The sequence below is a fragment of the Syngnathus acus genome, chromosome 17, assembly GCF_901709675.1.
Source record: "Syngnathus acus chromosome 17, fSynAcu1.2, whole genome shotgun sequence".
NCBI classification, from domain to species: domain Eukaryota; kingdom Metazoa; phylum Chordata; class Actinopteri; order Syngnathiformes; family Syngnathidae; genus Syngnathus; species Syngnathus acus.
In genome coordinates this window covers 4,320,025-4,535,749 of record NC_051102.1, presented here as the reverse complement: position 1 = coordinate 4,535,749, position 215,725 = coordinate 4,320,025, and the positions used below count along the sequence as shown (strand labels likewise).

General features: G+C 41.3%; 14 protein-coding genes and 3 long non-coding RNA genes across 46 annotated transcripts; 7 read left to right on the top strand and 10 right to left on the bottom strand.

Annotated features, from left to right (window-relative positions):
* Positions 1 to 2,546: 2,546 nt before the first annotated feature.
* Positions 2,547 to 5,125, bottom strand: LOC119136604. 3 transcript variants are annotated; one of them, XR_005100779.1, is made up of 4 exons: positions 5,075 to 5,125; positions 4,828 to 4,905; positions 3,645 to 3,985; positions 2,547 to 2,940 (listed from the first exon to the last, which is right to left on the bottom strand). It is a non-coding gene; the product is annotated as an uncharacterized LOC119136604 (long non-coding RNA). The 3 variants fall into 3 exon arrangements; XR_005100780.1 differs by having other exon boundaries at positions 2,551 to 2,940; positions 3,645 to 3,775; positions 3,883 to 3,985; positions 4,828 to 5,119; XR_005100778.1 differs by having other exon boundaries at positions 2,549 to 2,940; positions 4,828 to 5,119.
* LOC119136598 (supervillin-like) lies at positions 3,710 to 25,320 on the top strand. 10 transcript variants are annotated; one of them, XM_037275147.1, is made up of 40 exons: positions 3,710 to 3,751; positions 3,899 to 3,952; positions 7,689 to 7,752; positions 8,083 to 8,143; positions 8,220 to 8,277; positions 8,394 to 8,542; positions 8,617 to 9,454; positions 10,693 to 11,844; positions 12,508 to 12,681; positions 12,760 to 12,797; positions 12,872 to 12,936; positions 13,011 to 13,147; positions 13,297 to 13,425; positions 14,592 to 14,820; positions 14,970 to 15,029; positions 15,305 to 15,794; positions 16,369 to 16,864; positions 17,273 to 17,402; positions 17,962 to 18,012; positions 18,583 to 18,660; positions 19,065 to 19,221; positions 19,315 to 19,410; positions 19,505 to 19,585; positions 19,718 to 20,074; positions 20,152 to 20,304; positions 20,371 to 20,507; positions 20,587 to 20,734; positions 20,805 to 20,950; positions 21,080 to 21,255; positions 21,419 to 21,569; positions 21,663 to 21,942; positions 22,002 to 22,153; positions 22,292 to 22,397; positions 22,464 to 22,671; positions 22,751 to 22,884; positions 23,158 to 23,313; positions 23,381 to 23,524; positions 23,624 to 23,745; positions 24,013 to 24,168; positions 24,789 to 25,317. In XM_037275147.1, coding segments are annotated over exons 2-40 (7,548 nt in total). In that variant the 5' UTR covers positions 3,710 to 3,751; positions 3,899 to 3,950; the 3' UTR covers positions 24,876 to 25,317. The 10 variants fall into 10 exon arrangements, with proteins under 10 accessions (XP_037131042.1, XP_037131043.1, XP_037131044.1 ...); XM_037275148.1 differs by having other exon boundaries at positions 3,714 to 3,779; XM_037275145.1 differs by lacking the exons at positions 3,710 to 3,751; positions 3,899 to 3,952 and adding exons at positions 6,523 to 6,681; positions 24,360 to 24,381 and having other exon boundaries at positions 8,052 to 8,143.
* Positions 25,321 to 25,503: 183 nt separating this feature from the next.
* LOC119136603 lies at positions 25,504 to 47,202 on the top strand. The gene is made up of 6 exons (XR_005100777.1): positions 25,504 to 25,624; positions 26,187 to 26,207; positions 26,301 to 27,581; positions 40,215 to 40,338; positions 46,507 to 46,652; positions 46,819 to 47,202. It is a non-coding gene; the product is annotated as an uncharacterized LOC119136603 (long non-coding RNA).
* LOC119136601 (leukotriene B4 receptor 1-like) lies at positions 27,120 to 32,426 on the bottom strand. The gene is made up of 5 exons (XM_037275154.1): positions 32,295 to 32,426; positions 29,360 to 29,930; positions 27,805 to 28,005; positions 27,673 to 27,716; positions 27,120 to 27,541 (listed from the first exon to the last, which is right to left on the bottom strand). Exons 2-5 carry the CDS (start codon positions 29,927 to 29,929, stop codon positions 27,295 to 27,297), a joined length of 1,062 nt encoding a protein of 353 aa, XP_037131049.1. The 5' UTR covers position 29,930; positions 32,295 to 32,426; the 3' UTR covers positions 27,120 to 27,294.
* Positions 33,188 to 39,947, bottom strand: nfatc4 (nuclear factor of activated T cells 4). The gene is made up of 13 exons (XM_037275153.1): positions 39,436 to 39,947; positions 37,074 to 37,237; positions 36,500 to 37,006; positions 36,105 to 36,262; positions 35,851 to 36,013; positions 35,666 to 35,766; positions 35,424 to 35,525; positions 35,171 to 35,358; positions 34,958 to 35,098; positions 34,797 to 34,852; positions 34,328 to 34,454; positions 33,560 to 34,258; positions 33,188 to 33,442 (listed from the first exon to the last, which is right to left on the bottom strand). Exons 1-13 carry the CDS (start codon positions 39,566 to 39,568, stop codon positions 33,372 to 33,374), a joined length of 2,610 nt encoding a protein of 869 aa, XP_037131048.1. The 5' UTR covers positions 39,569 to 39,947; the 3' UTR covers positions 33,188 to 33,371.
* Positions 43,107 to 49,642, bottom strand: ca8 (carbonic anhydrase VIII). Of its 2 annotated transcripts, none has more exons than XM_037275156.1 (9): positions 49,284 to 49,642; positions 47,583 to 47,768; positions 47,377 to 47,501; positions 46,774 to 46,869; positions 46,495 to 46,557; positions 46,214 to 46,262; positions 45,986 to 46,098; positions 44,681 to 44,876; positions 43,107 to 43,799 (listed from the first exon to the last, which is right to left on the bottom strand). In XM_037275156.1, the coding sequence occupies exons 1-8, from the start codon at positions 49,354 to 49,356 to the stop codon at positions 44,742 to 44,744; spliced, it is 840 nt and encodes a 279-aa protein (XP_037131051.1). In that variant the 5' UTR covers positions 49,357 to 49,642; the 3' UTR covers positions 43,107 to 43,799; positions 44,681 to 44,741. The 2 variants fall into 2 exon arrangements, with proteins under 2 accessions (XP_037131051.1, XP_037131050.1); XM_037275155.1 differs by having other exon boundaries at positions 47,583 to 47,774; positions 49,284 to 49,641.
* A 1,532-nt stretch (positions 49,643 to 51,174) lies between these two features.
* rab2a (RAB2A, member RAS oncogene family) lies at positions 51,175 to 63,571 on the top strand. Its single transcript, XM_037275651.1, has 8 exons — positions 51,175 to 51,396; positions 54,280 to 54,351; positions 54,743 to 54,810; positions 56,219 to 56,301; positions 56,625 to 56,717; positions 57,287 to 57,398; positions 59,197 to 59,265; positions 61,414 to 63,571. Exons 1-8 carry the CDS (start codon positions 51,351 to 51,353, stop codon positions 61,507 to 61,509), a joined length of 639 nt encoding a protein of 212 aa, XP_037131546.1. The 5' UTR covers positions 51,175 to 51,350; the 3' UTR covers positions 61,510 to 63,571.
* Positions 63,572 to 64,712: 1,141 nt separating this feature from the next.
* chd7 (chromodomain helicase DNA binding protein 7) lies at positions 64,713 to 107,702 on the top strand. Of its 5 annotated transcripts, XM_037275207.1 has the most exons (42): positions 64,714 to 65,142; positions 73,891 to 75,408; positions 75,513 to 75,628; positions 75,716 to 75,826; positions 79,933 to 80,387; positions 84,419 to 84,563; positions 84,845 to 84,970; positions 85,135 to 85,200; positions 86,115 to 86,170; positions 86,384 to 86,498; positions 87,026 to 87,109; positions 87,211 to 87,348; positions 88,288 to 88,409; positions 88,677 to 88,920; positions 89,033 to 89,209; positions 89,309 to 89,452; positions 89,554 to 89,652; positions 89,776 to 89,971; positions 90,056 to 90,269; positions 90,371 to 90,566; positions 90,719 to 90,886; positions 91,247 to 91,426; positions 91,523 to 91,633; positions 92,968 to 93,179; positions 94,154 to 94,353; positions 94,772 to 94,931; positions 96,359 to 96,448; positions 98,014 to 98,117; positions 99,499 to 99,628; positions 99,864 to 99,970; positions 100,358 to 100,781; positions 100,868 to 101,076; positions 101,199 to 102,146; positions 102,490 to 102,656; positions 102,887 to 103,150; positions 103,269 to 103,439; positions 103,548 to 103,781; positions 103,855 to 104,070; positions 104,166 to 104,306; positions 104,377 to 104,481; positions 104,631 to 104,811; positions 104,942 to 107,702. In XM_037275207.1, exons 2-42 carry the CDS (start codon positions 73,983 to 73,985, stop codon positions 105,925 to 105,927), a joined length of 9,738 nt encoding a protein of 3,245 aa, XP_037131102.1. In that variant the 5' UTR covers positions 64,714 to 65,142; positions 73,891 to 73,982; the 3' UTR covers positions 105,928 to 107,702. The 5 variants fall into 5 exon arrangements, with proteins under 5 accessions (XP_037131101.1, XP_037131102.1, XP_037131099.1 ...); XM_037275206.1 differs by having other exon boundaries at positions 64,713 to 65,142; positions 75,513 to 75,826; positions 84,422 to 84,563; XM_037275204.1 differs by having other exon boundaries at positions 64,714 to 64,960; positions 75,513 to 75,826.
* Positions 107,703 to 114,983: 7,281 nt separating this feature from the next.
* ptbp2b (polypyrimidine tract binding protein 2b) lies at positions 114,984 to 123,693 on the bottom strand. 2 transcript variants are annotated; one of them, XM_037275586.1, is made up of 18 exons: positions 123,603 to 123,621; positions 123,398 to 123,456; positions 123,003 to 123,024; positions 122,767 to 122,818; positions 122,469 to 122,632; positions 122,318 to 122,389; positions 122,134 to 122,205; positions 121,892 to 122,050; positions 121,537 to 121,647; positions 121,099 to 121,264; positions 120,866 to 120,943; positions 120,467 to 120,579; positions 118,564 to 118,597; positions 117,212 to 117,304; positions 116,915 to 117,031; positions 116,715 to 116,814; positions 116,432 to 116,509; positions 114,984 to 116,138 (listed from the first exon to the last, which is right to left on the bottom strand). In XM_037275586.1, the coding sequence occupies exons 2-18, from the start codon at positions 123,418 to 123,420 to the stop codon at positions 116,009 to 116,011; spliced, it is 1,584 nt and encodes a 527-aa protein (XP_037131481.1). In that variant the 5' UTR covers positions 123,421 to 123,456; positions 123,603 to 123,621; the 3' UTR covers positions 114,984 to 116,008. The 2 variants fall into 2 exon arrangements, with proteins under 2 accessions (XP_037131481.1, XP_037131482.1); XM_037275587.1 differs by lacking the exon at positions 123,398 to 123,456 and having other exon boundaries at positions 123,603 to 123,693.
* Positions 123,694 to 124,274: 581 nt separating this feature from the next.
* dpydb (dihydropyrimidine dehydrogenase b) lies at positions 124,275 to 132,771 on the bottom strand. Of its 2 annotated transcripts, XM_037275585.1 has the most exons (26): positions 132,613 to 132,737; positions 131,542 to 131,647; positions 131,278 to 131,388; positions 131,110 to 131,192; positions 130,943 to 131,030; positions 130,672 to 130,833; positions 130,298 to 130,494; positions 129,942 to 130,023; positions 129,629 to 129,716; positions 129,177 to 129,284; positions 128,938 to 129,107; positions 128,661 to 128,871; positions 128,392 to 128,576; positions 127,984 to 128,199; positions 127,701 to 127,865; positions 127,525 to 127,593; positions 127,369 to 127,452; positions 127,125 to 127,245; positions 126,900 to 127,019; positions 126,176 to 126,318; positions 125,959 to 126,013; positions 125,747 to 125,868; positions 125,505 to 125,654; positions 125,303 to 125,365; positions 125,074 to 125,151; positions 124,275 to 124,552 (listed from the first exon to the last, which is right to left on the bottom strand). In XM_037275585.1, exons 3-26 carry the CDS (start codon positions 131,341 to 131,343, stop codon positions 124,388 to 124,390), a joined length of 2,991 nt encoding a protein of 996 aa, XP_037131480.1. In that variant the 5' UTR covers positions 131,344 to 131,388; positions 131,542 to 131,647; positions 132,613 to 132,737; the 3' UTR covers positions 124,275 to 124,387. The 2 variants fall into 2 exon arrangements, with proteins under 2 accessions (XP_037131480.1, XP_037131479.1); XM_037275584.1 differs by lacking the exon at positions 131,542 to 131,647 and having other exon boundaries at positions 132,613 to 132,771.
* A 320-nt stretch (positions 132,772 to 133,091) lies between these two features.
* On the bottom strand, positions 133,092 to 137,421 carry odr4 (odr-4 GPCR localization factor homolog). 2 transcript variants are annotated; one of them, XM_037276707.1, is made up of 14 exons: positions 137,289 to 137,421; positions 136,878 to 136,981; positions 136,431 to 136,547; positions 136,253 to 136,345; positions 135,176 to 135,282; positions 135,063 to 135,099; positions 134,734 to 134,877; positions 134,559 to 134,654; positions 134,390 to 134,437; positions 134,110 to 134,232; positions 133,929 to 134,043; positions 133,634 to 133,837; positions 133,439 to 133,492; positions 133,092 to 133,265 (listed from the first exon to the last, which is right to left on the bottom strand). In XM_037276707.1, the coding sequence occupies exons 2-14, from the start codon at positions 136,974 to 136,976 to the stop codon at positions 133,195 to 133,197; spliced, it is 1,308 nt and encodes a 435-aa protein (XP_037132602.1). In that variant the 5' UTR covers positions 136,977 to 136,981; positions 137,289 to 137,421; the 3' UTR covers positions 133,092 to 133,194. The 2 variants fall into 2 exon arrangements, with proteins under 2 accessions (XP_037132602.1, XP_037132603.1); XM_037276708.1 differs by having other exon boundaries at positions 137,307 to 137,397.
* A 274-nt stretch (positions 137,422 to 137,695) lies between these two features.
* On the top strand, positions 137,696 to 155,479 carry LOC119136984 (nucleoprotein TPR-like). 3 transcript variants are annotated; one of them, XM_037275921.1, is made up of 55 exons: positions 137,696 to 137,962; positions 138,405 to 138,509; positions 138,683 to 138,747; positions 138,827 to 138,914; positions 139,031 to 139,134; positions 139,348 to 139,512; positions 139,683 to 139,775; positions 140,130 to 140,210; positions 140,462 to 140,549; positions 141,102 to 141,239; positions 141,591 to 141,685; positions 141,927 to 142,124; positions 142,230 to 142,337; positions 142,451 to 142,668; positions 142,968 to 143,131; positions 143,434 to 143,561; positions 143,641 to 143,789; positions 143,891 to 144,053; positions 144,156 to 144,290; positions 144,449 to 144,589; positions 144,700 to 144,883; positions 144,965 to 145,149; positions 145,225 to 145,365; positions 145,685 to 145,801; positions 146,057 to 146,260; positions 146,364 to 146,539; positions 146,681 to 146,828; positions 146,953 to 147,090; positions 147,390 to 147,521; positions 147,904 to 148,034; positions 148,209 to 148,419; positions 148,491 to 148,622; positions 148,703 to 148,816; positions 149,026 to 149,109; positions 149,274 to 149,465; positions 149,603 to 149,641; positions 149,731 to 149,922; positions 150,070 to 150,181; positions 150,249 to 150,433; positions 150,556 to 150,626; positions 150,945 to 151,141; positions 151,239 to 151,430; positions 151,524 to 151,639; positions 152,150 to 152,221; positions 152,345 to 152,581; positions 152,651 to 152,852; positions 152,945 to 153,126; positions 153,370 to 153,441; positions 153,646 to 153,737; positions 153,840 to 153,952; positions 154,258 to 154,356; positions 154,445 to 154,583; positions 154,671 to 154,798; positions 154,900 to 155,001; positions 155,148 to 155,479. In XM_037275921.1, exons 1-55 carry the CDS (start codon positions 137,812 to 137,814, stop codon positions 155,195 to 155,197), a joined length of 7,458 nt encoding a protein of 2,485 aa, XP_037131816.1. In that variant the 5' UTR covers positions 137,696 to 137,811; the 3' UTR covers positions 155,198 to 155,479. The 3 variants fall into 3 exon arrangements, with proteins under 3 accessions (XP_037131816.1, XP_037131817.1, XP_037131815.1); XM_037275922.1 differs by having other exon boundaries at positions 150,942 to 151,141; positions 151,254 to 151,430; XM_037275920.1 differs by having other exon boundaries at positions 150,942 to 151,141.
* Positions 155,480 to 155,768: 289 nt separating this feature from the next.
* Positions 155,769 to 158,313, top strand: dusp12 (dual specificity phosphatase 12). Of its 3 annotated transcripts, XR_005100785.1 has the most exons (9): positions 155,769 to 155,917; positions 156,461 to 156,725; positions 156,824 to 156,937; positions 157,047 to 157,165; positions 157,245 to 157,332; positions 157,561 to 157,652; positions 157,802 to 157,881; positions 157,971 to 158,167; positions 158,199 to 158,313. XR_005100785.1 is itself a non-coding variant. In XM_037275271.1 (8 exons), the coding sequence occupies exons 2-8, from the start codon at positions 156,463 to 156,465 to the stop codon at positions 158,112 to 158,114; spliced, it is 897 nt and encodes a 298-aa protein (XP_037131166.1). In that variant the 5' UTR covers positions 155,769 to 155,917; positions 156,461 to 156,462; the 3' UTR covers positions 158,115 to 158,313. The 3 variants fall into 3 exon arrangements, 2 of the variants coding, with proteins under 2 accessions (XP_037131166.1, XP_037131165.1); XM_037275271.1 differs by having other exon boundaries at positions 157,805 to 157,881; positions 157,971 to 158,313; XM_037275270.1 differs by having other exon boundaries at positions 157,971 to 158,313.
* Positions 158,314 to 158,442: 129 nt separating this feature from the next.
* On the bottom strand, positions 158,443 to 183,929 carry col15a1b (collagen, type XV, alpha 1b). Of its 3 annotated transcripts, XM_037275267.1 has the most exons (46): positions 183,787 to 183,929; positions 183,480 to 183,544; positions 173,754 to 173,941; positions 173,141 to 173,350; positions 172,790 to 172,942; positions 172,079 to 172,153; positions 171,657 to 171,752; positions 170,742 to 170,853; positions 170,537 to 170,577; positions 170,308 to 170,454; positions 170,216 to 170,242; positions 170,077 to 170,139; positions 169,831 to 169,908; positions 169,611 to 169,673; positions 169,395 to 169,547; positions 169,068 to 169,223; positions 167,857 to 167,910; positions 167,681 to 167,716; positions 167,466 to 167,603; positions 167,316 to 167,375; positions 167,214 to 167,249; positions 167,082 to 167,123; positions 166,827 to 166,889; positions 166,627 to 166,662; positions 166,461 to 166,544; positions 166,167 to 166,232; positions 165,850 to 165,885; positions 165,550 to 165,612; positions 165,308 to 165,397; positions 165,087 to 165,122; positions 164,949 to 165,002; positions 164,825 to 164,881; positions 164,571 to 164,630; positions 164,160 to 164,204; positions 163,001 to 163,088; positions 162,897 to 162,922; positions 162,667 to 162,765; positions 162,388 to 162,532; positions 162,239 to 162,294; positions 162,037 to 162,168; positions 161,855 to 161,953; positions 161,698 to 161,772; positions 161,363 to 161,560; positions 161,152 to 161,267; positions 160,390 to 160,726; positions 158,443 to 158,925 (listed from the first exon to the last, which is right to left on the bottom strand). In XM_037275267.1, exons 1-45 carry the CDS (start codon positions 183,795 to 183,797, stop codon positions 160,504 to 160,506), a joined length of 3,951 nt encoding a protein of 1,316 aa, XP_037131162.1. In that variant the 5' UTR covers positions 183,798 to 183,929; the 3' UTR covers positions 158,443 to 158,925; positions 160,390 to 160,503. The 3 variants fall into 3 exon arrangements, with proteins under 3 accessions (XP_037131162.1, XP_037131160.1, XP_037131161.1); XM_037275265.1 differs by lacking the exons at positions 183,480 to 183,544; positions 183,787 to 183,929 and adding an exon at positions 176,564 to 177,068 and having other exon boundaries at positions 163,007 to 163,088; XM_037275266.1 differs by lacking the exons at positions 164,160 to 164,204; positions 183,480 to 183,544; positions 183,787 to 183,929 and adding an exon at positions 176,564 to 177,068 and having other exon boundaries at positions 163,007 to 163,088.
* A 3,346-nt stretch (positions 183,930 to 187,275) lies between these two features.
* LOC119136659 (solute carrier family 12 member 7-like) lies at positions 187,276 to 201,495 on the bottom strand. Of its 3 annotated transcripts, none has more exons than XM_037275268.1 (27): positions 201,395 to 201,495; positions 200,815 to 200,973; positions 198,940 to 199,028; positions 198,609 to 198,731; positions 196,432 to 196,578; positions 195,771 to 195,825; positions 195,081 to 195,211; positions 194,883 to 195,019; positions 194,709 to 194,813; positions 194,049 to 194,260; positions 193,809 to 193,976; positions 193,615 to 193,713; positions 193,340 to 193,397; positions 193,031 to 193,205; positions 192,726 to 192,844; positions 192,398 to 192,496; positions 192,152 to 192,271; positions 191,970 to 192,074; positions 191,124 to 191,292; positions 190,515 to 190,710; positions 190,272 to 190,441; positions 190,069 to 190,200; positions 189,659 to 189,766; positions 189,416 to 189,585; positions 189,165 to 189,179; positions 188,586 to 188,719; positions 187,276 to 188,470 (listed from the first exon to the last, which is right to left on the bottom strand). In XM_037275268.1, the coding sequence occupies exons 2-27, from the start codon at positions 200,954 to 200,956 to the stop codon at positions 188,379 to 188,381; spliced, it is 3,270 nt and encodes a 1,089-aa protein (XP_037131163.1). In that variant the 5' UTR covers positions 200,957 to 200,973; positions 201,395 to 201,495; the 3' UTR covers positions 187,276 to 188,378. The 3 variants fall into 3 exon arrangements, 2 of the variants coding, with proteins under 2 accessions (XP_037131163.1, XP_037131164.1); XR_005100784.1 differs by having other exon boundaries at positions 188,457 to 188,470; positions 188,586 to 188,911; positions 189,069 to 189,179; XM_037275269.1 differs by lacking the exon at positions 189,165 to 189,179.
* On the top strand, positions 200,055 to 201,503 carry LOC119136661. Its single transcript, XR_005100786.1, has 2 exons — positions 200,055 to 200,280; positions 201,216 to 201,503. It is a non-coding gene; the product is annotated as an uncharacterized LOC119136661 (long non-coding RNA).
* A 4,812-nt stretch (positions 201,504 to 206,315) lies between these two features.
* On the bottom strand, positions 206,316 to 214,794 carry LOC119137445 (cysteine-rich secretory protein LCCL domain-containing 1-like). Of its 3 annotated transcripts, XM_037276755.1 has the most exons (16): positions 214,592 to 214,794; positions 214,300 to 214,428; positions 213,631 to 213,935; positions 211,610 to 211,728; positions 210,734 to 210,866; positions 209,966 to 210,081; positions 209,287 to 209,387; positions 208,872 to 209,042; positions 208,715 to 208,775; positions 208,564 to 208,630; positions 208,362 to 208,492; positions 208,235 to 208,278; positions 208,091 to 208,163; positions 207,889 to 207,958; positions 207,432 to 207,565; positions 206,316 to 207,314 (listed from the first exon to the last, which is right to left on the bottom strand). In XM_037276755.1, the coding sequence occupies exons 3-16, from the start codon at positions 213,889 to 213,891 to the stop codon at positions 207,263 to 207,265; spliced, it is 1,533 nt and encodes a 510-aa protein (XP_037132650.1). In that variant the 5' UTR covers positions 213,892 to 213,935; positions 214,300 to 214,428; positions 214,592 to 214,794; the 3' UTR covers positions 206,316 to 207,262. The 3 variants fall into 3 exon arrangements, with proteins under 3 accessions (XP_037132650.1, XP_037132649.1, XP_037132651.1); XM_037276754.1 differs by having other exon boundaries at positions 214,300 to 214,794; XM_037276756.1 differs by lacking the exon at positions 214,300 to 214,428.
* Positions 214,795 to 215,725: the final 931 nt, after the last annotated feature.

Below are 215,725 nucleotides of genomic sequence, written 5' to 3'. Positions count from 1 at the left end.
TACATCAGCCATTTTAAACCTGAGACATTTTGTGTGGGTCCACTCAGGACATATGATTAAATTTCACGTTGCAAAGGTTAACTGGCTCAGTTGCCGTTAATTTGGTGGTGGTCTAATACATTTGTTAAGCATTGCATCATCATACATTTCACTGAGTATTTATTTTTACGATCATCGGCTTTTTAATCTGTTTGCATAATGTACAAAAAATAAATATATATAAAGTATATTTTAAATATTTTAAGAGGTATTTTGTATTTTCACCATAAAGTTTTATTTCACCACGTGTGTGTGTGTAGATTATAATAATCATACGAAGAGCGTTCCTAATTTTCTAGAGCGTGCCAATGGAAAAGTTTATTTGTGGCGTTTGTCGCGTCGTCTGCGCCGTGTTTCGTGCGTCGCGTTGTCGTCTCGTCTTCCAGCTTACACTCGCCCGCCCGGCCGGCTCTTCTGTTGTTGATCCCATGAAAAAGACAAAACATGGATGGTTTTCAGAGGCTAGCATTCACCACAATGCTAACGTGCGTAACGTCGGAGTCCATTGAAATACAAGTACGCGTCTCCCAAAACACAACATCAATTCACTTGGGTTGTTTTGCTCATAAAAAATGTTTTAAAATCACTTTTAATATCATTATTGCTGCTCTGCTCTCAGCATTAACAAATCATTTCCAGGGGAGAATCGCAATTCTTTGGTAGTTGTACTTTAACGCTACAATGCAATGCTGCAGCTAAAACGCAAATGCTCAAAAATATCTTGGAATTTTTCAATACATACAGGGTTTTTAGATCAGACTTTTTAAATAGACAATAATGGAAAAAAAAGTTTGCAAAAATAGCAGTAGTAGTAAAAATGTCTTTGAGAAGTTGTGTGTGTGTTTTTGCATTATCCAGCATTGCATTGTAACAAATCAACAACGGATGTGTGCGAATTATTTGTCATGAAGTAACATAATTGTTCTGTAGCCTTTTTACACTTGTAGCATTTTAGCAGTTGTCTCAGCATTTCTTGTAAATTTTGATGTCGCCTTACTAAAACATACAAAGAAGTATTAGGGCCACATAGAAAAGCACTTTTTTTTTTAGATTGAAGTCATAATTATTTGAGAACAAAAGGAATTTTTTTTTTGAAAAATTAGTTTTGTTTTAAACATGACGCTTCTTGAAATTGTCCATTTGTATCTGAACGTATACTGTTTTGTTTCTCGCAAGATTGCAACTTTTGTTTTCCCAAAAATATTTAACTGCTTTAAAAAAAAGAATCAAAAGGAGAAAAACAAAAGATGGCTGCCTTCTTTTCTTGAAAATATTTTTGTTTTCTGTTGAAAATAAGCAAAGTTTTCCTGCAAATATATGACATTTTTCTTAAAAATACAAAACATTTTAGCATTGTTTTCAATGTATACCGTTTTTTTTTTTTTCCTTGCAATTTTTTCTAGCCTTTATTAGTGTGGCCCAAATATTCCTTTGTAATTATAACATCGCATCACTTTGCAGCCAAATATATTCTCCAAGTCTACGCAACACTTTAGTCACAGGTCATTTAACAGTTTTACTTGTCAGCGATGAGCCCTCCAACCGGGGGCGCTGTAGCAGAACGAGCATAGTTTGCGTTTTTTTTTGCGCGTGTTTTTTTTCGAAAGGTACGCAAACTAGCCCCGATCATCCAGAAACAGCCCTTGCGATTGGCATGGAGCGCCAACTCTTGAACGTCAATATAATAGAGTCTTGTTGGACTTTTTTTTTTTTTTTTTTCTATGACAGGTTGATGTGCAACGTGAGCAGTGATTATGCACACTTGTAATATTTTCTATTTTCATAAGAAATTTAAGTGCTTTTTTCTACATCTTTTTTTCTTCCTTGCATGGAGTGCAAGTGAGAGGGACAAGGGGGCAAAAAAAAAAAAAGCTTTTTTTCGTAAACTATATTTGCATTTGGTACTCTCTCGGCAGTTAAAATAATTTAAAAAAAAACAAAAAAAAAGAATTTAGGATAAAAGCGACGACGGGCAAAACGTGTGTCTGTTTCGTAGGTTAATTTACGAGACTATGCCAAGTATTTAAAAGCTATTTTTAGATTAAATTTAAAAAAAAAAGTGGAAGAAAAGTCATTCATTGTTTTCTTTCGACATGCCTTTGATCTGTGTATCTATACGTATAGCAGGAGAATCCATAGAGTCATTATGATTGTGCTACTGTTGTATGATACTGCAGTCCCATTCGCAAATAAACTCTTTGCATGAAACCGCCTCTTTTCTCATCAATTGGGATTTTCTCATCAATTAGGCCAGAATACACAACATCAAAGAACATCTACAACTTTATAATTTTAAAAATGTTTTAAAAATGGTAACAAAATAATGCAACTTTTTGTTCAAATGAACATTTGTCTAACCATTTTTTTCCCTGAAATACTTTTAAATAGTATTAAAAGAAAAACAAATAGGCACTTAGTCTGGAAAATGTGCTACCTTTTCACGTAAATTAAAAGTTATTTCAAAAAATAATAATTCAAAACGTTTTCTGTAAAATGCCAACTTGTACTAATATAGATTTTTATTTGTTCATATTTTTTATGAAACACACATGACTTTTCTCTAAAGGAAAAAAAATCTAATTCACCAATGATCTGATTCTGGTTCTGTTTCCATACAAGCTGATCTCTCAGGGGAATTCTCTCCCTTTTTGTCTCTTTGTTGACGCTTTTGTCCGCCACATTAGACTAATTAGCAGGTCTGTGCAGTCCAGCCAGGTCCAGTCAGATGACGGCATCCCGCTGCGCTCCACTTGTGTGCCATCAAAGTGTTGGACAAGTTGGCCCATTTTGCCGGCAGCGTAAGTGAGTTGGCGGGTACACTTGGTTGGAGAGCAGCCATTGTCTCTCATTGCCTTTCAAGAAGCCCGTTAAGATGTCGTCCATTGGGATGCCCTTCCTGCACTGTTTTCATATTTAATTGAATACATTTTATGCCTGTAATAATTAATTTTCTTTTGAAGATGTTTTGGTCATTTTAGGCTACTGTACGTCTATATAAATCATGATATGAAGCATGAAATTCATCAACCAATGAATCATTCAATAAATCAATCAAGAACCAACCTTTTTGAAATTGATAGCTCAATCTTAAATACTGATTAATGCCAATTTAGGGTGACCACTTTGACACACGTTGCTGAAATAACAAATTACATTTACTATTGTAGATTTATTAATAACCAATGCTATTCATTCATGGGAAAGCAACACTATTCCTATACATAAATCTTGGCCTTCCATTTTCAAATGATCTTTGTTTTGTGTACATTTATGGCTAAGCACTATATCACCGTTAGATGGCACTAAAGGACGAACAGAAAGCTCACCAAACTGGACTATTTACAGCAAACAATTCAATTAGCAAATGCACTCAGATGTTGCTCCATGTTTAAGCAACCTTCTGGTATCATAATGTGCCTGTTTACAATCACTGAGTCTGTCTTTAATCCCACTTCTGACTCCCCTGCTGTTGCAATCCCAACAATGTGTTTCAGATTTGACTTAATCCCTCCTGTCATGTGCGTTTACCCCCCGGTTCTGGGCCTGCCCCTGGGGGGTGTGGGGACCCTCAGGCGGCCCAGCAGCCGATTGGACGGGGTTCTTACCGGGCTCCTCCCGGCTATTTATGGCAGACGCCGATCCAGGTTTGAGCCCATACATGGTGGGCCCCGAGGTAGGGTTACCCAGCACGACTCAGCGACCCTCCCCGCCGGTGGGTCACCTCTTCCACTCGCTCCTGGGTGAATATTGCCCAACTTCAAGTGTGGACTTTATGGATTTATTTCTTCAGACAGCACAAAGCCAAGACGCTGCACTTTTCTGCGTATGTTGATTCTTTTTCACCTGCTCTCATCGGCAGTTTGCACCTGAAGAGGAATCAGCAAGCCCTGGACTTGTCCTGCAGGATATTCATGTGAGTACAGCACCAGCCGGGTGATCCTTCCCTCTCATGACATTTAAAGACAAAAGCTGCTATCAGAAGCAATTGGAATGTGGGAGATGTTTTACTCACTTATGCACAACTTTTCTCCAACTTTACAGACAGGGGCGTTGCTAGACCTTTTTTTTTCATTGGCTTGGCCAGGATGACATACAACCTTATTGAGGGTTCTCAGGTGTGTCATTGTTTACCATACTATGCACATTCAGGGTTTCATAAAATAACATTCAGACATAACCAAAATTGTCCATCACACTCCTAATCAAACAAGACCATGTCTAAAAAAAAGTTTTATTGAGCTTAATGCAATTTTCTTTGCTATAGCTTTGCTTTCATGTCCTATCTCATTTCTACTTTTATTTCATGCACTCATTTACTAGGTAACAGCAAATCGGAGTGATTAATCGTCATCTACGGCCAATAACATTCTGCATACTGCAAATATATACAAAAAATATACAACTCAATTCTGCAAATGTCTGTTTCTCAGTGGCCTAGTGGTAGAGTGTCCTCCCTGAGACTGGAAGGTTGTGGGTTCAAACCCCGGCCGGGTCATACCAAAGACTATAAAAATGGGACCCATTGCCTCCCTGCTTGGCACTCAGCATTAAGGGTTGGAATTGGGGGGTTAGATCACCAAATGATTCCCGGGCGCGGCACCGCTGCTGCTCACTGCTCCCTTCGGGGATGGGTTAAATGCAGAGACAAATTTCACCACACCCAGATGTGTGTGTGACAATCATTGGGTCTTTACCCTTTCTTTTCTGCCAAGTGTAATGCAATTGAACAAGTGACATCACCATATCATGAGCATGTCACGTGTGGTTCTCACACAGCTGTTGGCTCACCACCTTGTCCGACACAGTGTGTTGTTTGTGGTGAAAGTTGTGTGCCGCGTGGCGGGCAGGATGACAACAGCACCTGCTCTGCCCATCAGGACACACATGACCGCATTGCCACAGACACACTAAAAGCTACTTGTGAGGAGATTTGGAATGATATGGACAAAAATAGTACCTCAGTAATTGTACAAGTTTGAGTGTGTTCATTTTTGTGAAATAATGCAAAAAAAAAAAAAACTGTTCTTGCACCTACTTTTTTTTATGTTCAGCAGTTTTGTGCCATCCTTGAATGGTAGTTTTGATGTAACTGCATGAGAGGATTTTTTTTTAAAGAGCATATATTTTGCATGTAATTTGTCCATATTGAAAATATTTATTTCATTGACTGGAAATGTTCAAATGTCCTCTTAGCAGTTTGCAGGTTAGTAGTTTAATGTGGAACTTGGCTAAAAAGACTTCAGCCGTTATGTATTATGAAATTCGTTTTGTCTCGCCTGACTTGCGTCCGGGCAGCGTGGGCTGGGTTCTCACTCACTGACAATGTGGATGTGATTGGTTGTTTATCTCTGTGTGTCCTGCGAATGGCTGGCGACCAGTTCAGGGTGTAGTCCACCTTTTGCCCATTGTGAGCTGGGATAGGGGCTAGCATCCCCCGTGACCCTAAACAGGATAAGCCATGTTGAGAATGGATGGAATTATGACATACCCTGAGTGAGGACTGTCAGGTCCATTGGACAGCGCATCTGGCCTCCACCATGGTGATGATGAAATGGCTGATACTTTACCTGGAGCGACAACACGGCGTTGCGATTATTGCAACATAATAATAATATGGGCTGCGCAATCCCAGATCCACACTCAACAACAACATTGAAAGAGCGGGATGGAGGTTTTGACACAACAAGGCAGGCTGCCGTCTTGTAAATACAAGCCTGTGCTGGCGGGCAGGGTGACTTCGCAGCAGCCACTCACAACACATGTTGCCTTATTAGGGGACAGCCGTCTGGGACAAGTGTGTGCGTGCGAGTGTGCGAGCGAGCGTGCTGCCTGCGTGAAAGGGTGAGAAAAAGCATCAGAGTCAACAGTGTGATTTGACACCAGGCTACTTTTTGTACTTCAGCACATGCACATTGTGCATAAATGTTTTGCATCTACCGAATGCAAAATCAATCATTTTATATTTAAACTACATTTGTTTTCATGTCTTATTTTTATTTGAACCCTTTGTATGCACATGTGGTTGTTTTATAAATAAAGTTGAGTTGAGAGTTAGCAATACAACTCTTGAGACAAAATTGTTAGGTTGCATTCAGAAAAGCTGGCTATTCAATTTTTCAGAACCACGACTCAGAAAGTATCACACTAGAAATCAGAAAAACATAAATGAGTGATTGTTGATACTATAGCACCTCAGTGAAAGCCTGGAAATAGACACCTCTTATCACACAATCTTAGACAAGATTACAGCACAAATATGTTAGCCTGCTAAAGCTAATTGATATGCATGAAGCTTCACCTTCAGTTGGTGGCCTGGGAAGCAACATACGTACAACCACCCCCCACCCTCGCTGGCACATTGCTCCAATCCCCTGTCTCGCTGTTTTGATCATCGCGGCTAATTTCTGACTGTAATCTGATTAGGCCGCTGAGCAGCTTTGGCGCCCCGCTGCGCTGTCGTTCTCCGACTCTGGTGACATTGCGACCAGTCCTCGAGGCCGGGCGGTGTTGTTGGCGGGTGGTGGTGTGACCCCTCGGGTGTCGGTTAGCGTCCGCTCGACTCTCGCTGTCCGCTGCTAAACATGTTTCGAAACCCTTGGATATCTGGTTACCATGTCAACCATGTGCAGTATTGCAGCACAGGTAAGGTCTGGTGGCAGTTGTCCTCTTTTCTGCTTTTGGACCTTTGGTCAGATTTTGATATTTGCGCAAAATGTCTGGCCTGCCCCAAACTCCAGGCTTGGTGTGATGTCCAGGTGTCTTCAGTTGATGAGTCCTTTAGGACCTAAAAAAGCATCACGACTGGATAACAATGTTTTATCGTATCGGGGTTCAGTACATGTTGGTTTAACTTTTGTTTTTTACACCTCCTTCCTGTGCTTTGATTTCAGGTGACCAGGTCTCTTGTTTTCCTTCATTGTCCTCGCTTTGCGACCCAAATTAGCTTTAGCGGAAAATATAGATGCAGCGAAAACCCGAGTTGGCGCCTGCTAAGCTGTTTTCTGGCGCTGGCGGCTTTGAGCTTCCTCGGCTGGTTGGCAGCGAGCGAGCGTTTCTGAGGAAAACTGAACTGACTTGACGGGCATGGGGCTTTCCGTACGGATCACGCACACATTGCACAAGTCTTGAATGCGAAAAGCTTAGTACACATGATTGGTTTTGACAGCCAGGGATCATGTCATTTTTTTAATCCGCTTGTCACCTACTAAAGGTTCAGCGAGGCCAAGAAATAGACCCAGATTTGTTCTCGTGATGTCTGGAGTGGTAACTGAATCTGTCTGTGACAAAAAGGGAAACAACTTTAGACTGTTTTGCTCATTGGGGGAGTTGCTATGGACTGCACGTAGAGCGACATGCTAGCCTAAAATAAACTATTGATTCTTGTGTTATAAAAGTTATACATTTTCAATGTATATGTTGCAATATGTAACATTGAATCAACAGAGCCCGGGAACCAAGTCATTTTAGTACGTGTTGTAGGAGTTCATCCAAACATGGGTTCATTGTGAGTGTAATTTAAAAAACAAATGTTAGAAACAGTAGGTGAAAGCACTTTGTATTCATTTTAAACATCCTAGGCACCACCAACTTCACCAATTTCAAACGCTAGTACTATTTTATGGTCTTGACTGAGTGTTGTGTCTTGGCAGGATTTGGATCAGAAGCTGTGGGCAAACTTTGTACCTCAACATCATTGCCAACAGAAGCCTTAAGGTAAGAAACGGTAGCTAGGGGAAGAGAAGAAAAATGTGCTCCTCATGTTTAACAAGTCAATTACATCATGCCATTATTTTCTGGGTGACGTTTTTTTTCGTGCTTGGTCATCAAGACGTAGAATATCAGCAGCACACACCACTTTACAGCTGGTCAGCATTAAATGACACTTTCACCTTGTGTCACCCTTTAAAGATAATCTGGTCAACAGTCATTTACCATAAACCCTTTGAGATGCTAAGCAGGCGTTGAAGGGTTTTTTTCAGCTCCGTTTTTTCTTTTCGTATTCTCACGTTTAGTTTTCAAAGTGATTTCTCCCTGCATGACAAGGCCGCCCTGGTCAAGAGCGTTTCAGATACCGATGCCAAACTCCTGGTGGTTCTTCCCAAGGGTGCGAATTGGTATCTTAATCTCTATGGTTGTTTTTTTATTATCATCCATTTTTTTCAAACAGTTTTAACATTTAGTTTCAGAATTGAAGAAATACTTTGAGGGAGCTCATCCAGCAGATTTCCAGATGAACAGGTATTGGGCCTTTGTTAACTTTACAGTATTAAGGAAGGGAGATAAAATGCTCATATTCTCAACGATTATCCGTATGTGTGTACGATATTTAAGGCAGATTTTGCCTTTTATTTCAGGAAGGAGAGGATCGCCCGGCGTCTAGAAGGGATTGAAAGTGACCCTCCGCCAGTCCTGCTGCCTGGCGGCTTGGTTGCCAACAGGATGCTGGAAGAGGACCCACCGCGATACACCAGGGCCTCGGATACATGCGAGCCTTGTGTGATGGGTGAGCTGATGCGGGACTTTGCTGGACTTGATTAACTGAAAAATCACGGTGTCTTCGCTTACTCTCGACTGCAGTGAGGCACTTAAGTCAAGAGGATCTGGACGCACCCCAAAAGCTGGTGACATCCCCGCAGTGCCAGTCTAGAGAAGGAGTCACCCGCACAGAGCCGATGTTGGTCTACGTCGACCCTGTGACGTTATTTACATCGACGACGCCCGCGTCCGCACCCTCGGACCCGGCCGATCTGAGTTCCAAGGCCGAGCGCATTGCCCGCTACAAAGCCGAGAGACGGCGGCAGCTGTCGGAGCGGTACGGCATCCCCCTAAACCAGGAAGCGGACATTAACTACGCGTCACGCTTCCGTGCACGACTCGACCAAGATTCCGCTGCGGACAGACACTCAGCTGGAAGACGAGATAGACGTCAAACAGAACCGATACATAATCAAACCGGTGGCCCATACCGCTCTGGTGTGGGTAGGGTTTACATGAGGACTCATCCAGACCTTGCACCTGTAATTCCACCAGGCCCAGTCAACACAAACCAAGCTCCAGCCCCTACGCAAGGCAGCAGATTCGCAGAGCAGGAAAGAGCCATGAATATGGAGAACTACCGGAGAGGTGGCGCTCAAGAATGCATATCTCAAAGCAGGGCCCAGGAGCACCACGTGTCTATACCCCAACATCATCATCAGCAGCTGCAGCAGCAGCAGCAAAGTCCTACTCACCACCCCCATATAGATACAACGCATCCAAAGCAGAGTCCAAATTCAAGCAACGACTACAGCTTTGCAGCGGTGCCCAGCTCACCTCGCACTGCTCGTCGGGCCTCACTGCCATCAACCCGTTACGGTATCTCGCCTGGGGATTTGTTCATTGAGCAGCAGGCACAGAGCATCCTCAACAGGCAGGGGTGAGTTCATGAAATGTCTCCTTCATTCTGCTCTGGTCTCAAGGATGAGGTCTCTTTCCTCTTACTTGGGTATTTGGATGAACCAAGTTTCAAAACCTTCCATTTAGGTTTGATATGGTAGTCTCTTTTGAACAGAGCTACTGCAAACTTGGCTTATCATATACGGAACAATAGAACATAATTGTAGAGACCACAATCAAGATATTGTGTTTGTTTTGAGATAGGTGAACATCAACTATTTGCACTGAATAAATCACAGGTGTCAAACTCAAGGCCCGGGGGCCAGATACGGCCCACCGCATCATTTTATGTGGCCCGCGAAGACAAATTGCGCATCAAATTCGTGTGTCTTCACTTTTAATAATATCTTTTTTTTTAAATATTTGACCAGTTTTTACTCGTCTGATTTGAAAACGAGTTATTTGTCAGTTTGTTTTGTAGCTTTTACTGTATATAATACGAGGTGCTCATACGTTTATTTGGGTTGACAGTCATAATGGCCCTCCGAAAGAAGCTATGACTACAATGCGGCCCGCGAAAAAAATTAGTTTGACACCCCTGGAGTAAATGATCTTTTTCTGACCAATAATATGAAATGAGATCATTTCCCGCAGCATACCTGATGATCCCTCCTGACACTATTGTGCAAATATTGGTGAATCACTGCTTTAGATACTAATTAGATGCATCATTACACCCAATGTAGATAGTGAACCTCGCATGATAAACTCCACACCCCTTTCCTGGTTTCCCATACCACCTATCCCTCGCCTTTGTTAATCTTCTGATTGCCACGGAATTTAACAAGAAGAAGTCACTAGCCTGACACAACAGTTGACTATCCTGGCAAGAAGCATCCGTGACAGTTCGACATTATCTTGAGCGACTGGTTTCTTGACACAGACACAAAGGCCGATGCAAAGACACTCGTCAGTTGGCCGCCAAGGTATGAAGTATCAGGATGAAGACATTTCTTAATTAACTTCTACTGATTGTACCACACATAATCACCTCAGACAGTGTGGATGCTGCGACTCACTCGCTCCTAACAGTCCTTACCTTGAAGATTTATTTGCCATAGGTAGCATGTGTGTCAGATTAATCCACCAATGGAAATCTGGTGTGTCAAAAATCAGTTTACCTACCTTACACCCGAATTTAATCATCTGACTGGCTGAATATTTCTGAGGCTGTTTTTTTTTACTTACTGATGGCCCTTGTACATTCCTTTCCCTAAGAATCAGAGGCAGTACACAGAGGCTTCCTGAGTGGAGCACAGACAGACACCAAAGTACCAGACACCGGACTCAGGAGAACCCACTCCCACTCGGCCCGGAACACAGCCAACATAAAACTGTTTCTCAACCTTGGCCAAGTCACCCTCAGTCTGCTCAAGAGTACCACCCTGCCATTGACCATCAAAACCTACCTGTGCCCACCAGCAAACTCTACAGTCCCCCAGAGATTCAACCACGAAGACGAGTGACCTCTGACCAAATCTACACAGCTCACAAGGAGGCAAGGCTCGAGGCAAGGCTGGAAGCAAGGTTGGAGATCGGACAAGCCTCCAAAGAAGAAGTCCAAACCGAAGGTCTGTTGAAGAGCCGGAAAGCGGTTTTGCCATCCGAGATCCGCAAGAGAGAAAAGACTGCGGATGATTTTAACAGACATCCCAGTCAACATGTGGATTGGGAAACTAACAGTCCAGAACAGAGGATAGAGAGTCGGGAAGTCGAGGAGGACTGGCATTCACCCAGAGAGCGAAGGCGAGAGAGGAACACAGAAAAAAGCCGAGAACGAGTGAGGCACCGTCACTTGGGTCATGAGACTCGTGAGGACCGAGTGTTAAGACCCGTGCACGCAGAGAATGCCTCGAAAACCGTCACCCATCCAGAGTCACTCGTGCTTCCGACAGAAAACAGAAGGGAAGCTGAGGAAGATCTTCAAAGACAGCATCAGTACAATTCCTCGAGAAAGCCTCAGGAGCCCAAAGGGGAACACCAGACAAGAATAGAAGCTCGTTTGAAGAGAGTTGACGAGGCTCGACAATGTGAAGTCTCAGACCCTCAAAGGCAGGAAGAATTGCAGAGGAGCGACTCGGCTGTTTATCTTCAGAAAGGTTCTTCTTTACCTCAGGCCAAGCACAGAAGCACAGAGGCCGGCGGAGGGCCTAAACCCAAGACGCGAACCCGCTCCATGTCAGACATCGGAATCAGCCAACATTCTGTCTTACTCCGAAGGGAGAGGTCTCGCGCCACCCACGAGACCTCCTCCAAGCCTGTGCATCCATCAGGGGTGGCCAATGGTGAAACGGGAACCTTGGACACCCGGGTTTCGGTAGCCCAGCTGCGACACTCTTACCTGGAGAATGCCAACAGGAAGCTTGACTTGTAGGTCCGCCAGCATGGGCTCTTTTCGTGTTCCTTCGCATGGCTAACTCTGGGATGCTACTAAAACCCACAGCATACCAAACGAGAGCAGTCAAAGAGTGCAGACCTCCACCTAGGCTAACATTTGGGATGCTAATAGGAGACCCAAGGCCTCCTGCTTAAACTCAACAAATGACAACATGGTGTCATCGAGAAGTGCTTTAACATTCAACTGAATTTCAAACCTGGATAAAAACTTTTGAAATGGAGCTTCTGTCACTGTATTTACACGGTCAAATAAACCAACGAACAAAGGAGACAAACTCAAAGAAAATGTATTTTCCTAGTAGCAATGTGATGATCGTAATTTGAAACCCTAACCTCAAACCCTAACCCTGTCTTGGAACTTTCATTTGAAAACCTGATCCTTCTTTGAAAGCCTAACCCAGACTCGAAGCCCTCGTTTCACACACTAATCTGTCGTGTTTGAAGTCTCACCCCAGGCTTAAAATGCTAACAATGTCAAATTCTCCTTGGCACCAAGTGAGATTATCTGTCAAAAAGATTACGCAAAGTTTTGGTCCTCCACCACTGCATGCTAGGTGTGGCTAACTGGTACCCGCGATTGGTACATTTGCACCCTCACCTGAACTTGGACTCTCCCTCATTCTTTGTTAATCAAAGCGAGATCAACCAGTCCTCAGTGGTGGAATCCGAGCCCACGGCGAGTGGCTTGGACTCCCGGGGAGACAGAACAGCTCGGAGGCCTCGCCGCTACATCACGCCGGGGGACGGCCGCACGTCCGAAAGGAGTCGGACTCAGCCCATCACGTCTGCGGAACGTCTGGAGACTGACAGGTGCGAGAAAGGACGTAGTCACCGAATATTCGATGGCGTTAAAATCCTAATTGGATATTGAAATGTTTGGTGACACAGGTCCCATCTCAGTCCAGCACAGCTTCAAGATGTTGAAGGTGATCACTTATCTGACCTGCACATGCTACAAATTTTAACTTGAAAACCTAAGCCCATTTTTTGGACTTTGTAGTTGATGAAGAAAAACTGGACGAGCGAGCCAAGATGAGTGTGGCGGCCAAGAGGTCTCTTTTCAGGGTAAGTGACTTAAACCCGCACGCACACATCTTCAGGTCATGTTGCATCTGAAAGTCAACATTTTGTCTCGTCAGGAGTTGGAGAAAACTTCGGAGGGCGGCGTTCCCAAGCCTCGATCTCGAAACGCGGCCGTGGAACGTCGTCTGAGGAGGGTCCAGGACCGCTCACACACTCAGCCCGTCACCAGCAAGGAAGTGGTTGACGCTTGCAGGTACAAACACTTCAAAATCCAGGAACCAGTGTACTTTTTTTTCCCCTTGAATATATATTGTATTTTTTGGATGAGTTTTTACTATTATTTTTGACCATCCTGAGTCTCAGAACAAGCTTCATTTAAGTTTGTTTTCACCATTTTAAAAGTGAGCCTTCCACATCATCACACACTGTGGGAACCCACACCAGCACCAGCACCAGCGCCAGCGCCAGCACCAGCGCCAGCGCCAGCACCACCAGTTCAACTGTCGTCAGTACCACCGTGACCACCATCAGGTAACACAACACAATGAGTAAGATGCAATGGAAATGCAAATGAACTGGCAGTTATATGTCAGACATACTAATTTGACTTGGCAAGCAGCACGTGGGCCATCGTAAACAACTCCTGTATTTTCCGGACTATAAGGCGCACCTAAAAACCTAAAATTTTCTCAAAAGCCGACAGTGCGCCTTATAGTCGGGTGCGCCTTATATATGGACCAAATTCCTAAATTTAAACTGGCCCGAAGCATTGTGTCATGAAATCAATCATAAGTGGCCCGCTGAAGACTATGAATCATGAATCAAAAAGACTATGGATCATTATTTTGTGATTATAAAGTAATTTGTTGCGTCTGAAGTGGAAATAAAAACGATAAAATGGAGAATGATTTGACATGATGCATGAATGGTGCGCCTTATAGTCTGGTGCGCCTTATATAAGGACAAAGTTTTAAAATGGGCCATTCATTGAAGGTGCGCCTTATAGTCCGGTGCACCTTATAGTCCGGAAAATACGGTATTTATAATTTGGAATGAGGCTTGAAATGCTCATTTCAAACCCTAATTTAACTCAAAACTATTAATCTTGTTTGAAGCCTGAAATCTTTTTGAAAAACCTGACCTTGGCCTGAACCCGAAATTTAAAAAATGATCGAAGCTTGAAAAGGAATTTAGAACAATTCGCCTTCACCTCAAACCTACATTTCAAATCCTAACAACACAGACAAGTCTTTTCCAGTATTTATTAGTCCTATAAAAAATATTACCACGTGATGAAGAATGTACGCAGCTTTTACGCTCTCATCCTTTGGGAATAGCGATGCTGATATGCCGTCCTACCCTCATGAGCGAGCGCCTTGCTGCACCTTATAGGGGATGGAAGTTGCTGTTTACACAATTACTCACCAGTGATGATCCCCAGCATTCCCTCTTGCTGCATTCCTCGCATTCTTCTAAGGTCCAGATGTCAGATGTTGGGCACCAGAAACAAACAAGCGCAAACCCTTCACGAGCCATTTCACACACTTAACAAGTGACTTGTGCAACTTTATATGACGTGAATCATAAGCAGCAAACCGGGGCTTTCAGTATTTGTATTTAAAACCCAAATGTGTAACCAAGGTTCAAAACCTTAATTTGAACCCTGCCTTGCCTTAACACCTGTACCCTGGTCTCAGTATCCAAGCAGCTCCAGTCCCCCAGAAGGTCGAGGAGAGGCAGGACGAGGATCCCCCCGAAGTGGAGGGGGACGACCTATCCACGCTCAGTTTGGCTGAGAAGATGGCCCTCTTCAACCGACTCGCCCATCCAGCGGATGAAGCGGCGCCGAAAAGCGACAGCGCCCGCCAGCGTCGTGCTCTCGCCCGCTTTCAGACACAGCCCATCACCCAGGGCGAAGTGGAGCAGGTACTTTAAAGGTTTATGCATATGGTCAAATTAAATTCACCCAAGGTTACCATACATTTTAGATTCATGGTAAAATGTCATCCAAAACCTAATATCCTTAACTATAAGACTATGTTCATTCCATAAATAAGCAGCTGATGTCCTCACAGGTGCCTAAGCCTCCTGTTGGCTCCTCAGTCAAGCATATCGAGTCCAAGCAGGGAGAACATGTAAGGTCCAGAAAGCTGATTGGATGCACTTGAATGAGCTTATGAAAAGCTGTCTCCATTTGGCTCCGCCTACATAGACTCGTTATCCCAAACGAGTGGATGTACATAGTAATTGGCATACAGCAGTGATGTCATGTGACTCGCTGTTGGAAAGTTTGTTCACTTCAACTGCTTCTGTTAGTTGCTAGTTTCGCATAACAAGCATGAGCTGAGAAAAACGGTGCATGTTGGTGGCAGGGGATGTCTGATTACTATTTTTTTTCTTTGCTCTATAGGTAAAACACAGCAGTCAAGTCAAACTAGAGCCCCTCCCCGCCTCCGTGCTCCGCTCTGTGGCAGCTTCCCCCTCCCATGCCTCCATCACCACGGTAACCGTGACGCCTGCATGCAGGAGCAGTAGCATCGCTTGTGAAGGGAGTTCTCTCACCCAACAACAGCCCCCTCCCACCACTTCTGACCACCAGGAGAGGGCATTGCGGTACCTCTCTATGACCCAGAGCGTGGGGGACCCAGGCCACCCCAAGCTCCTCCCCCATAGCTCTGAACAAAAACCGGGGGGTCTCCCCTCTCCCACTCCTTCTTCCGGCACTCTTCGCCGGCATCAGGCAGAGGCGGAGGAGACTGACAAGGAGGAGGCGCATGCCAGCTCAAGAGCCCTCGGCGATACCCGGGAGAAAAACGCGGAGGAAGGACGTGGAGGTGGAGGAAGCCGCCCCCTGGGAGAAGAGGCAGGAGGAGACGGCGGCAGCCCAGAACGATTCTCAGGTAGGAGACTAGTGCAGTGTGTGAACAAAAGGGAAAGCGGAGAAAGGGCGGTGGACTCTCCTCATTATCCTCATTGTGCTTCCACACATCATTGCCTGCTAAGTACACGAAGAAGGGGCATTCGTACAAATTTGGGACGCATCTCATTAACATTCCGCATGGATTCTTTTGTCCCCAAAGAGATGGATAGATGGATGGATAGAGCTGGCAACACGGTTTCTGCTTGAGGTGGCCAGTCGTGGTCAGTCGGATTATGCTAACTGGTTATGCAAGAACAAAAGAAATCTTGACTGTGTTTGATGATATGGTTATTATTAGCAGGCTAACTTGAATAGGTGTTACTGGGTCAGAGTAACCTCCGCCAAGGCAGATCAGCACTTACTAGATGGCAACATTTTGGCTTTGAGCATTCAGGTTGTGTAGCAATGTGTGTGTCAGACAGTTCTTTGTCTGAATGTGTCCTGACATTAACTAGCCAAATGTCTTGGGTATCCCACGGCTTTAGTGTTAGGGATGAGAGTGTTTGAAGTGGTACTACAAGTTCTGACACATATTTTGTGTATTATCCTTTCAGACCGGCAGGATCGCACAGCGCCACTGAGACCTTTGATAACCAAAGTGTCCTCCACGACAACATCTCAAACGTCAAGCATCCAGCAGAGCCATCCTTTGATTCAGCCTCCCCTAACTCCACCCAAAACCTTCCTGCTGCAGACCCACACAGCGTCACCAAAGCACCAATTCTCCATCCAGCCATCTCAGTCCCCGCCGACGTATCCCAAACTATTCACTCAGCCCCAGCAAAACCAGGCCACAACTCAGGAATTCCTCTCCAAGCCTTCCATTCAACCGGACCTTCAAGCTCTGCCCAAAGTCCAGGTGCCTCCACCGACTCCGCCAAAACCTCAGGGCTTCCTACAACCTCTGCCCAAGTCTCAGTCCCTGCCGCTAGAGCACAGTGACGACTACAACAAATTCAGCGTCCATTCGATTGATCCGCTGTCCCCCACGGGTTCCGCGGAGCAGCTGCCCTACGGCATGTCCAGCAAACAGATGTCCATCAAGGAGAGGTGAGGATGCCAGATAATGTAGGTCAAAATTACCATTTTAAAGTTAAAAGGGAAGGCTAAGGGTTGGAGGTTTTCTCCTGGTGTTAAGGTTCAGGTTTGGGTTTATTTTGGGTCAGGGTAAACGTCCGTTGACTGAATTGGACACATGAGCGCCATTCGCTTTTATGAACCCGCACTCACTCGGGAGAAGTGATGACACACTTTCTCTTCGATCCGCATCTCGAGTTCAGTCGTGCTTGATGTGACCTGAATTATCACCCTTGAGTGATTGCCTTTTCATGAACTACAAGAGTAGTAGCTGTAGTCGTCCGGTGGAGAGCAAGGCAGAATACAAACAGACTGTAACAGCCTTTGAGAGTTAACACTTTTAAATCGTATATTTCAATAGTGTTTGTACATTTGTGTCAGAGTGGCCCTGCTGAAGAAGAGCGGTGAGGAAGACTGGAGGAACCGGATCAACAAAAAACAGGAAGTGGCAAAGGTGGTGTCCACCGAGGTACCCCATCACCAAGAGGAGGAGCCGACGCATCAGAAGGAGGTGCAGAATGTACAACAAAGACATTTACCACATATACTATTACCGTATTTTCCGGACTATAAGGCGCACCGGACTATAAGGCGCACCTTCAATGAATGGCCCATTTTAAAACTTTGTCCTTATATAAGGCGCACCGGACTATAAGGCGCACCATTAATGCATCATGTCAGATTTTTAATCCAAATCAAATCATTCTCCATTTTATCTTTTTTATTTCAACTTCAGACGCAACAAATTACTTTTTAATCACAAAATAATGATCCATAGTCTTTCTGATTCATGATTCATAGTCTTCAGCGGGCCACTTATGATTGATTTCATGACACAATGCTTCGGGCCAGTTTAAATTTAGGAATTTGGTCCATATATAAGGCGCACCGGACTATAAGGCGCACTGTCGGCTTTTGAGAAAATTTTTGGTTTTTAGGTGCGCCTTATAGTCTGGAAAATACAGTGGATGATGCCTGCTTCTTTCATTTTGTCACATGATGAACCCCATGGACAAGATTACCCTCCCCAAATATACCCCCTTTCTTACCACCTTTGTGTCCTCCCACAGGAGGAAGAAGAGGTCATCCATGACCACTCCGCAGTGTCAGATCAGCTGTGGGTAAGGTCCGCCTCTCAGCCAATCAGCATCAAGTGGGTGCTGCGTCATGCAATCACAATTGCAGCTTCAATGCAGCTCCTTTGCATGCTGTTTGGAGCACTGGCATGGCTTTTTAGAATAGTGGTAACACCATTTTGAAAAACCTCAAGAAGCCCAACAAGACACTAGAACTCAGTTAATCCATCAACTGCAGTTGTGTTACGTGGATTGTTGTCTGTGAGGCAGGGGAGATGTCTGAGTGTTGTTTGTGATTGGGTGCGTGAGTTAGGGGGCGGGGTTTATGTGTCTTGAAGGACTGAGTGAGTGAAACAGCACTTGTATGGCTTTTTGCGGGCCTTTGTGTTATTTGTAGACCCATAACATAGTCTCAAGGCCATATACCTGAAAAGATTCCGGAAGATGGCTATTTTCCAAAACCTTAAACGCAGCTTCCTCTAGCAGTTTGATAGGATTAAAACGGCAGTAAAGTAGAAAAATTGCTCTTGAATCTAACATGCATGGTCATGCGTCCTTTCCCTCCCTCTCTCCTTCCTCTTCCTTCCACTCATCCTCCCACCTCTCCATCCTCAGGAGCCTGTCTTCTCCTCCACTTTTTCTCCTCCTTTCTCCCTCGGACAAAAGTGTCGGTACATTGACCATCACGCTCAGGTAAGCAGGGCAGCCATACTTGGTGTGTAACATTTTTTTTTTTACATCCTGGAGACAATGTATGCTGTCGTGTATCTTCTGCTTGGTTTGATGCCATGTGAGTGGTTGCTCTTATCTGGGAGGCGACTTGTTTCAAGATGAGAGTTAGGGTTGTTTTTAAGAGTTAATGTCAGATTTGTTCAAGTTTGTTTTAGGTTATAGTTTGGGCTCGTACATATGGTTAGGTGTCAAAGTAAGGTTCGGTGGAGTTAGGGTTGGAGATTTGCATAAAATGTCACTTGGGTCTTCTGAGGGCATTTTAGTCTGGGTTTTGTTAAAACCTTCCAGAAGAACAATTCCAAACAAATCCCACCTAAGATAAACATGACCGTTGCAGACAAAATCACATTTTGTTGTTGTTTCAGGCTCAGTCGGTCCAGAAGGAAGACAAGGAGGCCCAGATGACCATCGAGGAGAGGAAGCAAATGATGTCGATGCGAGAGGACGCCTGGAAGGGCAAAGGCAAAGGTGCGGCCAACGATTCTGGCCAGTACACGGTGGCTGCTCGCATGGTTAAGAAAGGTCAGAAGAATATTTATTGGATGTCGTTTTTTTAGACTTTGTACCTCACCTCCGAGGGTTATTTTATCCTCTGTCATATGTTATTTTTGTCAGGTCTGGCTGCCTCTTCCTCAGTCATCGGGCCGATCCTTTCCCCCGTCTCCACCAAGCTTAAAAGCAGCTCCTCAGTTGTGGGGAAACCTCAGGAGAGTGCGTTTGAATTTTGTACCGCATCTTTCCCACACAGGAAAATGTTGTGTGTTTGCTAAGATGACCTTGAATGCTATCTGTCCATCGAATGCAGACATTGAAGCTAGACAAGACATGGAGTCAGATAAAAAGCTGGACAAGTTGGAGACCTTCTTGGGACGCCTCAACAGTAAAGGTACAGTATATTCGTAATTTGTTTGTTGACAGTACTGCAAAGTGATGATATTTTTCCAATGAACCAAACAGGTGGTTTGGCGGTAGGTCATTTTTATCGGTCTGTAATGTTCCAACTTGTGCTGTCCATCAGTGTCCGAAATCCAGGAGAGCACCCTGACAGTCACCGAGAAGACGGTTAAGGAGGTGATGAAGCTGGACGACGAGATCTTTACTAACTTCTACCGTCGCGTGGCCGAATTCCCAAACGTGCCTTCGCGTATCGAGCTCAGCGAAGACTTCGACGCCATTTTCGGCTCACGACAGGGCTCCGGCAGACTGACCTCTGCCGTGGTCAGGCACAAGCGCTCCGTGCGTCCATCCAGGAACGTGCAGGCCTCCCGCAACCCGGTCAAGATGCTGGCCGCCCGCCAGGATATACAACACGAGTACACTGAGCAGAGGCTCAACGTGGCTCAGCTGGAGAGCAAGAGGATGTCCTCCGATAAGAGTGAGTAAGACAAGACACTGACATCTATTGTGGTGATACCCAAAACAAATCAACACTGGTCTTCCTCTGTCTTGCAGTGATTAAAAGCTCAGAATATTCAGATGCGGCTCTGGCAGGTCTGTCCAGTAAAGAGAACTACAGCACAGTGACTTTACGCAACGTCGCGGAGACGCCTACATCTAACAACAGCGCTATCCCGTACAAAAACCTCATGCTGCTGCACATCAAAGGTCGTTAGGGTTTTCACTCGAGATACCCACCCGGGCCCTTGTCTCATTCAAGGAATTCTCTTGCAGGTCGTCGCCACGTTCAGACCAGACTAGTCGAACCTCGAGCGTCGTCGTTGAACAGCGGTGATTGTTTCCTGCTGGTGACGCCCGAGCATTGCTTTGTATGGATAGGAGAATTCTCCAACGTCATTGAGAGGGCCAAGGTCTATTCATTTTTATCACATTATTATCGGTACTTCGTTTTTACGACAAAAAATTGATGGATGTTTTTTTTTTTTGTAGGCTATGGATCTGGCCACGTTCATCCAAACAAAGAAAGACTTGGGCTGCAGAGCAACCAAGGTACAGACCATCGAGGAAGGAGTCCACGTGCAGAGTCCGGATTCACAAGAGTTTTGGACCATCCTCGGGGGACAGAGTGCCTACCGACGTAAGAAGTCATGCAAGGTTTTAGCTACAAATGGAAAAAAACTCGACACACTTTCTGTCTCGGTGATTAGCTGCCGGTCCACCGGAGGAGGACGACCGCTTTGAGAACGCCATCGTGGAGACCAACTGCATCTTTCGCCTCATAGATGACAAACTGATGCCAGACGATGACGAATGGGGAAAGGTCCCTCGTTGCTCTTTGCTGTCATCCAAAGAGGTCAGCACTGGTGCACCCAAAACACCACGGACATTCCTTTTCACTGAAATGTCCAAACTTAGCGTCAGCATCCCACGGTCGCATTTTAATTTGTTGAAGTTTTACTGTGGCTCGTGGTCTGCGTTCCAGGTCTTGGTGTTGGACTTTGGTAGTGAGGTGTATGTTTGGCATGGCAAAGAGGTGACACTGGCCCAGAGGAAGGTGGCTTTTCAGCTGGCCAAACATCTCTGGAATGGTATCTTCGACTACACCTGCTGCGACATCAACCCATTGGACCCTGGAAGCTGCAACACCCTAATACCGAGGTAGTCGACACTGGATTATGACGGGCACGTAGAGACCTAAAAAAAGAGTCCTGGGCTCCCAATGTGGTCTTGGCCATTTGAAAGACTGTCAGAAGGATACCAAGTAGAACTGGTTCACCTTGAACAATTTCTTGCTCATCAGTGTGTTCATCTCCTGGCACAGGAAAGGCCAAGGCCGTCCCGAATGGGCGATATTCGGCAGGCTGACCGAGCACAACGAGACCATCTTATTCAAAGAGAAGTTTGTGGACTGGTCCGAAGTGAAGCCGCCAGTATCACCGACAGAAGAGATCAAGCAGCTACCAGAACAACAGGTTTTCATTGGATATTTGTCGATTATACTGGTCAACTTTGCAAACCACAAGCCTTATTATTAGTATTTACCGCTCGCTTGTCTGTTTTCCCAGAAGTCCACAGGGCAAGAGTGCCGGCCGTTCGACATCAACCTTATGCTGCCGCTCCTCCAGTCGTCCGTGTCTACCATCTTGGATGGCGTGAATGTGGGCCGAGGCTACGGCTCAGTGGAGACCGAGGACCGCATGAGGACTCAGGAGATCAGCACCGTCTCGGTGGACGTGTGGCACATCCTGGAGTTCGACTACAGCCGCTTGCCACGCCAGAGCATCGGCCAGTTCCACGAAGGCGATGCGTACGTGGTGAAATGGAAGTACATGGTCAGCACGTCAGGTAAGTCCTGCTCGGTTGTACGCACTGAATGATTCTAACCTGTCGTGTTTTTGTTTCAGTGGGACGCAGAAACAACCCAGAGGTGAGGAGCACCGGACCAGGCCGGGAGAAATGTTGCTATTTCTTCTGGCAAGGTCGACACTCTACTGTTAGTGAGAAAGGAACGTCGGCCTTGATGACGGTTGAGCTGGACGAGGAGGGAGGGGCTCAGGTAGACATACGGGACTCTCTTTATTCTTTTTCACATCACTTGTTACTAGGTAGATTTCACAGGACTTGAGACTCGCCTATCGAGTCATTAAAAAAGTCATATGATTTTAGGATCACTGTTTTTTTTCTGCTTAAAAAGGTGCAAGTGCAGCAGGGCAAAGAGCCTCCGTGTTTCCTTCAGTGCTTCAACGGCGGGATGATCATCCATGCTGGAAAGCGGGAGGAAGAGGAGGAGAACATCCAGAGTAAAAGCATATTTTTAGTCCATGATACGTTTTTATCCATTTGTGGCATTCACCGGCGTTTGTTAGGCGAGTGGCGTCTGTACTGCGTCCGCGGCGAGGTGCCAGCAGAGGGCAACCTGCTGGAAGTGGCGTGCCACTGCAGCAGCCTGCGCTCCCGAGCCTCCATGGTCCTGCTCAGCGTCGACAAGGCAGCCATTTACCTGTGGCATGGCTGCCAGACACAGGAGCACACCCGCAGTGTGGCTAGCACAGCAGCGCTCAAGATCAAAGAACAGTAATATATATCTTTTTTTTTTTTAAGATCATTACATGTTTGATTATATGATTAAATCATATCAAACACTCGTGTTCAGGTGTCCTCTTGAAGCTGGACTCCACAGTAGCAGTAAGGTGACCATTCATGAGTGTGATGAGGGCGTGGAACCGCCAGGCTTCTGGGAGGCTCTGGGTCATAAGGACAGGAAGGCCTACGACTGCATGCTGCAAGGTGACAACAATTCCAAAAGGTTTTGACAAAAATATTGAGAAAACTGCATCAGGGAAAAAAAAAGCCTGAAATGTAAGGTTTGGACAAAAGGATTGTATGTATAGTGGGTGAACAAAAAAGAAGACAACGTAGAAGATACTTACTACAGGGAGTGACAAAAGTATTGGGTCAGTTACGTGGAGTGGGAGAAGTCATGAACAAAATGTGGAGTTTGGGCAAAAGTAGTGAGGCACCTACAGACAACATAACTGGGGGAAATCATTTCTTTCTCAGACCCTGGAAAATTCAACTTTACTCCACGGCTCTTCCAACTGACCAGCACTTCAGGAGAGTTCGTGGCGACGGAGTTCTTCCACCCATCCCGCGCTCCGGACCTCGTCAGCTCGCTGCCCTTCCTGCAGGAGGAGCTCTACAATGTGGCGCAACCCGGTGAGGCTCATCTCACAATCGATTTTCTCTTTCTTTAGTTCGTGTTTAGACTGTATGGCTTTCTCAGCGTTGTTCCTGGTGGACAACTTCCACGAGGTCTACCTGTGGCAAGGCTGGTGGCCTCAGGACAGCGAGAGCACTGGATCAGCTCGCATACGCTGGGATGTGGACAGGAAGTGTGCCATGGAAACGGTGCTACAGTATTGCAAAGGTAATCTCCTGAGCCTAAACATCCCCTGAACCCTTCACCCATGACAAACGTGCACAACAGCAATAACACTTTGTTGTTGTTGTTGTTGTTTTTTTACAGAGAAGAGTGACAGGAAGACTCAGAAGTCCTACCTCATCCACGCTGGACTAGAACCGCTCACCTTCACCAACATGTTCCCCAGCTGGGAGCACCGGGAGGATGTGGCAGAGATCTCAGAGAGGGTAACGTCATGTTCAGGGGCGGTCCTAGCTTGAATTGTGCCCTTTTTGGGCCCCCCCCCCCAACCCTACAGCAAACAAAAGTGCGTTGATACTACAGATTGTTAACACACAAAAAAATAGAAATAGAAAAACTGAAATAAATAAATAACAGGCGTACACAAATGACAAGAGTACCGTTATACTACAAAATGTCAACGATACAGATGTTGCCAGAATGCATTTTGTATGGTATGCTTCTCCTTAAACGACATTTTTTTGTGGCTGCAGGAAGCAGAGGTGTGCAACCAGATCATCCTGGTGGAGGACGTGCTGGCCCGGCTCAGTCAGAACATGTTCCCGCTGGACCAGTTGCGGGCCCGGCCCCTCCCGGAGGGTGTGGACCCTCTCCGCCTGGAAATCTACTTGTCAGACCGTGACTTTGAGGTCAGAGAGATGCACCTTGATGTTGCTTTTGTTGATCAATTTAAACTCAGTTTGGGGGTGGTAGGCTAAACTTGGCAGATTGTGATGTCACCATTTGGTAACATTCAGAAATTGAGACGCAGATAACAGAAATCGGTATTATTAAAACTAACTTTTCCATATTATGTCCCGTTTTAATTCTCACTTTTCAGAGCAAGTACTAGGTGCATTGAGGTAAGATTGCCCCTTTGACTTCTCGAACTGCCAATTCACATTTCTTGCGCACGATGACCGCCCTTGAAATATAAGAACCGACTGATGGGAAGTACGCTGGGTTGCATTGTGGTCATCTGCAGCCACGGATTTCCTAGCATTCTTTGCGCTAAAGTCTTCCATACTGTGTCTTCGAAACGCACGTATGTCACACTTTCACGCGCACTTTCCTCTCGAGGAATGAATGAATGAATGCATCACTACTGCAGTGTACGAAGTGAAGCATGACAAAACAACAAGCCACAGAGATGGACACCAGGAGCTGGTTGCCAGCCAATTGCATGGCACAATCTGAAAAAAAACCAAGCATTCACTCTCACAATCACACCTAAGTTGTTAATCGGCCTACCATATGTGTACTTTTGCAGGAGGCTTTGGAGATGAAGAGGGACGAGTACGAACGTCTACCAGGGTGGAAACAGGTCAACTTGAAGAAGGCCAAAGGACTGTTTTAAGCATGTTGCATTAAAGATGGAACAAGAAAAGCACAAAAGGAAAGAGAGTGAGAGAGAAACCGAAATATACAGGAAAAAGACGTGAAGACTTGAAAGGCACTTCCTGGTCTAAATCGAACCATCGCAACACCAATGTGTTGCTTTTTGTGGATTTGACACCACTTTGCACAAGTGTGCACTTTTGACATCAGTGTTTATGTAAAGGTTTGATTCCAAATGATGTATAGTGCCTTTGCTGAATTGTTTTGTGTACAGTTTCTACAAAGACATTCTAGTGTGACGTCCTTTTGGCATAAAACACATAGAGAATCCAAAATGGAGTCATCTCGTGTCTCCTGCTTAATAAATGAAAGCACTTTTGAGCCCACTTTAACAGAGTGAGATTTTTTAAAAACAAAATGATGGTGTTTCTATGGAATAAATAAATAAATGACTAAAACAATGAGTGAACTATTTATTTTTAAATCATTAATTCTTGATTCATTGAGACATTAAGATTTTATGTCATTATTATTATTATGATTATTAAGATGACGGAATTAATTAAATATTTAATTATACTGGACGGAAGTATTCAGTTCCAAAACCGGAAGTTTTCATTTTTCCGTATGGGGGCGGTCGCAAGAGTCACGTGACACGGATACCACATAAAACAAGCGGTAACACCATTATCTGTCTCTCTTTTGCCTGTTTGGCAGTGGTTGTGGTTCCCTGTGGGCTTGACGGACCGGTGACCACGTTCCCACAAGGTACGTCCAAGTCTTACACCGTGCTGCTCTTCAAATATCATTAACTTGTTATTTATTTACTTGTGGTGGTAGTTTAATGAGTAATTTCCATTTTGAATTGTTGGCGAGCTTCCTGGCCTGCCTTCGCAGCTCACCTCGTGGTGCTCATGCCACTCCTAGCATGATGGCAGCTCAAGCTCGTTATTTAATTTCAGCTTTTTATGTACACTATTAAAAAGTGAATTAGTTTCTTAGTAAGTCTTTTGATTTTATGTGAAATAGCCACTCCTATTTAGATATTCACCGCTGATTTGTTTTCTTGTTAACTGCCACCTGACATAACGCGCTATTTACATACGAGCCAAACAAAATGCTGTTTATTAATACATTTTCTCTTTATTTGGTCAAACATTCAATGATGACTTGCATGTGAATCCGTGTTTCAGCTGAGTCTGATGATTATTCCTCACTGCTCTGACGTGTTTGACCTCACATGGCGTTAAGGTGTATTTGTTTTTGACTGAACAGTTTCTAATGGCAAAAAAATTCCCTTTTCTTGTATTTTTTATTTTTTATTTTTTAGGTTCTCTACATTCACAGTGAGGTGAGTTTCTAACTGCCCTTTCCACATTATGCATGTATAAATGTGCATGACAGAATTTACATGTAATAATTTCATTCTTTTACCCATTTTTAGGTTGCATTCCTGAGATGTATGTATCCTGTTGTTCCAGAATGTTGAGTAGACTAGGAAAAATTGTGTTCTTTAATATGTTGTATTCCCCATGCTCGTATTTTTGAAATTTCAGTGCCACCAATTAATGGTTGTCTATGCTACATGTAAAGATGGGTCATGAGCCTCAGTCAAGATAGATTTTCAAGGGGGCTATCTTAATTTTGGAACTTTAATCTTGTATCTTGTAATTTTCCCTGATATACTCAAGACACAACAAATGTGTTGTTGCTAAGTAACTCCTTTTTGACCTACTGGAAAGTTTAGATTTTTTTTTCTTTCTTATCTTAAAGAAAGGCAAGTTTGAGATGAAAGCCCCCCATAATTAATTCCCCCAATACTGCATAGTATTGCACAGTTACTTGTTTTGTGCACACACTACAGTAAAACGCATCCAATAAAACATTTGAGTTTGTGTTGAAACTTGTGTGGAGTTTAATTTGTGAGGTGTTGCATAATTTTTCTCAGGGCAGGATTCCAATCGGGTGAGTTGAAAATAAATGTCAAATGCAAAGCACATTTCAGAATGTCTGTAGAATATCACCAATATGAACCAACACCAGTGTTGAGCAAAGTATAAAACTGCTCTTGCATACAGTAGTTGAATCAGATTTAATGAACTTGAACAATTCCTCTGAAATTTTTGTCTTCAAATAAAATCATTTAGCAACTGTTTGGGTTTATCTTAATATGGTGATATAATGCCACAAAGTTAAAAATTGATAATAGTCTTTCATAGCACGGTACTTACCATGGGCAAAGGTTATCCTTTTTTTTTTTTTTAAGATGAAATTGAGGATTTTCCCACAACACACTTCAAGATATCTCACAGCACACTGGGAATTGAGTGAAGTACAAAAACGTCAATGTTTTAATTACTGTTCCATGACTGCAATGTTCCACTTGCATTTTTATTTGTGTGCTCTCCATTCAAGCCTGTCAGTTCCTTCAGACCTCTTCATCGTCCATTCTGTGCGGACGAGGAGGCCGCGCCAGAGTCCACATTGCTGAGTGTCACGTCCTTGTTCTGCTTAGTGGCTACCTGGTCCAGCGACGTCCCCTCGAAGAGGCGCGCCATGAAGCCCAGGCCGTTCTTCTTGATGTACGATTTGCCAGCAAAGGTGTACAGGACTGGGTTGGCACAGCTACTGATGAAGGCCAGAGCCGACGTCACAGCGCGACTCGTTTGGTAGATGTGATCCAGACTGTGGGGAGATGCAGCAACTTGAGTCATGAAGGTCAAAGGTAAGCAGCACACTTGGTTGTTCTTCTCAACAAAACCTAGCGATTTGCTATACAGTTTGACATAAATTCTTTGTTTAGTTTTACTACTCACACTTCTCGTCTGGGTGATCCCTCCGAGTACCACTCAGCTGCCACCTTAGACCAGACCAGAACATGGTCATCGTTAGTTAAAGAAAAACATCAATTAAAAGTATGAAAATCACGAGGTAAAAACTAGGCAAACCTGTATCATGTTGATGACGTGGTAGGGCAACCAGAAGAGACAGAACATCACCACGATGGCCAGGATGAGCTTTTCACTGCGAACCTTTCGGCGAAACCGAGTCTGTCTCAGGCGTCTTAGAATGAGAACGTAGCTCGTGATGATGATGGCGTAAGGCAGGATGAAGCCTGCCACTGTCTCAAAGGAATACTGAAACTTCACCTGCAAATGGTGAGATAGATTCATTGTTGGCGTTTGACAGTCTCTTCTTGAGTGTTCTCCAAATAGGTACCGTCGAAATTTTAATGTTTATAAAAACGTACTGTACGTATTCTAGGCTCATCCATGACTAAGTCTGTATTTCTTTCTGAAAATATGTACATTAGGTTCATTGAAGACTGATTTGTCTAGCACATTAGATTCTTTGATGATTGAATTGTCTCAGGTTCTCTGAAGACTCCAAATGTTCTGTTTATGAAAGAAGTAGTACGCTCGGTTGATTGAAGACAATTGACTACTTTCTATTGTTTACAAAAAAGGCAATTTTCAACAAAGATGATGTTAGAAAAATGTATATATATATGTTATCATGCGTTCTCTAAACAATGCTTTACCCCAATATTACTGCAATACATGCTTGCTGCTTGGCCTTGTTATGTTTTACCACAGAAGAGGCGAGAGGTTACAGCTGGGTCAGACAGGACGCAGCTGACAACTCAGTTAAAGTTAAAATCCCAATGATCGTCACACACACATCTGGGTGTGGTGAAATTTGTCCTCTGCATTTAACCCATCCCCGTGTGATTTTGATCCATCCCCTGGGGGAGAGGAGAGCAGTGAGCAGCAGCGGTGCTGCGCTCGGGAATCATTTGGTGATCTAACCCCCCAATTCCACCCTTAATGCTGAGTGCCAAGCAGGGAGGCAATGGGTCCCATTTTTATAGTCTTTGGTATGACCCAGCCGGGGTTTGAACCCACAACCTTCCAGTCTCAGGGCGGACACTCTACCACTAGGCCACTGAGCTGTAAAAAGAAGACATCTACTGAAACACTTCCGAGAACCAACATGCCTCACCACTGCACCGCAGCCTCACGCTCTCAATGAAGCATCAAGCAAATATCACGTTTCCTGCCTTGATTGTAGAGATAAAGAGTGGTTGCCGTGTGGACATGCCACACCACTGCACCGCAGCCTCACGCTCTTAATGGAGCGTCATGCTTATATCACGTTTCCTGCTGAGTGGTTGCTGAATGCTAAATGCTTCCTCCTATATTGCCATATAAGTATATAACACCTTGCAGTTTTCTTGCTTACGAGACAAAGCCCACACGCTTCCCCCCCTTCCCCTTAGGGGCTTTTGTTTCACACTGTGGGTAGGACAAATCCAAATAAAAAGAGCAGATATTTAGTGTAGTGAGATTGTTGTAAGCTATCTGTACTGCACTCCTCGCGAGCATAGAATTAATATTCGGTCTCACTTGTGGTTTGTCTGCTGATACTTTTCTCTTAACAGTTATTCAGTCGTCTTTAGTTAATGAAGACAGATACGGTATACGTTAGGCTGAGGATGCTTACGTATCGAGGTAGCGTGTGGTTGGGGGCGCACACGTGTCGCGTCTTGTTCCTGTCGTCTTTGTCCTCCCGGACGTCCCGAAACACTAGCGAGGGCAGCGCACTGACGGCCACCAGCAACCACATGCCCATGATGACGCGGCGCACCACCTTCCTGCTGAGCTTGGCCGCCGTCCTGCGGGGCAGCACGACCACCACCAACCGGTGCACGCTCATCAGCGTGATGAGGAAGATGGAGGCGTACATGTTGACGTTGCACAGGTAGAAGAGGCCCTTGCACATGGCTGTGCCGAAAACCCACGTCTGCTTGGCCAGGTAGACTATGAAGAAGATGGTGAGTGCCATGAGGAAGCCGTCGGCGCACGCCAGATTGAGGATGAGCAGCGTGGTGACAGAGCGACGGCGGGCGCGGGCTAGGATGCTCCACACGATGAAGAGGTTGCCGGGAACGCCAAGTAGGAAGACCAGACTCAGGATGAGAGCGCCCACCGTGGTGGAATAGTCATTGCTCACTACGCTGTCGTCTTCAGGGTTCTGTTCTTCGAGCCTGACCACCTCGCTTAAGTTGTTCATGCTAGAAGGAGAAGAGAAGAGAAAGCATAGCGGTGGCCTTATTCGAGTGATCAATAGCCACTTTCTCGTTTCTTGTGGCATTTGACTGTGGGTTTGAAATTGTTTTTATACATGGTAGTTGGCAGTGTTGGAGTTTACGAGTAGTTCCTGGTATTCTTGACTTGGGTTAGACTTTTGTTTTACTTGGTTCTTGAAATGGATCTTGAAGGAATGGGGTCGAAATACAAAAAGTCCCGCCTAGCTACAAAAACAGATATGCTCAAACCTCATTGAATAAAGTACATAAACAGAAAAGTACATTCACATATTAAATCAATAAAAGAAACATTTTAAGCATATAATTATACTTATACACCAAATCAATAAAGAAGACATAACTAGACATTTTTGATAGGTGGTAATGACAAAGGTTTTTATAACTTTATGATCTGATATATATTTTTGAGCACTTTAAAATAACAAATGTTTTTTGATATATTGCCTGAATAGCTTAATGACCCCTAAGGAACTGTGTAATGCATGCCTGATGTTTTTTCTCTAAATCATGGACACGGCCAGAGTCGTCTTGACCGTTCAGTACTTGATTATATCTTGTGTTTTGACTAAACGTCAATGCGAGACGCCAGCTTTTCGATTACTACTGAACGCTCTGCACAGAGGGAAATATTTTGCCTAACAAAGAAAAGATACGGTTGGAAGCATGATTAAACTAAGAATGTAATGATGTAAGCAAAGACATGGAGTATCAAAAGAACACACTTTGCATAGTCAGGGAACATTAATAAATTGATGATGTCACAGCCAAAAGCTCACATAATTCCGTACAAAATGACAAAATTGAAAGAATGACGAATGGATGAGGTGCGACAGTGTAAGAATGGAGCAGAATGTTTACAGGAAGGTCACTTGGAGATAAAACCAGCAGGTGCCAGAGGGAGACAGCCAAGGACTCGGCCAAAGATGATCGCCAAGGCCGAAAGACAAGATGGAAGACAACAGCCCCCCCCCCCACCGAATCGCCCATAACCAGCACCCACTCCCATGGAATCAAACTCTACTGCGAACTTGCCCCACCCCAAAGACTCATCACCCATCAAACTCGGCCCACACCGGCATGTGCAACTGAATATAAGCTGACCAAAGAACCTTGAACGTTGCCTTTTCTGAATGGAGACTGTCTGCTCTTGAAAGGCCCAGCGCTGTATTGTACTTTCCTGAAAACAGAGCTTTCTTAACAAGAATTGTGATTGAACACAACCAACCTGTGTAAGTCTAATTTCTGCTTCAGTGTCTTAGCATTTTCCTAAATCTGAAGAAATCAAGTGAGCATGCAGTGAGTAAATTTGATAACAGGTGATTGGCAATGGCTTTTGCCGTGAGGCGCAGATAGCGCGCTCCCTGAATTGTGGACAAAATCCAACAGGTTCTTGAAATGGATCTTGGTTGGTTCTAATCTTTTTTTTTTTTTTTTGGTTTTCAACTGGTACTTTTTGAAAATGTTGTTTCTAGCAGGTTCTAGGCACATGGTGAATGATGGGGTTCTGAACTTGATGTTTTCTTGACTTGGTTTTCATTTGGTTTTTGACTTGGGAGGTCTGTGCTATACCAGTTGCGTTCCAACTTTAATCTTAAATAGTGTAATATGAGGTTTTGTGTCTTGCAGTGCTTTGTTGTACGTCAACTACCAACAAATATTCACGCAGAGTCCGAAGCCAAACTGTTTAGCTCGGCATGCTAAAACACGCAGCCGCAGAAATCCCAGTTGCAATGTCTGCTGCTACTTTGATGACATTATACCTCTGATGCAACCATGAAGTCAAATACAACCAATCGATTTTTGGTCACAATTAATTTGAATAGTTGTTTGTGGAAATCACCACTTAAAGTCTATTAATATTCTACATGAGACTAACAGCTTTTTAAGATTAATGCCCAAGTAAGACCAACCAAAACAAAATATTAAATGCAAAGAAAAACTTGGTCATATCAATGATTTATTAACAGCACATAGATTTATCGGAACTAATATAATTACTAAAAGCTTTTATAATCAGAAGTGTGCCTGAATGCTTACCTGGTGTTATCTGGTCATTTTTAAACAGCTTAAATCTTCTTTTTAGGACGGTGTGATATCAATCGTTTTTTTTAGGATAGTCATTTCAATCGGCGATCCATTACAAACACACTTTCTCCGCGTATGCATTTAATATAATCAGAAAACTTGATTTGTCAATTTTATGATGAAATATGACATTTACAAAAAACACGCCAATACTTATGCCAAACAAAATGAATAACATGTCAGAAAGACGAATGCTGTTTAAACAGATATGAAGAAGACCAAGTTCCAATGAGAGTTACTGACCTTTCCAGGATACAATTTTTGTCCAAATGAAAATATTCCACTTGTTCTGCTCTGTGCTCCGTCTATTACCTTGTGAGCGTGAACATATTACGGCACTCGTAACCTGAATCACACCCAACTAACACATGCAGTGACATGCATAGAGGCGTGTACACTTCCCTCTTCCTATGAAAATATGTTGGAGGCACAATACAAAAGACATGTACAACTTTGCGTGATAAAATTTGAATTCTTAAATCAGAAAAACAAAACAAAAAAACTTTGAGGCCAGAAATATCAATTGAAAATTCAGCTATCTCATGAATTAACCTGTTTACTGTTTTTAAACCTATCGTCCATTATTTGCTGAAAAATTCACAGATTTCTGTTTTTGTACTTGTCCTTAAATTCCCTAAAACTCCACTAGATCGTGCCAAAACTCCCTCTAAATACAAAAGTAGTACTGTTGCATAATCGGTCCAAGTACTGTATGTTGAAATGATACTTTTCAATTGAAAGACAAGCTTTGTGTGCTGCGGAGGAGATAAATTTACCCTAGGTTGTTGAAAAGAGTCTTCTAAATCATGCCAATGGCATCAAAATGTTATTATTTTGAGCATACACTATCAGTTGCGATTATTTCCGTAAGTAATGTCAATGATGATAAGAGTTTTTTTTTTTTTTTTTAAATCCTGCTGACATATATGCATGAGTTACATTATTGTGACACATTTGATTTTTACTGCCTGAAGGGAAGCAATTTTGATTGAATTACTAAGCTTCCTGTTGCACACAAACACGCACACACCAATTACATAATAGAGAGCACACACTCACCTGTTTGAACAAGCCAAGAATTTTGCTTTCCAGTAGGTAGTCATGGTCCTGTCATTTTGAATATAAACAGAATCCACTCTGTTTCGTAGATAATTTATTGGGAAAAAAAAATTACTTTCCCTTTATTAAAAAATGTGTACCAATGGCCATTATCACATAAGAAATACGAATTCCCAGCAATAAAACAGGATAAGTGGAGCAGGAAGTTGTGCATATATAGCGGGTGCATTGCGAAAGGGATGATGCCAAATGATGACATCATCAGTGTGGCTGCTCCTCCGTGTGCGAGGTGACCTGGTAAGACTGCAAGTCCTGCCCAATGTACTCCGACACTGTGAATCATGAACGACAAAAACAAAATGGTCATGAATTGATGTCATCCAGATTAAAAAAAAAAAGCTCTATCTATGCGCTCACAGACAGTGTCATGTAATACAATAGTCATTCACCTTCCTCAAATGTGATGGGATGCATGTCGGTGGAGCTTGTGAACTCCAGAGGACACTCCTGAACCTTGGCATCCCTCTCATCCTCGTGAGCCATCCTAAGAACCCTTGCTGAGGGGTCCCAGCTCTCATAGTGGGAGTAAGGCACTGAGCATAGGTCCTGGTAGGCGCTCTGGCTTGTTGGAGGGGAGGGACACATCTCCTGAGGATAGGCAGAGTACTGGGAGTATGGTGGGGTGGGAACAGGAGGCAGAGGGGATGAGGAGATTGGGCTGCCGGCCGGGAAAGGGCTAAGGGAGGAGGAGTGGGAGGGAGAGGGTGAGGAGGACAGGTAGGGTGAGTCAAGCCAGGGGGAAGGGGATGGTGGCTGTGAACCACGGAGGTACAAAGACGGGAGGAGCTCAGTAAAACCCAGCTCCAGGTTCTCAAAGCTGGGGTGATGCTCAGACACAGTGGGGCCCATCCCACGAGGCTCCTCGGTCACAGTCTCAGCGCCGTACTCCTCCTGGTAAGCCAGGCTAGTGCACGGAGGGGAGTAGGTGGATGGGTAAGGGGACAAGTTGAAGCCCAGCCCTGTCTGCTCTTCGGCCATGGGGTCGCACCTCAGGTTCATTCTAGACTGACCCCCCACTGAAGAACACACCACCCCTGCATCCAGTGCCTGAGGCCGGGACAGCAGTGGGTCCTCTTTCTTGAACATGCCTGCCAGGAAAAACAACAGAAAATTGAAGCTTCTATACTGGAGAACTATTTGACTATGTTGATACTCACTGGGGACATATTTAAAGGAATGAGTGCTGCTCCTTTTCCTCTTCCCATTGGAGACGTAAAGATTGACTGACACTGGACGAGTGATAGACAGGTCGCAGTAGGGCGGCACACTCATGCACAGCAAACACTAATTGAAGAAGAAACAACACGTTGATGCCAAAATAATGAAAATCTCATCCAGGTTGGCCGCCTAAGCATAGAAGCCCGACGTCCTCTGAAGTGACTGGGGACTTCACCCAGAACCAGATGCCCATGCCACTGTATCTTTGTCCCCTCCATGTAGAGGAGCAGCAAGTACTCTGAGCCCACTCTTGGATGAGTGAACTTTTCACCCTAAAGGAGAGCCCAGACACCTTGCAGAGTATACTGCATCCGTGATCTTGTTCTTTTAGTCACCACCCACCACTGGTGAACTTGCAGGTTAGCTAAGTCAAGGGCACTCTAAGAAAGAAAACATCACAAGAACTACCTCATTGCTGTTGTCACGGTCTACGTGGGCTTCCTCTTCCCATTGAAGTTTACCATCTGATTAGTTGGAAGACAGAGTGGGATCAAAAACTCACCAGTTTTCTTCAATTAAACATGATGGAAAGTGAAGCTAAAAACGATTGAAATGATTCTCTGCTCAACCTGTGCTTCTCTGCATGAAAACAACTCTCGAGATAGCCATGAAATTGGTGCCACTCAGCAGGAGCTCCTCGCCACCCTCTACTGAACAGGAAGTGAGGCTGATTGACTCGATGACAGGCAACTCCTGTGCTGACCGCTGGGCTGAGGCGGACACGAGACAAAATCAGGCTTTTGTGTTTTACCACTGGCAAACATAAGGGATCTACCACTCACAGCATTCGATGGGCAGTGAGGCCACCTGTAGGGCCAGAACCCGGCCAGGGGGAAGAGCAGGTGGTGCCAGAGGAATTTGGGTGCGGAAGACCAAGCGAACACGTGTGTTCTTCCTCCCGACGTCGGTTTCGCCCTTCCTCAGTTCAATGTCCGAGTTCCTCAGCTTGAGGATCCCAGCACAGTCAATGCTGCAGTGTTTGATAATATGATTGTCAGTCATGTCATCTTTCAAAAAGAATCTCAGTTTACTTACAGTGCAGTCATGTGGTTCTCAGGGTTGAGGGGGATGTCTAGCACTTTTGTTCCCGCCTGGATGTTTTCATGACTGGTGGTGCCCACCATTTTTCCCGTCACCCTGAAAAAAAGAAATACTTTTGAGTGAGCAACTAAAGTCCATTCCCGTTCTGTGGTTCTATATTTAGATTTTTAGTCATTTCCAAATCAGAAGACTTCTGAGATGAAATCATCATCACCTTTCTGAGAGCTTCATAATACCTGTGTATCTGATAGAAAGGGTGCGGCCTGATAGAGCGATCGTCCGCAGTTCCCACGAAAACCTGGAGAGAAAGTGGTTTCCTCTCATTGTATCCGAACAACTGCAGAGAGAGACAGGATTTGAGATGAGCTGATGGTTCACATATATCATCATCATCATCATTTCGAAACTCGAGCGGTGTCACCTTGACCACCGGATGTCCGGTTGGAGTGGCCTTGACAGCTCCTCTGCTCCCCTCAGTCTCATAGTGGGCTCGGTGGTGGGGCCGGGGTTGCACCTCGATGCGCAGCTCGTACTGCTCAAACTGGGAGGGCAGGGGCCAGTCGAGTGGTGGCAGGGCATTTGACCTGCATGCGTTTATATGACAAGGTTACACGTGTAAAGTCGATTTTCGGATTCATCTTAATCTGTGGTTGAAGTGAAATGATGACTCCTTACCTGAAGAGAGGACTGTGGGAATTGGCTCTGGTCCGGCCCCAAGCCAGAGCAGGGGGCACAGAGAGATAGTCCATACTCATTGAGGGGGGCTCTTTCCTGCTCTGGAGGGTCTCTGGCTGCTTTTGCCCAGAGACCTGCTCCTGATCCCTTGGAGACAACTGCAGGAATTAAAGTTGGATTGAGTAGCTTTACAGGTGAAATCAAAAGCCATCTTGGGATATTGGTTCTAAAAGACCGACAGTGTACCCCCATACTTAAGTTTCAGGTGAGAGTCTGAGGTTTTAGGGTTCAGTAAGGTTGGATTTGGTATCGTATTAGTTAGGAGTTAGATAGGGTTTGGGGTTGGGATCGTTAAAGGGTTAAAGGCAACGATTTAATCATGTGGCCACCGATACCTGCTCCATAGATGTCTTCCTCGTTTTCTGTGGAACACTGAGCTCAAAGCTGCCAGGCGAGTCTTGTGACAGAAGGCTGGAGTCTCCCCCTTCTAGGACACCCCCCTGCAACTCCTCAGAGTAACTTCCCCTGCGGGACGTGCAAGGGGATGCGAGGGGTGAGTTCCTCCGCTTCTTTCCTCCGGGTGAAGTCGGCCGGGAGTATGGCGTGAGCCCGAAATGGAGCGTAGACTCGCTGAGCTCCTCTTCTTCTACCAGCAGCGAGTCGCAGCTGGAGGCCGGACTTAACCAGCCCCGGGACGAGGGGCTAGAGGCAGGGCTGGGGCTGAGCGAGCCGGGGCACCTGTCTCGATAGGTGAAGGGGTCCAGCAGGGGGAGATAGAGGCGCTCCCGGTCCCATCTGCTGCCGCTTTCTATGTCCCAGGAAAGATTGGGTGCGGATTCATCCTCAGGCGAGATGGTGGTGATCTGGATGCTGGGACACTCCACCACGCGGGACTCTGAAACCTTTCAGGCGCAGTTTTTACTCATTTGTTGTATTTATCTCCATTGAATTTGGCTAAGTTTCTGTTACCTGAACAGAGCGCGCCGGGAGGCTTTCATAGGTCCCGCTGAATTCTCTGGCCGGCACTCTCCGCGGAGGCGGGGAATGCATCCCGGCCCGCTGATTTGCTGAGGATGGCGGGCTGGGGATGCTGACTCTGGAGCGCTCCGCATTAGAGGTGGCACTGTGGCCGTCTGTAGTTGATTATGGAAGAGGGACATCAGAAACAGAAAAAAAAAAAATACAAACTATAGAATTAGAAAATGTGCAACTTTTTATTTTGTGCGGGTCTGGTTATAGTATGTAAATATTTTTCCCATGTTCATCCATAACGTGACGACTGCCCTGAGCAACATGCCGCATGAGAAAGCCTCATTATATGTCCATTGAATTGTTGTAAACATCATTATGTGGCAACTGTATTCATTTCCATCATTGTTAGCCATGCGTCAATTTGACTTGGTTTGTTGGAAGCTAATTGTTGCCATACGAGTGACTCACGCACTCTTTTGGAGTCATTTCAGTGCCAATTTACTTACATTAGCATCTAGTGTATCTAGTTTCCTGAGGGATATAGAAAGTGTTTATACACGTTCTATATTTTCTGGGGAAATACACTTCTGATGGTTTGGAATGTTTTGATGGCATAGATGATCCATTTTGTTAGTAATTTACGCATACTAATGTATTATTTCTTGACTAGCAGATTCATTAAGTGTATTTTCTGCTCCGTTAAACCTGAGCTTTTTTGTTGTTGTTAACTTCTTTGCCAAAACAAAATGTACCAACAGTTAAAAATAAGTTGTTGCTCAATCCTCGCCTGCTGCCACCCTTTCACTTCAATGGAAATAGTTTGATAATACAAAAAAGACCCAAAATCTGGCTCCACATGTCAAACTTCATTTTATCAGATAAGTATAAATGTCCCATAAATAATAAGGCCCTTCTCATAATTTCGCATAGTCATATGGAAAGCATTTATTCAATAGCCGCTGCGCACACACATCACTTTTTTGGGGGGCTGGCAACAAAGACTCTCAGCACTCACGAAATGTTGAAACATGCTTTTGACTCGCACGACGCTACCGCTAATTATCTTCTCTCTAATGGTGATTATTCACACCATGACTTCCTGTCGTTTTGTTTTACTTTCATTTTGGGGGGGTGCCAACGTTGACACACAACATCAACTCAATTAAGGTGGGGAAAAAGAAAAATGTTTCCTGGCAATAACAATATTTCCAAGTCATTAACGCTGCTGCAGTTCCTGAGTGTTCCAGGTTAAAAAAAAAAGTAAAATAAATAATATTTTAAAGTTGAATATATGAGAAATGATTTTTGAAGAGAAAATTTCAAATACTTAAATGGAAATAAAAAGTTATTAATAAATATCAAAATAAGTAAAAAAAGAACGACTAATACACCAAAGGAAATACATGATATTACTATGTCTATAAACATAAACATTATAATAGAAGTCAATTCAATAAGGTTCAATTCAATGTGATCTTGAACCATTGTGTTGTACCATTCCCCCCCATTTAAAATAATTTGAAATTTATTTCCTCCCTTGAGTTTTTCTAATGCTGCTTGGGTGTATACATGTCTGAATACTGTAGGGCCTTCATTTACAAGCTTAAATTGTTCCAACTTCCATGACCATGCTCCTAACGCCAAACTCTGGTCTCTTGAATCTATCCATCCATTTTCTTCCACTTATCCAGGGTCAGGTCACAGGGAAGCCCACACTTCCGTCTACCCAGCGATTTCCTTTAACCCTTCCGGGGGTGGGGGGCATTCCCAGGCTAGTTGGGAGAGACAGTATCTCTAGCTTGTTGCACTTAGCCTGAAACATTTCACCAACAAGGAGGCATCCTAACCAGATGCTTGAGCCATCTTATCATGGTCTGCTTGGACTTAATAAAGTTCCCCCACTCCCAGCAGACTCTTCTGCAATATGCTGGTTAGATCAACATATTTCTCAAGCATCAGAGCCAACATTGGTTGACATCTCTGCCCACTCTCTTCACCAAAGTGCCCAAGACAGGCAAATCGGATTCAATCAAACTTTATGGGCACGAAGCCAAGAGTATGCCCCCATCTGCTCAGCATCTCTCTGTGGAAGAGAGTGGAAGAGTCCAAGAGGACCATGACTACGGTCCAAGTCTTGGTCACGCAATGACTCAAACTCGTATCTCAAGGCATCACTGTGTGTGTTGAGCGTGTGGAGGTTCCTTCCCACATGGCAGCTGTTAACTCACACGCACGCAATGTGATTAGAACCACATTGAGTCTGCATGCACACACATTACGCATGCACGTATATGTTCCCATGCATGTCAGACCTCCCGGGGAGGTCTTCTTTCACGTACGAGTAGCGCTTGTGACTGACCCACACTTCTGCTGCTGTCAGCGGGCTCCACGGAGCCAGAACCCTCCTCCTCCGACCGCGGCGTGTCCTCCTCGAACACCAGCTTGAAGTCGAACTCGCCCTCCTCCCAGCCGGAGCCCGGCGCTGCCCCCATCTGTGAAGAGAGTCTACCCCCTGAAAAAGTTTTTTCTTCCGAGGAGGAGGAAGGAAGGCAGGGGGGGATTCTGTTCTTTAAGTGTGCGTCATGACGCAAATCACGTCCGCTCTTTTCCAATCTTCTTCAAACTTGATGCCTCGCTCATACTGCATTTTTTTCCCCCCGTCAGTCTTTTCTTTCATCCTCACGCTACACAGAAGAGGAGGAGGAGGCGGAGAAGGAAGAGGAGGGAGTAAAAGAAGTTGATGAAATATTTTTGTCGTCCTTTACCCTTAATTGTCTCTGGGTGGGTTCTGCGGCTCCGTCGCTCCGTCCCCATAGGGTCACCAAGCCTGTCAGTCATCAGAACCCCCCGCCTTCTCCCCTCACATTCTCCTCCTCTCCTCATGTTTGACGTGTGACCACCAGGGCCCTGAACGCATCACTCCCCCCCCCTTTTTTGGCTGTCCTCCTTCCTTCACTGCCCCCCCTACTTGTCCCCTCCCCTCCTTCCTTCTTTTTCTTCTCCCCACTTTATGAGCCCCCTCGACCTCCCCCTTCTCCTCTCCGTCAGAGATCTGTTTCTCATTATCCGCTGCAGTCTGTCTGAGTCAGGAGACGAAAAACTTAAATAAACACCCTTCTCTCTCTCTCTCCGGTTTAGAGCAGCTCCCCGGGCCCAGCCCCCTCACCACTCGGGAATCATCAGGAATCACGTGGAGCTACTTGAGGGGGGTCTCACGCGCCGGCACACCCAAAATGCGTCAGCCTAATAATGTTTGGAAAATGTACGTTGGTATTTTAATATTTTCTATAATATATTCCAATTATCAATAATACAGACTCAAATGTTTGGACATTTTGTGTCACTCGGATTTCTGCTATTTGTGAATTTGGTGGCATTCTGACAAAATCTCTAGAAGGAGTTTGTCTAGAATATTTGGGTCAAATTTTATTTCCCTTAAAGTAAAATCTTTCAGAGCTTCAAGTCTATTATACATATACATTTTGGACCTTTTTTAACTACAAAAATTTCATGCAAATACACACTGTTATAAAACAATTTTCATTGTCACAATTGTCTTTATTTTTCAAATGACAAAATAACCGAATATAAGCCACTCAGGCAGATGTGAACAACTCTAAAAACACAAATTCTGCATTTCATTCATATCTGAAGAGTCAAATAACATTGAACAAACTATATGAAATTCCTTAAATTTACATGAGTTTAAAATGATTTTTGCCTCATGAACATTTTAAACAGGAGTTATAAGTAATGCAAAGTTGTCTGTTATAATTAAAACAAGTGAATTTTGCTCTTGTCATTCACAATATCTTTCAGAAAGTAATAGTTTGTGTCACGTCGACAGGTTCATAACATCAACAGTATTAACATGGCCACTTCGTAATCTGTTAGCTTGTCGTATGTGTTAGCATGTTTAGTCTAATAGTGTCTCTTTAGGTTGAAATCCTTAAACAAGGCAACCGTCGCTTTACAAATTAGACAAACACAATTGCCTTGATTTTCAGTAAAGAAGGATTGTAATTCCCATTTCTCTTGAAAGCGACGGCCCTCATTGTCAACTTTCCTCGTTTTCTTTGCAGTCGCCATGACAGAAATGAGCGGAGAGGAGTGGTGCTGCCACCTTTTGGTATTAGGAGGAATTACAGTTTCAAGTTTCAGGTTTTTTTTTTTTATTATTCAGTTTGACAGTGCAGGCGGGCCATAAATAATACATTATAAGACCGAAGCTGCGGGCCGTAAGAAATCTGACCGGGGACCGGATTTGGCCCGCGGGCCGGACTTTGGATACGCGGGGCCTAATCATTTTGTAATGTTGTATTTAGAACGTTTTTTCTATTGACAACAATTCAAAAAGGCATTAGAAGGTCGAAGTATTTTAATTAATTAAAAAGTAATTTATTTTTATTTTATATATGCAAACAAGCTTATTTACCTTTCCCTTAACAAATTGTGAAACAAATTGAAAGACAAATAATTTGTGTTAAGTATATTTTGGTGATTTGGTGCTCTTTATTTGTATTGTGGTCATGCAGTATATGAATTCATTTGAAGACAAGATTATATCAGAAAAGTGAAGGATGCAAACAAACAAACAAACAAACAAACAAACAAACAAACAAACAAACACACGAGTTCTCTGTTTTGACAGTCTTATACTCAGTGAGTCTCACAGATTCATATCCACAATTTGACAAAAATAATTAAAAACAAAACACTCATGGGAATTTTTTTATTGTTGTCACTTGCTGGTAAATGTGTAGCAACTCTGTTAACCAACCCTGTTTTTGTGATTTAAAATCTAACAACATGGTCTATCATTTTAAAAATAATTAATTGAATGAAACATTTGCAATTAAATCAATGACTAAATATATTTTACACATTTTGGGTGGAGATTATTAAGTCATGGGGGTCTACAAAGAATTTCCAAAGACTTTCCAAAGCGTTTTTATTATTAAAGAAGGATACAAAACAGTAATGTAAAGATAAGAAGAAAACTAATTGCAAAGCACTCGAGGCAAATTCAATCAAGCAAAAAAATGAAATGGGAATGTCATGGCTTGGGCTTGCATGGCTGCATCTGGAACAGATTCACCGGTCTTTATTAATGGTGCACCTGTAGTCTACAAAACCATTTTGTTGAGCGAATTTAAGACAAAAAAAACTATCCAAACTGATCAGAATAGAAAAAAATAATGGTGGATTGTGAAACATGTTTTCTGCTGACTTTGGACACGAGAAAGAAAAGCCACCTGCTGTATCGATCACCAATTAATTACATTGGTACAATGTCAATGTGTTTTTCTGGAGCTGACCGTGAAGTGTTTTTCCATGTCATATATTTAGTTATTTTTTTATGTATTCTGTCTTGCAGTTGCAAGGTTGCATTTCAGTTCCTAGTTTGACGGAAAAATGCTTGCTGAAGAAGAAAAACAAGAAATCAAGGCAAGAATATTTTCTTTATTATGGTTATGGGTACTCTTTTTTATTTATTTTTTTTTTTTTCCTCCCCACAGCAGAGCTTAGAATTGTTAAAGCTTTTCTTTCAGGTCATCACGGAGCTCTCTACTGGCCATCAAGAGATACTGTCACTTTCTGCAAAAAACAAACATTCATTTTCTATACTGCTTATCCTGTCCAGGGTCGCTTGGGGCTGGAGTTCCCAACAGACTCCCATATGTGGTTTCCTCATATATATTTTGTTCAGGAGTTTGTCAGAGTGATTGAAGGAGCTGCACCTAGATGTAAGTTGCAGTGTTTCCTTTTAACAGCAGGCGGCAGCATAATGTGTCTTTTCAAATAACAGATTTTGTTGTGCACATGATCACCACTAGGTGTCAGAAATGACTTTCAAAATAATTGTACTATATGCTTGTCTCTAACCAGTGTATGCAAAAGCATCAATATTATCAAATAGAGGGAATATGCTATAGAAAATTATGATAGAAAGTATAGTTTATGAAGTTTAAGTACAAATTAAATAAGTCAACCACTATTTACGTATACTGGAGTCCAGACTCCAGAGTGTTGAAAAATAAGACAATAAGAAATGTTATTCATGGGGGTTAGGGTTAATTCATACATTACACGGGCACCTCATCAAACACAAACATCTCTCCATCCGGCTGTCCCACCACCACTGCCTTGACATTTTCACCCAGCAAACAAGTATGTGTCAGTTGACAAAAGGGCAAACGCTAATCAGTGCATACAAAAAAGCAACTTGGGGTGGAGGCGGTTATTATGTGAGGTGCAGAACAGCTCATTCACTAGACACAAACAGGTAGGCAATAACAAATTATTTATTCAACTTGATGGGTTGGCTAGAACTTAAAAGACCCAACAATTTGTGTACAAACATTTAAAAAGTATGATTTTCCTTTAAGATAGTGGGTGAGTTACTTGTCATTATATTACATTAGTTTTAGTTCCAAATATTAGCACACTAGCCTTAGCGGAAACTATTTACTATATACCACACAGACATTATCATATTATTGAGGAATTTCAAATATTTAAGATACAACATAGTCATATGCAAATGAGCTGCCTCATCTTTTTAAAGATCTCTACTCTGTTTAAGTGAACATATGATGACATATTACAGGGGGGGTGAGTACTTTCCAAACTGGGTCTACCGTTTGTATTTTTGTACTCTATGGTCAAACTTCTTCAGCTCTCTCCTTCCCTTCTGTTCTTGCTGTTTTGTCTCATTTTTCCCTGTTGCCCAAAAAACAAAATAATTAAAATATGCATCAGACTTGGAAAGTAAAAAGCGAAACCAGATGTGAAATGAAGCATATAAAAAGAGGGAACACTGGAAACATTTATTGCTCCTGTGGTTCTGGTACTTCAATTATAGTGATGGCAGATTTAAATTTAAAGGGTACTGCAGTATTTCAAAAGCTAGTTGGACAGTAATATGCTTTGGTGGTGAAAAAAAAAAAATCTGAGAAAAGTGTTCAATAATGCAACATTTGTATCAATGGATTTGAATACTTTTGTATACTTTACGATGAAGCAATATTATCCCGTATCGGTTGATGTTATGCAATACAGTAATGTAAAAGTATACAAAAGTTCCCTTTAAGGTAACTTGTCTGTTTCTGACCCCTCTCTCCCCTTTACCTCCTATTTATACAAACTCTTGACAGGTGCAGTTCTACTGCAACCAGATCAGTATCCACTTACAGTAAAAACAACAACGTTCTCTGTTTTCCTCCACCTTTTCCCTTACCTCACACGGTTTTCCATCTATTTGGTATTTCCCCTTTACACTTCAAGCTTTTCCTCCAAATCATCTCACTTCAATTTAGGTCGTTCTGCATATACGTTTCTTACCATAGACACATAGCACATTTTTGGGTTATGAATTAGCACTAAAGAATGACTGCGCTTCGGAGTTACTGTGCATTCAGTAACTCTCCGTACCCCAAGGATTGTATATAGGCTAGTGCCAGATTAGTAAGTGAACCGGGCTAGATCTTTTGGGACTTGATCCATTATAATGTAGTCCCAGAGGAATAGGTAGCTCAGGGACAAAATTCCAACATTTATCAAAAGATTGTACAAATAAAAAGACTCAAATATTTGTTACCTACCATGTTTGTGTTTGAAGGTCTTTTTTTTTTTTTTTTTTTAGTTTGCAGAGCAAAATGCAAATCACTGAAATGCCGCCCTAACAATTCGATCACTCAGTGGTTGGGTTGGGCGGAAATTGTCCCCCAATATCCCATCATTCCCCTCTAGCAGTTCTGCGCCTTTTATATGTGAACGAAGCCTCCGAAACTCTTCAATCTGCAGAGACAGAAATGGAAAAAATTACATGTGGGGGACGAATCAAATTGTAGGTTACTGCCTGATGGAATCAAATGCTGGGTCAGTATGAAATTCCAGTTAAAATAGTCAAATCACACCTCTATAATAATAAAATAAGTATTGAAACAAAGAATTGTCAATACTTGACAGAATGAGAAGGTGCCAACATTCTGGCCTATGTAAGAAGATAACACAATGTTTATTTGACTTCACAAAGAGCATGACCTTCCTCACTCCAAATATTTGCAGTACACTCGGAATCTCCTCAGGCTGTCGTTACTGCCGCGAAGTGTTTATGTACAAATGTAAGAGAAACTGTGAGAAAATAAGAGGACCCCTGCAAACTGCGTACAGTGCACGGCACGCTGATTTAAAGATGAGCCTGGGAACGTAATGTGACCTGAACGCAGCAGGCACGCCATGCGTACAGAAATTGAAGAGAAATTGTATTTGTTCGCATCTTCGTAAGGAAAGTAAGCTGAACCGAGCAGATTTGAAATGTGAAGCAAAAGCTCCAAACAGCGACACTGGCAAAAAGTAACACTTCTGGCAACGCATGCATTTTACCTGTACGGCATTGCATCTGACTCCCATATAATGGATGGGGGGAAAAAAATCTCTAAGCAAACACTTTTGGTTTACAAATGAATTTATGGCCTCTATAAATATAGTTAGCGTCTATAGCAACTAATATATGTGAACTGCGCGCACACACAAACACCCACACACCCACACACAGTTTCTTGTATTAGGCCCACGCACTTAAAAACTATAGTAGACTATAAATAGTAGATGGATGTTTGTATTGTTTGTCATAGAGTCTCTACTCTAGAATAGCTGGAAATGTTGTTTAAATCATTTAATAGAAAACTGTTGAACATAAAGTAGACCTCAAAATAGATCAGTAAATTTGGAATAAAAATTAACATCTTGTCATGATAGTTTTTAAGGAATGATTCACTTTACCTTGTAATAAACAAACAATCAAATAAATAGTATATATATATATATAATATAATAATAATATGATATATGATGATATATTATAATATGATATAATATAATTTAATATAATATATAACATTTACCTGTAATTGTGATATGGTAAGTGGGTAGCGATAGAGAATCCATATTACATTTTCACTACAAGGTGGTGTTGTCAGAGATCCTGTATACACCCAGTAGTCTCTCAATAATGGATCTGAGGGCAAATGGAAAAATTATATTCACATAAAAGTCTTAATAAGTGAAGGTTGGGGTAATCTACATGGTAAATATGAGTTACTGAGTCACATGGCTTTGTATATTTATCTTACCAGGCAGCAAAGTGTTTGGATTAAAGCAGGGTATTATCTTGCTCTTCCCCTAATGAAGAAAAAAAAAAACTGTAAATCCATAATTAGCATCACAAAATAATTATGTCGATTTGAAGAGCTCTTTTCAAAACTGGAGTGAAGTCATGGTTGTAAAACGAGCAAGTGTGGTTAAATATTTGTAACAATCATTAGAACGGTTTTATAGGGTTTTGGAAAAGAGCTTCCCACTGTTTCTTTATCTGTTCCAACATGCTGCTATGACCCTTTTGTGTTAGTCTTACCTTGTACTGCAGGTCCTGTAGAACTTCTGTGATGGCTTTCAGACCCAGATGCTCTTTGCCAATCTGTTGGCACAATTTTGATTTGAGAGGTCAACAGAGAAAACGATTGTAAAACGATTCCTGCTAATCACAAAGTGAAAACATTTTCTCTTCCTCGGGTAAGCAAAACTTAAACAATTGAAGGAAGGAAAAACACGACATTATAAAATAAAATACCGCCCCCCCTCTTAGAGTTAATAGAACGGGTTGTGTTTTGAATGACTTTTATGTTTTGTTCACCTGCACGAAAAGAGCAATAATGAGAACTCCGTTCTTCTTCCCCAGAGCATCCTCCAGAGAGTTGAACAGTGTGCTGTTCCAGTGAATCAAATGAAGCTTCAAAGAGAAACAATAGAACGCAAGCTGAATTTGAAAGGTCATTGTCATCAGCAGGTGTGCAGAGCAATAGTTGGGCGCCATCAGCTGGTGATGACTAAAGACTCTTATTCAAGAACAGTTGGACACAAAAACCTAACAAGACCGACATGGAAAAAGGGCACATAGAGAAAACTAAGTCTACCCAAAACGGAATCATGAACTCAGCAACACAAGCTTCAAAGTTTTGATAAGAACAGCTACACATTTGGTGACTTGAAAAAGCCCGTCATGGAAAGCACCACTTAAAAGTTGCAGTCATGGCGCACCTCCATTAAATAGCTTGAATGGTTTCATTGTTTCTCTTTTCCTCTCTCACTTTCCCATACAGCCTTTCTACTCTTCCAAAGTTACCCTTTTCTCAGCCAGACGGAAAGTTTTGTTTTGTTTTTTTTAATAGATTTTCCAACAAAATAGACTACTAAAATCAAAACACTTATAGTACTCGTAATTTCATGATGGTGATACCTCCATAGGAAAAGCCTTAAAGTTGACTGTGTGCTCTGATCCTCTCTGATTCTCTTTGCCCCAGTGGAATCGAACCTCGTGAAGCTCATACTCGTGATCGCTCGGTAATGGACCACCACTGACCACTAAACACAGTACATCGTTAGCAAATACGTATCAGGGAAGTATGTTTGTGTGTGTGTGTGTGTGTGTGTGTTTGCATATACCTGACTTTGACTTGAGAAGGATACGTACAGTGTGTCCATCATTTATAACTTCACAGTCACGACACACCACGTAGTTTGGTGACAGGCGGACATCCAGGAGGGATGGGTCATATTGAGCCTCCCTGGAGTTCAAGTTGATGGGAGACTGGTACTCACCATTGGCTGTTGGGTAATGGAGTCCCCACTCTACACCTATACACCGTGGAGTATATGCATGCACGAAAAAAAAACAATTTAGCTGGCTCATTTTTCAAAAATATCTGCCCTATGTTGAGATGATGTTAAGAAATTTGACATCCCAAAAAGCTTTGCTTAAGTCTGTCTTCTCAAAACATTTTGTCTTAAAAAAAACATAAACAAGGTGGAGGCAGAAGCTACAAAACACTTGTCAAATACACACGCCTGTTCGGAAAACACGCGGACACTAACAGTGCTCGCTTTAAAATACGAGGGAACGATATCCGACGGAACCAAAACATTTCTCACACTTTTAATTAGACACTTTCAACAAACAGACATGCAACCCCATTTTTTGTCACAACTACTGTAGTCAAACAAAATCACTGTAGAGAGATTATTATTATTATTCGGTATATGGAGGTCCAATTTTGCTTTCCATAAATATCACCATGCACCAAATACTGTACTGGAAGTAAAACACTTGGCCTCTTAACATGTGTAAAACCAAAAGTGACCCCGAACACATTTGTTGTTTTTGTAAGAGTCCAGATTTCCCGTATCTTGCAAAAGCACAAACTGACACAACGCCTTTTGGCCGCAACCACAGCCGAGGCAGGCAGTGAGTGAATGTGAAGAGTAAGGGGCGCCTTCACATTCCCTCTTTCCTCAGCAACTAAGCTCTTGACAACTTATTCAACGTTTGAGCAATTTCTTTCTAGCCATTTAAAAAGGCTGCACAAACTTTTGTTTGGGCTTTGCTTGGGAAGGCACAGCAACTGTTCATTCCGTTTTTTTTTGGTGTAACATTACAGCAGGGGCTATTTTGTTGTTTTGATGAATCCATACGTTTTCAGATTTGAAATGATGCATGAACAATAGACAAGATTGTCTTTTACCTTTTTTGAGTCAGTTGTGTGTTTATCAACAATGTTTCAAAAATCCTAGGTCACAACAATGGTAGAAAAAAACCCAACATTTGAACAAGGGTGTGTACTCCACTGCATCTCCCTGAAGGCGAAGTTTTGTTTGCTTGGAAATGCAGCTGTTTGTTAAAGCAAATATTCAAACAAATACTACTAGGAACAAACTTTATAGCTGGCTTGGTCACTGATATGAAATAATAACAAGAAATCCTGGCAGCAAAATATACTTTACTTTTGTAAAAAAAAAAGTGTGTTAGTAACAGACAGAAAATTCTTCAAAATTTTAAATCGAGTCAACTTTTGTTAGGGAGCCAACCATGCACATTATTACTGTAACAATGCTGTGGAAACCACATATTAATATCTATATTTCATCGTCAATTATACTTACAGTGAGTTTTACAGATTAAGCACGCAGTCCTCAGTAAAGGTTGCAAGCAAAGGGGCAGAGTGAGACAAAAATATTCACTCATCTTATTGGCAAGTTGCGATTTACAGAATTAGGCGAAACAAAAATTGCTCAAATATTATATATATATGTAATATGATCAAATATGAATATACTAATTCTCCCTTCACATAATGAAGAGTAGCTCACCTTCTTCATAGCCCCAGTCCTGGTCCGTTTTCCTTGGATTATTAGTCGATTCCTCATTCACTTTGTCAGCCATGCTGTTTGGCAGTCTGCTCACTGTGGATGGAAACCAGTCTGTACTTCCACTTCACTGTCACACTGTTCACTTACTCCGTTGTGCCCGAGATGGATTTCCAACTGGCCCTTTTTCCACACTACCCTGTCTCAATCTAAATCGTATTCTTTTCTCTCTTTATTTAAACGTTACTATACTCTTGTTGCTGTGCTTCACCAAGTTCCAAGTTTCTGCCTAATGTATGTTGAGCTGTCGTTCTCTGCATTTTTCTTGACTCTGTACGCTCCTCCCCCCTCTGTGTTGCTCTGCTGTCATCCCCCTCTCCCTTCTTCCTTTCTGTCTTTCTCTGCAGGTGCACACATTCACTTTGGCTTCCCTCCAACAGATATTTCATTCCTTTCACAACTCGAGTTTTCTTTACAGAACCGTTAACTTCATATAATAAATCGATATAATTGACTATGAAACTACTGTGTTTGTATTATATTGCTTTTATTTTCTCTGTTCCGTGCACGCATGTGTGTGTGTGTGCGCTTGTGGGTGCGTGTGTGTGTGTGTTGGTAAGCTGGTTAGAAGGTCATGCTGGTATGTTTCTTTTGGAGGCCATAGAAAGACACTCCCTTGAGCAAAAAGACAAACGTGGCTGAGAAAACAGAACTGCAGGCAAAAGAAAACACAAGGTCAATTTGTTGTCATTTGGCGCTGATGCCATTGCAACTATTTATTGTAGTACTTTAGAATTAAATCAAGCAATTAGAGATGAGCAACTTGCTCCTACCCTAGTTGTTCCACTCCTATAGTATATTTGTCTTTTTTTACTAGAGATCCTCCCGGACACTGATGTTAATTGCCCTAGATTCTTTATAAAGACATTGACTTTGGGATGCAGACGAAATCCCTTGTTTCCAACTTGTGGATGTGAAAGCAGGACTAGCTTCTCTCTGTGAGATCTGATTTTGCTAAAGTCATGAGATCAGACACATGGTTACATAACTTCAGAAACCGTCCATCCATCCATCCATCCATCCATCCGTCCATCCATCCATCCATCCATCCATCCATCCATCCATCCATCCATCCATCCATCCATCCATCCATCCATCCATCCATCCATCCATCCATCCATCCATCCACTTTCCATGACCTTTGTCCTCATTAGGGTCAAGCAAGGCAGCCTATCCAGTTGACTTTGCAGGAGAGGCAGGGTACTTTTAAGGAAGTCTGAATGAGAAAGATAGAGGTGGACTCCATCCAAGAATCAATTTATAGACTTAACTCCCTCTACAGTTTATTATACTTACTGATTTTACAGGATCGCAACAATTTCCCACCTCCTCCTACGTGACACTTTACTCCTCTCTACAGGCAAAGGCAAGTCACTACACTTCATCTGAAGCAGCAAATTGTTTGTGTGGGTGTTATACTGTTGTCATAATTATGAGGGAGGAAAAAAGCGCACCAGAATTTTTCATAAAATCTTATGTGCAGCAGTGGTCAAAAGTTTGGGCAGTTTATAGGCAGTGACGCTGATTTTATATTTCAGCTTCAATGCTTCAAATTTGAAAAATACTAATAATTATATAACTTAAAATAATCATCGTCGTCATCATTGTCACGATGATAATCATCGTCGTCATCATGACATCATATTATATAATATTACCTTCTATAATATTTCCTTCTAATATTTTATAGCCTCTCACGCCCCTAAATTAGTAAAGATCAAAAGTACACTATGTACGTACCAAAGACAGACTAAGCTACATTGCTGTCTAAAAGCTTCAGTAAATTTCAAACACGACACTCAGTGTAGTTTCCGAGGACACGTGAAGTACACATTGTGTAGCGTGGCGAGGGCGGACCTAGTGACGTAGAGCTGAGGCTCTGGCTGTTTATTGTTCCTTCTCCGGCGCCGACACAGAAAAACAGGTTGACAACCAGCATTTCAACGCAGTTTACAGTCGGGTTTACGAAGGTGTGATAGTCTGGACAACTAACTGCGCAAATTGGGGGCCATGGCATACGCTTACCTCTTCAAATACATCATCATCGGAGACACAGGTAGGTTGCAACAAGCGAGACTTGATGTTAGCATGCAGCTAACGGTTAGCATGTTGCTAGCGGTCCATTTCCGCAGTGTTGGATGTCCAATGACGTGGTAAAAGTAGAGACGCAGAGGTGGGATGACAGTTCCCGTGCTTTGCTCTTATCGCATCCTTACAAGATTGTTTGTAAAACAGTTATGCTCATCAAGTGTCCACATTTCATGTAAAACTATGTCGGTGAAAAGAATTTGTAGCTGTAGCTGTTTACATTAGCCGAAACAATACGGGCCTCTGGTCCAATTGCGTCCAGGGTGGGGGTGTTAGCTGTAGCCAGCTAGCTCAGTTGAACTGTCTAGCTAACGTTTTGGAGTTAAACCAAATGTTACGCAAGCGACTATCACATATCAGTAAACATGCATGCGCAACTTTAGTAATATAGTGCAATCGAAATAGAAATTTCGATGACAAAATGCCAGCGGGCAGCAAGCCAGTTCGGAAAGCTACGCCTCAAATATTCCCTGAAATGGCGTAGATCGTTTGTTTTTCTTAATCACGTTTATTGATTGAGTGCAGGCGACTCGATGCTGTTTATTTTCTTTATATAGAGAGCTTCTCCTTGTCCACTCCTTTGCATGTGTACTACGTGGTTGAACTGATTTATATTTTCATCTGGACAGTTGCCTGCCCTCATGAGAGGCCGAGCTAGTTCGCTTCGATTGTGGAAGCCGGTGTATTTCTCCTGTCTCAATATTAGGAGTAATCAACATTTTACAAATACAACTGGTTGCTTATTATGAATCAAAATAGGTCAGTCGAATTAACAACTATTTTGATAAATTGTTTAGAGCTTATCCTAATGGTCCAACTTTTTCAGCCTCACAAAACAAAATATTCTGATTGCTTCATTTTGTCATGGTAAATAAACTGATTAGCTTTGTGTTGAATGAAAATAAGACTTTTAGAAAATACCTGCGTTTACTTTGAGAGCAGTGATCAAAGTCAAAGTCATTTTGCTCTGTTTTCTCACATGTTACTGTCCAAACTAGACCGAGTCATAATCAATTTATAGAAAAAAGTAATAGTTAGTTGACTCTCACATATTACAAAGTAATAGTGTTTGCATTCATAGTGTAAACAACCTGTGACTGAGATGTAGTTGAACCTGAATATATTGAATAATTTAAAAAGAATAAATAATCGATAGTGACAGCCTAAATGTTCTGTGTAGTGTCATTAAGAGCCTACTTGGCTGCGACACACATTTGAGATGCTAAATCACGCTAAATTAGTACGATGTCTGAAGAAGACCATGATGTCACAACATTAGATTAAATCCATATGAGTATTGCTGTACCAAAACTACCACATGGCAAAGTAGGGGTCATCGGTTTTTCGATGGGGGATCAGGTCCCACAACAACCAATTTGTATGCAAATTGGAATGAGAATATAATCCAGCAGTGAAGTTATAATCACAGTCAGTAAATATTTAGGAAAAAACTTTACTCGGCCATAAATGCAGAACAATCAGATAAACTGTGAAGGTTTGTTTGTTTTCTAGTTAGTTGTGTTGTGGTTTGCTGGAACATCTTAAAAAAAAGTTTTTTCAAATTACAAACTTTCAGTATCCTCTAAATAGCCAATAAAATATAAATAACCATAAAAAGTATCTCTTCTTAGACAGCAGGGGCTAGTTTGTAATGAGGTTGAGATCCACCGCAAGCTGGAACGCACCATAAGCAGTAGTAGAATTATAATCACACCCCCTCCATAAAAACAGTCCAGTGTTCTATTTTTAATAAATCATGTCATTCCTCAGCATATGTTGCACTGTTCACTCAAGCATCGCTTATTCAAAGTTTACAACATATCAATTTACTGACATTGATTGACATCGTATAGATAGTAATCGTATAGATATCTATGTTGTAAAATACAAACGAGATCATCGTTATCTGTGAACATTGTTGTATGTTAGGGTAGATAATCAGCCCATTAATTGGTTGGTCCCGAATCAGAGGAAAAAGCTGGTAATCTACATAGTTGGAAAGCAGTCAACATAAACTAGTCTTAAGAGAGGGAATAATGGAGACGCAACTGAGAATTGGTGTAATGGTGCATGAACATCAACTGTGATATTCACTTACTAAGTAGAGAAGCTTGATTATCCAGTCTGTTTTGCCAATGGGAAAGCTGTTTGTTATGTGATTAAAGGTTTAGTCAAATTAAATTTAATCAAATTAAAAAAAATACAATTATACACACTACAGTGCAGCACACCGTCACCCACACACATCAGTCTGTTGACATTTTATTAAAAGAGAAGCAATACACAGATGACAATGTCAGGCGGATTGAGTAAATCATTTTGATGCTATGTGAATTGCATGGAAGAGAGAATAAAGCAGCCACTTATTCTACGACTGTCCCCCATACTCTTTGACTTGTGAGTGTGTGGATGAGGTGCTTCCGGGAACTTTTCCCCTTTCCAAATCAAAAACAATCCTAGCGATCCGTAACACTGGCATAAAGCAGTCATAAAACCCGACTTATTATTATCAAACGCCTTTAAATTAATCACGGAAATGCATCAAATCACTAGCGCTAAGGTTTACACGCTATTCATTGGGCTTCGGACGGTCCTTATATCATCCATTTAAAATACTACTTAAAAACGTATTTATGACAAAGAAAATTGGGGTCCATGACCAAACTGTATTAGTCAGAAAGTCACGTAGAATCAAAGAGAGTAAATTGAGATTTTGGTGTAATATTTTTGTATAAATATTACCCATTTTACCATTCTCTCTTTTATTTTTCCTCTCTTTTTTTTTTTTTCGAAGCTATGATGTCATTGTATAGTATTTAATAACGGTGATTATCTGTGTGTGTCTTTTCAGGTGTCGGAAAGTCATGTCTATTACTACAGTTCACAGACAAGAGGTTTCAGCCTGTTCACGACCTTACCATTGGTGAGATTCTCTGCTTTTGTACATTCTGTAGTTTCCAATAAAGTTAAGCAGTAAAGAATACAGATTGATAGATGCAAACACGCGCAGTGCTGGTATATTAAGCTTATATTTTTCATAACGATTTGTAGGACATTAATAGTTCACTCTATGTTCCTGAATTATTCTGAGATATCCTTAACACGATCAGTGTCTACACATAAGTTTTAACATCATTAAAGTCAATTTGAGCAAATTGGGTGTTTCCGAACCATCAAAATGGTTGCCTTTTGCATTAATCCGTAGCTCAAAAAATCCAATAATTTGATAATCACTGACTTAATTAACCGTTGCTCCTAAACTCAAGATGTCAGAGAACATTTCTGAACTATCTCACGCTCTCTCCTAAATGCAGGGGTGGAGTTTGGAGCGAGGATGATCACTATAGATGGCAAACAGATTAAACTGCAGATCTGGGATACGGTAAAGTATATCTATTTTTTATCAATGTGTGGATTCACATGAATTATCGTAATATTTTTACACATGAAAAATTGAGTGTTTTGATACTGTTCATTTAAAAAGTATACACTTGATTAAGTGTTGAGTTTGCAGGTTGCACTTGTAATGGAAAATTAATAAGCCATTAGGAATACGACTGCGTTGTTCTTAGTTATTAAGAACATACTTATTACTGTTGTTTACACTGCTGTGCAATTAACCTATTTAGCTACTCCAGTGGATAAAGTATTCTGGAAACACTTTGATACATTATTAATTCCTTTAGTAATAAACCAAACCACGATTGTATGGTGTGTTTTATTCAGTGCGCAATCTGACCAGCAGGGTGCGCCAGAGCTCCATTGCAAATGTTTTAAAGAAGCAGCCAAGCAGTGGTTGTCAGCCATGATGACACACATCAGCCTGCTGCAAGCCAACCTGAAGACAAGTTGAAACTTGTCACCCGTCCATGTTTTCTGCAGTTCATAAGACAAACAAACTGCTGTTTGTATCTGGACATGATATAACACTTACCAGTGTTTCTTCATCAGGCTACTTACAGGCTGCAAGTATGAATGTATATACTGCAAAGCTTCAAATCTGGGTTGAGTTCCCTGGATAGATGGATTTTGGGTGACTCGTTAGTTCTCTGACTCAGTGACTGATTGCCTCACCCCACGGCAAGACAGGCTGACAAAGTTGGATGACTGGGCGAGTGATTCACCCACAGCGTGCCCGTTGGGTTTAACAGCTGAGCTCTACGCAGTGCCGAACTGCAGCTGCTGGCACTGAGAGCATTTTGTTTTGTGTGTGTGTGTGTGGCCCAGATGAGACACAGGCAACATTGTGACTGTACATTGAGCGGAGACAGGGCATGAATAGACATGGCTTGGGGCTCGGTAGGAACGTTTGCTAATGGGGAGAGAATGAAATGATGAGTGATGTAAGGAACAGACAGTGAAGGTGACAATGAAAGGGGAATATTAGACGGCGGTGTAAATGAACAAGATGGCCTGCTGGCCTGTCCTTTAAAGGTTACATCCGTACTAGTTAGTGGGAATTTTCTCATTGTTTTTGTATGGACAAAAGTGAGTTATGACGCAGGCTTGAAGAAACAGAAAGAAATTGTGAAAGATAAGGGGGAGCAAGTAAGAGAGAACTCCATTGTATCCAGTTACAAATACTTCTCTGTCCTGTCTTCTCCACAACTGGACAAAATCCTGGAACTGGAATCTGGTTGGCGAATCAGGACTGGACAATCTAGTTGGTTATAGTGAATTTAAATCTAAATCACCAAAAGAGAAAACCAAACGATCGGCCTTTGTCTACACCCAGTTTAATTATTAAGAGTTCAATTTCTCTTGATGAATATATGTATGTTTCTCTCTAGGCTGGTCAGGAGTCGTTCCGGTCCATCACCAGGTCTTATTACAGAGGAGCAGCAGGAGCACTGCTCGTCTATGACATCACAAGGTAACAGCCAATCACAGACTCCGTGCACTATTAGGGTTCGGTTTGTTCAGTTTGTATTCAGTGTGTTTGATTAAAATAATAAATATTTTGGAGTTTTTATGCCCATCAGCCAATTTTTTTTCTTTGCAAAATGTTGTTTGCTTGCTTGTTTAAGTACTGGCCTACTTCTGTGGGAGTATTTAGTGCCCCTTAAAATATAATTTATTAATTCGAGAAGGAAACGCAAGGTTTTTGAACAAATCTCTTGATGTACTCATTTATGCTGGGTACAGTAGCTATGAATGTCATGTTGTGATCAAGTCATGGTCCACATTTGATTTCAGGAGGGACACTTTTAACCACTTGACGACCTGGTTAGAGGATGCTCGCCAACATTCCAACTCCAATATGGTCATCATGCTCATTGGCAACAAGAGGTTTGTTTTGGATTGAGATAGACTGCATGTTTGAAAGATTTTCCCATCAATCCTATAAGGGATTGGTTCGAAGGTTCGTCAACTAGATTTAGCTTCTGAGCCAGACTAAAGATAGCATGGACATTTTAAGATTAAAAAAAAAAAAAAGTCATGAGATACTTGCTTTCATAAGACTATTGACTCACTTTGTACCTGAACTTAAGTAATGTGTTTTGCAAGATAGATGCCTGTCAAGGGACAGCTTGTCAGTGTAATTGCAGACAACAATGCTGTTGCGCTTTGCTTGATATGCGTTCTCGTTACTTCAAAATAGGGAAGTTGCAGCAAACCTCAGCTTGTCACCGTACAAATGCTGTTTTTTTTATGTTCCAATCTTGTCAATGTCGAACTCTTGTGGTACCTGTTGGGTGGACTCAAGATCGAAAGAAATATGTAACTTGATAAAGATGAATACATTGCACACCTCAAGACAAAAAAAAAATCTGTAATCATACGTTCAATTGTTAACTGACTGGTTGCTTCCTCATTTCAAACGATTTCTTACACCATTCCACGTTTGTGCCTTTCAGTGACCTAGAGTCACGGAGAGAGGTAAAGAAAGAGGAAGGGGAAGCATTTGCCAGAGAACACGGCCTCATATTTATGGAGACCTCAGCCAAGACGGCCTCAAACGTAGAGGAGGTAACAACACACTCTCTCACGCAACAAACTGTCCTTTAACTTGTTATGCAACCAAAATCTCCTCCTGCCTTACACAATACAAACCTCCTGACATCCCTAAAAAATTGATGGCATTATTTTACAGACTATTTTCAACCCACAAGCCCTTTTTACAAAAACACCGGATATTTATCAAACTTAACAGTACCCATCAAGATTTCAATATGGGAACTCCGGAGCTATACATGAATCATCCCCACGCAAATCAAAATGATTTACATCAATGTGAAATATCAAGATGTTAGCACTGCTCTGCCTTCTAGACACACCTCTGGTGTTAGTGTCTAATGAATGCACAGTGTTGTCTTCTGGGACCTTTTTCTCACTTACCCAATCACATAAATAATCCCATCCTACACTCCATAGCATGCCAGCCCCAGGCGTGTGTGTGTTTACATTGATTTTTTTTTTTCTCTTGCACCCCATTTTCTGTCCTATCACACACACACACACACACACACACACACACACGCTTTCGAGAGCTCTCAGGGGTTAAAATGAGAAGAGGGTGTGCACACGCGCCTTGTGTGTGCGGTATGATTAATTTGTCTCATTAGTGTCCTCTGAATCCTCCTGATACCGCTCCTCTTCTCGGCTCCCTTCATCTGCACTCGCTCCATCCCTCCTCATCCACCGACGTCCATCGTTTCCTCTTTATCCCCCCTCCCCCTTGCTTCCTCGAGCTACCCGTTTTTTTTTTTTTCTCTCGTCATCCAGCAGCGACCCCCTGCCCCCTCTGTCCTTCCCACCATTCATGTCTTGGTCTCCTTCAACCCTTCCCCTCCTCCTTTCTCCCTTGTCGCCATCAACCCTTTTCTCCAGCAGTATATCAGCCAGTTAAAGTTCATACATATTCATAGCCTTCGCCCCGCCTCCTCTGCCCAACACCCAACAGCCAATCCGTGTCGAGGGTTTGACATCAGAATCTGTGGGTGGACACTGGGTTGATGGAAGGAGACATTTCTGTAAGCATCCTCTCCTCATCTTTGTCCATTTTCCCATTCCTTATGATCCTGTCTTCTGCCCTTTTTACTTCTGCTCCTCCTTTTTGACATTGTCAAGTCTTCTCATCTTTCGCTACTATCCTCCTCAAATTTCTTTGCCGCCTCCCTAGCCCATCTTTACAATGTATCTGAATTAAAGTCATGGGACTCAAGGCAAGTAAAGAGGACAAAAGTGAACAGGAGTGCACCAGAGAACATCCCCTGAGTACGTTAGTCTATTTTTACAGGGTGCCAGACGAAGAAGATAAAAAAATAAAAAATAAAAAAAAAACTGGCTTTTGCCTGTTTAATTCGTATTCCACAAACAAAACATTTATCAGAACACTGTGTTCCGACTAGTTGGGCTGCACAAAACTAAGAAAATGTTGCTTATAATTCATTGGGAGCATTGACATTTTTGGAGAAATTGAAAGATGGTGTGGCAAGTAGTGATTTTAACATCAATGCAACATAATAATAATATAAACCCTAATAATTTTAAAATCGTAAAATAAAATAAATCATAATCATTTTAAAACCTGTTTTTCATTACAACTGTTGTTCCCCTGAAATCCAAATTCTTCCTTTTACTAAAATCTTAGGTTTTTTTTTTTTTTTTTTTAAAGATTTTTTTTATTTTTTCATCATGCAAGGTCCGTCAAGAAACATCTCTGTTCTTGTTTTGTGTTGTTGGGTTGTGACCCACCCAGCGTTCAGTCCCCTTGTCGGCATAGTCAAACAATAAGGCTGTAGTGAATCTTCTGTCTCCATTTCAGGCTTTCATCAACACAGCCAAGGAGATTTATGAGAAGATCCAAGAGGGTGTTTTTGATATCAACAATGAGGTAAGAGACTTGACTGGTCACTTTTTTTTTTGTCATTGTCACTTTCCCTTCCATCCAAGGCGTTCTCTTGCCAAACGAAACTCCCGACATTCTGCCGCTTTTCAGTTTTACCCGCTTAATTCTTGAGATTTCCTCTCTCTCTTTCTCGCAGCAGTTTGCCAGCTCATAAATTCCTCACACTCCAACAATGTCACAGTCATTTAGAAGAAGACAAACATTCATCCAGTCAGCCACAGGCCAGTTCACCATCATCTAGTCAAACAGATGATAATCTTTGTTGTGGAACAGTTGCCCAGACAGGAATGTTGGTACTATGTGTAATCAGGGGAAATCTGACATTTTTTTGCAAAGGTACGCTGGCAACACTTTTTATGTTTCAAGAGGCAGTAAAACTTCAGCTTTTACTCAAACCTTTCTTATTCTTATTATCATACTGCGTTGTTTTTTTTTGTCTTGACATTTTTGTCTGTTGCTTGCCAGTGCAATCACCGGAGCTAAAGATTACCTGTTGACAAAACAAAATGTCATATCCACACTGCTGAGATTTTTTTTTTTTTTTTTTACACAATGCTAATATGATCAGTCACTGAATGTAGTGAAATGCCCTAAGCCAGGGGTGTCAAACTCTTTTTTTTTTTCGGGGGCCGCATTGTAGTCATAGCTTCTCTCGGAGGGCCATTATGACTGTCAACCCAAATAAATGTATGAGCGCCTCATATTATATACAGTAAAAGCTACAAAACAAACTGACAAATAACTCCTTTTCAAATCAGATGAGTAAAAACTGGTCAAATATTTAAAAAAAAAAAAAAGATATTAAAAGTGAAGACAATTTGCAATTCTACTAATGACACACAAATTTGATGCACAATTTGTCTTCGCGGGCCACATAAAATGATGTGGCGGGCCGTATCTGGCCCCCGGGCCTTGAGTTTGACACCTGTGGCCTAAACTGACCTTTTTTGGTTGTTGTTTGGCAAGGAGTTTATGGATCCTCATGTTTGCGTACTGCTTCCTGCTTTGAGCAGCATCGAATTCCCTCTTAACCGTGTACCTTACATAATGAGAATCATTCTCAGGCATTTGGCTCCGTGGACTTTCACAGACTGTACTTGCCAAAAATCCTTGCGAACATGCCCGTTAATATCGACAGAATGTGTTGCATCTAAACACAAAATCCGTGCCAGTGTGCGTCCATGTCCACATACCGTGGTCGAGCCAACCAGTAAGTCCATGTTAGTCCGTTAGCCAGCCGTGAGTGGTTTTGTTCAAAACAGCAAGATGGAATGAAGGCAGGCCAGCCGGCCAAACCACATCAGCTGACTGACTGAGAGAGAGTAAGAGAGAGAGGGAGGAAGGGAAGCCCCACCAGAAATGTTGGCAGCCACTATGAGAAAACACTCACACACATGGCCTTAGCTCAATAAACGTGATTTAAAGGCATACAGTGTTTCCCAGAGGCACGTCTGCTACTGAACGTAGGAGGGTGAGTTACGCTATAAATGAAGGAGATAAATAAATACAGAAGGAGAGGGAGAGAGCGAGCTGGCCACACAGAGGAGAAGTCGGCACATTAATGGTAAGTGAAGGGGAGTGTGTGAGTGTGTGTGTGTGGGGGGGGGGGGGGGTTCAATTGAACAGAAGAAAGCGAGACTTGAAAGTGATACGTCTCTCAGCCGTCCGCCCACCTGCCTCTCTTTCGCTCTCTCGAAGGTTGTCTTTTTTATTCACGCCATTCATTTCTCATCGTATCTTTGAGAGCTTGTGTTTCCTCTGCAGCACCTTTTGCTCCTTCTATGCTGTGATCTTACGAGTCCCTGCAGTCACTATAAAAGCAATGACACATTTATTGGGCAGGATTTTTTTTTTCTCCCTGTTTGTATTACAAATCACTTTGTTCCTGCTATTGTTTTTATTTTTTTATATATTTTTTCTGTGATTTATTTCCGACCGAGTCCATGCTGTAAGCGTGATTTTGTGCTAGCGTTAGCTTGCCCCGTTGCAAAGTCCAAGCCTCTAATTTGCTGCCGTCTTCCCAACAATTATATCATACTGATGCCTTGGGGGGGGGATTTTGCATGGGTAATCATTCCATATGTTGTGAACGCTTATCGTGATGTCACTTTCATTCTCACTGTCTCCATTCAGGCTAACGGTATTAAGATCGGACCGCAACACCCTACCACCAACTCAACACTGCCCGGTAGCCAGGGAGGCCAACAGGCTGGAGGCGGCTGCTGCTGAAGGCCCCAAAACAGACCTCTTCATCCTCCTTTAACCCCTGAATCCCCCCCCCCCCCCCCCCCCACTTGCGTTTCTGCAGAACTTTGCAGGCTCAGTAACAGTTTGTTAATCTGTCTCTCTCCATCCTGTCATCCATCCCCTTGCTTTCCCTCTGTCAGACCACCCCTTTTTTTTTTTGCTAAAAATCATACCCGAGAGTCTCATGGCAGCAATTCGTGATCTCAACCCTTACAAGAATGGTGTCAGGTTTACCTCACTAAAATTCTAAACTTCACATTTTCCTTGGGAAGATGCATTGGTTTTAACTGGGTTTTTTTTTTTTTTTTTTTGGTTTTTTTTAAATTGACACCAAGAGGATGATGATAAGCTGTACTGGGGATGATGGTAGTGAATTTGTCCAGCCAGAGACATGCCTGTGGGTGGGTGGGGGGGGGGGGGGAATATACCATCTGACACTGACTGGATGGAATAATAAACCATGTGTTGCCTATATACTCACATCGCCACATGTTTTTAAAGAAAACGATGCAGCACATTGGTAGCAAGGCATGTTTGTACATGTAGGCCCTTGCGTGTATATGATATAGACATTCCAATGAAGTCAGTCTTTCAAGTCACTACCCTCTGCTCATAAAACTGCTCCCCTTCCTTCGTTTTGTCTTCATGTCAACTTGCAGGTGAAATGTATTTAATGAACACTAAATAATCATATGGCTGTTTTAAATTGTCCTGGAGAGAGAATAAAAGACCAAACTGTCGAGTGTGAGAATGAATCCTTTTGGAATGGTAGAAAAATGAAGAAAGTTAAAGAAATGTCAAGGGGATGTTGAGAGCAGTGGCTGTCATAATGAAGTTGAGAATCAAACAAAAAAAAAAAGGAATAATTGGAAACGTTTTGTTAACTGTATTTATCATTCGCTATTCTGTGTATATATGGCTGCTTAGATTTTTCTCTAGCTTCTTTGGCTGTTAAAAAGTGGAACTTTGGCAAGTTGCGGTCTTCACCGGGGCTTTAATATTTAAAAGAAATGTAAAAAAAAAAAGAGACCTTTGTGGACCTTCAACCATTCTCGTTTAAATCCAGTTGCTCACCAACCCTGTTGAAAAGGTTGCTGGTGCCCTTTTCTTTTAAATGACAAATGTGAATGATAACGGGCAGTTAACAAGATCACGTAGAGTCCCCCGGTGGAGAATCGACTCAAATGTCAAGGCATCTCCCTTTTAAGCAAGCTTTGAGTCCCACCATGAAATAGTTGGCAGATATATCACGTGTTGTTTAGAGCTAGATCAATGACTCCTGCTTTGCAATGTAACAGGCATCATTTTACTCTTTTGAGCATTGTTTACTTATTCTGTTCATATTTCCCCTCGCATCCCTACTGCTCTTTCTCTGACTGTGTGGTAATTCTTTTTTTTTATCGCCAAAACAGCATGTTTACCATCAGGATCAGCTGTCTGCCTTAACTCCACCCTCTTGTGAGATTTGGACAGTTGCTAAAATGAGTTAGCTGCAAACAAACATGCTTTACCACAAACCTGTGAGATGTATTCCATTAGACACACTGTTGGGGTGTTTGATTTAAATCCTCATCAATAACTCCCACCCATTCCCTGTGCGCACACACGTGCCCTCCACACAATATATAATGTACGATCTTTTAAGGCCTGGAAAGATATGGGGAAGGATCTCTGTTGTTGTTTTTGTCATTTTAGATATATATCAGATATTAATCAAGTCAATTGAAGATTATTCTTTGTAAAGCGACATGTAGGATGTGTGCGCGCTTAAGTGCACGTGTGTGTCGACAAACAGCTCCACAGTGGTTACAGGGGGAGGATCAAGCCAAACCTGATGCATCTATTTATCTATCTATGGATTGATCTATCTTACCTGTGTGTCCCCCCCCCCCTCTCCCTTCCCCTCTCAATCTTCATTTTTCCCGCTTCTCCTCTTGCCCCCAAAAGTTATTTGTTGTGTTTGTTCTTTGGAAGAAAATAAAATGAAAAATGAAGAAAAAAGAATGCTATCACAATAAACTGAAATAAAACATTCTAAACGCAACATGTCACTTTTGTTTGTGAAGTTGGGAAAATATGGTGTTTAAGAATTTTCTTTTTTTACTGGGTCTGTTACTCGCTTTGTCATTGAAAATTGTACTGGTGTTTGCTTTTCTGTATTGTAAAGCAAATAACAGTGTTCTTTATATTGTATTTTGTGTCCTACGTTTGACTGACAATTAGTCCACGTTGTTTCAGACTAATGATGAGCAATATAAAAAAAATGGAGATCTAGATGAGGACTTGATTGCGTTTCATGATACTCGTTTGAGGTTACTTTTGTATGACGTATTGATCCCTGTGTACATTACAGGGATGTTATTTTTTCGAACCTGATCAATCATAATGAAGTCGACAGCAAAGGTTGTATATGTAATTTTGGTCACCATGCTAAACCAATAGGGGGCAGCGTATTCCTATGAATTTATTATTTTTGTGGGATACAGATAGCACGTTCTAGTTCTAATCTGGTTTTGTTTGGCTGAGACGTGCAAGTTATTTTGTTAAGAATACTAATTATGTGATGGTTAAGCTTTGTGCGAAACTATTGCACATGTTTGGCTAAAGATGCTATATAATGATAACCATTGACAAACAACCATTCACACCTATGGACGATTTAGAATCGTAGATTAACCTAATATGCATTTTTGGAACGTAGGAGGCAGTCTATAACACCCTGGATTGGTTGTCAATAATTACTTAAAAATTACATTTTAAAATAATTATTAACAATTAAGGTGAGTGAACCACTATCCAAAACCCCCCCAACATTTTTCGCATAATATAAAGACAAAATTAAGACCATAGACAGGTTGAATCAAAAATGGGTCAGTTAATTTGACCAATTGACCCAAGATTAAGTTTCATAATTTGACTGTGATGAATGAATGTTCATTTAATTTATACAGTGACGAAACTGTGATCCTAAAAACCTTTTGGCGCAAATTGGTTTTATTTTGTAAAGATTTCTACATTCATTCACATGTTCCATTCAACACACAGTTCTCTTGGTGGTGGCTAATTGTTAACTTGGGGAGGGTGCAAGTGGCTTCAACCTTGTTTTTGTGCGTATAATTAAAATAAAACAACGTGCACGTATTTGGGTTTGCCACCACTGAACGAATCTCACAGTGCGTCACACGGGCACGACGGGGTCAGTGACCGCGCACGCTGACTGTTTATCTGTATGAGAGATCCTCGGGAGCGCGCACCCCCCGGCCGAGGAAGGTGAGCGAGTGTCTGGAGGGGAGGACTCGGGAACGCGACCGACCAGCCGAGGGATCGATCGGATTAAACTCGATTTGAGTGAAATTAACACAAAGGAGAGAAGCGCATCGCGCACTTGTCGGCGAGGTCGCTGAAGCGAGACCCACCGGAGATACATTTCATGGTAAACATTCAAATTCAACTTTTTCCCCCCTCATTTTGTTTATTGAAAGCCAGAAAGGACCACGGTGATTTTTTTTCCCCCGAGCAAACGGAGATACTAACGCCACTAACGAGGAGTTGATTTGATTTAAAATAAAAAAGAAAAGAAAAGAAAAAGGAGCCTGAAGTGACCAAGCTTGTTTGGTAAGATGATTTTAAATTCACACTTGTAATGAAAATATTTAGAGCATCATTGGCACTCAATGTAGTAGTTAATGTGAAACCAGTATTCGTGTATTAGGAGCGTTTTCATTTGGTGAATGGCAAGTTTTCGGTACTTTTGAACGCAATCGCACTCGCTGAGTGTGGGGAAGATTGATGTTGTATTCCGGGATAACTCGCGGGAAATTGTAGAATTCGGGCGACGAGTATATTCTCTCCCAGGGTTATTTCTCATCTAGGTAGAAAGTCATTGAAGGTCTGCGTATCAGCCATGCCGACATGCTAACAATAGCAAGTTTAGCTTTGGCACCCGCTAATCGCACACTCGCACACATACACACGCACACAAGCCACTTTCCGATAGTTACTTGGAAAGTGGAAAGCTTTTTTCGCCGGGACGCCACAGCGAACCGCTCTTGTTCTGTATCAGTTTTTCTCCGACTTGTTGAGTTTTTTTTCATTGTGAAAATTGTACTTGAGTTAGTAGAGAAGTGTGGGTGTTAGCATAGTTAGCTAATTGTGTTGAGCTTTCAGGAGACACGAGGTGGTTCGAGCGTAGAGGTGAGTCACTGGCCGACTGAATGAGCCAATCTCCCAGGGAGCTTCCCGGCGGACAAAACACCACCGATAAATGCCAAACTGGCTTCCATTAACACATTTAAGTAAAGTTTGGCTCACACTACTTCAATTTTCATCGAATTCACCTTTGCGGAAGACGGGGACATCGTGAAGTGCCCGTAGTAGTCGCTAGTTTTATTGGACGGGAGGGACAGAGGACAGGAGGGGGAATTGTGAGGCCAGGCGGTCATCTACATTAACCGCGTCGTTCGCGTTGTTTTCTCTCACGTTTGACCAATTTAAACGGCGTTAATAATACGTGAAACATATAAACTAGTGTTGTTAGTCGTCAAAGTGCGCACTGAACAGTTTTTGTGCGTAAATAAAAGCCCCAAATGGCGCTCACTCCTCTATTGGGAACGACGTGCGAAACGCCACTGATAGGCTAATTAGCCTCGCTAGCCGCTGGAGGTTAGCCCAGTGCTAGGACACACAAGTTCAGCTAGCGTGTTAGCCAGCCCTCATCTTCATTGTGTACTTATTAGCCCCCGAGCTAGTGACTAACCTGCTCGGGGCGGTTATCAGAGGATGCTTCGCTCTAGGCCGAGTAAAGTTAATTTAACCATCGCATTTACTTTGGGTAAGTTAAACGAACCACGTATTCCGATTTTAATGTTGCTTTTAGTTATTTGTCTGACGCGGTGAACAACTTTTATTATGTTGTCAAATTCCACCCGTCGACCAAGTTTGGCGATCACTACAGTTGAGTTACACTTGTTACTCGACATGATCGGGAGTAAACTGCGGCTCCAAACACCTGCCGAACACCCCCAGTGCTCCTCGGCTGTTGGAGTAACTCTTTCGACTACTTTGCATTGGCACATTTTGTTCGGCAAGTTGGAGGAGCGTTGTTTTATTTCGAGTGCCGCTCGTGCTATCGTGCCCTCTTTTCCATTATGTTCTGTAATCGCTCAACTTGCGTAATGGTCACCCTGTGGCGCTCGCGTAACTTTGCCTCCGCGTTAAAAAAAAAAAAAAAAAGTATCGCCGAAACAAACTCTGGTATTAAATATGACGCCAAAGTTTATGTTCTCATAGTCTGATACAGTCCTTGTAATTGTGCCGCATGGTTGTTTTTCCGCCTCCTGTCTGCCGTCGAGCTTGGAGCCGCTACCCCCACTCACTACCTTGTGTCTGTGAGCCAAGATGGCAGCTCGTCATGTTTAGCGGGCCACAGAGGGAGAGATAAGAGGCCCCGACCACACACACATACACACAACAGATGTTCACCACCATTGCTCTTTCTCCCGTTTGTCTTTTCTTGTGGTTTGAGTAGAGACCCTTTTAAACTACGGTTGCGTTGGTTTGTTTGAGGGGAGAAGGGGGGGGGGGGGGGTCTTAGTTAAAAAAGAAACTTTGAGAAAGAGTTTAGCATCTCCTGTTATTTGCATATGTTATGGCTACTCATCAAAGTTGTGTTGGGTGACCTTGCAGTCAGGATAAAAATGGCGTTGGTCACATTGAGAAGACATGGAAAAGTAACAATTTGGGAATTGTGAATATTTTCTCAATCGAATGTCACGATTGTCTTGGTTTTACAGGGTGGCAAGGGGTAAAAGCTGCCACCCCTACCTAATGTTGTCATCCCACTTGACACCCTGTTGACAATCTATAAATGCCAACTTCTAAATTTTATGATGAATACTCTTTGTTTTCACCATAGTATGTAGGAAAACTGTTTAGAGTGTGTTTACTATTTTGCTTAGGCGTCGTTTAAGCATGCTCGGTATCGACCGTTTACCAACATCTCAGAATTTATAAGTACCAAAGTATTGAACAGCTAATCTAACCATTACAATAAAAAGCAATTAATATTACATGTATGTGTTTCCCCTTTCTTTTTGCATTTCGATGTTGCTTGTTGCTGTATCTTGTCGTCGAGGGAGGTCGGGGTCCGTCTTTAGGGTCATGCATCCCTTTTTGTGGCCATACCTTTAAAATTTATGGAGAATTTTGAAACGTCTTGGGTCTTATGATAGCGTATTTGTAGAGGGAAGGGACAAGATGAGATGTAAGTGGGGTGGTGGTGAGATGGAGCCATAATATTTCAGACAAGCAATGCCACGCTTGCCTGAAGGGCTGCCACAGGTTTGCAGGGAAGCTAGTTCCATCGCTGCGGATGGGCTAGGAGGGGATGCCGATGAGGGGGTGGGTTCCATGGCATGGTGGGTCATGAAGCGTCATGGCCTCACTGTTGAGAGAGAGCGTACTGGATGGAGAAGCACTGGCGGGCTCACCCACGGCATCCCTGGGGCTTGAGAGAAAACAGCGGCAAGGAGTAGCTGTCCACTGGAATGGCTACCGCCATGTTATAGCTGCCCCCCCCACCCCAATATTCATATTACTGTGAGTGTGGGAGGAGCATAAACACGCTGTAAGATTGATTGTTAAGAATAATTAAATAAAAGAGATATTTTTCTTAAATATTGAAGTATAAAACTCAAGACTTTAAATCATTCACAATCGAGAACTTTGAGAGATCACTGTGTTTGACAGGTGCCAGTGGCCTACCCAACATTTCAATGGCAGTCATTATTAAAATGGTGACCTGACCATTCTGCGAGTGATAGATTACACCCTGACGATCCTGTCAGGGCTGATATGCGCTACCAATCAACCGGCCTGCGGGCACCGTTGCGCCAGCGAAAGGCGGTAACGACGCAGAGCGATGCGGCTAAATGCCTTTTCTCATCTTGTCTGATTTAGCCCCATCAACTGTGTTTCCAAATGTCATTGTTTAGCATTGTTATAAGGGCTAGTAAGGTTTGGAGCACACAGCCGATTAATTAATGCCATTTTTGTTGTCTCTTTTTCCTGCTCCAGCGACTAATCGGACGGTTGAAAATTTGAACAACTGAAAGTCGACCAAGATTTTTTGGCCTTAACTAGAGCCCTGGTACCACTGAGCACCGTGTGGGATGGCTCATGCCGTACCCATTTGTAAAGCAAAGCAAAACAAAAGTTTTGGATAAATAAAGGGTGCATAAGAACCAAAACAAATGTTTGCCATTATAGTATAGTTTTCTTTTGCATAGTGCTTTTTCCTATTTTTTTTTTACTCATCTGATTTCTCTGTCTTCATTAATTTTTTTAAAAATAAGTTTAGTATTTTTGTAACTGTTTAACTGTTTTTGTGTACATTGTAATCCAGTTAAATGTGTGAAGTTGCTCCTCCATTAGTGCACTGTAAATACTTGAAGACATTACGTCAAAGCAGATTCGTTGATGAAGGATTAACCTTCATTCAATGTTCATAAAGTGTAAACGTAGTCAACTAATACGCATTACCGGTGACCAACCCTTTATTTAGGTCATTAGGTCATTCTTGCCATAGTTCTTTCATACCTTACATGCTTGTAACTGCCTGATTGGAATCTGACTGCAGTGCCAAGTTTCTGACATGGTTTCATGACACTGCCGTTGTAGCACGTTTGACACGGAACTCCTTCACATGTACACCACGTAGCCTTCTGAAAGTGTTTAATTTTAGCTGTTGCTTTTTTGTGGTTAGCAGTAGTTGCGTCGTCGTCATTGTTTTTTTTTCCGAGGTGGAGAGGCTGCTCGCTGTCTACACCAAGCACAATCAAACACTTTATTAAATGCATATTGTATTTATCGATTACTTCTACAATGATGCATTTTGTTACCGAATTATCACCCAGCACTATTAATCATTGCACTTCTAAATCAAATGTTTGCAAAAGCTTAGTATTTAACACAGTCTGCTTTCAGGAAGGGCTACATAAATATTTATTTTTGTGAAACTGTAATGAGGGAATCAAATAATGGCTGTCAGTGAAACAACTTCATTTTTTTCCAAATTCATTTATTTATTTGAAAAATAGCACTGCTTTGGTCTCCATCGTGCCTCTTGTCATAGGCACTTCTTTGCCTCACTCCTCCACCGTACGCTGCATTTTAGCAAGAGTTAGTTGCTTGTTGCGGTCTTGTTCCCCTCATAAAGCTGGGCATTTCAACCACTTGGCTTGATGCTTCTGTTCTAAAAGCTGAAAAAGGTTTGTTGTGCTACGACCTTGTTGCAATGCACTTTAAATAAACTTAGCGGTAGGGTTGGGCGATATGTATGGTTTTTGCAAAATCATCGTGAATGTCGTTTTGACAATGCGAGCGGGTGAAATTCTTGGGATCTGGACAATTCTAGGTCTCTTTATGATTCATTATTTACCAAAAATGATTGTCGATTAATTTGATAATCTTAAAAATTCTGCATTTTAAAAGGCCCCGCAGAATTAACGATCGTTAATAACTGATGGGCGGCAAAATAGTCTAATTGTCTTTCATGGAATTATTTGCCATTCTGTTTACTTGCGGCCATTTTGTCTATTGTGGCCATGTGTAGAGGTTGACTGCCCCTGTGGCGGCGATGAAAAGCAGGGCGGTTGTTTTCCTCCATCACTTTCATCCTGTCATCTATCGCTGCACATCCACCCACCCACTCAGTCCTTCTGTCACTGCCCATGTGCTTTCTTTTATGTCTTTTTCTTTCCCTCATTCTTATGATTATCATATCTCCATCTTGGTCTGGTGTCCACCCTCTCATTTCCAACCAAAAGGTTAGTGAGGGGGTCTTGAGCGCCACTGTGACATTCAGAACTGAGTGTCATTGCTGTCTCTGTCATCTCTCTCTACCACCATCCCCCACAATCACCATCCCTTCTCCTGCAGGGAAGACCTTCTGGACTGAGTGCTGTGCCTAGAAAAAAAGAGGCTGGCATTGAGAGCTTTCGTGTGCTTGTGTGATTTCTGCGTCAAGACATGTCAAATACATCCCTGGCCCATGTGTGTACAATCGTGCATGTCTTTTAATTTAGCCTAGTTTTAATGTTTCTCATCCTGTTGTTCTTCCTCATCCCTTTCATTCACATCTACGCATCTTGGTAAAAAACGTAGTGAAAGACACGGTCGTACATTATCTGGAAAATATGTCGATGAATCAACATCCTGTTAGCTGGCAATGGGGGCAAGGCCCACCATGGCCACATCACATTAGATGTGAATGCATGTTGAGGAGGCCCCAAAAGTGAATTTTAGAATCTTTGCTTGGACTTCAGTGCTCTTAAAATGAGTCAGGGAGTTAATTGGCTTTTGGCATGCAGGCAGGCGGAGTTGGAACAGGAACTAACAAATCTCAGGGGGACATATTTCATGCCTTTCGCTCCCCTTGGTCTTAAAGCGCAGGTCAATAAGATATAAAATAGATGGCAGTAAGAGTAATAATGGTAGGCGGGTTCACAATCTTCACTTTTTCTTCATGCAACTACTTGAAGGATATGGAATGAAATCTTAACTGTCCAGCCAGCCCAGCTGCACACCGAATTGCAATGGCGGACAAAATGCAATTTGGGTTTTTCTGAACACCACTATGACCACTACAGCAATGTGAAGACAACCGTGATTAATAAACAAAGTAGTTGCAGATGATTGGCAATTAATAAAAAACAATTACAGTAGCATTCACGCAGTGAGGGTCTGCGACGCACCTAAACGGTTAGTCTTGCCGCTTTGCATATGGCTGGTGTTGTTCAGACTCAGGTTTTGAACTTTAGTGGCGCATCCTGAAACGGTCGAGTACCGTACTTTGGACACACCTTCTGTAGTGGCTCAATATTGGTCCATATATAAGGCGCACCTGATTATAAGGCGCACTGTCAGCTTTTGAGAAAACTGGAGGTTTTTAGGTGTGCCTTATAGTGCGGAAAATACGGTACACTGAGTGTCTAACCTCATAACCCCAACTTTAAATGAGGCAGGCAAGAACCTCCACTCCCATATAAAAAAGGCTGAAGGAGAAGCTGATGATTGTCTGTGGAGCTCATGTCCAAGTCAGTCTCATTTTTTTCAAACTTGACTAATACACTGGGGTTACTTGACCTACTTCATCCTACACGCACTGGCATGCACGCATCTATGTCTGCCTCTAGGATCAGTCTGAGGTGGCCAGTGATTTTTCCTACCTCATGGTAAGGGAACAGATTAGATAAACACAGCCCTTTCCTGATACCCCCCCCCCCCCCCCCCACACACACACACACTGGAAGCGCACTCACATACTGTCCATTAACAAGGCAGCCGCGTGTAAAATAACCAGATTTTCCCCCTGCCTCGCTGCTTTTCTCTTCTCCTGCTCTCTTGAACTCCCCCCACCCACCATCGCCTCCTCCTTTTCTCTCTTCCTTCCTTCCGGGTCTTAAATCCCAGCCTCAAGCACACAGGCCAGCATCCCCTCACTTGAGCATAATTACACCCACAGCTAGCCAGTTACTGCCTGATGTTCTCCATTTGGGAACAAAGGTATAAATTATAGCGGCTTAAATCCAAGTGGTAATGGGAGATTGGTGGGTGCTCGCACGTGTTCACCAGAGGAAATTCACGACTTTGTCCGTCGAGTTAGGTTTTGCGTATGGAGCGTTTTCTGTAGTCTTTTGCACTTTGTTTTGTTTGTCTGTTCCTGTCTCAGAGGAAACACGGTGTTGTTGACATGGCAGAGATTTCCTGTCGTACTGCCTGGAGGCCACATGCAGTTTAGTTGCCAAACTGGTGACTCCGCAGACAACGCCTGCAACGACCTGCTGTTTGCTAATCGCTACAGAAATGCAGTGCATACATGAACTGTCCGTTGAGTTTAAGCAGGCTAGATTTATCAGAACAAATTCCTACCAAATTTTGAGGAATAATAAAATCAGGTTCTGGTGCAAGTGGAAACTGTTTTTATCAAAATGTATAGTATGCTTTTTATTTACAAATGTATCGCCACCACTACCCACCTATAAAGCAATTTATGAGTTTATTCCATCTCGGCAGAATAAAAATCTTGAAGTACAATTGTATTCTTTGATTGGGCACCAATAACCAAACAAGAGACAATGGGGCTATCGTTTGTCAGGAACTGCGGAGTGCCCTGTTGGTAGACATGTTGGCGTGAATACTGATTCATTAAGAATGTCTTTGCGTTTGCAAAATTGGCAAATTGTTGTCTTCACGCTGATGATATGTCTGTGTGTCTTCTGATTCGTTTAAGAAGTAGCCAATCCTCGTTGGAGGTGCACATTAAAGTTTCTGTCTGATTGTTTGATAAGCATACAATTCCGAGTAAGTAACTTATCGGCCCATATCGCAATATTTTTTTTTTTAAATATTATGCAGCCCTTATATTTAGGTATGCCACAGGATTTGCTCATTTACGTTCATCTGTAATGTACATGTTTGAAATAAATTTGGTAGGGGAATTTAAAAAAAAAAAAAAACTTAATAAAGACTATTACACATCGATGCTTGGGATGCAGGATTGGCCCAATATTAGGAATTAGGATGTTATAGCAATAAATGTGACAACATAAAAAAAAAGCTTAGAAAAAAATGTTAGGATGAAGCTGAAAATTCAATGTAGCTGTAGCTGTTGGTGTGCTACTTTTTATTTAAAAAAACAAAACAAAATGCTGGTCTTACACCTCACAATTCTAACAGTCTCAGACCAAAAACTGAAAGTCTTAAGGAACTTTAAGAGTTTTATGTAAAAAAAAAAGTGAAATACGAAGACTCTTCTTGAAGTTGAACAAATATTGCACAACAGAGAAAGTATGTTACAACCGGGACAAAGGGACTGTCTCGCCACTCACTTCAGTTTATTGAGGCTACAGGGTGTGTATAAATATTTGACATTTGGTTACCTGTTATTGCTGGCTGGATGACAGCTGCTGCTGTTCAAATAGGTGAAGCTACTGGTCCTGTATTTTTTCTCCACTAGGTTGGTTTCACCTCTATTCATGTACGCCCATTGATCATGACGTCATGTAGGGAACCGATTAAGCGCTTTTTTTTTTTTTTGCCACTAGATTTGTGATAACGGCGGATTAGGAACCTTATTGTTGTGTGAATGTCATGCTTTGAATGTGAATAATATGATGAAAAACAAATTTCAATCAATTTCCCATATGCTAGGAATTTTATTTTAATTCATGAGTTGGTGATGCTTTTGGATAGTAAAGTATAGAATTGTAAATAGCATTATATTTCTGCTCGGCATTTTCTACGCCATTAGCGATTGCTATCCTATCCTAAAATTGTGCCCCCCCCTCCCCTATTTCTTGTCAGGACCCTTTAAAGAGGACCATGGAGTAGCAAGATAGGAGCTGCAAAGGGCTTTCCTGCACTAACACATCCCTTCAGTGGGCCCCCACCCAGCCATGGCGGACCCAGGGATGTTGAGTTTATTTGGGGATGATGCAGGGCTGTTCTCAGATGGATTGGATGGTTTAGGAGACTGTTTTCCTCAGCAGCCAACGCCGGGCCAATCCAACACTCTACCCCGGCAGACGAATCCCCCCCTCAACCACGAACACCAGGGAAACAGGGCATACAACCAGGGGATGGTCCTTGGTACTGGAGCAGCACAGCCTAAATTGGGCCAAATGTACGACCACAGCACCTACGCAGGCTATGAACAGGCCGGTGCTCCCGGAGGAAGAATGATGTCACAGAATGGTCCTAGCCAGGGGCCAGCAAATGTCAATGCAACTATGAATGGCATGGCTTCCCACTACCATAATACTGCTAACTCAAGCAACGCCCATCACGGTTACCCAGGTGAGACTGGGGGCGGAGCGGGTGGAGCTGGTGTTTGGGGGCAACCGCATCAAAGTAGATCACCATACCAGCAGGCAGCATCGCAAGCGGGGAGTGGCCCCAACCAGATAGGAGCCTTCCAAATGTCTCAAAGCAACTATGGCGGGATGCAAGGCCAACAACCCACACCCAACGCAGCGCGCATAACTCAACATTACCCACAACAGAGCATGGCTCACCAATCGACTCAAGAACCGTCTCACTACATGGGGCATGTTGGAATGGTGGGGGGTCAAATGAGACACCCGCAGCCACAAAGCCAAGGTTACCCCAATGTGAGCCACCCACCTAGATTCCCACATTCTCCCTCACGACAGCCTCCGCATCCTCATCAACATCAGCAAGGTATGGGCGGTTTTGGGGCTGGACAATACCCTGGTTATCAAGCCCAGTATGGTGCCATGGGTTCTGGGATTGGCCAAGGTGCAAATGCTACTGTCAGTAGCAACGCGAGCCCCGCTATGGGACCTGGGCAGCTTGGCCAAAGGTTTAACCAGGGATCAGGCCCAGCCTCTGGGCAGCCGGGGCAGCGATACCCCTCCGGGCCGTCCCACCAGACACATTCAGTCCCACTGCCACCACAGCCGACAGGGCAACAGGGCCAGCCTATGCACCCCCTTATCCACTCCCAGCCCCCAAATCAACCCCAGTCCCATCTTCCACCCCCAGCTCAGGGATCCTACCCTTCTCCCTCATCAATGTCCCCCATGCGGGTTTTGGGAACCCCAACCCCCCCTCCTCCACAGGTCAGGCCTCCTAGTGCAGGACTAGCAGTTCCCACAGAGGTTACAGGGTACACGGCCCTGCAGTCTCCACCAAATTCTATCGCACATCCTCAGAGACCTCTCCAAACGTCATTGTCTGCTCCACACCAACACCAGCAGACCCACAATATAACCCCCAATGCAGGGCAGATGTATTCTGGTATGGGACAACAGCGTTGTCCCCAAATTGGCCCAAATCGGCCTCCGCTCCAGCCACAACAAGGTAAACAAAGTGGTACTTTACATTCCGTATGACTCTGATGATAAAACTTCGAAATTATTATTATGCTGATTAGATGTAACTGATTGTCCCGCCTCTCTGTTCAGGGCCTCTTGAAGCACCAGTTAGCCAAGGAGATCCGCATCTCCTCCATTCCCAGCAACAAGCCTCTAGAAGCGGCCAGCCCATGCAGCCTTCTCCTGTCGGTTTCCAGGGTCCATCTGTCAGTCTGCCTATGAACCACGGTTTATTGCCACCCAACCAAAATGTTCAGACGCAGCACACTCACCTGTCCCCCCACCCTTTACAGAGCACGCCCCCTCCCCCCAACCAGGCCACCCACCATTGGGCACCGCCACCTTCTGCCTCCCACTCACTTTCCTCACCCCCCACCACCCCACAGAAAGTGCCTAATATACAGGTGAGTCTCCACCAAAAAAATGCTTTGTAGTTGCATTGGTATGTGCCTGTACGAGCAACATTGGATTTTTTTTTTTTGGGGCCTCGTGCAAGTATGCACTATATGTGAATGTTTGTTTTTTGTGTGGGTGGAGTCATTTCTGTGTTTGGAGTACAAGGAAAGTTTGCCGTGTTTGTGTGTACATGACATACGAGAACACAGCGGTACATTGGGCACTGTTCAGTGAGGCTCTGTGGGTATTTTTTTGTTGTTGTCATGCTGGTGTCACTTTGTGTTTCTGGTCTTTTGTGTCTGCTCTTGGCCATGTGTGGTTGTGCCTCGATGTGTGTGGGGAAATAGATTTTTGCAACACGCACGCACAAGCTACCACGCACGTATAGAGGCGCCACCACCATAATCTCTCCTCCCCCTTGCTCCCACTTCACCCCCGCCTCTTTAGAGGAAACCTCCCTTCCTGTCTCTGCCTCCTCCCTGTCTCCTCTCTTTCCGCTCCCTCTGCAGGTCTCTTTCCCAGTCTTATTTATTTCTTTTCATTATTGTTATGTAGCCAGATGTTCAGGGAGATAGTTTAAGACCGAAAGGGTGACGGGGGGGGAAGAGAAGCCCATGAGGGCCCCTTAAGAGGAAGTACGTGGGGAAAACAAGCAAGATGGCATCCAAGATGGTGACATTGGTGTTTTTCATGACGATTTTTGCATCATTGCTACTGCTGGTGGTGCCGTCTGCTCCATTAGCTTGTTTCGTAGCTCAAAGCCTCCTTTCTCCACTGACTCGTTCACAAACAATGGCAGCCCTGTGGGCTCACGTGCTTAGATCCAATCGCCTTTTCCTCTGCATTCACTCTGCTTACCACTCCTCCAGACCATCACCCACCCTACCTCTAGCTTTTGTGACCTGTGTTTTGTGGTTGACATTTAAGTCGTCACAGTCAATTTATCTAGCGCTCCTGACCTAGATGCTAGTTTGGCTGGTGAACGCCGCTTGTCGCCTCTGCTCGTCGCATGCACCATCCCAAGTCTAGCTGCCTGCAGGCCCCACAGTCTCCCATCCACGTAGTCACTCAGATGCCCACACAAACCACATTGTGGTCTGGAATGAGATGTGCCCGGGGATATAGGATGTATGGAGTCTGGTGGTGGAAACCTTTTATTGTGTGTGCATGTTTGCTGAACTACAGTTCTACATAACTTACTGATGAGTGATTGTTGTGATGCACTTGTTTGGAAAAACACACAACCACTACAGCATGTTTGCACACACAGACTAGGCAGTCAGTTGTGATTACGGTGTGTCTCCTAGACTAAGCTCCATCTGTTCGCTAAGCATAGTTATTACAAATACGTATGCACATACACACACACACACACACACATGCACGTGGGCTTTCGTCAATTGCTCAAGGTCACAGCTCTGGCACAGCACTGTTCTTTGACCTTTATTCTACATCACGTGCACGTGCTGTTGCGTGCAGCACTCTAGTTGACATATAACATGCCTATCTCACCCCTCCCCCGCTTATGAATGGCGTCAGCAAGCTGCCAAACCATCTAACTCGCCCTATCTCTACAGCTTCTAGGAAATGGCTCTCTAATGCCCTTAATTTTTTGTGTGAGTTTAAATGCAAAAATTGGGGGTGGATTTGGGCGAAATAAACGGATATAAATGAATGAATCAGTGATGTCAAGCAAATGCCCTATGACATAATTCAATAATTTTTCCGCTTCTGTCACCCACGTGCCCAATCAGCACCACAAACAGACGCAGCATCACTTGTGCATTTGGCCACAATCTTGTTTTCAATTCACCTGTCCAGCGCATTTTGTTTTTCACGCTTGCATTTTCACTGTCAGGCAGGAGGCGAGCAAAAGTGTGAAAAGCATCAAATGGGATTACAAAGAAGAATTAAACTCTTCAATAAAGTTGACATAAATAAATATCGGTGTGCGAAATTGCTTCGATGATGCGCATTAATTGTAACACAATTTTTGTATTTTTTATTCATAGCTTCTAACTCATTTCACTTTAGCGATTAGCATGCTCAGCCTCCTCGGTCAAAGCAATTGTGGGATAGTTTGTCACCATGGCGGAGTGGATCCACATCAGCTTCACATCTGGTCATGAAAAGGGAAACCCGAGTTACATCTTCTGATTATGCCTGGCCAAGCCCTTGCAGATACTCTTCATCAAGCCCCACTTCTAGCCTTAGCTAGCTATTGTCATAACCTATTTTGGAGGTGTTTTTCTTAAACACGCAGCATGGTAGCACTGTTTAACCCAAATATCTCTTTCCCTATCTCTATTTCTGTTTTTCCTTGCTTATCCCTCTCAGCCCCCATTTTTTTCTAGCTGTATTTCCGTGTGTCAGCAAGTGTTTGCGTGCAGTGTTTAGTGCGATGTGTGACCTTGCAGCGCTTGGGTGTGACATGTGCATTAGCTTTCGTCTGATGCAAGTGGACTTGGGAGTGATTGCACCTCCCCCCATCTCCACGTGAAGCACATCCAAGCTGGGCTATAGTTTGTTTTACTTGTTAAATTTACTGATGCACACACACACTCCTGAACATATTTAGACACACCAATAGTCACAATTTTCTTTCCCCCCCATATACATTTAAACACTCTGAGGCATAATCTCTTCTGCTCGAATGACACGGATACTCGCAAAAAAAACACACACTGTGACTTTTTGAAGTATGGAGATAATTTATTCGTGTCATGATGCCTGATTTCCCATCTGCTACTGGGACCCTGAGCAGCTGGAGCAAGAAAGAAAGGAGGAGGGAGCAATGGAAGAGAGGCAGGGGGGAGAGGCAGCTGGAGTGGCTCTCAACAGCTGGTAACCAGTTTCCTTTCACAGAAAGCATATATTGGAGCAATAAGGAGGAGGTGGTGTAGAGAGCAGGAAAGAGGATTGAAATTGCAGGAGTGCAAAAAAGGAAAAATGAGGTGTCAGCCAGTTTGTTTACTAAGGTTAGAATGTTGATGCTGAAGAGGGGGGAGGAAATTACAGTATAGCACACAGGAGTAAGTAGCAGTCCATGTGTGCCTGAATAGCAAGGCTTGAAATGACTTTTTCTTTCCGTGAGAAGACATTTTGCTATTCAATGAATTATTTTGACAGCAAGTTCTGAGGTTTTTTTTTTTTTTGCACGCTTAATCTGTGGCCCTAAACAAAAACATAAGTATGATGTAATTACGGTCAGGGGCATAAGCGTCACCTGTTATCTTAGTAATATAATACATAAACTACAAATTTGACGATAGTCAATTTTAAGAGACCTGACCGGGGGCTAATGTTACATTAGTAAGGGACGTTACTCGATTTGTAATCAATGCGCTGGAGTCATGAGCCGGACAACTAGCCATGGGCTCTCACGTGACAAATAGGATGGCACTCCCATGCAGTTACGAGAAACATTATCGCTTAGTAATAAGTTGAAACACAACTACACATTTATATGTGCTATCAAATTTTTATAACCGTATATAAAGTCGAAGTCTGCTTTATTGTCAATTTCTTCACATGTCAAGACACACAGAGATCGAAATTGCGTTTCCTACTATGACAAGACATATTACATATATATATATATATATATTATATATATATATATAATATATATTGGTCCACAGACAAACAAAACATTCAAGTAAACAATACAAAAAGTAAAGACAAGAGGGCACAAACAATGAATAAATAAGTGCAATGAATAAATAATAAATAAATAAGAGCAACATGGTTGAAATGGAGCAATTATATAGTATATATAATATAATATAGTATAACCGTAATACGCCATGGTTCATCCTCGACTGTAGTGGCTGTAACTGACTGCAGGATCTCATCTGCATATTTGTCTGCATTGAGATTGCGTCCAATGATGACAAGCCTAGTTTTTCCTGTTTGCCACTCCGTCCCCACCAAAAGATGTAATTTTATCAATGCAGCAATCGACAAAGTATTCTCTGTCTTCTCTGCATTTTGATCCTATGTCTCGTGACATAACATTGAATCTTGTCGCCTCTTGAAGTCTTGAGATTTTTGTTTTGTTGTAAAGAATGAAATCGCTTGAGACTAACTTCCATTTTTCTCCTTGCCCCTTCAGCATTCCCAGTTGGACCCATCTGCTGATGCTTCAGTCATGGTTCCTGATAGACTGGCTGTCAGCACTGGTGACACTAGACAGCCTGTCAGCTCAGAGCAGCCCAGTGACCAGGAAACTAAGCCAAAAAAGAAGAAGAAAAAGAAAACAAAAGTAGACGATGGAGAAGAAGAAGGAAAAAAGTCCATGACAAAATTAAAGGAAGACATCAAGTCAGAGTTTCCTTTAATAGGGTGTGAGCAGGGTACTGGCACAGAAATTGGAGATGGAGGTTCCCAACCTGTTGAGAAGAAAAAGAGGAAAAAGAAACCAAAGGATAAGGCAGAGGGCGCTGAGGCCAAAGAGCCTAAGACCCCCAAAATGCCTAAAACACCCAAGACCCCCAAGACTCCCAAAGAACCCAAGGAGAAGAAAGTTAAGAACTCCACACCCAAGGCCAAGATCTCCAAAAAGTCCAGGTAGGAATTGTATGATAACCACTTTAAAAAGGAATATTGCACATTATTGTCCCTAAAAATTTCCACTGTATGACAAAAGATTGTCTGATTACCATATTTTCCGGACTATAAGGTGCACCGGACTATAAGGCGCACCCTCAATGAATGGCCCATTTTAAAACGTTGTCCTTATACAAGGCGCACCGGACTATAAGGCACACCATTAATGCATCATGTCAGATTTTTGATCCAAATCAAATCATTCTCCATTTTATCTTTTTTATTTCAACTTCCGACGCAACAAATTACTTCATAATCACAAAACAATGATCAATAGTCTTTTTGATTCATGATTCATAGTCTTCAGCGGGCCACTTATGATTGATTTCATGACACAATGCTTCGGGCCAGTTTAAATTTAGGAATTTGGTCCATATATAAGGCGCATCGGACTATAAAGCGCACTGTCGGCTTTTGAGAAAATTTTAGGTTTTTAGGTGTGCCTTTGTAGTCCGGAAAACACGGTACACTATTTCCAAAAAAGCACCTATGTGTCTAAATCGAATCGTGTAAAATAGTATTGAATCATATCAACGTACAGATTGTGTTTTCATTTTACACCGACGCTGAGTGGCTAACGCTTGGCCGTGTCTCCAGTATCTCAGTTGCTGACTTTTTGTTCCAAAAACACGGGGCAAAAGCGGAGATGCGACTATTTGCCTGATAAAGTCCGAGTTGGTTTCATTGTGAAGGTGGAAACTTGATCAGACAGTGGAATGTGCCAGGACAACCCCCATTTTTCTCTCGCTCCTTTCTCGGCCTTCAGTCTCATTCCCTTTCCTTCTTTTTCTCGGTTTCTTGCTGGCCCTTTTATCCTGAGGAAGAGGGAGGGCCGAAGCTGCAGGCAAGGGTCAACACTGGGGGAGGTGGGCTTATGCGTATGCATGCTTCCATCGGCCACTAGCAAAGAAAGGGGGAGGGAGGGGGGACGACGGGGTGGGGTAAATTGTTAGCGAGGCGATGAGGGGGCAGGCATTTTTGTATGTGGATTGGGGGAGGGATTTTTTTTTTCTTTGTGGCAGAAAATGGCGTCTAATGATAATGAAGGCCATGCTGCTGACCACTCCACAGCCACAGATCAGTGTCTGCTAGAGGAAATGGGTGAGTGAGTGAGTGAGTGAGTGAGTGAGTGAGTGAGTGAGTGAGTGAGTGAGTGAGTGAGTGAGTGAGTGAGTGAGTGAACAAACTAGCTGTTATCTGTTTTCAGGCTTTCCTCCATCTTGAGTGGCGTCCTGCAGCTCCCAGGTTAATTTAGCATAATAATAGCTGCCGACCATTCACTGCTACTCTAAAATGGTGGACCAACCTCACCCAAGCATCATCCCTTTATTTGCCTTTTGCACCACTCAATTTCACTGCCAACTCTTCTCATCTTGCCATCTGCCTTTTTTATTTATTTATTTTTTTATAAACTAAACACCAAGAATTTAGCAAAATAGATGATGGGTTCTGGAGATATGTTTTTTTTTTGCGGCATAATAAAATGGCGTCCAATTTACATAAGAAATACTGTATCTGACGGCACACCACCAAACAAATATGTCATAAAAATCCGATAATGGTTGTGTGATTATCGTTTCGCGTTACTCATTAATCAGTGTGAAAAGTGGGCCTTTCTAATTGAACACAACTTGTTCTGCCCTATGAATGGCAACAGGTGGATACACAGATTTATTGCCATGGAGACCTGGTTTGGAATCACTCGTCAAATAGTGTTTGTGGAGAGATGTTTTCTGATAGATAAGCAAACCACAATAACTTAACTTTTATTACTAATCTCATGACCCTTATCCTGAGTAATTCAATGATGTGGGCCTCTTGTTGCAAACTGAAAGAATCAGGTGTTTTACTTTGCCAAGTCAGCTCAATTCGCTCCTTTGACCTTCTCTCTACGTCCTGTTCGCTCGCACCGCCTCTCTGTCTACTTGTCTCAGGAAGTGCAACTATAAATATCCCAGCTCTTAGCTGCCACTCCCTTCCCTGTGTGTGTATGTGTGTGTGTGCACGTGTGCGCTGTGGGGATTTGGTTTGCAGTACACACACCCAGACACACATTCTAGTACCGTGCCGGGCGATATGGCGGAAAAATGTATCGCAATATATTTCATATCAGTCAATACGATAGTTCTTTGCTTGCCAGTTCACCACCTCGCCAATGAGAAGTAGAAATGGGGAGTTGCGAGGTAAATGTTTCCTACTCTTGATGCATTGGTGAGCGAGTCAAAATTGCACTAACATGGCTGCACGCAAAAAAAAAAGTTTGTATGCAATAATCCTGCCATCTTCTATCCGGCAAGTGACGCACATGATTGTGTTACAGTATAATCACAACATTGCTTGTAGGCCAATGACGCATTGTTTACTTCTGCAGGTGATGGCATGCTCGCCACCGTGAACAACTTCTGTCGGGATCTTAGTATGGATGAAAACGCAAAAACACAGAACGCATCCTTGGCCAAAATGGTCATCACTTTCATTTCATTGATACTCGTATGACTGCTTTATGTTTTGCATGACATTTTTTTTTAGGTACGATTTGCTATTAAAACCTAATTGTTTCATGGTCCACAGACAATAGCATAAAAAAATGTAAGGATTCCTGGTTGGATACATTGTGGTGATCTCCAACCTTGCATTTACTTTTTTAAGTGAGAATCCAAGAGCAAAAGAGATTTCAGCAGAAGATCAAGTGTGATTGGATGATAACCGAGGAAGTTGGGGAAGCAAGACCACGACGAAGGAGGGAGAGAAGCAGCCAAGTAGAGAAGAGCGTGCGTGCGCGTGTGGTGTGTGGCCAGATGGCTCCAGCGTGTGGCAACCAGCCAGAGGAACAGGTGCAGGTCACATGACCAGCCGTTACCACGGAGATGGTTATTGCTCTTGGCATAAGGATGAAAGGAGAAGGGCCCCAGGGACAGCAAGGGAGTGAGCAAGCAGGAGGGACTAGCAGAGAGCCACAGAGCAGGAGAGGGAGAGATGCACATCCATGCTGTGATGCAGAAGGGCAGGCTGGGAGATTTGAATTGGGTCTCAAACGATGAAGCTCAGTGCACACGGTTCCCTCGGCGTCCACTTTTTCATTTTGAGTCTTTGTCCGTGTACTTCAGGCCTTCACAAAAATTACACGATTACTTAGTTTTTTTTTTTTTTTTGAAGACTCCATGTCATTCAACATCATTTAAAAAAGCGAAGGAAAATCGGGAGGGCACATTGTCGTGATTATGTCGCCGTGCCAATGGAACTTATTTTTGCAGCCGGGCAGCACTATTTAGTTGAATTATGACACCTTCAAAAGCTGAACTTTGGGTTTTGACCAATTGTAAAAACAATAGTAATTTGCTTGTCCGCGGAAATGTAAGTTTGCTTTGCAGTTATAAATCATGTTGAGGAAAAGTTCAAATGTGCACCTAAGCCAATTAGCTTTTGCTGTTTGTATTCTTTTGTCAAGAACTATCCCTCTTCTTCTGCAACTGATTTTGAATGTATGCAGTGCTGCGTGTACACATGCTGAAGTGCATGGTACATGGGTGTCCTCTGGACTTCCTGTTTAGTGCGTCCACACACACGCGCGCACGCACACACGCAAGCTCGTCTTTCTTTCCATGCCAGAGATTAGAGGAAGCATGGGAGCCTCTCAACCTCACCCCTCCCTTTTGCTCTCTGGGCCCTCGTGTGCTTCCTCTCTGCTTACATCTCTCCATCTTACCCCCCCCCCTCCACCCCCTTGCAGTCTTTCATCATATTAACCCCCTGTGTTCCGGAGCCTGAGGCACACTAATGATTTCTAAATGGGTAAATCAAACATGGCGACTGCCCTGGGACAGGAATATGCACACGCATACACACACACACGCATTGACACACATACGTGCCTTGTTAGTTTAGGGCCATGACAAAAGAGCAACGTTGTGTTGTGTTTATAAGTTTTTCCAAGAGATAGTCATATTTCTTCCTCTTCGACCCCCCCTCACTGTCACCCCTCCCCCCAATAGCAGTAAGAAGGCGGAGTCCGAAGATGGCGCCATTGCTGCCAAGAAGGATTCCAAGAGGAAGCGACAGTCATCAATCAGTGAAGATGTGGAGGTGAAGTCTCCGCCTCCCTCGCCCACAGAAGAGGAGGATGAGGATGGTATTCAGGTACAGAACTCCTTGAAAGCATTCTTTAGAGTAGCGTTCATGCTGCACCAATCAAACGTACAAATGTTGTTGAGAACCCTTAGTGTGAAATTCACACGTTCCTCCATTTGATCCCTTATCAAATATATTCAGTTTTATGGGATACAGTAGGAATGACCTTGTGAACATTATTTCTGATCTAAGACACGATATTCCCATCACAACAGTTGACTCAAACTCATAAAAGGTTGAAGTGGCTATGATGCTTAAGAAACACTTGACACATCTCCTCTGACCTCCAGAAGCGGCGCTCCAGCCGTCAAGTGAAGAGGAAGCGGTATACAGAGGACCTGGAGTTCCGAATCTCTGATGACGATGACACTGGAGATGATTCACCAGCACCAAAGTCCCCATCGACACAGCTGCAGGTATAGTCTGAGGGTAGCTCGGTCTCGCTTACAAGGTTACAAGTTTTTGTGCAACGACAGTAATGTGATATTCAAGTATCTCTACACTCGACACCAGGCTATTCAGTGTTGTTCATAACTCATGTACAAGGCTTTATAAGGACGCAATTATTTTGGGGTTCTAGGATGTAGCTGATGCTGATGGACCAGTTGTGGAGAAGATCATGGGTGTGCGTACCACCAAGAAACAGGTGAGCTCGATGCAGACATGCACACATATCCCATAACGATACTTCAACGTCTTCGCTTAAGAGAAGTCCAGAAGAATTGTTAGGAGAAGTGCATATTAGCTAAGGTGAGCTTCCAACTATAGATTAAGCGAAGCAATTTTTTTTAACTGTAATTTTTGATTGATTAAACTTCTAAGTGAAGCCTCGGCATTATTCGACGCGGCTTGTTCTAAAGAAAGCCTGTCACTTGGCGAACACATGTACTATGCTAAAACAGTAGTAAGCAGCCAACTTTGCTTTTGCCGGCTGTCTTGCCAATTGCCTCTCTCTCTCTCTCGCACGCACACAAGCATGCACGCGCGTGCACAACTCCATTCAGTTTTGACCCTAGGCTTGGCACACAGCCAAAACCACAACACGAGCAACGCCAGACACCAAGCTAGCATTTCCTCAGGCTGCATGTGTGAGTGTGATTGATGATTCATGGCGTTACAGTAGTAGTGGTAGGCTGCTGCAGCAGCAGCATGCATGGTGGAAGTGCGTGCTCATTTGTGGACTTGTTTGTGTTGAATAAGTTATGGATCATGGAAGAGCAGTTTCGTCCAGTGATTTATGTCTCCTTTCGATCGCACTGAATGTGAATGGAAATGTATTTTAAGTCTATTTAAACCACCTCTCTGTTATTACTTTTACGCTTTTATGTGGATGCTTATGAAATCAGAGTTGTCTGAACTTGTGCCAGTTCAACTTCATTTCATAGAAACTGACAAGCAAATGAAGGGCAAAATTTAAGGCAGTCTGTGATTACATTTTCTTCTTTTTGTCAATTTTACAGTTTTCTAAAATCCTCTCCGCATGTCCATATTCTCTAGTAATATGCTTGACTGATTGTTCTTTTTTTTTTTTTTTTTTTTTTCTCCTCATTTTCCTTTTAGCTGGAGTCACGGGAGGAAGTGGAAGTGGAGGAGTTCTATGTCAAGTTCAAGGGCTTGTGAGTGACACACTTAGCATTTTTCCTCGACCGTGTCGAGACCTACTTTTCCACGTTCTCTCGTTCCGTCTCAGTTGTTCCATATGTATTTTGAATCATGCTTATCCCAAGTCACCTTATAATTAAGATGCCATTAAAATTAAGACACCCGCATTTAGAATAAAATGAATTTTAACAGTGTTATTTCTCTCTTTTTCCCCCCCCCCCCCCCAGTTCTTACCTCCATTGCCGTTGGGCAGAGTTAGAAGAACTAGAGAAAGACAAGAGAATACAGCAGAAGGTCAAAAGGTTCAAGGCCAAGCAATTACTTAACACCTTTATCACCGAGGTCAGACTTGAATCCTCTCCGACAATCAGCCCTTCACTAACATTCCGCTGCTCGCAGGCTGGCTTTACATTGCAGTTCTAAGTGACCCATTTCAATTGAATACCGATATCGTACCGTTTGCACGTATCTTCTGGAACACATGAAACAATACAAATAGCACTCAAGTGATTACACAAAATAATGGGCAGCAAAAAACAATGCAATCATAAATGCCAATTATTAAAACCTTGCATATGGTTGCATTGGCAGATTTCCGATACAAATCGGGTTTGTTCACGTTTGACAGAAGCTATCAGATTCCATGTGCTGCTTTTATTTTTAGGCTCCCTTCATGGCGTGCACCTATACTGTCACTTGAACCATGCAGTGTACATCCAGCCGCTTTCAAGTACTGTGTAATGTAATTTACTGACAGCAACAATTACCATATGTTATAAAAAAAAATTGTCTAATTGAAATTTTGTCCCCTTCCCAATTAAGTGCAACATAACTTGCAATGGTAAACTCATTCTTTGGTTTCCGGTCAGATGGATGACGAGCCTTTCAACCCCGACTATGTGGAGGTAGATCGAGTCCTGGACATTTCAGAGAGCACAGATGAAAACGGAGAGGTACTTTGATCTCAGCTTGATATTTTATATCAGTTTGAAGCTCTCTAACACACATACTCACCAAGCACACACATCTCTCTCATTGTGTGCATATGGATCAGCGGGTGACCTTATATTTGGTGAAATGGTGCAGTCTACCCTACGAAGACTCCACCTGGGAACTCAAGGCGGATATTGACCAGTCCAAGATAGAGGAATACGAACGTATTGCTGCACGCACACCCAACACTAACAAAGTGGTAAGTATCTCCCATTATATTGCTTAATCAAATTAAATTAGACTGGTTTTGAGTTTTTACATCTTTAATCTTTTTTATTTTTTAAGCCTTCAATATGTATAGGTAACATGATAGTCTGTAACTTTAGGCTGTTTCCATACATGATACTGCAGAGTTGCTTTTTTTAGTAGTCTTGAGGGTTTTTCTTTTTATCACTGGGATCTAATTTTTCAATTAGATATTTCCTTGGAAATGACAATGGAGTGTGACCATCATGGATAGATATTGACACTGAGCATTTTAGCAAGAACAATAAAATACTACTACTTCACACACATTGACTTGAAGTGAAAATGTGAAGTCTGCCGCAGGTTGAACCCACAACACTCGAGTCACCAAAGTTTCTCCTAAGATGATGCCAGTGTTTGTGTGTGGGTTGGCCTGCCGCCTGCGCCTTCCTTGCTACAGATTTACAGCCCCCTTAACTGCTCTCCACGGGACAGCGAGCGTTCTTGTGGTCGGCCGTGCGCGCGCACACATACACGCCCCGCTCTTGTGGCCTGGCCAAACCACTAACAGTGTGTTTAATGCTGAACAGAAGCAGCTGTCTAGTTGTGGCCTTTTTTTTTTTTATCACTTATTCCTCAACTTGTGTCCAGCCCCTCTAATTACTGCCTACTGCATCTTCTGAAGCACTCTTGTTGCGATGTTGCTCAATGAAATTGCAAAACACTATCCAGAGATGCACAAAAGAATTCAGCAACCAAAAATATTCATCTGAAAATGGCCCAAAAATGTGCATGTGTGGTTTTGCAGTATAGAATGTAGAACTTGGAGATAAATCAGGGGTCATCCTAGTTACGTTGTAGCAAATTGAGATCATTTGTTTGATCTAAAATGCGTTATAAATGAAATGTATTTATATTATTAATATTATTATTCATGTCCTTTTTTTTTTAGGATCGGCCTTTGGCGGCTGAATGGAAAAAATTAGAAGGGTCAAGAGATTACAGGAACAGCAACGCACTCAGGGAATACCAACTAGAAGGTCTCAACTGGCTTACCTTCAACTGGTACAACTCGTGAGTAAAACCATGTTTTTTTTCTTTTTGATTGTTAGCAGAATTTCATGGTGTGCTACAATTCCCTAAATTTGAATCGTCTTTAATGTCCAGCAATATTGCACAAAATACATTTGATCTTCTCCCTGTTGCTTTCTAGTATTAAATAGTTAGTTGCCAGCCGTATTTAGCCTCTTGGGGAAAGCTGCATTAATAAATGTGGATGGCAAAGTCCCTTCAGATCATAAGCGCACTTTAACCAAGTTCCTCCGCTCCTGTCCTTCACAGACGTAACTGTATACTGGCTGATGAGATGGGTCTCGGAAAAACTATCCAGTCCATTACATTCCTCTATGAAATTTACCTGAAGGGCATTCAGGGGCCATTCCTGGTTATTGCCCCACTCTCCACAATTCCTAACTGGGAGAGAGAGTTCAGGACTTGGACTGAGCTTAATGCTGTGGTCTACCATGGCAGCCAGGCTAGCCGAAGAACTATCCAGGCCTATGAGATGTACTGCAGAGATACACAGGTAACTGAAAATTTGTTGAAAAGTTTCTGTAAAGTTTATTTTTCCTTCCAATTCATATGGATTGATTAATTGTGTTAATCTATCGCTTTTGCCTATTCTCCATGCTTTCCAGGGTAAAATAATAAAGGGAGCGTATCGGTTTGACGCCGTTATAACCACCTTTGAGATGATTCTGGCCGACTGTCCAGAGCTTCGCGGCATCCCGTGGCGCTGTGTGGTCATAGATGAAGCCCATCGGCTGAAAAACCGAAACTGCAAACTACTTGAAGGACTCAAGTTGATGGACATGGTGAGCATGGGTGTTGCTGATGTTTTATGGAATTTTATTTTATTTTATTTTTACTCCCCTTTCACTGAATTTCTTGTTACTTGCTACCTTCTCGTCCAGGAACACAAAGTTCTGTTGACAGGGACTCCGCTTCAGAACACAGTGGAGGAGCTCTTTAGCTTGCTTAACTTTCTGGAGCCAGAACGTTTCCCATCTGAACTGACATTCATGACTGAATTTGGAGACCTTAAGACGGAAGAACAGGTAAGAATGTGATTGATTTGTCATTTATATGCTTTTCTTAAAAATCCTAATTTTGAGTTCGGGATTACACTAAACACTTAAACACTATGTCTGTACCAAAGGTTCAGAATCTACAAGGAATTCTGAAACCCATGATGTTGAGAAGACTAAAGGAGGATGTTGAAAAGAATCTGGCACCTAAGGAGGAGACTATCATTGAGGTAAGGCTTCATCATTTGAATCTGTTTGCTTTGTTTATGCCTTTGGAATGTAATAATAATAAAAACGCATTGTTGTTTAAATCATCTTCTGGAGAAGTGAAAATGTTCATCTCTTTCCGGTAGGTGGAACTCACCAACATCCAGAAGAAATACTATCGAGCAATTCTAGAGAAGAACTTCTCGTTCTTGTCAAAAGGAGGTGCGGGAGGTGGAGGTGGTGGCGGCAGTGGTAGCGGAGGAGGAGGTGGAGGTGTCCCCAATCTCCTCAACACCATGATGGAGCTGAGGAAATGTTGTAACCATCCTTATCTCATTAATGGTATACATTCAAAGTCAGAAATAAATATTACACAACAAAGCAGCTGTTCTGGTTGATAATTATTTTATTTTTCATTTAATGCAGGAGCAGAAGAGAAGATCATTGAGGAGTTTAGGGACTCTCACAGTGGAATGGACATGCCAGATATGCCCCTCCAAGCGATGGTCCATGCTGCTGGCAAACTGGTGCTCATTGACAAACTATTGCCCAAACTGAAGGCCGGTGGTCACAGAGTCCTGGTTTTCAGTCAGATGGTTCGCTGCCTGGACATTTTGGAAGATTATCTCATCCAAAAACGGTGAGATGGGTTGTTGTTGTTGTTGTTTCGGAGTTCGAAAGGGCTCATTTGTCACATGCAGTATTACTGAAACTTGGGTGGGGGGCAATTTTTGTGTCCAGTTATCCCTATGAGCGTATTGATGGCAGAGTTCGTGGTAATCTGCGGCAGGCAGCCATAGACCGCTTCTCCAGACCAGATTCTGACCGTTTTGTCTTCCTGCTGTGTACAAGAGCTGGGGGACTTGGCATTAACTTGACTGCAGCAGATACTTGCATTATCTTTGATTCTGACTGGAACCCTCAAAATGACTTGCAGGTATGAACTAGGTGGAGAGACCCTACGATCTTCAGGGGATCGTGTTTCTCTGTGGCATTATTTTTTTTGCATTACGTTTATCAGTAGTCTTACAATTGTAATGCTTAATTGTGATATATTGTGATGTGCTTCTAAAAATGTTCCTTTTTCAGGCCCAGGCAAGATGTCATCGAATCGGCCAGTCCAAAGCTGTCAAAATCTACCGGCTAATCACCAGAAACAGTTACGAGCGAGAGATGTTTGATAAGGCCAGTCTTAAACTGGGTCTTGACAAGGCTGTCCTCCAGAGCATGAGTGGGCGCGAGAATGCCAACAGTGGGGTAAGCGGCACAACTGGCAACTTGGTGAATGAGCTCAAATGTGTGTAGATCTCACCGACCATATAGCATGATTGCCAGTCATATTTCAATATTTTTAGAAAACAAAAACATTTTTAGAGCACACATTGGTATTTTTTCAATTGGGTCGTTTTGTTCATCCATCTCGTTAAATTTTTGTTACAATATCAATTTTTTTTTTCTATAAACATTGAAATATGACGGGCAATTATGCTATGTAGCCAATGATCTCATCCTTTTTGGCATCTTGAGATGAAGTTTCTCAGACTCAACCATTCTGATAAACACCGTAGCAGCACAAATAATTTGTTGTGCAGTAAAACGTTTTTATTTCTTGTCCAGGTTCAGCAATTGTCCAAGAAGGAGATTGAAGACCTACTGAGAAAGGGAGCATATGGGGCACTCATGGATGAGGAGGATGAAGGCTCCAAATTCTGTGAAGAAGACATTGACCAGATCCTTCAGAGGCGGACCCATACCATCACCATAGAGTCTGAGGGCAAAGGTTCTACTTTTGCCAAGGTGAGGACTTAACCTACCCAAACATGAACCTTCGTATACTACTGTAAATGTCTGCTACATGATTGTCACCAATTAACTTTTGTTCCATCTCAATAGGCCAGTTTTGTTGCTCCCGGTAATAGAACAGACATTTCTCTGGAGGATCCCGACTTTTGGCAGAAATGGGCCAAGAAGGCAGAACTGGACCTGGATGCCATCAATGGACGGGTATAACACATAAGCACACCAATTCCGTTTCTCTCCCCCCCATCACAATATGCCAGTCTAGAAAATGTGCCAGAAAAATCTGAAAAAGAATGATCTATTATTTTTTTAGAGGCCTCTCATGCGCTTCTTTAATTACCTGTTTCCCATGTTCTTGTTGTCAACGTGCCAATGTTTGTCCTTGTGTGTTTGAGATCGAGAGTGTAAGCCGCTTAGGTCTACTTAACAAAAAGCAGATGCCCAGAGGGTTCACAGATATCACTCAGGGATTTGCTGACAAAACCAAGCTCAGTCATCATAATCATTAATACGCACACTCAAACGCAGGAACTGTCTGCTTAATATTCTTATTATCATTCCCGCCTCACCATTAATTTGTTCCATTAATTGTGTATTTGTAATTGTGCCTCCTGGTTTATTTTATGTCCTCCCTGTTGCCTGTCTTTGAGAAGCCTCCATTAGAACATTTAATCCAGTTTGAAGAGAGTGAATATGCTCCACTTGGGCTGCTCCCCTGGGATTTCTTATTGTGAGATGTTAAAATGGAAATGTCTGTAGCCCTCAGTGATAATGGTTGCGCTAACTACTGCCCAGCTTGTGCATATTTATCGTAAGCAGGAGGCATTTAAATTAATTAAACTAAATGTAATTCATTAGACAGCATAATTATTGGCAGTTTATATGAGCTGCAATTTTCCCACCATCAGGAATGGAGCACATGAAAAAAATATCCAATTATTCTAATTTGGTACAGAACAGGTCGTGTTTAACGGGGTGCATTTTCAATGAGACGGATTAATTTACATGAATGAAACCCTCAGTAAACTCAGTATCGGGTGGACTTTGGACCTTCTGGACTTTAAGATTGTTTCCTATTTCATATTGACCGTAAATTGTCATAGAACTGAATCAATGGAAACTGGACATTCCAGTACACTCCAAATGTGGCAACATCCTTTGACAAATGAAAAGCAATCTTTTGTAGGCGGTCATGCGCAATGACCATGCACAAATCCTCTTGCCACTACCTTTTTAAAACTGAATATTAGTGAGTGTTCAATGGCTCCCCGACAGTTCACGGACAGAGGCCTCTGCGAGTCATAACGACGTTGTTTTGCATTCCAGAAGAATGATACTCTTCGTGGTTGGGGCATGCCTCCAACTCAAAACTCAAATAGTTTAACTCTACTAACTTAGGGAAGTCCTAACTTATGCTAACTGATGATATCCAAGGAAAAAGTTGTCCGAAGTTTCCTTCATTTCTGCGGGCGCTGACCCACATCTCCTATCATTTGTCAATTCACAATGAACATTTTCTGTTTTGTTTTTGTTTCCAGAACACGCTGGTGATCGACACACCAAGAGTAAGAAAGCAGACGCGTCACTATAGCAGTGTGAAAGAGGACGAGATGATGGAGTTTTCAGAGCTGGAGAGTGAAGAGGATGAACCCAGCAGACCCTTGTCCAAACCACGACGACCCCAAGACAAAGTCCAGGGCTACCCTCGATCGGAGTGCTTCAGAGTAGAGAAGAACCTGCTCGTCTATGGGTTTGTTAAACACTTAAATCTGCATATATCAAAGGTTGCTGCATTATGATTAAGTGAAACAAAACTCGCTATTTAGATGTAAATTGTTTCTAGAAGCTCATCGGGTAGACTAGTGTACTGAAATTACTTGCAGCATTTTATAATAGCCTCTATGTTGTTTGTTAGCTCAATGCTGGACAGTGCACACGAGCAAATTGACACACTTGCAGATAGATGGTCATTATACTGAGCATGTCCATTTTCATGGCTGACTTGGCGTGACTGTATGTGCAAGAAAGAACGGGGCTAGTGAGATGCGGGCATTGTTATTGTTACAGTCTAGCCTTGTGGCCTGAGGCTGTAGGACACAAAAACACACTGTCTTTATTGGCTCTGTCCTTGCTAGGGAATGCTCGTTGTCTTTTCCTGTCATTCATGTCACTCCCACTCACTTGTCCACAATTTTAACCAGTCTTGAATCAGAGTAAGGTCAGATTACACGGTTCAATGAGCACTGAAATTTACAGAATGGACATTTTGGCTCAGAACAGTGTGAAGACTGCCCCGCCACTCTGTAATGTTTCGTTGCTGTTTGTCTGAATCACACTCGTGAGCTAGGTGGGTCGCAAGTGAAAGTGGGGTCAACAATCCTGTTCCGCTAGCGTGCATGTGTCTGAGCTGTTAGACACCATGATGTGGACGTTCATGAAAGATTGAGGTCATGCCAGTTATCTAGGTAGCTTAGTTTTCATATTACAAGCTTTCTAAATGATTTGTGTTGTGCAAGTTATTTTGCATAATATGCAAATGCATTCTGGCTCTATAATTGTATTCAGCATACATTAGTTTTCCAGATTTTTACAATAGACTGACATTTTCCACATCCTTGTTCAAAGTTAAATTAGTGGTCTATATGGTACAGTATTATAAAGTCGAATCTATCCACATACATGAATGATTAAAAGGTAATCATTTTTTTTTTTCCTGTTCTCAAGCTGGGGCAGATGGAGTGACATCCTGGCTCATGGCCGCTTCAAGCGCCCCCTGAAGGAGGCTGATGTGGAGACGATCTGCCGAGCGCTCCTAGCATACTGTCTATTGCATTACCGTGGCGACGAAAACATCAAAAGCTTTATATGGGATCTGATCACCCCAAGTGAAGATGGAACAACCAAGACATTGAGCAACCACTCTGGTAACTATGAAAATGAACATATTACTGGATGCATTCGGTCAGGTACACAAAGACAATCCATTTTTTCCTCTTTTATTCTATTATTATGTCTGAGGTGTGTTAGGGATGTGTTTGCCCTGATAATGAGGTCCAAAACAAGACCGGCCCAACAATCGTAAAATATTAAAACGCGTTCAATATGAATGGCCAACAACCTTTGTGTGGGGAAATCCAACAACTCCCAGAGGCATTTCACTCTGTGGACACTAGCCTGGTCTGCAATAAAGCAGAACCTCCCCCCGCACCACCCCTCGCTCCAAAAGTACTTCTCTGCCGCATCTCTGAGCTCCGCCATGATTGTTTACATCTGCTTTTGTGGGTCGTGCACCAGAAGTACGGACGCCATATACCATACACACCGCTTCCCTCTTTGCTTCAGGACTGTCAACACCAGTACCACGAGGCAGAAAGGGCAAAAAAGGGAAACCCACAGCACCAGCCCCTCAGACACCAAGAGCGGATTGGCTTGCCAGCTGTAATCCTGACCATCTACTGCAAGAGGATAGCTACAAGAGGCACTTGAAGCATCACTGTAACAAGTAAGTCATACTGTGAACACGCTGCCACCAAAGGATTGATGGCAAGAGTTGGAGGCTTACAGGTGACTTTTTCAACTGGGACGGAGCATTAGACAGGCAATAATGTCTCAAGTCCACCTGCCTGTTTTTCCAGTTTAGTTAACAAACATTTAAAACCTCTAATAGCAAAGTGGGAATGCAGCAGTGCTACATACAGTATATCAATCAAGTGAAAAGGACTTGTTAAACTCTCTCTTTGGAGGCACTTGTAAAACGGCTTGATCCTAAGCTCCATTTAACAAATGTCCTTCTTGTGCCTCTGTTGTAAAAGAGGTGTGCTTTACATATTTCCTGTGGCTCACCAAAGTGGAACTTGTTTCTACGTGCTTATGCTCATGAATGTTTGTTTCTGAATACACACGTGTGCGCATACGTAAGGCAGGTAAGGCAGGCCGACCTGTTGGAACTAGGTGAAAGGTGTACATGCACATACAGGTACACACTCAGATACATGCATGTGTGTACACCCGCTCTCACGCGCACACATGCGCGCACACACTTGGGGGTGATTATGTGGTGCCATCTGCTAGGCTGGAGCACAGTGTTGTGTGGCTAATCAGGCCTGGCACATTGATGGATGAGCATAGAGAGACTGCCAGCAAACTCATGCGCACACACACACACGCACCACTACTTGTGATGCCATTGGTGCGCGTGTACTAACACACACCCACTGCAGAATTAATACCAAGTTACATACTTGCTTTAAGCCCTTCCCCCTCATTGCTGCAAATTTGTGTTCCCTCATGATGAGCAAGACCCCTCTATGTCCTGTGCTCTCTGCTCTTAACAGCGTTACAGGTTAGACACGAACCGATCAAATATACAATGCGGATATTTCACAATACATCACGACAGGTGAACTGCTACAGCTACTATATGAACCTAATGTCGGCCTGATGAAAAATGTATGACGACGTGGAGCAAATAAATCCCATGATGCCAGAAAAAATAATTCCTTATTCCTTAAGTGGGAGAGGAATTGATCCACAGATATGGTGCTCGTGAGCACCAGGTAGCCCCCCCCCTCCCAAAGACCATATGAGTAGCCTGTGGGCCTGCTCTAAATATAGCTCACTGGTGGAGGGAAGATTGTGATTTTTGTTAGAATATTTCAAAAGCCAGGATAAACACTGGTAGAGATGTATAGAAAATATTGCATATTGATATGTTTTCCATTTGAAATATCATTTACATGTCCAATGTGTCCACCTTAATCAATGTCATTAATTAACCAATATCTTTGAATAATAACATTATTAAAGGAAGCCAGCAAAGTATTCAGGGCTGTCCACAGGCTTCTTTTAGGCAGTTGAATTGTAGTTAATACATGCTGTCCCACTGCTTAATGGCCATTTAGACTATTTTTTTCCCCATGTCTTTGTTAGGGTGTTGCTGAGGGTGAGAATGCTCTATTATCTGAGACAAGAAGTCATTGGAGATCAGGCAGAACGCATCCTGGATGGAGCTGACTCCAGGTTGGTGTATTTTAAATTGTTTCATCCTAATTTAAGAAGAAGAAAAAAAATTCTCTCTTGAGGCACCATTTCTTCTCTTTGTCACTGTTGTCCAGCTATTGTTTTTATTCCCTTTTAACATTACTCCATATTCAACAAGTCATCCTAATTCAAACCCATTCAGCGCTTATAATTGGACAGTTATCCCAAGGAAATATCTTGTTTTGAAGTGGTTTATGGAACGATGCACACAAAGCCAATCAAAAGGTAGCAGTGTAGGATATTTAATAGTAATATTAAATCAGTAGTAAATAAATTCCAATTTTATGTGTTATATTACAATGGTAAGATGTCTGATCACAAACGTGATATGATTTGCACCACTTCTCACGGATTACAATCTCTGCATATAAAACGGATGCCTATGGAGGCATCTTGACAGTGAGCCGCAAAAGAGTTATTTATGACCATGGCATGAATTATTACTAGAGTGTATTTTCGGCTCTTCAAGTGGCCTCTTTGGCAGCCTCCGTTCCTAACACAAGGTCTTCGTAAAATTATTCGGGGAAGTTTTTTTTTATTTTTTTTGACCCATTTTATTTTCAATGGGTTAGGTTTGGTAATTTTTCTGCCCTCAACTTTTTGCTTTTACCTTCTCTTCTGTCCATATTATACTTTTTTGTCCTTTCTGCAGACCACTTTGGTCTCATCAACTCCCATCCTTCTCTTAGAACCTTTTCACCCAGATGTGAATGTATTTATAATCTGCAGCATGTCTATTTTGTGTTGATTCCCTACCCCCCCACCCCCAAATCCCCCTACTCACACGATGGTTACTTTGCCATAGCCACGCATGTGTTCAAGTGAGAGAGAGCAAGTGCAGGCATACGGGATGCCATCGTGCCAACATATGCCAGAGGGATTTAGCACGTCCGCCTTGGCACACTCTCGCGCGTACGTTGCCAAAGACCGGGCATGCTGCTGTTTTCCGAGATAAGGGACAATTTCCCTGCGTTGTTCTCTTCTCGCCCTCCGTTTCTCGGCGTCCATTGTCCATATTGTGTATTGTGGTCTCTTTCCATAATCGAGGATTTTGTATTTTGGTGCCATAATGCAGAAGGTATCTGTGGAGCAGGTTGCATGGAAAATATTGTCTTACTTTCATACATGATGAACCTGTTTTTACGTTACACATGGGAGTTTTCGGTTATTGATAAGTAATCCGATCCAATTTGTGTATTTGGCCATTGCACACCTCTATTAAATGACTTCCTGTGCTATTGATAGAGGCAACAGTGACTACATGTGTAGGTGATTAACTAGTAAAGATGATGACATGGTCTTGCTTACCAGCAGCAGCCAGCCACTCATTATCATGCAAATATGATTCCCCTTTCCCCTGCAGTGAGTCTTAATGCTCTAAGTATGAATGATTTCTAGTCATTTTTTTTGTGCTTCTGTAAGATCAATGAAATTGCTTCATAAGATGTAAATTTGAGATATTGCTTTACTAAACATGTATTTGGATCAAAATACGAGTTTTATTTGGCTTGATGGTCAAGTGACATGTTTTATCTGCTCTTCAGTGAGTTGGATTTCTGGATTCCTCAGCCGTTCCATGCAGAGGTCCCCACAGACTGGTGGGACAGTGAAGCAGACAAATCCCTGCTCATAGGTGTCTTCAAACATGGTAAGAAACAATCTTGACGGAAAAACTAAAATGGCTGCAAAAACAAATATTTTGTCGATACTTTTACTACCATGTACGAATGTACATGTAAAGCATTCCAGAGCCTTCGGACATATTCAAATAAAAACATAAACGATAAATCCACCTATCTCACCGCATCCAAACCGCTTGGCCAGTCAGCAGTTGATTGGTGTTTCTATGGTGACAGCGGCATGCAGCTGTCAGCCTCAGTGTGCTGTGGTGTGTGTGATTGATGGCTCGTGTTCAACATTGATGTGGTTTGTTTTCCTCTCCGTTCTGTTAGAGAAGTTAATGTTGCAAATACATCAATGTAAATGAAGCGAACACATTTTTGTGGAAACGTTTGTTTGGATTTTCTTTTGCATGCAGTGTTAATAAACCAGTCACCTAACTTTCGCTCACTACATGCTGATGATGTCTATTATTATTATTATTTGTGCTTTGTTGTGAACGGAGGCTTCCATTCATATTAATTTGTTATAATCGTCGTCATTTTTCCATGATTGCCGCCCTCTATGATTCAATTAGGACTGACACACACTCAAACACACATAGAGGAATACAAAAGGGCTCACCCGTAGTTAATCATAATCCCCATTCACCAGGGAGGCCCTTGAGGAGGGGGGACTGACACACACGCATAGTGTACAGTGTGTGTGCAAAGAAACACCGAAGTGCACAAAGCACACTGGCGCACACTAAGAGTGATGGCCTCCGCTGATTAACATTTTGCTGTGTATGTGACAGAGGTTAGGATCGATGACTCACATTTTTTCTAATCGAAACATGGACAGAAGCAAACGGAAAAGGACGCTAAAGTCACAATGTTTTGTTTTCACCCCTCGTATTTTACTTTCCCTCCCCTTTTTTGTTTTTCTTCTTTTCGATGTAGCTCTGTAGGATCCTGCACATCTAATAAGTTCTGCCTCAATGCCCCTAACGGACAAACACACACACGCGTACTGTTCCTCGACCCCGCTCACTTTCACAGACACCATGACACACATTTTCTTCTTCCTCTTGTTCTCCTCCCCTTTTTTCTCTGACACAACAGAGCACCTGCAGGCTCACATGGATACAAGCTTACATGGATACAAACGCACTCGGACAACACACACAAACGTACTTGTGCACAGACTGCCTGTCTTGCCAGCAGCTGGTTCCTCTTGTCAGGCCTTCTGCTACTGTTTTTTTGGCTTTTCATTCATTTAACATTGACGCTGATTGCATATTGGCTCTAGCGTCGACGTACAAAGCAAATTGATTTTGGCAGGAGGATTGATTTTTGTGGTAAATCTAGAGCCTGTTTGCATTTGACTTTTCCAAATTCAGACTTACATGTCTTACATTTCCTCTTCAGGTTATGAAAAGTATAACTCCATGAGAGCCGACCCCACCCTGTGTTTTTTGGAGAGGGTGGGTATGCCCGACGCCAAGGCTATTGCCGCTGAGCAGAGGGGCAACGATATGATGGCAGATGGCGTCGAAGGGTAAGATCGGACAGTCCTCTATGCTCACCCTCCCTCTTTGCCCTTACTGTCTGTTTGCCATATTCCATATGCCTGTAATTCATAGAAGGAAAATGTTTTAAAAGTTTGAAACAAATGAAAACATTTTTTTAGACTATGGTCTTTTGTTAATTGGCAGGATTCAATCTTGTTCTAGCATTTGTCCAAATAATAATGACTATAATAAAATTGTGATGTCTTTCCAACGCATCTACAGTGAGGATGAGGATCCAGAATACAAGCCTCTTCGGATGCCTTTTAAGGATGAAATGGATGATTTCACCAACTCTCCTCTCGATGACACCGGGGATGGAGAAGCAGAGGGTATTTATTGTGCTGTTGAATCAAAAGGGAAACATGTTTCCTAATTGCACAACTATAAATGAATCTATCAAAACTTTATTCTGACCCAAAAACATGTCAATCAATATGAATCCACATACTTTATTTTTCCTCACTAATCAACTAAATTTCAAAGTTGAAAAGAGCAAACAATCTATGACAAAACGAAATGGATGAACTTGAATCCTGTGCTTTTCCTCACAGGTCAACTTCATGAGTGTCAACCTGAAACATTTTATTATACAAATTTAGCAAGTGTACTGGTATATATATATATACAGTATATATATATATATATTTTTTTTTTTCCCCCCCGTCTTTATTTGAGGTTCATCTCGAATTCACATTTTTATCCTCTCACTTTTAAAGGAAAATCTGATGAAAATGGCCAAGGTGTGCCTTCCATGGGCGGCGCTGCAGGTTCCAACGAGCGACTCTATTGGCCGGCCGCGTCAGCTCTGACAGCCCGTCTACGCCGCCTCATCACTGCCTACCAGCGTTCCAATCGCAGAGAGCAGCTTCGCCAGGAGGCCCTCAACAGGCCCGACGGGCGAAGAAGACGACGCCGGGACTTCCTACCGACCATTACAATGGTTACAGATGCAACAGGAGGAGGAGCAGCCTACATCCAAGATCCAACAACAGTGTTCATCGCTGAAGGAACCCCGTACCTAACTAAAGGAAGTGCTTATTTTGCTAAAGGGGGACAATTCATAACAGATGAGTCACCAGTCATGACCACAAGCACCTTGATGACTGATGGAGCCATGTACTATAAGGAAAGACGACAAAGGTAAAATTATTTCTTACATTTTTATTCCTTTGTCGTGTCACCAATACAGAATTTACATGAAAGAATTTTTTTTGTTTTGATTTTAGATGGACTCGTCGTGAGGAGGCTGACTTTTACCGCGTCGTGTCCACGTTTGGAGTAGTCTTTGACACCCAGCGTCAGAAATTTGACTGGACCCAATTTAGAGCCTTTGCCCGACTGGACAAAAAAACAGACGAAAGCCTGGAGAAATATTACTATTCCTTCATTGCAATGTGCAAACGTGTCTGTCGCATGCAGGTCAAAACCGACACAGGTGAGAAATGACGCACGCGTCCACATCTGACTGTATTTATCGTTTCCCTCCTTCATAAATGTTAGCGCATTATGGTTTTGACATTCCTACCTGCACCTGAACGTATCTTTCTGCCTCGGCAGAACTCCCCGACCCAACGCTGATCATCGACCCCATCACAGAGGAACGTGCTTCTCGTACATTGTATCGTATTGAATTACTCCGCCGCATCAGAGAACAAGTTCTCCCTCATCCACTGCTGTCGGAACGCCTCAAACTCTGTCAGCCTTCCCAAGACCTTCCAGAGTGGTGGGAGTGTGGCCGCCATGACAGGGACCTCCTCCTCGGAGCCTCAAAGCACGGTGTGAGTCGAACAGATTATCACATCCAAAATGATACTACCTTGTCCTTTCTGGAGGCACACCAGCGCGTTACTAGCCAGCGAGGGACTCTTCTCGGCATGGGAGAACTCTGCAAAAGTGGGATAGGAACAGCAGAGAGCAGCCCTTCAGCTCTCCTCACACCTGCAGAGCTGGCGAGTGTTGCAGCTTCTGCTGAAATAACCATTAGTAGTGCTAAAGTGGCAGCAGAGGAAACCCAGGTGAAAACTGAGGAAGAAGATGCCAAGCCTGAAGTTAAAATAGAGGCTGAGAAAGAGGATGCCAGTGATGACATAGAGACTGGAACTCTTGAAAAAATGGAAGAAAATGAGGCAGCTGTTAAAGTTGAGAATGCGGCCACAGCTTCACCGGTGTCAGATGTTAAAGAAGAGACACAACCCACTTCAGAAAAAGAGACGAGTGAGGAGATGACAGAGAACACTCAAAATGTTTCTCAGGAAACTGAACGAGACAAAGAAATAATTGAAGACGAGACAAGTGCGGCTCCCGTTGAGACTGCCGGGGACCAGATAATATCAAAGGTCTCCGAAGATCTTGAAGCACAAACATGTCACAATGCTACAGAGGAGGAAGATGGAGTGGAGAGGGAAGACGGCAAGTCTCCAAAGTCACCTGATGCCGACAAAAGCCCGGAAGAGGAGGAGAGGATGGATGAAGATGACAAATCAGAGAAATCATCGCAGGCTGAAGGTACGAGAATTTGTTTACTTTATTGATAAGAAACACTTCTGATTCAAAGTTTTTTCATTTTCTCAGTGTTAATTTATTGGCTCAAATAATTACTATAACATGTTCTATTGTGTGTTAACTACAGTATATATTTTGAATATTTTTTTTCCTGGTTGCCTACTTCGTATGATTTTACATCACTTGCTCAGAGGCCTATTTTTGGTTTCTCCCTCAAGACTTGACAGAGTTTAAATGGGTCCTCAGTACCAGGGGCAGATAATAAAATGAGCTTGCATCCCTTGATGACGATTTTGAAGCCCTCCTTAATTAAGCCTTAAATATGACTTTCCCTATCTTTTCTTAGCGAGTGCTGTGTCGGAGCAGAAGAACTTTGACGAGGAGAGCATTGCATCTTTGAGCACATCTGTTCGAGATGAAACCAGAGATGGCTTTTGCCCTGATGACTTGACGGAAACTTCGGCCTTGCAGGCCTTACAAGACAGAACGTATGCCTTCACACTCTGGCCTAAGGTGCGTCTTGTGAAAATGCATCATTCTGTTTGTGAGAGTCCATGTTGGTTAGGAAATGACTATTGTCAACATTTTTGTGGTATGACGCCAAAATGCCGAGGTGATATTTCTATTTACAATTTTGTAACCTGTGCTATTTAAAGTACACATTCTTATCTGCGAATTAAGCCCGATCCTATTAGTAGCACCTTTCTTGTATTCATCTAACTCTGCTTTTCTCCACATCTCAGGATCGATTGATGATTAACAGGATGGACAACATCTGTGAGGCTGTCCTGAAGGGCAAGTGGCCTGTCAACCGACGGCACATCTTTGACTTTCCTAGCAACCTCATGCCAGGTCATGGCTCCACAATACCCGCCGCAGCAGCAGCAGCAGTAGCCACAGCAAGCGAGAGCCCGCTGCAGAGGCGAAATTTGGGCGAGCTGACAATGAGCGCCATCCACACCCCTTATGGCGGGATGGAGGATAAAACGCTTTCATCGCATGTTCATGTGAGTTCTTCAAACCTGATAAATCACTGTTGTGTTTTTTCTTTACACAGAAATGTAGTGGTATTGAAGTTTGTCCGTAGACCGAATGGCTGCGGTAATAGTTGATTTTGTGTTTTAGGATGATCCTCTGGGTCTAACGGCGCCTCGACAAAGGAGGAGGAGAAGGAGGAAGATCGAGATTGAGGCAGAAAGAGCAGCCAAGAGGCGCAACCTGATGGAGATGGTTGCTCAACTGAGAGAGAGCCACGCAACCCTGGAGTCCCAGAGTCAGGCTATGGATCTCACCAAGGTGCGCTCCTCTATTAGAAGCTCTCTTGCTTGTCGAGCCTTTACTCTCATGGAGGAAGAAAAAAAAAATGTTTTTCAGTCTCTAAAACTGCGTCCTTTTGCTACCCAGGGTATGCACCATCAACACAAGAGCTCTCCCTCATTGGCTGGCTTCCCCAGCGCTCTGGTGACCAACCCCTCCCTAAAGGCCCAAATGGAGCTGCTGCAGCAAGCCCCGCCTTCCGGACACCGAGCCAACGGTTCGCTGGAAGCTGACCTGCCGATGATGAGGAGGAGGCGGGGGCGCAGGAAAAATGTCGAGGGCATGGAGCTGCTCTTTATGGGCAACAAAAGAGCTGTTGGGGTGCGTTTGTTAGCAAATAAACTGCACAGTCAAGTTACAGGAATCAAAATGATGTTCTCCTCTCTCTTCTCAGGATGATGCTGATGGGACCAAGATTTCAGGTGCAGAAGGCGGCCAAGATGCTGCCCGTGCGCACAGACCCATAGCAGTGTCAGAACAGAGCCCCAGTGGAAGATCGCTTGCGTCTGGTAGTATGGAGGAAGAGGAGCCAACCGTTTCCAACAAAGAGCTCGGCGAGTGGCTGAGGCAGCACCCTACGTACACCATGGACATGTCTGGATTTACACCAGTACGTTTTATTATTGTCATGCATTTGATCTGCCTTAATTTATTTGATTTTTTTTCTCAAACTATGCTTTTTTTTCCCCCCCATTGCTACTCTAGAAGAATGAAGATTTACTGATGTCTCAGTTCTCAAAACCCAAGCAAAAGCGTCATCGCTGTCGAAACCCCAACAAGATTGACATCAACACTCTGACAGGAGATGAGAGAGTGCCTGTGGTCAACCGACGTAATGGGCGCAAGGTAAGTTGTGTTATTTTGGAGTTTTGTTTTTTTCATTGATGATATGAAACTAAGTCTTTCTTTCTTCCAGATGGGTGGGGCCATGGCACCCCCAATGAAAGAACTTCCTAGATGGCTATTGGAAAACCCTGAATTTTCAATTGCACCTGATTGGACAGATATTGTCAAACAGTCGGTGAGTGCCCCCCCCCCCCCCCCCTCATTTCTTAACCAACAGATAGAAATCTCGAAATGTTCCACAGTGTTCTCGACTTACAATTACACCATAGAAATTGATGGAATTGGTCACAATCATTTTCTAACCCAACATACAAATGTGCCCAGGGCTTTCTCCCAGAAGCCATGTTTGACCGGCTGCTGACTGGTCCTGTCATTCGGGAAGAGGGAGTCCGACGTCGGGGACGACGACCCAAATCTGAAATCGCCAAAGCGGCCGCCGCCGCCCAGGCAGCAGCGGCTGCGCAGGCTGCCCAAGCTTCGTTGGCCACCGCCACTTCGTCGGCTGGTAAGAAAGCAGCATCTATTCAGCATACTAGTTTTTTTTCAATGTAATGTTTTCGAACTCACGACACATGCAGTGTGTGAGATTTTGTCCTTTTCCAAGTATTATGAGGTTGTGACTCTGTATTTGATAGGAGGCATCAACCCTCTACTGCTGAACAGCCTCTTCGGAGGAATGGATCTGTCCTCCCTCCAGAGCCTCCAGTCCCTCCAGTTGGCCGCCGGTCTTATGGCCTTTCCCACCACCACTGACCCCAAGCAGGCCGCTGCCAGTGCCGCCGCCGCCTCCATGCTACCCCTCATGCTTCCCGGCATGGGGGGCTTGCCCAACATGGCCGCGGCTATCCCAAATATGTTCAGCCTCGGCGGGCTCTTTGGTGCAAACTTGGCGACGGCCGCCGCTGCTTCCAACGCCGCTGTGGCCTCTGCATCAGGGAACACAAATGGCACGGTGGAAGGAGATGGGGCAGAAGGGGAGGAAGTTAAACGGAAGACAAAAAAGGACAACGACGGGGCGGATGGTGATGAGGGTGGAGACAAAGAGGATGAGGAGGAAGCTGTTGGTGCTGAAGGTGGACGTCTTGTCAGAAAGATGAAAATTGATAAAGAGGATGAGGAAGGTGGAGAGAAGATGGAGAAAACCCAAAGCAATAGGAGTGCAACCCCTCAGATGCCAGCCACAGATTCCCCGGCTGATTCCTCCATCAACGGCGAAGCCGCCGCACTGCTCGCCGCCGCCGGCATGTCGGCCAATTCTCTGGCGTTCAACCCTTTCCTCCTCTCCACGATGGCCCCTGGCCTCCTCTACCCCTCAATGTTCCTACCTCCTGGCCTCGGGGGTCTCGGCCTTCCCGGCTTCCCCGCCGCCTCCACCCTGGCTGAGCTTCAGAGCGCCGCAGGAGCGCCAGAGGCCAACACCGCGGCCGCAAAGCCTTCAAGAGACGACGACAAGGCAGAGGGGCCAAAAATGGCGGACGAGGAGAATGAGGTTGAGGAGGCCAGAGGGGGAGAGAGTGACTTGGCTGACGAGAGCGCAGCCGCAAAGGAGAACAGAAGTGAAGCCGAGGAATCGCTTCTGGAAGATGGAGGGATGATCGGAGATGAGGAAGACGACGATTAGAGTGACTGATGGACTGAAATCAACTTAAAACTCACAGTGGCAGTGGACATTTCTTCCCCCTCCTTCCTCCTCTCCGCCCCACCTCTTTTACATGCTTCCACCAACACAACAATCTTTTTTCCCTCCCTCCCTCCCTCCGGCTCATATTGCCTCTGTGCCAGAAAGGCAGAAGGTCTGTGTGTGTTAACTTAAATCGGATTGTTAGTGTAGTCACAGCTCACCTCAAAGACTTTTGGCCAGTTTGCATCTCCACTTGTTCTTCACAGAGTTCCAGTAGTGCTATTATTTCTACTATCATCATTCTTATTACTATGATTATCATTATTGCTGCTGCTTTCAGCTCTCGAACCGTGTTTTAGTGCAACTTCTCGTGCTTGTACGGACTGCTCTACGTTAGTAGCGTCAGCTAAAGCTTCTCCAAAATTGGAAATGGAGTTGATGTAGCGTATTACTGTAGGTTTCTTAAGGAGGCACACCATCATGACTACCACACACATACACACACACAACCTACCAGCCTACCACTACACACCCTAAATAGCCTCCCACCCCCTCCCTTCAGCTGTGTGTGCGTGTAAAGTGTGTGTCTACACACAAGCTGACCTCGCTTGTACTGGTAAGCCCCTGTCCCACACTGTTTGTATGCCAGTTTTGAGTCTTTCCACTGCCAGTCTCCAAATCCTGTCTTGTCACTTGGAAGGGAGCTAGTTTTGTAGCACGGCAAAGGCAGACGGGCTGGGTCTGCCGTCCGCTGAGCTCCGATTGGTCAGTTTGGCGCGGGGGCTGGGGTCGGACTAGCCACCTCCCCGAGGGGGGTCATATAAAAGGATTTGGAGCCACACGGGGATGTTTCAGGTGGATTCATTATGGTAGAGGCCTGTCACAACCTGCTGGTTCGAAACCACCCGCTGCTCCCCTCTCTTAAATAAGACTGTTGTTCTAGTCACACACACTGACACCAGACCTGGCCAGAACAGGACTGAATCGTGTTCTTCTAACTATATGAAGGTCAACAATGAATATTGATTGGCATTTTTTTTTGTCTTTTTTATTGTTATTATTTTGAATACTTGAAAAGCAACAGTAGTGCCTGATTTGTTTCGATTTCCAAATAATGGCTTAAGCGACACGAGATAAATCAAGCGCCGCACGCGCTTCAAATATTTGAAAGTGCAGATCCGATCATAACATTCACTATCACAGCCAGACCAGCACACACACACACGCAGACACAGACACACACACACACACACACACACACACACACGCACATTCAACTTGTCACATCTCTGTGATGCTGAGACAGCAATAACTATGGCAGCTTTTGAATGTTCCATCATAACTCGCCCAACACACAGACTCTAAGAATTAAACCACAAGTGTCGCGTTAATAGAAAAAAGAAAAAAAAAACTAGAACTGTAACTGATGACAAATAAGTACTGCAATCAGTTTTGTCTCACTCTGTTCCTGTTGATGCACTGGTGTTAAAGAGTTAAAGTAATCAGGTACCTTTATTACTTAGCTACTTTTTTTGAAAGAAAATGGACTTGTTACTTTTAGCCAGCAAGCTGAAGAGCATTACCTCAAAATTCTTATCTAGCCTTGAAGTTTACAGACTTACAATGTAAATGTTTTGTTTTTTTCCTTGTTTTTCTTTTTTTGTTTTCTTTTTTTTGGGTGTGTCTTTTTTCCCCCCCAGACATCATGTATTGATGACTTGTAGCTATGATGCTTTTAATAAAAGTGAATCATCATATTCGCCTAGGAAACCAAACCTCAACTTGTCACTACCTACTTTATTTTACATTTTGGGGGATTTGAATTAAAAATCAAATTAGGGCGTTGTTTTACAACTAGAAAATGCAATTTCTGCACTGACTGACTGGTCAAGAGTTTAAGTTAAAAAACCAAAAAAAAAAAAAAATGCTGCGACTACTGTAGCCAGTAGTCAAATGGCCTCCCCTCTCACAGGAGCGGTTCACAAAATAGAAATTGACAGCCAGACTACCTGTGTGCGCGCGTGCACGCTCGTGTATTTGTGTGTGCCACTGTGTGTGTTTTTCAGGGCGGAGATTCTCTTGTGCAGTACTCTAAAGCAAACGCTGTACTTAATGCCGCTTCAAAATATCACACGTACTACTTATCGCCTTCAAATCTACTTGAGGATCATGAAGCTTTAGCTGATTTCTGCTGGAATGTTCCAATGCGATGGAAGTGATGACTCCATGTGGGCTTGCTCATGTCTCAGCGTCATGCTGTAATTCATTGATAACAGATGGACGTTGCATCACTTTTTAAAGGCCACTGACAAGACCAAATTAAGGCAAACGATATCAGAACATCTTTCGTGGTGACTCGTGGCTGTTCAACTTGTACCAAACAAGGCATTTGACATTTTTTCTGGAAAAAAAACCCTATTTAAAATTTGGCATTAATGCTTTGAAATAGATGAACGATAAATATTTATTTTTAGCTTTTTGGAAAACAGCACCACACCCAGGGTAAATTATATCTCTTACAAATATCGCTTGGGAAGTCGTTTGCCCTGTATTTATGTAATTGCACCGTGACATCATAAATTGGATTACAATGTTGCGCAAGCACTGTTTTATTTAAGCCAGGATTTGAACCACCAACCTCAAAACTGAGGTGGATGCTAACCACTCTTTGCCTGAACGGATCAATTAATTGTATTTATTTTTAGTTTTATGAATCACATACACTTTTGCTACTGTAATTTTCTGTTGCTATCAGAAGACAAATGGGGAAAACATTTTTTAAATTACAGTTGTAATAGTGGTAAGAGAGTAATATTTCTTGGTGTGTCCGCTCTTCAGCAATCTAAAAAAATCATACAGAATGTCAGTTTTCTAAACATTGTGTATGCAAGTTTGTATGAGTGTGTGTTTATCCCAGCAGACAGTGGGGAGCGGCGTTGTGTGTGTGTGACAGACGTCTGGCCTAATCGCCTTGCTAGAGGAAGTGGAACGTGAAATCCACCAGCCGCCCCAGACACAGACACACACTCAGACACACTGAGATACACACACACACACACACACACACACACACACACACACACACACACACACACACACACACACACACACACACGTGTGTGTACCCTAGTTCCTTTCTTAGGAATACTTTGACCTTTTCAGTCTTTTCTTCTAGTCATCTATCCATCAGCGTCTTCTATTAGTATCTTATAATTCCCCCCAATAATCACTGCATTTGATATTTACATTTTTATTATGTTAAACATTCAAGTGGGAAAAGTGCAAAAAGTGAGAACTTGACCTTTGGCAAATACTTTTTCACAGCACGATGGATAGATGGCCAGATCGGACTGCGTGCGCACGCGCGCCCTGTCAACACGAATCTCTCCACTCTGCTGGACGTGTCACTTCCTGCTCTCTGTGGTTGTCATGGCGAGGCCGGGGCCCAAGCGATAAAGAGCCATCTGCCGTCGGCATGACCACCTACAGCCTGGCTGCCGTCACAGCCTCCATGATTGATAGCCCCCAGAGAGTGACACAGTGAGGAGAATATGAAAAAAAATGAAGGGAGGGAGGGAGGGCAGAGGAGCGAAAGAGAAGAGACAGACAAGTTTGAGAGGGAGATGAACAAAGGAGGAAGAGAGTAGCAGGTCCAGATGTCCTCCTGTTTGCGCCGAGGTTGTGACTATCTCCCTCTGTTACCAAGGGAGACAAATGGAAGAAACGTGAGCCAATGCCCTCGCTTCCTCCCCCTCCCTCCCTCCCTCCTTCCCTCCCTCCTCCACATACATTCACAACACAATGACATTCATTCAACCTCACTTCCGCCTCTGCCTAAATGGAGGATGTGTGCTTTTTCTGCCATCATGGCAGAATGAGCGCCTTCATGATTAGACATATTGTTGGAGACAGGTGCTGAGACTCAAATTTGAGGGAGGAATTGTTAAATGGGTATTGTATATAATTGGAAACAATTAATTCCGTTTTTTACTTCACTATTTGGGTATTGTCAGTCTCAATCTTGGGGAAAAATTGTGTCAGGAAGGGGCCTCATCTGGATCCAAAACTGTGCCAAACAAAGTCAGCAAGTAACTCACTGTGGAAACCTCTGCCAGGAAAAGCTGAAAATCCCGTGTGTGTGTGTGTGTGTGTGTGTGTGTGTGTGTGTGTGTGTGTGTGTGTGTGTGTGTGTGTGTGTGTGTGTGTGTGTGTGTGTGTGTGTGTGTGTGTGTGTGTGTGTGTGTGTGTGTGTGTGTGTGTGTGTGTGTGTGTGTGTGTGTGTGTGTGTGTGTGTGTGTGTGTGTGTGTGTGTGTGTGTGTGTGTGTGTGTGTGTGTGTGTGTGTGTGTGTGTGTGTGTGTGTGTGTGTGTGTGTGTGTGTGTGTGTGTGTGTGTGTGTGTGTGTGTGTGTGTGTGTGTGTGTGTGTGTGTGTGTGTCCCAGCTGGAGTTTGTGTTCCTGATGACCTTCATCCAACTTTGGTTTGTATCTCATCATTCATGTGCGATTTGACTTCCCTGCTGCAGCTTTCTGGTGCAACTGAATACCTTCTGAACATTTGTAACCTTCCCTATCTCTGTATCTTCAATAGATTAATTTGATTAATTTGCAATTTACTTCTCAGGCTGATCTCATTTGATTCCTTTCAGTTCATCACCACATCTAAATCAATAGAGATATGAATCCACCCTGTGTGGTCTGCTGGGGGAAAATCCATTTCTGTGGCAGGAGATATGGGATGCTTATTGTGTGTGCGTGCTTGTGCGTGTGTGTGTTAGATGCGTGTTTGTGTTTGTGTGCGCGCGTGTGCATGAGAGAGGGAGAAATGGGTGAAATATGAGCCAGAATTCTGGGCTCCATCAATTTCCAGCCGCAGCTGCTGATGGCGCTGTGTCAGCCTATCATGTGGCTTTATGACTCTGAACTCATCACTTACCTCATCCTGACATCACGTATTGATTGGTTCACTGTAAGAAGGATGATGGATGGATGAGCCCAAACCGAAAGACGGACAGATGGCCGGACGGACGGACATTGAAGGAGGAAGCTTATCGGAATGAATGTAGAATTTGTACTCTCTCTGTGCTTATGTGTTCTTCTCCAGGTTCCTCCTAGTTTTCAAAAACATGCATGTTGGGTTCACCTAAGACTAATTTAGGTGTGACTGTGAGTGTAAATGGCTGCAGATGTGATGATTCAGCTCCATCTCACCCATCAAGCTAATCAAGACAAACGCTGATTAATGTTTACATCACTTCCCAATTTAAGAGAGCTAGATGCTCCACCCTATCTATCAATCAGTCTGTCATTTTTGGCAGATTGGAATCTGTCAGAATGCACACTGGCATGCTGCTGCAAAGCTTTTGGTTCAAATGTGCTTTGGACAGATGAGACAAAACATAGCATATTTATATTCCTGAAAATCAGCATAGATCTTCGAATTTCAAAATTATGAAATCACTTTCCATCTTTGCTCCACGTTTCCAGGAGGCAGTGGTATTGAAACCTGTTTGTCAACAGAATTGGTTATATTTGCATTTTTATTTTTATACCATTTGCCTCATTAGGTGAGCGGGAGTCTATCTGAGTTTACAAATAGCTACTTTATCCTTTGCAATATATTGCAGGCTGGATATTTTGGCACACTTCAACGTGGATATTACCAAATTGAAACATACTAGCAAAGTGAACCGAACCGTGCTTGGTGTAGTAAGTGTGGCTTATACTGAATCATCAAGGTGACCTGGATACAAGTTGGATAGACAAAGCAAGAAGATTGTCTGCTTGCCTTGTAGAGTTTTGTCTTGCAAAATCAAGGAACTAATTGTCTCTCCATGATGTCATTCAAAACACTGATATCTCGGGGAACCAGCGGTGGGTCTTGTAGCCATATACTGTAAACCCTTGTGAGTATGTGTGCAAGTGTGTGGCTGCCTCTTCATGCTCTTTTTTTTTTCACTTCAGGCCCCACCCGTCTGACCCCACCCCCGTCACCACAGACTGAGAGGAACTAAGAGGAAAATGGAGTATTGCAAAAAGGGGGAGGGGAAGTACCGCATCAATCACAGATCAGTGGATCATCTGCATCATTGAACACACACACGGACGGAGATGGGGCTATGAGGTCATCATAGAGGCGGCAGGCTACTGGTGGAGATGGGGGGTAGAACTAGGTCAACAGGTGTAATCCCATTTTAATTCACTTTTAATTTCATTTGTTATACTGATTAGAATCCCACAAGGGGACATTCATATTTCACTTGGCTGTATTTTTATTGACCACCCACCACACATAGAACCGGATCGCATACATGCAAGTAAACAGTACAAGGAATGATGTCAGAATGAGCGAACGCTGCCCCTCTTGGGTTCAAGGGGAGGGCTGGGGTTTTGGTGCCTTGCTCAAGGGCAGAATAACAATCTAACAGAACTCAAAGAATTGCACATGCACATTTGTATTGATGGTTTATATAATTGTGAGGTATAGTGGTGATATTAAGTCGTGGATTAAGTTTGGCCCCCAAAGGCCCATGTGCTAATTGTGCCGCCCGCTGTGCATGTGTGTGCGTTTGTGTGCACCTATTCGTGTGTCTGTTTAAGATCCTGCTGACTCTTCCTGGGGGAGCGTTGCTGTCACCCTAGAGTTTGCCATTTAGGAAACCTGGTGGGTGTGGCTGGCATATGCTAATTCAACCTTAGGACAATTATGAGTGCCTCTCCAAATTCTGCCTGGCAACAAGTAATTTAATAAGACATAAGGAAATAACAGGAAATTATATTTGGTGGTTGTGACCCACAGTTTTTTTGTTGTTTGCGATATTAAAACATCACTGTGGTTTTGTATATTTGTGTAATAGAGAACTTTGACAAAACATTGATTGTCATTATTTGGTTTGATGCAACAGATAGTCGATCCATCCGGTGAATGAAACACCTGGCAGAAAAGCAGCTCCACTGATCTGCATGAGGCGACAGTTGTCTGATGACCTAATTGTTTATGCAGTCGCCCTCTCACTGAAATTCATTCTTTCATTCAGTTCGTTTTTGAGTGAAGTGGGTTGTTATTAAAAACATAGAGAACCAAGTCTGACAATACAAAATATAAATGTACGTACGCTGATATTTGTCAGCTATACGTAGTTATTTATACCTGCAATTTCCTCCCGATTTATTTATTGTTTGTTTGTTTGTTTGTTAGAGGCCGCGCAACCGGTGCCGAGCTGAAGTGGTCAATATCATCATGGTGCCCTCTTGTGGATCATCAGAGAAGTGCACTTTAATGCCAGCCAAAATAACGCAGCAACTACAGAAGCGAACCTATTTTTCATATAAAGGTCGGTGTACTCGTTATAGTTATGGGTCACTGCTAACAACGGTGTCACTTGGTGCAGTAATTAATAAAACCAGAGCACAAAAAGGGACGATAGCCTTCCTATTTTGGTCCAGGTCAAGTACTCGAGCAAGGGACTTTGCTGAAGACACACACAAAGCCACGTGGGTTAAGAGCAATTAAGCCATGCACTCGTGAGTGAACGATTCGTTCAAAAGAACGAATCTTTTCAGTGAACGAGAGTGAACGAATAACTTCCTAAAGTGATTCGTTCTTTTTTCAGTTCATATGACTTCAACCAGTAGGTGTCGGTAATGCGCATGGAAGCTGGTGCCACCTCGCCGTAAAACAAAACGAAGAAAATGACGTTCACTCGTGAATCTTCGCGAACGAACCTGAAAATGGCGGTGTACCTAATCGAGTGTCCGAATGACGTCAGAGATCAAACAGCCAATCAGAAAGTGGGGGTGAGGGCGGGTGTGGCACTTTTCACTTTCATTTAAGCTTTGACCATGATTTTTCCCTAATGAAGTGGCCTGTTATTAGGTCCACTTGAAAATGGCGGTGTACCTAATGGAGTGTCTGTGTGATTCCCTCGTTAAGTGCACCTGCGTGAAAAGTTTTAGCTCCTGCAGAACGTGAAAGTGGCTAAAACTTTTCACGCAGGTGCACTTAACGAGGGTAACTTGGAAAACATATTGGAACGCAGCCCCGAGGACTAGAGCTTGACACCTGTGACCTTTGACCATGATATTTCCCTAATAAAGTGGCCTGTTATTAGGTCCACTTGAAAATGGCGGTGTACCTAATGGAGTGTCCGTGTGATTCCCTCGTTAAGTGCACCTGCGTGAAAAGTTTTAGCTCCTGCAGAACGTGAAAGTGGCTAAAACTTTTCACGCAGGTGCACTTAACGAGGGTAACTTGGAAAACATATTGGAACGCAGCCCCGAGGACTAGAGCTTGACACCTGTGACCTTTGACCATATTTCCCTAATAAAGTGGCCTGTTATTGGTACACTTGAAAATGGCAGTGTACCTAATGGATTGTCCAAGTGATGTCACAGATCAAACAGCCAATCAGAAAGTGGGGGTGAGGGCGGGTGTGGCACTTTTCACTTTCTGTGAAGCTTTGACCATGATTTTTTATTATTTGATTTATTAAAGAAAAAAAAAGGATCAGTGTGTCGCAGTGGGCCGCATTCCTACATGTTTTCCAACCTGATTCAGTTATCAGGCTCCTGAGGATGAACTGATCATTTGAATCAGGCGTGTTTAACCAATGAAAGTCCCCCAGCATCAGAACCTCAGGGAAGTGCATCAGTCTTTCTGTGCTGAACTGTGCATTCTATGTTTTCACTTCTTGTAGTTTTATCAGATGAATTGCAGCAAAGGTGCTGTCTTATTCTTAGGGAACACAGTGTTTTAAATGCATTTGTTAGCTTCTCGCGTCTTGACTGCAGTGCTTGTTTACAAGACTTGTTCTTAAGTATTGTGAGGGGATTTATTTTGTTACGTGTCTATGTATGACAAGTCTTCTGCTGTTGACAATCAAAACATTTGCAAGTAGAGTCTACTTGGCTAAAAAACTACAAATATGTCCGACCAGAAAGGGAGGTGCACATCTGGAGGGCGTGGGGTGTGAAGTATCTCATTTGCATTTAAAGAGACGGCAATAAAACGACTTGCTCTGAGCCTCTCTTCAAAAGGGGAAAGTGTGGTGGAAAGAGAAAGGAGAGCAAAGATAAGTTTATTGACAGCCAAGACAGAGAGGATAGACATCCTGATCTGAAAACACATACAACACAATTTAAATTCAATTATTGATAGGACAAAATAAATGGGCTAATCAGATTTTTTTCACAAATTATAAGTATAAAATGGTAGGATTCCCTAAAATAAAACTTTGATGCGCACAACAGAAATAGATGAGCTACAATTAGAAAAAATGACAAAAAAAAGCTGACCTCAGCTGCAACACAAATGGTTGGTCATTTAAAAAAAAAAACAGAATGTAAAAACTAAGTAATGCATGGGGAAATACTAATGCTAAACTAATCTGTTGAAATTGTCAAGAAAAGTGTTAGATCCAAACGAACTAAAGGCACATGTACTTCGATCTAAACAGTCTCCTCTAAAACCAGAGACCAAGACCATGAACACGTGATGAAACCTCATCCAGAAGAGTTTTACAAAAAGACTTGAACAAAACATTACAGTTGACTATGTCAACTTCATTCATGTAATACACGTAACTCCCATGTACTGTATTCCCCTTTTGTTTCATTTGTGGTTGTTCACGAGATTAACAGCAAGCCCTGCCTGCTCGAAAGACTTTAAAACGCCAAGTCATTTTCAATGCCGACCTGGCTAAACGTTGAGCACTGTGTCTAAAGAATCACTTGGGGGCTGAGAGGTTCAAGTTATAACATGACATACATGTCCATCATACAGTTTACTGACAAGTGACTCAAAGCCCAAAAAAAGGAGGATAGAGGGCATGGCGTCTACTCAGACTGCAGGCCTGGCTCAAACTGTTGTGATGTTGGATCACACTTTAGGAAGGAGCACGGCACTAGCAAGGCAGGCACAACATCACTAGTATTGACTTTTAATAATGTTAACAACATTCTGGCCTTCTACTGGTCAAAAAAACGGAAGAAATCTTAAATTTGACGCTCTTTGTGTGGATTTGATAATGTACAATGACAGCGACCTCCTTGTTCGGCACGGGACTTTCAAGTCGGCTCTCAAGTTTAGATGGTAGACTTTGAGAAGGAAACTTTGAGGTGGTGATTGCCGCCCATGTCATAATTATGAAGATCCATCAGCGTCTGTATGGCCTCTTCTACTGACGACATCTGGATCAAGGCCATCTTACGGTCCCTAGAGGACGATGGACACAGATTGAAATGTGACTTTATTATCAAAACAAGGAACATTCAGGTTGGATTTACACTGCATAGATTAATTAAAAATATTCCGTGTAAACTTCCCAAGGCCTTCACGCATAGGATTGCTGGCCCTGTACAATTGAAACGACAATACATTTATGAATTTTTTTAAGACTATTAACCAATCAGATTTTGGATTTTATATAGCGGTCCATGGCCTTCTCGGACTGATTTTATTTATCTATTTGAATAGAGACAATGCACATTAATTCAAAGGCTTCTTACTGGAAGAACTTGAAGGCCTTGACCGTCCCCCCGCCATTGGAGAATAAGAGACGCAGGTCGTCCTCTCCGATGCCGTCCCTGGACAAAGACGATTCGTTGTAAACAGGAGAACACGTCAATGTCCCACGCAAACGGCAACTTAACTCAACATCCGCAAGCCAAAAGATTAGGTACACAACATTGTACCAATACAATGTTGTGTACCTAATCTTATTCATCTGTGCATTAGTAGCAAATGTAGGTGAATGAAAACAGAAAATATGCTGGATTCTATGAGCTCTACCGGATGTTGGAGAGATGTAGTGTTGCAGAAGGAGGAAAGATGTTCTGAAAGTTTTTGGATCCTGGTTTCTTGAAGCGATGTAGTGGCGATCCAGAAAAATCTGAGGGGAAGAAAAAAATAAAATAAATAATAATTTTAAGTCTAGGGACATAGTATGACGTTAGTGTCACCTTGTGTGGTCCAAGTCTCTGTGCTCTTACCTTTGGTAAGCAGCTGGTCATCCAGGCCTTCTCTGGGCAGAGCAACAGTTTGATGTTTGGACAGAGTCACTCGCATCACTTTACCAAATACCTTCTGACCATTCAGGTGGCTCATAGCTATAGACAAAGACAAGTAGACATTTGAGGGGGAAAAAAATTGTATGTGTCATATTATTTACAATCTTTCAGGCCTGTTTAATGAGTAATTTTAAATAATTCTGAATTCGGATTAATTGCTCAGCATAGACAAAATATCAATATGTATATGAAGAGACTGCCCGGAGAATAAAAACTTACCCAGTTGAGCCTGGTTGCCATCTGATAACTGTATAAGTGCACTGTCCTTTTTATTGTAGAGGATCTTCACCCGCTGCACATCACCATAGACACCTAAACAAATGGAGACATAAAGAGAGAGAGAGAGGTGGACCAAGACAGGGAGAGAGAAAGACAGACAGAGAGAGAGAGCACAAAGTGTAGGAGAGAGAGTATGAGGACAGAAAAGACAGAGCAGGAGAGGAGGAGCCGACGTAGATAAAAGTGTGAAGGATGGAAGGAATTCAGTTAGTGCTAGAGAGACAAAGGATCAGAAAGGACAGGATCTTCCCATTTGACTGCCACTTGAATACAACACTTGAGTGTAACAGTAGTTTTTAATTAGGACTGTCAACCACGACTTATTTTGCACGTGTGTGTGTGTGTAAAATAAAAAAAAGAGGAGCTTTGAAATATAATATGATGAATGGTGAAAGACGGAAACGTCCTTTTAGAAACACAGATGTGCACTGACCTAAAGCAGAAAAAGCTGCACAGGAACTTTGGAGAGTAAATTCAGAATGACAGACGTACAGCAATAATTTAAGAAGAGAAAAATGTAAGAGGGGCTGGTTGACAGTCTTTACGATTGTAAGAACATTCAGTTTGGGAGAAGCTCCAACTCCACAATTTCACTGTTTGGAGATAAGAAATTAAAAGTAGAGAAAGCAATTTCATACATTTGTTTCCCCCCCAAAAGACAAGGGAAATTCTTAACTGAATGCGGTGGTCTGTGTGATCAATGAATCTTTTCTTGTAATGAGAACCAACACACAACTCATCCCATGTAGCAACTTAAGATTGAAGCCAAGACCTTGCTTGCCAAATGACTTGGAGTGTAATGTAATATAATCATGTAAGCATTCATATTATAAAAACAAATGCAAAAGAAAAAAAATCTGAGTTGAGTTGCTGTGTGAATAAGTGACAGCCATTGGGAAAAATAAAATCAGTATTTTTATATATATATATATATATATATATATATATATATATAAAAAAGAAGAAAAAAAAGCTGCCAAACCACCAATATCTATTTTACACAAAAATGGGTTTTGGTGGCCGAAAAAACTGAAGAAAAAGAAAAAAAAATCCACAAATCCGTGAATCTGCATGTAATTTAGGTGTTTTGTTCTCATTAGGTAATAAAGACCACCAGACCACGTATACACTTGCTAATCTTCTAATATTGAGAGCGCAGTAATAGATAAATGTTGATCACTATTGAGAGATTACGAGAAACAAGTATGTCCACGATATGACTGAAGAAAAAGTAGAGCAAACTGGATAAACAGAGAGAGATAAACAGATTGAAAAGTAGAGATTGGACATACCGAAGAGGGTAAAGAGACTTTGAGGCGTGACCATCTTTACAGAGAGAGACCGCAGAGTAGAGGACAGGAAGAGGAGGAGCAGAGGAGGAAGAAGAGGAGAGACGAAGGTAGAGATCAGACCACCCAGCATTGGACGAAGGGGAGATGATGGTTTCCATGATGATGACGATTGGAGCAAAGATTGTTTGGGGGAGATGTTGACAATGGCACAAGTCGGGTGAGACCGCATTACAAAAATGGAAAAATAAAAATGAGGGGGAAACGTACAATCGTAAAGGATGCAGGGACAAATAAACACAATATGTGGTTGAAGGGGAGGAGCAGAGAAGGAAAGAAAGGAGGCAGGGAAAGGAGATAGGAGAGGAGGACAAAAACCAAAGCAGAGGTCAGTAAACAGCATCAGTGGAACATCAACGGAGTGAATGAGTGCTGGCTTGATTCACAACAGGCACACACACAAAAATCCCCAGGCGTGCGCACGCACACACACACACACAAAAAAACCACGCACTGCTGAATGAATTAATCGGTGTAGGAAAAGAACATGGAAACAAACAAGAGGAAATAAATACGGTACATGAATGAAAGATGGGCGGAACAGATCAAACCAAAAGGGAGCAGCAATAAATAACTGGACGTCAGTAATCAGGGTATTGGCAGGTGACAATTCGGACAGACAAAGATACGTATGTAAAAATGCAACTTAAAAAGCACAAGACAAGCATTTTCTGTTTTCCAATATAAACATTAACAATCAAATGATTGGTAAATATATAATGCCCTTGTAAATTTTGGTGCTGTTTTTTAAGTGATAGTCTGTACAATGATTTCCAATGGGGAAATTGTGATCGCTTCCGTCTGTGACATAGTCAGGCTGATGTCAAATCAAGCAAACTCCGCCCAAAAAGTGAGCGTCAGTCAGTGTACCGCCCTTCTGTTCCAAAACACCATTTAATCTCTTCTGAGCTTTTTTTCCAAAGGTGAATTGTAGTAATGACATCATTTCTAATAGTCCTATCACATAAGTGCCAACGTTGTCTCGCTTTACCGTCCCTTTAAATTGTAACTTCAACAATGAGAACAGTTTGCGTTCAACCTTAGAGGCTATGCTATGAAAGCAACCGATGCTACCATGTGCCAATTTGTCACGAGGCGGCGATGAAGACAGTTGGCACTTGCACAAAGACATTGACAAATGGGGACAAATGTGAAAACCACCACTCCACTATAAAGGCGCTCGTAATAGGGAAATGAGCAAAGATGGATTGGAATAGTAGAAAGAAAGTCTCTGACAGAAAGGTAATTCAAACAAGAGATTGTTGTTACAGATATAACAATGTAGCAAATTTGAGGGGTAATAGAAAATTGACAGTTAACAGAAAACTAAGTACAAAATACATGAAAGCTCGTGTTCAGAAATAGTAGAATAAATGTCTTGTATTTTATGATAATTTGTGTTAGTTTAATATTCAAGAATATAAAAACTGAGAAGACACATTTTAGACATACCGTATTTTTCGGACCACAAGGCGCACTCGATTGCGGGTTATAATTTGGGGCGCATTATGGGAAATTTAGTCATACTCGCGTAATGCTCCAGTCAGACTGAAAGCGAGCTGAGCATTTCTGCCGGCGCATTGCCAATGTGTGAGAATGTCATTGCGGTTAGTGGGACCGAAAAGTAAAAGATAGCCTGCTTCCAATAACTTACAAAAATAATAATGCGCCTTATAATCCGGTGTACCATATGTATGAAAATAGTCCCGTTTATTGATATGGTGCCAAATAAGCTGGTGTATTATAGTTCGAAAAATACGGTACTTAACCAAAGACGGTACTTAACCAAAGATGCCATACTAAGAGTAAAATTAGCACTCAAGATAATGTGCATGGCCAAATGTACCTCTTCATTCAGGTTGGATGCTAATAGAACTCCTGAAACTCCAGACCCGGACAGAGCAACTCGTCCTGCAGCGGCTGCCGCAGCTGCCGCAGCGCTCAGAGGGCTAATGGCTCCTGTTAGCAAGCAGAACATATTCTTGAACATGTCATACAGCACCATCAAACTATGAATGGTCATATGTTCAATGTCATAGTAAGATGTGAAGCCTCTTTTTTTTTTTGTTAAAGTAGAGGAGAAAAACATAAACCAAAGAGTATTCATATCCAACATACAAAAGTGACATGCAGATAACATTTTGCAACTGAACAAATTTTGTATCACTAAAGGAATACTGTCCAATTTTACCGATGTAAAAATATCATCAAAAAAGTGAAAACAAAAATAGACGGAACGCAGTACCTGCACCCTGCGAGAGGGAGAGAGAGGATGAGTAACCCGCCCCACTTGAGTACGACGCTAGCGCTCCAGATGGTGTACCTTCAAGAAAAAAAAAAACACATCTAGAATGGTACCAAAAAGTCATACTACCAAGTATAGATGATAGTCATTAAAAGGAGACACAGACAGTCAGTATACCTTGCATGTAAATGTAAATAGACGAGCAAATACATAATTGCAGTTGTTATAATTACCCAATAAAGAATGATCCTTGTTTGAATCTCCATCTCCAGTAGGTAGATCTGGTCGGGTGTAATCTCGACTCTTATCATTGTTGTATTTGACGTTCAGATTGACCAGTTTACTGAAATCGATCCTCAAAGTACAGCATGAATTATAGATATTCTGTCCATCAAGAGACTGTGGAAGAATGCAAAAAACAGTATTGTTTTACTGTACAGCTAAATCGGCCTTGCAATCAAACTGAGCTGCCCGTTAGATTAAATCAAATTAACTCTGCATCTTAAAAGCAAATATTTACGTTTCACACATATAACTTGGATAATGGATTACATAACTTGATATTTACATTATAACTTTTTACACACGTTTATATTATGATAGTTCACACAGTTTGTCATTATACTGTGCTAATGGTCATTTATTAATTTAACCTATAAAAGAAGACCTACCAGTTTAGCCTGCTGGGCATTGACAGGATCACTGAACTGCAGGAGTGCTTGAAATTGGTTGTTCTTGGTGAAGGTAATTATCTTCATCACAGTCCCAAACTTACTGAATATCTGAAAATTATTTTTAAAACGACAAGGAATTTAGTCTCTCCAGTCTAGTTAAAAATCTATGAACAACAACAATCAACAAACTATCAGCAAAAGATCAACAATTGCGTGTCAAAAGATGAATTGTGATGATACAACCAAAATTATCAGGAAAAAAACATGTTTTCATATTTTACTGTTCCCCTCTTTATTACTGAGAGAATCAAGCCTGCAATGTGCGTGGGATACTCGGTTCAAAATGTAATACCTGTTGTAAAACATCGAGAGTCACGGGATAAAACATGTTGTCTATTATAATACGCAGAACAGGACTGGGAGGTGGAGCAAGGTCCAGAACTCCATGGTCAGATGATGGAGAACTTCCATCTTGAACTGCTGAGACTGCTTGCAGCACTGCCTGGGCTCTCTGGGAGAACATGAGGAAATCCAACATCAGATTAAGGTTGGTAACACTGAGAGCTGTTTTATTGTTTTTAACAATGTGAATACCTGGTTTAGCGCAGAATCTGTTTTTAGTTCCTTATGGTTAGAGTACTGGATGAAAACAGGACTGTTTCTGACCTAAAGAAAACAATCCGGAGATTATAAAATGCATTCACATTATGGCCAAGCAAAAATGGAAAATATTAATTGTGTCATGTGTGACAGTAATTCACATGGATGCATTTCAAACCTGTGGTGTAACAGCTGCATAGTAGTTCACCATTGTAATGGCAGCTTCTGCTGTACTGAGCTCCAAAAATGCCTTGAAGAAAAATCAGTACATCACAAATAAATTCATTTTGCTTGACAATAACAGGGGGAAACCATGTTATGGTTCAAACCTGGTTTTTGCCCTTTAGCATCAGTATATTGGTCACTTTTCCAAAGGGAAGACCCAGTGCAATGACTTCTGTCTCGGATACTTCATTGGGAAGTTTTCTAATGTGAAGAACTCTCGATGGAGGAGACTCATCCAGACGCTGTTTCTTAGTGTCACTGCCATTTGCTGCAACAACACACATATGCAAGCATTTTACCCAAAAGTAGGAATACACAACAGTGCAAACAATTCTCAACAGCACTAGTCTACTACACGTTAGGTTAGCTTTAAATTCAACAAGAAAACTTTTTTTTTCTTACCTGCCATAGAGCTAGGGTTGCTAGCGTACATACTGAGCTCATCTGAGCCTCTCTGAAAAAATGATCAGAAAAACAAGTGAAGATACCCGCAAGGATTTTATCAATATGAATACAAAAATGGTTATAATTTTTTATCTGAGTAGCAGGAATAACAAAATCACTCCTGCACAATATTATTGCTTACTGTATGATATGTAACTGCAAAAAAGGATCAAATAGTAAATAAGATTGCTTGCCTTCACACCAACTGCAACATCACTGTTGAAGAGTGCATTGATAAGGAAAAATAAAGTAGTTAAATAACCAAAATAACAATAATAACAATGTTTTAAGTACTTCACGTCATTATCACGTTTTACATTCTATCCGTACATTAATTTCAAGCTAGCGACACGCTTCCATTGGTTATCAATAACAATGTTGGTAGTTTGCAATTGTAATAATTTCGACTAAATAAAAATAATATTCCATAAAGTTACGCCCTCCGTTACACCTTCTGTAAGCCTGCGACTACCGCTGCGACTACTGAAATTAATAGCAAACTTCTAATAAAACGTAGTGTTAAACATCAGTGTTGAGTATGTTACAGTTCCTTACAATATCGTTCTATAAATAAAATCACAAGTAATACCTCATAAAACCAGTCCAGTTCATGTTTGGACTTTTAGTTTAGCTAGCTGTCACAAGGTCCTGCAACAATGTCGGGCTTTACAGCTCAACTAACAGTTAGCACGTCTAAAATCAAGAACGCAATTTTGCGTAACTTTAGCTTGAGCTCATGCATTACTGAAACGCGAGCGTTTAGACGTATACGTCCACATTTGAGGACATTTTACCCGTCCATTGCAGCTCTTTGTCCTCTTCTGCGGGAACGTACGTCAAACACAACGCCCGAATCAGTGGAAGCAAAATGGGCGTCGTCTAATCAACAGGACAGAGGGCTCAGTATCGCCACCTTTTGTATTGGAGGGTGACATCATTTTTTGCATACTGTTTTTACAGTATCTGGTATATACAGTAGTGGAATAACTCACTCAACCATTGAAAGTAGATATTTTATTGATCCCGAAGGAAACTCTGGCTGCTGTATATTGTCTATTTAAAACAATATAAATACAATATAATCTCATCATTTCAGATTGTTAGTTTTTTAAAACTATAATCGCTACCAATGTTGATAATCACACAAATGATTAGTTGGCCCACAAAATACCAATCACAATAGTTAGTGCATGTAAATTTCTCAAAATGTATGTATGAGGTTTTGCTCAGTGCGGTCATGTGATGAGGTGTCTCAAACTGCAGGCTAAAAACTACAAGCTACAGTACAGGATGAATATGCAACCATCGCATGACTTCCATAGATCACAGTTTTACAGAGACCCGACAATAAAAGTAGGCAGTCAAAAATGGATGTTTCAGGATGCTGCTTAGAATAAAACAACATCGTGGAACACGCAGAAGAAGTACATACTGTATTGTCCAAGTCTGATGATCAAAAGGGAACAGAATTGGTTTCATGGAGAATAGCACAATCAAATATGAGCAAATACAGATCTTGTGACAGATTTCATCCATGTGTTAAAAGCCAGACAGGCGGAAGTTTTGTATGACTTTTGCTTCAGCAGACTGGATTGATTGGCACACCTCTCTTGGGTTGATATGGTGTTGTCCTGTTAACCATCTTGATGCAGTCTATGATTGGACAGACACTCAGGCATAGAGTACATCCAGTACAGCTGTCAGTCACAAATGGAAGATGGGTCTCTGGGTCAAACGTTATAGCCTGTCGAGACAAGAAGCAACATGCCATGAAGACACAAACAGCATCCTTTGTGAAAAGAAGCAGGATAAATAGATAGTGACACTAATTCTTTGAAATCTGCCAAGCCAGCGTTAACTACATCAATCCATTTTTGACTGCCTACTCTGTTGAGGGTCAAAGGTGAGCTAGAGCATGTCACGGTATAGATGGCATGTACCCTGAACCCGTCGCCAGTCACTCGCCCTTGCTTTCACACCGGCGGGCTGTGAGTCTTCAATTAACTTACCAAGCATGTTTTTAAAACGTGAGAGGAAACCAGAGTACAAGAAAACATTTACGAGAAGTGTTTGGGCTGAAGTTCAAACTAAGATCCTCTGAGTGTGAGACTGTGCTGCCCACTTCAGCTACATGTTAAAGGTAGGGGGAAGCAGGATAACAATAAAAATATTTAAGATTTATAAAAAAAAAAAAGTGCTCTGCTTATCTTCACTGGTTAACACGTCATCTCATAGTTGAGTTCTGTGTGAATTTATTGTATATACCTGATAACCAGAGTCGTTGCAGGTCATGTAACATTTCCCACAGTTGATACACATCTCCTCATCAATCAGAGCCTGAACCTGATGAGTAGGACAAATGAAATATCATAATGAGACCAAAATCTTAAAATTAATTGTTTTAATTTTCCTTAAGTGTAATACGAGCACTACCTGTAGAATTCGTAAGCTTTTATCCTAGTTTGACGCAAGTAAATGCAACATCAATAAATACCTGCTCCATGTTGTTAAGCTCTTGATAGGCTCCGATGTGGCGCAACGCTCTTGCTATCACATCCTGCAGACAAAGGGCCAGAAAATAAATATTAATGAAATAAACATGCATTTATGTGGAGCGTACACAAAACTTTGTTTTGTTTTTACATTTCATTAGAACAAACCATACCAAACTAAAATTTTGTATGCACGCACAATACCTTGACAGCTGGAACAGTTTTTTTAGGCGTGTTCATTTTGGACACGGTGGCTTCCATCACATCAGCACCCTCAGCTTCTCTGAGATGTTTTTTATATTGTGCAATGGCCTCTGTCCTCTTCTGAAGGTATGGTCCAAAACTTGGGAGACTCTACACAAGCATTTTCTCGTTTCAATCAATTCAATCAAATCAATTTCTATCAATCTTATCGTTTTAAAGTCACCAGAGTTAATATACAGTACCAGTCCGACGAGGTCTTCCAGTCTCGGAATGGGTTTTCCTTTCTGATGTCTCTCTGTTGGAGGAGACTGTCCCTCCCAGTCCTTCATCTCAAGGCTCTTTAAGTAGAGCAAGGTCTTCAAACCTATGCATACACAAAACACTCAACATGATGAGTTCACAAATCATAGCAAATTTATTAACACAGTGCAAATACAAAAATATTATTTCATACCCACACAGTAGTCCTCAATCAAAGTGAAGTCTTGGTTCTGAACAGCACTGCACACCTGTGTATACACTTTTTTAGTCAAACAAACCATATAAAAAAGTAAAATAAAAAATTGAAATGGAAATGATGTGCCTAACTGTAAGGTAGTAAAACCATGTGACTTATTCTGGCCAATCAGCAAATAATAAATTAGCACAAAAACATGTCATGATATTGTCACCTGTAGCACTGAGGCACCAGTATGAAGAAACTGTAAACCGGTTTCTGCTGAGTCAATCCCCCCAGTGGCCAAAACTGGAAAACCGGGAATCGCCCTGGCGATGGCGGATACAGCTCGGAGAGCAATTGGTCTGATGGCATTGCCTGCACAAATGATCATACAAATCCATACATGTGGCAGTGATTCATAAATTTCTATTCATTTTTATTCACCCATACCTCAAAAAGTAAAAAAATTAACTCAAAAGTGAATGTTTAGCTTTATGGTCCAATGATGAATTACATTTTAATTACCGTATTTTCCGCACTATAAGGCGCACCTAAAAACCTCCAACTTTCTCAAAAGCCGACAGTGCGCCTTATAATCAGGTGCGCCTTATATATGGACCAATATTGAGCCACTACAGCAGGCGTGTCCAAAGTCCGGCCCGCGGGCCAAATGTATATATCTTATATATGGACAAAGTTTTAAAATGGGCCATTCATTGAAGGTGCGCCTTATAGTGCGGAAAATACGGTAGGATGTGGATCTGGAAATTTGAGACTGATCCAATATTGTAACAGGCTAAATTTGAATTCTCAACTTAATTGTGTCCATTCAACTTAGGCTTGGCTCATGAATTCAAGATGGGTTTTTGGAATTGCATTGTTAAAAATGTCTCAGGTGCATTTACGAGAAACTGCAAACTAAAAGATGTGGCACGTTTGTTAATATGTGTTTTTACCTGACACCCCTCCATATGTGGTGCGTTTGGCAGCTCCAACACCTGGCCAGGGTGAACCATCTGCCTTCAGTCCCATCATACCCGAAACTGTATTTGTGGCTGTAACGCCATCTGCTCCACCTGAATTACACATTTGTTTTAGGTTATGGAGCCTGTAGTCATACACAGTAATTTTACACACAAGTCATACAAGAAGTGCATCGGAGTAGGAAAATATATGCATACCTTCATAGGCAGCCTTGGCAATATCGACAATGTTGGTAACATTTGGTGTCAGTTTGGCAAAGAATGGGATGGAAGAAGCAGCTCGCACCCAGCGACAAATGTTACGCACCAGCACAGGGTCCTAATGTGTAATGTACACTGTAAATGACCAACGCTTTCAAAATGAGTGAGTGAGTGAGTGAGTGAGTGAGTGAGTGAGTGAGTGAGTGAGTGAGTGAGTGAGTGAGTGAGTGAGTGAGTGTACCTGCCCACAGGCCAACCCCATGCCTCTCTCTCCCATCCCATGAGGACAGGACAGGTTCAACTCCAAAGCATCAGCACCTGATTTCTGAAGGGATATGTACATATCAATTTTATTTTCAAAACAACATCTTTGCAACATGACGTGTATAAGACGTACCACAGCCATCTGAGCTAGTTCTGTCCAGTCTTCCTTGTTGTAACCGCACATGATGCTGGAGATCACAACCTGATTGGCAGAAAAAAAACACAAAGCATGTTTTTTCCATAATTGATTGCAATAGAAAAGTATAAAAAACCCAAATTAAAATATAATAAGTAGTGATGAAAACTTGCATTATTTGGAAAGTCTTGCTTAAGCTCAGCAACTGATTGACACCAGTAGGCTGCTGTCTTTTCACTGATCAGCTCGATGTTGAGGAATGATCCCTGACCTGGTCCAAAGACATGACCAGAAGTTGTGCCACGTACAATACGGGGAGAAACATTAGTAACCAGGTCCTGCAGAGACAGAAGAAAATAATCCGGCTATTAATTATACAATCAATTCACTGCAAAATATCTGGGTTTATTATGTATATATACACAATTGGGCATTTTGAAGCAAGTATGGACTTACTTTATCCAATCCAAAGGTCTTGGTTAACGCAAAACCCCATCCTTGTTCGAAAGCTCTTCGGATCATGGCTGCGCTGGTGGTGGGAGGGGCAGAGGCCAAGCCGAATGGGTTGGGAAACTTTATTCCGCAAACATCGACACTGATGTCCACCTGATCAATAGCACTGTAGAATAATGGCATCTTTGGAATTGTATCCACTGTCTGGCCATAGAGGGACTGCAGAATGAAAACAGAAAGGATTATAAAAATACTCTATATAATAAATATCTCATTATACTAACCCATAGTTTTATAACTTGCTCTTTACTCCAATGAAGTTGTTTTCTTTTAATATTTTTTTCTCGGATTAATTTAAATAAAATTTAAATTTTAGGGTTAGACAAAAAGACAGAAACAGTGGTTCACTACCTGTATGTATCTATGAATATGCCATGAGGCTTGTTTGCCATCATTGACTGATTCCACTGTGGTGTTTGCCAGTCCAGCAATGTCTCCCCCTGCAAACACCCAGGGCTCACTAGTTTGCATGGTTTCAGAGTTGATCTCGGGAGTACCCCAACGAGTCATCTTGACTGGAGACATAGCTTCACTCACTGCATATAGAATAAACATGCAACAAACAAAGGGTCAGTTTAGTGGATCATCAAAAAAATGACCCCCTCCATCCGTCTGATTACCTGCCGGCTCACTGAGCATGGAACCAAAAGCACTGATGATGTAATCTGCCTTCAACCGTACAACTTGGTCCTCATCTTCCAACCAATTTCCATCCTCGGCCTCCTCGGTGCGACAAAACTGTAATCCGGCGACGTGTCCATTCTTCATAATGACCTCTCTGGGAGAGAGGAAGGGTAGGAACTCGCATTTCTCCTCTTTAGCCAACTCCATCTGACCAAAAAGCGACATTAATCACTCTCTCCTTATCCACATCCATTTCTCCATGCACACCCATACCTCCTCGGGAACAGCCCTGACATTGGTGAATCCCTTCCTGAAACAGACAAACACTTTCCTGGCTCCACAGCGGAGGGCAGAGGTTGCACAGTCGAAAGCAGTGTCGCCGGCACCCAGAACAATCACCACTCCTCGTAACTCGGGGAGGGTGGAGCGACACTGGCACATCCCTGGAGGGAGAGAGAGAGAGAGACGGTGAGTAAGTGTGTACATGTTTACATGTGTGCGTACTGCAAAACCTTTTTTGCTTGCTGTGGCCACCATGGGCAGAAAATCTTTGGATGTGAAGAAGCCTTGATCCATGGATAAACCCTGAAAGATTTTTGCTCTGTTGGCCTGAGGTAGACCTAAAATTACACACAAAACTCATAATTACCTTTAAAACGTGTCACAAAGCCATCTGCACAGTTGTTGAAATCATTGGAAATTCTAAAGTTTAATCATATAAATTATTAAAATTGTTACTGTAGTTATTATCAAAGTAAAAATGTCATATTCTTATCATAAATTTCATAATTTTGCCATCCTGGGATAATACACTGTACAGTTTTATTTTCATTATTTTGCTTTTTTTTTTTTTTTAAATTCAAGTTATTAAATATTTCTTGCTTTACAAAGCATTACTTAAAGCAACCTAACTTAATTTCCCCATTGGAAAATACATTTGTCATTGAAGTTGAAGAGGACTCACCAATTCCAATGAAGATTGCTTTGAATCCATCTTCTTTCAGAGAAGTCAGAGTCATTCCGTTCATACCAAGACCCTTCTCACATATGACCTGATATGGATTACAAAGCAAGACTTCTTTAGGAAGGACTTAAAATAATATACAAACAGTAATACATTTTTTTTAAAAACCTATTACTTATACCACATTTCTGTTTTGCGTGGCAGAATATTTTCTCAAAAATTACCAAAAATGTTATTTTTGGTGGCTGTATGTTGGTGGAGGTATCTTTGCTGTACATGCTTAAGAACATAGTAAGGTTATCAGAGATCATACCTTGACACCAAGGTCCTTCATCAAGTCTATTTCAAATTGGACAACCTCATATGGGAGACGGAATTGGGGGATTTCGGCTGTGCTGCATGAGAGGACAAAGGTCATTTTGTTTTTGCATTATGTTGTTGATAGGCCTCCTGTAATTTTTTTTCCTCAAAATGTGTGCTGTATGTAAATATCCCTCACACATGCCAAAGTATGAATACTAGCCAGAATGGAAAAACTAAACCTTAACAACAAACAATAAGTTTTAAGTTTTAATTGAGACACTAGTTTTATACAGGATTTACTTTTCTCCGTTAATATAATACAACTCACAACAAACTACACCGTTCAATATGATAGAGTAACAATACCTTAGCCCTCCAGTGTATTTCTGTTTCTCAAATATGGTAATTTGATCATATCCGAGGCGGCCGAGAAAAGAGGCACAGCTAATGGAAGCAGGGCCGCAGCCAATAAGAGCAATCGGTGCATGGTAAGACTGCGGCATCTCATCGGGTGGTGGTAGCTCAGGATTTCGGATCTGAGGGATGCCCATCTTACTAAACACCTGTGAAGATACGCATAGATCACATATTAGGCTTGCTTCCAAATCCATGCTGCTTATTCGCACTTGGATGGCGGAGTGCATCTAAATTGCTAAAGCCAGCAGCAAAACATTATTAGTGTCTTTGTGCTCATTCAGTGGAAAGTATTTTTATGTTTGCAACTTTGTGTTTGTTTTTACCTCAGTAGCAAATTGCTGCAACCCTCCGATGTTAATGGGACCTTCTTCAGAGGCATACAGGTTGCAGCCCCCAACACACAGCTCCGATGTGGGACAGACCATTCCACAGGTTAGACCAAGAGGGTTGTCTGACAGGATGGCCCGTGCTGCTCCATAGTAGTTCTGACATGTAGGACATACAGTAAACACTCACATTAAAAAAAAATCTTGACAATTATCTGAGACGTGAGCAGTTTTTACACTTAAGTGCAGCTCTGAGTGTGTACAGTACCTTATTAGAGATACTTGTAATAAATGACTTGATGTCCAAGTTAGTGGGACAGCTTTTCTGACAAGGAGCATCCACACATTTGAGGCACCTAATAAATAATTGACACAATTGGCACATTTATTAATGTCATTTGTAATATGTGGTGAATAATAGGACTCCATTCTCACCTCAGAGCTTCTCGAAGAGCTCCACGTTCACTCAGGGTTGTGTGTTTTATATCATCAAAGTTGTTCTCTAACTTAACACAGGACTGAGAAAAGAAATGAAAAAAAAATATTCTTGAGGAATTAAGGGAAATGCTTTTAGAGTTGTTTACATTAAAGTCAAACACATACATCGCAGCTTCTGTCAGGATTACGTTTCCAGTGTTTCTTTTCTTTCTTCTTGTACACCGTGGACATGATCTGAGTATGAGTCTTGACCCTTGGATTCAGAGCCAAGATGCTCTAAAAAAAATAGATGTCAATCAGTCAAAGGGAAACAATTGTCATGAGTTATGAAACATGTTTATTTTACACATACACATTCTTGTTTTTCCCCCTTGCGCCTTTCAAAATTTATATAACATTTTATTTTTGCATTGTTTTTTGCGAACATACCTGTTATCTCGCTTCATGGCAAAACACTGACGTTATGGAACATTCTGAGAAGTTTGCTTGTTTGAATGGTTGGGGTCGAGTAGATAAGATACCAAAGGTCATTGCACTGTGGTTTTGTGACCAGTTGAGGATTTCCACCAAAAAAAAAAGTAATGAGTGACATATCGTTTTGATCTACAACTAAAAGAGCCATTCTGACACAAGTGAATATAGTAAGAGAAGAAAAAAACGCAATCATTTCAATCAATTTAGATTTGGAGATTATTACGCAATTCGTTGTTCAGTTGTACTGGCATAAATGTATTTTGCAAATGTATTTTCACATAGTCATGTTGTTAATGAAGTACTTAGATCGGAGGTGTCCAAACATTTTTTTCAGAGGGCCGCATCCAGAAAAAAATGCAACTTTTAAATGCTTTAACTTTTAAACACAGTCAAATAAATCAATTATACAATGTTTATATTAGTGATTTAGAAAAAAAAACAGCTACTCAAGGCTTTCTAATAAAATTGATTCGGCAAATAGCTGAGGATATCATTTCAGTTAGAAACAAAACAAGAACAATCTAAAGTAAGACGACCTTGACACTAAGCAGAAAGTGTAAGAAAACATTTTTGAAGGCTGCTCACCCGAATGCCATCCCCCCCAAATAAACAATCTTGTTTACCTGCAAGTTGAACACTAAAGCCAAACTGTGTCAGGGTTTTTACTTTGTGGACCTGGATTTGCAATCTTTGTCGAATTATGAAATAGAATGCGGCTGCAACTTCAAGAAATATCTTACGGCATTTTGCACTGACAGGTTTAGATTAGGTCAATCTACACTCAGTGCATTCCTCAAAACCTCATGTGACTTTCCAGGATTATTATGTAACAATCTTAGCAAAACCCATTGCTTATCCAAAATATTTGACCCAAATGCGTGCAAAATAAAAAAAAAAAAAAAAAAGATCACACACATTTTTAGATGGACAACAATGAATTTACATTTTGTAGTAGAGTGAGCACCAACAGCAGTATTTGCTCCATTCTTGTGCCAAGTTGTACAGAGAAAAAACACAAGTCGTTACCTCAATATCTGGAAGATCTTTACTTAGCATGACACCTCTTTTCTCTGTTTCAGCAGCAGCAAAGATTTTCTGTAGTTTCAAGCTGCTTCTGCAAATCAGAGAGTTCTGTAAACTCTATCAGCTTCTTCTTACACCACAGTCATTTGAAGCCTCTTCTACTACACTTGGCAATTTAAACTACTGGGTGGAGCTTATTGGAGGCTCCAGTGCTCAAAGTTTAGCAGTGCTGAGCAGGGGTTGGATTCAAATGTCCATTGCAACAACACTCTGGAAAGATTAAACAATAACCATAACAGACCGTCGGTTCCAAACTCCTCTACTGAGATCGTATATATTTTACCATGGTTTTTAACTCACTCTGACGGCCAATTGTAACGTTTGACAATGACATGAAGGTGCAAAATGTTTTTATTGTGAGCAATATCAATTTAGAGCTGCTTATACTCATTTTTAAACAGAAAAAATAAGGCAGTGTTTCATTTTGGCAATTAGTCTTTATGTGTGTCTAAAAACATATTACAAAAGTCTGATACAGAAATGATTTAATCTGGATTTGACAATATTTTATTTTTGGTATGCATGTCAAATGTCATTGAGGTAGAGCATTGAAGCAGCAGTGGCGAGTAGGGCGACAACAGTGGCCATGGCAACACCTAAAAAAAAAAAAGAGCAGAATCAGAACAGTGCATGCGTTAATACAGTAACACCATAGTGATGTGCAACGGTTGACATTATATACTAGAATTCAAAATTTCTAAAGTACAGCGGTTCATACTAAAGCAGCTTTATCAACAAACAGATGCAAGAAAATGTTGCTGTAGTTCACCTATGTAGTTGTTTCTTTTGGGTTCTTGCACTTCAACAATTTCGACAGCGGAATCTGAAAACATAACACAATCTTTTAATCACCCTCGACAAAATAAAATGATGTGCAGTAACTAACTTTAAAAACAAGTGCAATGTTGCGAAGAAAAACACATTTAGAACCACAAAATTTGACTTCATAAAAAGAACGTATCACCTTCGAGTTCTTCACTTTCTATGATTTCAGCAGCAATTTCCTGCTTGGAATCCAAGTTTTGATCAGTTGTTTCGATGTCCAACATTTCTTTCAACCTGTCAATGACCTCAGACGGGTCCTCGTCGTTGAACTTGTAGTCAGACACGCATAGAGTCCCACTAACTTTTGCAGGACAAAAGACACGATGAGGGAGGCAGAATTGCTCTAAAAGACACGAGCAATTAGTGTTAATTTTCATACAAACAAGCCTGGAATGGTTCTTCAGAATTGAAACCAGCTTCCACGGTCTAAGTACCTGTCCCTTGTTTGTCTCCGCTGATTCCTTTGCTCTCATTTTCTGTCGCCACAAACTCATCAAGCTGCATCTGAACTCTCGTGACCATGGTAGAAACCACATCTCTCTTCAGCATCTATATGAATATTGGATATTTTAAGACAAAATGTTTCTTACAAACATCTACTGTGTTAAAAGCTACCTTCTCAGCCAGTTTGGCTTTTGGTTTATTGTTGTGTATGTAAGCTCGACTATGGATGGCTCCGCTGATTGACAAGCAGCCACCACACTGTTGGACCGCATCTCTTGAACTGTCCTGTTGGTTCTGCCAAACAGAAAGATCACGCCTTCTACCAAACTGTCGAGGAACCTTTTGCATATCATATGGACATCAAGACCAAGTAGGGGACGACATAACTTTTAATTCATTGCAGAGTAATTGCATTAAGTTGTGTAAATGTTACAGTGTGGTTGCAACTTACCGGAGTGACGAGCAGCTGAGCAGTGAGCGTGTGTCTCACATTCCTCTTCTGCAAAGTGTGTATCAAACACAATTTTAGAATTTTATTCCCCAGACCTATCTTTGTATGTACTGAATGTGTGTCTTGGTGTAAAAGTCTGAAACTTTATATTATATTAATTTATATTAACCTGTCCTGTTGTAAGTTCTGCATCTTCAGGCAGCTGTACGCCATCAATCAAACAGACTGCATTTTCGATCTGGTTCATCCAGACATTCAGTCCCTCCTGAAACATAGAAAGTACTTAGAATAAATCCGTAAGCATTCTACTTTGTGGAAGACTGATTTAGTGTTACTACACGTACCTTAAGACACTTATCTATGCTCTTTGAACAGGTTGCGTTTTCCGGTAGCGGAACACATAAGTCCACATTTACACAACAACTCATTGTGGACCAGGATGAATATACGCCTGACTGATATTTCCAATCAGCAGGCTTGGCCAAACTCTGGAAGAGGTTCACAAAAATCCTTGAGTGCCATGGAAAGGTAATTTGCACTAAAGTAAATCCACCACATTTTCACTAAAGTAAATCCACAGTAAATTCACTAGTGGGAGTAGTGGGTGGCACAGACAGCAGAATTTTTTAAAAGAAAGATTAGCTGCAAAGAGCAACTGTGACTGAGAACTCACCTTGGGATCTTTTATATCAAATGTTCTGCAGCTAATTCTGATATAACAGAGTAAAGATATACAACAAGTAATTGTATGCAGTAATTGTAAGTAAATGCAGTGCCGAAGGATACTTTCGAGACTTGGGGCTGACGTGCAGTGTGACGCAGTCTGTGACTTCATCATCAGCAGCTTTCCACAGTATTTCAGATGATATCAGACGCTGAACTGCAAACACCAGCTTCACACAAACACACAAAGATAATAGATGAGGAATAATAGCTAAGAGCTAATAATAAGTAAGAGGATGTTTATGGCCAGTTCTATGCTTTGACAATCTAAGTCAGTGGTTCCCAAAGTGGGCGGTACCGCCCCCCTGGGGGCGGTGGAAAGATCTGGGGGGGCGGTGAGGAAGAAAGGGGCGGTAGGGGGGCGGTAGGGGGGGCGGCAGTCGATTTGTACACAACACGCCGCTCTGGCCCAGTCAGATCCGACAGCATAGACTACAAAAGCAAAAGCTCAGGTTTGTAATTTCAAGCTTGTAATGTTCAGAATTTTATCTTATAATAAAAACCGCATTCTGGCGGTCAACATCATCTTGAGTTCAAGTCAACATGAAATTGGGGACTCGCCAGAACGCGCCGTGTTGTGTTGTGTTGTGTTGAGCTGGTTAGGGCAGTGGTCCCCAACCACCGGGCCGCGGACCGGTACCGGTCCGTGGGTCACTTGGTACCGGGCCGCCAAGCCGCACAGACATTTTTTTTTTATCGACGATCAATTAATTCAGGTCAAGACACTCGTCCCGGTCACGTGACATGTTTCCCCAGTCGAGCCCGCAAAGCCAATATGTGGCGACAGGCTAACTAACCAGGCAGTGAAGCATTCAAAACTGCTTCAACACATGGAGACCAAGCATCCTGCAATAAAAGACAAACCTTAAATCACTTCGGGTGTCATTGTCTCCGATTACGTCTAGATGGGACCGGCTCGTTTCTGAGAAACAAACTCAGTGCTCCCACTAATTCAACGTAATGGTAATGATATTATAAATGTATTATTTATTTATTTATATAAATGTAATCTTTATTTATATAAATGCCGGTCCTTGGGGGGGGGGGGGGGGGGCGCTAGGAATTCACTGGGAAGCCAAAGGGGGCGCCAGCCTGCAAAAGTTTGGGAACCACTGATCTAAGTGAATAAATGAACCTCACCTGACGAAGTGTGGCTAGTGTTTCTTTTGCATCGGCATCAGTAATGATAAACACTCCTAACACAGACAAGCCCCCTGGCAACATTCTGGAAACCTGTACAAACAAACCGATACAGATCATACAGTGGTGAAATCATCTGGTGTCCCATCATGCACGTGAGTTTCTTTATGGTTCCTACCTGTCGAGCATGTTCACTGATCCATTCCTTGTCTAGAGACTTTCCTGCATCAACAAGAGGTTCATCTTTTGGGGGTGTTTGACATGCCATGACAACAAAATCCCTCTGAATTGAGTTCTGAAACATAAAGAAATCAAGGGCATTAGGGCAATCTTAATTTTACAATTGTGCTAATGCAATATAGAGTGAGTCATATCTTTTTTCCATATTATCCCATAAAACTATTGTAAATATCATGAAATCCAGAGTAAGATAATACATACAATTATACATACATTATTTGCTTTATATTCAACCATTCTCTTTTCTCTCTCTATTCTTTAGAGTGAAATAAACATTTATGATCAGTAACTACAATGTAGTAGTAGATGCCAGCCTTTTGTTTTTAATTTATTGCATGTCTGATGAATATTAAGCGCAAGCCACCTCCAACAGATGTTGACTTACCTGCCCAATGACTAGGCCAGTGACATTATCCGATTGTTGAGCACATAGTTTGGACAGATATACCTCCACTGCGTCGTCTACGATGTAACCACGGCCCATCTTGCCTGTACATTAACACATACATTTTAAAATACAATACATTTCATATGTGAGGCTGGAATGCAATGGAGACGTGGCATAACAGAAAACAAACAAGAAGGCATTCAGCACTTTGAATCTAACAATGTGTCATGCACAATAGAATTCATAAACAGCTTTATGGTACTATAGTATGTAGTATATATCTTAAATCAACAAGCAAACAACAATAAAGTCATTTTAGCTAACGACAGACTTTCACCTGATCTTAGAATTTAACGTAGTGAAATACAGAGTCGACAATGATCATTCAATATACAGTGTGGTAGATACCTGCAGAAAGACGCTCACAGAATTATTAATCGAAATGCTGGGATTTGACTACCGGGGTAACTACTTGTGACAGTTTGCGGTGGATCATCGAAATAAATAAAAACTATGTTTACCATAATGCTTGGCGTGTGAGACTTCCGTCGCATGCCTCTGACGTAGAAAGTAATTTTTGTTACATTACTGCAATAATTTATTTCCGTTTTAGTCGTCACAATAAAAAACTCACACTACGAAAAAATAAAACTTTGTTCGTATCAAGTTGTCATTTTTAGGTAACGATTTATTGATATTAAAGATATTATGATACACAGTAACAAATACGCAGAAAAACAACAACAGACCATTCTCAGAGGATATGATTTTGTTTTATTTTGAAATATAAAGTTATCCTTCAGCTGGTATATGTTAGAAAAGTCAAACCTTTACAGATAAGCTTATCCGTGCATTTTAAGAGCAGTTTCAGCTCGTTATGTCTTCAGGATAAGTTTAATACATTTAGGATCGTTTTGTAGGATAGTCGGAGATGGCGGCTGTCCTGCTGAAAGCGCTGGAGCGGGCGGAGTTGAATAAACTCCCTAAAGGTGTCCAAAACAAGCTGGAGAAGTTTGTTACGGAGCTACAGAATGCTAACGAGGCGCTCAGGACCCAACAGGAGAGAATCAAAGCGGACTGTGGTACGCACGTATCTACATTCAGTTGAAATATAGTTTCTTACGTATGTAAACTGCTATGGAAACGCTTCAGATACACAGTATTCCAAAAGTATCGTCTAATAAAAAAAAAAAGAATCTTTTGCTCATGATGCACCCATCACCGGCTAACGATAGCGGCGTTGCTAACTTTAGCAATCAGCTTTTTTAGATGTTTCAATTCTGCACACTAATCTGTTTACGTCGTGTATGTGACAACAGTAATTATATTGACATACTTTCAAGTTTATAAATATGTTTCAATTCGGCACAGGAATCCGTTTATGTTGTGTATATGAGGGCTTGAATATTGTAGTTCTACTTTCAGATTAACAAAATAATTGGCATTTGTGCTACTGGCAAAACAGTAATTTGTGACATTTGTGTTACACTTGTGGTTTCATGTTGTGTGTGTTCTCTCTTACAGAACAGCAGTACTTTGACATTGAGAGGAAACTTGGAGAGGGTCAGGAGCAGATCTTGTCTGCCACGAGAGACCTGCAAACACTCAAGGAGGAAAATAAGAAACTAAGTGAGTTTTCACAAAGGCTCATATATATATATATACTTGGGGTTTTTGTACGTTTTAATTCTATACTCCTAGCTCTATGTATATTTTGTGACCCTTATCACAACAAGATTTATTCAAAATGCTTACTTGTTGATGTTGTTCATAGGATGTTGTCCTTTGTTTTCTTTGTACAGATGAAGAGCTGAGTGCTCTAAAGGGAATTGATGGAGACACTCCTGACGATAAAACCCAGCAGCAGGTTTGTGTTAAGATAATTTAACTTTGTCGAAAATATGTGGGGATATAGCAAAAATCTATCTGCCCGTGTGTATTTGCAGTCCAAATCAAAGTATGAGATCGAGGCGGAAAAAAGAGAACTGGCGCGGCTGCTGGAGAAGAGAACACAAGAGGCGGAGAACCTTACTGGTATGTTTGCTAACGTGACAAACACGGGTCCTCTGCATGAAGGACCTTTGCTGTACATATGAACAAGTTGATAATTTATACATTTCATTTATTTGCTTTTAATTTTTTTGTTTTAGAGGATGTAAAGCGCCTGAATGAGAAACTGTTGGAGACAGACAAAGTCAAATTGGAGTTGCATTTAAAACTGGATGAGATCCATTCCTCCGAGACCTCTGTGCAGGTAAACAATGAAACAATCATTGGTCAGAGTGCAAGAAAGTGTGGAACTGCTGTAAGATACTAATCTTACTGTTATCACATTCACCTGCAAACAAATGACGTACATGCTTATAAACCTTTGTTTTAAATCGTAATTTGGGAAACACACCCCTTGTTATTCCTCTGTTATTCCAACATAATGCAAAACGTGTCCATGTTGTCCATGTTCCGGTAGCACCGGGAAAAGCGCATGGAACAGGAAAAGGAGCTACTGGAAAAGAAAAATGAGTGGTTATCCGCAGAACTGAAGACCAAAACTGAGGAACTGCTGAGCAGTAACAGAGAAACAGGCAAAGAGATTCTGGAGCTCCGGGGTAGTCTAAAAACCAAGACCGAGCAGGTAACACACAAACAATGTAGTAGTGAAAAAAACAGAGCAAATTGGGTAAAATGTAAATCTGGAGTCCTTCTTTATTAAAATCCATAACATCCATGTTTTTAAATGTCACGAGTCGATGCAATTCTATACATAGCCCCAGTGTCTACTATTGATGGGGTTTTCTTCAATAGGTGACCAGGCTGGAAAGTCAACTCTGTTCTCTGAAGCAGTCCGGTGAAAACCAGCACAAACGAGCTGAAGACCTTAACAACAAACTGAAACGGGTCGGTAAACAAATCAATACGTCAGCGTTGTCCTTGAACTCTAGTTGTAAAACATAGTTAGTTCTGTTTGTATGAAAAGGCTACTGACAAAGCCATGACTTTTTACTGTTGTTGTCTCAACGTTAAGAGTTTGTTTTTATAATAGCTTTAGTGGAAAAGGCTCTTCAGTGGAGTCATAAAATATAGTGATTGCATTTGATATACAGTATACATTTGTTATTATTACTATTATGCAGCCCAGAATGACAACATGAAAAAAACTTTTCTCTTAATTTTACTTTTTGGGTCTGGGGAAAATGGGGAAGTTAATTATGAATTAAAAAAAACAAAAAAAATACTTTTTTAACTCTCTAGGCTAAGGATGAACTGACTACCATGGAGGAGAAATACCGGAATGAGCTCAATGCTCATGTCAAGTTGTCTTCTCTCTACAAGGTGAGACCAGAATCATCATATATTTAATATTCACTTGTCCTTATCAGTTTTATGGAGACTATCCCATCTGATTTAAAGGGAGGATAAAGGCACTCGTGATAGAACTGCATTAAAAAAATTATGTCAGTGTTAAAATTCTTCCATGGAAAAAAAATCAGAAGAGATTTAATGGTATTTTACGGTAATTCCTCATCACAATTGTGTCAATTTATATTTCAATCGATTGATTATTTTTACATCCCATTTTGCAGGGTGTAGCAGCAGACCTGGAAACTAAAAACCAAGAACTGAGCAGGGCTGTTGAAGAACTCAGCAGAATGGTTAAAAACACTACAGAAGGTTTGAGTTTGTTTGCAATTTTTTCCAACACTTTAAAATTCCCGTTTTTAATAGAGTGTAATCATATGTCCATCTGGTCTCTTTTATTGAATTGACCCAAGTTGCATACATACAGCAAGGTGCGCCACTAAAGTTCCAGGACGGCTGTCACAAAATATATATTTTAAGCACAGACAGCAACTAGTCTCCGTCAAAGTAATGCCCCTGGAGTCTAAGACACCACAGAATTCAGGGTGAAGGGTGAAAAAATGAAATTAGGTTGATAAGTAGGGACTCAGAAGGTTGCTCCATCAATAGATAGATGCTGGCTGTTCCTCTGGTCCACATAGAATAGGAAAACTTGTACTTTGAATTCCAAATCTAACTTTTATAGCACTAGTCCTGGGATCGACACATCACATCTCGAAATACAGTGTGCTGAACATTTTCTTAGATGTGAAATGAAACTTTTGCCAACTTAAAGGCATTTCACGTACCTCAGCTTGAAAATATGAAAAACCTGTGTTTGTCATGAATTCCTTTTGTATACTCTCTGTTACTGTGTACTGGTAGATAACAAAATACTGGAAAAGAAGGTATCTGAAGCAGAGGAGAGAAACACCCATTTAGAAGCAGAGCTTCAAGAGAAGATCAAGAAAATGGAGAAAGAGATGGAAAATTCTATGCTGAAGGCCTCTGGCAAAAAATGCTGTAAGAAAAGATGAGCGCTTTATCGTTTTCTTATTTCGATCTGTTGTCTCGTTGAAATGTAGAATAATTCTATTGAATATTAATGTACAATAGATCAATTGTATAATATATTTGCTCATTAGTTAATTTGTAATTTAGTAGTCCACCTTATTGGAAAATCACTGTCTTATTAAGGATGGAAATAGCATAATGTAGTACTTAAAGTATAAATATAAATTATGTTGTGATTAATCCTGAGCTAAATCCGAATTTAGGAGTTCATTGGCAAAATTGTAATATGAGCCCCCATTTCTTGATCACTTCCAGGGAGTAGTCTTGACCATTGTTACAGTTTTTTGTTTTTACCTTCAGGTGCGCCCTCTCTGACTGAGGAGCAGCTGGAGTCCATGTGTCCGTCTGCAGCCGCCATTGCCGCTATTGTCAAGCCCGGAATGAAGTTTTTTGATGTAAGTTGGACAGAACAAACTTGTATTTACCCACTTTTCTGTTTTCCATATAATGCATATTCTGCCATATACTACTTACATGTTGCTTCTTCTTGCTGATTTGTGAAAATAAATAAAGGATAACAATAATATATCAAGTTTGATATTCTGCTGCTTTTGGATGCTCTTTTTATTTTCTCTATGAAGTGACCGTATCCCTTTTGACTGATTTCCCTTCTCTCCTATGTTTGTGTTCTATCAGCTGTATAATGCATATTCCGAGTCTCAGACTCAGCTGCAACTGGAGAAGCAAGAGACCGCAAGGGTGAACAAAGTGTTGGATGAGGTCATCCAAGAGGTGGAATCCAAAGCACCTGTCCTCAAACGCCAGAGGGAGGAGTATGAGACCATCCAGGGCTCAATGGCCTCCCTGTGGAATAAACTGGAACACGCTCGAACGGTCTGACACAAAGTTATTCAATGCGTTCATCATTTCAATTAGTATGAAAACCGATTTCAATAACTTTGCATATTTCCTTAACTACAACTTGCATGTCATTATTAGGAGATCTACAGTTTGCAGAAAGAGAAGGACGAGGCCAAGCAACGTTGTGACGATTTGGAGAAGGACAAGCTGAGGACAGAAAAACTACTGGACGATACATCTACACAAGTAACTTGCATATAGTTACACAACAGTGATCACTCACTATTTTGCAATACTTCCTTTCTCATACACTATTTGCATTAATCAAATAGTTTCCTCAATGTGGTATTTTATTCCAGGTGTGTGTACTGCTAGTTGAACTTGAAGAAACCCGAGGTAATCAAGTGACCAAAGATGAAGGCAGTACATCTAATATTTCTGGCCAGGTCAACAGGCCGCATGAGATTTCCTACCGAAGTGTAGAGGAGCTTCAAATGCAAAACAGAAGCCTGCTGGGAAGGTTGAGGAAGTCTGAGGAGGAGAACACATTGCAACAAACCCATACAACATCAGCACGGTAATATTGCTATTACTATGTCCTTTTGTTTTATTTATTTATTTTTTTTGTTAATGATGAGGCCTAGCTAATGCCTATACTAAATGTGAGCAAACACTCCTAATTCTAGAAAACTAAGATATAAGACAACATATAAGAGTTCAGATATTATTATTTATAATCACAGATACATTTTCAAAAATGTATTGCACACATCATTTTATGCATGCTACTTTTTGTAATGACTTAATTCTGATGAACAATCTGTGGTAAATAAATGCTACTTCATTAATGACATATTTCTGACTGTTTCCGTGCAGTGTGTTAGAGTTGGAGACGAGTGTGGATAAACTTCAAAAGGAGCTAGAGCAGCTGAGAGAGCAGAAGAACCAGCAGAAGCAACTTGCTGACTCCAATGCGAGACAGAGAGACATGTACAAAGCCTTGCTATCACAAAGCACTGGATTTAACCTGCCCTCCCAAGGTGACATCTAGAACCCCATTTTAGACCGTTTAATCATTTAATCAATTTATGCATCTTACATTATATCTCATAAAGTAAGAGTATATTTCTACACACAAAAAAAAACAGAAATTACAGGTCTCATTGTGAAGATTTAATGAAACCTGACTGAAGTTTACGATTGAATTTGTGACAGCAAAACTCACATTCATCATTGTCAACATCCCGGCATAAAAAAAATGAGAATGGATCTTTCGGAAGAAAGTCTAACCGTGAAAGGGTATAAATAAATGTGTATAATTTACATTTTTCCTGCGGTTCAGATATTCCCCACCCTGCACCCACTCGACCATCAGCCCCAGTAACTCGTTCAACACCTCATAGAGCTGCTGCTGCTACTGCTTCTGCTGAGTCTGCGCAAACCGCACAGGCTAAAGCTGCATTAAAGCAGGTAAAACAACCTGTTTTCTGGATAGACGTGGTATTCAAATTAAACATCTATTTAACTCAATGTGCGTCTCCGCTCCTAGCTAAACGACTCCTTCACCTTGTATAAAAAAGAAAAGGCAGAGAACGACAAAATGGTGAATGACGCTCATGACAGACTGGAGCGGCAGCTGACACAGGTTCGCTCCAGTAATGCCAAATTGACTTCTCAGTTGGAGTTCAGCAACAAGAGGTGTGGGCAAAATTACAGTCCTGATAAATGTACCTTGTCAGACAGTGGTTAGAATTCTGTCAATTTTGTAATGTCTTTATGAATCGCTTTTTTTGTGGTAGGTATGAGATGCTCCAAGAGACTGTCACAGCGTTTCGTAGAGAGACCACAGCTCTCCAAGACAGGAACCAAAAAATGTCTATGACAGCCCAACGGCATGAGCACATTATCTACACTATGACGCAGGACCTGCGGCAAGCTAATGAAAAACTGGCCCTTGAGGAGGTCAGCATCAACAGCATAAATGTTTATAATAGTTTGTTGTATGTCGCCCTACTAGTTTGTTTGTCCCCTCAACTGCTATTACATACGTATTTTTGTCTGTAGGTGCGTGTTGAGAATTTGACTAAAGAGAGAGACATGTTAAAGCAAGCAGAGAGTCGACTCAACCGAGAGAAAGAGGCCATGTTGGCTGAGCAACGTAACCAAAACCTACTACTCACCAACCTCAAGAGCATACAGGTAATATCGCCTGACACGTTTCAACAACAATATGTCGCTGACTTGGTTGTGAAATTTCACACTTGATGCCTGGCATACAAAACAAACCATTTGTAAGCAAACCAGGTCCATTTTCAATATGTCCCCTTTGTTTTCATTTTCACTTTTGGACTGTATAGTTAACTATGGAGCGTACAGACGCAGACATTCGTCAACGACTAAACAGTAAGATTGAGAATCTGGAAACAGAACTTGCCTCAATGAAGACTCGACTGGAGCAGGAAGTAGCCCAGAGACATACCCTTGGACGCAGTATGGATGTACATAACCTTATTTACCTTGTTATATCTAAATTGAACAAAGCTGTTTGATGGTAATCATTTCTTTTGTATGCATTTCCCTTTTTTATTTTTTTATTTTATACAACTAGGCTCAGTTGGTCGAAGCTAAAAAACAACTTCAGACACAAAACACCTTGCAGCAGAAGACAAGAGAGCTTTTGAGGAACTCCGAACAGCAAGTGGCTACTCTGAAAGCTCAACTGTCTTCCATCTCATCTGAGAGTGTTAGTACCCCAGCAACCAGAGTGGCAACTCTTAGAACACCTGTCAGAGGTAACAATTTCCTTTTAAGTGAAATAATGTAGTCAATGCTATGTCCCCCTTTTTCACCATTCCTCCCTCCTATATTTTCAGTGCGCTCTCCAGTTCAAACTTCTCAGCCTGGCCTGTCTGAGCTCGCAGAGGTCAAAAGTAATCTAAATGCTGCGGAGGAACAAAACGGCAAACTAGCAGAGCAGCTAAGTATTGCTAATGCTACTGTTGAGCAATACAGAGCTGTGGTACTGTCTTTGGAGGACAGTCTGAAGAATGAGAAAGAGGTACAATTGATTTCGTTGTTTTTGCAAACACACACGCACCAATTAGCATTTACCCTTTTCTTGATGTCCTCTCAGCAACGCTCGCCGCTTGAGATGAGATTCAAGGAGTCACAAGACATTCAGAAGCAGCTGGAAAACAGAATAATAGAGGTGGAGAAAAAGAATCAGCAAGCACAAGAGGAGAAAAGGAAGGCTTTGGACGCACTTGAGAAACAAGTAGGTCTTGTAACACACTTGAGATTCAACCATGTAGCCTTCAACAGTTATTGTAAGTTGACCTGGACAGGTTATTAAATGAAGCTGTGGTCAATAGCAATTCAACTGCAATTGCATGTGCAGTCGAATTTGCTTGATAGCATTTGTACTGCCAGTCTGAACTTATAACTTTACAGTGGTTTTGTTCCATTCGCGCCCTAACTTGCCAGACAATAAAAACTTCATTTTCCCCCGTGTGGTGACGGGACCTGAACTTTGACCATCGGTTAAGTTAAAAAGAAATGTAGTATAAAGCGTTCTCTTTTCTTGTCTTTTCCAGGTGAGTGATCTCCAGCGCTGTCTAAAAGCCAGCCAAGTGGAGCAGCAGGAGGCGCTGGAGAGAGCTGCTAAAGCTGTCACTCTGGAGCAGAAGGCCATACAGGAGAGCCTGTTGCAGGTCATTAATAAACACACATATACACACTTCCAGCAGAGCGCTGCATTTCTCATTGAGCATGGCCACACTTAAAATATGCGGGAGGACTCCAGTGCACTTCTACCCTCGATTTCAATTTGCTTTGGCATTGTGTTATAGATTTGTTAGTCTACATATTGCCAGTATAACTCAATTAAACCAAGTAGATTTGTTTGTGGTGCATATTTGTCTCTGTGCTGGTTTTACTATTACAAAGTGGTTTGTTTTCCCTCTTAGACTAAGCAAGCTGGTGAGGCTCAAGCTAAGTACGAGCGAGAGCTGATGCTTCATGCAGCAGACGTGGAAGTCCTTAAGGAGTTAAAGAAAGCATCGCAGCAAGAAGCAGCACGGAAGGGAGAGATGGAGGAGCAATTGAACAAGTGCAACTCACTTTTACAGGAGAAAAGCACAAGCTGGACAACTTTGGAGAAGCAGCTGAAGGTGGGACTGTGGGAGGAATGACTTAGGAACTTTTACTCCGAGAACTAAATTGTTTTGATTGAATTGTTGTGTCACTCATTGGCATTTACTTGGACTGCAACAGGATGAAGTGGCCAGTCAGAGTCGGCGCTGCGAAGAGCTGGTACACCAAAATGCTCTCCTGCACCAACAGATGGATGAAATGGCTGCAAGGAGTCGTGAACAGCAACCACAACAGCAGCTTGACGTCTCATTTAACGAGGAAGGGAAGACACTTGAACAGATACAAGAAATACTCAGGTATATTGGTGTAACCTGCACATCAAAAGATGGTTGAGGAAGTGCAGTTCAAATTGACCAGTTCCCATGATTGAGTCAGATGGTTCATTTTGTTTAGCAGCAACCAATTCAATTTGAAAAGCAAATCTATGCATAATGTAGGTTTGTGCGGAAAGAGAAGGAGATTGCTGTGGCCCGATGTGAGGCCTCTGAAGGAGAGGCTCTCCGCTACAAACAGCAAATGGAACACCAAAACCAGGAACTTAAGGAGCTTCAGGAAGCTCTGAATGCTGAGCGAGAGAAACTGCAGGTGGGAAATGAATGAAATTTGAACATCTCATTTCTGATTATTAGTTTGAACATTTGCAGAATATGGTATGTGAGAAAGGGTTGGCTATAAAAAGATCCAAACACAAATTTTGTCATGCTCTCAGAACACATCAAAGACCCTGGCTCATAAAGAGACTCAGCTGAAGAACATGGCGAATATCAGCACACTCCAAGAGACCATCAAGATGCTGAAAATGGAGAGAGAGAAATTGGAACAAGAACTGCAGCATGCGCAGGCAAAAGTAAACTTATCCCCTGGTTACTGTTTTGTCTTGTATGCAGTATATGATGCATACCAAATTTAATTGATCAGATTTATGCCACAGTTGTCATTTATTTATTTCACTTTAATTTAGCCAGCAGATTCTCATTTAAAATGACAAGCCAAATGATCAAAAATGCCATTTAGATTTCTGTAATGGATAATATACCAGTACTGTAACAAAACTAGATTTTAGTTTGTAAGCATTGTCTTGATTTCTATTCAACTGCATTCTGACTCCTCTTTTTTTTTTTCTCTTTCTCTCCATCTGTCAATCAGGTAAAGAAACTGGAGTCCAACATTAGCCCACTACATGAGTCATTGTCTCACCTTTCTGACAGAAACGGCTCTCTGCAGGCTGATAAAAGGTTGTTAGAAGAAGACATCAAACACTTGAAGGCCAAAGTACAGGTTGGTCTTGAGTACATTGTGCTGTTGGCTTTCGTCGTTATAGCGAATGACTAGTAGCTTGATCCCGTAGAGCAGAGGTCTCAAACTCAATTTACATGTGAGACATGTCAGGGTGCTCCTGAGGGTGCTCCTGTTCTCAATGCTCTTATTTTTCTTGAAATGATCTGTTCCTATTTCCAACCTCTTTTTACAGCAGGGTTCGAATAATAAATATATGACCGTCCCAAATTCCTTCCGCTTTGTGTCACGTCCGAATTAGGTTTTGCCCAAAACTGACATGAGCCTGCGCTATGGTAGTTTGTAAGGTATTTCTTAAAAAGATCAATACACACCCAGAGTAATGTACATTAAATCTGTACTTTCAATCCCTCCATCTCAACAGCAACTTGTTAGCCAGCAGAAAGATGGTGATGTTGAGGAAAAGCAAAAACTCAGCGCTGAGAGAGAAGCACAGCAGAGGCGCATCACCCAGCTTGTTGAAGAGACAGCCAAGCTGAAGACTGAGCTAACCAGGTACAAATAAAAAATAGAATAATGTCGTCAACCTGCGTTTTTTGATGCTATTATCAGATGACCCAAGTTGTATATATCTAAACGCCTTTGAATTCCATTATTTGTGTAGTGGGGCTCTATTGGTCTAAATTAAAGTCCATTCGATATGTCCTAAATTATTTCATATCATCCCAGATCCAGCACCAGCACTAATTCAGCCCAGTCTCAACTGAGAAGCCTAAGAGAGTCTATGACCCGCCTAACGGCAGAGAGAGACACACTGAAGAGAGGACTCGCAACAAAACACAATGATATTCTCGAGAAAAACAAGACCATAACACAGGTGAAAAAGATCGGACGGCGCTACAAGACCCAGTATGACGAGCTAAAAGTCCAGCATGATAAGGTGAGTCTGCAGTTTGTAGCGTTGCTTTTCATTTTCTAAACGGCTTTGATAATACCTTTTATGCATTCGAGCTGGTAGAGGAAACTTCCGCTAAAACACAAGGTGAAACAAGCCAAGTGGAGCAGCAGGAGCTCACTAAAAGTCAAGAGGAAATCACAAAGGTCCAAGAGGAGCTGACCACATTGAAACGAGCGATGCAGGAAGTAAGGAGCATTTTTTAGCTCCTACATACAGCACTAGCCGAAGTGTGGCGGTGTTAGTACAATTGCTTTACTTTCTTCAGGCCAAAAACTCTGAGCAGGAGCTTCAGAATGCCCAGAAGGAAAACCAGCAAACCAAGGAGAAGTTACAGGAGATTCAAAACCAATTGACACTGAACCAGAATCAGCTAACACAGGTATTCTAAGCGGAACCTTAGTTTTGGTCTGAGCAGGAGGTGCAATCTGTATGTCCTTTAGAAAAGCACAGAGTGTGTGTTACTTACTTACATGGCTATCAAAGTGGGTGGGATCCAAATCAGTCCTTAAACCACCATTTGCACTTTTTAATCGATGATTTCTGAGAAATAGTTTGAATTTATTATCAGTTTTATTTTTGTCATTCTAGGTTCAAGCCCAGTTGTCCCAAACACAGACACAATTACAGCAGAGTCAGAAAGACCTTCAACAAGCAAAGACCTACACACAACAGGTAACCGGCACAGTGCTTCCCTAGAACATTGCTCGTCACATTTACTCCAAAATAATAGTTTTAGGATTGTTGGCACACAACGCGGTTTACATGGACTTTTTTTGTCATTTTGATTGATCCCAAAATAAATTCACACTAATCATCCTAACCTGTCTAAATTACAGATGCAAAACCAACTGAAATCATCTCAATGTCAGTCACAAGCCCGTCAGAACCAGATTCAACAAATGCAGAAGGAGCTACAGCAGGCTAAAGATTCTCAACAGCAAAACCTTACAAATCAGAAAAAACTACAAGACTCCCACCAACAGGAGATTAACAATCTTAAAACCTCCTTGAGCAAAGCAGAGGGTCAGGTGAGTTACTGGGGGGCCGCCGGTTTCCTTTTGGTACCAGGTCGCACAGATATATTTGAGCTATAGATATATTTGAAATATATGGATTTAAAAAAATCAAAACCAACAGCATTTTGTATCTGCTTGCTTCATTATAGCTGTCTGAGCTCAAAGGCCAGATGGACACTCGGCATAAGGTAAGGAATATAATAAATATAATGAACAACAACAGTGGACTGTACATAAAATGCAGAATATACATGAAAGAAATAATTTTGTTTGTCAGATGATGTCTGCGCAAGAAGCCGAAAATAAACGACTTCAAGAACAGCTACAGGAAGTAAACCAAGCTAATGAAGCTCTCAGGGGTGCACAGACTAACCAGAACCAGAACCTGTCCATCCAAGCCAGTGATGATAATACTGCAACCGATGCAAATCACCAATTAAAAGAGGAACTTGCAAAACTCAGACAGGAGGTACAGTTTTGACTGCAGTTTAAAGATGTCAACTCAATTGTTACTTGGCAAATGTCATTAAATGATCTGTAAATGCTTAAAAAACGTATCCACTGAAATACAGAGTCTTTAGTAATTATAGTAAGTCATCGTAATGCTTTGTTCCAGTTGTCTGAGATCAAGAGCAAGGAGGAGCAGCTCAGACAACAGATGGCTGACAAAGAGGAGAAGACTAAGAAGGCCTTCGTCGGCGCCAAGACTAAAATTAACCAGCTAAATAGTGGGTTCCACTTGTGACTGTACTCAATATGTCAAAATAATTTTTACTCATGGTATGTTTTATTCAGCTGCAAAAGAGAATCTGAGCAAGGAGGTGGAAGAGCTCAAGCAGTGTAAGGAGGAACTAGAAGTAAGGATGAATGCCTTGAAGTCACAGTATGAAGGAAGAATTCTTCGACTTGACCGGGAACTGAGGGAAACTCAAACTCACACTGAGCCCAGAGAGGAATCCCAGGACCAGAGTGGGTCTAAGGTTAGCACCACAGTCTTGGTATCACATACATAGATGTATGAAATAGAATTATGAAAACTAGGAATTGTCACATATGCTTCATCAGCTCTTGATTTGTCTTTTAATGTTGCTTCTGTGGTTAGGTTGGTGATCAGAACAGATCTGTTGACCAAAGACAGATCTCTTTGAAGAGTCCAGCCCAGGACAGAAGCAGGTCAGTGACTCCCAGATTCATGCCACAGTAGAAATTCGTCTTTTCTTTCAGCTTGACAAATCTATTACCTTTTAGAACCTCCAGGGTCTAATGAAATTAGAGAAGACCAACTTCCGATTGTTGTAGTTCTTCTCGGTCAGACTGATAAATAAAACTTTACAACTTTACAGGCCATTCAGGCATAACTTCATTTATAGAGTACTTTTAAACAACAAATTGTCGATTTAGCAATGGTCAGGTAGTGCTTTATAATTAAGAAATGTTTATTCATAGTGTCCTAATAAAACCTTTGAATTACATTCTCTATTCATCTAGCAGTTCAAACCTGTCTGAACCACCAACGGCCAATATCCGACCCACTCCAAGTACTCCTCCTAGCAACAAACCGACACCTTCCCCTGGCAGCAAGTCAACACCCCGTGCCAGCATCCGACCTATGGTTACCCCAGCAACTGTACCCATGCCGACACCCACTGCCACTGTCATGCCAACGACACAGACTGAAAGCCAAGAGGGTAAGAAAAAAGTCATCGATTTCCTTGGACCTGTAACAAGGCTGATGGAATAACTACAAGAGTCAGCCCTAAAGTATGTCAATGGTTCTGATTGTAGTGTTGATGACTGCAGGAGCTGCTGCCCACACGGTCATCTCCAGTCTTAATACACCCACAACCATAACGCAACCAACCAGCACGCAGGCAACAGCATTTGTCCAGCCCACTCAGCAGCAGGCCGCTTCTCAAGATGTAGGCAGCAGTATAGATGCAGAGCGACCATCGACATCCTTTGCTGTCATTGGAGCATGTAAGCAGCAGTGCGGTTGATATCTTTGAGCCGAGCAATTGATGTATCAAAACCATCCATAACGGTGTGAAATGATGCTGTGTTTGACTTTAGCGAGTTCAAAGCGAAATAGACAAGACGAGATTGAGGAAGAGGAGATGAGACCGGAGAGTTCTCACGCCCCTTCAACTGCCAAAAAGCTCAGATTGAGACAAATGATTGCCCTCCAGGTAAATGCAACAAACTGACTGATTGTCTTCAAATCCTTCTTTAGTTTCTTTGGCTTAATTTGCCGACCAAATGATTTGAATTATTTTATAAAGTTGTGATGAGCTGAAGTAAAATTTTAACATTGTGTTGTTTTTCATTGTATAAGTTAAACACATGAAAAAGACTAACAATGGTGCGGCAAGAAACATTGTAAAATGTTTGCACGTCCAATGTCAGAGCTTTCATTTGAAAAAACAAAAACATCATTTAAGTGTTTTGTCATTAGAGATACAGTACATTAAAGTCTCTTGTTCTGAAACCTAGTGGGTAGAATAGCTCTAAATCTATTCAATCATTTTTTTCCCAGTCTTGTTGTTTTTACATAACTAAGAAATAGCACTGTAATCTTTTGATTTATATAAATAAACCCATCAAAGAAAAAAAGGGGTCCTGCTTTAAAGAGAAGGACTGTTGCAAGTCAATTTTTTTTGTATGATTTTACTTTATTCACTGCAATTAAAATGTTACAGATGGAAGGTGATGAGGAGGTAGAAGATCTAAGGGATGAAGGCCAAAGACAAGATTCGCCTGACAATAGTCAGGTCAGTTTACAGTGTTTTTCAATACAGAATTTTGTGTCAGACACTAACAATTAAGGGGAAATTCAGAGTTCCAGAATGTTGTGCCCTGAAATTAACCATACATCATCTCTGTTTGGTGCGTAGGAGCTTCCAGAAGATTTTTCTGCTATCCCCGAAGATGACGACATGGAGGAGGAAGGGATGTCTCAGTCTGTCCCTTCAGATCGGACGTCCCCTCAGGGGTCAGGTCTGACTCGTGAAGTTATTGTTATCGACACAGACAGCGAAAGCCGTGAGAGTAGAGGAGAGAAACCGGAGACCACAGGTGAAGAAGAGGAGGAGGAGGAGGAAGAGGAGGGTGATGAAGAAGAGGAGGAGGAGGTGCACCCCTTTTTTCTTTTTGTCAAAATATGAGCTGTCTGTTCCTAAAGCACTACTTTACCATCCAAGGTGGAGGGGGCAGAGGAGGAGGAGGAGGAGGACGACGATGACGAGGAGGATGATGGTGATGATGCAAGTAACCTTGCTATGAAGGAAGGTGAGGAGAGCAATGAGGAAGATGGGGATGCTGAAGAGGCGGGACAGCAGCCATCCGTTCCCACAAGTGCTGATGACAATGACTCGCAGTGTCCCCCTGAGCCGTCCAACACCAGTGAGCATCATCAAAAAGACATTTTAGTAGTTTATTTAATTTCTTTGTCCCTGCTCTTGTATATGCTAATGAGAAGCTCTCCTCTCCTCCAGGTGAAGTCAGCAGCAACGAGTCGGAAGCCCAAAGAGAGGCCATCCACACCCACCCAACTCCCTCCCCTTCCTCTTCTTCACTTACACTCCGCCTGCCCCAGCCTCGAAGGCCCCCGCACTCCCTCCCACCACGGCTCTACATTCAACCCCCAGCTTCAGAGCTAGGCCCCCCCCACGCACAGGTAAACGCATGCCTAACCGGTTATAAACCAGAAATGAACGTCATCACAGCCAAATGTCACCTGGCACATAGAGGAACACGGCCAACACAACTAAACTATCTTGTTATGAGTATGAGCAAGGGGGTACTTGTGGTATGATGAAAGGGTTCAATAAGTAATAGGTAACAAAAACACCAATAATGGCAACATCCAACATGATCGTTTCTTTCAGTAAATGTTTGTGCATCTCTGTGTGTTCTCCAGAGACAGACCTCTCAACTCCGACGTCCATCAGTAGGTCGAGGACCACAGCTGACGCCAGGAATAGGAAGTATGGTGAGGTGTTGTCTTTCTTGCTCTATAGAACTTTTTGTTGTGATGTTTGTCTAAACTTGCATGATGATTTTAATGAGACTAAATGATTTTAAAGACTAAAGAACTGTTGGTTGCATAAATCAAGTAATGGATTTCATGTAATGTTCTGAGCTGATTCTTTACTAAGGTCTGTTTTAAATTAGGGTTCGAATTTCTGTATTTCAGCAACATTTTTTTGACGACGACGACAGGATGGTTCCAAGTACTCCTACTCTGGTTGTCCCGCATCGTACTGATGGCTTTGCTGAAGCTATACAGTAAGGAGAAAATGTTGATTTCTTGCTGGAAAAACTGTTTGACACCAGAGCATCACAATGTTTCAGCTACAATTCACCACACATGTCTGTGTGTCACCTCAGTTCTCCTCAGGTTGCTGGTCTATCTACCAGGTTTAGATTTGGACCTCCTGAAGATCTGCTCCCTCAGGCTTCAGCGTCACACTCGGACCTGGGACAGCTCGCCTCTCAAGGAGGTACGGCACAACAAATACTTGTACTTGGTTTGGTCAGAATTACAGTGAATGTTTGTTTGTAACTTTCTGTGTCAGAATTGACTTGCTCGCTTTGACTAGGCTATGTTAAGGCATTTCCGGGTGTCTCCTGAAAAAATGATTCTTGAGGTACAAAGATTTGTCCAGATTATGCGTGTCTTACATTATTGTGAGTAAGTGAAGAGAGAAGAATGTCACGTATTTTGTGCCGAATGGAACCCGGGCAAATTTACAAACAAGTCAACTGATTTGGAACAGAGCAAGGAAATCTGCTATTGTGTGATTAGGTCTGGGCATGTACGAGTCTCCACTATTCTTGCCTGCTCACGATGAGGATGGAGGAGGAAGAAGTGTCCCCACAACACCTCTGCAAGTGGCTGCACCAGGTGAGGGACTCATGCAATCATTTGTAATTGTGTCTCCAGAAAAAAAAAAAAAAATTGCTTGACATTGTGTCTTCACATTGTTCGACAGTGACGGTCTTCACGGAGTCTCTGCCTTCAGACAGTGGGGACAATATGGCGTCTCAATCTGTTCCGATGGTAACTGCTTCTACTGGGATGTCCACACCAGGCGATGATGTCGATGAGGTCTTCATGGAACAAGAAGAAGGGTGAGCGTCACTTTTCAGAAATATCCGAGTTGACGACTCATTCAGTGTGTGCTTTGTATCAATGGTTCTTACCTCCTTGTATTTTAGTCAAACTGCTGAGGCTTCTTTGGACAGCCACACTGACATAGAGACTGCGGGACAGCAGAGTGAAGATGCATCACTTCCATCCACCAGTCAAGACCCTGATTCCTCGACAATTTTCAACACATTGTGCAGTAAGTAAAAATTGATCATTACTAAGCAGGAAGTGGTGAAGGTGAGCGTTCAGTCAGAGGTCATGGACACCTTCCTGTCTCACCCTCTCCTCTGTTTGCAGACACCAGCAGCAGCGTCACTCAGAGGCGCACTGTGACCAGTCAACATGTGATGAGCAGAACCAGAGGGAGGGGTGAAGGACGCATGCTGATAAGCCGCAGAGGTCAGAAAATCAAGTCCTTCTTTGCACACTTTAAATAGATTAATAAAGGTGTTTGTTTTAACAGTAACTTGAAACACGCACTAAACATTTTGAGAAATTTATACTGCTTCTATGCTCTAAAACCATTTCTCCTCCCCTTGTTTCAGGGGCAACTGGACGATCAAGAGGCGGAATGGGCAGAGGTAGTGCCATCTAAATAGCAATTCACTGTTCCCGAAACACGACATGGCTCAAAACACAAATCCATAATGACAAACCATTTATTCTTGAGTTTGTTACACTCTAGAGGTTCACAAAAACACAAGATCAGGGTTTGAGCTTTGTTATTGTACAGTTAATGGTCGTGTGATTTTCTTCAGATCAGAGTCAGTGTTTTTGTGCGTGTGGGTGCTGGTTCAATGACTTAAGTCATGCTGTATTAGTCTTATTTTTTCAATAATACCATGTTCTTATAATAAAGTTGATAACAAGAACTGTTGTTGATGTGAGTAATGTTTTATTTTTAAGGTACAGATGTGATTTAGCTATTTGAATCAAATGTTCTTGGTCGTCATGACAACGGAAGCTTTACTCAGTTGGTACAGTATTTTTATTTTTTATAAATCTTTCCCGCTGTATGAGCCATAACTCTTAAAAAAAAAAAAAAAAAAAGATGGTTACATACGATAATGGTAGGTAAGCAGAATTTAAAGAGTTGATTGACATTATAGAAAATCCCTTTAAGTGGGAACTTTCGTGGTCGGAACGAAATAATGTGTATAGTACCCGGATAGTTGTCTTGGACGGACCAATCTCGGCGATCGTAAGGTTTTTCCATCAGAAGTGTTTTACCTTTTAATGGTATAATATTAGTCACAAAAAAGTGAAATGGTAGAAGTGACGCTTTAGTACGCATCGTCTGGTGTTAACTAGTAAGGTATGTCGATTTAGTTCTTAATTTTTTTTAATTTTACCCGAATGCGTGAGCCAGGGTAACACAAATACCCCCCCCCCCCCCCAATAAAAAGTTAAGGATATGTATTTATTGTAATCTCACAGATGAACTTAAAATGTTCAGCCGCTGAACTTAATTTGATCTTTTCCAAACATTTGAATGCACATGTCCCAATGTTCAACTGTTTGCACAGTTTGCTGTCCTTTCAAACAAGAGCAATTCATTTTACAGTGCAATTCGAATTGCTCCATCATCCTGTTCGCGTTCAGACATGACACTGGATCGAAGTGAACCTTGAGTCGTTGAGCCTTGACATTGCGAGGTCTGGAATAGGTTCTCGATCTTAGAGTATCACATCATCCAACACCTGTTGTGAAGTTTATCATTCAGCTCCTTGTTAGAGAACCACAAGATGAACGTAATGTAGTGAAACATCTAACAGATTTAATTTAAAATGTTACAGAAGGTCAAACTCGGTCACTTAGAGCAGACAGGATAACTTATCTACTGCCATCTCTGTGTTAGTCATGCTCCTGGTGGATCCTGGTGTGTTTATTGGAACGGCGGCTGACCTTAATAACAGTCAGGGTTTGGAAGAAGCCGCAATCACTCACATCGTGTCTGCGGACTCTGTGGACCCGGGACCTCTACTGCCTGTGGATTCTAACTATCGCAAGAAATGGATCAATGTCCTGGATGAGGTGACGGCGGACCTCTTGAGCCATATGGACGATTGCTACCTATTTATTCAGGAGGCCATGGATGGAGGTGGGGCGGCGCTTGTCCACTGGTAAGGGCTGTATGTTGAAATTTTCAAAACTCTACAGCTCAGATATCATAAATGCAAAACACCAGTAAGAACTAATGACGCAAGTGTTTGTGCTTCAGTCAGGCTGGGCGAAGTCGCAGCGCCACCATCGTGACTGCTTACCTTATGAAGAGACACAAGCTGGACTTCGCTGAGGCTTATCAGAGACTGAAGAGTGTCAAGCAGGATGTACAGTAAGCAACTCATCATTCCCTGATGATTGCAGTGTTGAATAGTATCAATAACCTCGCTGCTGTTATAAGGCAAAAATATGTGATGGGTGTGGTTGTTTGTGCATTTCAGGGTTAACAGTGGTTTTGAGGAGCAGTTGCGTCTATATGAGGCCTTGCAGTGTCAAGTGGACACCACCAATCCGCTTTATAAACAATACAGATTGACAAAGATTACTGAGAAATACCCTGGTAAGGACACACACAAGTTGGAGATTGGATGTTCTTCCCTCAGGTTCTTCATTTCTTGTGCGTGCGTGTGTGTGAACAGAGTTGCAGCAGGTTCCCAGGGAAGTGTTTGCAGCTGACCCTGCCCAGTCCAATTCATCTGAAGCCTCCTATCGTTGCAGGAAGTGCAGGTAAACCATCAAATGGTTCTTTAATCATGCCTTATTTTCTTCTCATAGGCTGGACGTATGCTTCAAGTGACACAAGTGCCTTATTGCTGTGGCACAATTGGCATAAATGGAAAAGACAAGGCAAAGACAAAAGACATACCCGTCTGCTCCTGCTACTACTTTGAAAATATAACCTTGTAATACTGATCACGCAAGAAATTCCACCTGTTTCTCTTCTGTGCTGTGTAGAAGAACTCTCTTTCGCAGCTCTAGTCTCCTCAGTCACCCAGTGGGAGAAGGAGCATCAGCTTTCGGCTATAAGAAGTCCTCTAACCTGACAGGTAAGAAGACACTCATTGCAGGGTAGGGCTGTCACAAACAAATCTTTTTGGAATCGATTATGCTATTTATCTTACTGACCTTTTTTTAATATCTTGCATTCGACATATACTCTATATATTAAAAAAATATGTATATTTTCTTTGTATAGAAGGAATCCGATGTACATCTTATTTCATTGAACCAGTGCAGTGGATGGAACAAGCTTTACTTGGTGTGATGGATGGACAGGTGCTGTAAAAACTCAACTCTGCATGGCACGTTCAAGTTTGTCTTTTGGCCACCTTAAATATTTTCCTCATGTCCACTTTGTTTTGCAGCTTCTGTGTCCCAAGTGTCATTCCAAACTGGGCTCGTTCAGCTGGTGCGGACATCAGTGTTCGTGCGGCCGCTGGATCACGCCTTCCTTTCAGCTGCATCAAAACCGAGTGGACGAGAGCCGACCCATTCACATACACAGATGACATCACAACACTCTGACAGTTGGATAGAAATCACATAATGTAATCTGTGCATCGCTTTAAAGATAAAGAAAAGGATAAAAGTTGTAATGTCTTAATGATATTTTTATCCACCTACCTACTCTATCTTCTCTATATTATCTATACTGTACATGGGCTTGACTGAATGCTATCACATTAAATTGGATTCACACTATTACCTAACCCATAAAGTGGAATGTTGACTAAAATCTGAGTGTAGAAGTGTCTTCTGATCAGTTCACCATCATAAAAATGAATATTATCAAATGCAGAAGAAATTATGCAATATGATGGGCGGGTATGACACAACTTAATAAAAACAATATGTAGATCTTTATTCAGTGACGATCAGTCAGTCAGTACAAATGTTCTCTACCTCAGATGATTTGTTTCAACAACAAAATCAGACATGATAGAAAAAAAAAAATTTAAGCAAACTTTCTTTGCCTGTTAGCGTGAGCACCACTATCAATGCTTGCGGCGGGAAAACAATCCATCATTTAGTGCCCAAACAAAAATGACTAAGTAAAAAATACAGTTTTAACAAGAACATAAACGCACGGCTATATACATTCAAAGTTAAAAGTGAACTCACAAGAGTTCCAAAGTATATGTTGCAACAGTATAAATTAATACAAATGAATTGTAACTCAAATGTTAAAACAAAAAGTAGACATGCTGAGGTTGAACTGTTTATCACTGAATGTTTTGAAATAAGATGGAACAAATTGTGATTAAAAATGGTTATAAGCATCTGTGTGCATTTTTTGTTTTGTTTGTTTTTCCTCAATGTTTGTAACTGCCATTTCTTTTGTTACCCAGCACGCCTGGTTAATATTCTCAGCGATTTATTTTGGTGTTATGATATTCACTGAACAAGCATGCTTGTTCTCTTTAGAGCAGGGGTGTCGACCTCCAGTTCTTGAGGGGCCGCGTTCCAATATGTTTTCCAAGTTACCCTCGTTAAGTGCACCTGCGTGAAAACTTTTAGCCACTTTCACGTTCTGTAGGAGCTAAAACTTTTCACGCAGGTGCACTTAACGAGGGAATCTTGGAAAACATGTTGGAATGCGGCCCCAAGGACTAGAGCTTGACACCTGTGACCTTTGACCATGATATTTCCCTAATAAAGTGGCCTGTTATTAGGTCCACTTGAAAATGGCGGTGTACCTAATGGAGTGTCCGTGTGATTCCCTCGTTAAGTGCACCTGCGTGAAAAGTTTTAGCTCCTGCAGAACGTGAAAGTGGCTAAAACTTTTCACGCAGGTGCACTTAACGAGGGTAACTTGGAAAACATATTGGAACGCGGCCCCGAGGACTAGAGCTTGACACCTGTGACCTTTGACCATGATATTTCCCTAATAAAGTGGCCTGTTATTAGGTACACTTGAAAATGGCGGTGTACCTAATGGAGTGTCCGTGTGATTCCCTCGTTAAGTGCACCTGCGTGAAAAGTTTTAGCTCCTGCAGAACGTGAAAGTGGCTAAAACTTTTCACGCAGGTGCACTTAACGAGGGTAACTTGGCAAACATATTGGAACGCGGCCCCGAGGACTAGAGCTTGACACCTGTGACCTTTGACCATGATATTTCCCTAATAAAGTGGCCTGTTATTAGGTACACTTGAAAATGGCGGTGTACCTAATGGAGTGTCCAAGTGACGTCACAGATCAAACAGCCAATCAGAAAGTGAGGGTGAGGGCGGGTGTGGCACTTTTCACTTAAACCAGGGGTGTCGACCTCCAGTCCTTGAGGGGCCGCGTTCCAATATGTTTTCCAAGTTACCCTCGTTAAGTGCACCTGCGTGAAAAGTTTTAGCCACTTTCACGTTCTGTAGGAGCTAAAACTTTTCACACAGGTGCACTTAACGAGGGACTCTTGGAAAACATGTTGGAATGCGGCCTACTGAATTTATACTTTATTCACAATTAATTTTCCCTTCATGTCCACACAGACATTTTCTAATAAAGTTTAGTTTAAACCTAGATTGTTTTTTAATAGTCACATACATACTACGACCATGCAGTAGGAACAACAATGAAAATTAACATAAAAATATTTCATCCATTACAGACAGTAACCAAAAATAAAGAAAAAATGAATTAAAAGTCAAATTACATTGGCACATTTTTGTTATTTTCTGTCTTTTACACCTCATACACAAGATGTTGTAGATGTCGATAAAATGTGAATAAGAAGGGATAAGAATAAATAACTTGACCTCTGCCGCATCCTTCAATTTATGTTGTATCAAAGTTCTATTTGAAAGCCAATAAAAAAAATAAGCTAGTGAATGCAAATGTATTTGTAACAATCCAGCTTCTGCAAGTTAACCTGATCCTAATCATAAGGTGGTGCTTCTGTGTCTCTCTTCAGGTCCTCCGTTGATGTATATTCCCCACGTACGTGTTTTCTATACACAGCACGATGTAGTGGTTGGAGCACGAGCGGGTGTGTTGACCTAAGAGTCGTCCGGTCTGAAGCAGTGCGGCCTGACCCGTCACCGCCATATCGGCGGTCCTCCACGCTTCGCAGTAGTTCATGGTTGCACGGATTCCCACAGCGCTGGACCCGTGCCAAATCAATTTTTCTGGCCTAGAAAGAATGAAGAGAAACATACGCAGAGTAAACTGACTGGACGTTGGAGTGGTTAATCGAATACAATTAAAGTTTATTACAAAACCATTGCCTGGTTTACTGTTTATTTTGGTATTGTTTATTGATAAGAACAAGTAAATAGTAATCAAATAAAATCACACGAACGATTAACATTGTTAATAAGTAGTAAAAGTAGTTTGTAAATGTCTTGTTTTGATTACACACAAAAGATAATCTGTTTGTTTTCATGAATGATTATAAAAATAATGAATAATTGCTGTTGAGTGGCTCAACCCCTGTTACAGGGGCAACATTCCAAAAACTGCTACAAAAAAAATTTAAGACCAAAATAAAAACCCTACATTTTTTAAAAACAAACAAACTCATTCGATATAGAAAGTAAGTTTTTTTGTGACACTTACCATGCTGAGTCAATCAGCACATTACGTCCATCAAAGGAGTAAATGGGGACGGAGGGGTCAAATATGCCACCATTTCCAGAGAAAATGGACATCCAGCTTTTGAACAGCATCTCACCCTGATGAAATAGAGGGAGGGAGGGAGGGATGGGGTGAAGAGGTTATTCGATGAATTGACATTATTTGTGTTCTCATCATATCAAACATAGCTCACCCTGAGATTAACCACAGGCATGTTGGCACGGTCTGCCTTCCTCACAATGGTGGCCAGGTCTTGGAGGTGTGAGGACAGGAAGGCCCTGTATGTGCTTGTCAGTCCCATTGCCCGTGCCTGTTGGTAGCACTGGAAGTCGGCCCCACGGATCCCTCGCATATCTCCTTTCAATGGAGCGTTTAGAGCCACTAGATGGAGCTACATACAGTGAGAGAGAGAAAATATAAAAACCTATTTCTAATATCTGTTATTTATCAATGAAGTCATTTTATTGTATTGTCTCTTCTGTCTAAATTAAAAGAAACTGATCAATGTCACAAAATATTTAGACTCACCCCAGCTACAGCAGTGAAAGTCTGTTGCAGATTGTTAAAACTGGGCTGATATCCTCTCCCGCCCTCATGCAGCTCCTGTCCAAACAATTACACAATAGGGTTTGCATTTTTTATATATTCATATATGTTTAAAAGCCGTATCTTTTTGTGTGTGTACTTGGCTGTGGCTCCTGTGTGGTCGGCTCCATTCGCCAGGTTTGTTGTGGGCTTGAGGAGCTGATGAGGATGATGTTTCGGATTGGATCAAGTTTCCAAGCTGAAAGGAGGTCACACATTTATTGAAACACTGGAGCAGCACCGTAGGGAGAACGTATGCTTTGTTGGCCGCTTCAGCCACACCTGAACTTTGCGCCATCCACTCTGTGATCTGATGTAAAGCTCTCCTCCGCTCTCAGACACATATGCCAAGGTTCCCTCTGGAGCACGGTGGGTTTCTCTCGTCAGAGCATAAACCGTCTCATAGGTGGTTACCTGAGAACACAATTCAGTGTGAGATGAGCTGTACACATATACGTTGAAGAATTTTGACCATTTATCTTACCAGGGTGGAAATTCCTGGAGGTCCAGGAGGACCGGGAGGGCCTGGGTCACTAACACCTGTTGAGATAATAGATATCACAAACCTTTCCTTGAAGAGGTTATAGTTGGTGAGCATATTTTTTAATCTTGTTGTCTTGCGCCTCTCCACACCTGCTCCAAATGCAGGTTGTGGTCCTGGTGGTCCAGGAGGGCCGGCTGGCCCTCTGGGACCTGGGCGTCCAAATCCAGGGGCTCCGCGTTGGCCTGGAGACCCAGGAGAACCTGGAGGGCCAATCACTGACTCGCCTTTAGGACCCTGAACAAACATACATTGTTTTTAAAGTTGAAATTTGAAGAAACATGGCAGGGAAATGATGTGACGCATAACTAAACCACAATGAGGAAGACAATAATTATTCGGCTGCTGTGTGGTCATTCATGAGAACTCACCACAAGTCCTGACCGCCCTGGTAGTCCTGGGGGACCGGGAGCGCCTGAGTCACCCTTTTCTCCTTTCTGACCTTTTGATCCCAGATCACCTTTAGCACCCTGAGCATTATTAAACAAAAACAATCATCCCATCAGCCAGGAAAAAAAAGTTCGATGTGGGAACTATATTTATATAGTATTCATTTATTTACTATTTATATCATTGACCAAAGTGAATTAGATGCACTCACCACAATTCCATCGGGAAACTCAGGGGCTGACAAACGACAACAAAACGTTCTTGAAAATGCTTGGAAAAAAAATGCAATTCAAAATAAATAGAAAAATATCTTACACTTACCAAGTGTCCCTGGCTCTCCGGGCATTCCGACCTCTCCTTTTTCTCCTTTAGCTTTCACAATATTTAGCCCATTATTTGAATCCTACACACAAAAATAAACAAACTCATCAGCACCAGCATATGGAGTTGTTTACTCACGTTGTCATGGACACAATTGAAATACCCTAAACTGTTAAATATTGTGTATGATGAACATATTCATACTCAAGGTTAGGACATTCAAAACACAGCTTTGTTAACAGTAGGTTCTGTTAAGTGATATTTTTGGTTATAGATATGTCGTGGAAATTATGGATTAAAACTTTTTGTTGTTGGCTGACGGCTATAGGATAATTGCTGGCAAATATGCTATCCATAAAATCTATATCTGCAGTATCTGTACGACCAAAATCATCAGAACTCTGACTTAATTGTATAACGTTGGTGAAAACAACTCGTAAGAGTTATGGTGTTAGCTTGCACCAGCATTAGCGTGTAAAAACTAGCACATATAAGACAAATATATGATTAAATTCACCAAAACTGGCTTCCTGCATGGGCCATTCATTTGCAGTCTAGAAAAGAGTTCTGAATAGCTCATTGGAGTCTTAGAGCTAAAGTTGCTACTCATCACTTAAAAAAAAAAGATAAATAAAAACAAAACTGTCATTAAAAGGGTCAAAATTCTGATAATATGCTGACAAAGTCTCAGTTGGCGACAAGTCCTTTTCATCATATGCCCTCACGTCGGTCCTCATGGTAAAAACCAAAGCACGGCTCCTTTAAGGTTAGACACATTTGAAGAAGAGACCTTCCACCACACCAAAGACAGTAGATTAAATAATATTGGTTAAAAAAATATGCTTGAATTCCAATAAGAAATGTCCCACATTATTTAAAGAAACTTGTTCATGATTCAATTTAGTTATTGGAATTCCGCAAAGCAAGGTTGTTGGAGCACGAAGAATAGTTTTCCCACGCACCCAACACCACAAAAATTGAGTCTCTTGAATGTAATAAGGAAAATGAGGTCAGGAAATGAAGGGGAGAGGTGGGGCGACAATAAGGGATGACCAAAGAGCTGCCATGCTGCTCTATCCACTCTCCAACAGAACCATCAAATGAACCATTTCAAAATGAAACGGACCAATCAGATGGTCTGACTCAGACTTACTGGTCCCTTTTTGCAATGCGGTCTGGGGCGTACTGGGAACACTGTCTTTAAAAGAAGAGCACGTTATCAGTTTTGTATAACGGGGATGCATCACTTGGCATGGTGCCAGAAATGGAACAAAAAAATGGAACCGGAATGGATCAGCTGTTATTACAAAAAGAAGGATCAGTTCGAGTTTACAAAGTCTGAAATTTGGGTGTGAAAATGTATTGATATCTAATGATGTGAAAAGCTAAATAGTATAAGTGTAGTATTAAATGTGAAATGACAAATACTGGTTTGATTCTGTCAAATAAACAGGTCATGATGTCCCTCAAGCCGTTCATGATCAGTTTGACTAAAATGTGTTGGAATTTTAATCTTCAAAGTCCATCTAGAATATAAAACAACAACTCAAAGATGAACACTTACTCCGTTCAATCCAAGAATTCTTCCTGGAAGTCCAGGCGTACCAGGTGGACCCGGGGGTCCCTGAGGATATGAGATCAACAAAGTGTAAACGGTAAAATCCAATTGAGGATCTTTTTAGTTTTGCAAAAATTGGAATTGAAAACCTCATGAGTTGATTTGAATTGACAGGTTGGAATATTTGCATACAATTAAGATTTTCTAAATGTGCACTTGTACGTGTATGTAAAAAAAAAAACCGGACTGTTGTCTCTTACTGGCGTGCCAACAGAACCTCCTTTTTCCCCTTTTCTACCAGGCATACCAGGTCTTCCCTGTGAGAAGAGAATACAATTTTTTACAATTTTAAAATCCAAAATACATCAGGTATAAAGTACTTACAGAGCGACCAGGGAACCCATATTCTCCCTTTTGTCCAGGAGGTCCATGTAGGCCCTAAAAAAAATTAAAGCAACACAGCGTACAACTAATGCAACCGAAATAAATAACATTTTATCACTTAAGTTCGGATAAACTTACAATGGGTCCTGCAGGTCCAGGCAATCCACGGGCACCCTGTCAAAAGATTAGCGCTATCACTATCAAATATTTTAAAATAGATCATTTTATTGATTGAATCGAATACAACTTTACACGTATTCATGTGTATTTAAAAACATTGTTACACTGATTACTTTTTATCAACCAGTTATAAATCAGAAGATTTGGACAGTGTTAAGTTTCAAAGGGAAAAGGACAACCTTGATGCCTTTGGGTCCATGGGGTCCTTTTGGTACAGATAAAAGCGATCCATCTGCAGCGATGGTCACACCTGGCTCTCCCTTTGCTCCCTGGTAATACCGGGGAAATAGACACCATATTTGTCACCAATGTAAATTCCTGTGGTAATTAAATTTGAAGTGAAATGACTTTCGTTTTGTTTTGTTTATAAGAACCAGTATGTTTTCGTCATTGCAATTCTTATTAAGCAAGATTCTCTTACCTTGAGCCCTGCTGGCCCTTGGATGCCTGGAGGACCCTTGTCTCCCTTTGGTCCTCTGGGGCCCTGGGAGGTAAACAAAAAAATGACAAAGGGTGAAGTGAAGTACTATCGAAAAGATAACTGTTTCGATAATGTCCTATACATGAAGCGAAATCACAGGTGGTAACACTTGCTTAGTTTTACCTACCCTGGAAATCTAAAGAGAGCAAACTCTTTTTTTAATAAATATACTTTTGTACAAATGTGCAGCACACCTTTATTCTTAGAATTATGTGGTTATGTCTGTAAAAATGTTCTTACAGGAAATCCAGCTTTGCCAGGCAAGCCCTCGGGTCCCTAAAACATGCACACAAACCAGCGCAAATGCATATGTCAGTATATACACAAATAAAAGCAAAAGTATGAGAGAATTGTATTATCTTTTATGAGATGTGCACGCTTACGCATATAGTAGCTGTTATGATTAGCTAAAAATTCAAGCATGCCAAGTACACATCATTCAACCACACACAAGTTGACCAAAAAAAAAGAAGATTTTCATCCTTGGAGAAGTGAGCAAGAAGTCTAATAAAAATAATCACTTCACATTTATATATTCCATATATTTTCCTACTTACCATTGGCCCTGGTGGTCCTCTGAGCTCTGTGAAGTTGAATATATTCTCTGAGACATTGAGGAGTAACTGCAGGAGTAAATTTGGATTTAATTTTTTTTGAGTGGATTTAAGAATCTTTCAAGTGTTAATTGGCAAACACATGGTCAGGACGTAAAAGAATAAAATCAACTAAAATATGTTGTTGGCCTCTGATGTATACATACATAGATGGAAGGACGGATGAACGGACAGACAAGACGACAAATAGACAACTTTGTGTAATAAGGAAAATAGATGGAGAAATGGTGTGCATACATCTGTCAAACTAATGACGGGTCCAGGAGGTCCAGGAGGCCCAGGTGGTCCTGTGATGTCAAGCCCATCCACACCGCGATCACCCTTGCAGAATGCAGAGAGTTTGGTTTATTTGTGTGTACATATAGGTTAAGGCAATAATGTAGTCAAGTGAGTAAACCTATACCTTTTGCCCTGGCCTACCCTTTTCACCTTTAACCCCCTGTGCATAAAAAAGGAAAGTTAGTCAGAGAGAACAATCACATTATAATAAAGGCCACATTTTGAATCTATTTTGGAATGATGCTGTAAGATAACAAAATGTGGAAACAGTCAAGCGTTGTGAATACTTTCCAAATATACTGTGATGGACTGCTTTATACATACCCTTGGACCTGGTAGTCCAGCAGGACCCTGCAAACCTTCTGCTCCCAGGTCCCCTCTTTCACCCTACAATAAACCAATGAAAGAACCTGAATTCAAAACTGCAAACTTTCAAACTATATTATTTCATTATGTAGTATTTTGTTTAATAGATGTCTGATAAACAAATGTCTAATAAATGAGGGACTAAAAATAAAATAAAATAAACACAAAAAGCAGCAAAGATTGTAATGGAAGGCTAACATGCATGAGATGTACCTTGATGGAAGGCCCTGGTGGACCTGGAGCTCCATTCTCACCCTACAAAAGACATTGCAGAGAACAGATATTTTATGCTACAATATTCGCTAACGTCTCCATAATATCTAAAGTACTGCAAATATATACAACCTTGGGGCCTTGCAAACCAGGAAGACCAGGTGAACCCTAAACAATGGAATGAAATAATTAAGCACGGCATAAACTTATATCGACCCACTAAATCACACTTACTTGTGGGCCTGGGACTCTTGCTCCAAGCACCATGTCACTCTTGCCAGATCCCTCCATATCCTAAAAAACAAGGTCAAATGTTACGTGAAGCGCTGAAATCAAAGTGGCATGGAGTGTGTGGATACAATTGAACAGAATTTAGGTCAGCACCTCAACAATGAATTTGGTTTCTGCAGGACTGGGGGGACCAGGAGGCCCTGGTGGACCCGGTGGGCCTCTTTTCCCTGGTGGACCGCTGGGCCCTTGAGGTCCCACTAACCCCGCATTGCCTGAAGATCCACATTCACCCTGAGAACATGCAGAGAAAATATTACTTACCAACTTAAGAATGTTAAACTGAAATACTGTATATACTCTGGAACTACCTTTGATCCAGGTGATCCGGGTAAACCTCTGTCACCCTGAAGATTTGACGGGAAAGGACAAAAAAAGAGAATTTGTGAAAATATCCAAAATATGGCAGAAATACGTGTTTTTTTTTTTTTTTTTTTTTTACATTCCATAGAAGCACAAACACAATGTGCTGCTGTCTTTCACTTACCTTCTCTCCCACAGGTCCAGGGAGACCTGGAGCACCATCTTTTCCTGCTAGACCCTAATCAAACAAACAAACAGACTGTCATTGACAATATTGTCATTAAAAAAAAGAAGAAGAAATTGAGGGGTGAGAAATGTGTTGACCCCCCCCGGCCATTCCCAGTTTGGGCCAAATCTAAATGCAACAGCTTGTTTAAAGGAACACTCAACTTCCCGGTGATGAGATGATGCATGTCAAAATTTCCCACTGGAAATTGGATGTTTGATGCAACACTTGAACATAGAAAGCATTGAATAGTAGGCAAATGTAGTTATTGCACAAAAAAAATAATTAAATGCAGCACTTGTTTTTGTTCTCATTTCTCATTAGACGAACCCTGTACACTGTATGCAAGAGGTGTCAAACTCAAGGCCCAGGGGCCAAATACGGCTCATTACATCATTTTATGTGGCCCAGGAAGCCAAATCGTGTGTTGACTTTACGTTACTTGCAAATTGTCTTCACTTTTAAAACCACTGAGATGGGATATTGCAGTTTTTTTACTGTTGTGTTTTTATATTTGCTCAGTATAGATTTTCTGCTGATCTTAATCATTGCATCAAAGCATTTACCAGGTAAAATCCAGGTTGAAATGTAGCATGAAACACTGCATCATTTTCAATTCTCATCCCGCATGAAAAGCTGACATGTCATCATTAAAAATTCTTTGTATTCCTCTTATGTTTTCAGAAACACTTAGTAATTCCAAGGCAGACCCAAACATTTGATCAATTATGAAATATTTAATTTTTGGTATGCCTCAGAACAACGTGTTCACCGAGAACATAAAATAAACCATTTGCGCAAACATTGAATTAGAGAAGCAAAAGTGGTTGATAGCATGCATGTTTGTGCTGTACCATTCAAGTGAGGCAGATAATGCTAAACCAGTCGCATCATCACAGGGTCGAGAAGTGATGTTGGTTTACACACATCGGCACGGATGCAAACCTCTTCAGGCAGAAAAGTTAATATTCCAATGCAAGAGAATGTACAGTCATTAGCCAGAGCACTGAAGTGCTTTATAACTCATGATAACATTTATGTACAAATGTAATTTCCACTTTTACTGCCTCAAACTAGCATCTAAAAAAATAAACCATGCTGAGTCAATGCACTGGCTTCTGACTGTATTACGGTCTGCTGGCTTACCAAGCAAACCAAGAAATATATACCTCGCCCAAAACCCAAGCAGAGCTGATGTCAAGCCCAGACCCAGAAGCAAAACCGGACTCAGAATCAGAACTGAAACCAGAGCCAAGGTCAGAGGACAACTCTGCGCTCAAACCTGAACCACCAGACCCAGAACCATTAAACCAATCCATAAACATCTGCAACAGAGTGGAGAGGGGGAGCAAACGTTCCATGTGGAAAGTGGACAACGAGATTGAGGAGACAGAAAGAAAAAGTAGCATTGTAAACACAGTTGGACATTTAACAACAGCAGAAATTTATACATTTAACAACTCAACAATTCAGCAGATAGAATTGCTCTGACTCACTGGTATTCCTGGCTGGCCTTCAAGTCCATTTTTACCAGGAGCACCATGTGGCCCAGGATATGTGTGAGAGAGGTCTCCAGCAATGTTCATTGATGAAGACTCGGCCGCAGGAGGACCAGGTGGTCCTGGAGGCCCAGGTGGGCCAGGAGGACCCTGGGGAACACAGTGACATTTATTCAATTGATCAACTATGCCTGCCGGATCTATTAGCTTTACCCTAATGAGCTCAGAATCACTTTCCAGGTCTTCAAACCCAGAACCCAGCGCATCTTCTCCATACTGCGGAGAAATACAGAACAACACAGAAGACACACAAACACACCCACACACACAGTCAACAGATGTTAATTCATACATCATGTCTATCAAGCATCACACTAATAACTCATCTCAAAACAGGATTTGATTGCATTACTACTTTGTTAACAATACTTACAGGTACACTGTGTGATCTAGGAGGTCCAGGAGGCCCGGGTAGACCCGGTGGGCCTGGTGAGCCAACCCCAGGGTCTCCCTGGAGGTAGAGATGCCAACCATATTAACTATCATGAAATAGATTTATTTTGAGAAATAAAAAAAATAAAATAAAAAAAATGCGTGCACTGTTTTACTGGCTTCGTTGGGATATGAATGCAACCAGTCTAGAGTAAATAATATAATTTATTATTACAATGATCCATACCTTATCTCCTTTGACTCCAGCATCTCCATTCAAACCTGGAAATCCTTGAGGTCCTCTCTGACCCTAGAAGTACAACCAATATTTCATTACCGGTTACATGATAACCAAAAAATAAATAAAAAAGTAATACGAATCTTACTGGATCTCCATTGTCCCCCTTCATTCCCTGTCAAATATTTGGTAGAGGTAAGTGGAGGTTTATGTTGCGAGAGTTATCTGTAGAGCACAAACCTGGTGTCCATCTCTTCCAGGCTTTCCAGGAATTCCTGGTGGTCCTGTTGGACCTCTTGACCCTGGCTCAGTGGGTCCAGGTGAGCCAGGTAAGCCTGGTAGTCCAGGCTCCCCTGGTTCACCTTTTAAAGCGTGCTTGACAAGAACCTAAGGGTTAAATGTTCACAGACTTTTAACCCTGATAGAAACTGAATAAATTGTAAAAGAATATTCATGAATCAGAACTGACATCTTCAGATGCCTCTCCTGGCTCGTCTGTCTGATGAGGCCCTAAAAATGACATTTTACAAAATTAGGATCACAAGAATGACATCATTCGTGACTAATCAGAGTTGTTCAAAAAAACACTTGTGATAATTATGAAATATGAAACAATTAAATAATATAAAGTTACAATAAAAATCCAACCAATGCATAATATTCATTTATTTAACCTCTGAGGAAGACTTGTTCACTGTCCTCCATTGAGGTCTGGTAACTTGAATTATTGTCACTGTCCAGTGTTGGAGCTTGTGTGGGTGGGGCTTGAAGCGGAGCAGTGTTTCCCTATAAGAGAGTATCAGTAGTTGTAAAAGAATGATAAAGACGTATTTTACATGATAATTTCCATGTGTTTAGAGATTGCAAAATTGAAATAGAAAATTTTCATTCCGCTCCTCGCAACAAACTTGTGCAATGTGAAGGTGGCTATTATCACAATAGTGTGGTTGCGTCTTCCAAGTGCCACATTTCTATTGGCATAATGGTTTTTTCAAGTTTAAAATCTCCCTTTTCAAGGAAAATTATCTTGGGGGGGGGGCTGTATGAGTATCCGGAATGACAGAACTTCAGCTTTTGAAGAATTCAGAATTTCCTTGGTGGCTTCAAAGACAGAGTTCATGGGATGTTTACGGTTAGCCTGACTTCCCAAAGTTGGGAGGAAGAAAGTTGACAAGCAGGCACATATTTACTTTTGATAAAAGCAGTGTATGGTAACAAGTCTTATTCAACGGAATTGACTATAAATATCATCATTCAAGCTTGTGTAGAATAATAATAAGTAGAATTTCACAAAATTGCTGGTTATCGATTCAGACTTCTAGAATCGGATTTTCAAGGGCACAGTTTTTTTTTGAATTTAGTTTAGATTCAATTAACAATTGCACACTGTACCAATTTTGCTTTCATGTGGAACCAATGCTACAAATAGTATAGAAATGTCTTGCCCTAACTTTTGATCATGTATGGTTTTTTTAAGATCGTTTTTTTTTTTTCACATCAAAATAAACAGAGACTGACTGAATAATGGAATAATATTGCCTGTAAGCAAATTAACCCGAGTGACACACCTACTGTTACACAGACTGTACCTGTGCTGCTCCATGTTTCCGTCCCTCTCTTTTCTTGATCATTTCTTCTGTCTCTCTGTCATCCAGACCATTGTCACCACTGGCATACCCAGAAGCCTTCAACCATTGCATCATGTAAAAGGGGGAAAAAAACCCCATTTCAAACCAACAATAAATTCTTCTCCTTCTCGTACATTTATATTTAGAAAAAAAGTCAATATGTTATTATAGTCTCATGCAACCTCACACAATATGTTGGAAGCATAACATTTACATAAAGCACTTCATATGACTGTCATTTAGGACTTGAGGAATTCAACAAAATCCTCTAATTATTCTTTTTCTTATTGAGTGAAAGATCATCTTGCGTCAGATTGTCTGGCCACAGAAACACCTACTGTCAACATATGTATATAGCATTTGCTGTAGTGTGTATCGCTCACATCAGGATCGTCATCCTCACACTGTTCCTCGGCCGCCCTTGGATCGTCTTTGATAACCAGCTGCTGAATGGCTCCCTGTAGAAAAATTGTTGAGGCTGTTCATATGATAAAGGTATGGCATGTAGCATTTGTGCATTGTTCATCAGAGCAGCATAATGACAAATAGTTCCAGAAACCTAAACAAATTTTACAACTGCTCAAATACACAGGCCTTCAAGCTAATGCTATTGTGAAATAAAAATCAGTTTTGTGTGATCGTGTTATAAGAACACCCTGAACTTGTCGCCAGTCATTCACAGGGTGTTGTTTTTCTTTGAAACATGAAAACACCATTCCTCAAATGTTCTTCGAGTTTCCGAATGGCAATGGTACAAAGCACTTTGTGCTGACCTAATCTAGGTCTTCATGGCATGTCTGACTTCCTCATCCGTTATCACCTTACTCCCTTATTCACTCCCTCTTTCCACATGAGAACCCATCCCACTCCCTACATAGTACTTCCTCTCAGTGTTTGATCCTCAAAAATGTCAACAATTGTGCAATTATGCAATTTTGCATTGCTGAGGCTCTTTGGTGGTCATGACATATTTTTGGTCCTTTATAGCTACATCAGCTGCCTGTTGCACTGAAGTACTTACAATATAACCTAACATTTGATACATATGCACAGATGCAATGCATTGACACTTCATGAAGCTCTTCTCCACTTACCACAAACATCTCAAGCCCTGTGCTCCCCGCATTTGCAACAAAAATGCCAGAGTTGTGTGAGAAATTGAGTCTTTCCGGCCTTCGATGGAAGGTCGTCCTCTCTGCTTCACCACAGTCCATATAGAGACGCACCTCATTGTGCTCCACCACAACCTATCATGGCAAAAAGACAGACTTAAAAATACTTGAATACTAAAACTTGCTCAGAACTTTCCAATGATGTATGTTTAAAATATAATTGATGATTAGTTTTCATGCAGCTGATTTAATGGTGTCAAAATAAAATTGGTTTAGGGTCATTATTTATTAGATGTCCTTCAGTATAATTTCTCAAATAATAGTACAACTTACAGTAAAGCGTGTCCACTGGTCCGTCATGTCTGGCACACTGAAGGCAGCAGCTTTTTGGCTATGGGATGGCTGTTCACTGTCAGTGTAGTATAATAAGATATTTTGAAGACCTTTGTGAACTGGCGTGAGGGCTAAGCCCAACTCAACCACTTTTTGACGGGCATCTGTAAAGGCAAAGAGCATGCCTCCTCTTTGGCTGGCTGGACGGATCTAAGGTAAATGAAAAATAAAATGTAACTGCAGATAATTACAACTTACAAGTGATGATGCAAATGGGAAAAATATCATCTTGCATGTCACTAGTATGACAAAAAATAGTGAATAATATTAGTGTGTACCTGTGTCAAATCAATTAAGTTAATCAAGTAGACCTTAGCAGAAACTAAACTAAATGAATTAAACTAAACTAAAATGGAAGGCAGTAAAGTTGCAAAGTAGACTAATATGAAATGCAGAAAATTAAAGAGGGGGGAAATATTTATTAAACATACAATACCACAAGGGGGCGCAATTTTCTTAGGCTTCTTGACAGTTGAGTGGTTGAATATGGCTTTCTGTTTAGTTAGGGAGTGTTTGAAATCCATATGTTTGTATTCAAACTCTTTCATATTACCGTGGCAATGATGGCAAAGTCGATGTAGAATGGGCCTGGCACAAAGGTCTTGGTGAGCCTTCCTATGTTGGCTTCGGGCCCAAAGTTGTACGCTGGAAAGCCCTCAAAGCCAGCAGTGAAGGAGACAGAAGGTGGAAGGGGCACGCCAATTAACTCTGTCAAATCCAGATGATTTCCGGAGCTTTGCTCTGATAAGACAGACAATACAAAACTTGAGGTGTGGGGTAAAAAAAAAGTGTCAAATTATCAGAGAGGTGTTTACATATTCATGCCAAAACTATTGTCAGTATGAGTAAAATCAATTTGTTCATTTCTGGTGTCTTAATTGATTATGTAATTTATGGTTTGACACAGAGAACAATGCTGATAGATGCTTTCCCGCGTTTTTATTTGATTATTTTATTGTTTTAACTTATTTTGTTGTGATATGACTTATTTTGGCAGCATATGTGCAGCACTCTCTCTGCAGTTATCTATCTATCTATCTATCTATCTATCTATCTATCTATCTATCTATCTATCTATCTATCTATCTATCTATCTATCTATCTATCTATCTATCTATCTATCTATCTATCTATCTATCTATCTATCTATCTATCTATCTATCTATCTATCTATCTATCTATATATAGTATATACGTATATATATATATATATGTGCGTGTGTGCGTGCACTTGTGATTCTTCCTGACTTTTATTCGACTCGATTTGATCGTGATACTGTTCACGCTTCACCGCTCTGCCTCGCAAGGACATAATCCTCCATCCAAAACAGTATTTCACAATGTGTGGCAATTATACCATTTCATGCATATGAGTGTGAATACATGACCCCACATTCCCTTTATTTTCTACCATTGAACTCTCACCTCAGCATTCCAGTCAACATCACCCCTGCTACAGTATTTATACCTATAGTCATGCACACTCATTCTCGGTTGCTACCCAAGTGAGGATTTATATTGACATAAAACATCTCCTAGTCCTTTGAGCATGACAAATGAACAATCGCAATGAGGCCAATGTTAACCCCAGAACTCGTCGTTGTGTTAGATGGGGGCCACACACACTTTTTTTTCACTCATATGAACAAAAGCTACAGATTACACCAGACACTCCAAAGATTTGGGGCTCTCTAATTTATCAGCCTGACCAACTGGAAACATACCCAATTAGAGGCTTTAGTATGACTGTGTGTGTAGGTATGCGCTGAAAGAAGAGAGAATTTCTGACAGCAGATGTGCCTCTATACAAACTTAGACCACGATACATAGATTTCAAGATATTTCAAACAAACAATTACTATTTGTCCACAGCGGGACCATCTGGCTCCAAAGCCCAAGCTCTTGCTACATAACCTTAAGCAACACAACTATAAAATTCTAAATCCCAATATGAACTTTAATCTTTTGTAGTCTAGTCACCATCAGAAATTTCCCAAGACTTGCCAATTTACCAATTCAGTCCATTTAACTAAAGCTAAATGCTTGACGTGTCTTTTAAGTGTAAAAAAGACCAACTACACATCTTGGTCAATTAAGAGACTAATTAGAGTTCGTGCTTCATCAATAAACGTCAGTTAAATCCGAATTAGCATCTTTTCAAGTGTGTCAGCCATTAAGCAAACTTTGTGCCACAATTTCTTCTCAACGTCTCTCAAATTCCACATAATCCTCATCATCATGTTGGCCACATGAATGCTTGATCAGCTTGGCGAGATTTATAAAAGCCAGCCCCTCCTCCGTGTTGCCGCACATAACCTTTTAAACCCACCTTGACCCTGTCATGCCATACAAAAGCTTCCCGCTGTTTGGCCCACTCTCTTTAGGTTTCTCAGGCTCGCAAAGATTTGTAAGAAACTCTGCATGCAGAATTGTCAGCATTTTATTGAGATTAACGTAACAATCAAAATCAATAAAATAAGGTAATCATTTAGAATCAAACATGATATGACCTTGGTCTGACAAATAGGCTCTTATGCGGACGGATTATTTTGTTTGGCAGTTTTTTAATTTGCCCTATGTTGGGTCCATAAATGTATAAATTTTTATTGGATCAACAATTCTTAGAGTATAATAATTTGATACATTTTGTTGATCATTAGGCACATACACAAAATACTCTTTTATGAACATTTCTCTTGTGTAATCTTGATTTCTCCTTTACTATATAATGAACTACCCTATTAAATTAAAGTATTGACCTCAGTGAGGAACCAAATTTCTAACTTGGGTCTTGATCTGAAAAGCCAAATCCAAAGTTATCATTGTTAGTCGTAATTTGATTGTCTGTGAGATGCTTATATGAAGATTCACCCAGAACATTTCCTTCCTTCATAGGGCATTGAATCAATGGCAACTGCACTAGCTAGTGCTGTCCTAACTAGCCTTGTGCATAAACGGAAGAAGCCAGTTAGGTTGAGAGGCGGAACGTGAAGACAACCCGAACAGTCCAGTTGCCATCGATCTAATGCCCTGAGAAACACAACCTGTGAAATTTTGAATAAGAAAATTCCAATTCATAAATCACTTTTTAACTATAGCTGGCTGTAATATTAATTCATTCATTTAATAGATGGAAAAATAGTAAAGTGCCCTCCCACACACACACACACACACACACACACACACACACACACACACACACACACACACACACACACACACACACACACACACACACACACACACACACACACACACACACACACACAATATACACTGTACATACATGCTGACTTCTTCCCAAAATGTGACATACATAGATCTAAAATAGAAAAGCTACTATCCTCCAATTTTTCCACTCACCACTCTTCCAATGTTTCAGTGGTTTGAAATGGGATCTGGCATTACTGATCATCACAACTGTAGTCACATCTGGAGGTAGAGTCCCCTGGGAAGACCCTGCAGGGCTAAGACTAGACATCTCAGCCTGGATCACACTACTGAAAGCGGTCCCCGTTGTCTCGTCCTCACGTCCCACCCACGCTGTTGTCCCTGGCATGTCTGAAGACCTCGGAGAAGTTACGGATGGAGGAGAGGGACTAGGGCTACTCTTTGGGCTGGACCAGATGAAACTCCACCATTGAGCTTGCAAAGGTGTGGATAAGAGTAGGCAAAGAGCAAGGGAGATGCAAAGAGTTCCCATTCTCCTCTCCCAGTGTGTGTAAAAAGATGGATCCTCTCAAGACACCAACTAGCTACACACAGTGTGACACATTATGCAGAGTCAAGAAAAAGTGGTCCAATCCAAAAAAGTCTTTCTACCTTCTTACTGTCTTTTCTCCATCCCCTCTCATGCTCTTTAACCTCGCTCTCTTTTGCTTCTTTCCCTCCGCCTCTTTTGGTAATTAGTGACAACCCCTCCTCTGGCCCACAGAGCAGACCTGATTTTCACTCCCTTGTCCCTTCACTTGGGTGGACGGGCAGATTATAGCGTGTGCTCATTACTCCTTTCGTTTTCTCTCCAGCTTCAGCTATCGCTCCCCCTCCACAAAACACCAATGTCGCGACCTAACCCCATTCACATACACTATAATCCAAAACGATTTATATGCAATCTAGATTTTATGGCTATATGGATGCTATATGGATTATATTTCTATATATTTTTTTAAATTACCTAATTTTGGAACATATAGTCATAATGTAGGTTTAAAAAAAAAAAGCTTTAGTTATAGAGTGACATATAAACACACTTGCATACAGAGCTATTGACAATTTAGAGTCCTCAATTAACAAGCATGTTAGCAAGCATACCACTACGAGAGAGCTTTGCGATCAATTCCTGCACAAATGTACAATTGACTCGACTTGAGGTAGCAATATGAATTTCTGGATCATCAGTCAATGTGACAAGTACTGGTTATTGAAGTGATTAATTGGCAGAAAAGTGAAACCGGGGTTCCATTGTTGTTAGAATACACTATACATGATGGGAAGAATGGTCGGATACACTCTAATGGAGCAGATGATGGGTTTAGTGAGGCTGAGGAAACTGGCCTTTGGTATGAATCCTTGTGGATTAGTCAGAGAGGAGGGGTAGACAGATTTGGGGTGGTCTGCTAGACTTATATTTGGAATTGATAAAAATGTGAGGATGAAAATGAAAATGTATTTCATTATGAATAATTCTGACCAAATCCATGCCAGCATTTCTGTGTTTCAACCTCCCACAAGTGAGTGATGCATTGAAGGATATGATTTTTTTTTTTTTTTATATGAGTATATCTATTAAAGAGGCAAATAGTAATTACTGGACTTCAATATTATTTTAGGAAAACACAAGAGGAGGAAGATGCTCTTTTATCACTATCACATCATCTACATAAAGCAGATATCATTAATAACATATCATTTCAATTACCATTTGGAAGTAGCTTACTTTATAAATGTTTACATGTTAATTCACACTCAGTGTCTATGCATGGTGACCCCTTTTAGGGCCTCTGGATTCCAGAAAAAGTAACCCCTTCACCTCCCTCTCACTTTCCACTCTATCCAACAATCCTAACAATAAACTCTAATTGGTTTACTGTCATTGCCAATTATAGTAGTTACTGTAAATTTATTATCACCTGTAAACTTCCTTGGGCCCAAAGATTTCGAGCTGGTAATTGTTTTATAGGATTTATGACATGACTGGCAGAGATTTGTAGTAATAGTCTTCCATATTGACATTGACCTGTTTTCCAATTATAATCAGTGCCTTCACATTAATGAGTATCATTCATTATCTATTTTCAGCACCGATTATCCTGTTGAGGGTGACTTCTGAATTCATTGCCTGCCAGTCACAGGACTTGTACAATAATAAGATTGTTAAAGGTAATTTGAGCAAACATGTTCTTTCAGAAGTGTGTATCAAAATGGCAGCCCTTCACCTTGAAAGAAGCTCTCACTTTCAAGAAAACGCAACCTGAACCAATCTGATATTTTATCATCCTCTAGTGGTCATAGAAAATAATGCAACATGTGTGTATAGTACTATAAGTGTACAGTACTGATGAAATAGGTATTCATGTGTACAGTACCGTATTCTGTTAAGTATGGTTGTTTATCTTTGCTGTTTTAGTTATGATAGCGTTATTGATTTTTATCATGTTAAATTAGTCTCAAATATGCTAATTAAAGAGAGAATGCACCCAAACTGTTATCCTAGTCTGTCTGTCCATCCATCCATCTTCTCTATCGCTTGTCCTAAGGGTCATAGGTCAGCCGGGTCCAATCCCACAATACTATGGATGAGAGGTGGACTGGTGAACTTAGACACTGTATCACTGCAAAGAATAAAAACAATGCAGAAACATGGGAGGAAGTGTCGTACAAAGGTCAAACAGAGAGCAGCTGTTCTCAGGTAATGGTACACCTCACTTTCTCTACTCTCCCTCTCAGTGTTGTGCATGTGCACACACACACGCTCTCACACACGCACGCACACACACTAATCAATGACGCCAGTGTTGAAACTTAACTTTTCTCTTGCACTCCCCCCGCAGCTTCCTCTCACTCTTCCACTCCCCCTACGGTGTGTTTTCATTTCATATTTCTAGACCATGTTCAGTCAGGAAAGTAAGAACAGCTCTTTTTTGGAAAGTCCAGTCCAGACAGCCCAGAGTTAGAAAGCATTAAATAGAAACAACTCAAATTGGCAAGCGGCACTTTATGTGAATCCATGAGAAATTCTATAACCATTTTTGGTTTAGTTGAATGAATTAATCTGCTTTTGGAAAGTCCCTCAAACATTTGCTGGACACAAGCTCAAGGTGACCTGTCACAAAACAAAACTATAAACTTTGGATCGGTCACTAATAGACCATGACTGTTGCTCTCGGTTGAAGCTTGAGATTGTCATCATGGAGTTGTAGGGAAACAAGATCTTTATATTCAAGTGATTTTTTTTTTTTTTTTTATAGTATAGAGTTTAAATTGTGGGAAAGTGACAAGACACTAACACAAAACAACTATTTGCCCTCTCAGCAGAGGGCAAAGGGAGATGAAAAAATAAAAGCAAAGGTGAAAGCAGGAGAACAGTGGGAGTCAAAAAGGTTATCGCAAGAAGAGATTGCCCCGGGGGGGGGCATTGACCCAAACGTTTGACCCTGCATACGTTGCTGCTTTGGACACATCCAGGCCCTTCTTTTAAAATTATTTGCACACCAACGTCGGCAGAAATCTGAGTGCAGGTTGTGTTCATCCAGAGTCACTTGTGCATGGATGGCAGAATTTCGATTGCCTGGTGTTGAATGATGTTAAATTATGTTCTCTGTTTTGGCTCCATGTTGTCGAGGATCATACTTAAAAAGCAGTTCCGTGACAGTTATTCAAAATGAGTTGTTGATTAAGCAAGCAGAAAGCAATTTAAGATATGTATTGTATTGCTTTGTTATGGAATTTGTGTTTTGGAACGTCAGATGTTCATTCCTGGAAACCAGGTCAGTGGACATAATTCATCAAGAATCAATTTCACACAATTGGGAATCAATAAATTTCAATAAATCAATAAAAACAAATCAAACCAATGAGTTAGATGGTAGCAGATCAAAGACTTGTTTCTAGGTAGATTTTAGGTTTTAATAGCTTTCCAGCAGGCATGTGACATGTTATTAAGACAATTGTCTAGATTGAGATGAACATCTCCTTTGCTTTCTCAACATTACACTGTAAGGCCTCCAGCTACCGCAGATAAAGGGATGTATTGTTTGGACTTTGGAGATCAGAGGTGACCATCTGCAGAGGGCTTGTTTCCATGACATCGAGTGTCTCGGACCATCCCGCTTCCCAAATCCCCTGCCATCCATCCTGTCACCCAAATTTCACCCCCGGAAGAGCACAAAGCGGTCATCCAGTGATGTTTTTGCATGGACTTGTGCCGATGAAGAAAGCTGCTTGGTGACAGACATTTACTGTGTGGAATGAAAGACAACCTTCAGAAAAAATGTAACAGGAAAATATTATCTCATATTTTCTGCAGAGTGTCACTGGCAGAATACCATCTGCCAGTGTGCCCACTTGAGAACACTCACTATTGTTTGGAGATCCAAACAGCTGTTTAGAGATCTAAACAGCTAGTTAAAGCAATATAAGTTTCTTTGCACTTTGTTTGTGTAAAATAAATATACTACAGTACATAGCCCTTGTAAGTCTGGCTTCCCACACACACTCCTTTGTGTTAGTTCGGTGAGATAAGAGGCTCTTGCCATCTGGTTTGTTATGGACACCCATTTTTTTCCCCTATATTTGTCATTGATGGCTATAGAAGTCAAAGGTCCATTGTTTTACCCGGGCTGGCGGTGAACGAGTTAAGCCGATGTAAAGTGCATTTCATGCCGAGGTTAATATAGAAATGACAGTGGTGCATAAAGACAAGTTGACAACTACAGTATGATGTTGGAGTCCTTCAATTAGTAGACAGACATTCTTTGTAGCCTTTCCACCCCAAAGCATAGCTTGTGTGACACAAACAATGATAATGATTCATGGTTAACGTTTCAAAGGTAACCATGGAAATGGAGATACAAACAACAGCCTCTCATTATTGTACAGTAGACTGAACGAGCAACCTCCAAAGCAAAAGTGGCCAAAATGTATTTGTTTTCTAGTACGGTACATCTGAAATTGTTTTTGACGTCACGTTTTAAAACTTATTTCTTCATCACAACAGTGGGAACGAAGGTTTTTGCTTTGTCACATTTCATCGTGAAAAACACAACTCAGTCCAGTCTTTTGGATATTTAAGTTTCCAGTGAATATTTGTTGCCATTAAATCCCACACAGTTGAGCGTTAATTATCATTACCTTTTACAGTTGTTCTACTGTGTTCAGATCAGTCACCATTGCTCAATGAAGACATTATAGACCTTGCGTTGAATCAGTGCAGTCCTAATACAGTAAACTGACAGCATGTAGGTGGCACCTCTCTCATCTCGTACGTGAACATGCTGTGTTCAGACAGCTGGCAATAAATGTCAATGGTGGGAACTGGTTGAAAAGCAGACTGTGGGCGCAATGTGAAAGAAAAAATGGAGGACAACTACCATGGAAAAAGTGATGCAAGTTTTCACAAGCTCAAGATGAATTAAAAATCAGAAAGCAAGTGGGTGGAGTTGTGAATAGAAAACCTCCAATCCATCCATCCATCCATCCATCCATCCATCCATCCATCCATCCATCCATCCATCCATCCATCCATCCATCCATCCATCCATCCATCCATCCATCCATCCATCCATCCATCCATCCATCCATCCATCCGTATAAACTTTGTATTTGCAAGGTGAACAATGCTTACATTGACTGTACAGAGAGTTTCTAACTAATAACACAAGTTTCCCTCTCGATAGATCCAAATATTGGCAGTTACAAGGCGGTTCCTTAGAACTTGGCAGCCTTTGTAATGAGCTATTTAGCGTGTAGAGAATAAATATTCTGACCATAAAAGCATTAATGTTTCCATTTAAGTCTGCATGAATACGTACCCAAAAAATTCTAAATGGAAAGTCATTTTCATCATCAATTGCCAAAACGCATACAGCCACTCACTTGAACATACATGATGTTTAAAGAACCAAACCTCCCACTTCAAATATCGTCTGTAATGTTCTCTAACAAGTAAGAAACATAAGAATGTGTATTTCTGACTCTCATTGTGTGCAGCGTTTGGCTTGTCTGCCACCAGCGTGCAAACACATATGCGCATGCAAGCACATAAAAGGAAAGTTGCCCTGCCACAGAGTTGTCCAGCGTGCAAACACATATGCGCATGCAAGCACATAAAAGGAAAGTTGCCCTGCCACAGAGTTGTGTAAGAGGCACACAACAGGAGGTAGCGCAACCAAAATCACAATGTCAGAGGTGTTAACAATGGAAATGGAAAGTGGGATACGACAATGTATATTTTGGGGTCTTTGGAAGCAGATGTGTTGTTGTCGTCACTAATCGCTGTTAACTTGAAGGGACTATATGGAGCATTGAAATCAACTTTCTTTTTAGTTTCTTTTATTTTTAAGTTGAACAAATGTTTCAACCAGGAGTGCGTTAAGTTTTGAGACAACAGTTGTTGGATTTTTTAAAAATGGACAAATCGACCGGGACATTCCTACATGGAATATAATAATAATAATAATAATTATTATAATAATTACCAATATTATTATTAGATATATTCAGTTACTAAATAATTGTTATTAATAAGTATTATTATTTACAATAAATCCGTTATAAAGATCAACAAATAACACATGATGAAATATAATTATATGGGAATAAAAAATAGAATTAATGAAACTAATATTAAGATGATTCCTGATCATGTAAATTGGTGGGATAGATTAAAGAACATGTGACACAGTCCTGCTGTCACTGGTAAGGATCTTCCTGAAAAGGTTTAGAAACGTTTTGGTAAAATGAGGAATTAAGATTAATAGGGAAATATCTTTTTCCGTCCAACCTCTGATTGATTCTTGAGTAAAAGGTACGGCAGTCTAAAAAAGCGTAAAGATGCCAATGTTTCTGGCGTTTGACTTCAAAAGATATCTCAGAACAGTTTTGCCGCTTTTAACAAAAACAAAAGACAGAAGATAATATTAAGTTTTGCGTCTCTGGGCAAGCGTATAATATATTTCAGTTCTGTAAAGTGTGATTTGTTTTATGATTGAGGTTTATAATAATTCAGATTCTCAAGGCCGAAATAAATTGACAGCATTAGAATAATCATGAACGTTACCTTCCAGAAACTGTGAAGCTGCAGTCCGACAGCACAGGATTACAAGATGCAAAACTACAGGCCACCTGAGGAGACACATAAGCCATTAGCTCCATTTTGGTATTAACTTGACATTTTATTTAAAAAATAAACTAAAGTTGGAATGTTAGACAAGACAGCTCCATATATTGTGAAGGTTTTTCTTGAATGAAGAACTTGTCAAAGGTGCGCTGATATATGACTGAGTGCCTTTGAGGAAAAAATCAGTGATGTCATAAAATGTAGCTTGCTTAATTAGTAAAAATCCACAGTAGCAAAGTTGTCTTACCCTGGCAGCATTATGGAAGTAAAGTATTTAGAAATCCACCAGACAAATCCAAGTGCATGTGTGCAATGAAATTCTGCCTAAATTTGTGCTCCCCCTGTCCCACAGCTCCCGCTCTCCCTCTCTGCAGTACAAAAGCGCTCTCAGTTCTTAGCTGAGTCTTCAGGCCCACAGAGTTTGGAAATGTGATTCCCTTGGTGAGAAACCCCACCCTTAACCCACTCAATTGACCCTCCTGCCCCTCACTAGGTTACCGCTTCAGTCACTTTTGCTTCATTCATTTTAGCATGATGTCGTTGTATAGTGAAACAACTTCTCACCTTTAACTTGAATCTGTCACATAAGAGCTGCTTCTACAACTCTTTTTGCAACAGTATATTTTTCTGAAATGTTTAAAGACACAGGTGGCATTTGCCACATGAATGTCATATGGATAATATATTAAGGTCAAGCACGATCACTGTTTTGTTTTGGAGATTTGTTTTTAATTAAAAATTTTTGTTATTATAATTTGATTTAATACAATAAACCAAACTAATCTGTTCCTAACATAACCATCACAAAAAATTTTGTTTTTAATTTTTGAATTAACATTTTAATCATCTTATTTGTGGTATGCTATTGGTAAAAGGTAAAAACATAACAAAACACCCGATTGTTTGAAATCTCACTGCTTTGAACAGGAGTCGCTCTACTTCACGTACCTTGTCGCTGTGCAGCCTGCATGTGTGTAGTCAGCTTCTACGTAGTACAAAGTATAAATTGAATTCCCCATTAAAAGTTCATAATGAGCATGACAATTTTTCCCCCCCAAGTACACATATTCAGTTTTACAATTCTAAATTGTACACATCAGACATCTTTGCTCATCAGTGTAAAGAAAATCTAATATTTAAGGAAAGTCATTATTGATCACAAACGTACTTATTGCTCAGGTGGACACCAGACGAACAAATGCAATTAAAGAAAAAGAAAGCCAAAGGGCTCAACAGGGGCGTGGCTCAGAGAATGCTCATGCTGTGATGTTAACAGCCCATTATTAGCAGAAGCAGGAATGATAATGGCCCTGAAGAAAATAAAATGTGCCCCCCCACTTCCTCATCCTCATCCTCTGGCTCTTTTCCTTTTTTTGTGGAAAACATTCCCTCACCAGGCAAAGCACTTTTGTTTGACCTTTTGAGCCCTTCGCCTAGATGTAGCTGTCAGATAAACAGTCTGCCTCAAGGAAAATGCTACTTAGCCAAACATCACATGCTGCAGAACAATCAAGACAAAGACACTACCTTCATCTTGGTATGCTGGGGGATATTTTCTTTCCCTCAGCATCAGTAACCACTTATTACAAAATGCTCCCTTTGCTTGTTTGTTCACGTATGATATTGCTTAGTTAGTTGGTTTGAAATCATTAAACAAAAGTAGAAAGTACAAAAAAACAAATGTTTGGGGAAAAAAATAGATTAATCAATGGAATACTCAATCGATTCCAAAAATATTTGATCGTGCCAACTGTATCAAAATCTTTTAGTTGTTATCATAGATAAAGATAAAAATCAGACACACAAGAACTCTGCCTATCAAACGGGGTTTTAAATGGTCCAAGCATGTGGCCGCAGATGAATTATTACCTCATTTGACTCCAAAGGGTCATCTCGGCTCCGCTCAGTTCCACTCGACTTGGCTTAAGACGGTCAGGTTTCCACTTCAAAATATCGCCATGGGAATTTGGGAAAACCAAGCTGCAGGGAAAGCCTCAGTTACAAGACAAAAACAGTAGAGAGAAGGAAACAAAGCGCATTTGAGACACTTACCTGTACACTTCTGAGTTTGGGGTTCTCTGATAAAGCTGATCCGACTCCGGATAAGCAATGGAGAATGGATAAATGGTATACAGTGATCCCTCGCTACTTCGCGTTTCGTTTATCGCGGCTTCACTACATCACGGATTCCCCCCCCCCCCAAATTAAAAAAACATTTAAAAGCCAAAATAAAACTACTAAATTGAGGAAACGTGTCTAACCTTTAGGACAATGTAGTATTGCTCCAAATGTTCGTTTACATTCCTTTAGAAGTCCGTTTTCGCGTGTTAGCACGATCGCGAACTAGCATCTTTCCGCTAACTGGTTAGCCTGCCCAGTACTTCTTGTTGGTGACTGTACTTCGCAGATTTCACTTATCGTGGGTGGTTTTTGGAACCAATTATCCGCGATAAACGAGGAATTACTGTACTTTTCAAAATGTTACTAGTTACTATTCCAGGTGAGTTTGTAACAACTCTCCTTTGCGTGCACTAGTACCCCGTCTAAGTTTAGAGAAGGGATGGGCAACTCACAGCTCGGGCACACACTGAGTATTATATTATTAAAATACAATAAAATATTATATAATTATATATATAATATTATAGTATTAATTATAATATGAATAAATGAATAATACAATATGTGTAGTGTACTATGCCTGATCAGGTTCCCAATGTGGGTGCAAAAAATCAAATTAAATCCTGAGAGAGAGAGATTATAGGAAAGGTGTAGACCGATACAGATTAATTTATTTTCACACGAATACTGTCACATCAGTTTTGGGTGTTTTGTGCATGCTGACCCAGCAAACTAATGTCACACTAACAAGAAAGCATTCATCCACAGCCAACTGTCCCCGGACACACAAGGGGGATTTGGGGGTGAATAATTGATTTTGGGGGAAACTGCATTTGCATCGGCTTGTTAGGTAAGAGATGACAATGATTATCAGGGACGTGTCAGAGAATGTTAGAAAGTGAGAACAATTAAGAATCTCATCACTTATTTGATACAAAACAATGTGCATCAAAGAAACAGGAAGGGGAATCAGAGTTACAATCCGAGCATCTTGATGTCCAACCATTATTTAGTTTCATTTCCTTTGTGTATACTGTACACTTCCTGTTAAGCCATTTCCTGCCTTTTGTCTAAATGTGGGAACATATTTAAGGAAGTCGTGCGTCGGAAGTTCCTACCAGCCTTGAATACTTGAAGAAGCTTTTTTTGGGATGTTCGGCTGCAAACCATGTTTACCTAAAGCTTCCTCACTGTGCTTGCTGGCAGGTTGATATCAGCAAGATTCCATCTTTGTGATGTCTCCTAGAAAAGTGTGATGAGAATAGATGAGACCCCATGAGTCAGGCCAGTACAAGAGGGTTGTTGGGGCCATTCAAGGGAAACAACCCAGCAAGCAGCAGGACAGTTATCTGCCGCTTTGTCATAGAATAGGAGCACTGCCAGAGCCTTACAAATTGACCTCCAGTTGTCCACCCGTGTTCGTATTTCTGGCCAAATTGTAAGGAAAACACATCATGAGGATGGTATGAGTGCTCTCAGCCAGGCACCGTGAAGTTCCTTTTGGATTCTCCAGAACATTTGACATCTTTTCACAATAGAAAGCAAATTCACCCAATACAGTATATACAATGACCATAGTACAGTATTTGACATCAACGCAATAGAGAGTCCTGAATGGGTTAACAATTGGGGGTTCCATTTATTGTTCTTATTTGTTCTCAACAGATGACGAATATTTTCAATCGGAATAATTAATTGACATCTACAGTCACAAATCAATGTAGAGTCAAACTAAATTGTGGCTCCCTGTAATTAAGTCATTTCTGAGAAATAAATACAAGCTTCGTTCTAATGAGAAGTTGTAAAAATGGTCTACTTTAAAACAATTTCAAATGTGACGATTTCTAATTGGCACACTTCATGAATACACACAAGATAACATACAAAGCAAATAAAACACATGAAGTTCACCCAAATTGCCCATTCAAAGTCGCTACATATTACGCATGCAAAATAAAATAATCACAACTTTTCAGTGCTTGAAACGTACACAATGAATGGACAAGGCCTTACACAAACATAGAGCCCTTTTTACATCTTTTCTCAATACACACACATTTTCTTAATACATACACATATATAGTATATAATATATACTATATAAAATACATACAAATGATATGAACCAGTTTACAATACTGACAAACTATGACAGACCAAAGCCAATGTCGTTGCTACCACAACACCAACCAATTTGGTTTGAATCAAACCAACCCACTTTAAATTAAAAGTTGAAAAGCGACAACTGTTGTGCGGGTCTGAACACAGGACATATTCTGTCGTTGTTAAAGGGTATAAAACATGATAGTACTACCAATCTTTATGTTTGTAGTTTCCGTCAAACTATTACTTTATCTGTTCCTTTCAATACAATATTATGCAAACAAAACATAATTCCACAGGCAACACTTTCAATAAAAAATCACTATATTGACAATGCAATAATTAATTAAATAGATAGCACGTGTCATGTAATCATGGTGAATAGACGTTTGCATTTGTAATCTTTCCGTTTACACACTAGATAGATGGTTCAACATCTACGGAATGGCGTTGAGATGATGCACTGACCTCAATTTGTCAGTTTTCCTAATTTCCAGTCTCTGCCACGGATAAGACTTGCAATGTCCAACAACATTGTCCATGGATTTGTTTGTCCTCACATTGGTCTTCCATGGTTTTCCTTCCAGTGCGCCCAACATTAGGAACCGCTTAGCACTAAGAGTAGATGGTGATGACTTCCCGACCACCTCCACGAACCAGTAGGACCCGATCCAGTCCTTCCATGAGCACTTCTAGAAACTCCATATCTTGTGGACAGTCTCTTAAGGAATACCGTAGCGATACAGTACACAATTATAATGTCCCCTTCAATGGAACTGCAGGCACAATAATATAAATAATAAATATCAAGAAAAAGGATACAGTTCTCATCCCCTTTTTTATTCTTCGGCGGGCCTGGCATGTTTAGCAAGACCAGCTGTGAATCCTGCGATTTCTTGACCACCACTTCATTCAGTTTCACAGCTGTGTGCATCCTTCTCACGTTGGACTGGTTGCTAGATTACGAAATGAACAGTATCAGAGACGTTGGTGCGTGTGACAATATCAGGAGAGTCTTTCGTTATATCTAAGAAGTAAAGTAAAGCAAATACCATCTCCGAAGATCTTATGAGAATCATGCAAATAATGCTGATAAAATCAGATTGAATGAGGGATTTTAACATGTCATTATTTCACTCATTGTGATTTGTTTTAAAAAGGTTTTTACAGTTGTTTTACTATATTTTAAATATGATGACTATTCTATAACTATGTAAGTCATTTGTGAGTCTTCTTGGTAAAAATGCAATTCAGAATATAAGACTACAGCTCTACTGAGCACATATCAGCAGCTGTACTTATCATGCATTTTGACAGGAAGATTATCATGCACATGCATATCCTACAGTACAGCGGTCATGCGCATGTCAGTTAAGCAAAGTTGAATGCAAAACCACTTACAGATTCTCCCACTCACTGAAGGGGGGGCGGGGGTGGAGGTAGGAAGACAACATTAATGAAGGAAGACGGTAAAATGCTTTATCTCAATTGTTAAGACAACTAATGAAGTTAGATTCTATCAACACAAATGTACAACTACTTATTGTAAGTATTGATGGAGGCTACATTTGTACAGTGTGAATTATAACAATGTTAAAAAAAAATAATGTAATACAAATATTAAACGTGAATGTGTATGGCAGCATACTTACGGTTTCATGTTAAACATATCTTTTACAACCATTCCTTCCCTCTGTTTATTTCTCTCATTAATGAGTTTATCCTTTGTCCAGGTCATGTGGACACGATCAGGTTTGTCCGTTGACGCTTTGTCTTCCTTTGTAAAATGAGACGCTGTATTCCGATCATGGATCAGTTGGGCCTTAAAAAAAAAAATACTCGTGTGCATGTAGCAAGCTATTTTTACTTTGATTTTTTTGCACAGGTCAGTGTACCTCTCTCTCCCGTTCGGTGCGGGATAACTGCATTTGTTTCAGCATTTGAGATCTCTGCTCCATCACCAGTGTCTTCTCATAGGTGAAAGCTGAGATGTCACTGTCGTGCTGGGGCGGGAAACACATTTTAATTTCAGCAGAAGTATATACTGTTGATGTGATACATATGATTTTATTAAAGTGACAGTGTGCATGTTTTTCGCCATCTAGTGGTGAATTACAAAAATGCAACAGCCTCAGTCCATAGTGTGCGCAATTTCAAGCAAGCAAGATGTCATCACAAATGACAAGTAATATTACTGAAATTAATAGTGGCATTTTAAAATTACTGAACATTTTAAAAAAAAAAACATTCTACACACTGTCCCTTTAACAGATGAGACCATCACAATGACTGAAATATCACTCACCATCTCAACTACCTCTACCACTGCATCCAGACGTAACTGGTACAGGAACATCTGGAGATCTTTCTTCATCTGGATTGAATTGTCATCCATCTGTGCCACCGTGAATATGCGCATTTTACACTTCCTCCACACCTAGCATAGGAGACATTTCAGGTGAGAGCTACTACATACTACATATATATACTATAAGGAAAAATGCAAACCTTGTGCTGATTGATCAAAAATGGCAGCAGCATAAGCAGTCCACCATCATGGACAATCCACCAAACATCAATGGTACCTTCCTTGAGTCGCTCATGGGTTCCTGGAAAGTGGTCGATGTTCTTAGCAACCAGCAGAGCCTGCTGGGCCTCTGTTGTCTCCCTCACAGTCTCTGAAGTTAAAGATAAAGTTGAAATGATTGAGCAGAAAAGAAAAGTTTGATCAAAAGTTACTTTCAAGCTCACCGATAAAGTTCCTCCTTGCGGAGGAGTCTCGAGCCTGTTTCCAGCCTGCTGGCCAAGCCATCAAAACCGCATTGTGCTTCATTCCTCCCAGTCCTGCTGACTGAATGAGCAGAGAAAAACCATCCCGCAGGTTGGAGGACACGACTACATGGGAGAAACCTTTAGTCCGTTCTGCGGCCATGACAGCTTTCAGGTTCTGCAGGTTGGAAATGGAAAGGTTGTAAATTGAATTGAACGTCTCAAGTGCAGAACAACAAAACTCATTTAACAGTTTCAACCCATCCAAAAGACGTAAAAAACAATGACTAATTCGAAACAAGGGTTAATTCTGATCATTTATAAAACGTGGATTTATTTGCTCGAGTTCACGTTTGAGCTAGATTTCAGCAGGCAGATAAGAAGCGGTGGACTCAAGATGTATCAGAATGATGATTGTGCAATCCTTGATGCTAAGGTGCGACTGAACCAGAACCATCTCTTATGTTTTGTCTACATGCATTCATTAATTTGGGCTGTGCATCGCTGCACAGCCGAGAATCAACAGGCTGGAATGCAGGATCACACTTTACCCTGCCAATGGGTCAAAACTAACTGATCAAATAGTCAAACCTGCTCTCCGGTCTTGGCATCAGTCCCTCGTGTCATGTAGGTTCCCTCCAGAACAGAACAGACGATGGTCAGCCCTTTTCCTGCTTTGAGCTGTGTAGTGAAAGACAGGAGGCGCGGATGTTTCACCGACAGCTGTGAGTCCAACTTGCACAACACTAATAGCTGGGGCCTGAGGGCATGGGGAAAAAAAAAAGAAAGCGCAACAAGTTTATTGATTATTCACTAGAAGTACAGAATATTTTTGGTTGCATTGCTCAGATGATAGTTTTGAGCATTGTACTACAATATTTACATTACCGTATTTTCCGCACTATAAGGCGCACCTAAAAACCTCAAATTTTCTCAAAAGCCGACAGTATGCCTTATAATCCGGTGCGCCTTATATATGGACCAATATGGATTCGTGGATGAGGACTAACTTATTAAAGTAAGCTTTACGTGTTTATTTTGTGTGTTGTGTGATATTAACGTTTGAGCAACGTTGAGTTATTGATATATTATTGTTTTCACTATTTCGAGTGTTACTATATTGTGATTGCATTAACGTTTGAGCAACGTTGAGTTATTTATTCTATGCGATTTATAATCCGATGCGCTTTATATATGGACAAAGTTTTAAAATGGGCCATTCATTGAAGGTGCGCCTTATAATCTGGTGCGCCTTATAGTGCGGAAAATACGGTACTATAATAAAAGAAAAAGTCTTCAATGACCCTAAAAATACAGGTGCTGTTACTGTATATTTATTGTTTCAATACTATTGATGACTTATATGATTACAAAGTTATAGTGGTATTAACCAATGGTTGTCAGGTTAGTCGCTACAATACAAAACAAAGAACTCGCCTCCAGTTTTTGGTATGTGGTGGTGATTCCTCAAGATGAGTTAGGGCAAACCGTGCTGCATTTAAAGACAAACCTCGGAGACCATCTCCCCACTCCTTCTCTGCCCTGTGCACAAATTGGTTCATGTCAAGGACAGGAACTTTTTTTAAGAGGTCAACATAACCTAAAGCCCTTGAACTCACCCTCTGTACTCAATGTACTTGTAGATGCAACCAGCTATCACCATGGCAACCAGGGCATAGTACCAGGAGGAGATAAACATGAGAGACAAACACAGACTCATCCCTAAGAAAGACAAAGTCCTGGAGGACAGAGGGAAAAACAAAAACAATACTTTTTCTTTTTTTACACATTCCAGAGTTTGACATTATAATTAAGTTGTTGGTATATCACAAGGACTAATTGGAGAAGTTACTAAATCTGCTCACCAGTGATAGAATTTGAAGCGAGGCCTCCAGTTGGGTGTTCGGAGCAAAGTCTGGACAGCACAGGCCAGGTTTACAAATAGATAGCACATAAGAAAGAACCTGTGGATATGCAGTGACACGATAAGAAAGAGATATAATAAAAAAAAAAAAAAGTCTAGCATTGACATTCAACAATTTAAGTTTGAGCCATACAGCCATTTTCTCACTGTAATAATGCTCCGTTTTGAATGCCACAACTTAAGTAATTTATTTGGCACTGTAGCGTGATTATCTAATTAAAGATTTGATGTATTTGATCTCATTGTGTCTATAAAAATATTGTACGAACATTGAGAGAATGGGAGCCACGGCATCCAACGAGGCAATGAGTATTCCTATTTCACAGATTCCAACTGTCAGCAACAGAGCCCAAGTGGGTTCGCCATTGGCTTTGCCGTGACCAAATATCTGAGAAAGACAAAAAAAAAAAAAAAAGGAAAAAGAATATTCATGAGATACTCTTCTTGAATATAAAAAGATAACCAGGATTTTTTAATTCTCATAGCGATCATTTAGGAGAACTTGAACTTGATGTGGGATACACCCTGGACTAGCCGCCAGCCAATTGTATCTATTCAAACGGACAGCGCTGACCTGCAAGAATGGTACGATCCCATCACGAGCGATGGCCTGAAGCAGCCGGGGGGCTCCAGTTAGACTTTGAAGCCCAGCCCCACAACAGGAAAAAAATGATCCAATCACAATAACCCAAGGTGATGGCCAAGCCAGGATTCCAATTACTGGGTTTTTCTTGACTGAGTCGCCAAACCTGAAACAAACACAGTTGAGGTTATGAATTTAAAGTTGTCAGTCGGGATGTAGATCTTTGACAATGCAATTACTTATAATTTGAATGTACATGTTGTAAATCTAATATTAAACAGGTCATAAGGAACTACTTACTTGTCCCTCAGCACCACTCCCTCTATACATGCTCCAAAAAATAGCACACAGGAAATGTCTGATGATGAAATTAAGATAAAGATCTTGACAATACAAACTATATGCTGTACATTATCCTTGTCAGATTCAGCCGGAAACATCTTTGACATGATAATATAAATTAAATTCTTTCCGGACTCTCGCCTGACCATATGACTATTTGCGTGACTATTATGATTGTGATGATTTTTGAAAAAAATAATGTCTAGGCTTGAAACGTTGATTTATAAGGATACATAAGAAAGATGTGGTGACAATAGCCATTATCGTTCCAATCGGTATTGACCTCTGGGCATCTCTGAGATCACCAGATCTGTTTGAGCCAGCCATTATACCTGAAATCAAGACAAAAATAAAAATATTTAATTGCACATCATGAAATGGAACATATTCTATGTAAGGGCTTTTCTTGCAATATCACAGGAGTCACCTGTAACTGAAGGGAAATATATTCCCACCAGCAGCGTGAAGTAGGTGGCAATGTCATTGAAGACGTAGGGTTTGTAAATATCTCCGGATGTGTCTTGAGCTGGTACAGAATCCTGATTTTTCTTTTCTAAAACCGTATGGGCTGGACCATAGTCACCCCATAGATTGTCTGATTCACAACAAGACAACCATTATTGAAAATCTACTTGGAATTAAACAATTGAGATTGCATAATTCTCACCTTTCAGAACCCCGCTCAAGATCCCGGGAATAGCCGGAATCTCTGTAACATTATTTAAACTGAAATAATCATCACAGGTGGCGTTGAGATGTTCACTGTTACAGAAAAGTTTCCAGAGATCGGTGGTCAAAGTCTGGTTGTCCACGTTCATAGTCTTTGCACACACTTCAAACTTGTCGTTCTTCAGAGAACGGTTTCCCAGAAGACACACACTAAACCATAAACAGCAGACACAAACCACTAGTTAGACATTGGACTGTGACACAGTTGCACAATAAACAGCTAACTTGATTTCGGTTAATCACAGTTGACATTGTGACGCTGATGCTATTTGTTAGTTTATCTATGGTGTGTCCATATTATGTGTTAGCATTAAAATTGACGACTTTGTGGCTGTTGTAAACACGTCTAGTTCTCTTTTCTTTTTAGTTCGTTTGACAGTAAACGTCACGTGGGTGTGGCAATAAACTTTTGAAGAATTGTTCACTAAATGTTGCTTGCTGTGAAGCGTGTTAAGTTTTTGCTCATAAATAAAAGTAATAAAATGTATATATTTTTAAGAATCTTCCAAACAGCTCATATCTCTAATAAGCCACTCGTATAAAAAAAAAAAAAAATCATGCCTCGAAATGACAAAAAATATTTGGCCGGGTTACTTACGTAAACTCTGGCGGCTCAATGGCCGACTTGATGACTCCTGCATAGGTGGCCATGATGGAGAGCATGACGCAAGCCAAAAACACCAGAGCCAGTTTGTTCACATACCTGTGCACAAGAGGGCAAAATATGAGAGTCTAATATGCCCACGTGGTTTGTGCCATTGTGGATACATACTTAACCCCAACAAACACAATAAGTGCCATCAGAAGCAGGCAACAAGTTCCGTAGACACGCATATTGTTGAGGGCAGCTGTTCCTTCACTTTCTATACTTGTCGCCTCAAACAGTGTTGCTGTCGGAACAATATATGTCTGGCAATGGAGAGTATGGATGAGTTAAACAGTCCTTGCAAGCATCACTGTTGCCACATACCAGCAGAATCTCAATGGTGCCGATTATGTACAAGGATCCGGCAAAGGTGGTCCCGAGGTAGAAACAGAGACCAACTGCTCCACCAAACTCTGGTCCCAGTGATCTGGAGATCATGTAGTAGGAGCCGCCCGCTTTAGAGAAACTTTATCCTGGTTAGATTTCAGCAAACTCAAAAGACTTTGTTTTGCATTGCGACAGTCAGGTTTTACTGTAGACAGTTGAAGAAAAAAACATTTGAATATTTTGGAGAGGAAATTTTAAATAACAAATATCACGCAAATCACACTGATCGAATGGCTTTTGTGCTAGCACCTCATATAGTCATTAGGGGCGTTTGATTGACTGCATAGAGGAACAGGCATTGAAGAAAAAAGAAGAAAAAAAGTATTTTAATAATACAGTGGAACCTTGGATTTCATATGGCCTAGTTTTTTAGACTTTCTTTTCTTGTTACTGCTCAATTTATGTACCAAAACCACATGATTTGGACACCCACCTCCCAGAATTAGTGCCCAAATAAAGCACCCCGTGTGTGTGTATAAAAATTTAAACTATAAACATAATTTAATGATGACTGTATGGACTGTGATGTTATTCTTTTAACATTATATTAGGAAATGTCAACAAAACATTTGTTGCAGCAATTTTGGTAAAATTCCCTAAAAACTGTGCGTGTGGGTGTGCAGTCACCTGGTACAACACCATTTGTTGCTATGGCGCTCATCGATATAGCTGTGAGCAATGTCTGCAGAGAAAAAACAAACAAACCAGTTAGGTTGACTGGGAATGTCATATTTCATGAATTCAATTTTGCCGCAGGCTTCCTTTTTATTTGTATTTACGCTTTGTTACAGTGGTGCTTTTTGTGCCCTATTAATTCAGTTGAGTGTGTCAAAAGGAGCCGTGTGAGTATTTAAACTTGGACCTGCAAGTATTACGAAACAGCAGATGGCTCACAAAATCCAATATAGTGCTCTCATCGCCGACACTTAGAAACTGGATTCCGTTTCCAAAGCTATTTGTAATGCATTTTAATTGTATTCACATTTATCATACTTCGGTTGAAGCATACGAGTGGATAAACATTGGAGGAGAGTGGAGTGCAAATTGTTCACATCACATGAGTATTGATGAACAATGATCTCCCTGTCTAGCTTCCTAGCGCTACTGACATACTTATTGAAGTAAATCAAAACAATGCAATGCTTTTTCGCTTGAACCCTTAAAACTTCAATTCAATTCCATAAATAAATCAATGAAAATATTCGGTCATTCTTTCATCGCTGAACATGTCAATTTCTTGACAACGCATACTATTGTCCGAATTGTTTCTAAGTTTTAAATTACTCACACAAATGCAACACATGGACACAATGGCCAAGGATCCGAGGATTCCTGCCGTTCCGACCATCCAGGTGAGACGCAAGAAAAGGATCACACCCAGAATGTTTTGCAGGCAGGGCAGATACACCCCGATAAACGTTCCCATCTGGGGGACCTTGAAAAACAAGAGACACATTTGTGAGACAAGGAAAAGATGGATATTTCAGTACACATTTAGCTTTTTCCACCTTAGGTGTACTCTTCCTCTTCACTGTCTGTTTGATGTACAGATTACTGCATCAATGCCCTTTCCATTTTTTTTTTAATATTCCGATGGAACCGCAGAAAATTAATATGATCGAGTAATCAACAACATAGCTTGTACATCCAAGTACTTAAAGCGATTAAAAACAAATGGCGCAACATGCCTATGTTCTATTTCAGTCACTTTCATAGACCGTCTCAAGAACCTAAAAAAGGCAGCGAGAAGGTCGCCAAAATGCAATGCTACACTAAAAAATTAAAAGCAAAATAGCATTTGCCAAAAAGTGCCGATGCCAGCTCCCAAAATTGTCTGAGAATAATGCTATTAAAAGACAAAATTTAGTCTTAACAAATTGAGCTTCACACTGTCGTGTACGAGCTCATCTGTGGAACACGGGAGATGCGGCTCACTCCACTTCAATGATGTCAACGACAAAATGATCACAGCAAATAATGATGAATTACTTCAATGAAGACACATTAAATTATTAGTGACCTCCCTGTGAATTACCACGTAGAACAGGAGTGAGGAATTTCAAACTGAATCCTGCTTTATAACACTGACAAGTCAGACATAATTCAAGCATTCAACCACCGAACCAAGTATTCTTCTACGGAATGCAAGAAAATGAATAGAATTTAATTAAGAAATATAATATAATGTACTTTACAACAAAGTTATGTTATTCATTTTATATTTTTGAATTAATTGTCAGATTAATAGGTTATCAGAATTTTATTCTGTCGCAGAACAATACCTAAACGTAGCAATAATAATAATAATAATAATTATTATTATTATCATTATAATAATAATAATAATAAAAAAATAATGCTATTTAATGTTTGGTGGTTTTTGGACACACCACAACAGGATGCAACCAAAATATATGTACATTGGGGTCAAAGTGCAAAACGATTTGTACGCAGTATCATTGCATGAACCCTTTGCATTTCAATATCACTGAAGAGGCAACATGAAAGCTGCACTACGCGTCAAATGCAGAAACGCCTCTCGCTCCTGAATAAAAACCAACATGTTGTACATACCATTTTTTGAGTAGTAGTCATAATAATACTGTCCTGCACTTTCTCCATGGCTTTGAGTTGTTTGTCAACATGCTGCAAAGGCCCCGATGTAGACTTCCAAATGTCCCACATCTCTTCTTTTGCGGCTAAGCTCTCGCTTTACTTCCTTCCCTGCAGTCGGTTTGCATTGCTCTGTCCTATTTTTGAGTAACGAGCCTAAGATCTCAAGACTAGCAAAGAAAGAGCAATGCAATCACTCAGGAGGAGGGATTTAGCAAGACCACTTAAGGCCATTTCACAAAGCAGCTCTTCACTTTTCAGTGTTCTTTCTTCTAGCCACTCCAGATAATTCGCACAGATGCTATTTAGAAAAATGTAAAGAATAAAAAAAGGAAATAAAAATGTATTTACAATGATCCCAATTTTACCTCAACTTGCATCTACACACGCCACATACAATTTACTGAATAAAAAGAAATGTTACCAGTTAGTTAGACAAGGAAAAGAAGAGATTTGCTCTGCACTACAAAGTAGGTCGCTGACAAAAATGTGTTTGTCTAGTTTCCAGCATGCCCCCAAAACCATTTTGACATTTGATTAATTATTTATTTTATATAGACAACTACTTGTATTTGACCAGATGTGCTGCTGTTTTTTCTCATATTACAAAGAAACAAATTCAACAAATGGGCGGAAGTAAGATCAAAACCAAATAGGATTAAATCTTCAACGGAAGATTTTGAATGTCATTCAGCATGTCAAACTCAATTTACCGAGGGGGGAAAAAAAACAGTTACAATGCGCAAATTGAAAGGTGTTTCTCTAAGAAACCCGAGTGACCTGCTATCAAACTGAACTAAGGAAGCAACTTTTCCATTGCAAGTTATCAAGTTGGATTAAGAAAGTTCATACCATGATGACCCTCCTAACCCCATCTTCAGCCTCCTCGTGCTCCCAAACACCTTGGGTGAGGTTGGTGTAGTTGGCTAGCTTGTTTAGAAGAGATGACACCATAGGGTTGCGGTCCATTTCTTCCTATAAAGGAGAATAGAACAAAATGGATATTAGAAATCATTTTGCTGTTCATTCCCCTTTCATTTACTGCAAATATCTGGGACCAAATGAGCCCCCAGTGATAGTGGAAGCATATTAGCAAACATCTTCAACATAATTAATTTGTAATTGTCTTAAACACCCAACATGGAATCGCACATGCGGACAAAACATGTTTGTTAAGCCTTACCTCAAATAAGGCCATGTTTTTGCCATCATACTGTTCGATGTCATGGTCTGAGTTGATGAATGGGTGTGACTCCCTTTGAACGTCATCTCCTAAAGGGATTCATTAAAAAAATGAAAAAAATAAATAATACAAAAAAATAAATAAAAAATAAACACAATAGATGCAAATTAATGAAACGGTATGTGCAGATAAAAAAAATAATCTGGTACCTTGAGATACGAATTTAATTTGTTCCGTGACCACACTCGCATATCGTACCTCAAATTATCTTTCCCCAGTGAATTAAAATTGAAATGTAATCAAACAAGCCTCTTCTAAAAATACACCACCTTAAGAAATATTGCTCTTATTCCAAACATGTGATGTTTTGCATTAATTTGCATTATCTGATACGTTTCTACAATGTAACAGAATATTTATTCAACTGTGTGTGTGTGGGGGGGGGGAAACATCCAGCGGCCAGACAAACGTTGCAGTGGGCATGACTGTTGTTATGTCAGATGTTTGCTACGGTACATTATCACACAAAATTGCACTGTTGTCTCCAGATCATGGAATGCCTCATGCCCTTCAGTAGGCCACAGCAGAAGATGCAACCGCTAGTCAGAATAACTGTCCAGTCTGTGTGTCCTACTTTGCAGAACATTTAAATCCCATGGAGGGTTAGTTATTGATTGGAATAACTTTTTTTTTCCCCCAGTCCTAAATTGTGGAAGATACATATTCAGGTCCTCACACTCAAGAGGTCCCACATTCCAGGTATGAAATCCTCTTCGGTGGGGTTTGCATGCTCTCTCCTCATGCTTGCGTGTTTTTCTGCGTTAAGTTAACTAGGGTCTATGCGTGCCCTGACATTAAATAATCCTGGCTGGTTCTAGCTCACTTGTGACCCTAATTTAATCCATATAGAAATTAACAGTGAGGATGGAATATACATATAAAAAAATGTAGCTTTTTGGTTACTTCTAATGTCTAATGACGTTGGGACATCCCAAGTTGAACAACCTGTAAGGCATAAAAATGACCTTTCTCTTGAAAAATATTTTTCAAAAGTGGCCCATTCGTCACGCCATCATGCTTGAAGTCATGTGCTCGAAGATCTTGGGTGACTTCAAAAGATCTAGTGAAACCTCGGGGGACATTTTCTAGCGCAATGCACAGGTCTAACTGCGCATGGGTTGTGTTTTCGTTGTTCTGGTATTTATTTTCTTAGACGGGCATGGTTAGAAATGGCTTGCAAGACTGGCAAAGAGTTGAATGTACATTTTAATACAACCGGTGTGGAATAGTCATGTTTCACATCCTGGTCAAAGTAGCGGGTAATGGAAAATGCACATACAAGTATGTTGTTGTTTATATATTTTTATGACATCCTGTCCAATCAGCATTGTGGGCTTGAGCTCTTTTGTTGTGCTAAATGTGCCGATTATAAAGTCATGAGGGCCACAGGTGACCAGCGTACACTTTTGGGTTGTTTTTGTTTGAAACATATGACACAATGACTTATGATCAGTGATCATGTAAGTGATAATGGAAATGATTTATTATACAAGTTTACATTTTTTTTAAATTATAATAGATTTTCGTTTTTCAGTCCATTTCTGAAACTACTTTCACTAATAACCAACTTATTCAAACACAATCAACAAGGTAAACGTTTACAATCAAACAAGTCACCTAAGAAAATTGTTAACTTGCAGCGTTAACTTATTACGCAGTTCAATAGTTCATTTACATGGCCAGCAGGTTTAAGCAAGTTGAACCTGACGCATGCCTGTCACAACATGAAGTTATTATGATTGTATGATTGTTTGTCTAGGAACACTTTTGTTGAGGCAATAACACACAAATGCATGCAGTATTCTCCAGCCCTACCTGACTGGGATCCGTCTGAGTTATTTTCCTTATCTTCATCCCGAAAAATATTATTGAGGCTGACAGGTTTGTCACCTCCAGTTGCCTTATTACTGTTGCCCTCTTCATCATTCACTGGCACCACAGTGAAGTTGGTGGGCATCTTGTCACCGCAGTTGCCTGTAGAATGTAAAAAGTCGTGTTAAAGAAACTTGGAGCTACAAAACGATCTACACATAACCACGTGACGTCTGTTGTTTTGGTTCGTGTGATCTAATTTCCACAAATGGGTGAGCGTCTTCCTGCACGTGAGATAGGCCAAAATGTATCTTTGTTTCTCTCTTCTTTTGTTGTTTTCCCTCCGTTTCTCTCCAATGCCCCAAGAGTATTTCCCCATGTGACGCTGTTTAACATACGAACAGCGCTGTCTGCAAACATGGAGAGAATCCTGCAGCTCCTCCCCCGCCCTCTGTCATACTTCTTGCACTCTCACCTTGGTTGAAATTCCAAAAGGTAGACAAAAAAATTCTTATGGGAAAACCAACAACATCAAAAGGCACGGAAAGATATGCCTCAAAAACCGCAATAACTTAACACTTACATGAAAGTTTGAAAATATAACCGCCAAGTATCTGCGTTTCTTGTGGCCTTTGGGTTTTGTTCCCACTTCTCAGACTGGGAGCGTCTGCTTCGGATTTCCTACTAGTCAACAAAATGGGTGTTACCTTTCCCATAGTGCATTATGGGTAGAGCTGAGGTGTTGAAGTTTAGGGCAGAGTGGTAACTCACCCTCGCTCAGGATAGCAAACTTTAAAAAAAAAAAAAAAAAAAAAACTTGAACCATAGTGCAATAGGCAGTCAATAATGAAGGAGCAATGGGGTTTTAATTATTTTTATAACAATAACTGACTTGACTTGACTAACAATAGTTTCCAGGCCTGGGATAACTAGTAATGCAGCAAAAACAGTGATGACCTTTTAAATCTTGTTAATTTGTAAAAATATGTATTTGTTTCAGAGACTGCTTGTCAAAGTATACCGGTTAAAAATAAGTCCTAATTTTACACTAACCATAAAAGGTGTTTCCCCCCCCCCCCCCCTCTTCTATTACTCCCTGAAAGTGTGATCATTGAGTTATGCAAGGTCAACTTCTTTATCTCAATGTTACACAATTCAAATGACCTAATGACTCCTAATGACACATTTTGTTGTGAGTGCTGCATGTATTCATGGAAACAAAACAGCTCAGCTAGCCATTTTCTAACTGCTTGTTCTCTTTTGCAGATGAGCTTGAGCCAGCCTATTCCAGCTGGCAAGAGTCAGGGTACACCCAAGACTGCACGCCGAACATGCATGTGTTTGGAATGTAGGAGGAAAAGAGAGAAAAAAGGGAGAAGATGCAAACTCCAAGATTTGAGCCGAAATCCAAATTCAGAACTATAAAACAGGCGTAATAACCACTTGTACTGCCTTTAGGAGATAAATTAAATAATAATTGTCAGAAACATCTTCATTTGAACTCTCATGACCTGAAACTTGATCTGTGCCTTGATCAAGATGAGGTAAACTTGCTGACGCCAACTATTTCATGGATAACTTTATGACCAGGGTGTCGCTGATGGTGTAATGATTTACTCACCTAACTTCTGAGAAAGTAGTGTGGTTTCATCCTACTCACATCGTGTATATCATTGTGAGCGGTTGTATAGTCTAGATGTGTTAAACTCGGGACAGAGCACCTTTTGTTAGAAAAAAAATAATTCAAGCATATATGATTTTATTTTGCACCAAAGGAGGATAGACCTCTACAGGCTATTTGCATCTGTATGTCTATTTTGAGAATCTCAGTTACATTTGACATGATTTGGATGGGCAAATGATTCACAAAATTAGCTGGAAATTAAATCAAGTCCAAATAATAAATCAATTTTATTCTTAAAAATGTTATAATTATTTTCCAATTTCAATTGCGTGGACCACCTGCAATACCACCACGGACCACTAGAGGGCCGCGGACCACCGGTTGACAATCCCGGCTTTAGACTACATCAAAAATGATACTGCAGTCTTCATTCCTCCTATGCAACGTCAGTAGATGGTGCTGTGGGTCCATAACAACAAGACTGCCAAACTGATCCACTCAGCCAGTCACTCTAAGGAAGGATTATTATTTTTAGCAAGTAACAGTGGGAAGGTGATTGCCAAAAGAGTTTCAGCAAATGCTCCCTGCCAGAATAATTAATAAAAAAGAGAAGCTCCTGAGGTTGGAAACTTTGTGAAAACAATCACAAGGAATCAAATAGTATTGTATCAGGTACTGTAAAATAAAACTGTCAATCAAATTAATCGATGCAGGTCTCTGATTGTTTGCATGCACTTATTCTTGGCCGAATTACAGAAACTATGACATTCAGAAACAGACTGAATGGAGCTACAAAGACTTTTCCAACTCATACGTCTGAAGTGAGAATTAGAAAAAGTGTAAAGTCAAAATCCCTTTAGCAAACAGTAAAAAGGTCAGTGCTGACGCACACTGGGAACAGGCTGCCCTCCCTCAAGACCATCTTGTTAAGTGACCTAATTCTATTTGTAGAATTCTTACCTGTTTACAGACTCCTCTTCCAAAACCAGATAGCTGCACAAACACACAGTGGGGCTTCGGTTTGGCTAGTATCTTATGTCATCAAACGGGATAAATTACAAATACCCTCACTGTGCTGTGCCACCGCAATATTATGGCAAGAACTTTTGTTTTTATGTTTATCTTTTTACATGTGTTTCACTAGGAATCCACCTAAAACTCAGAGTTGAGCTGTTCCACCACAGCCTTCGGTCCTTTGTACGTCAATTCAGTTTATGCTTCAAAAGTGGCCTTTGAATAAGAACAATGAGTCCCATGTTTTATACAATGCACTGTAGTCTCCTAATTGGAGTTTATATTCAGCAGCGACTGAAGGGCACCAAAGGCTGCTTGGCCCGGCGTCTGCTTTCTATTTTTAGCAAATGTGGAAAATTCTGATGGCGATTCTACAATGAATGGGCCAAGAGGAGAAGGTGGAGGGTAAGGAGAGAGTTTGTGAAATTTAGGAGTCTGTGGGATGAAGTGACCCTCTGCCACACTCTGCTGGCACCGGTGCTCTGTATGTGGTTACCGACAAAACAGCACTACAGGAAATTTGCCAACTCATGAATGGACGTTTGGATCACTATGAGTGTGAGTGTGTCTTTAGAACATGGGAGGTATAGAGTGTTGCTGAAGTTATTTGGCTAGATAAGGCATATGCATTCAAAAGGTACAAATATTAATGATAGTGTGCTGAGGTAACACATCATCTGTAATTAGATTATGTCATTTGATGAATTAAAATAAAGTACAAATATATCCACTCCTTAAAAAAACAAAGGGAGCACTTATATAAAATTATACATCCCAGACCTTGACATTCCTGTTGAAAATCATTATTGATTTTTGTAGTGTATCTCATGGGTTAAGGCTGCATTAGCAAAGAAATTTAAGAAGTGCAAAAGACCTACAATTGGGCAAAACTGTTAAGTAAATAAAAAAAAAACTACAATAGCGGTTTTACAATAATCCTGACGTACGTAAGGGCAGCCCCCATTTATGGCAAATGCATGGACAAACAATGTCTCTCTGTCTCTCTCTCTCATATATATATATACTATATATATATATATATATATATAGTATATATAAAATAGGTATGCGTGTGTGGTCAAAAGGACCATAAGAAAGTAAACTGAAATGGTTATAAATAAATTTAATCCGAGCGAAAACCAAGCTGTGGAAAATAATTACCATGTTTCACAAAGTAAACACAGCTGCTAACTGGGTAAAAAAAAAAAAAAAAAAAAACATTGTCCAAATCTATGGTACGAGTGGCCTGAACCACATGCTATACTACTCACGTAAAACACACACACACACACACACACACACACACACACACACACACACACACGCACACACGCACACACGCACACACACACACACACACACACACACACACACACACACACACACACACACACACACACACACACACACACACACACACACACACACACTCACACACACACACACACACACACACAACCCGTGTGCATGGTGTGTGTCCACCCAAGAAGCCAGTTTAATAGCGTGAGATCGTACCATAGTCATATTTAGAAAGTGCCTTACACGCCAGACACATGCAGAAGTACGCATTCATCAACAAAAGTGCACACACACAAACGCCCTTTGGTGTGGCATGTCCAGCTGTGCTCAAATTTCGAAACATATCTCATCACCCCCCCTAATTACTATGTTGCCCTGACACACACAATCAAAAAGGTTTTATAACTATATGTGGCAACACAGGAGTGTGTTGTTAAACCGACACAAAATAACAGCCAGGACTATAAATTCAAATTCTATGAAAAGACCCTTTAGATTTCAATGCATTTAAATCTTGCGGGTTGAGCGCTCCAGACCAGTAACTACCAATTTTTAAGGGATCATGCATGACATGACAGGTAAAGCTGTGATTATAAAATATAGTTACGTTTGGTTTGAGGTCAAGTATTTTGAAGGTTTTGGCCCTGGCACAGATTTACTGACGTATTCAATATATGTGGCGTTTTGCTGAGTAGTGCGGTTCACAAACTCATTTGGGGCCCTTACAGCCATGTCAGGTTATGTTGTGCCAAATTCAAACACATCAAGGTCAAGGAGCTGAATTCCCCAAACTCATGCAAGTGAGGGGAGGTTTTCCCTTGGGTGGCAGTCAATCAAACAAAACCACGCAAAAACTTTCTACTTTTAATCTGTTTGTGATACTGATAAATAACTCACTACATAGTAGGTTATTTTTGAACACAAAATAGTTACTTTGATAAGCTAAAAAATAAATATTCAATAAAAATAAATGTTTTGTTTTGCGCTTCAAGTGTTATTAGAAGTGGTTCTGAGAATAAATAAATGAAGTTTGCTTAATTGATGTCCTGCTTGTTTTGCTGAGATTCCACATATTTATGTGTCATGACGAGTGACTTCCTGTTTCATAACTTAGAGGTTGGCTGTTGACCAGAAGTGTTGTTTTCAAGAATCTTGTACCAATGGCCACCTCTGCAGCACTCTTGTGAAGTTTGACACTTTCTTCTGGATGAAATTTGGCTGGAGACCTTCGATTGTTTATGTGATATACAGCATATTTGGGTAAGGGGTCATTTCCCATTACATACACACACACATACAGTAAGTACAAATACTCTTAAATTGTTGTTTGTTTCATATTTCATTTTCATAAAATATGGCTTGGACTGAGAACCATAGCATCGCAACAGAGCAACATTGCGGACATGATGCACCAGAAAAACATACACAAGCATTTAATATTTTCGATATCTCTTTATTGGACATATTTTTTTTGCAACTCTGTCATACACATACCTGGCCAGCCAGGGGTCCATTTATATATATATATATATATATATATATATATATATATATATATATATATATATATATATATATATATTTTATCTTTTTTCAAAAAAATAAAAGCTGACATTATTGACAAAGTTTTGAATATTCATATACTATATATTATGATGATAAAATATAAGCATTAAATATGCGTGTGTGTGTTGCGGTTTTCCAGTTCTTAAAAGGTTACTGAGATTTAGAAAAATGATCGATGAATGCACATATGGTTAAAGTTTCATCAGTATTTACAACATTTTGATGCAGTCTGTACAAACATATACAGATGATATCTCATACTTTCTGTATTATAGCTATAATACTTCCAGTATTAAAGCAATTTGGCATATTGTCAAGACAAATGAATGGTGAAGATGAAGTTTGTTGCCTCCGAAACCAAGAACTGCTTTAAGTCCTGTATATTTATGCACTTTAACTTGAACTGCAGGTTTAACAAACTTCCAATGTATGCAATGAAAATTGTCAGTAGCTAATACAGTATACTCCTTTGTGGGAGATTTTCTCCCTAAAAATGAACTTGCTAAATCCCTCCTCTTAGGAAACGGTCCAATCACAACTTAGCTTTCACAGTGAGGTACAGCAGGTCTTTGAAGTGCTGGAGTTAAAATGTGTGTGGAGTCGTTTTTAGCCTTGAAAATTAAAGTACATTTTAAGGAACTGTGTGGGCAGTATGGTGAGGCAGTGCACTGTACTGTCACCTCACAGCATGAAGCTTCTGGCTGCAAAACTGCGGGTGGCTTTCTTAAGTATGTTTTCTTTATGCCTGACTGACGTACTCACGGGGTCATTTATTCACCTCTTGCCAAGCTATTAATGAAAACATTTAGATTCAGTTCAGTTCATTACAGTGTAGTTAAGCCACCTTTCGCATCAACAGCAGAAGAACGTGATGACTTTTTTTTTTCTGGAGGAAAGCTGGATGATATCTTCAAAGTTTTGAGGATGTCCTTGGATATCTTTTATTCTTCAGATAACAGCAAACACTCTGAAGGATTTTCCTCCCGTCGGATTAAGTAAACTGCAAAAAAAAAAAAACGGGATGATAGATTATTTGACAACTGAATCACTGCTTTCAATTCAAATATCAAATGCCAGAAACAGCAGCATGGCCTGATGGGGGTATTTCTGTTTATACCTTTCTGAGGTGATGCCATTTTGGGACGTGCCGCTGTACTGCCTCCTGCGGTCCATTGGCATCACATCAATGTAACCTCCAGATTCGTTCTGGATTACACCAGCATGAAGGGCTGCTCTGCAGATACTTGATTTCTAAAGAGATAAGGGAAACCCATTTAAATCAAGGCATCATCATTCTATTCCCTATGGACCTCATTGGATGAAGCATTATGTTGAAGCACTCTATGTCTATTTCCATATACATCATTTCCTCTTGATTTTTTTTTTTTTAAGCAAAATAAATAAACGATTGACCAGCTTCAGAGTGTGTTTAAATAAAGCCCCTATTAACAGCAAGAAGAGGTTAAGAACCTACGTCAGCGTAATATTTACTCCCGATAAATAAAAGATTGACCAGCTTCAGAGTGTGTTTAAATAAAGCCCCTATTAATAGTAAGAAGAGGTTAAGAACTTACGTCAGCGTAATATTTACTCCCAATAACTCTGGCCTGGCTCTCATGTAGACAATTCTTGGGACAATACAACCTAAAGAAAAAGCCAACATTCATACAGAGATCAAATGGCAGCTTTTTAAAATTGGCATTTTCAGAGAAGATTTTTCTTTCTATCTGTTTTATCATTTTGACTACAAAGTAAACAAGAAATCAGGTTGGGTACCTTGGACAGTGTCGCACAGGTTTCTTAAAGGGACAGAACAGCGCCACGGTGGTGTCACATGCAACAGCCTTGACTGAAAGAGAAAAAAAAATTTGTTATAGAGAACAATATTTTCTACAGAACATGTGATCAAGTGGTTCCTACCAGGCACAGACTGTACTTTAAAGGAATTTGCACTTCTGTTCTTTCTGTGACAGTAAAGAAAACGTCAAGGATTGCATGACAACACCACAGAAAAATTCCTTTTGCTGAGTAATAAAGAAAATCATACCCTATTGATTGAATACCATTCTTGTATGATTTCATGAATTGTTGTTTTCGCCCAAGTCTGGTCACATCCAGCCATCCTCCATCATTGTCGATAACACCGGCGTGCAATGCAGCTCCACACACACTGGATTGCTGAGGTTGTTTACAAAACAAACATTACAACATTGAAAATGACCTCCAACGCAATTATGGGAATCATTTACCATGTCATAAGACGTAGTCCCAACTACTTTTCCGTGCCTGTCAAAGCAGCCAGGTGGACACTCATATCTATGGATAGGATCAAACAGTAGTTAGTTTTTGACTCTTGAGTGTTAACAGCGGTTAATTAGTTGCAGATTTATATGCTTATACCTGTTACATGTTGTTCCTTTGCACCGATCTCTCAACTTTGTGTCACACTCCATTTGTTGGCCTGTAAGAACATGTGACCGCGAGTTACCATTAGACTGTAAGACCTGTTGGAAAGGTCTCATAATTTTGTCTCTCAGTCACATGAATTATTGCTTACACATCTGCTCGGTGCTTATGACCTGGTTTCTGGCCAAGTCCTCAGAGCCTTGTGAGGGGCTTGGATTTTGGGCCCTGGATTGGGCCTCCCTCTCTCTCACTGTATCTGGCTCTGGTTCAATGTAGTTGGTCTCCTCGGTCTCTGGAGCGGGACGCCTGTCAACACCTCCGTCTGAAAAAAGAGTTGCCATGTTATGTGGTTGTCGGTGAAGTTCTATATGATAGATGGTATTTTCTTCTATTTAGATGTTCATCCATAGTTACAGAAGACTTTATTCGAGAACTAGGATTGTACACATTAAAGGAATTTTACAATGTTTTATTAATTTTAGAAAATCTTAATGGACATATTTATGATTGTTATTTAATCAAGTTTTTGAGTAAATTAACTTTATTAATTCCCATACCCTACCCACCTTTGTAGCACAGATTGTCCCTGCATCCTCCAGCATAGCTGGCTGGACAAGCAGAGCATGGAGCACCATACTTGTAAGGTGCATGACCCCACCAGTTTCCCCTAAAAAAAAAAAAAAAAAAAATTGATATTTCATTTGAGTGCATATACAGATAAAATGTGACGCACAATAATTTCTAAGAATTCTTTAGTTAAGTAAAATCTTGGGTTCTATTTTCATGCAAGTCTATAGTGAGGTGCGGTCTATATCTTTGTATGATTTAAAGAAAATAAATAAATGTGACGCACAATAGTTTCTAAGAATTTTTTCATTAAATTAAATCTTGAGCTCCATTTTCATGCAAATCTAAAGTGAGGTGCGGTCTAAAGCTTTGTATGATTTTAAAAACATTCCAAAGACAATAATAATAGCAACAAGGCATGAAGTGATGATTTGGAGGATCTGATGCATGGCGTTGTCATATTTATGAATGAAATCAAATGCCATCCACTACACACTACTGCAGACCGCAGAATTGATCAGCCTGGGTTCTGATAAAATTCACCCAAATCTCATTACACTTCCTACACCAGCAGGTGTAAAGTTAAGTCGACTTTCAACAAAATCTCTAACAGGCAAACGTGGCTTGCACCGGCACAAGAATCAAGATGCGTTTGTTTTTTAGAATAAAAAAACCTACGGTGGTGAGTAGTTGCAGACCAGATAAACAGCTTTAGCCCAGATCATTCCCCACACGTTCATGTTGTAGCACACGTTGATGGCACAGCCAATACGATTGCTTGTGGCCCACACCAACTAGAAAAGAAAACACATACAAACAAAGCAAATGTTTGGCTTGTATTAAATATGCAATGCTATTGTCGGACACCTCTCATATGCTTGCTCTGAGGTTAACTAAAATGGAGTTTATGGAACACAAAAAGGGCATCCAATGGATCTCGTCACATATGGGTCTAATTTCTGAATATTTCACATATGCACAGCATTTCGGAACTCTGATGAGTAGTCTCCTGTTTTGTTTAGATTCCCAGTATAGCTCCACCAGCATTTAAGCTGAAAAGACATTTAGACAGCCAAAACAAATAAAAGCCCTTGAGTAGCTAACCCGTGAATATAACATTTTTCTCCTTTTTTTGCGCTGCAAAAAGGTTTCTCGGGTTGAGAGGAGCCTCGCTAAATTAGAGAGTACAGAGAAATTTGGAAGAAAACACACGAGACCTCACACAAACACAGTCAAAACAAGGCTAAGTAAATCATGTTTTTGAATTATATACGCCCATATTTTGGTTTATTTAAGTAAGCATTTTGGAGGGAATTATGGACACACATTAGTCACCCATAGTTATTGTGACCATTCTTCAATTTAGATTAGATTTATAATGCAAAGAGTTGTGCTGAGGACATAATTTCGTCTGACAGGCATGTAAATGTGACAGGCTGCCATTACCTGAGTGTAGTGAGTGCAAACAGGTCCTGAACATCTAAAAGGGCAGTGTGGGTTACACTCCTGGGAGTAAGGATAGCTGTAGTATCTGACTTCATCATACCAGGCCTGCACATGGTAGGTGGGAGGACGATCCCTGAAGAGATGCAGAAAGTTTTATAATGCCTTTACATCACATCATATGAAAAATCATATCAATGAAAAAAAATACATTGACGTAGATTAAGTACCGTATTTCCCGGACTATAAGGCGCACCTAAAAACCTAAAATTTTCTCAAAAGCCGACAGTCCTTATAGTCCGGTGCGCCTTATATATGGACCAAATTCCTAAATTTAAACTGGCCCGAAGCATTGTGTCATGAAATCAATCCTACGTGGCCCGTTGAAGACTATGAATCATGAATCAAAAAGATTATGGATCATTATTTTGTGATTATAAAGTAATTTGTTGTGTCTGAAGTTGAAATAAAAAAGATAAAATGATGCATTAATGGTGTGCCTTATAGTCCAGTGCGCCTTATATAAGGACAAAGTTTTTAAATGGGCTATTCATTGAAGGTGTGCCTTATAGTCCGGTGCGCCTAGTCTGGAAAATACAGTAGCTGAGCTGGATGAATTTGGGATTCCAATTGTTTTTTTTATGTGTGATGGATGAATGAATGGGAAAAAAAATGAGGACAGAGAGAATGAAATTACCTTTTGAAGGGAACATTAACATTGACATTGGAACCATACCAAAGGTTAGGCAATCGCCCAATGTGTGATGAAACAGCCTGCGTTCCTACTCTACTAGTCATCTCTATGTAAATGGCTTGATGGATGAGCATGTTCTGCCGACATTTTCTAGTTCTTTTGTTGGATTGGTATACAGTACAAACCTGCCCCAGTGTGCGCCAAGGTTCTGGCCTATTTGAGTCAACATGTGGCTTGGTCCATGCTCCCATCGGCAGGTATGGGCCCAGTGCTCGGCGCTTCTCTCTAACTCGTAATCCCACGACTGGTAAACACAAACATTAAAGTCACGTGAATAGTGAGTACCGTATTTTCCGCACTATAAGGCTCACCTAAAAACCTCAAATTTTCTCAAAAGCCGACAGTGCGCCTTATAATCCGGTGCGCCTTATAAACGGACCAATATGGATTTGTGGATGAGGACTAATTTATTAAAGTAAGCTTTACGTGTTTATTTTGTGTGTTGTGTGATATTAACGTCTGAGCAACATTGAGTTATTGATATATTGTTATTGTTTTCACTATTTCGAGTGTTACTATATTGTGATTGCATTAACGTTTGAGCAACGTTGAGTTATTTATTCTATGCGCCTTATAATCCAGTGCGCTTTATATATGGACAAAGTTTTTAAATGGTCCATTCATTGAAGGTGCGCCTTATAATCCGGTGCACTATAGTGCGGAAAATACGGTAATGTGAATTCAATGCAAGATAAACCAAACAATTTACAAGTTCAGGATTTAGGCTAAATTGAGTCAACAAGTTAAGATCAGTCAATAATACATATTCATAGAATTGAAAGGTCATACTAAATCTAAATGAAATGAACATCCAGCTGAAATTTATTTTCCCAGGAAATATTTTTTCATTATACCTATCAATATACTATATTGTACATTTATTAACAGAAAGAGCTAACATTGATCTGAAAAATTCGTCGGCTCCTACACACGAGTCTTGCAATTTTAACACTATATAGTCAAAACTCGGGCTCTCCTATTAAGACAGCTGGGATGAAAAGCACGCAAGTGTCACAACTCTATCATCTTGCAGTTTTGTGCTAGTTAGTCAGAGCTTTTCTTTACGTTTTGTTCCAGGAATAGAGGAAAAAAAATTGGAACAAGGGAGTATTTGTTTTAGGTTCAAATGTAATTTACAGTTTTCAGAGGTAGGGCATTCCATCCCAGCGAGGTAACGGTCTGGACGGACGCCTATTTTGCAGACGAAGGACGAGGCATGAGAAAGTTTAAATAAAGGACAGACTGAGGATGGCCGGATGTGTTTTTTCTTCTGTCCGTTCATCTGCTACTTTCATTGTCCCTATCCGGGTCAAGCGAAGTCTCAATCCATCCGGCGGACCGTTTCAATACACTCTGCCCTTAAAAATGCTGCGTTGAGAACAAGCCAAGTTGGAATCCTGCAGCCTGAAAACCAAGAACTTGGCCCATGCAGTTCCCTTCCCAACCACATCATTATCACCAGTAATAGTATCCCGCACTAAAGAAACAGTGGATTGGTGTACATAACATAGATTTAAACTAACACGGTCCAAGCTTCAAAGGGTAAGGTTTGACTGACTTGAAATAGATTCACCGCTCTGGCACCCCAAATGAGATGCATGACGGATCAAATAAAAGATAACATTGGCGCCCAAGGGTTTGGAATGGACTGGGATGGATGGGGAGGAGAGTGTGAAAGTCAATGAGGTTGAATTGCACTACACATTTACCAGCAACAATTTATACGTGTTGGGGTAATACGGTAATTGTGCAGAGACATTCTCATTTTGCAAAGCGGTACGTAATTTATAGCTATGACGTTTCTGAAAGAAATTCTCTTGTTGCTGGAACTAGTTTTTAATACTTAAATATTAGCAATTGCAAAGCTACTATTACTATATTGCATATTATTATTCACTATTATTATTATTACTATTATTATTATAAAAAATACTAGTAGTGGTTGTAGTAGTAAAAAGGATTTAGGAAACTTTACTTGCATCTTGCTGTGATTTAAAAAAATATATATAAAATATGTTGATGGGTTTATGACCTTATCCTACACGTATTCGAAAACTGGTTTCAAATCACTGCTGCAAAGAAATACAAAGGATCACAGGCAATTGCAAATGACTGCTACAATTAGGGTGATAGTGTAAGAACTTACCATGTACTCCATGTTGGAGGCTGGCGGGTGGACCTGACCACGCAACTTGTTGTGCAGATCCAGGATGAGGTGCATGTCCCCCTCGCTGATGGCCCTCTTCCCTCTCGTTCTGGCTTTCCACCACTCTTCCTCCTTGTACTTATCCAAGATGGACTCCAGTCCTGTGGAGTTGGTTAGGACCGCGGATGTGACAGTGTGGGCCAAACATAAGCACAGGCTTGCTGCCCTAAACCACTCAGGAAACGGAAGAAGCTTCTTCATGTTGTGGAAAACACTGCTGCTGAAGAAACAATACTGTTGCTTGTCTGTAAAAAGAAAACAAACAAGACTACTGCAAATTGCAAGCACAATTGGAAATAAATTACACTAAATACTTTTCTGACCGTACTATACATCTTTGGATATGAAGCGCTGGGAAGCGATGCGACCTTGTAATTTACTAGTCGTACTAAAACGTACTGAAACATTTTGGCAGAGCGCTGTGTACAACCAGTATGGATCAACAAATTCATCAATTGATCTATATATAAGGCGCACTGTGGTTTTTTGAGTGAATTTGAAGTGCGCCTAATAGTGCGGAAAATACGGTACTTCGATTCTGCTTTTGAAAAGATTTTATGGTATTTAAATCGTGTTCAGTTGCCAAGGTTGCCAGTAGTTGAAGTTCACCTTGAATCTTCTCTCATGCAGAGAGTATCACAGTAGAGAAAAGTTCACTTCAAACTGTGAGGCTGTTCCAGCTCTGAAGGGCTTCAAGTGCATCAGCAGGTCACAGCATCACTACTCACAGTAGGACCACTGTATGTTTTCACACGTAATATTAGACCTCAAGGCCAGATTTATAGGCTATGAGGAACTTACTGTATTGCATGTGCTCACAGTAACATCCGCAGCTTTGACTTTGTAACTATGACACACATTAAATTGTACGATCCGATGAATAATAAAGGTGCATGTTTACCTTTTAAATCCGTCAATTTCCAATATCTCACAGATTCCAAATGATGATGGACTATTTTCTGTAATCCAGTGAGTTGTCCATCTCAAGCAAGCAGGTAATGCTTTTCATATTGTATGCCACCTCCACGCTCAGACTCAGAAATATCTATAGGTACCTGTTGAATTCCTCATCTCACCCAGTATAGTGCTGGCTGCATGAGACCACCGCTCATTTTGCACTTATATGCCAAGTTTGCCCTTAGCAACGATCATCATAGTGGGCCACTCCCCCCCGCAACTCGCTTGGCCCCCTGCCCTAGGCGCGTGACCACCCACAAGTAGGCTACAACTCACACACATGCGCGTGCTCACGGGACCTGGATATTTGATTTGTGAATTTATTCAGTTTATTTGTGACGTCACACTGTTTGCCACTACTACACAGATGACTGTGATAATTATTCCTTAAGGAAATAATGTACCAATGATAATGTCAGAAATATAAAAGAAAAAAAAACAAAGAAAAAAAACTAACACAGTATGCGGTGGATAATCCACAGTAAAACGTGAATTACTAGAAAACAAAACAAAACAAAACAAAACATATCAAAACAAAACAAAAATAAATTATTCTTAAACAACAGAGTAGATCAGGAGAAATAACAGTCATTAACTCACTTCAGATTTGAAAGGTACTTTGTCGCCACCCTCAGGATGGTTTAGCTGGGCTTGACACCACAGCAACAATATTTCCAAATAGGTTTTACTTTCTTTTTCTTATTTTTTAAGGAATATCACCCCCCATTCCAGATTTAGTTGTTTCGTTGTAAATCATGTTTTAAGAATGCAGACAAGTGGTTCAACATTCAATGTGAGAGTGATAGACAGACAGACAGACAGAAGAGACAGACAGAAGAGACAGACAGAAGAGACAGACAGACAGACAGACAGACAGACAATAGTTGTAATAATAGAAAACAGCCACATGCCTTGACCTATCCAGTTCTGTCTGTTTCCTCTAAGAGGATTTATAGAATAACCGTGGAGCAAAAACATAGGAAGGTTAGTAATTGCCAGGGGTTTAATCCTTGAGCTCTGGGAGCAATGATGGCAAGCTATTTTGTGGTCAGATTTGACCCATCTGGAGAACAATTTG

Bases quoted from the DNA above. Each gene is read 5' to 3' on its own strand.
- LOC119136598 (XM_037275142.1), top strand. From the start codon at position 6,621: ATGTTTCGAAACCCTTGGATATCTGGTTACCATGTCAACCATGTGCAG. The intron at 17,403-17,961 runs GTGCAGAATGTA...GTCCTCCCACAG, and splicing joins AGCCGACGCATCAGAAGGAG to GAGGAAGAAGAGGTCATCCA. The intron at 23,746-24,012 runs GTAACGTCATGT...TTGTGGCTGCAG, and splicing joins TGGCAGAGATCTCAGAGAGG to GAAGCAGAGGTGTGCAACCA.
- LOC119136601 (XM_037275154.1), bottom strand. From the start codon at position 29,929: ATGAACAACTTAAGCGAGGTGGTCAGGCTCGAAGAACAGAACCCTGAA. The intron at 27,717-27,804 runs GTTTGCCTAGTT...GTCTGGTCTAAG, and splicing joins ACGTCATCAACATGATACAG to GTGGCAGCTGAGTGGTACTC. The intron at 27,542-27,672 runs GTGAGTAGTAAA...ATCTCCCCACAG, and splicing joins GGATCACCCAGACGAGAAGT to TCTGGATCACATCTACCAAA.
- nfatc4 (XM_037275153.1), bottom strand. From the start codon at position 39,568: ATGGGGGCAGCGCCGGGCTCCGGCTGGGAGGAGGGCGAGTTCGACTTC. The intron at 37,238-39,435 runs GTCAGTCACAAG...AATCAACTACAG, and splicing joins TGACAGCAGCAGAAGTGTGG to ACGGCCACAGTGCCACCTCT. The intron at 34,455-34,796 runs GTAGTTCTTGTG...TTCTTCAATTAG, and splicing joins ACCGTGACAACAGCAATGAG to TGTTTGCTGTGCATGAGTGT.
- ca8 (XM_037275155.1), bottom strand. From the start codon at position 49,356: ATGGCTGACAAAGTGAATGAGGAATCGACTAATAATCCAAGGAAAACG. The intron at 47,775-49,283 runs GTGAGCTACTCT...CACGGTGTATAG, and splicing joins GGACTGGGGCTATGAAGAAG to GTGTAGAGTGGGGACTCCAT. The intron at 44,877-45,985 runs GTAAATGTTATA...CTGTCTCTGCAG, and splicing joins TTACCATATCACAATTACAG to ATTGAAGAGTTTCGGAGGCT.
- rab2a (XM_037275651.1), top strand. From the start codon at position 51,351: ATGGCATACGCTTACCTCTTCAAATACATCATCATCGGAGACACAG. The intron at 56,302-56,624 runs GTAACAGCCAAT...ATTTGATTTCAG, and splicing joins CTCGTCTATGACATCACAAG to GAGGGACACTTTTAACCACT. The intron at 59,266-61,413 runs GTAAGAGACTTG...GTCTCCATTCAG, and splicing joins TTTTTGATATCAACAATGAG to GCTAACGGTATTAAGATCGG.
- chd7 (XM_037275204.1), top strand. From the start codon at position 73,983: ATGGCGGACCCAGGGATGTTGAGTTTATTTGGGGATGATGCAGGGCTG. The intron at 88,410-88,676 runs GTGAGTAAAACC...TGTCCTTCACAG, and splicing joins ACCTTCAACTGGTACAACTC to ACGTAACTGTATACTGGCTG. The intron at 103,151-103,268 runs GTGAGTTCTTCA...TTTGTGTTTTAG, and splicing joins CGCTTTCATCGCATGTTCAT to GATGATCCTCTGGGTCTAAC.
- ptbp2b (XM_037275586.1), bottom strand. From the start codon at position 123,420: ATGAACTGGACTGGTTTTATGAG. The intron at 122,206-122,317 runs GTTTGAAATGCA...TGTTTTCTTTAG, and splicing joins ATGCAGCTGTTACACCACAG to GTCAGAAACAGTCCTGTTTT. The intron at 120,944-121,098 runs GTAATTATAACA...TTTTTCTTGAAG, and splicing joins CAAGGATCATTCTTTATTGG to GTACACCATCTGGAGCGCTA.
- dpydb (XM_037275584.1), bottom strand. From the start codon at position 132,642: ATGCTAAGTAAAGATCTTCCAGATATTGAG. The intron at 131,031-131,109 runs GTGAGAATGGAG...ATTATTTATTAG, and splicing joins GCTCTTCGAGAAGCTCTGAG to GTGCCTCAAATGTGTGGATG. The intron at 128,577-128,660 runs GTAATCAGACGG...TTCTATATGCAG, and splicing joins CATGCTCAGTGAGCCGGCAG to TGAGTGAAGCTATGTCTCCA.
- odr4 (XM_037276707.1), bottom strand. From the start codon at position 136,976: ATGGGCCGTGGTTACATCGTAGACGACGCAGTGGAGGTATATCTGTCC. The intron at 134,044-134,109 runs GTAGCTTTTAAC...ATATTCATATAG, and splicing joins AAGCCAAACTGGCTGAGAAG to ATGCTGAAGAGAGATGTGGT. The intron at 133,493-133,633 runs GTGATACGTTCT...TTATGTTTTCAG, and splicing joins AGAAAGTGAAGAACTCGAAG to ATTCCGCTGTCGAAATTGTT.
- LOC119136984 (XM_037275920.1), top strand. From the start codon at position 137,812: ATGGCGGCTGTCCTGCTGAAAGCGCTGGAGCGGGCGGAGTTGAATAAA. The intron at 139,776-140,129 runs GTCGGTAAACAA...TTAACTCTCTAG, and splicing joins TTAACAACAAACTGAAACGG to GCTAAGGATGAACTGACTAC. The intron at 142,338-142,450 runs GTAACTTGCATA...ATTTTATTCCAG, and splicing joins TGGACGATACATCTACACAA to GTGTGTGTACTGCTAGTTGA.
- dusp12 (XM_037275270.1), top strand. From the start codon at position 156,463: ATGCTCCTGGTGGATCCTGGTGTGTTTATTGGAACGGCGGCTGACCTT. The intron at 157,166-157,244 runs GTAAGGACACAC...GTGTGTGAACAG, and splicing joins GATTACTGAGAAATACCCTG to AGTTGCAGCAGGTTCCCAGG. The intron at 157,333-157,560 runs GTAAACCATCAA...TGTGCTGTGTAG, and splicing joins TATCGTTGCAGGAAGTGCAG to AAGAACTCTCTTTCGCAGCT.
- col15a1b (XM_037275265.1), bottom strand. From the start codon at position 176,903: ATGGGAACTCTTTGCATCTCCCTTGCTCTTTGCCTACTCTTATCCACA. The intron at 172,943-173,140 runs GTAAGTTGTACT...TTGCCATGATAG, and splicing joins ACCAGTGGACACGCTTTACT to GTTGTGGTGGAGCACAATGA. The intron at 165,613-165,849 runs GTAAGAACATTT...TTTACCTCCCAG, and splicing joins CTGGCAAAGCTGGATTTCCT to GGCCCCAGAGGACCAAAGGG.
- LOC119136659 (XM_037275268.1), bottom strand. From the start codon at position 200,956: ATGCCCACCAACTTCACTGTGGTGCCAGTGAATGATGAAGAGGGCAAC. The intron at 193,977-194,048 runs GTGAGAATTATG...GTTGTGAATCAG, and splicing joins CTTGAGCGGGGTTCTGAAAG to ACAATCTATGGGGTGACTAT. The intron at 190,442-190,514 runs GTGAGCTTGAAA...CTTTAACTTCAG, and splicing joins CGCAAGGAGGAACTTTATCG to AGACTGTGAGGGAGACAACA.
- LOC119137445 (XM_037276754.1), bottom strand. From the start codon at position 213,891: ATGAAGAAGCTTCTTCCGTTTCCTGAGTGGTTTAGGGCAGCAAGCCTG. The intron at 210,082-210,733 runs GTAATGGCAGCC...TTTCTTTTCTAG, and splicing joins TTTGCACTCACTACACTCAG to TTGGTGTGGGCCACAAGCAA. The intron at 208,631-208,714 runs GTATAAGCATAT...TCCTATCCATAG, and splicing joins AAAGGAACAACATGTAACAG to ATATGAGTGTCCACCTGGCT.